Raw genomic sequence first — 286,505 nt, forward strand, 5'->3', positions numbered from 1 at the left:
GCCGGTCTGTTTCCGGACCGCGCCCAGGGAACAGCTGTACACGCTCGTGCTCCACGCTTTGCATTTCCCCACCCTCGTGTCCCGCCCCGATACAAAGTGGCGGGACTACCTCAGACCTATAGAGGGTGGGGAACCCCGATGGGCCAGCGTTTATTCGACCTTAATTCCGCGGCCCGTCGGGGACATCAGTTGGCGGCTCCTTCACGGGGCCGTGAGCACGGGCGTGTACTTGGCGCGGTTCACCCCCATCCCAGACACCTGCCCCTTTTGCGGCGTGAGGGAAAACCTGGCGCACGCCTACCTCGAATGCGCCAGGTTGCAGCCCCTATTCCGGCTCCTCCAGAACCTCTTATTGAGGTTCTGGCTGCACTTCTCCCCTCACCTTTTTATTTACGCACACCCAATCTGTGGCCCCACAAAGTCGCGAGACCTCCTCGTCAGCCTCCTCCTGGCCTTAGCGAAAGCTGCCATCTACAATAGCAGGAGGAGGAGGTTAGACGAGGGGGTTCTCTGCGACTGTGGGGCCTATTTCCGCTCTTCCCTCGTGTCACGAATCCGGGCAGAGTTCCTCTGGGCGGCGTCCACTGGCTCCATCGACATCTTTGAGGAGCAGTGGGCGCTGTCCAGGGTTCTCTGCTCGGTGTCCCCATCCGGCTCCCTTATTTTGAACCTGTGACCTGCACTCCTTGACCCTGTTGTCATTATTTGTCCCAAGCAATCAGTTGGACATGGGTTCAGTGTCCCTCCCATAAGCTTCGCCCGCCCACCTTCCCATGATTTCAAATAGGCCCTCCTGCTCTGGATTAATCCTGGAGTGAGCTCTTCAGGGTTGAGATTTTGGCAGTGCAGAAGGAATCCGAGACTCATTGCAGGTGTGGTGTTCTGCAAATGAATTGCTAAAAAGGGATGGGTGAAAAGTTCAGTAAAAGGGTGAAGACACAGAGGTGAGTGGTAGGGAAGGAAACCCTGAGATCTTTAGAAGATCTTGTGTAACTCACTGGTGAGTGTGAATCACGGCTACTGCATCTGTTCTCCTCTGCTCCTGCTGTTAGCTCTGGAAGTTCCTGGTGTGTCAGCCAAAGGGGCGGCAGTAACAGATGAAGTGACGAATGCTCTTACTGCATTTAGCACCAGGATCCTGGCAAAACTGCAGTTCAGAATTACCTGCTGCCTCCCAAAATCCTTACTGCCAACTGCAAATGCTTTTCTCCATTTTCTGTCCTGAGGCTCCAGTTATATTTACACAGTAGCACTTTCAGCTTGTGCGGGAGGTACTGTAAACTGTTGGAAAATAACTTAATAGCTCCACCTCCACCTCTGCAAAAGGTGGAAGTTACGTCTACTCTGGTGCTTAGTTCAGGAGAGTTCAGAACCTCCTGCCCCCCGCAGTGAGAGATGCAAGTTATATTGAAGGAAACTGTAGTGTAGATGAGGTCTGAGCAGTTAGAAAGGAGTGGCCATTCCTGTTTTCGCTGGGCTACCCATTCTGCTCTAGGTAATTCCGAGCCACAAGGGCAGTGTCATACCTAAATTAGGTTATTCCAGGAGAAGCAGTCTGCACAGCCTTAGGCATGAGTGTGCAAGTGATTCTGGTTCAGGTTGCCTCATTTCAAGCTTCAGATCTGTGGAGAACTTTCTAACATGCTTTGCCAGCTCCTGCAACTGTTCTGTAGCCCGCCTACCTCCCGCCACGTTCAGTTATTGCTAGTCACTAATCACTCCGTAATTGGTGTTCCCTGCAGCCCCAGGCCAGCCATGCCACTCAGCGAATACATGAAAAGCCCACCCTGCCGGCACCTCCCCATCTTTATTCTCTCGCAATTCATAACAGCCTTCTGCTTGTTTGCCTACATTCGGCTCTCCAAAGACCCAGGCCAAGAGGTCCAGGCTGGCCAACCCTCCACCCTGACCACCCAGCCTGTAAACAACCCCACAACTCCACAGCCTGGTTCGGAGCTGACCATCTTGCTGTGGACCTGGTCCTTTGGGCAACATGCTGCTCTGAGAAAATGCTCCAAGCTCTTGGGCATCCAGGACTGTCACATCACGGCCAACCGCAGCTGGTACCTCAAGGCTGATGCTGTGATCGTACATCACAGGGATGTTTGCTCCAGCCCAAAGACATTGCCCGAGGGCCCACGGCCCCCTTCCCAGCGCTGGATCTGGTTCAACTTGGAGTCTCCCACCCACAGCCCTAACCTGGGCTTCATGGATAACCTCTTCAACCTGACCATGTCTTACCGAAGGGACTCTGATATCTTCACCCCCTACGGGTGGCTGGAGGTCCTCAGCCAGCCCCAGAACTTCAGCATCCCTGCCAAGTCCAAGCTGGTGGCCTGGGCGGTGAGTAACTGGAACCCAGGCTCCCGCCGGGTGCAGTACTATGAGGAGCTGAAGAAGTACATCCACGTGGATATATATGGCAGCAATCACATGCCTCTGCCCCGGGACAAGCAGTTATCCACCCTGTCCCAGTACAAGTTCTACCTGGCCTTTGAGAACTCGCTTCATGAGGACTACATCACCGAGAAGCTCTGGAGCAATGCCCTGGGCTCAGGGGCTGTGCCCGTTGTCTGTGCCCCCCGCGAGAAAACTATGAGCGCTTTCTGCCCCCCGATGCCTTTATTCACATCAATGACTTTCCCAGTGCTCAGCGGCTGGCCCAGTACCTTCAGGAGCTGGACAAGGACCTAGTGCGCTACCAGCGCTACTTCCAGTGGCGAACGTGGCTCAAACCATCAGAGAGAACTTACTTGGCCATTCACCTCTGCAAAGCCTGCCAGGCCTTGCAAATGACACAGACCTACCAGACCAGGCCTGCTCTGTCCAAGTGGTTCCGCTAGGGGTGACATGCTCAGTTGCTGTGTTCAGGGCAAGTCATATACTGCTGGCTTGGTTGCAACTAGCCATGATTGACATTTTTCTTTGTTCAGCGATGTGCTTGCATTCATTACAAGCTGGGTAGACTTTACCTGAGAGATTGGCTGTTCTCTGCCCAGCCCCTCCCTGGTACTCCATTGACTAGTTTAACAAAACTGGAATTGTGAAATGTGGAATAAGGAAACGAGACCAAATAAAAAGGCAGCTTCTGGGAATTAGATCAGGGATCCAGTTTCGGGGAGCTGTGGTTATGGCCAGTCTAGCCACTTAGGGTATGTCTAGACTACATGCCTCTGCTGACAGAGGCATGTAAATTAGACATACTAACGTAGTCAATGAAGTGGGGATTTAAATATCCCCTGCTTCATTAAAATAAAAATGGACGCCACATTGTGCCGGCTCAGCTGATTGTCGGCACAACGCGGCAGTCAAGATGTGGATCGGTTGACAGGGAAAGCCATTGTCAACCGATCCCTTATGCCTCATGAAACGAGGTTTACAGGATTGGTCGAAAACGGCTTTTCCTGTTGACCAATCCACATCTTGACTGCCACGTTGTGCCGACAATCATCTGAGCCGGTACAACGCGGCGGCCATTTTTACTTTAATGAAGTGGGGGATATTTAAATCCCAACTTCATTGACTATGTCGGTATATCTAATTTCCATGCCTCTGTTGGCAGAGGCATGTAGTCTAGAAATACCCCTAGGTTTGAAAGAGGAAAGAGCTACTTCAGCTTGGGAGACATCCAATACAAAGATATTATGACTACTCAAGAGGAGGCAATGGGTTGATGTGGGGTAGGAATAAGAACAGAAGGATGAGAGGCACTTGGGGTATTCTAGCTTCCATATGTCAAGCTGAGCATTTTATGGGCCTAGTTGAATCTTTAAGGGGCCTAACTAATGAATAACGATTCTCCATCTATGGCTATTCCACTGGTTCTATATTTGGACCTTCCTGACAATAGTTTGGGGCCCTTTGAAGTTTTTTGAAGGGGCAAATGTGACGGGTGCTGTCACAGAAGACTCCTTGGGGGTGCCTCCCAGAGTACTGACAAAGCCACTGACATTCACCTCCTTCCTCTCTGGAGCTTCCCACCACCCTGTCTTGCTGAGCCAGCTCTTCTGGTCCCCCCCCACCGAAGGTACAGAGCTGAGATTAGTGCTCTGTCCCCCCAAAGAGCAATGCAAACACTGACCCTCTTCAGGTCTGAGGAGAATGCAGTTTTGGGCCCAGCTTCCAGGGAGCCCTCTCCACAAATGGGATTAGAACCCCAAATAAATCATTTAGGCAAGCCCCGTTTAATAATGAAAGGAGGATGTACCTGCTGATTGCTCCCCCAGATAGCAGTTGTTTACACTGGGCTTGATAGTCAATAAAAGTGAGTTTATTAAGTACAGACAGTAGAATTTAAGCGGTTGCAAGTGAAAACAGGCAGAGCAAATTGAATTCCAAGTTTAAAATAACAAGAAATGCATAGCTAGTTCTAACATACACTCAAGCTTATTACAAAATCACTCTAAACAAGTTCTTATTTTAGCTAAAGCTCCAAACCAGGGAAGATTTTTTTCCCTGGGTCTCTGGTTCATTCTCTTGGCAATGACACAGCAGCCAAAGACAAAGGCCCTGTAAATTTGGCATCTTAAATAGTCTTCTTTTTAGAAGGGAATTCTTGGTCTCCAAATTCTACTCTTCCACGGAAAATTACCTAGTCAGACCCCTACCAACTGGGTTGGACATGTGACTTCCTAAGCCCAACTAGTGCTTAGACTCAAATCACAGAAGAGGCTGTTTACTTGTGATCTCCCAGACATTGAGAGAAACACTCCTGATGGCTTTCATTTGCACATTTAAAACCATAAACCATTCCATACTCCATATTTCTAACTTTCTATACAAGAATGACACACACTCCAAAGTAAGATACACACATCCTGCAGGTTGTGATTAAGATTGGTAGGTTACATTGCCATGCTAGTGGAGTTCAGGCTGAATGTAACAGAACAATGATAAAGTGAAAAAAAAATAGCCATTTGGACCTGTAGGATCTTAGCCCTGGTGAATGAAGTCCAAAGTCACTGTTCTTATCTTGAAAGCATTCTAGTGCTGGTACATATGTTGTTGAAAACAGTTGAAAACTCTTGTTTTGTACTAACATGTTCTGATATGTTGTGGCAAGTCACTTAAGGGACATTGATTAGACTAAAGGTTTTAATGTATAATCTTACTTTGTTAGGTATGTCTACACTATAGCATTAATTCAAGTTATTTTAACTCGAATTAGTTAATCTGAATTAAGCTAATTTGGATTAACGCGTCTACACACGAAATGCAGTTCGAATTAGCATTTTGCTAATTCGAACTACTGCGTCCATACAGAGTGGACACTGAATCGGATTGAAGGCCGGCAGGAACCAAGTCAGGCGGGGCATCAGGTCAGGAGTATCTGTGTGTGGCTGTTGCCTGAGGCTATCTGAGGTTTGTTCTTAAAGGGACATCCCGCCCCCTCCCCTCCCAGCTAGCCAGTTCGCAGGTGTCCTTGCTTGCTTGCCTGTCTCGCTGCGGGACAGCAAAGCATTTCTGTCTTGGAGTGCCCTGAGTGCCCACACGCAGAACATCACAGCACTCAGCCATCAGCCCGGCTGCACTTGCCCCAGGCTGCTATCCGGGGGATCAATCGGGGGGCTGTCAGGATCCAGGAGACCCTGCAAGAGAGCTTCCACCCCGAGGAGCCCGCAGAGCCACCCCAGTCCTCCCCATCGGGGGCTCGTACCCCATTCCTCCCTCACCTCCTTCCACTTACCCGTCCCTAACCCCCTTCCTGATGTACAAAATAAAGGACACGTGTGTTCAAAAATAGAAACTCTCTTTATTTAACAAAACTGGGGATGAGCGGGGGGGATTAACCTCTGGAGAGACTGGGAAAAGGAGGTGGGAGAGGGGAAGAGAGAGAGTGGGAGAGGGGAGGGGGAAACCTGGGAGGAGGGAGCTGGAAGTGGGAAGCCAGGGGAAGAAGGAGGAGGGGAAGTATAAAACTATGGTATACCCACATCTTCAGTACCGCGTACAGATGTGATCTCCTCACCTCAGAAAAGATATTTTGGCCTTGGAAAGGGTTCCGAAAAGGGCAACTAAAATGATCAGGGATTTGGAACAGGTCCCATATGAGGAGAGGCTAAAGTGACTGGGACTTTTCAGCTTAGAAAAGATGAGACTGAGGGGGGATATGATAGAGGTCTATAAAAGCATGAGTGGTGTAGAGAGGGTGCATAAAGAAAAGTTCTTCATTAGTTCCCATAATAGAAGGACTAGAGGACACCAAATGAAATGAATAGGTAGCAGGCTTCAGACTAATAACAGAAAGTTCTTCTTCACATAGCGCATAGTCAGCCTGTGGAACTCCTTGCCACAGGAGGCTGTGAAGGCTGGAACTAGGTTTAAAGAGAAGTTAGATAAAGTCATGGAGGTTGGATCCATGGAGTGCTATTAGCCAGGGGTTAGGAACGGTGCCCCTGGCCTCTGTTTGTGGAAGGCTGGAGATGGATGGCAAGAGATAAATGGCTTGGTCATTGTCTTCGGTCCATCCCCTCCGGGGTAGCTGGTGCTGGCCACTGTCGGAAGACAGGCTACTGGGGTAGATGGACCTTTGGTCTGACCCATTACGGCCGTTCTTATGTTCTAAGCTCAGGGCTCAGGGTCGGGGGTCTCACTGGACCACCTTGATTTTCACTCAAACCTGCTCCTGGGTTCGCATGTGGCCTTTGATGGCCAGGTTGGCAGATGTCCTGCCTTAGACGGCCACTTTCCTGTGCCTAGTGCGGAGGTCATGGACATTGGAGGCCTCCCCCCAAACCTGGATGAGGTCCACGATCTCCACACTAGACCAGGCGAGCGCCCGCCTCTTGCAGCCCTGGGCAGGCTCTTGGGAGCTGTCAGCCTGGTCCTGGGAAGAGGCGGAGGGCTGGGTGGCAGCGGGTGGCTGGCTCGTCCCATGTCAGGTGCAGGGTCTGCTGGCTGGGTGCTGGCAGGCTTGCACCTGGCACGGGCACCGTAGCCAGACCGTGCCCCTTTAAGGGCTCCGGGGCCGGGAGGGGGGCAGAAGAATTTCCCTGGTTGTGCCCAGAGTGGCCACCAGGGCAAGTTGGGGAGGGCTAGCCTCCCACTAGTTTGAATTAAGTGGCTACACAACCCTTATTTTGAACTACTTAATTCGAACTAGGCGTTAGTCCTCATAGAATGAGGTTTACCTAGTTCTAATTAAGCGCTCCGCTAGTTCGAATTAAGTTCAAATTAGTGGTTTGCATGTGTAGCGCCTATGAAAGTTAATTCGAACTAACGGCTGTTAGTTCGAATTAACTTTGTAGTGTAGACATACCCTGACTGCTTTGGTTGCCCTCACTCGAGACACCATAAAACTCTGCTCCTAGGCACTCTGGTGCGTCTTGTGGACGCATTGCCATCAGCCTGGCTGCACCTGCACCATCCGGGACATCCATTGGGTGGCTGTCAGGATCCAGGAAGCCCTGCGGGAGAGCGTCCACCCTGAGGAGCACTCAGAGCCTCCCCGATCTGCCTCACTGGGGGCTTGTGCCTCATTCCTCCTTCACATCCTTCCACTTACCCCTCCCTAGCCCCCCTTCTTAATGTCAAATAAAATACATGTATTTTCATAAATACAAACTGTGTTTATTGCACAAAACTGGGGGGGAGGGGAATGAAACCCTGGTGAGACTTGGGAAAGGAAGCGGGAGATGGGAGGAGAGAGGGGAGGGGATACCTGGGAAGAGGGACCTGGAAGGGGGAGGCAAGGGGAGAAAGGGGGAGGAGAAGCTCAGGGTGCAGGAGGCTGTCCTGGACGGGGTGGTGTGCCTTGCACTCGCAGCTGGTGCAGCTGTGAAGAAACCAGAAATGGTCTCTGTTATCCCTGGGGACACAGTGAGTGAAACCCGGCGAAGATGGCACACCTTCATGTCCTGCTATCCCCGGGAGTGTGAGCTGGCCCGGGACTGCACCCATGCCCCTGTGCTGTATATAGTGTGGGTGTGAGGAGAGGAGGGAGGGAGATGTGCCCTGCTTCTGCGTGGAGTGGGCTTCTGGAGGGAGGACATTGTGCAGTGTCTCTCCCCGGGGTCAGGAGCATGTCATGTGCCTTCATACATACATGCGTGTGGGTAAGAGGCCAGGGCAACTCTGTGGCAGGCAGCCGGGGCCACATGTCCCAGCTAAGGTGGCACATGCACAGGTTCCTGCGTGATCTGTGGTCAGCAAGGCCCACACGCGCGGTCCCTGGGCTCCCTCTTCCCGCCCCCTCCCCCTCGCCCCGCATAAGGGGACAGTGATGGCACTCATGTTGCGGCCTCCCCGGCATTGAACGACACAGGCGACAGGCTTGCTGGCATAGCTCTGGGTTCCGGGATAAGCAGCATGCTCCCTCCAGTCTCCTGGGACTCTTGGCCATCGTCCTCCTCCTTCTCCTTGGGGAGCACGAACCATCTGATCCCCCAGGATGCGGTCCAGGGCATCAAAATACGGGAAGAGGTCTGGGTCTGCCCCTGGTTGGGAGCTGCCCGCTTCAGCTCTGGCATAGGCCTGCCACAGCTCTTTAATTTTAGTGTGCACCTGCTCCTGGTTGCGCACGTGGCCTTTGGTGGCCAGGCTGTCTGCTATCCTTCAGTAGACGGCTGCGTTCCTGCGTCTAGTGTGGAGCTCATGGTCGTTGGAGGCATCCCCCAAACCTCAATCAGGTCCACGATCTCTGCACTGGACCAGGATGGTGCCTGCCTTTTCCATCCCATTGCAGGTTCCTGGGAGCTGCCAGACTGGCCCTGGGGAGCTGTGGAAAGCTGGCTAGCACTGGGTTGCTGGCTCATGCTGGCACCTGGGTCGGGGCAGTGCCTGCGGGCTCTGGGCTGGCAGGCCTGCAGCTGTCACAGGCCCTGTGGCCAAATGGACTCTGCCCCTTTAAGGGCTCCAGGGCTGGGGGTGGCGGCAGGGGAGGGGGGGAAGGGCAGTAGAGTTTTCCTGGTTTGGCTCAGAGTGGCCACCAGGGGAAAATGGGAAGGCTGGAGGCCAGCTAATTACATAAGAACATAAGAACGGCCGTACTGGGTCAGACCAAAGGTCCATCTAGCCCAGTATCCTGTCTACCGACCGTGGCCAGCACCAGGTGCCCCAGAGAGGGTGAACCGAAGACAATGATCAAGCGATTTGTCTCCTGCCATCCCTCTCCAGCCTCTGACAAACAGAGGCCAAGGACACCATTTTATCCCCTGGCTAATAGCCTTTTACGGACCTAACCTCCATGAAATTATCTAGCTTCTCTTTAAACTCTATTATAGTCCGAGCCTTCACAGCCTCCTCTGGCAAGGAGTTCCACAGGTTGACTACACACTGTGTGAAGAAGAACTTTCTTTTATTAGTTTTAAACCTGCTACCCATTAATTCAGACTAAGTGTCTACACAGTGCTTATTCCGAATTAGCTAAATCGAGTTTGGCATTACTCCTCGTAGAACGAGGTTTACCAAACTTGAATTAAGCGCCCTGCTATTTCGATTTTAATTTGAAATAGTGGTTTGCATGGTGGCTGTATTGCCCACTGTAGGAGTGGGGTCCAACCGTGGCTAGCTCAGTGTGCACCCAGCTCACCACTCGCTGTCCTACCAACTCCGCGGAGCTGGTCTAGTCCTGATGTCTCTCCCGCATCAGGGTTGCGAGTGCCCTGTGGCTCGGACGCCGATGCCTCCCCAGTTGGGTGGACGCAGGATAGGGGGGCCTGGGCCCGCCCTCTCTCACGGGCCCCAGCCCAGGGCCCTAAGGACAGGTTCGCCGGACCACGTCCAGCCGGTGGGGGTTTTAGCCCGCAACTCACCAGCCTCACCTCCAGGCCCCACCCTGGGCTGCTTCCTACCCTGCTGTCCTCTCCCCACCTTGCAAATCCTCCTCCTCCCCCTCCTCTTAGGACCAGCACCCAACCTTTTCCTGTCTGCCCCCTTCTGCTCGCGTTCCTGCCCTTTTCAAACCCTCCCACCCACCTCCCGCTGGGCTGACGTCACCCGCCGACCCCTCTGACGCTGGGGCGTCCTTCCGCCCCGAGCGTGCCCTGTGGCACGCTCTGCCCGTGCGGCTAACCCTGCCCCCACCACTCAGCTGAGCCGCCGCGGCTGTACACGACGGGCAAAAACTCTGCGCCTCCCGGTCTGCCCCCAGGAGCGCGAGTGCGACCCTGGGGTCAGTGCTGGATGGATCCGCCTCAGAGGGGCAGAGGCGGTTTGCCCCATCACACCCGCCGTGATCCCAGATGGTAATTACTATAAAACATTTATTACTGGATAAATTTTTTGAGTATGTTATAACAAAATCATTTTACTGTTTCCACTCAAATTTATCTTTAACCTCTCTTATGTACACTCATTGCATGACTATTTTGAACTCCTTAAAAAGAAATTGTGGTCCAAATTTACAAAAATAACCCCCCCACCCAACAATTCCTGAATATGGGCCTGTACTCTTTCCCCATTCTGGAGTAGCCCACAAGAAGGAACTGAGGAGGGGCTGGATTGGCAGGACTATGAGCAGATGCGGTCTATGCCAGAGGAGATACAGACTCTGCACACCCAGGCAAACTTTACTTTTGTTCTTTGTTGCTCCCTTTAACCTGTAATGAAAATCATCAGATACAGAAAGCCTGGTTCATTTTTGTGATACAGATCCTTTGTACTGCTCCACTGGCACAAAGAGACCATCATGGGGTGTCTAGCTAGTTGGGAATTCATGTGGCTTGAGGGAATCTCTGGGGCTAGTGTTACCAGGAAACTAAAGATGACATTTCCCCCCCTAAATAGGAATCAAGGGCCCCCAAATTTACAGGCACTGGAGACAGGTCCTGACTCACGAACACGGCCCCAGTGTGCCTTGTGCCACATGCTGTTACAGAGGTGAGACACAGATCCCAACCAGCAGAAGGACTTCTGCCCTTGAGATATTTACCTGGAGAAAACTTAGATAATGCTTCAAGTGGACTTGGCCCTCCTTGGCACAGAAGTGGAGAAAAGAGTGCAACTATGAGGGTGGGTGGGGTTTGTGCAGGGAGAGAAAGTCCAGGGGAAGTGATTTTCCATCTCTTTGCATGTCACACAGCCATTTACAACAGGGCACAGTTGGCATGAAATGCTACCAGCTCGTTCCACTCCTCCTCACTGTCACAGATCCTGGGGGACTCTGATATTGACCAGAACACACCTAGAGATTTCAAGGAATGGCCACCTACCAGAGACAGCAATAGGGGTGAGATTATGATGGGCTATGGCAGTGGTCTCCAACCTTTTTACACCCAAGATCACTTTTTAAATGACAGAACAAGCCAAGATCTACAGACCCGCCCTTCCTCGAAGCCCCGCCTTCTCTATTTTCCTCCTCTCCATCACTTGCTATCCCCAACCCTTATACTGCTGCTTTTTTCCCAATTCTTTTGTAGGAAGAAGTTTTTCCAGCAGTTGGCCTGTCTAGACTGGACCAAATGTCAGAAAAACCCCTTCTTTTGGAAGCCCCCTTATTCCACGTGGAAAGAGGAATATAGGGATGACCGAAAGATCATGTTTGCTTTTCCACTAAGGGTGTGTCCAGACTCCATGCCTCCGTCGACGGAGGCATGTAGATTAGCCAGATCGGAAGAGGGAAATGAAGCCGCGATTAAAATAATCGCGGCTTCATTTAAATTTAAATGGCTGCCCCGATCTGCCGATCAGCTGTTTGTCGGCAGATCGGGAGAGTCTGGACGCGATGCCCCGACAAAGAAGCCTTTCTTCATCGACACAGGTAAGCCTCGTGAAACCAGGTTTACCTGTGTCGATGAAGAAAGGCTTCTTTGTCGGGGCATCGCGTCCAGACTCTCCCGATCTGCCGACAAACAGCTGATCGGCAGATCGGGGCAGCCATTTAAATTTAAATGAAGCCGCGATTATTTTAATCGCGGCTTCATTTCCCTCTTCCGATCTGGCTAATCTACATGCCTCCGTCGACGGAGGCATGGAGTCTGGACACAGCCTAAAAGAAGTGGAAGAACAAACGCTTCCCTGGATGCAGAAGAGTTTTTCTGGGATATCTCTGGAATCCTGGAAAACTCCTGCAGTCTAGGCGTACCCTCGCTGGCTTGAGACAGGATGTGTAGGCTCCGGGGTGGGAATGAGGGATTTGGGTGTGGGAAGGGATGAGAGGTGCAAGCTCTGGGAGAAAATCTGGATGCAGGAGGAGGTGGATAAGGGAACGCTGGCTTGGAGTGGGGTTTCCAGGCTGGGAAGTGTTGGGGTCAGATGTAGGGTTAGGGTACAAAACTAATAAAAGAAAGTTCTTCTTCACACAGCATGTAGTCAACCTGTGGAACTCCTTGCCAGAGGAGGCTGTGAAGGCTCGGACTATAACAGAGTTTAAAGAGAAGCTAGATAATTTCATGGAGGTTAGGTCCATAAAAAGCTATTAGCCAGAGGATAAAATTGGTGTCCCTGGCCTCTGTTTGTCAGAGACTGGAGAAGGATGGTAGGAGATCATTGTCTTTGGTCCATCCTCTCTGGGGCACCTGGTGCTGGCCACTGTCAGCAGACAGGATACTGGGCTAGATGGACCTTTGGTCTGACCCAGTATGGCCGTTCTTATGTTCTTATGTAAGCCACAGACTTCTGGATGTGAGGGTTCAGGAATTTGGGTTGGGGTATGTGAGGGGCTCAGGGCAGGGGGTTCCAGTGTATGATAGGGTCTGGGGAAAAGGGGAGCGCAGGAGTGTCATGATGCTGTGGCCAGATCAGGGGTTGGCCCCAACTGGGGGTTTGTTGACCAGGTTTCATTTTCAAATAAAATACTGTGTCAAACACAAAGTTTCTGCATTGTCTTTATTTCTGAGAGGGGCGGGGAACCTGTCTTGAGTCAGAAGTCACTGACCCACAGAAAAGTCAGTTGGGGCCACACAAATGAAACGCAAAAAATACCTCCTACAACCCTCACCCAGCTTCACTAATATGGCCCCGATTGTGTTGGTGGGAGCCGGGGACATAGTACTGGGGAAGGGTGCTAGTGGATGCTTGGGCAGGGGACAGGATGCCAGTGGGGACACGTTTCTGAGGCTGGGGACAGGGTGCCAGTGGGGACAGGTTTCTGAGGTGGGGTAGTGGAGAGAGGGAACAGGGGAGAGGGAACAGAGAGTTAGTGGGGGCAGAGAGTCCCCTGCACCCGCCTCCTTCCAGGATTCTCCCTCCACCCCCCGCAGAGGGAAGCCAATACGTGCCTCGTCCTGGGCAAGCACATGCATCCCGCGGCGCAGCCAAACCCCCGCGTGCACCTGCCCTGGGGGCCAAAACCCCCGGCCGACCCCCACTCCCGCAGTGCAAGGAAACCCCAGCGCTCGACTCACTCCTCCTGCGGCACAGGGAAGCCGCTGCACTCCTTTTCCGGGGCCGATGCCCCCTCCCGCAGCATGCCCAGCACGCCACAGAGCTGTGGGAGGGGAGCAGCCAGCGCAGTTCCGGAACCCCTGGAAGTGGCACGAAGCTGGAGGCAGGACTTCCGTCCATCCCACGGGAAGCCGGCTCTCCGCTGGAGGTAGGTAGTGGGGGTGGGGTGGAGGGCCCGAATGCCTCGCCATCGACCGGTTGGTGACCAAGGGGCTATTGTGAAATTAAAGCCAGTGGGACTCAGACTGGGTACAAAGTCGGGGAAATTAATAGAACTTGCAAGATGCCTAATCACCAAGAATTGCCCAGCTTTATAGGGCCAGGACCTCAGTGGATGTATACTGGCATGGCTCTATGAAACTCAATGGAGTCATGTAATTTTTCATCTGCCTTGTCAGCAACTAGAAGCTGGTGAGGGCATCTGCATTGGTCTGGTTCTCATGTCATGGAGAGGGGTTTCACACAAGTCAGTGCACCTGCTGACCTCATTTACTCCATTGCAAACAGGGGTGAAAAGAGCTTAAATTTCTTACAGGTCCTATTGCAACCCGGGACCCTGCCAGCTCTTCAAATAGCTCCCTGCTGGCTTTTGCCGCAGCTTAGCCAGTTCTTGCTGGAGCTGCGTCCCAGAGTGCACCCTCTTGTGTTCACCATAATTGTGAGGAGAACAACTCCCTGGGGGTATGTCTACACTACCCCGCTAGTTCGAACTAGCGGGGTAATGTATGCATACCGCACTTGCTAATGAAGCCCGGGATTTGAATTTCCCGGGCTTCATTAGCATAAGCGGGGAGCCGCCATTTTTAAATCCCCGCTGCTTCGAACCCCGTGTAGCGCGGCTACACGGGGCTCGAACTAGGTAGTTCGGACTAGGGTCCTATTCCGAACTACCGGTACTCCTCGTGAAACGAGGTGTACCGGCAGTTCGGAATAGGCACCCTAGTCCGAACTACCTAGTTCGAGCCCCGTGTAGCCGCGCTACACGGGGTTCGAAGCAGCGGGGATTTAAAAATGGCGGCTCCCCGCTTATGCTAATGAAGCCCGGGAAATTCAAATCCCGGGCTTCATTAGCAAGTGCGGTATGCATACATTACCCTCCTAGTTCGAACTAGGAGGGTAGTGTAGACATACCCTGGGTTTCTTCATCAGATGCCTCCTTCCTCTCTTCCCTTGGAGATATGAAGTCCATCCCCTTGAGATGTGTCCCGCACTTGTGGACCCAAGAGCACATGCACACTGCAGCCGGAGGTGTAACTCTCTGCATGGGGAAACCAACTCATGCTAGCTTTGGTTCACCAGGGCTACATCTAGACTGGCATGATTTTCCGGAAATTCTTTTAACGGAAAAGTTTTCCGTTAAAAGCATTTTCGGAAAAGCGCTTCTAGATTGGCACAGACGCTTTTCCGCAAAAGCACTTTTTGCGGAAAAGCGTCCGTGCCAATCTAGACGCGCTTTTGCGCAACAAAGCCCCGATCGCCATTTTCACTATTGGGGCTTTTTTGCGGAAAACAAATCTCAGCTGTCTACACTGGCCCTTTTGCGCAAAAGTTTTGCGCAAAAGGGACTTTTGCCCGAACGGGAGCAGCATAATATTTCTGCAAAAAGCACTGATTTCTTACAGTAGGAAGTGAGTGCTTTTGCGGAAATTCAAGTGGCCAGTGTAGACATCTGGCAAGTTTTTCCGGAAAAGCGGCTGATTTTCTGGAAAAACTGGCCAGTCTAGACACAGCCCAGCAGTGTATGGACCAACCACCTGTGTTCTCTGTAAGCTGAGTGCTTGTGAAGTCACTCAGGAGAAATTCATATGCCACTCAGTTGATTAGCAGAGTGCCCCCGGCTAGGTTTTTAGTTTCTACTGGGGGTGCACATCCACACATGCCTCAGTGCACATAACATTTTATTCTGCACATGGATGTAAAAAATCTGTACATGGATGGAAAAGATTAGAGGGAACATTGCCAACAGACAAGTACATGCTAATGGTTTTGAAAGGGATTGTAGTCAGGTTCCTCAGCTGTGCAGCATGCAAGTTGTCCTTTACTGTCACAATTATGAAAGGTAGATCAACACAAGATCTTACCTCACCCACCTTGTGTCTAGAATACCTTGGGATTGACATGGCTACAACAGCCCTGCATATGGTTCTGAGATCCTTTTGATGCTGGGTCCAGAGCCCCCACATAGGGAAAGGAAAGGGTGCTCTCTATAGGGACCCAGAGGCCTGTGGGGCCTCAGCTGCAAATTGCAAGTGTTGCGGGAGAGGGTTGGTGTTGCAAATCTGTACTGGACCCAAATAAACAGTTGCTGGGCCCTGGCTGGGTCACAGGGCATGCCACTCACCACTTCCTTCTGGTGCTCTAGGGGTTAGCTCAAGACTGATGCCTGCCCATCCACAGTTTGCACCCCATCGCTCTGTCCGCCTGCAGCTCCTCCCTCAGTGTCAGGAACGGAAGCATCCTCTCCATGGCGAGGCCAGCGGCTGGGCCTCTGTCTGTGTTCCCCCTTCTGGGGGGAGGTTTAGCTTCTCAGTATTGCAGGGCAGTCATCCCACTAATTGCCTGTGTGCCACTCGCCTAGTGGCTGGTAGGAGAACCCAGATGCCCTCTTTACTGACTTCCAGCCCAGGGATACTCAGCTTAGCAGTCCGGACCTCACTGCTCTAGCCCTAGGCTTCTCTCTACTCCTGTTTCCCCTTTTCTTTCTAGGCCTGCCATTTCCCAAAGCTTCCTCCCTCTTCTCAGGGAGTAACTGCAGCCTGCTGCCCCAATGACCTCCTCCCTCTTTCCTGGACAGGTTTGCCTTTTCCCAGCAACCTCCTCTCTCCTCTTCACCCAGCACCAAGAGAATTCTATGTGGCTAGATCCACTTAACTTCCTGACTCTTTGGCACCTGCAACAGATATTATCTATGAGGAAGCCAGAGAAAACAGGGAAAAGGAAAATGTGCACGAGAGGGCAGAGTACCTCTGCCTCATGGCTCTATCTCAATAAAGGGTAGTTCCTTACACATTTAAAGATTCAGAGTCCAGAACACAAACTTATGACAGTCACTCAGTATGTGCACCCCACATGAGCTGGGATTTCCAGAGTCTGAGAGGCAGTCAATAGGCAGACCGTGGGCCAAATCCAGACTGCCTAGGGTTGCCAGGTGTTCGGAACTGACCTGGACAGTTCAGTATTTTCACCTCCTGTCCAGTAAAAAAATTCAGAAAATACCAGATGCCTAAAATGTCTGGTATTTTCTAATTTTTTTCCCCTGCCAGGAGGCGAAAATACCAGAAACCTGGTAACCCTACAACACACTCAGCAACCGGGCCCAGCCCCTTGATCCCCCGCCGGGCCCCCCCAAACACCGGCCACCCCACTTACCTGGTTACACAGGGGCTTGTCTTGTGGCTGGAGCAGAAAAACAAGAAGGCCACAAGCAAAAAAGCCTCTTCTTCAAGGGGCCATGCTGATTTTTTTATTTTTTTATTTTTCGCTTAATAACTGTTTTTTTTACATTTTTTAGCTCAACAACTTTGGTCTCCCCCCTTTTTTTTCTCAACAGAATTTTTTTCCCGGTGTTTTTTTTGGGGGGGAGGGTGTTCAGTATTTTTGGTTAAACCATCTGGCAACTCTATTGCTAGCACCTTTTGAATAAACGTGCACATTTTTTATTTGCTTATCATTATTGTTATTGTTATTTTTTTAAGTAAGTATTTTCTCTGGAATCTCTTAATCAAGAAACGTGCATCTTGTCAGACATAATTGCCTACTTCTCAGGACTTCTGCACCCAGCGCCCAGTGATGGCCTCCCAGACAGTGCCATAGTTTCAGTCCCTTAACCACCTTGGAGAACACCAGTGATGACGGTTTAAAGGACTGACTCCTTGTGCCCTGTGATATTGCGCCCCTCAAGTGCTGAACGCCAGAAAACCCAGCCAGCACCTTTCCTTCATTTCACTGGGGGAGGGACAGAGAACCCACATCTTTCCTGGACTAGATCCTAGAATGCAGGGTGGATCAGCTCCAGGTCTGATACAGCTTGTCCCAATCAGGACCTCACAAGCTCTGGGCAACCAAATCCAAGTATATTGCTCTCCATCACACAGTGATACTTTTCATACTCCTCCATTATAGACGTCTACTCTTAAAAGCTGCTGCAGGAGGTACCTGGGGGGAAGGGTAGAGGGTCAAAAGGCACCTCTTGACCTGACCCATGTGCCCGGCACATTGGGATTAGAAGAATTTAAAACCCCTTCAAGAGCAAGTTCCCACACCTGATTCCAACCCACCAGCCCTCAACTGTAAGGTGCAGACTGCATCCAGAGAAATGAATCAGACAGTTTTCCGTTTAAACACATTTCTTCCTCATTTAATACATGAATGGCCTTTTCATGCCAGCCGTTTGCAATCAGGCAGGTAGATTGCCAAGAATGATTTCCTCCAGTTGTCACAAAGGTGAAGCATGACTCATCCCAATGACTAAGCTGCAGCCGACCAATACACCTGGGCTGAGAAGAGTCCAAGAGAGGGGCTGGAGAGCGTCGTTGTGGGTAGGGTCCCACAGCTGGCCTTACCCGAATGGGGCTGGTATTGCTCTCTGTTCCTGTCTGGCTCAGCTCTTGAGTGCTATGATAGTCATGGGAGGTGGCAAAGGAGTCAAACGGCAAATGCTTGAAGGCCTAGGTGATCACTGATGTCTGAGACCCTGGTTGAGGATTTCAGAGGGAGTTTGGCTGCACATGGAAATTGATGGGAACCTACGGCTAAATCTGCCCTTTAGCTTTGATGCTCATCATGATGTCCCTGTTAACCTAGGCAATGGCCCTAGGGCAAACGGGGCTTGTGGAGAAGTGGAGGGTGGAGACTGGTAGCTCTGCACATGCTCCCGTGCCCTGCAGGGTGTGGAGGCCGACACTAGAGCTGATGTACCTACCTGGCAGAACTCGAAGGGCCGTTCTGTCCATCCCTACTCCCTGGCTCTGCAAAGAGCCACTGGGGCATTCAGAAGATCTGGAATCACAGCACACGGACATTGCTCTGCCCAATCCATTCAGTGAGAAAGCTGTTGGGTCACATCACATGCAACCAGGACAGCAGATCTGGTAGGGTTCAATCTTATATAGCCCCTCTTTCGACACTGTTTCCAGTCCAACGCCTTCCTCCTTCCTTGCTGTCACTGATTACTTCACCTGAGAGAAATGAATCATTAACATATGGTTTTGAAGGGCACAGGTAAGTATGTTCAAAAGGGGCAGGATTTTTTATTATTTGGGACATTGTTCCGGCTGCCAAAAATCAACATTTAGTAAACAATCTGCCAATAGGTAGATGAAATCCACTCGTCATAATTTTGCCCTGCTCGTTCGTTTTGCGTCATCTGTTTTCCCTTGCGCTACCAGCTGCTTCAACGCACTTTGCACTTCTCACTGTCTCAGGAACTTGTCAGGACGGAAGCCGAAGGTGAGTCGTTTTCTGAGTTGTTGGCTAGCCTGCTGCTTGGGTGGCAAGGTCTCTAATGGTAGGTAGCCTGGTTCAGGTTCTAGCACAGTGACCTAGGTGACAGCATCCCTGGGTTCTAGTGCCAGTTCTTCCAGGAGTCGGGTCTATGAGCTTGGGCAAGTTGTTTCCCCTCCTGCACTGGGTCAGTTGTGGAGTGAGCTCTTGGGGACGGTTCTATGGCAATGCAGAGGGAATCCCAGATTAATTACTGGTGAATTGTTATATAAATGAGTTTCTAAAAAGGGATTTGTACACAGAAGTGAGTGGCAGAGAAGGAAACCCTGAGTTCTTTGGAAGATTCTGTGTAATTCACTGACAAGTATGTGCTACAGCTATGGTGTCTGTTCCCTTCAGCTCCCGCTGTTAGCGTTGGAAGTTCCTTGTGTATCAGCCAAAGGAGCGGCAGTAGCAGATAAAGCGATAAATGCTTTTACTGTATTTAGCACCAGGATGCTGGCAAAACTGCAACCCAGAATTACCTGCTGCCTCCCAAAATCCTTACTGCCAACTGCAAATGCTTTCCTTCATTTTCTGTCCCGATTGCTCCAGCTATATTTAAAAAGTAGCACTTCCAACTTGTGGGGGAGGCACCGTAAACTGTCACAAGAGAGCTTAATAGCTCCACCTCCACCTCTGCAAAAGGTGGAAGCTATGTCTATCCTGGAGCTTACTTCCGGACAGTTGAAACACCCCTCCCACAGATGTGCAAGTTATATTGAAGGAAACTGTAGTGTAGATGAGGTCTGAGCAGTTAGAAAGGAGTGGCCATTCCTGTTTTCACTGGGCTGCCCATTCTGCTCTAGGCAATTCCTAGCCACAAGGGCAGTGTCATACCTTAATAAAGTCATTTCAGCAGAAGAAGGCTGTCCACCCTTAGGTATGAATGTGCGAGTGACTGGTTCAGATTGTCTCATTTGAGGCTTCAGATCTGTGGGGAACTTTCTAACATGCTTTGCCAGCTCCTGCAACTGTTCTGTAGCACTATTGCTAGTCACTAATCACTCCATTATAGGTGCTTCCTGAAGTCCCAGGCCAGCCATGCCACTCAGTGAGTACATGAAAAGCCCACCCTGCCGGAACATCCTCGTCTTTCTTTTCTTCCAAATCATTATGGCCTTCTGCTTGTTTGCCTACATTCGGCTCCCCAGGGACCCAGGCCAAGAGCCACAAGTTGGCCAACCTTCCACCCTGATCACCCAGCCTGCAAACAACCCTGCAACTCCACAGTCTGGTTCGGAGCTGACCATCCTGCTGTGGACCTGGCCCTTTGGGCAACATACTGCCCTGAGAAAATGCTCCGACTTCTTGGGCATCCGGGACTGTCACATCACGGCCAACCGCAGCTGGTACCTCAAGGCTGATGCTGTGATCGTACATCACAGGGATGTTTGCTCCCGCCCAAAGACATTGCCCCAGGACACTCGGCCCCCTTCCCAGTACTGGATCTGGTTCAACTTGGAGTCTCCCACCCACACCCCTAACCTGGGCTTCATGGATAACCTCTTCAACCTGACCATGTCTTACCGAAGGGACTCTGATATCTTCACCCCCTACGGGTGGCTGGAGGTCCTCAGCCAGCCCCAGAACTTCAGCATCCCTGCCAAGTCCAAGCTGGTGGCCTGGGCGGTGAGTAACTGGAACCCAGGCTCCCGCCGGGTGCAGTACTATGAGGAGCTGAAGAAGTACATCCACGTGGATGTATATGGCAGCAATCACATGTCTCTGCCCCGGGACAAGCACTTGTCCACCCTGTCCCAGTACAAGTTCTACCTGGCCTTTGAGAACTCGCTTCATGAGGACTACATCACCGAGAAGCTCTGGAGCAATGCCCTGGGCTCAGGGACTGTGCCCGTTGTCTGTGGCCCCCCGCGAGAAAACTATGAGCGCTTTCTGCCTCCCGATGCCTTTATTCACATCAGTGACTTTCCCAGTGCTCAGGGGCTGGCCCAGTACCTTCAGGAGCTGGACAAGGACCCGGTGCGCTACCAGCGCTACTTCCAGTGGCGAACGTGGCTCAAACCATCAGAGAGGACTTCCTGGGCCATTCACTTCTGCAAAGCCTGCCAGGCCTTGCAAATGATACCGACCTACCAGACCAGGACTGCTCTGTCCAAGTGGTTCCGTTAAGGGTTACATACTTAGTTTGCTGTGCCCAGGGTAAGTCATATCCTGCTGGACAATTTTCTATATTTGGACCTTCCTCACAATAGTTTGGGGCCCTTGGAAGTTTTTTGAGGGGGCAAATGTGACAGGTGCTGTCACAGATGACCCCTTGGGGGTACCTCCCAGAGTACTGACAAAGTCACTGACACTTGCCTCTTTCATCTCTGTGGCTTACCACCCTGTCTTGCTGAGCCAGCTCTCCTGGTCCCTCCCAGCGAAGGCTCAGAGCTGAGGTTAGTGACTTCCCCCCGCCCCCAAAAGAGCAATACAAACACTGAACCTCTTCAGGTCTGAGGAGAATGCAGTTTTGGGCCCAGCTTCCGGGGAGCCCTCTCCACAAATGGGATCAGAACCTCAAATGAATCGTTCAGGAATGCCCTCTTTAACAATGAAAGGAGGATGTACCTGCTGATTGCTTCTCCAGATGCCAATTGTTTACACTGGGCTTGATAGTCAATAAAAGTGAGTTTATTGAGTATAAACTGTAGGATTTAAGCGGTTGCAAGTGAAAACAGGCAGAAGAAATTGAATTACAAGTTTAAAAAAACAAGAAATGCATAGCTAGTTCTAACACACACTCAAACTTATTCCAGACTCATGCTAAATATGTTCTTATTTCAGCTAACCCTCCAAACCAGGGAAGATTTTTTTTCCTTTGGGTCTCTGGTTTAGTCTCTTGGCAATGACATGGCAGCCAAAGACAAAAGCCCTGAAAACTTGGCATCTTAAATAGCCTTCTTTTTAAAAGGAAATTCTTGGTCTCTAAATTCTACTCTTCCATGGAAAATTGCCTAGTCAGATGCCTACCAATTGGGCTGGACATGTGACTTCCTAAGCCCAACCACTGCTTAGACTCAAAGCACAGAAGAAGCTGTTTACTTGTGATCTCCCAGACATTGAGGGAAACACTCTTGATGGCTTTCAATTGCACATTTAAAACCCTAAACCATGCCATACTCCATATTTCTAACTTTCTATACAAGAATGGCACATGCTCCGAAGTAAGATACACACATTCAGCAGGTTGAGATTAAGGGTACGTCTAGACTACATGCCTCTGTCGCCAGAAGCATGTAGATTAGGCTACCGACATAGTAAAATGAAGCGGCAATTTAAATAATCGCCGCTTCATTTAAATTTACATGGTAGGTTACATTGTCATGCTAGAGGAGTTCAGGCTGAATGTAACAGAACAATGGTAAAGTGCCCAGGTCCTCAACATCAAAAACAATACTGATTTGACCTGTAGGACCTTAGACCTGGTGAATCAAGTCCAAAGTCGCAGTCCTTATCTTGAAAGCACTCCAGTGCTGGCACATATGTTGTTGAAAACTCTTCTTTTTTACTACCATGTTCTCATATGTTGTGACACTGATTAGATTTAAGATTTTAATGTATAATCTTACTTTGTTACTAACTCTGCCAAAAGAGAAACCCCCTCAGGACTCCTGGGTTCTATCTCAGCTCTGGGAGGGGAAAGATGTCTAGAGTGCTTTACAGTGTAGGGAAGAGACATCTGAAGTACTTAGGGTATGTCTACACTACCCCGCTAGTTCGAACTAGTGGGGTAATGTAGGCATACCGCACTTGCAAATGAAGCCCGGGATTTGAATTTCCTGGGCTTCATTTGCATAAGCGGGGAGCCGCCATTTTTAAATCCCCGCTGGTTCGAACCCCGTGTAGCGTGGCTACACGGGGCTCGAACTAGGTAGTTCGGATTAGGTTCCTATTCCGAACTACCGGTACACCTCGTGGAACCGGTAGCATTGCAGGGAGTTGACCAGCCAGCTTTGAGAGACATGTGCGGAATGAAAGTACTTCGTGTCCCTGGAATAAGTCACAGGGTCAAAAATTCTTTAATGTTTTTAATTGTTGGGTTTCTGCTTTCTCTCCGACATTGTACTCAATCCCTCATACACACTTCCTTGGTTTATCCTATAATGTGTCTCCTTGTTATTTGGGGACTGGGGAAACTACAAGTGATAAACCATGCTTGAAGGAACTGCACAGGGTATTGAGTCACACATCACAATCTCTGGTTTTAATTTCCCTATGCTAACAGGCTACGTCTACACTGGCATTAAAAGCATTTTCGGAAAAGCGCGTCTAGATTGGCAGGATGCTTTTCCGCAAAAGCACTTTTTGCAGAAAAGCGTCCGTGGCCAATCTAGACGCAGTTCTCCGCAAAAAAGCCCCGATCGCCATTTTCGCAATCGGGGCTTTTTGCAGAAAACAGTACTATGCTATTTACACAGGCCCTTTTGGGCAAAAGTCTTTCCGAAAAAGACTTTTGCCCGAACAGGAGCAGCATAGTTTTTCTGGAAAAGCACTGCTGATTTTCTGGAAAAACTTGCCAGTCTAGACACAGCCCAGAGTCTAGGGACAAACAGAATATGGCTAATACTTAGTGATGGTTTTAAATGTAACCCTCCATTTGCAATATTTCTACTTGCATTTATTCAGCTCTACACCTTGTTAAATAAATGTTCTTGTGTTTATTGTACACTCACCTAAGTGCTATGTAGTAAGCAGAGCCGTGCTCAACGGAGTAACTTGCAGGCTGGGCTGCTTGGATGCTTTGGGAGCAGGGGATATTTCAATATTGTGAGTGCCAGGGGACTACGGACAGGGTCAGGCAGTTGGGAATTCCCTGGGCATAGGGTATCTCTGGGGTAGGGCTGGTGTTACCAGGGAACAAAAGGCGACATTCCTCCCCCCATCCTCCCAAGTCTTTAAGGGGCTCCAAATTCACCGGCACTGGAGACATGAATGGGAAAGGGTCAAAGTGCTATGGCCTTCACTTTTTCGAACCTTAACTTCAGGTCCTCACTGCCAGACATGGCTGGCAGGGAGTCATGGGCCCCTCCCTGCCTTGCACCGCATGTCAGTCAGGGTATGTCTACACTACAAAGTTAATTCGAACTAACAGCTGTTAGTTCGAATTAACTTTCATAGGGACTACACATGCAATTAATAGGGGCTACACAATTAAATTCGAAATAGTGGAGTGCTTAAATTCGAACTAGGTAAACCTCATTCTACGAGGAGTAACGCCTAGTTCGAATTAAGTAACTCGAATTAATGGCTGTGTAGCCATTTAATTTGAACTAGTTGGAGGCTAGCCCTTCCCAGGTTGCCCTGGTAGCCACTCTGGGCCAAACCAGGGAAACTCTTCTGCCCCCGTCCTGCCCCACCCTCCACACCCACTCCCCCCAACGCCCCCGCACCCGCAGTGCTGCGAGACAAGAGAGCCAGCAGGACCCCCAACCCTGAGCTTTCCCTTCCCTTCCTCCCCTTCCAGCTCCCTCCTCTCAGGTTTCCCCTTCCCCTCTCCCACTCTCATTCCTCCCTCCTCCCACCCCAGTTATGTACAATAAAGAGAGAGTTTTTTTGGCAAAACAGGTGTTTTTATTTTACATTAGGAAGGGGGGTTAGGGAGGGGAAAGGGAAAGGAGGGGAGGGTGGAAGAAGGCCCCAGTGGGGCATGCATCTGGAAGCTCTCCCGCAGGGCTTCCCAGATATGGACGGCCCACCGCTGGGCCTCCCAGACGGCGGCGGTGCGGGGCTGCATGAAAGCCTCCCCCTTCCGCTCACATAAATTGTACAGTACACAACATGCTGCCACCACGGGAGGGATATTGTGCTCGGCGAGGTCGAGGCGGGTGAGGAGGCATCTAAATCGGGCTTTCAGGAGTCCGAAGGCCCCCTCGACCACAATGTGGGCCCCGGTGAGCCTGGCATTGAAGGCCTGCCGGGAGGGGTTGAGGTGCCCCATGTATGGCTTCATCAGCCAGGGCTGTAGGGGGTAGGCCGCATCCCCCACCAGGCAGACAGGCATGTCCACGTCCCCGACCCTGATGTGGTGGTCGGGAAAGAAGTTCCCGGCATGCAGCCTCTGGCACACGGAGGAGTTGTGGAACACCCTAGCGTCGTGTACCTTGCCAGACCAGCCCACATTAATGTCCGTGAACTGGCCCCAGTGGTCAGACATGGCCTGCAGGAGGACGGAGAAGTAGTCCTTGCAGTTGATGTATTGGGAGGCCTGGTGTTCCGGGGCACGGATGGGGATGTGTGTCCTGTCGATGGCCCCCCCCGCAGTTGGGGAAGCCGAGGGTGCTGAACCCTTGGATGACCGCGTCTGGGTCAGCGAGGTGGACCACCCTGTGGAGCAGTACCCGGTTGATGGCCTTGACCACCTGCAGAGAGACACACCAAACCGCGAATCACTGGGTCACCCAGGTGGCTGGGAGTGTTCATTCCCTGGCACTGCCCCGCACCCCACTCCCGGAAGCAACCCCTGCTGTGATCCTGGCCGCCACTGGCGGCGTGTAGTACGGCCGGGACAGACAGAACCCTCCCGTGCAGGGCACTTTCACCTACTCCTCCCCTGTTTTCCCTGGGGTGGCCCATCCCCTCCTTGCAGCCCTCCTCCCCCCTGGCCTAGTGGCCGGTGAGTGCCGTACCTGCATGAGCACTGCTCCGATGGTGGATCTCCCCACGCCAAACTTGTTCCCAACGGATCGGTAGCTGTCTGGCGTGGAGAGCTTCCATAGGGCGATGGCCACCCGCTTCTGGAGGGGGATGGCAGGCCTCATGCACGTGTCCCATTGCCACAGAGCAGGGGTAAGCAACTCGCAGAGCTCCAGGAAAGTGTCCTTCTTCATCCTGAAGTTCTGGGTCCACTATTGGTCTCCCCAGAACTCCAGGACGATGCAGTCCCACCAGTTGCTGCTGGTGTCCCGACGCCAGATGCAGTAAGGCATCTGGGCACTGCTGCGGCTCCTCCATGGCCCCCAGGGAGGCCAGGGGGAGAGGCAGGGGACTGACGTGCACCAGATGGTGCCAGACAGCCTCCACCCATTGCTGGCAGGCTTGCAGCAGCAAGTCCAAAAACTGGAGCAGCATGCCCAGGGCGAGCTCTGGCTCCATGGTGCCAACTGCGGCGGCGTCTCCAATGGGAAGCACCGACACAGGTAGGCGGAGAGAAAAATGCTTTGCTGTCCCTCGGCGAGGTAGGCAAGCAAGCAGAAAAGCTGAGAACCTGCTGTTTCTAATCCAATGCCTTCCCTCTTCCTTGCTCTTACACGTCAGATCTCCTCAGACAAGTCAATCTTTGGTACAATTGTTATGAGGCGTTTGAGGTGGGGATGTTCACTGAGCGTGGGACTTTTAAGTTTTTGGGCTAGTTGTTCTGGCGGCAGACAACTGACAATTCGTAATTAATTAGCCAATAGGTAGGCGAAATCCACTCCCCGTAAATTTCTCTTCCTTATTCTGTTTTGCAACACCTGCTTTCCGTCATGCTACTAGCCACTTCAACTCACCTCACCAGAGCTCTTGTCCCCGGAATTTCTCAGGAGAGAAGCCAGAGGTGAGTCGCTTTCCTCATTGATTTCTGGACTGCTGCTTGGGTAGCAAGCTCTCTAATATTAGACAGCCTGGTTCAGGACCTAGGGCAGTGGTGCAGGCGGCAGGATTCTAGTCCCAGTTCTGCCACTATTGGGATCTATGACTTTGGGCAAATTGGTTCCCCTCCCACCCTGGTTTAGTTGTGTAGTGACCTTCTTAAGGATGAATCTTTGGCAGTGCTAGAAGAATTCTGGACTCATCGGTGATGAATTCTTACGCAAATATATTTCTGAAAAGGAGTGGGTTATTTTTAGTAGCCTCCCCGGGAATTGAAATGGGGGGGGGTGTTCAAATTTACAGGGGAGGGCGTCAGGGTCGATGAGCGGTGAGACCGTGACGCTGAAGGTGGGCTGTATGGCACCATAGTTCACAAAATGGGGGGATTGTTGGGGAAATTCAGGGGGGGTATACACCCCCATGAGGGGGGTGTAGAGAAATCTCTGTTGGTAAGAGTGGCATAAAAGGGTGAGGAAGAAAGATAAAAGGGTGAGGTGGGCAGTGAGGAAGGAAAACCCGAGGTCTTTGGAAGAAGCTGTGTAACCCACTGGTGAGTGTCTCTCTCAGCAACAACAACTTTGCTCTATAGCTCCTGTTGTGTACTCCTTAGTTCCTGATGTGTCAGCCAAAGGGGTGGCAGTCACATCAAAACTGGTGTGTATTTAATAGGAAGATGCAGGCAAATCTGCAATCTGGAAATACCGGATGCCTCTTTCACTTCCTCCTACCATCCGGAGATGGTTATTTCCATTTTTTGCCCTGAGGTTCCAGCTAGATTTACACAACAGCACATTGAGCTGTGTCACCGGAGTAAGCGGGGATGGAGGGGAGACACTGTAAATGGTCAGGAAAGAGGTTAATAATTCTGTGACAGGTTGAATGTACGGCTTAGGGTACATCCTGAGGCTGGGATTGTAGATTTGAGTCCCACCCATGCCCCTCCCCACTCCAGGAGAAACTGGACAGCCACCACCAGTTTCTCCAGGGCCAGAGCCTGCATTAGCTGAAGGAACTCAATCCTGGTGTGCTGATCATGCCACAGATGTCCACCTTTCCAATCCCCAAAAGGGACCAAAACCCCAAATAAATCTGTCTTCAGCTTCTTCAAAGCGTTTTGTATCCTCTTAGGGTGGGCCAGGCAATTTCAAAGGCCAGCTAAAGACAAAGGACTGATCCTTTCCCATTGCTTAACTAGTCTTTCCCCCAGGGTGGGAACCCTTTGTTTGGCACTCACTGTTCCTATGGGAAAATACCAGGTTCAAGATGGATTCCAGTACCACGTGGCATGGACCCATGTCTTTCTGGGACCAACCCCAGTTTGGGCTTACAGTACAAACAAAATTATGCATAGACCATTGGTCTGAGAACTGAATCATTAAGAACTGGAGTATCAGTAATGGATTTCAGTAGCGCATTTAGAGTTATAGACAGCCTCACTTTCCTAACTTATCTCTCACGTAACATACAAGAATGATACATGCTCAAAAATAAGATACACAGATTCAGAAGATCATAACTTTAGAACTGATATGCTACATGATATATTTTGTGAAAAGCATCTTTGAGTTATGCATATGCAAGATACACTGAAGGATCCTGCAGGGTAGACAATACTCACTGGCTATGTCTAGACTGCATCCCTTTTTCATAAAAGGGATGCAAATTAGACGTATCGCAATTGCTAATGAAGCGGGGATTTAAATCTCCCCCGCTCATGGCTCCTCCCTCCATAGTGGGGGTCTGGAATTCTGGCCAGCGCTCCCCAATACTAGGGGGAAGCCCAAGCCTCAGGGGCCAGATCAAGGCAAGCTGGAGGCCAGGGGCCTCAAAATACTCACTTACCTCTCAATAATTGGATCCTGCTTGTAGACTAGTAATAGAAATGTAGCCGTGTTAGTCTGGTGTAGCTGAAGCAAAATACAGGACTATGTAGCACTTTAAAGACTAACAAGATGGTTTATTAGATGATGAGCTTTTGTGGGCCAGACCCACTTCCTCTGAGGAAGTGGGTCTGGCCCACGAAAGCTCATCATCTAATAAACCATCTTGTTAGTCTTTAAAGTGCTACATTGTCCTGTATTTTGGATCCTGCTTGTGAGGGAAGGTAGACGAGCACCACAAATTGCCATCCCTCAGGATCAAAGTGCATGTAATGGTAATGTGTTACTTAAGGCTTGTCTAAAACATGCTACTGCAGCATGGCTCAGGGTAGCAGCTGTAGCACTTGAGGGCAGACACTACCTACACTGACAGGATGGGTTCTCCCGCTGGCATAGGTAACTCACCTCCCCAAGAAGAAGTAGCAAGGTTGATGTAATCGCTAAGGTCGGTGTAATTACATCGCTCAGCAGTGCAGAATTTCGTACTGCCGAGGAATTGCTGGGTTGATCCAGTTTTCTGCTGTAGACCAGGAGTTAGCTTGGAAGCTCTTTGCAGAAGAAACCCTCTTTTGGGACTGTTTGTACTGACCTAGTACTACAGGTTCCTGGCCTATGACTAAGACTCCTAGGTGTTACCCCAGTAATAATTTCAGGTCATTTCACACTGTTGGAACAGCAGAAAGCAGCTTTAATGTCAATGAGAATGAACCCCAAAGTGCAGGCAAAAGAATCAGGAACAAAGCTTTACAAAAGTGAAACCTATTGGGTACTTTCTGTCCTAGTGAAAGGACAGCTGGGATTCAGGGGTTCAAATGCAGAGTTAGAAATCATGAGCTGATTGGAATGATGTTGGTAAAAAAAAATTTTGGGATGAAAAATGCCATTTTCTGTTTGAAGTATCAACCTGTTTTCTTTGATACATTAAGGATCCACTTAGTCATACAGAAAATCTCCCCCCCCCCTCAGGCTTAAATAAAGCGATCAGGGTCATGGGAAGCACTGCCAGTCAGACCATTCTGTAGTGCTTAGGCCTATAAAACTGTGAGCCCATGTAGCATTCCTTTGTGAGAGCTATGTGGTGGTTCTGTGAGTATGGCAACTTCCTAGGGACCAGAAGACACAAGTTCCTTGTCAGGAAAAAATTGCTTACCTCTCAGGACTGCTGCACCCAGCTCCCAGTGACTGCCTCCCAGACAGTAATGTAGTTTTAGTCCCTTAACCGCCTTGGAGCCATGATGGTTTAAAGGACGGGCTCCTTCTGCCCTGTGATATTGCACCTCACACGTACTGAATGGCAGGAGAACCTGCCAGAACTTTTGCTTCATTTCATTGGGGAGGGTCAGAGAACCCACACCTCTCCTAGACCAGTTCCTGGAACACAGGGTAGATCAGCCCCAGGTCTGACACAGATTGTCCCAATCAGAAATGGGACTCTGACCTCAGGAGCTCTGGGTGACCCGAGCCAAGTATATTGCGCTCCTTTACTCAATGGTACTTTTCATACTCCGCCATATTAGACACCTAACATTAAAAGCTGCTCCAGTCTGTAGGAGGTACTGGGGGAAAGGATAGGGGGCAAAAAGTGCCTCTTGTTCTGACCCATGGGCCTAGCCCATTGGGGTTTGAAGAATTCAGAAGCCCTTCAAGGGCAGATTTCTTAATATCCCACACCTGGGGTAGGTCTACACTATAGAGAAGATCAAAGCTGCCTCTGTCAATCTTCCAGGATTTGAATGAGCAGATATAGGGGCACTCCGGTTCATGCTAGTAGTCCTGCTTTCATGAGGAGTAAGGGAAGTCGAAGGGAGAGCGTGCTCCTTTCAACTTCCTGCAGTACGGTCAGCGCCAAAAGTTGAGTGAAGCTACTTTAGCGTCAGCTACGCAATTAACGTAGCTGAAGTTTACATATCTTAATTCGACCTTATGCCATAGCGTAGACATACACTTTGGGGATAGTGGTTAGTAATCAGAGGTAAGTTGCAGAGTGTATCTAGAAATCATAAATCAAACAGTCAGCTTTTCATTGAAACCCATATCTTCTTCATTTAATACATGAATAAACTTTTCATGCCGGCTGTTTGCAGCCAGCCAGGTACAATGCAAGAACGAATTACTCCAGTCACAAGAAAGGGAAAGCATGGGGCACCCTAGTGACTAAGATACACAAGAACACCACACCTGGTTTGGGGGAGTGCAAGGCACGGCCCACAGTGTTTTGTAGTGGGATGGGTCTCACAGCTGGTCTTCCCCAAGTAGAACCAGTATCGTCCTGTCTCCCTGTCCAGCTCAGCTCACGAGAGCTGTGATAGACATGGAGATGAGGGGGAGGGGCACGAAGGAGTCAGACAGAAAAAATTTGAAAACCTGAGGTTTTTTCAGAGGGGATTTGTCTGCACGTTGGAATTGAGGGGACCCTGTAGCTAAATCTGTCCTTTAGCTTTGATACTTGTGATTACTAATGTCCCCATCAGCCTAGGGGTGGGCAATAATTTTTAAAAGGGGGCCACTTCAAAAATTTCTGACGTGGCCCAGGCCACCCTGGAAGGAGTTTGGACTTAGAAGGGTTGGGACCAAGAGACTTCTCATGCTCCCCTACGCACAGACCCTGAAAGTTATGCATATTGCCCTGGCGGTGGGGAAGTAGGTGAAGTCTTTGACTCTCCCACCCACCTCCCGGTCCTAGAGAGAATCCCAAGCTGTTTTAAAACAGCTGGCAGTTCCCTCTAGGTGCTGCAGTGGGAGGAGACCTTGTGTGCTCTCCCTGCCCCCAGACCAATCAGACCTAGGGGTGGGGGAGTGCGCAAAGTCTCTCACCGCCTGCCCCCACCCTGCCAGGGGCACGCAGTGGCTAAAGAGAGCTACCGTCTGTTTTAAAACAGTTCCCTCTGGTTTCATGCATGCCTGACAGGGGGAGGAGACTTCAAGCACCTCCACCCCCATCTCCAGGTCTCGATTGGCCTGGGAAGTAACAGGGTGGCCGTGGTCCAGATCCACCATATTGATGGATTGGATGCTGCCCCCTCACCCTCCACCCCGGCCTAGGCAATAGCTTCATGGCAAAGGGGGCTTGTGCAGAAGTGGAGGGTGGAGACTGGTAGCTCTGTGCCCTGCAGGGCATAGGGGCTGACACTGGAGCTGATATACCTACTGGGCAGAACGCTGAGGACTGTTCTGTCCATCCCTACTCCCTTGTTCTGCAAAGAGCCGCTCACACACTCAAGAAGATCTGGGATCCCAGCTCATGCACACTGCTCTGCCCTTCCCATTCAATGGGAAAGCTGCCCCTCTTCGGATGCTGTTTCCAGTCCAACTCCTTCCCTCTTCCTCGCTCTTCTATATCAGCTCTCCTCAGACAAATCAATCTTTGGTACAATTGTTAGGAAGGATTTGAGGTGGGGATGCTCAGTGAGGGCAGGACTTTTAACTTTTGGGGATGTTGTTCTGGCTGCAGACAACTGACAATTAACAATCAATTAGCCAAGAGGTAGGTGAAATCCACTCTCTAGAAATTTGCCTTCCTTATTCTGTTTTACGTCACCTGCTTTCCTTCATGCTACCAGCCGCTTCAACGCACCTCACCAGAGCTCTTGTCCCGGGAATGTCTCAGGACAGAAGCCAGAGGTGAGTCTCTTTCTTCGTTGCTTTTGGGACTGCTGCTTAGGTAGCAAGCTCTCTAATGTTAGACAGCCTGGTTCAGGACCTCGGGCAGTGGTACAGGAGGAATAACAGTAGTTCGAATTAGGAGCTTGAATTTGAACTACCTAGTCTGTGCCGTGTGTAGCTGCAGGCAGGTAGTTCGAACTACAGGGCATTTAAAAATGGCAGTGCCCGGGAACATGCAAATGAAGCCCAGGATATTTAAATCCCGAGCTTCATTTGCAAGTTCAAATGCCTACATTAGCCACCCTAGTTCAAACTAGGGTGGCAGTGTAGACATACCCTAAGGTATGGTGACTACTCAAGAGGAAGCAATGGGCTCATGTGGGGTAGGAATAAGAACCTTTGTGGATTACCTAGAGGGTGAGATAACAGGGTAGCGAATAGAAGGATGAGAGGATTCTGGCTTCCCCAGCTAAATTGAGCAGTTTATTTGCCTGGTTGATCCGTTAAGGCTCAGGTGAATAATAGCTAGATACATAGATCAGGGTTAGTTCTAGGAACCCGATATGGTGGGGCAGTAGTAAGTGGCTGTTTGTATACTGGATTTTACTATTAACTATTTACAATTTGTGGGAGAAAAATCAAATAACTCCAATTGTGTCTAAAGGGGGGACTGTGCAGGAAATCAAAACTCTCTAAAAGAAAACTGCTGTAAGGGTTAAAAAGTTTTCCAGGCCTCTCTCCCTGTAACAGAGAGAAATCAAATTAGCTCTAATCAAGACCCTTACAATGCCTATCTCAAATTCATGGATACTCCTAGTCTGTCACAAATTATCATGTATACTCTTATCTTTGTCACAGTTTGCCTTGTAGACTTCTCCACTCAAGTTCTCATGTGGCTTTGTGTACTGTAAAACTTACTTCTAGCACTCCTGGTGTGAACAGAAACATCTCAGAGTACTTCTGCTGAGACTTTGATATGTTAAAGAAAAACAATCCACAACTGTCTGAACATACTGTATAAAGAATCCCTGAATCTGTCTCTCAGAGCTGCTTTCACTCTTGGTGTGACAGCCTGCATGCATGCATCATAAAGTTTTTCCTTCTAGATTTCTCTCCTGCCTCACTGATATGACCTCCAGCCTCGGACCCTTCTGGGGGCTCTGTACCCCAGGGGAGCGAGATTTCCCCCTCAGACTATTCCCTGGCTCTCAGCGCTAGGTGCTGCACGTAGGCGGGCTAACCGCAGTGTCACGCGCCCATCTCAGCGATCAGTTGCAGTGACTTTCAGGGCGTCAGCGGATCCGACTTTTCGTGACATTGTTTATGAGGCACTGAGCATCAGCAACACCAAGAGCCTTCACTGGGACTCGCAGGGCTCATCGGGGCCCCGATCCTGATTGTCCCCACGCCAGGGATGACGATTCCGTGCAACCGAGGGGAGCCTGGCATGAGCTCCAGCAGGCTCACCATACTCCCAGGGGGCCGGGGAGCGGGGACTGGAGAGTGGGAAATGTTTCTTCTGATGGGAATATGCTGATTCTATGATTTGAAGCTAGATAAAGAAACAAAATTCTGTATCCCTGCTGGGGATGAAACCTGCCGCTGCTTGATTTGCAGACGGCATCATGGGTGGGGGGTACTATAGGTGGGCCGGCTGTGTGGCTGCCCGTCCCATACCCCTCCTGCCCTGTCTCGTCATTGTTTCCTCTTGTCCCCCTGGCATTTCTCTCTCCTCCACCCTGCTATTCCTGCTCATTACCTGACAGGATCTGGCCTAAGGTTCCGGCTTCTTTGCCAAAGTTCACATTGTTCTCAGAGCCTTTGGATTCGCTCAGGAGGAGCTGGTGACTTAAGGAAACAGACCATAGAGGCCTCAACCCCCACTCAGAGCCATAAAACCCAAGATCTGCCCTTCCCATTCAGAGAGAAAGGTGCCGCGTCACATGCAACCAGCAAGGCCCCACCATGGGCAGAATCAGAACAAACAAGTGATAAAAGGCTCATAATCTACTACTGTGGGTACAAACCAAATGCACCACAGGGCTACCTGAGGGGGCAGGAGCAAGCCTGTGACATGATATGTGACTCCCCGCTTCCTTTCCAGCATCTTCCTTACTCCTCACGTCTCACTCCTGTTTGCAGCCAGCTGGAGTGCAGCACAGGACTGTCCTCCATTGTCACCGTTGGCAAGTCAAGTGAGGTAAGATCTTGTATTGACCCACCGTGTCTCTCTCATATCCTGGCACTAGCACAGCTGCACCTGCATGGCTGATGTACTTGCCGGGCAGAACTCTGAGGACCGTTCCATCCACCCCCATTCCCTTGCTCTGAAAAGAGCCGCTCGGGCACCCAAGAAGATCTGGAATCCCAGCTCACGCACAGTGCTCTGCCCATCCCATTCGGCGGGAAAGCTGCTGGGTCACAGGCATCCGAGATGGCAGACCTGGTAGGGTTCAGTCTGATATTGCCCCTCTTTGGACGTGTTTCCAGTCCTACGCCTTCCCTCTTCCTTGTTATTGCACCTCAGTTTAGGGTGGGGATGTTTAAATAGGGAGAGACATTTTATTGTTTAGAACAATATTTCAGTTGCAGAAAATCAACATTTAGTAAATAATTGGCCAAGAGATAGGTGAAATCCACTCCTGTAACTTTGCCTTCCTTGTTCTGTTTTATGTCACCTGCTATTCCTTGTGCTCCAGCCAGAGTACTTGATTTGGGAATTTGGCAGGATAGAAGGCAGACGTGAGTCGCTTTGGGTATGTCTACACTATGGCACTAATTTGAACTAACTTAATTCGAATTTGTTAATTCGAACTAAGCTAATTCGAATTAGTGCATCTAGACCTAAAAACTAGTTCTAATTAGCATTTTGCTAATTCGAACTAGCATGTCCACATTGAGTGGACCCTGAACCGGGGTTAAGGATGGCTGGAAGCAGTGCCGGCAGGGCATCAGATTAGGACTTAGAGTGTGGAGCTGCTGTCTCAGGCTAGCCGAGGGCTGTGCTTAAAGGGACCCAACCCCCACCCTGGACAGACAGTTCTCAGGGTTCCCCGCTTGCAAAGCAGCCCTGGCTTGGAGTGCCCTGAGTGCCCACACTCGGCACATCACAGCACTCAACCATCAGCCCGGTTGCACTTGCTGCATGCTGCCATCCAGGGGGGGATCAATCGGGGGGCTGCAGGAGAGCTTCCACCCTGAGGAGCCTGCAGAGCCACCCCAGTCCTCCCCGTTGGGGGCTTGTACCCCATTCCTCCCTCACCCCCTTCCACTTACCCCTCCCTAGCCCCCCCCTTCCTGATGTACAAAATAAAGGACACGTGTGTTCAAAAATAGAAACTCTCTTTATTGAACAAAACTCGGGGAGACTGGGAAAAGGAGGTGGGAGAGGGGAAGAGAGAGGGTGGGAGAGGGGAGGGCAACTAAAATGATCAGGGGTTTGGAACAGGTCCCATATGAAGAGAGGCTAAAGAGACTGGGACTTTTCAGCTTAGACAAGAGGAGACTGAGGGGGGATATGATAGAGGTCTATAAAAGCATGAGTGGTGTGGAGAGGGTGCATAAAGAACAGTTCTTCATTAGTTCCCATAATAGGAGGACGAGAGGACACCAAAGGAAAGGAATGGGTAGCAGGGTTCAAACTAATAACAGAAAGTTCTTCTTCACAAAGAAAATAGTCAACCTGTGGAACTCCTTGCTGCAGGAGGCTGTGAAGGCTAGAACTAGAACAGAGTTTAAAGAGAAGTTAGATAAATTCATCGAGGTTGGGTCCATGGAGTGGTATTAGCCAGGGGGTAGGAGTGGTGTCCCTGGCCTCTGTTTGTGGAAGGCTGGAGATGGATGGCACAAGACAAATGGCTTGGTCATTGTCTTCGATTCATCCCCTCCAGGGTCCGTAGGGTTGGCCGCTGTCGGCAGACAGGCTACTGGGCTAGATGAACCTTTGATCTGACCCAGTACGGCCATTCTTATGTTTTTATGTTCTAAGCTCAGGGCTCAGGGTCGGGGGTCTCACTGGACCACCTTGATTTTCATGCAAACCTGCTCCTGGGTGGCCAGGCTGGCAGCTCTCCTGCCCTAGATGGCCACTTTCCTGTGCTTAGTGCGGAGGTCATGGACGTTGGAGGCTTCTCCCCAAACCTGGATGAGGTCCCCCAATCTCCGCACTAGACCAGGCGGGCACCCGCCCCCATTCGGCCCCAGGCAGGCTCCAGGGAGCTGCCAGCCTTGTTCCGGGAAGAGGCAGAGGGCTGGGTCGCAGCGGGTGGATGGCTCATGCCGTGCCAGGTGCAGGGTCTGCTGGCTGGGTGCTGGCAGGCTTGCACCTGGCATAGGCACCGTAGCCAGCCCGTGCCCCTTTAAGGGCTCCGGGGCCGGGAGGGGGGCAGACGAGTTTCCCTAGTGGTGCCCAGAGTGGCCACCAGGGCAAGCTGGGGAGGGCTAGCCTCCCACTAGTTCGAATTAAGTGGCTACACAGCCCTTAATTCGAACTAGTTAATTCGAACTAGGCGTTAGTCCTCGTAGAATGAGGTTTACCTAGTTCGAATTAAGAGTTTTGGACCCCGTGGACACCGGAAGCATAGCTACCCATGGTGCCTTGCTCTCTGAGTCAACGGCAGTCTCTGTAATGTGGACATGCTTCTTTGGACAACATATGATTCTTGCCAATAACAAGGACACGGACCTTGGTGTTCTCTAAATTGGGTGCCCAGAAATCTACCATGTTAGATTCGACCTGATCTCATAGTGTAGACATGCCCTGAAATCAGCTCAGCTCCTGGAAGGATCAACCAAAGGGACTTGCTGGGTTATGAATGAACAGCAGTGATATTATTAAGTACTAGAAGACTCATCTGGCATTGCACAGGTCTCTGGGCTGAGGCTTCACAGGTGCGGAGGTATTCAGAAGGTATTCAGTCTTCTGGGAGTAGAAATTTGGCAACCCTGTCAGTCTCCCAGGCTGAAGCAGATTATTCGAGCTCTTACAAACGTCCTAGACTGGCTGTAAACAGAGCTCCCCCAAAGTTGGCCCCTCGCCTCACTCCCTTAAGTTCTGTTTTATCTTTCTCATTTTGCATGAAATTTCACTATTGAAGATTTCTAGGGCTAGTCAGCTGAGCAGGGGCAGATGGCCATTTTGCAGGGCCCAGGTGAGCCCAATTTCGCGGGGCCCCCCTTTGCCACGGCGCATACGCAGTGACGCTATGCACATACGCGGTGGTGCCATGGGGCATGCGCGGGGCTTCTTGAAGTGTGGGGCCCGGGGCGGCCGCCCCGCTCACCCTGCTCTATATCCACCCCTGCAGCCGAGTGACGCAGAACAGCCAATCCCTTATGCAAAGTTTATCCAGCTTGTAACAAATGCAGGCATCTCTCTGGACAAAACAAAATAGCAGTCTTAGTTAACTGCAACCGAACAAGCAGGAAATGCTCTGCCCTAGGCACAGCAAACTGAGCATGTCACCCCTAGCGGAACCACTTGGACAGAGCAGGCCAGGTCTGGTAGGTCTCTGTCATTTGCAAAACCCGGCAGGCTTTGCAGAAGTGAACGGCCCAAAAAGGTCCCTCTGATAGTTGGAGCCACGTTCGCCACTGGAAATAGCGCTGGTAGCGCACCGGGTCCTTGTCCAGCTCCTGAAGGTACTGGGCCAGCCCCTGAGCACTGGGAAAGTCATTGATGTGAATAAAGGCATCGGAAGGCAGAAAGCGCTCATAGTTTTCTCGCGGGGGGCCGCAAACAACGGGCACAGCCCATGAGCGAAGGGCATTGCTCCAGAGCTTCTCGGTGATGTAGTCCTCATGAACTGCATTCTCAAAGGCCAAGTAGAACTTGTACTGGGACAGGGTGGATAACTGCTTGTCCCGGGGCAGAGGCATGTGATTCCTGCCATATATATCCACGTGGATGTACTTCTTCAGCTCCTCATAGTACTGCACCCGGCGGGAAGCTGGGTTCCAGTTACTCACCGCCCAGGCCACCAGCTTGGACTTGGCAGGGATGCTGAAGTTCTGGGGCTGGCTGAGGACCTCCAGCCCCCCGTAGGGGGTGAAGATATCAGAGTCCCTTCGGTAAGACATGGTCAGGTTGAAGAGGTTATCCATGATGCCCAGGTGAGGACTCAGGCTGGGGGACTCCAAGCTGAACCAGATCCAGCGCTGGGAGCGAGGCCTTGGGTCCTGGGGCAGTGCCTTTGGGCTAGAATTCGCATCCCAGTGATGTACGATCACAGCATCAGCCTTGAGGTACCAGCTGCGGTTGGCTGTGATGTGACAATCCGGGATGCCTAAGAGCTCGGAGCATTTTCTCAGCTCAACACGTTGGTGAAAAGGCCAGGTCCACAGCAGGATGGTGAGCTCTGAAGCAGGCTGTGGAGTTGTGGGGTTGTTTGCAGGCTGGGCGATCAGAGCAGAGGGTTGGCCAGCCTGGGGCCCTGGGCCTGGGTCCTTGGAGATCCGAATGTAGGCAAACAAGCAGAAGGCCATTACAAATTGCGAGAGAATAAAGATGAAGAGATGCCGGCAGGCTGGACTGTTCATGTGCTCGTTGAGTGGCATGGCTGGGCTTGGACTGCAAGAAACAGAAATAACAGCTTAGTGATTAGCGATAACTAAACATGGTGGCTGCATCCAGACTGGCATGATTTTGCACAAAATCTTGCCACCTGTCTACACTGGCCGTGAGTATTTGCACAAGAACACTGAATTTGTAATGTACGCAATCAGTGATTCTTGCACAAGTACTCTGACGCTCCAGCTCAGGGATAAGCCCTCTTGTGCAAGTATTCTTGCACAAGAGAGCCAGTGTAGACAGCAACGTTAATTTCTTGCGTAAGAAAGCCCGATGGCTAAAATGGCCATCGGAGCTTTCTTGCGCAAGAGAGCGTCTACACTGGCACGGATGCTTTTGCGCAAAAGCAAATCTTTTGAGCAAAGGCACGTGCCAGTATAGACGCTTTCTTGCGCAAATACTTTTAACAGAAAAACTTTTCCATTGAAAGTATTTTCTCAAACGCATGCCAGTCTAGACGCAGCCGGTGTGGGTGGAAGGAGATACACAACAGTGTGAGGACCTGGCAAAGCACGGTAGAAAGTGTTGCGCATATATCTGAAGCCTCATATGAGGAATCATGAAGCAGAATCACTTGCAGACTCACATTCAAGTGTGTACGTGTTCTTTCGTACCCCCACCATCTGCCTCTGATGAAATCACCTCTGTGACACACTATACCTGGGGGAGCAACCAGTGACTGCCATATTCCTCATCTGTAGATAATTGTGATATTGCAAATAAAGCAAGCCATCTGATGTATCAGGGAAAGGTTATGATCTGTTGAAAGTCATTTCTCTATCTAAATATGTACAGCATCCATGCATAAGAATTGTGTTTTATAGTTTTCACTATGCTGAAGGGCTTGGGAGGTGCCTAGGATGAAGCAGGCAAGCAATAGCTCATGTTAGTTCTGCTGTGCTCAATGCAGAAACCCCCACAGAATTGGAACTTATCTGTGATGGTTCCCCCCAGCTCCATTCTTTGTAAAAATTGGCATATGGAGGTGCTTTGGACCCATGTTTCTCAATTTTTTTAAATAAAGTATGCCTTTTTTTTCAAAAAATTATAAGTACCCGCACTACCTACAATTTTCAGACACACATTTTTTTTCTATCATTGCAACACATTTGTTTAAACAACATAATTATAGCCGGGCGAATGCTGAAATTTTTGGGTGTAAAAAGTACAAAAATAATAAAACACTAAAACTTAAAACAAAAATTCAGTTTTCTCCAAATTTCAGCGTGTTGACGTACACCCCAGACTTTTCTTGAGTACTCCTAAGAGTACTCGTACCACTGGTTGAGAAACATTTCTTTGGACAAAATTCCTTCAATGTTACAATCTGCTGGATCTGTATGGCCCATTTTGGTGCATGTATCACCCTTGTATATAGAATTAGACATCTGAAGAGTGAGTCTGTTTACAATATTAAATGTAAGGACTTGGTGATTAACTTAACAACATGTAAATAGCCTTCTTTGTCTTGTAAGTCCAAAGGTGATTGGTCTAGTGAGACTTGTGACCATACCACCTGGTGCTGGAATTCATCCTGAAACGGGTATTTTACCATAGAAAGGGGGATGTAAAACAAAGGACTCCTGCCTTGAGAGAGAGCCTACTTCAGCAATAGGAAGCTATCAGAGCTTTGTCTTCAGCTGGCCTGGCACACCTCAAAAGGATACAAAAAGTGCTGGGAACCCAAGTCAGAGTAAAAAAGTTTCTCTCTGACTAGAAGGCTATGCCTGAAATAAGAGCAACTCTCTAGGTTAAGAATCTGCTTGCAGTAAGTTTCTCAGTGAATTAGAACTAGATACACATTTCCTTTTCATTTTAATTTAGTAACTTTCTTTGATCTGTCCATTTTCACTTGCAACCACTTAAATCATACTGTTTGTACGTAGTAAAATACTTGAGTTTACTATTAGGACCAATATACATCATTGGTATCAGGGGGAACAACTATTGTGAGTATCTCTATTTCATTTATAAAGGGGCTTTATCTGTTGAGCTTTCAGTGTGTAATCTTTGACACAGAGAAGGACAGATTTATTTAAGGGGTTTGGTCCCATTTGGGGGTTGGTTTGCGGGGTGCTGGGCCCAAGGTGGCTACCTTAACTTTCCTGTGGAGGGGTGGCAGGGCAGTTTGGGAGCTTACTTCAAGGGAGAGGCCTGGCACAAGGTGGCAGCAAGGATTACCCCAATACCACTGCACTTATGGCAGCAGAGGGATCCAGAGCTGCCCGGCAGCCTACTTCACTCTGTGTCAAACCCCTCTCCCAGCCTAATTAGTGGTTCGTGAGAAGGCCAATGCCCCAACTAGCATAAACAGGGGTGTCTTTCCACAGGCTGGTGAGAAACAGAGAGCAGGTATGGGAAAGGTGATGAGAAAAGAATTGACAATCTTACCCCGGAGAGCACAGATCATATCCCTCAAGGGGGTATGGAAGGACTCAGTGTTGGGTGGGGAAAACACAGGGCAACCCCCAAAAGGGTTTTGTTTGCCTATGTAAAGTCCTGGAGTTGGGAGACAGCTGCCCAAAGGGACAACAAATATGCAGGATCCCCCTGGATCCCTATTGTGCCAGACACTGAGGTACCACATTCCCATAAAATGGCTAAGATAAGAGCACACACAGAAGGGAACACTGACAGAAAGAAAAGCCAGCGACTGATTACATGGAAGGGAGTCCAGTGACACAACAGGTAATGAACAAACCTGAAGCCTGATGATCTGAACAGAGGGTGTGGTATCAGAAAGATACTTGTAATCACCGACATATAATACAATTCTGGGATTAATGTTAAACGTTGGGATTAGAATATTGGAACTGATATTAAACCTTCTGGTCATGCTCCTTCTCCGTTAACACGTAAACAGACTTCACGCTCACAACAGCACAGGAACCAGAATAAACTTGGTTTTCTGTGTAAAAGGGAAACTGACATGGGCCACCTCCTGGCCTTAATTACTCGATTCCAAGAGAGAAGTATAACGCAAACTGCCTTTGGGATAGCCAGTGACTACCCCTCCGAGGGGCAATGGTGTGACACTCTGTACCTTGCAGGAGCACCCTGTAACCCCCATATTTCTCATCTGAACCAGGGTCTGAACCACTGCTTCCAATGCAGCCAGCTGAAAGGGGAGAGCAGTCGTAGGTGTGGTTATGCTCGTTCAGTAGTTTAGCCCTGCAAGATAAGCAACTGTTGATATGTAAATACCGCTCATGCTGTAATGGGGAAGGAATACAGGGTGTGGTTATGTACATCCAGTTCAGTCAATGCTGTAGGCCTGATGGATGGTCAATTGTTGGAATGGAATGTTTTGTATTTCACCGTTGTGGGGGTCACAAACCATGTTAACCCTAAATGTAGGAATTGTAAAATATGACTCCCAGTGCTGTCAGGAGAGACACTGTCATCATGAAGAATCTCAGAGGGAACGAGGTGTACCGGTAGTTCAGACTAGGAAGCCTAGTCCGAACTACCTAGTTCGAGCCCCGTGTAGCTCGTGTGGGGTTCGAACCAGCGGGGTTTTAAAAATGGCGGCTCCCCGCTTATGCAAATGAAGCCCGGGAAATTCAAATCCCGGGCTTCATTTGCAAGTGAGGTATGCCTACATTACCCCGCTAGTTCGAACTAGCGGGGTAGTGTAGACATACCCCCTGTTATTTTGCACTATTATTCCAGTGGGGCCTGGAATCTTTTGGCTAGCCTAGGTGTTGGGTCAAGAGCTGAAATCACTAAGGAAACCGACAAAGAGCAAGTGGCCAGCAGGTGGTTGGTAGGAACAGCAGCAGGCGGCCAGCAGGGTGACTGGCAGAAGCAGGCAGCCAGCAGTTGGCTGGCGGAAGCAGCCGATGGGTGGCCGGTAGGAACATCAGCAGACAGCCAACAGGGTGGCTGGCAGGAGCAGTGACAGAATGCCAGTGGGGTGGTTTGTGGGAGTAGCAGCGAGTGGCCAATGGAGTGGGTGAGATGTTTCCTATCCCCGCCCCCCAAGGGTGGGAGGTGAGCTCTTAAAATCACTTCTGAGCTCTGATCTGCCCTGACCAAGGGCAGCAACAGTGAGTGGGTACAGAGAAAGGTTGGGCATGTGAATGGGACACTTACATTGCTGGACTTGTGGCCTGAGAAGCTAAGGAATTGCTCAATCTATTTGAGTTGGGACGTTTACTTGTGGTTTGCTTATGAACTCTGTTTGTGGTATTGTCCCAAGTTAATGCCATGTTACTTCTCTCCCTCTTTCATTAAAAATGTCTTTACTAGGCTCAGACTCTGCGCTTGCAAGTGGGGAAGCATTGCCTCTCAGAGGCACCCAGCGGTGTATGTGGATTTCCCAGGCTACTGGGCGGGAGCTTGAGCCAGATTTGTGTGAGATGGATGAAAAGGAACCCCTAGATCAGTATTTCTTAAAGTGTGTTCCGTGGTTCACTGGAACAAGAGACAAGCCCCTCCCCCCCCTTTTTTGGTTAACTTTTCTCGGGGGCTTTTTTTTTTTTTTGGTCAACAACTTTTCCCTGGGAAATGGCCGCCCTTAAAGAGGCAAACCTCCTTTTTTTTTATCAACAACTTTTCCCTGGGGACTCTTTTTTTTCTCAACAAAAAAATCCCCATAAAAAATTATTGCTTGGTGTTCTTCGGTCTTAAAAATTTTAAGAAACACTGCCCTAGATATTGAACCCAGTTCTGCTTGCTGCCGGAGCTACCTGGCAGAAGGGCTATACATATAAAACATGCCACGGGAGGAAAGGTTCTGATCTGCTGAAGGTCATTTTTTCTATCTAAATATGTAGAGTATCAATGCATAGGAAATTATAAGAATTGTGTTGTATGGTGTAGCCAGACACAAACCCCATCTTGTTTTTCCATGAACCCCATCTTGTTCCCCGCCCCCAGAGAGCAAGAGAAAGGCAGTCAGCCTTTGATGCCCTGGGAATGCAGGTGTGCTGCCTGTCCCTGACTCTACCATAAACAGAAACCAGACAGTAAATGGGCTAGCTGACGAGCCGGGGCCTCCCGTCACCCTGATGGCTAGTACCAGTAATTGACACGCCTGCACTGTCCCAGGAGAGGAATCTTCGCCCATCACATACCAGAGGTGCCCATTGTCTGCATTTTCCCAGGTGTAAATTATGCTTTGCACCCTTCGTGGGAAACTTGGTGTTCAAAGCCATTTTTCCTAATTGGCCACTTGAGACCAGGAAGAAGCCTACATAACCCAAGGGGTATAAAAAGAGGTTCAGCAGCCCACCCCATTTGAGCTCCAATCATCTATACCTGCTGTCTCCCGAGGACTATGGGACGCCCAATCTCGCCCTACTTCTTCCCGAGGGATTGAGAGAAAGACGCTGGCCACGCCAAGTCTGGAACGCAGGGGTGAGAATATATACCTGCTATGTGTCTATTTTGCATGCATTTAATAAGAGCTCAGAGAACCAAAAGGGTTTCATGGTACCTGTAAGTAACTTATTAGTGTAATTTCTGTCCTGTCCTTTGTAGTGGCTGTGTTATCTGTAACACAGCAGTAGCATTTAACAACTAAGTTTACCCTGTAACAATAAAATAGTAACTGTTTAAGCTTTAACCTGACTCCTTTAGTTGCTGTAACAAAACCAAGCACAATTTAAAAGAACTTCAGCCGGTCATTAGGGACAGATATAGGAAGAGCTTGGGCATTTGGATTTGTGTCACACTCAGGTGGCAAAATCCACTGGGGCACCTTTCAGTCTTTCCCCAAGGCTGCCCGCTGCGAAGGAATTACGAATTCTAGCAGCTAAAATCTAAGGTGTAATAAGGTCTTCCTATAAACTCGGGGCATCTAAGAGCCTGTTGGCTGCCCTCTGCGACAGGACCCCGGTCCTAGCAGTAAAGTCACAGACGTTAAACTATTTTTCGGGGAGCCCTCCAGCCTCCTAGGCTGCCCACTGCAACGAGACTTTGTGTCTCAGCAGTTGAAGACTTGGGTGTAACACACACGCACACACTGCCCTGACCGTCGGCTGACATATGGAGGTCACAAAAATATGCTGTGGGTTTGGGAGATGCCCAGATACCAGCTCTACAGAGATAATGGGGTTGTCTAAAGAAAGCTGAAATAGCAACTCCTTTCAAATCACTGAGAGCTCTGATCTACACTACAGGTTATTTAATTATAAATAACATCTCTTCGGGTGGGGGGGGGTAGGTGAATAATCCACACCCCTGAGCAATGTAAGTTACCTCAACTTTAGCACTGGGATAGACATAGCGTCCATCTTTCGTGGGGGGGGGGGGAGGGGGAGGATTCGAGGATTATGAAGCTCTCTCCTGACAACTGACAATGTCTTCCCACAAGTGCTACAGTGGCGCATCGCAAAATGGTGTTGTGTAAATATAGCTGGAGACTGGGGACAGAAAATTGCAGGGAGGATTTAGGGAGGCAGCAAGTAATTCCAGATTGCAGCTTTGCCGGGATCCAGGTACTAAATACAGTGGGAGTGCCCATCCCTTTCGCTATGACTCCCACCCCTGTTACTAACGCACCAGGAACTTCCAGAGCTAACAGCAAGGAGCTGAAGAGCACAGGCTCTGTAACTATAACACACGCTCAGCAGTGTGGCTTACACAGGATCTTCCAAAGACCATTGGGGGTGGGGGCTTCTCTACTTTACAGAGAAGATCGATGCTTTCAAGACCTCAGAGTTTCCTTCCCCACCGCTCACTTTGGTTTTTCCCTCACCCTTTTAACAGATCCCTTTTTAGAAATTCATTTGCATCACAATACACCAGCAACCTGTCTGGCACTGGCAAAGTCCCATCCCTAAAAAACGTTCTCCACGACTGATCCAGAGAGGGAAAGGACACAAGTGGCGGCAGAACTGGGACTAAAATCTTGGGATCCTGCCTCCTGAACCCCTGCCCTAAACCAGGCTCTTTAATGATAGAGAACTTGCCACCCAAGCCGTAGTCTAGACAGCAACAAAGAAAGCAACTCACCCCTGGCTTCTGTCCTGACAAGTGCTCTAGCAAGTTGCACTGAAGTGGCTGAGAGCACAAGGAAAAACAACTGATGGGAAACAGGAGGAGGGCAAAGATATGGGGAGTGGATTTCACCAACCTCTTGGCTAATTATTTACTAAACTAGCCAATTAGCCCGCAAATGGCATTTTCAGGTCTCTCCTCCACGTCAGTCTTCTCTCCTGAGCCTCTGGTCTCTCACTCTGTCTCTCTCTCTCTCTCTCTCCTCCTACTGCCTCCCCCACTCTCTCTCTCTCAGCTGTCCTCCACCTCCTGCCTCTCTCTCTGTCTCTCTCTTTCACTTCTTCTCCCCCTCCTGCCTCTCCCTTGGGGGACCACGGAGCCCAAATGGCCTTTTGGGCTCTGCACTGCCCGTACTACATGGGGGGCGTGGAGCCCTAACAGTCCCTTGTGCTGCTTGCTCCCCCGCAGCGGCCTGGCTGAGTGGTGCAGAAATCAGCCGAGCTCCACGGCGGGAGGTGAAGGGGGGAGGGATGGCCCTCAGAGTTCCTCAGAGGCCCTCAGAGTTCTGCCTGGTAGGTACCTCAGCTCCAGCGTCCTGCATGTCCTGCAGGGAACAGGAGCACATGCAGAGCCGCCAGTCTCCATCCTCCACTTCTCCACAAGCTCCCTTTGCCATGGGCCCATTGCCTAGGCTGACAGGAACATCAGTAATCACGACGAGCGTCAAAGAGAAAAAACAGGTTTAGCCGCACAGCGCCCATTGATACCAACATGCCGCCAAAGAAACCTCGCCCAGACTCACACACTTTGGTGCATCACCAAGGCCCTCAAGCTTTTCACACACACACACACACACACAGTGATAGAGGCTCCGTTAGGGTAGGACCAGCTGTGCTGTGCTGCAGTTACTCCCTGCGAAGAGGGAGGAGGTTTTGGGAACCATCCGGCCTCGGAAGAAAAGGGAACCTGCAGGAGTAGGGAGAAGCCCCCAGCTCGCCTAAGTGAATCCAAGAACCACGTGAGCTTTGTCAAAGGAACAGAATTTAGCAGTGAGGGGGTGGACTATTCCCTGGCTCTCAGCGCTAGGTGCTGCACGTAGACGGGCTAACCGCAGTGTCACGATCCCATCTCAGCGATCGGTTGCAGTGACTGTCAGGGCGTCAGCGGACCCGACTTTTCGTGACATTGTTTACGAGGCACTGAGCATCAGCAATGCCAAGAGCCTTCACTGGGACTTGCAGGGCTCAGCGGGGCCCCGATCCTGATTGTCCCCACGCCAGAGATGACGATTCTGTGCAACCGAGGGGAGCCTGGCATGAGCTCCAGCAGGCTCACCATACTCCCAGGGGGCCGGGGAGCAGGGACTGGAGAGTGGGAAATGTTTCTTCTGATGGGAATATGCTGATTCTATGATTTCATGCTAGATAAAGAAACAAAATTCTGTATCCCTGCTGGGGATGAAACCTGCCGCTGCTTGATTCGCAGACAGCATCATGGGTGGGGGGTACTATAGGTGGGCCGGCTGTGTGGCTGCCCGGCTGCTCCTGGGGCTGGGGCCTTAGTGCAGCTGCCTGACTGTTCCCTGTGCCGGAGCTGAGCCCGGTGCCATGATGCAACTGGCCTCAGAGCCTGAGCAAGGGGTGTGTGGGGAGAGCTAGTGCATTGCAGACATTCGCTGCCACAGAGACAATATTTGGTCACACAATACTCTCGGCCTCACAGTCTCAGCATTCGAAGCTCCCACCTCCTGCTACGAACGCTGCTTCGTAATCACGGAAGGCGGAGCACCCCCAGGGACACTCCTAGAAGAAGTAGGGAAGGTTACTCACCCGTGTAGTAACTGGAGTTCTTCGAGATGGTTGTCCCTGTGGGTGCTCCACCACCCACCCTCCACCCCTCTGCTTCAGAACACCGCATGTCCGGGGCAGAGAAGGAACTGAGAAGAGAGGGCGGGCGGCCACACACGCACAGTATCCTGCTCAGAACACACACTGGCTCCCTGCGCGCCTGGCCAGACAGGGATACTGCTATCAAAATCTCCATTCTCGGGATCAGCGGTGCTGAAGCACCTAAGGTGGAGCACCCACGGGGACAACCATCTCGAAGAACTCCAGTTACCTATACAGGTGAGTAAGCTTCCCTTGTAGTGTATGTGGCCATACAGGTATGTGTACACAGGACACCACCTTATAGCCAAGCATAATCAATATATACACATACACCCAGGGCTTGACAAACCACGGCGCGAGCCACTCGCCAGCCCCGCACTGCACATGCGCCAGACCGGCACTGTGCATGCGCGAAGCACCGGTGAATGGGGCTCACGGAGCCACCTGCTGAAATCTACTCGCCACGGGCAAGCAGATTTAGCGGTTTGTCGAGCCCTGTAGATATATATATCTGATTAGCCTGGCCCTTTTAAATTCAGTATAAGCTTTGTTAGGCAGGAAACAGGAATAGCTAGCTTTCCAGATCAGTGGTTGGGGTCACCAATGTAGTAGTTCAGGATAGCGATACAGGAAAGTCAGGATTCACTGGTGTGGTGTCCGGACAGAACTCATGCTCCATCAGCAATAAGAAATGCGTGGCGGTGTGTGTTTTCGTACGCTCCCACAGTATATTGTGCCAGCTCTGTGCAGGTGCCTTGTATAATAGACTTCAATTACAGTGGAATACATTAAGCGTAGGGCAGTTGCTGGAGTGACTTCAAGGTGAAACTCCAGCCCATGAGGTGACAACCAGACACATGTACCTGCTTCTCGCTGCTGACAAGCCAGACGCTCACCTGCTGTAAATCGACTCAACTCCGTTCAGTTGAATAGAGCCATGCCAATTACACCCACTAAGGTCCTGGCCCTATATAGCTGGGAAATTCTTGGAAATTAGGCATCTTGCAAGATCTGTCCATTGCCCCGAGTTTGGACCCAGTCTGAGTCCCACTGGCTTTAATTTCACCATAGCACATCACAATCTCACCCCTAATGCTGTCCCTGCAAGGTGGCCATTCCTTGAAATCTCTAGGTGTGTTCTGGGTCAATGTCAGAGTCCTCCATGGTCTGAGAGAGGGAGGAGTGGAATGAGCTGATGATATGCAGCAGCTGCTCAGAGCTGGGAGCATTTCATGCCAACTGTGTCCAGGTGTAAATGGCTGTATGAAGTGCAAAGAGATGGAAAATCACCATCCTTGGACTGTCTCTCCCTGAACATACCCCACCCACACTCATAATGGCCCTACCTGGCGCAGAAGTGGAGGGAAGAGTGCTAAGTCCACTCGAAGCATTGTCTCAGTAAATGACTCAAGGGCAGAAGTCATTTACTGGGATCTGCATCCCACATCTGTCTTGTACACCGGCCATGTCATTTCTGGTCCGCGATTCATTATGCAGCATGAAGGCAAACCACTAACAAATAACCAGTCACTCCCAGGGATTGAGACCATCCGGCGTGTCTCACAACTGCTTCATAGAATCCTAGAACACTAGAACTGGAAGGGACCTCGAGTCCAGTCCCCTGCTCTCATGGACAGTCAGGCTTGCTGTTGCCTTTGTTAGCTCAGTGATTTTGGGACACTGGCTACGGGGCGTGGGGGGGAGCGGACGGTCGCACAGCTGCTCCATCTGCAGTGCCTGCAGTGTACCTGCTTGCCACGCCACTGTGCTTAGGAGATGCTTCATCCTCTCCCTGTTCCTCTGATCATCCAGTTCTCTGTGTTCAGCAATAGCGTAACTCCGGACCTCACCCAGAACTCCTCTCTTGGCCTTTGTGGGCGCTTTCTGGCCTTTTTAGATCTGTCCGCAGGTGACAGGCCCTCGAGCTGTCATTCCAAGGTCTATCAAGGCACAATAGCAACGTTACAGAGGGTTCATTGTTAACAGTAGGTACAGCCCTGCCTCACCCCTTTGAAACACCCGCACTGTTCAGAAGCTATCAGTGGTGAATTCATCATCAGGGCAGGAGGCTCCCTTGCCGTAGCCCATTAGCTCTGACAGCCTGTCTGAGCTTTGGAACCTTCTGTTTCAATGCAAGGCGTTGAGCATGCGATTTCCACTCGAGATACATAACTTCTTAGATTGGATCTGCACATTCATTCTGCAGTGATTATGACTAGTGGGCTACTGGATTTCTGTAGAAACCTTATGTGCCATTGTAGGAGAAAGAAAGAGCCTGGAGCATGAGCCGGGGGTAAGGTCTGGGGTCTGAACCAAAATAAAGCAAGAGTTACTCTATGAGTAGCTAGAAGCCCCTCTCAAAAGCAGGTGTTTGCCTGGCCGGCAGTGTGCAGGACATGAACTGGGCACTACAGCTGCTAGCACTGCAGAGACACACGGAACATGTCAGTACATTCCACCAGCACAGTCCAAGGACACCTCAACCTGGCACATGATACAATGGTTTGACAAAAGCGATGACTCGGGATATTTTGTCTGAAGTATCAGGTGCGCACTCACGATAACAGGCGGTGAATAGGAATGCGTCTGAAATGGCAGGAGAAAAGTACAAGGAGGGGAAACAAACATGGAATGAAACACGTAAGAAGATGAAATAGTTTGACAAAAATGTTGAGTAAGTAGGAAACATGCATAGCGGAGTGAGTACAATTTACTGGCAACTATTACTATACTTTGTTTCACAATAATCCTGACTCCGGTGCCTTCGTTCCTTATCTGACTCTTTGGCCCATGGGGGCTGGCATTTTAAAAAAAAATTCTTTGTTTTATTGTGAATAGTCATGAATAAAATTCTAGAGCCTTTTATTTTAATTGTAAATTTATCCTATCTGTCATGTATCTTGTGCTGTATTGTATGCTGTGTGTCACATGACTACTTTTTATTGCTTTTGCCTTGTTGCAACATCAATCAATTTTATACCCTTTTGAAAGAAAACTATACATAGTAGCATGCTATTTTGATATCATGGTTTTCGTATAAACTTACTATTATTGATACCTTTTTTCTCAAAGTTAAAGGAGGCCTGAGATATAAATATATGTGCATATATTGCTTCTTTAACAAATAATACAATTGCAAACAAAAATCTTTGTTATTAATTACGGTTTAAATTTTTTTATTAGTCACAGAAAAATGTTCGGGGAAACCTCAGGATGAAGGGAAATGTGATATTAACAAAATGTCAATTTTTCTTTGCGTTTTTATAAACTTGCTTGCATTTTGAAATATTGTTATAAGACTGCTGTGGCAAAAATGATTAAAAAGGAACAATTGAGGCATAAAGCTACCAAACTATTTCAACAGGGCTTCATCTTGTCACGAGGCTTCACCTCTATTTTGCAAACACAATCAAAAACTGTAATAGCATGGAAGTATTTGCATCAACCTGCGTTTCAATTTCATTTTGATTTAAATTTTTATTCTCTGTTGAAGAGAAGTTGGGTTTGCTGATGTTTGTGCTTCTAAACAACTAACAGAAGGGAGTAAGCACAGCCACACTGCAGTCGGAGGTGTAACTCCCAGCATGAGGAAACCTTCTCACGGAAGCTGTGATTTACCATCAGGGTTCAGAAAGGGGAGTGAGGTAAGATCTTTTATTGACCCGCCTTGTCTCCGTAATAGGCTGGGACTGATGTGGCTACAATGGCTCTGTGTGTGGCTCTGAGAGTCTGTGGAGGCTGGGTCACAGGGGACACCACTCTCTGCTTCCTTCTGTTGCCCTGGGGATTAGATCAAGGCCAATGCCCCTCCCTCCCCCGGTCCACAGTTTGCACCCCACTGCTCCTCCTGCAGCCTCAGCAACTGCAGCATCCTCTGCATGGCTCAGCCAGTGACCCTGTCTCTGTCTATGTTCCCCCTTCTGGGGGAGGTGTAGCTCCTCAATAGCACTGGGCAGTCGTCCTGCTCACTGCCTCTGTGCCCTGGTAGGAGAACCCGGTCATCCTCCTCATCGGCTTCTGGACCAGGCATCCAGTCCTCACTACCCTAGCCCTGGGCTGCTCCCTACTCCTGGTTCCCCTTTTCTTCCTAGGCCTGCCAGTTCCCAAAGCCTCCTCCCTCTTCACAGGGAGTAACTCAGCCTGCCGTCCCCACTCCCTCTCCCTCTTTTCTGGCCTTTGCCTTTTCCCAGCAGCCTCTTCTGCTTTCTCCTCCACCTATTCCTGCCCAGCGGAGCCTCCTTAATCAGCGGCCTCAAGGTTAATTGGCCCCCTGGCCTGCATTCAGGGGCAAGTGTGGGGGAGCCACCTCAGAAGAGAGATGATTTTCACATCCTAGCTACAAATCCCGTTTACACAGAGGGCCTATTGAAGACCCAAGGAGGCTAAGTCTCCCCTAACCCAGAGAGTAGCCCCACACATAGGGTACGTCTAAACTACATGCCTCCGTTGACGGAGGCATGTAGATTAGACAGATCGGCAGAGGGAAATGAAGCCGCAATTAAAATAATCGCGGCTTCATTTCAATTTAAATGGCTGCCCCGCTCTGCCGATCAGCTGTTTGTCGGCAGATCGGGGCAGTCTGGACGCGCCGCGTCGACAAAGAAGCCTTTCTTGATCGGCACAGGTAAACCTGGTTTCACGAGGCATACCTGTGCCGATCAAGAAAGGCTTCTTTGTCAACGCGGCGCGTCCAGACTGCCCCGATCTGCCGTCAAACAGCTGATCGGCAGAGCGGGGCAGCCATTTAAATTGAAATGAAGCCGCGATTATTTTAATCGCGGTTTCATTTCCCTCTGCCGATCTGTCTAATCTACATGCCTCCGTCGACGGAGGCATGTAGTCTAGACACACCCATACTGTGCTCCAAACCCCCACCCTCACTCCCCTTCCCCCTTGAAGGGACTCAGCTCCAGTCACTGGCCTGGAGCTCATGGCTTGGGCTGGCAGCCAGGGCCTGGTGCAGCCAGGGGCTGTATGGCTGAGGCAGCTTCGGCCAGTCCGGGAGTCAGGCCAGCCGCTGTGTCTGGGATGACTTGGGTCAGCGTGGGGGGTCGGACCAGCCAGTACAGCTGTGGTGGGCCAGCCTGGACACCTCTGGTTGCTGGGGAGAGGAGCCGAGGGTGGAAGTGGGGCTAGCCTACCCGAACGGGGGAATTCACCCACCCCCTGTGACAGAAGGAAGTCTGACATTTGGGGTATGCCTAGAGTACATGGCTCCGTCAACGGAGCCATGTAAACTAGTTTACCCGACGTAGTCAATGAAGTGGGGATATAAATAATCCCCGCTTCATTAAAATAAAAATGGCCGCCACGCTGTACCGACAATCAGCTGATCTGGCAGTCTAGACGCGGATCGGTCGACAAGGGAAGCCTTTGTCGACCGCTCCTGTAAACCTTGTTTCATGAGGCATATGCTGGGCCTTTCACTGCCTGTGAGGTATTCAAACAGAGACACCATTGGCCAAATTTGGAACACTAGCTGCTTTTGAACAGATGCCCACATATACTTATCATTACTGTTATGTAGTTTAAAAAGTATTTTCTCTGGAATCTGGACCCCGACTGTTCTTTAATCAAGAAATTTGCACCTTGTCAGATATAATTGCCCACCTCTGAGGACTTCTGCACCCAGCTCCTAGTGACTGCCTCCCAGACAGTGCTGTGGTTTCAGTGCCTTACCCACCTGGGAGACCCCAGCTATGATAGTTTAAAAAACTGGATCCTTCTACCCTGTGATATTGTGCCCCACAAGTGCTGAACGCCAGGAAACCCAGCCAGCACCCTTGCTTCATTTCACTGGGGGAGAGACGGAGAACCAATGTCTTTCCTGGACCGGACCCTGGAATGCAGGGTGGATCAGCTCAGGTTTGACACAGCTTGTCCCAATCAGGAAAGGGAGTCTGGAACCTCAGGAACTCTGGGTGACCAAACCCAAGTGCATCGTCCTCCTTCACTCAGTGATACTTTTCATACTCCTCCATTGTAGACTCTTACCCTTAAAAGCTGCTGCAGTCTGCAGGAAGTACTTGGGGGCAAGGGTAAGGGGCAGAAGGCTCCTCTTGAGCTGACCCATGTGCTGGGCACATTGGGGTTAGAAGAATTGTAAAGCCTTTCAGGAGCAGATTCATGAATATCCCACACCTGATTCCAACTCCCAACTCCAAGGTGCAGGCTGCATCCAGAAACATAAATCCAGCCACCCACACTTCCATTGAGACACTTTATCTTCCTCGTTTAATACACAAATGGCCTTTTCATGCCAGCCATTTGCAATCAGGGGGGCAGATTGCCACGAACGATTTCCTCGAGTCACGGCAAAGGAGAAGCATGACTCACCCCAATGACTAAGCTGCCCAAGACCAACACACCCGGGGTGGGAGAAGTTCAAACCCGCTCGTAAAGAAAAACCGTGAAACGAATTGTATTGACTCTAAAAGATGGATTTGACGTGCTGGTGAGTGATAGGCAAAAAGTCAGAGTAGTTACCGAAAGAAAATTAAAATATAAACATGCAGGCTCAACCAGTCCTGCTGACGGGGAGTGGAAAGGGGGTAGCTGCCCCGGGGCCCAGGGTTTCAAAAGGGCCCAGGGCTTCTGGCTGCTGTTGCTTCTACAGCCAGAGCTGTGGGCACTTAAAATTGCAGGCAGAGCCCCAGGCAGCCCACTCTGAGCAATGCTGTGGGCTACATGGAGGAGGCTAGACCCAGCCCCGCCCCTTCTGCCTGAGGCCCCGCCCCTTCTGCCTGAGGTCCCGCCCCCTCTAGGGGCACCTAGCCATCCTTCCCCCTGCCTTTGGGCAACGTGCTGCCCTGAGAAAATGCTCCGACCTCTTGGGCATCCACGATTGTCACATCACGGCCAACCGCAGCTGGTACCTCAAGGCTGATGCTGTGATCGTTCATCACAGGGACGTGTGCTCCAGCCCAAAGACATTGCCCGAGGGCCCTCGGCCCCCTTCCCAGCACTCGATCTGGTTCAATTTGGAGTCCCCCAGCCTGAGTCCTAACTTGAGCTTCATGGATAACCTCTTCAACCTGACCATGTCTTACCGAAGGGACTCTGACATCTTCACCCCTACGGGGGGCTGGAGGCCCTCAGCCAGCCCCAGAACTTCAGCATCCCTGCCAAGTCCAAGCTGGTGGCCTGGGCGGTGAGTAACTGGAACCCAGCCTCCCGCAGGGTGCAGTACTATGAGGAGCTGAAGAAGTACATCCACGTGGATATATACGGCAGCAATCACATGCCTCTGCCCCGGGACAAGCAGTTATCCACCCTGTCCCAGTACAAGTTCTATCTGGCCTTTGAGAACGCAGTTCATGAGGACTACATCACAGAGAAGCTCTGGAACAATGCCCTGGGCTCAGGGGCTGTGCCCGTTGTCTGTGCCCCCCGCAAGAAAACTATGAGCGCTTTCTGCCCCCCGATGCCTTTATTCACATCAGTGACTTTCCCAGTGCTCAAGGGCTGGCCCAGTACCTTCAGGAGCTGGACAAGGACCTAGTGCGCTACCAGCGCTACTTCCAGTGGCGAACGTGGCTCCAACTATCGGAGAACACTTACCTGGCCATTCACCTCTGCAAACCCTGCCAGGCCTTGCAAATGGCACAGACCTAGCAGACCAGGCCTGCTCTGTCCAAGGGGTTCCGCTAGGGGTGACATGCTCAGTTTGCTGTGTCCAGGGCAGATCATTCCCTGCTAGCTTGGTTGCAATTAGCCTAGGCTGACATTTTGCTTTGTACAGAGCAGTGCCTGCGTTCGCTTTAAGCTGGGTGGACTTTGCACCTGGGACTTGCTCTTCCAGTCCCCTGGGCTGACTAGCCTCAAAAATCTGGCATTGGGAAATGCAGAATAAGGACCAGACAACAGGGCTGTGTCTACACTGGGCCACTTATTCCAGACAAGCAGCCGCTTTTCCGGAATAACTTGCCAGCTGTCTACACTGGCCGCTTGCTTTTCTGGAAAAGCAATGATGATCTACTGTAAAATTGTCAGTGTTTTTCCGGAAAAACTATGCTGCTCCCATTCGGGCAAAAGTCCTTTTCCGGAAAAACTATTCCGGAAAAGGGCCAGTGTAGACAGCACAGTAGTCTTTTCCGCAAAAAAGCCCCGATCGTGAAAATGACGATTGGGGCTTTTTTCTGGAAAAGCGTGTCTACATTGGCCATGGACGCTTTTCCGGAAAAAGTGCTTTTCCGGAAAAGCATCCTGCTAATGTAGCCGCGCTTTTTCCAGAAATACTTATAACGGAAAACTGTTCCGTTTTAAGCATTTCCGGAAAAGGGTGCCAGTGTAGACGTAGCCCAGAAGAAAAGGCAGCTTCTGAGAGTGTGGGAGGGGACCAGTTTGTGGGAGCTCTGGGTATAGCCCATCTAGTATGCAGGTGAGAACTCAGTGTGTGTGAGCCAATCTGGAAAGATCTGCTTCCCCCTAGGAAACTCCCACAAAACTGAACGCCCTTATCCCTCCTCTGCCCCGCCTCTCCTCCAAGGCCCTACCCCTTTTTCAGGACCCCGCCCCACCACTGACTCCAGCCTCCCTCCCTCTGCAGATCAGTCTCCCCAGTCTCCCTCCCTCCCTCATTTTCACTGGGTTGGGGCAGGGGATTTGGGTGAGGGCAGTGAGTTTTCCAGCTAGAGGTGCAGACTCTGGTGTGAGGCCTGGTATGAGGGACTTGGGGTGCCTGTGGCGGCTCTGGGCTGGGGAATTTGGGGTGATGGAGGGGGCTCAGGGCTCAGGCAGGAGGTTGGGGTGCTGGGGGTTATGAGGACTTTTGCTTGGGGTGGAAGCTCTGGGGTGGGGGTGGCGATGAGGAGTTTGGAATGCAGGAGGGTGCTCTGGGCTGGGATTAAGGGGTTCAGAGGCTGAGAGGGGAATCAAGGCTCGGGCTGGGGGTTAGGATGTGGGCACATGTGAGGATCCGGCTGTGGGTGTAAGCTCTGGGGTGGGACTGGGATCCCCAGGGGCTCAGAGGACGGGAGGGGGATCAGAGCTGTGGCAAGAGATTGGGGCATGGGAGGGGGCATCACCACTCTGGGCATCACTTAATTTAAATCAGCGCCTGGAAGCAGCGTGTGTCTTCCCCCTTTGGGCTCTTAGATGGAGGAGTGGCCAGGTGGCTCTGTGTACTGCCCCATCTCTAAGATCTGCCCCTGGAGCTCCCATTGGCTGGGATTCCTGGCCAATGGGAGCTGCAGAGCTGGCATTCAGGTTGGGGCAGTGTGGAGCCCCCTGGCTGCTCCTACACATAGGAACGGCCCGGGTAGTGGTACTGACTGGAGCTCTCAGGGTCCCTTTTGACCAGGTGTTCCTGTAGAAAATCGAATACCTGGCAACCCTCGACTGTGACAACGCACAGAAGTATTGTAAGAACCGGAGTGCAGGCAATGGGCTGATGTGGGATTGGACTAAGAACCTTTGTGGCTTAGGTGGAGGGGGAGATGATAGAGTCATGAATAGAAGGATGAGAGGTGCCTGGTGCAATCTGGCTTCCACATGCCAAGCTGAACAGTTTATAGGCCTGGCTGAACCATTAAGGGGCAAGGGGATGATAGATGGAATCATAGAACCATAGAGCTGGAAGACACCTCAGGAGTCATCAAGTCCAGCCCCCTGCCCAAGGCAGGACCAATTCCAACTAAATCAACCCGGCCAGGGCTTTGTCAAGCCGAGACTTAAACACCTCTAGGGATGGAGATTCCACCCCCTCCCTAGGGAACCCATCCCAGCGCTTCACCCCCCTCCTAGAACGATGGTTTTCAAACAGGTTTTCTCATGAGCCAGTTGAAGAAAATTGTTGATGCCCAGGACTCAATGTAACTTAACTAGAGGGCGAGCTCCAGGGTGGGGCAGAAGATGGGAGCTTTGGGGTGCAGGAGGGGGCTCCGGCTTAGGGGGGAGTTCAGGGCTGGGGCAGGACTGGCTTATTTTGAGTAGCTCCTAGGCAGCATTGCAGCAGGGGGGCTAAGTCAGCTTCCTGCCTCTCTACCACAGACCAGGCTGCGCCCCAGAAGCAGCCGTTCCCAGGCAGCGGGAGTGTGGAGCTAGTGCTCAGGGCAGGGGCAGTGCATGGAGCCCTGTGTGCTCTCCCATCCACACCTCCTTGGATCCGGGCCTGTTGCTGGCTGCTTCTGGGGCACAGCACAGTCTGTGGGGTCAGGACAGGCAGGGAGGTGCCTTAGTGCCCCCACTGCTCCCCTGATCCCTCTGCAGCACCGAGCCCTGGCGCCTGCCATTCCACCACCCAGTCCTGGGGCGCAACCCCCCGTTTGACAGCTCCTGTCCTAGAAGGCCTTCAGATGAGCAAGAAAAGGGCCAAGTGAATGGGGCTCGTGTGACTAGGGCTCGGCCAATGGTCTGCTTCGGTGCTACTACCGCCTGGGAGAGCATCGCAAGGAGCGGTGGAAAGATCACAGCGGGGCCTGTTTCTCGTTCCACATCACTGGGCCAGATCCTCAGACCCCCAGATTTCAGGGGAACGACACCAAATTTACACAGCCCGATGCAACCCTGTGAGTTATTTACACCACCCACTGTGCTGCGGATACCTCAATGCACTCGGGGAGCATTAGAGGAGCTGCCGAGCCTGCAAAATGGAGCAGCCGTGAGGAAAAAGCCCAAGCGGCTTTCCCAGGGCGAGTCCTGCCGCAAACACGGTGGCCCCATTCTCAGTTGCCTGGCGCGCAGGGAATCATGTAACGCCTCTGCACAGCGAGCGTACGATGCTGCCGTGCAGAGCGGGTGGCATTTCACGCCCACCCGGGGCCAACGTAAACAGCGGCACAAGGTGCAGAGCGATGGAGCGTCCCGCCGACGAGCACTCATTTCGCTTGGGGACGCGGGTTATTTTTAAACGGGGAGCGAGGCGCTGTGTGCAGAAGTGGAGCTGGGGTTCTCCTGGCTGCACGTGCCGGGGCTGCTTCTGCATAGGCACCAGCCAGCAGGTTTTTCACAGCTTTGCTTACCTCCAGCCAATTCAGGCTGAGCCGAGACACACTGAGCAAGCCATTCCAGGGCATATTTGGCCAAGACTCTGGGGTGAATTTGGCCGTGGAATCCAAGCAGCCAGACCCGACCCAGAGCCAAACCCTCATGTCAATCAATGGCAAAATGTAGGTGCAAAAGACCATTTTTCCCCCCAAATGAAATTCTTTATGTTCTCTCATAAATCCAGCTCTGTGCATTTCAACAGCAGCCATATAAATAGGCTTGGCAGAATGTGATTTTCTCTTTTTCTAATTTCAACAGCCTAACATCAGTGTTTATTTTTAAGCATTTTTAAACGGTTTTCGCTATTTAAATGGTGGCAATTGTGCAGAATCACAGGGGTGATTTTTAAACTTCTATCAAGTTACGTTCTCACAGTTGTGAGAAACAAAGGGGGAGGAGCCAGACTATAATTACTTCATGACAGCAGACCTGGAGAGCTGAAATACTCAAGCCTTATAACTGTTGAAAAACAAACTGCCAGCCTCATGTGTCAAAATTTCAGCCATGAATCACACACTTAATAAATCATCAGGCATTTTTCTTTGCTTAGCTGTACATTTCTCGTATGATGGATGGAAATAGAGTTCCCCCGTGGGTTTGTGTGTATACAGGGAAATCAACATGGATTGACATGGACTGATAAAAAAAACCATATCCTTCTCAGTCTACCTATAAAAAAGTACCTCGAAACAATGAAAGAACTTGCCAAGTTGCGAATGGGATAGCTCAAACCCGCCTGTGTTTGCTTTCGACACGTTCAGTGCACAGCCGGCCTCTCCAAAGTGATCTGCAAAAGCAGCCCCATTTTCCTAGGAGCCAACGATTTGCACAGCGCATGATGCTGATCTGGCAACAATATTCTTTATACTGCAATGGGGGCTGGAGGCCTCACTGCTTGGCAGGTGCTTCAGGATAGGGACCATGTATTCATCCGTGTGGGTACATCACCACGCCCTGCACACGGGGGAGTTTGACTCCAGGTCCCAAGATGGGTTGGGCCTCAAGGGTGAGGCTGGGGGTCAGCCCTCCCCCCCCCAGACAGCCCTCAGCACTGCCCCGGACTGTGCCCCTAGGGCTTCAGCGGTGATTTAAAGGGCCGGGGCTCCGGCTGCTTCTGCTGCTGTGGGTGTGGCAGCCAGGAGCCCTTCCCCCATCAGTGGGCATGACCACACAGCTCTAATTAGTATGTCTGAAAGCACAGTGTGGCCCTGGCTTTAAAATATCCAGGCCCCCAAAGACTTGCTTAACAGAGGTTAATGGTCCCATTGACTTTAATTGGGCTACTTCCAGGCTATGTATATATGGAACGGGGTTCGCTCACCACTGTAGCGCCTCCTGCTGGCTGTCCTGGGGAGTAGCTCTGTTCACCGGTGCGCCCTCTTCTGGTGGTGCCTCGCCACCGCCACTTTCATTCCAGGACTCACGCCAGCCCCAGGAGTGAGGCGGCCTCTTCATGACGTTATCCTCGTTGGCGGGAGGAGGAGCCATGCCGGCCAAGGGGCCCCTGCAGAGCGTCCAGGTCTTCGGGCGGAAGAAAACAGCAACTGCTGTTGCTCACTGCAAAAGAGGAAATGGTCTCATTAAACTGAATGGAAGACCCCTGGAAATGATTGAGCCTAGAACCCTGCAGTACAAACTGCTAGAACCTGTTCTCCTCCCGGGCAAGGAACGCTTTGCTGGTGTCGACATCAGAGTTCGTGTTAAGGGTGGTGGCCATGTAGCGCAGATCTACGCAATTCGTCAGTCTGTTTCCAAAGCGTTGGTGGCTTATTATCAGAAGTATGTTGATGACGCTTCCAAGAAGGAGATCAAAGCTATCTTAATTCAGTAGGATAGGACCTTGCTGGTTGCAGATCCTCGTCGTTGTGAGTCCAAGAAGTTTGGTGGACCTGGTGCTCGTGCCCGCTACCAGAAGTCTTACCGTTAAAATTGCTCTTTACCCTTGTGTCTTGCAATAAATGAGGGAACAGTTAATAAAGTCAAGTTTCTAAAACAAACAAACAAAAAAGACATTATCCTCTAGCTGGGCCACATTCTGTATCCTCTGTCCAGCCACTTCCTTCAGTGCCCACTGCAGTCCCTTTGCCTGGGGCCACGTCCCCAGTGACACCAGCACCTTCTGCTGCCCTTACCTCAGGGCCTCTGCCTGCAGGCCCTAGAAGCCAGGTAGGAACGCTCTCTAGCTTCCCCCATCCCTGCACTGCTTTGTCCCACGTGCTGCCTCTTCTTCCTTCTGCTAGGAGCCTAAGAACATATTGATAGAAATGTAGCCGTGTTAGTCTGGAGCAGCTGAAACAAAAGACAGGACGATGCAGCACTTCAAAGACTAACAAGATGGTTTATTAAATGATGAGCTTTCGTGGGCCAGACCCACTTCCTCAGATCAAATAGTGGAAGAAAATAGTCACAACCATATATACCAAAGGATACAATTAAATAAAATGAACACATATGAAAAGGACAAACCACATTTCAGAACAGAAGGGGGTTGCGGGAGGGGGGAGGAGGGAGGTAAATGTCTGTGAGCTAATGATATTAGAGGTGATAATTGGGGAGGCTTTGTAATGGGTAAGATAGCTAGAGTCTTTGTTGAGACCCCCGCGCAGACTGTCGAATTTTAGCATGAATGACAGTTCTTATATGAGCCCGTCTGGCCGTGACTAGTCGCTTCTCTTAGCCCCTTTCTAACTGGCTGCCTCTGATAGGCCTCCGAGGGCTACTTTGAACCCCTTTTCCGCCAGTGAGGGACAGCCACCCTATCCCAATCTATATATTTATTTTCCTATTGGAATGGGCCCCTCATCTGGGTTGGAGCCCCTGGAAACTGCTGAAACAAATGATCACCCTTATTATTGTATCTATAATATATAAAAGAGAATGTTTGTATGTTTGTGCACTAATAACTTGGACACTATGGCCATGTCTACACTGGTGGCTTCTTACCCAAGAACATCTTGCACAAGGCTTCTTGTGCAGGAAGTCTTGCACAAGAACACATCCACACTGCCACGTGCAAGCTGTGCTTTTGTGCAAGAGCATCCATGGCAGTGTGGATGCTGTCTTGCGCAAGAAAGCTCTGCTGGCCATTGTAGCCATAGGGCTTTCTTGCACAAGAAATCCCTGCCGAGCCTCCACACTGCCCTCTTGAGCAAGAGCTCCTGCGCAAGAGAGCTTACACCTGTTAGAAAAGAGCAAAGCTCTTGCGCAAGAATCCCTCTCTTACCACGCCATACTGTAAATTTCCTTGCACAAGAGCAGGCGGGCAGTGTGGATGCTCTGTGGGTTCTTGTGCAAGAAACCACGAGTGTAGACACAGCCTATAAGAGCTACCACAACCAAACTTTGCATGGGATAACCTTCCATCCAGGAGAAGGTTTTAAGGTACTGTGGGAGGGAACAGATGAGAGAGCGATGCCTCTCCCCGGGGTGTCACAGAGCTTGGCAGTGCGGGGAGAAGTGGCTTCCAGGGGGAAGCGGTGGGGACAATCACTCACTAAGGCCAGAAGAGGGACAAAGAACCGGAGGGCGGGCTTAGGCGCCGCTCCCTTCCTCCTCCTTCCCCTCAGGCTTCTCACCTCAGTTATATCAACTTTCCCGAGCAATGCTGGGTAACTCCAGCTAGTTGCTAATACAAGAGACTGGAGCAGACAGAGGGAAGAAAACAGATTACAGGGAGCCGTGGTACAAGTAGCAATCACAGAGCATCACAGGCTTAGCCGTGGTTGAGTTTTTTGGAGGTGTCATAGGAGAGGGAGTTGTGAAGAGTTCTGAATAGTTCATGTTCTTGTGTATTAATGGGGTCCTACTAAATGTGGGGTTTTACACAGGGACAGATTTTTGCCAGGATCGGGTGGCGCAGGAGCAGCTGGAAACATATGTTCCCTGCCCAGAAAAAAACCAAACCTGAGCCCTGTGCTTTCAAACAGCAAAGCGCCGTTTTGTGAACCTGAAGCTCCCAGATCTGGCAGCTCCCGGTTTACTGAGCGGAAAGAAACAGGAGAAATGAGCTTGCCACGCTGAGCCGCGGACTTGGAGTTCGTTACTGGAAGGGAAAATCAACGCCGTCGCCTAAAAACTATGTCACGAAGAAATTCAATCGAGTGAAACATCTGGATTCCTGTGCCGCAGAGGAGCAGCTGCCAGGGCTGGAGAAGAACTCTGTAAATGACAATCCCATTTATTAACCAAGAGCTGAGGATGGTGGTGGTGGGGGGGAGAGGGTGTATTGCAGTGAAGCAACATATTTGGGGCCCCCTTTTGAGAGCCCAAATTCTCCTGTGGTTTAGCCCCCTCCCTCCCTTCAAATAGGCCCTCTTGTTTTACAAAACAGCAGGCCAGGGACGCCAAGAGAAGAGCGCATCCAAGTGCAGTCACAGGGCGCGTGCAAACAATGCTGTGAACTGCAGAGAAAAGTCAGTTCCCAACTTTGGCTCCTTCCGTAGATCCAGCTAGCGCTCGAGGTGGCCAGACAAGGGCTGCTTTGGTGGATGTTGAAAGAGACGCCTTCAATCTTATTGAACCATGACATCAGGGGGGTGCTCTCCAAATGGCCGCATGCGGGGAGATGCGTTTGCAGGGCTCCCCCATCATGATTTTCTAGACCTCTGTCATATCCCCCTTTAGCTGAAAAGTCCCAATCTTATGAGGGCCGATCTTTTTGAAACTTCCTGTCAGACAGATCGGATAGGGAGGCTGCATCTGGTGGGACTCACCCCTCGTATGAGGGGATTGGTGGAATATGAGGTGAGGGAGTATGGACTAGTGGTTGCAGCACAAGGGGAGGGATCAGACATTCTAGAGCAGTGTTTCTCAACCAGTGCTATGAATCCCCTTAGGGGTACTCAAGAGAAGTCTGGGCGGTTCATCAACACAACTGAAATTTGGAGAAAACTGAATTTTTTTTTAGGTTTTACAGCGCTTTATTATTTTTGTACTTTTTACACCCAAAAATGTCATGGCCCGCCAGGCTATGATGAAGTTGTTTAAACAAATGCGTTGCGATGACTCTTTTGATAACATTGACTTTTTGACTACTACTTATAATCACCTAAAATCTATCTTTTGTAAACAGTAAATGTATCCTCGTGTTTCTCCTCATCAGTGAGTTTGACTGAAGTGTTTGGTAAATCTGCTCAGGTCACGAAGGCTGGTGTACGCCCAGTTTCCATTGATGAAGTTGCAAACGCGCATTGCTCAAGAAAGATCCTTGAGCCGTGCAAGATGGTACATTCCTGAAGTACAAGGCTGGGCGCTGGGGTGGATTTGGCCAGAGTCTACCTCTGTATGGTCACATTCATGCAATCTACGCAGGAGTGTGGCTCCACAGGCAATTGTACTGAGTGTTAGCAGCACCTGGAGGGGTTTGCTTCTTGTCACCAGTAAAGCTTTGAGACCCCCCAACCCAGAATAGAGTTAGAACATAAGAACATAAGAACGGCCGTACTGGGTCAGACCAAAGGTCCTTCTAGCCCAGTATCCTGTCTGCCCACAGTGGCCAGCATCAGGTGCCCCAGAGAGGGTGAACCAAAGACAATGATCAAGCAATTTGTCTCCTGCCATCTCTCTCCAGCCTCTGACAAACAGAGGCCAAGGACACCATTTCTATCCCCTGGCTAATAGCCTTTTATGGACCTAACCTCCATGAAATTATCTAGCTTCTCTTTAAAACATTAAAAAGTTAAGGGAGCACAGTTTGCAGCCACCGGGATCTCATCGCATTGGCTCCTGTTACCTCTCAGAGAACAACCAAGTGGGCTGGGACAAGGGAGTTTGCATCGATCCTGAGTTTCAAACATCCCATAAAACAACCATCCTGGGATATGGAACCCGCAGCAGCCTTGGCTGGAGGGGTTTTGTAAATGCTGCAGAATCTTAACACGTGTTCCTGCTACTGGAAGGCCAGGGCTGCAGGGGCAAAGGGCTAAGCAATTTCTTCCAGGTCGGAAGAAGGCTTCACAGAGACCTTATCCAGAGAGAGAAGAAGGAAGTGTGGAACTGATGACTGTGCTGCGTATCAGGGATCACACCACCGTGCTGGGCAAAACCTCGCAGAGGGGAACAGGTGGTGGAAAGTAATTCTGAGGAAAATTGGCACAAAACGTCCCTGCCTTCTGGGAGATGGAAGCAGCCGTCAGATGAAAAGTAGCCTCGTGTTGGGTCTAGACCTGCTTGAATATTTTGGAATGGACACTTTTTGGGGGAGGGGTGAACAGGGCCAATTCGGCATCATTGAGTTTTCATGAATTTGTGGAGGCCTCATGCAATTTGTTCGGTTGTTTAAGAACTCCCTCCCCGCCCCTCCAAAAAAACCATATTGCTTCAATGTTTTCAAATTAAAGATTTTGATTTTCTTTTGCTATTTTTTTTAAATTTAAATTGTAAATCTTTAAAAATTCACCCAAAATTTCTTTTCAGTTCAGCTCATTTTTTTGTAATTGACAGTGAACTGAAAACATCTATTATTTGCACAGTTCTAGTTGTGACCCGCCAACCAGGCAGACTCCAGGATTTCTCTGGGGAATCCAATCCTTGATCCCACAGCACTTGGGGGATACTTATTCATAGACCTAGACCCTCTGTCCCAGGAGATAGGGGGTCCACCCCATTTCACCCAATGAAATCAGTAGGCAGCAGATTTGAGACAAACATAAAGAAGTTTTTCATACAACATACCATCAACCTGTGGAACTCATTGCTAGGGGATATTGTGAAAGCCAAAAGCATAACTGAGTTAAAAAGAGAATGAGATATGCTCCTAAAGGACACGTCCATCAATGGCTGTTAGCCAAGGTGAACAGGGAGGCAGAGTTTCCCTAAAACTCTGACTGCCCAACATTAGGAGTGGATGATGGGATGATGAAATGGTTGCTGCTCGTTGGAAGCACCATCAAGTTAGGGGGCCAGGCCCTCCTTAATGTTGAAAGAGATTGGTAGGGGAGCCACTGGGCCCAGAACTTAGCCATGGTCCAACACCAAGGAACACCCATAAGGCTCCCTCCCAGTCACCTACTCTCTTGTCCAAGTTTTGCAATCTGATGAGACAAGGTAATAACAAAAGGTACTTACTATGCCACCCATCTGCCCGGGCAGGTGCCTCTGCTCGAGTTCTCTCCTGCAATACAACCGGCTTGTCAGGTGCCCTGTCTCTGTATTTTGGTTCCCAATTTCTTTTCTCAAGGGCGCCATTTGACAGGACTCTTGCCCCACCTCTAGTTTCGTACCTGAGGTTTGCTCCCAGCGCGCACCATAGCTCAGCGGGGCCGACAGCCACTGCAGGCCTGAGGGAAAAGTGTGTGTGTGTGGGGGGGGGGGGGGACTGGCCTCAGGCAGAAGGGGTGAGGCTGGGGGGGCAGTTAGCCCTCAGCGCTGCCCGGAGCATGCCACTCCCCCCGTTCAACACTCAAAGCCGCACAGAGCGCCCTAGGAGGAAGCCCCTTGGTGAACAGACAGAAGCTTGGTATGTTTAGCACCACTGATGCGACTGAGGGAAAAAACCAAACCAAGAGGCCTCCAAGATTCACCACAGGTTTGGCTAACCCAGAAAGCCGACGCCTACCCCGCGAAACAGGCGGCGGCACCTGTTGAATGACGGAGACACTCGCCCTTCCGTTGCATCAGCGCTGCTGGCAGAGAAGCATCTCAGGCAATCCATGGCACCCGCAGCTGGTTAAATGCCAAAACAAGGCGGACCTGCCAGCGCTGGCACCGAATCTCTATGGTGCAAGAGAGGAGGAAAATCCAGCCAAACATCACAGGCGAAAGAAAAACGAGCTGTCTCTGGCCTGAGGGAGACAGCAACTCTACGCTCATTTGTGCTTTCGAATGTTCTACTCACACCTCTTTGGGGCAGGGCTTGGTCGATTTCGTTGGCCTCGGTGTTTAAGGATGGAAAGGCCATCATGAATGTCCAGTCTCAGTGCTACAAAAGTCTAGTGTTTAAAGCCGGGGTGGGGAACCTTAATCCTTGCCTGGATCTGGCCCAGGGCTCCCCCAGCCTCAGCCTGTGCTGATGCTCCAGCCACCCTCCAGCGTCTCACTTGTGTGCCCCCCCAACTGATGTTTCTCTGGGTCAGCAGCCAGCTCCCAACCCCCAAAAAGTTCCCCACCCCAGGTTTAAAAAAAGCTTTAAATCAGGCTAGGACAAATTCTGAGGTTATTTTGAAAAATGTTGTGATTTTTTTTCCAGCCAAACTCTGGTAGACTTTTTATTTATTGTCATGGCTTATAGAGTTCAAGGTATTTTGTGGTTTTTTTCCTGCAACCGTCAAGGCTAAAATCTTACTTTGTATTTAAATGACAGCTCTCACTCTCAGTTAGTCACATGCTGGTAGGAACTGGGGTTTTAAGAAAAGCACCACATGTCCAGAGACCGACAAAATTGCAAGCATTGGCAATACAACAGCCCAACCTCCCGCATAATGCAGGCTGACAGTTTCATGTAGGGATTCCCACATTAAGCCCAGCAATTTATGGTGGAGCAAGAGCCCTGAAAAAGCCGTCCCGTCTGATTGTAACGACTTAATGTGATGGTCCCTCTGCCCCGGCTCCACCATCTCCAAGGGCTAATTACAATCACCTTGCACATCATTTGACTTTTTCTGCCTTCAGCTTCCAACCGTAGGAGCTTCGCCTGTTAGCTTATAGCACCTTCTAGTGTCCGATAGTTTTTGGTGTACTCGTTTTTCTTTATCACCTAGGAGAGCGCCTGGGATCAAGATGGAACGAACAGGCCGGCTTTCAAAAGTGACTTCAGCAGGAGAATTGGAGGCTTAGCACGTGCTGAAAAGCGAGGCCCAATGACAAGTTAACATCCTTGCCAAATAAACCTGTCATCAAGAAAAATGTCCCTGAAAGGAAAAAGGCAGTGAAGGAAGGCCGCAGTGATCAAAACTCTCAGCACATGATTAAAAGAAGGACTCCAGCTGATGTCTTTGGGCAAGGTTCTGTAGGCTGAGAAACCTGAAACAAAATGGTTCTGCCGGCCAGCTCGGGTCAGTCTGGTCTACAGAGCAAGAACAACTTTGGCTGTTAAGACACATCCTCATACAAGACGGCTACGTCTAGACTGGCATGATTTTCCACAAATGCTTTTAACGGAAAAGTTTTCCATTAAAAGCACTTGCGGAAAAGAGCGTCTAGATTGGCACGGACGCTTTTCCGCAAAAGCACTTTTTGCGGAAAAGTGTCCGTGCCAATCTAGACGTGGTTTCGCGCAAGAAAGCCCCGATTGCCATTTTCGCCATGGGGCCTTTTTTGCACAAAATACCACGTTGTCTACACTGGCCCTCTTGCGCAAAAGCATTTCCGCAAGAAACACTGATTTCAGACAGTAGGAAGTCAGTGTTCTTGCGGAAAATCAAGCAGCCAGTGTAGACAGCTGGCAAGTTTTTCTGCAAAAGCAGCTGCTTTTGCAGAAAAACTTGCTAGTCTAGACGCAGCTGCCAAGTGCTGAGTATTCAGTAGTAATTATGAGTGAATGGCTCCCCTCTTTCTCATTGCATAGACAGTAGGGGGGAGGGCTGACACATCTCCATTTAAACAGCTTTTGGATGGAAAATTGGGGTGGTTTTTTTTTCCAACTTAATGAAAGTCTTCACAAGTAGAGTCCGTGTTCCACACATCATCATCTTGATTTTTCACTTAAAAACAGAATGCCAGGAAATAGAAATATTTTTATTTACACACGCTGCTGCAATGCCTCATGGGAAATATAGTCTGGTTGCCCCATGTCCCCATTCCCCAGCTGGGCTCCCCTACTGGACTACAGCTCCCATAATGCAGCGCCTTCCCTCTTCAAGACTGGACACTTGCAGTCCAACGGGAAAATGTAGTCCAACCAGTGAGCCTGGTCTATAGAACAGAATGGAAGCATGTGGCCATCCAACTACAATTCCCATGAGGCACCAGGGCAGCACTCCCAAATCAAAATATTGGGGTATTCACATTTTCACTGAAAAAAAAAATCAAAATTTTCTGCAGCTCATCGCCTCCTTCCATTTTTCCTCACCAGTTCAATTCTCGTGGTAGAGCTCAGTGCAGGCCTAGGACCCTGCGGTTACAGCTCCTGCCAGCTCCTTATGCAGTGATGAGAAAGGCCAAGCCCCCAGCCCTGCTGTCTCTGGCTCCTAATTGGAAGGAGACAGGGAAGGCGTGGTATGTCTGTGGGGGGGCGGATCCAGATTTTGGCTCCACCCCTTTCCTTATCTGCAGAGTCTCTTGCTCCTCCAATAGCCACATGGGCAGTGGGGTCCGTGAGCCCTGACAGCACAGAGGTAGCTGTGGAGTAGAGGCCTCCCCCCTGTGGGGCAGCCCTCATGGCCTATCAAGGGGGCTGCAGTCTGAGCCGTACTGTCTGAGCCTCTCACATCCACTCTGGTTTCTTCCAGTTGTGCGTGTCAGATTTTCCAGGCAGCCTTTTCCAATTTGATCATTAAAAATCACATCTCCTCCCCGCCCCCCCCCCCCCGCCCTGTTTTTGACACAGGCTGGCAGGGAGAGCACGGCCTTTTTCTGCTTCAGGCACGCACACACACAGCCCAAAGATTTATGAGCCTCTGAAGATGGTTCATAAAATATTTACAAAGTGTAACTTCACATGTGAATGATGGACTCCCCCACACGCCGGCCGCTGCTGTCAGGAAGCTGGGTGGCAAGCGGGGATGTGTAAACAGACCTTTTTTCCATTCTCCCAAAATGCTATAAATCTGCCGGCCCTACCGCTTTTCTTATTTTTCATCTAAAATTTATCCCCCCCCACCTCCCGGCCCAGGAGCCCAGATTAGCTGCAAAGTGGGGGGTGGATCAGTTTCCTTTGTTTAGACTGGGCTTTTCGCAGCAGGCCCCAAAGAGTCTTATCTACCCTTGCTCCAAGCCCTGGCTATTTTTAGATCAGCAGTAAATTACATCACCTTTGCAGGAAAGAGTTAGACCTTGTCTTTGCTAGACATTGTTTTTCTGGCATAGTTACACTGGAAACACCTAGTGGTGATGGCATAGGTGCATTTTATACCAGCACAAAAGTACTTCCGACAGCCTAGTTGACACCAGTTCCCCAAGGGTATGTCTAGACTACATGCCTCTGGCCTCTGATTAGGCTACACGGCATAGGAAAATGAAGCGGCGATTTAAATAATCGCCGCTTCATTTAAATTTAAATGGCTGCCGTGCTGAGCCGATCAGCTGTTTGTCGGCTCAGCGCGGTAGTCTGGACGCTCCGCGGTCGACATCAAAGGCATTTGTCGACCTCCCAGGTATGCCTCCTGGGATGAGGTTTCCTATGCCGGGTAGCCTAATCTACATGCCTCTGTCGCCAGAGGCATGTAGTCTAGATGTACCCCAAGAGACATAGGTTATGTCTACACTTCCGATGCTAAAGCCGCCCGGCTTCAGTGATGTAGTACATCCACCTTCCTGAAAGGTGGTGGAAAAATTCTTCTGTCGACAGCTCCGGTGACTTAAGTCAGTTGGGCTACGTCTCGACTGCAAGCCTTTTTCGAAAAAGAGCGTCTAGACTACAACCAGTACTTTCGAAAAAGCACGCCGCTTTTTCAAAAGAGCGCACCCAGGCAGTCTGGATGCTCTCTTTCAAAAAAAAAAAAAAGCACAGTTTGCATTACACAACGCTGATCATTTTCAGGAATAATGGCATTGCGCAAGAGGGTTTTTCTTGCGCAAGAAGGGGCAGTGTAGATGCTCCTGCTGGCGCAAGAGCTTCTTCTGCAAAAATGGCAATAGGTATGTAAATGAGGCTCAGCGATATTCCACGCTTAGCCTCATTTGCATATTTCTGGCACAACAACCCGCCAGTGTAGACGTAGCCCCAGTGTGGTCACAACTGGGATGAAAAAGAGGACTCCTACTGGTTTTATTCCCATCATTTGAGAAGGAGGTGTTACTATGTCCAGTTCTGGCCTCCCATTACAGAAAGGATGTGGACGCAGTGGAGCAAGTCCAGTGGAGGGGGCTGGAACACGACAGGAGGCAAGACTGAGGGATTTGGGCTTATTTAGTCTACAGCCGTAGTCACCAACCCGTCGATTGTGAGGCATTCGGGGCCCCCCCATTTTCCCCCACCCTCAAGAAGCCCCACTGCCTACCTCCAGCGACAATGGAGGTAGCGCCGGATTCCTGCAGCGTGGGGTCACATTAGTGAAGCTTGGGAGGGGGGTTGGAGGAGGGTTTTTTTTTCTTTTGCATCTCATCTGTGTGGCCCCAACTGACTTTTCTGTGGGTCAGTGACCCCTGACTCAAAACAGGTTCCCCGCCTCTCTCATACATAAAGACAATGCTGAAACTTTGTGTTTGACATATTTTATTTAAAAATGAAGCCTGGCCAGCAAACCCCCAATTGGGGCCAAGCCCCCATCTAGCCACAGAATAATAACACTCCTGTACCACCCGCAACCCCAAATCTGAGCTTATCATACACTGGAACCCCCTGTCCTGAGCCTCTCACATCCCCAATCTCCTGCCCCCTCACATCCTCAGTCTTCTGCCACAGCACTTCTGCACCATCCACACACCACAAATCTGTGTCCTGAGCCCGTCATACTCCCAACCTCCCTGCCCTGAGCCCCTCACGTACCCCAACCCAAAGTCCTGCACCCTCACATCCACAAGCCTGTGGCTTGCTCAGTATCTCAACCCGCCACCTGACCCAACACTCCTCAGCCTGGAGCCTCCTCCCCAGGCCAGCATCCCCTTCTCCACCTCCTCCTGCATCCAAATCCCCTCTCAGAGCTTGCACCTCTCACCCCTTCCCACACCCAAATCCCTCATTCCCACCCCAGAGCCTGCACCTCCTGTCTCAACCCAGCGAGGGTATGGCTAGACTGAAGGAGTATTTTCTGGGATCCCACAGGTATCCCAGAAAAACTCTTCTGCATCCAGGGAGGTGTTTGTTCTTCCGCTTTTTTTAGCGGAAGAGCAAACACGCTTTTTTGGCAACCCCTGTATTCCTTGTTCCATGAGGAATAAGGGGGCTTCCAAAAGAAGGTGATTTTTTCTGACATTTGGCCAAGTCTAGACAGGCCAAATGTTGGAAAAACCTCGTTCTGCAGAATAATAATAATAAAGCAGCCGCAGTGTGGCCATACACTGAGGCTCTGTCTAGACTGGCAAGTTTTTCCGGAAAATCAGCAGCTTTTCCGGAAAAACATGCCAGCTGTCTACACTGGCCACTTGAATTTCCGGAAAAGCACTGACGATCTCATGTAAAATCATCAGTGCTTTTCCGGAAAAACTATGCTGCTTCTGTTCGGGCAAAAGTCTTTTTCCGAAAGACTTTTGCCCAAAAGGGCCAATGTAGACAGCACAGTACTGTTTTCCGCAAAAAAGCCCTGATCGCGAAAATGGCGATCGGGGCTTTTTTTTTTTGCAGAAAACCGCATCTAGATTGGCCATGGATGCTTTTCCGCAAAAGCACTTTTTGCAGAAAAGCATCCTGCCAATCTAGACGCGCTTTTCCGAAAATGCTTTTAATGGAAAACTTCCGTTAAAAGCATTTTCGGAAATTCATGCCAGTGTAGACGTAGCCTGAGAGTGTATAACGGCCAGGGATAGCAAGTGATGGAGAGGAGTAGAACAGAGGGGGCGGGGCTTCAAGAAAGGGGTGGAGTCTTGGGGGAAAGATGAGGTAGATCTTGGCTTGTTCTGACATTTAAAAAGTGATCTTGGGCGTAAAAAGGTTGGAGACCACTGGTTTACAGAATTGAAGAGTGAGGGAGGATTTGAGAGCAGCCTTCGACTACCTGTAGGGGTGTCCAAAGAGGATGGAGAGAGGCCATTCTCAGTGGGGACAGATGACAGAATGAAGAGCAATGGTCTCAAGTTGCAGTGGAGGAGCTCTAGGTTGGATATTAGGAAAAACTATTTCCCTAGGAGGGTGGTGAAGCACTGGGATGGGTTCCCTAGGGAGGGGGTGGAATCTCCGCTCCTAGAGGTTTTTAAGTTCCGTCTTGACAAAGCCCTGGCTGGGCTGATTGAGTTGGGGTTGGTTCTGCTTTGGGCAGGGGCTTAGACTCAATGACCTCTTGAGGTCTCTTCCAACCCAAGGATTCTACGTTGGCAGAACTCATGTCGCCGAGGCAGCGCCCACGCTCGGCCGCTAAGCGGGCACTGGCCATGCAATGTAGATGCGACCGTAGTCATTTAGCAGAGGCTCGTGCTTTAGAAACAGCCAGCTCAGGTTAGGTCCCCAGAGATGCCACAAAGGGGGTCGTCGTTACAGGGAGAGGAATAAAAAGGACTTGCCCCCATAATCCTGTTTTGGAGAAGACCAGTCCCAGGCAGCGGATGAAGTCCATGCTCTGTGTGAAGGCTTGTGCAGCAGACAAAGGCCTTCTGGTGGTTGGCGAAAGAGGTGCAGAGTCAATGGCTTACTTCTGAGCGCTTTCCAGGCTGTTTCCAGGCACGAGGGGGAAATGCACCCAAAGAGAGGCCAAGGCGCTATTGGAACCTTCTCAGTAGGGCTGACGTGATGCACGGAAATTGGGCTGGTCCTAACTGTGGTGGTAGGTCACACCCAGCAGAGTAGAGACATACATTACTCTGAACGCCTGTTCTTAACTTAGTGCTGGTTACCAGGGGCACGTGGCTTGTTAGGGGCGAGTGGAAACAGGTCATCACAATGCCCGCGACTGTAACGGTGATCTGGGAAGGGAAAGTGTTAGGAGGAACAACCACGGCCTTGAAAAGGGGAGGGGCCAGTGTTCCCTGTAAGCCGAGCACTTGGGTGGCTACCCAGGAGAGAGTCAAATGCCGCCCAGCGGATTAGCAGAGCGCCCACAGCATGTGTTCCTACTGGTGGTGCACATCTGCACATGCCTCAGTGCACATAACAAAATGTATTCCACACACACGACAAAATTAGAGGGAGTATTGAGGAGGGTGCTGTTTTTTTGGCTCTGAATGATCAGGCACATCCACCTCTGGCTCTCCTGCACCTTGGGCAGTTGTTTCCCCCAGTGCAAAATATTATTGATTGGGGAGCATTTTACTGCCACACTCGCACTTGCTTTGCTGAGGTGTAAATGACGGCGCAGGGCGTAGAGTGACCGAGATTCAGAGGCGTGCTTGGGATTGTCCAATGTCCACAAGGCGACACTGTCTTACAGATGGCCCAGTGGCTCACCCATCTCACTGATCTGCACCGGGGCCCCCTGCAAGTTTGTACACACACACACACACACACACACACACTCACTCAGCAGCCACTATGGGGTTTCAGAGCTGTTATCTCTCAGTTTGGCCCTTGCAGGACTAAGTCTTGTGGAACTAAAGGTTTCCAGCTCTTAGTTCAGTAGATCTTGGCACCCAACACAACCAGCAGGGCAAGATCTTTGGCCAGCAGCTTGTTTGGATCACACAGCAAAGCGTGCAGCCACCAAAGAAAACTCCAATGTGGAATAACACTCCATCGGACTAGAAAGAAGTGTTTTTCTTCAGTCGTAAGCATCACTAAAAAGAACTCCCTCACACATACATGGGGACTCGGTCAGTTTGGTGACATTCAGCTGGGGCAAAAGGCTTCCAAATACCCCCGGAGCTGCCGCGAGATCAGTTTTTAAGCGGTTGCTACTGTCGCTTGTGGAACAGCTGGTGGGATGACTCTCAGAGATGTTTCCCAGATGCCGAGTCCTCGCGCATTCCCTCGCCGCCAGCGAGTGCGGCAGCTGTTCGACACCTTGGCAAACCGAGAGACTTCTATTTAGGTCCCGAAGTGGGAGTTCCGGAGCCCAGTGAGCGCGGTCTGAAATACGGAGAACTCGGCCCCAGAAGTTCGATGGCAACAAGAGCTCTGCAAAAGGTGGAAAAGGGTTAAGGCCCCAAACTTGCAGTGCTGGGGTTGGCGCATGCTATTTGTGAACTTCTGTCAAATTTTCAGAATCGTTTCAGCCACACACACTCTCAAAAAAAAGGGGATGGTGAGGGGTGAGAAGAGATTCAAAAGGGGATTTAGAACACCAGGGGAGATGCTCCCTTTATCTTAGAATCACAGGATCATACAACACTAGAACTAGAAGCGACATCGAGAAGCCATCAAGTCCAGTCCCCCGCCCTCCCGGCAGGATCAAGCACCAGCTAAGTCACCCCTGACAGATGACTGTCTAACGTGCTTTGATGCCACTTGCCCAGTGGTTAGGGCACTCCCCTGAGATGTCAGAGCCTCAGGGTCAAGTCCCCATTCTGCAGCAGGAGTGCTGATCTACCCCTGGGAATTTGGCTGTCGGGGGAGCTCTCTTGATCTCGCATGTTGAAGGCGTTTGACTTTGGACTCTCCCACGGCGGGGATCTCTGGTCCAGCCTCATGCCAGGAACGAGTTAAGTATTTATAGGCGGAACAGCTTCAATGGGGAAGTCTGACAGCAACCATGAGCAGTGGGTGGAGGCGGGGCTAGGAGAAGCAAGTCCCCCAGCACCACCCCTTCTGCCAGGCCCCGCCCCCAGCATTCTCCCCGCCCCCTAGCACCACGGGGAAGGAGGAATGTACATGGCCCCAGTCTCCCCCAGCCCCAGAGCACTGGATAGGGAGAAGGGCATGTGGCCCCAGCCTTCCAGCCCTGGACCACTGGGCACAGCAGCACTCCGCCCCCAGAATGCCTTCAGTAGGGGGGCGGGGCCTGACAGAAGGGGTGTTGCTGGGGAACCACAGGCATTCTAGGGGCGGAGCGTGGGCGGGGCCAATCTGGCGGTTTGGGAAAGCAGGGGCTTCCCCCGCCTACGATACCCGCCATCCCTGACAGCGACCCAGGTTGGACAAAGCTAGTGGTGAGGGTCACGTCCTCAGAGGAGACACACCTTGGTGCCAAGTCCCTGCTCAAAGGGAGCGCTCAACCCTGAGGACTCCCACACCCCACGGTAGTGCTGTAGCTATTGAGTGGAAGGGGGCTGCTCCCTTGCTTTTGTTACCTACCCCTTCATTTCTTTCGCTTTTACCTCGAAGAAGGTTACCAGGCCTGAAAATTAAACGAGCCATTTCATTTTGGGTGGAATAAGACGGCTCAGCTATACTGACTTCTCCAATTTGCTAAAAATCATGAAAAAGGCCAGCTTCTGTTAGACCAGAATCAATATTTTTTCTAAAATTTCAACCCCCCCCCCCCCCCAGCAAACCGGAGAGATCCGTTTTCTCCCCAGCTCTGTTATCACCAACTCCGAAACTTGTGGATTTCCAGTGCTTCCAAATAGCGAAGCAGAACTTTTTCAATACTTCCTGAAAAGTATTCTGAATAACTGTAATCCATGGTAATTTTCATGTATACATCTCCAAGAGCTTTATACAGAAGGGGCAGTATTATTACCCTCATTTTACAGATGGGAAAAAGGCAGGGCAGAAATATTAAGTGGTTGGATGTGCTATGTAATCTTAGGCAAATCAGTGGTGGAGTCAGAAATGGAACCTAGGAATTCTAGTGCATAGACTTTGTAGTTATGCGGCTGCACGGCTGTAGCGTAGACGTTCCTACATCGAATGAAGGGACATTTTGCGTTGATGTAATCAGTCCATCCCTCTGAAAGGCGATAGTTAATTCAACAGAAGAATTCTTAGAATCATTGAATCCTAGAGCTGGAAGAGACCTCAGGAGTCATCGAGTCCAGCCCCCTACCCAAAGCAAAACCAACGCCAACTAAGTTTTTCGGTTACAGATTAACTCAGCTACCCTCTGAAGCTTTTAAATCAGCCCAGCCAGGGCTTTGTCAAGCTAGGACTTAAACACCTCTAGGGATAGAGATCCACCACCTCCCTAGGTAACCCATTCCAGTGCTTCACCATCCCCTTAGTGAAATTGTTGTTTCATAATATCCAATCTAGACCTCCCCCACTGTAACTTGAGACCATTGCTCCTCGTTCTGCCACCCGTCACTACTGAGAACAGCCTCTCGCCATTCTCGTTGGAACCTCCCTCCAGGAAGTTGAAGGCTGCTATCAAATCCCCACTCTCCCCCACTTTTCTCTTCTGCAGACTAAACAAGCCCAAATCCCTCATTCTTCCATCAATGTACCTGCATCTGCAGAATTAGGTCAGCATATGCATGACACTCGCAGCAAAACATTTTTTATGGCCCTGAGCAACGATGCCAGGCAGATATATTTTTAAATGCAGACCAGGCCTTATCCTGTACACTATCCACTGGAAGATGCCAGCCAGTGAGACAAGAGAGAGACTGAACAAATGAAAGAACTACTTAAACACTATTACAAACTAGGAGCCAGGTTCTCTCCCGCTCTGAAACCTTTGCCCAACAAGTCCAGTGAGACCCATGTGCCTAAACCCTACAAACGTCTTCAAGGAGAGTTACCACCCAGGCAGCTTTAGTTGGCTTTTTTCCCATCTCTAGAAGTTGTAATGTCAATAGCAAAAATGAATGCAGTATCTTATTGCAATTGAATAGACAGAGACAGGAGTTGAAATAAAATAACCGGACAGAAATCAATACAATCCTCACTTTATTTTCACCTTGTCTTGAGTATGTAACAGCATCGCAGCTGGCTTTAGGTTTCTTTCTTTTCTTTTTTTTTTTTTTTGGTAAAAAAAAATCATACTGCGTTATACTCAATGTTCAGAATAAATGGGAAAATGTAATAAATGTAAACTGCACTGGCACCATTTTTGCTCAATAAATAAAAAAATGCATTATGCAGACTGCACACTACAGTATCTAAATAAATAACATAAGTTACTTTGAATAAATAGAGACCATCTCAAATACAGATGCATTGCATCAACTTCTTGCAGTTGGTCATTCAAGCCCAACACGGTGGGAATGGAAGTGGTTGAACAGATGAAATTGACCAGTGCTGAAGAACGGACCATAGTTACTAGGAAGAATCCAGCACAATTGATCCTGTGTAATTTACAAAGGAAATGAAAGACCGATTCCCATTCCCGTTGTGTTCCCTTCGATTAATTCAAAACGACTCTTCTATTTCAAATCGGGACACATGCCACCACTGTATTCCTTGCTCAAACAACAGTGCAAGTACTCAGTAACCCGGTTTATTAAGAAAACAGATTTGTTTTTCCTCCCTACAAATAATGTATCTTCGTAAATTAGAAAAAAAAACAATTTAACAGAAGGTTCCTGGAATGACAAACAAGGTTTCACTCGAACAAAAACAATGGAATTGGACTGCACCTCCTTGCAAAAACACCAATGCAAATCAGACGGGACTCCATTTCAGCCAGTGGAGTTAACACCGGTCTATGTGAGATAAAGCTTTGCTTCCTATCCACCTCTGTACTTCTCAGTCCTTCAGGCACTGGCCAATGTTATGGATATATAGCGACAAGACAGTGAATTCTTCTGTAGCTCATTTTCACACAGAAGAAGGTAAAAATCATCCACCAACGCTCACGCTTGATCACAACTGCCAGAAAGATATAGATATATATTTAATGCGTCATTGTGTCTGGAAAGCATGTCATTTTTCAAACGCTATGAAGTATCTTTGCCGCCCTTTATTGGCGGCTCATATTTAAAGCGAATGGCTGATCTGCAGCATACAGATAGGCAAGTTACGGGGGAGGGAGAGAGGAGAACATAACAGATGTTACATGCTGTTCATTGTTATTAACAATACATAATTCATGGAGTGGCAAGGAAAGAGCCAGACGACAGATTTGGATGTCGCGTTCGCGTAGAGAATTTTCCATCCCGTTTCGCTTTCTGCGATTTAAGACATTCTTTGGGTGACCCAAATCTCTTACTGCAGCTGAAGAGATTCAGAAGCATTTTTTTTCCCAAAGAAGAGGGAGCGAGCCTATTAAAACCAGATTGCAGTGAATAAACAATGGAGGAGCACCCGGAATGTGTCTGATTGAGCAACCTTATTACGCAACACACACGGTGGGACTTACAGTGCCTCTGTGTAATGGCCCCCAAATACAGCACTGAGCAGAAACACACCCGTGAAAATCCTTTGGCAAGAGGCTCAATCTATAAGCAAAAGGAGGGAAGTTTGAATTTGGAAATCCAAACTCCAACAGTCACGTTCAAAGATGAAGTCTAATCAAATCAGTTCAGGAGGCCACATTTGCAGGATGGCACCCGAGAGACCAGGCATTCGAGTGTCCGCTGCATGCCACTAAATCATTGTCAAGGTTCATCACTAACAACGGGGCCGGGAGTTTTCGAAAGGGGTTTTATTAACAGACACCCGGCCTGCAAATGCCAGCCATGTGGTCAAAGAGAAGGTTGATAGCCAGAAAGACCAGGCAGTCGGCGAGGCTTTCAAAGGCTTTATTGGGCATTTGGGAAGATCAGAACATTTTCATCAGCTTCCAGGGGAGAAGAAGCAGCCTCCACTGTTGGGGGAACAGCGCCGCTGTATCGCCAAATGAATGGACCCCATCAATGCGCCATAGAATGAAGCTTCACTTTCTCTTGGCCACCCCTCATGTTCAAATGTTTTCATGTTAGCCCTCCAGAGAGAGACTTCAAATCGCTTCAGTGACCCATTATATGAACCATGGGCAAATCCTGCCCATGGACACACACAGATGGGCTCCGTCTAGACTGGCATGATTTTCCGCAAATGCTTTTAACGGAAAAGTTTTCCGTTAAAAGCATTTTCAGAACAGAGCGTCTAGATTGGCACGGACGCTTTTCCGCAAAAGCACTTTTTGCGGAAAAGTGTCCGTGCCAATTTGGACGTGCTTTTCCGCAAAAAAGCCCCAATCGCCATTTTTGCGATCGGGGCTTTTTTGCGGAAAACAAATCTGAGCTGTCTACACTGGCCCTTTGGCGCAAAAGCTTTGCGCAAAAGGGACTTTTGCCTGAACGGGAGCAGCATGGTATTTCCTCAAGAAGCACTGATTTCTTACAGTAGAAAGTCAGCGCTTTTGCGGAAATTCAAGCGGCCAGTGTAGACAGCTGGCAAGTTTTTCCGGAAAAGCGGCTAATTTTCCGGAAAAACTGGCCAGTCTAGACACAGCCATGATGTGCAGATATCAGAGGATGGGGCTTGGTCCAATGTACAGAAGGATCCATTCCCAATCCACCCCAAAAATGCAGCCTGCTCTGGGGTGAAACACAACCTCATTAACAGGAAATGGCAAAGAGAGTTTGCAGAGGAGACTGTGGGGAAGAGTATTTTTGAGGTTGGAACCATATTAGTTACCCCCGATATTAGCAAGGAGCCCAGAGGTGCTCTGCTACAGACTAGCTGACACAAGAGAAGCGTAAATACCTGGAGTGGAGCTGGTTGGAAATTTGATGAGAAAACTTTAGCAGAAAGTGCTAAGTCATCAAAACTGAATTTTCCCCAGGGAAAGGTTCATTTGGGGAAGATTTCCTATATGAAAATAAGAGACACCTGTTCTCGCCTTCTCGCAGTCCCCGTCTAGACTAGGAAGTGTTTTGAAAATAATTCCTCTTATTTTGAAATAACAAGAGGAGCATCCACACGACCAAGCCCATTATTTCGAAGTAACGGGCTGGTTATTTTGAAAGAATAACTCATTTCCATGAAGAACAACACATGTTTCAAAATACGTATTTCCAAATAGTAGTAGTGTGGACACTCCACAGCTGCTATTGAAAAATAGTTACTCCCCAGAGTCATTCAATGTAATTTCTCCCCAGTGCTTCCTGGGGCTTTAAGTCGAGGTAGCGCGTCGACAGTACAGGAGCCTGCCTCGGACTAATTTCGAGGCTTCCCTGTAGAGTGGACATGCTCATTCGAAATAGTTATTTCAGGAGTTATTTTGAAATAAGTTATTTAGAAATTATTTCCTATTGTAGACATGCCCCAGGTAGCCATCTGCCCAGTGATCAGGGCACAGACTTGGGATGGTTGGAGAAGACCCCCGTTCAAGGCCCGGCCTCTCCCCATATCCCACAAGTGGACTGTTGATTACTCTGGCTGTTTCTCTCTCTCTGTAAGGGAACATTTTGAAATCTCAACAATTTTGGCAGGATGGAAGAACCATTTCCCACCTGAGTTAATTCCACAATGAAGAGGTACCCCAGTGGACCTAACCCACAAAATCCCTGTTCCCGTCTGCTGCATTCTCATAGCTCATCTTTTCCTTTTCAACCAGAGTTTCTGCAAAACAAAACGAAGCTCCCTGCCGGTGTGGAACCAAACCCTCAAGAGGCCATTTACTTTTCTTCTTCAGGTATTTTTTTTTTAAGAAGTCAGAAGAATGAGTCTCCTATCTCTCGGAAGTAGGACCTGCCACGATCCTGGCTCTTGCCTCTGCTAGCCAGAGTCCTAGCAGGAAGCTCTATGACAGTGTTTCTTAAACTTTTTAAAACCAAGGAACACCAAACAATTTTTTTTATAAGGAACACCGAGGATTTTTTGTTGAGAAAAAAAAGCCGCCTGCCCCTTTAAGGGTGGCCATTTTGAACTCTGTTGTTCTCCACGGCACACCTCTGACTGCCTCGTGGCACGCCAGTGTACCACGGAACACAGTGTAAGAAACTCTGCTCTATGGGGTGATTTTCTTCATTCAGATCAGGTGCTGTGGCACGAGCGATACCCAGAAACAGTCATGTAACTAGCAGTTGTGTGGGTCAGACTGTCTGCAGGGAAGAAAGCTATTGAATATTTGTCAGATGTAGCCCCCCTCCTAACGAATTAACCCAGATGTCTGCACTGGTAATCATTACCTACAAGCATTTCTTCTTCTTCTTAAACCCTTGTACTCCAAGTGGAGCATAGGTCATCTACAAGTCTCCTCCACTTCACTCTATCTTGAGACTTAAAAAGGGCTCTAGAGGCGATCCTGGCAATTACAGACCGGTAAGTCTAACTTCAGTACCGGGCAAATTAGTCGAAACAATAGTAAAGAATAAAATTGTGAATCATGTAGAAGAACATAATTTGTTGGACAAAAGTCAACATGGTTTCTGTAAAGGGAAATCCTGTCTTACTAATCTATTAGAGTTCTTTGAAGGGGTTAACAAACATGCGGACAAGGGGGATCCAGTAGATATAGTATACTTGGATTTTCAGAACGCCTTTGACAAGGTCCCTCACCAAAGGCTCTTGTGTAAATTACATGGCCATGGGATAAGAGGGAAGGTCCTTTCTTGGATTGAGAACTGGTTAAAAGACAGGAAACAAAGGGTAGGAATAAATGGTACATTTTCAGAATGGAGAGGGGTAACTAGTGGTGTACCCCAAGGGTCAGTCCTGGGACCAATCCTTTTCAATCTATTCATAAATGATCTGGAGAAAGGGGTAAGCAGTGAGGTAGTAAAGTTTGCAGATGATACCAAACTGTTTAGGATAGTCAAGACAGAAGCAGACTGTGAGGGACTCCAAGATGATCTCACCAAACTGAGTGATTGGGCAACAAAATGGCAAATGAAATTTCATGTGGATAAGTGTAAAGTAATGCACATCGGGAAAAATAACCCCAACTATACATACAGTATGATAGGGGCTAATTTGGCTACGACAAATCAGGAAAGAGATCTTGGAGTTATCGTGGACAGTTCTCTGAAAACTTCCACACAGTGTGCAGCGGCGGTCAAAAAGGCAAATAGGATGCTAGGAATTATTAGGAAAGGGATAGAAAATAAGACCCAGAACATCTTACTGCCCCTGTATAAAACTACGGTACACCCACATCTTGAATACTGTGTACAGATGTGGTCTCCTCACCTCAAAAAAGATATTTTGGCCTTAGAAAGGGTTCAGAAAAGGGCAACTAAAATGATTAGGGGTTTGGAATGGGTCCCATATGAGGAGAGGCTAAAGAGACTGGGACTTTTCAGTTTAGAAAAGAGGAGACTGAGGGGGGATATGATAGAGGTCTATAAAATCATGAGTGGTGTGGAGAGGGCTGATAAAGAAAAGTTATTTATTAGTTCCCTAAATAGAAGAACTAGAGGACACCAAATGAAATTAATGGGTAGCAGGTTTAAAACTAATAAAAGGAAGTTCTTCTTCACACAGCGTGTTGTCAACCTGTGGAACTCCTTGCCAGAGGAGGCGGTGAAGGCTAGGACTATAATAGAGTTTAAAGAGAAGCTGGATAAATTCATGGAGGTTAGGTCCATAAAAGGCTATTAGCCAGGGGATAAAATGGTGTCCTTGGCCTCTGTTTGTCAGAGGCTGGAGAGGGATGGCAGGAGACAAATCGCTTGATCATTGTCTTCGGTCAACCCTCTCTGGGGCACCTGGTGCTGGCCACTGTCGGTAGACAGGATACTGGGCTAGATGGACCTTTGGTCTGACCCAGTACGGCCGTTCTTATGTTCTTATGAGACAAAACTTCTCAAGGAGTACCCCAGTTGTTGTCCTTCAATCTCTGTAGATCTTCTCCACGTTGTCTGAGGTCTTCCTCTTTTGCATTTTCCTTGCGGGTTCCATGTGAGAGCTTGACGGACTATGCTAGATGATGGTTTTCTGAGCATGGGGCCTAGTCGTCCCTATTTTCTTCTCTTGATTTGAACATCAAGTGGACCTTTCCCAAAACTGACTCTGCGATAGCACTTTGCACACCCGGTCATACACTCGCTGAATCCAGGGGAAAACTCCCCCGGGTCACAGGGGAATGCAGCTTGGTGCATGAAGAACAAACATTCTCCAATCACTCATCCTTGTTCCACCACACAACAGGTAGGTCCAGCTGATGTTACAGCAGGGGGGAACCAAAGAGCTATTTGGATTCTGAACGACAGGGCCCATATTGCATCTGTTCTTCGATCCCTAACATCTTCCATAATGGCTCTATTTTGCTGCGTGCCTAAAAGAAATGGTTTTCCTTGGGGCCCTTCCATGGATCACATGGATTGCCAAAGTCCTACACTCCATTCAGGGCCAGATTAAGACCTATAGAGACCCTAAACACTGAAAAGATTATGGCGCCCCCCCCCCCCATGTAATTCAAAATAAAAACAATACTATACCGTAAAATCTCTTTTTTTTTTTTTTTTTGCCCCTGCTTTGCTGTGCCCTAAGCACGTGCTTAGTCTGCCTATTGGGTAATCCAGCCCTGACTCCATTGGTCCTTCCCATCTGTTTTCTTGTCTACAAAAGTGGCATTCAGTTTACACATGCACTGGCCTTGGATTTGCATGGTATCTCTTGACTAATGCTAGGATATCAGGTTTCCCGCAGATATAAATATCGCCCTACACCAATGTTCCCTCTAATTATTTCCATCCAGGTGTGGAATAAATTGTGCTCTGAGCACCGAGACATGTGCGGATGTGCACCACCGGTATAAACACATACTCCTGGCTGCTGCCAGCCATGGGTGCACTGCTAACCAGATAGGCAACATTTGAATCTCTCCTGGGCAGCTGCCCAAGCACACAGCTTAGAGGGAACACAGCCCTGCAATGATTCTAAACTTTCCTACACTTGTCTACAGTGAACGGCCATAAAAATCGTGTGCGTCTTTGATTTGTTTATCAACAGGGTGGCACCGGTACCGGTTTATACCCCAGGCAATCTCCATGAAGCCAATAAACTGAATTCTCCAGTCACTAATGCCAATTTCACACAGCAGCAACTCCATTTACTCAACACCTGTGAGTGGAGAATCTTTGCTCCTTGGGCGTTGCATAAGGGGTTGGGAGAATGGCAGGTGTCATCACAGAAAATGGCACCTCAAATAAAATGAAAAGCAAAGGCCAAGATACAGGCGGAACATATGGTCAACTCACTTCTCCTGTACCACCGCAACAACAGGAGCAACACCATTAAACAACAAACCTGCAGCGGTGTAAAACCAGTGGCTGTAGAATCAAGCCCAAAGAGTGGAACTCTATTGCACCACCTCAGGCTTAATTCTTGTGTACAGCCAGCATTAGAAGGCGGCACGTCTCCTGCTACATTCACTGTATTTTTAAAAAAATATACACAAATTGGCTGTGACCACTTCTGAATTAATGGCAGCTCTGGTTTGGGTTAGCAGTGCTCGCTGCTGAAGAAACTGTATAGTGCACCATGTTCGTATCCCCATGTGGGATGGTCTGTAAAACCGGGTAAGCACGAATCTGGTCGAAGTACAGCATTATCAATGGTGCTTTTTGCAAACTGACCAGCAGTTTTACATGGGTGTAACAATCTAACAGGTGGACTTGAGTCTTTTCTCTTCCTGCCACCTTCTACATCTGGGCTCCTCTTTCAAAAGTGAGGGTAAAGATTAGAAATCCCGAACTCAACTTGCTTTGCTGAATGACTTTGTTTACATTGCTTTGAGACACGATGGCTTTGTTCAGCTAAGATCAGCGTTTGGATCCAACGCAAAAAGTGCCTGATTTTTGGCACAGGTCAGAAATCCACGTCACATTTTTCACATCTTGCAGGAGACGCACACAAGAAATATTTGGGTTACTGTTCACATCATGGGCTGGGATTTTCAAAGTCCAGCTCGTAGGTCCCTTTGTTGGGTGCTGGGTTCCTATCCCCCTTTGGCTCCTTTACAAATCCCAACCATAGCTGCTAATTATCTATGCAACCAGGGGGCTTTGCTCATTTCACACACACAAAAGGAAGAAACACATTTCCCCCGACTGCTGTGAAAAATAAACAAGGGCCAGATTCTGATCTGAGTGACATCAGCGTGGCGAGTCTCCAGATGTACTTTGGTTGTATCTGGGAGCCGAGCTTGGCCCGTAGCCGGGTAGAAGAGAGGGAAGGCAACATAATCAAAGAATTCCAGGCCTGCTAGCTTTCCATTGTCTTGGTTAAAGCCCAATCATGACACCACCATTCTCCTTCTGTTTATTATTTGCATTTGCTGGGAAAAGAGCCAAGAGAAGAAAACTCGCTATTCCCGGCAACGAAGATAGCCTGCAAAAGTCGTCTGTTGTCTCATTTATTTCCCTGCATAGTAAACAGCACTGACACGGTGGTAAATGCTAACCACAGACAGAAAGGGCCTGTTTCCTCTCTTCCCCATGAAAGTGAATGGGATCACTCGTGTCCTGGCCATAGGACATACTAGGCCTCATGTCTGAAGACAAGGAACTAAGTGAGCAGCGCACATAGTTCATCCCACTCTTCTACATCCGGCCAATGGCGTGGGAAGTCCTAAATCCACATCCTTCTAGGGCTCAGGCGATTTTGCCGAGCATTTCCTGTTGCATTCGAAGGCCATGGCCAGTTGGGTTCTTAAGATCCCTCTGGATTTGAGCTCCAACTCATCTGCGGAGGTGCAGCTAGGACGGTTGGCTGCCTGGTTTTCAACTGGACAGTCCTGTCCTGACAGTGTCTGATCAGATCTACGGACCGGACACCTACAGTCTGAGAACGGCAGGTGAGGGAGGTGAGGAGACCTCCCCAACATTAGCTGGGACTAAATCCTACCTGTGTTGGGCAGCTGCACCTTCCACAGCTGAGTCCTTCCTGACCCAGGGAGGCGGGAGGAGAAAAGCAGCATGTAACAGGGGAAGGGGCAGAGGAGGGAAGAGAAGGCAGAAGGAAGGATCCCAGGGGGAAGCGGCAGGGCTGGGGAGGTTCTGGCACTCCTGTAGGAGTGTCCAGTTTTTAAATATTACCAGACATAGCTCCCCATGGACCTTTTCATTTCCCCTGCTTCGGGATTAGGATCCAGCCCTTTTCAATCAGCCAGTGAACTTCTATTACAGCTCCAGCTAGGACGGTATTGCTGACATGTCTCTGGTCTTCCACTGCAGCCCCCCCCGCCCCGGCGCATCCCTCACCCTCAGACGAAAATGCCACCGGAGGGAAACGCAAAGAGCTCTTGCGCTCCAGAGCGTTTCTAAACCATTTTACAAAGTGCCCTGCCAACAATGCGACCCTATGAGCTGACACCAGCCATGGTGGGGGAAAAGGAAAGTGGATCCTTAGGCTGGTAGGAGCTGTAAGACCACAAGCTGATGAGAAGGCGGGAAAGAGTGGGTTCCAACGAGCCGGTAAACACGCAGCGGCCCATGACAAACGCATCTGAAGGCCTACGCCAGCTCTTGGAAGAGGGGAGACTTTCTGCTGATCTCAATGGGAACTGGGTCAGGCCTGAAAGGGGGAAACCATCACACCTTTGTCCAGGAAAAAGCCCCACTTGCAGTAAAGTTGCATACGAATGCCAGGGAGCTCCTTTGCTGTTCGAAGGGCTCAACAGCCACCCCAAGCTTTGAGAAATTAGAGCCCAAGACTGGTATTTTCAAAGGTACTTAATGCCCAAATCCCATTCAAAATGAACAAGAAGCCCCAAGGCAGCGTCAAAACTCTCAGCCCTCCTGGCTAATCATCCCCACTGTATGGAAACACAATGGCTATTGGGGGCCTAAATCCCTTAGGCCTGGCCCCCACACAGATTTTGTACTGGTGTAACCATTGGAATTAGTTCTGTGATTTTTTTAAAGCCACACACAGCCCCTAACGTGAACACAGTCGTATTAGAATAAGTGCTTTATAGCTTATTCCTCTTCCAGGAACTGGTATAAGCACCTTTAAATTAATTTAAATGTGTCCAGACTAGGGACATGTCTACACTAGGAAACTATTTCAAAACGACTAACATCGACTTAACTCCCGATGTAACAAAATCGAAATAGCGTGTCCCCACTACGGGGAAGCCTCAAAATCAGTCCTCGGCAGCCTCCGTTATCCGCTACCTTGGATTTAGAGTCCCTGGAAGGACTGGGGAGCCATTAGTTCGAATTACTCGGGGTGGGGGGGAATTATTTCGAAATAGCAGCTCCGGAGCATCCACACAACCGCTATTTGGAAATAACTATTTTGGCATTTGCATTATTCCCTGAGAAAAGCAGGAGTACCAATTTTGAACTAAGTGGCCCGTTATTTCAAAATAAGGGGCTTGGTAGTGTGACCGCTCCGCTTATAAATTCGACTTACGGGGGGGTTATTTTGAAATAACGCCCTAGTGTAGACCAGGACTAGGGAAGTTGAACTGCCACGAGTCCAGTTAAAGTGATACGGCCTTGGTGAGTGTATAGGCAAGCTCCTAAACTCTTTTGCAAAGCCAGGTCTTAGGCCATGTCTACACCACATACTTACTTCAGTATAACTCCCTCCTTTCAGGGATGTAGTTATACCGACCGTAGCCCCCCGTGTAGACAGTGCTACATAGCAGAGGTGATGTTATTAAGCCAACGGGAGAGGTCTCTGATGTCGGTAGGGGGGCAGCTGCAAATTGGCAGTGTAGACCATAGCCCCCCGTGTAGACAGTGCTACATAGCAGAGGTGATGTTATTAAGCCAACGGGAGAGGTCTCTGATGTCGGTAGGGGGGCAGCTGCAAATTGGCAGTGTAGACCTGTCCCCCCTGTGTGTAATGAAGTCTACATACACTGCTAGAGCACAGGAGTCAGCGAGCCCCTGCAAAGCCAGGGCAAAGTGGTTGATTTCAGCAGGACAGAAGGACTTCCAGATGGAACATAAGAACACAAGAATGGCTGTACTGGGTCAGACCAAAGGTCCATCTAGCCCAGTATCCTGTCTGCCGACAGTGGCCAGCACCAGGTGCCCCAGAGGGGGTGGACCGAAGACAATGATCAAGCAATTTATCTTGTGCCATCCATCTCCAGCCTCTGACAAAAAGCGGAGGAGGTGCCCAAAGCAGCAGACATGTGAAATGACGGCTCGCATCGCCTGCCTAGGACATCGGGACACTCCGCTCTCATTAAAATTAAGGCAACTTTGAAATTCTCATTAACCCCCTCCAATCCTCTCCCCCTCCTCCTTTCTGGTTCAACAACCAACGGGACTAGTATTTTAGATTGCTGTCCTCGCCCAGATCAATGGAACGGGTGGGATGTGGGGGTGGAAGCATCCAACAGTTGTCCATCAACCTCAGTGGAACTTTGGCGTGAGGGCCGGGAAGGAATGATCGTATTCTGTATGTCTGCAGTTGCCACCAATATTTATATCTCTATCTCTCTCTATATTCCTGTATATTTACAGAGCATGAATATACGGCGTGTGTACAATAAAATAAGGGTAAGATACGATCTCAGGATATAAAAGAATATTTCTTGACTGGTCAGTCATTTATCTGCCCAGAAAAAGGTTCCGTCCACCCGAATTCCATGCCCGGGTGTCATTTTCTTCAGGCCGCAATCCATCAGGGAGGGGAAGCCTCTGAGAAGAGGCTGCAGTTTTCATACGACTAGGAATGTGACTCCTCCTCTAGACTGGATCGCGGTTCCGGAGCTGGCCGTCAAAGACGCGACGCCTGGCGCTTTCTGGACGTGAAAGCCTTGGCCAGCGAAGCTTTCCGGCTACACCCCTTTGTGCCAGCAATGAAAGCGCACGTGGATGCCAGGCTGGTGTGGCTGATGCCGGCATCGCTGAGGAAATCAGCGGGTGATTCCTCCTGCCTCTCTGTTCCCCAGCTCCTCCTTCTGAGAGCATCCCACGCTCAGGGACAGGGGCTGGTGGGAGGAGCACAAAGGCACCCGTTGAAGTGTCGAAAGGCTCCTGGATCTCTCTCAAAACACAACCCAACAGCAAGAGTTCCCCTGTTGCTCCTACAGTCCAACCACAGAGCCGAAGTAGACCTGGAAGCAGTTGCCTTCTTGACTATCTCTGAGCCCGGGTCCCTTCTTAGTTCCTTTCTCACTCGGAGGGCAACAATTTCCCTGTAGGCCCTCGCGCTGTTGGCCGTTGGGCGCTGCCTTACAGACGTCAACCTTCCCAGGTTCCCTGTCCCCGCTTCACACGCAGCCACATTCCTTGGCTGAAAGCTCGTTGACGGTGTAGTAGCGGTTGTAAGTGTCCAGGAAGGAGACGTCGTCATCGTAAGCGAGAGGCCTGCAGCAGGGCCTGGCTCGGATCTTCTCCTTTTTGATCTTCTTCTTGAGCCTCATGTTCTTCAGGGAGAGGTCGTAGTTCCTGATAGCTGTCTCGCAGGTGCCGCTGCAGTACCGGAACAGGACGATCTCGTCCGACTCATAACCCAGGCCCAGCTCGCTCACACTCACCTCCAGCTCCTTCAGGGCGCAGGGTTTGTGGCGGGCCCGGGCTCGCTTCATGCGGTTCCCGGGCTTGGGGAAGAGGGGCAGCTCGTGTCCTCCGGAGTTCATGGACTGGCTGTACCTCTCGACCAGCGTGGAGATCAGCTGTCGGATTTCACCCTCCGTGTAGCTTTCAAACAAGGCGCTGTCTGCAACAAACAGGGACAAGGGTTAGTGAGCCAGGTAGCGGGGAAGGAAAACGCCAGTCACAGAAGTGAGGTACCCGTGGGATCCGGCCATCCAACTCCTTTAGAAAATCCAAGTCCTGAATAGGTCTACACAGTGGGGGCAAACATTCCCAAAAGCTTAAGTTCCATTCCCTCCCAATGGGGTTTAAGCTCTTAGATCACTTTGGTTCCCCCCATCTTCCAGGTCCCCAGACTGCACTCACAGGCAGGAAAGAGCCTGTAAATGGGACAGGAAAAAGCAACGAGCATTTGGAAATCACGGATCCAGTAATTTGCCATGTTACACAAAGCGAAGCTTCTATTACATACGCCCAATCTCCTGCCTGACATTTCCCCGTGTGACGCAATTGTCCCATGCAATGCAACCCGGGCACTCCTAGCTGATTAACCCACCCCACTGAAATCAGGCCCAGCTGACCTTCAGCACCATCAAAGGCTGGCATTCACCCCTCCCTCAACCTCGCCTGCTCCTGAGAGATCAGCTAGACCTGCCTTATTGAGCAGAGCAGAGGCCTTCGCTGCACTAGGGGGGGAAAAGTGCGACTTGCACGGCTGCTGTTAACCACCAACTCAAGTACTGTAGTTTAAGCATGGGTGGCCAATAATGCAGGCAAGGGAAGGCATTGCCTTCCCAAAACTGCCTATGTGCCCTAGCCGCCTGGCAAGGCTGGGTCTGCAGTGCGGCTGCCCAGCTCCCTGGCCGCCCAAGAAAGCTGGGGTCAGGGCCACAGAACGATAGCCCCAGCCCTCCTGATGGCCTGGAAGGATCGGGCTGGGGGTGGGCTGGGCTTAGCTCCAGGGTGGGGCCTCGGTGAAAGGGGCGGGGCTGGGGCTTGTCTTCCCCAGCTGGGCCGCCCATGGGTTTAAACATTAGTGCAAGAGGCCTTTGGGCCCTGCTTACTGCACAGATTAAACGAGGAAGCCAGAGCCCTGCCCTTCACAGGGACCTAGTCAGATGCCCTGCATGACCCAGGCCAGAGACCCTCCCGCAGTGATCCCTGCGCCAAGACCTCCAGATGCTTTGGCCAACGGCAGCTTCGCTTTGAGTTAACATTGTCCCACGTGGGGCTGGCTTTTATAGGACAGCTGAAACTCCAGTCCCCACCACTGGCGGCGGTTTTGGTAAGAATTACGGATGAGTTAACCCCGGTGCTAACTGCCAACTCAGGCAATGGCATTCTGTTTCGCGACATCCCCCCCACGGTTTCACTAGAATGCAGCAGGCTGGAACACATCTTGATCTGCCGGGAGCAGGGTGGGCTTAACCCGCGGCTTATCCCCAGAAGCAGCTGCATTTCAACTGTGAGTGTAATCATCGCAGTGTGACTGACTGAATGAATGGATGCTGCAAAACGCACTGATTCCCCAGGGCAAAGGCACATTCCCAAGCACTCTGCTGGGGCCAACTCCTGGTTTTACTCAGACCTCACTCCCATCGCTCATTTCAGCAGGAGTAAACACTTAGAAAAGTCGCCAGGGTTTGGCCCACTCTTGCTCCTGGTAGTAAATTATTTTAATTCCTCTACTGATCAGACAACGCCGCATTTCCATGTTCTCTAAATGTCAGAACTATTTGTTTCGGCTTCTGTTGGCGTCAGTCCACATGCAGTGCAGTTTGGCGGGAAACTTTACCCAGGCTGCAAACACGAGATTTCAAACCATTTTCTCTTTTCCCATGGGGACAAAAGGGAGCCATTCAGAACGTTTTTTTGCAAAACCACAGGGTGTAAGAACCATTCCACAATTCCCACCATAGTCCTTAGGGGTGCCAGATACTTTCACACAAAATACCGAACATGCTAGGGAAAAAATTGTTTGAGAAAAAAAGGGGGCCGGGGGATAGGACAGCCACCAATGTTGTTGAGCAAAAAAAAAAAAGAGGCGCTGCGCCTTTAAATCCCCCCACTCTCCCCGCCAGACACAGCAGGAGAAAAATGTCCCCCACAGCCTTCCATACAAGAAAAACAGAAAATACCGGACATTTTACAGAGACCACAAAAACCGGACACCTGCCAACCCTAGTGGTCCTATGCACAATGAGGGAGTGAGAGACCCGTGTTCAAGTCCCCGCACTGCCTGACTCAGACAGAGTAAGGGCTTGAACACATGTGACTGCCCTCACCAGTGAGCATGGGGCTATTCTGGGAGCATGTGCATTTGCTAGATCTGAGGATACCCTCTAGATAAAGGACCATTTTCCAATGAAAACCCATCATCAAAAAAGTATGGACCAGTTCTAATCTACGCACTGCTAGGAAGGGGGATGTCCCATGAGCTACACACAGTACGAAACGGCTGTGAATCCAGCACTAGCCCAGGTCCACATCCCGTCTAGATCTTTTCCAAACGAGCCTCTACTGACTTTTAACCTGACTTTCCATCACAGCGAAATGGGTGCTGAGTACAGAGCCAGTTGGCTGATTACAGAATAGCTGCTGATTCGGTTAAAAGCCCCCATTATTACAGCTGGATGGAGTCACCATGTGACCAATCTTGCAGCCCACCTAGCATCCCATTGTGCTGTGGTACCTAGATCACTTAGGCTTGGCCTATACCACAAAGGGAAGTGGGTGTAAGATGCCTTGTGTTGACATTCTACACTCACATTCGCCTCCCACCTCCGTAAGCTCTGCCGTGTGCCAACAAGACACAAGCGTGTGAGCAAGACATGAGGAGTCATCCTTCCACTCTATTCTGCGCTGATTAGGTTTCATCTGGAGGATTGCGTCCAGTTCTGGGCTCCACATTTCAAGAAAGATGCGGAGAAATTGGAGAAGGTCCAGAGAAGAGCAACAAAAATGGTTAAAGGTTTAGAAAACATGACCTACGAGGGAAGACTGAAAGAAATGTGCTTGTTTAGCTTGGAAAAGAGAAGACCGAGAGGGAACATAACAGCTTTCCGGTAACTAAAAGGGTGTTATAAGGATGAAGAAGAAAAATTGTTCTCCTTACCCTTTTATGATAACAAGAAGCAATGGGCTTAAATTGCAGCAAGGGAGGTTTAGGTTGGACATTAGGAAAAACTTCCTAACTGTCAGGGTGGTGAAACACAGGAATAAATTGCCCAGGGAGATTGTGGAAGCTCCATCCCTGGAGATATTTAAGAGCAGATCAGATAAACATCTCTCAGGGATGGTCTAGATGGTGCTAGGTCCTGCCATCAGAACAGGAGACAGGACTTGATGACCTCTCAAGGTCCCTTCCAGTTCTAGGTTTCTATAGTAACACAACCTCCACAAGCAGCGTTGACTCATGAGCGATGCACAGATCAATGCAGTGCAGTGTTACCTAAGTCCTCCAGCCGCTGTCCCACAATGCCCAACATTGGCCTCTCTGGTCACAGTTATGAACTTCTCTGAGCCTCCCTCCACACGTCTGAAATTCCTTTTCCTGATTGTCCCCTAGAAGATCCCCGTCATCGTATGCAGCTGCCTGGCCGGCCATGCACTCCAGATGTGCTCCAGCCTGGGGTAGAGAAGAAAAGGCCGGGCAGGCACAGCTCTGAAGCAGCTGTAGAAACATTGTCCTAGACAAGCAGGTTGCGGGCAGGGAAGGGGTATGACCAGGCGCCGCGGCAGTGCAGTGTGAAAGCGAAGGAGCTGCAGCAGGCAGCGCCAGGACAGGGAGGCCAACAGCTGATCCGGGGCAGATCAGCAGACCTGCCACTTCTACAAAGAGCCATGTGCCCTACACGGCGGAGATCCCACCGCAACCCCGCACACCACCAGGGATACCTCTGAGGATGCTGAGTCACAGGCGGAGGAGGAAAACGAGGGTGGAGGACACACAACTGGGGAAGCCCAACTGTCCTGCAAGCCCTGTCTGGGGGGCTCTACCCTAGTCCAGTTAGTCCTGGCACTTGAGTCTGGCCCGATGCCAGGGAAGGCTCTTCATGCAAGTGTGTAAATTTATTTCCCATGACAGTGATGGTGCAAGACGGATTTATGGCCTCATAGACTCATAGACTTTAAGGTCAGAAGGGACCATTATGATCATCTAGTCTGACCCCCTGCACAGTGCAGGCCACAGAATCTCGCCCACCCCTCTTAGAATAATCCTCTCACCTATGTCTCAGATATTGAAGCCTTCAAATACTTTGAAGGCCCCAACATGCAGAGAGTCCTTCAGCTGTGATCTGTGCCCAATGCTACAGAGGAAGGCGAAAAACCTCCAGGGCCTCTGCCAATCTACCCTGGAGGAAAATTCCTTCCTGACCCCAAATATGGCGATCAGCTAAACCCTGAGCATGTGGGTAAGACTCACCAGCCAGACACCCAGAAAGTTCCCTATAATGAATGGTCAATTAGTTACCAAGATCATGTTATTTCATCCAACCATCCCCTTATCATAGAATCATAGAACTGGAAGAGACCTCAGAAGGTCGTCAAGTCCAGCCCTCCGCTCTAGGCAGGACCAATCCCATCTAAATCAACCCGGCCAGGGTTTTGTCAAGCCGAGACTTAAACACCTCTAGGGATGGAGACTCCACTACTTCCCTAGGTAACCCATTCCAATGCTTCACTACCCTCCTAGTAAAATAGTTTTTCCTAATATCCAATCTGGACCTCTCCCACCACAACTTGAGACCATTGCTCCTTGTTCTGCCATCTGTCACTACTGAGAACAGCCTCTCTCCATCCTCTTTGGAACCTCCCTTCAGGAAGTTGAAGGCTGCTATCAAGTCCCCCCTTACTCTTCGCTTCTGCAGACTAAACAGACCCAAGTCCCTCAGCCTCTCCTCGTAGGTCATATGCTCCAGACCCCTAATCATTTTGGTTGCCCTCTGCTGGACCCTCTCCAATGCGTCCGCATCCTTTTTGTAGTGGGGGGCCCAGAACTGGACACAGTACTCCAGATGTGGCCTCACCAAAGCCGAATAAAGGGGAATAATGACATCTCTGGATCTGCTGGCAATGCTCCTCTTAATGCATCCTAATATGCCATTAGCCTTCTTGGCTACAAGGGCACACTGTTGACTCTAGCTTCTCATCCACTGTAACCCCCAGGTCCTTTTCTGCAGAACTACTACTTAACTGGTTGGTCCCCAGCCTGTAACTATGCTTGGGATTCTTCCGTCCCAAGTGCAGGACTCTACACTTGTCTTTGTTGAATCTCATGAGATTTCTAGTGGCCCAATCCTCCAATTTGTCTAAGTCACTCTGGACCCTATCTCTGCCCTTAAGCGTATCTACCTCTCCCCCTAGCTTAGTGTCATCTGCAAACTTGCTGAGGGTGCAATCTATCCCCTCATCCAGGTCATTAATAAAGATATTGAACAAAACCGGTCCTAGAACCGAACCTTGGGGTACTCCACTAGAAACCGACCGCCATCCTGACATCGAGCCATTGATCACTACCCGCTGGGCCCGGCCTTCTAGCCATCTTTCTATCCATCTTACCGTCCATTTATCCAATCCGCATTCCCTTAACTTGCTGGCAAGAATATTGTGGGAGACCGTATCAAAAGCCTTGCTAAAGTCAAGGTATATAACATCCACTGACTTTCCCATGTCCACTGAGCCAGTTACCTCATCATAGAAGCTAATCAGATTGGTCAAGCACGACTTGCCCTTTGTGAATCCATGCTGACTATTCCTGATCACTTTCCTCTCATTCAAGTGTCTCAAAATGGATTCCTTTAGGATCCCTTCCATGATTTTTCCAGGAACCGAGGTAAGACTGACCGGCCTATAGTTCCCTGGATCGTCCTTCTTCCCTTTTTTGAAGATGGGCACTACATTTGCCTTTTTCCAATCATCCGGGATTTCGCCCGATCTCCACGACTTTTCAAAGATAATGGCCAAAGGCTCCTCAATGACATTTGCCAACTCCTTCAGTACCCTTGGGTGCATTAAGTCTGGACCCATGGATTTGTGTACGTTTAGTTTTTCTAAATATTTCCTAACCTGTTCTTTACCCACCAAGGGCTGTCCATCTTCTTCCCATCTTGCGTCGCTTAGCACAGAAGTCCAGGAGCCGACCTTGTCCGTGAATACAGAGGCAAAGAAAGCATTGAGTACTTCAGCTTTCCCCACATCCTCTGTCACTAGGTTACCTCCTTCATCCATTAGGGACTGCACACCCTCTCTGATCACCTTCTTCTTGTTGACATGCCTGTAGAAACCTTTCTTGTTATCCTTCACATCCTTAGCCAGTCGCAACTCCATTTGCGCTTTCGCCTTCCTGATAACCCCCCGGCATTCTCGAACTATACATTTAAACTCCTCCCTAGTCATTTGTCCAAGTTTCCACTTTCTGTAAGCTTCCTTTTTGTGCTTAAGTACACCAAGGATTTCCCCTGTAAGCCAATCCGGTCTCCTACCAGGTTTGCCTCTCTTGCTACGCGTCGGGATGGTTTCTTTCTGTGCCTTCAATAAGGCTTCTTTAAAATACTGCCAGCTGTCCTGGACTCCTTTCCCCTTCATGTTAACATCCCAGGGGATTCTTTCCATCAGATCTCTGAGGGAGTCAAAATCTGCTTTTTTGAAGTCCAAGGTGTGTATTTTACTACTCTCTTTCCTTCCTTTGGTCAGGATCCTGAAATCTACCATCTCATGATCACTGCTTCCCAGGTTGTCACCCACCTCTACGTCCCCTATTAGTTCCTCCCTGTTTGTGAGGAGAAGGTCAAGCTGTGCACGGCCCCTGGTCGGATCCTTCAGCACTCATAGAACATTAGAACTAGAAGGGACCTCGGAGAGGTCATCAAGTCCAGGCCCCTGCCCTTATGGCAGGACCAAGAACCATCTAGATCAGTGATGCGCAACCTTTTTTAGTTGTGACCCCACCATGGGGGTTGCCGAATTTGGTTGAGAAAAAAAAAAGGAAGTGGCCCCTTTAATTCTCCGGCCACTCTCCCGCCACTCCCCCACGCCCGCCGTGTGTACGTCGGGCGCTGAGCCGGGAAGCCAGGAAAAGCAGCCGGCTGGATCCAAGTGTTGCGACCCCCAAGGAAGGCAGCTGCCACCCCCTTGGGGGTCGCGACCCACAGGTTGCGCACTGCTGATCTAGATCACCCCTGACAGGTGTCTGTCTAACCTGGTCTTAAATATCTCCAATGCTGGAGACTCCACAAACTCCCTGGGCAATTTATTCCAGTCTTTCACCACCCTGACAGGAACTTTTTCCTAATGTCCATCCTAAACCTCCCATGCTGCAATTTAAGCCCATTGCTCCATAGGGATGGAGAAAGTTGCATGATGGGACCCTTACGAAGTGGTCCCCATCACCCCCGTGCGACATGTTCCTGCCCTGGCATGCATTGCCTAAACACCGTGCACCAGACAGTGGTGAGTCGCACCCCGTGATGCCTACATGGTGAGCACATGCAGGGCTGACACGAGGAGCCAAGTATGCCTGCCCAGCAGCAATGTACTAACTTGCGTTGGCAAAAGTTTGCCGTGGAGCCGTGCCCTGAGGCGACAGACGATTGCATGCTTAATTGGAGGCGATTAACCGGTTACGGTGGAGACTGACGACACATGGGGGCAACGGCTGGGCTAATGAAGTCATTAGCGCGATACGGGCAGGAAGTTGCGGGGGAGGGGGGAGCTTGGCAAATGAGCTGGATGTGGTGGAGAATGTGAGGTGAAAAGCTCCTCCTGACACAGGAGCAGCCCTAGACTAGCTGCCAGCAACTGGCGCCTTAGATGAACCATGCAATCATCGCCCCCACCTCTAAACCTCTCAGTGTTATTGTGCCACCATTTGGCGCCCCATTTAACTTGGTGCGCTAGGCGACCGCCTATATGGACGGGCCGCCCCTGGGCCTCTACTGCCGTGCTGGGACTCTAGAGGTTACAGATGCACGTGGGAAAAAGACACCCACAGCATGTGCCACAGATGGGCCCACGAAAACGGGCCCGGCCCACGGCACACTGGGTAGCTGAGGCAGCAGCCTGTGATAGACGCCTCAGCAGAGCCAGGGTGGGCAGGGAGGTTCTGCCACAGGGGCGGGGAAACTTTGGAGTCGGGGGCTGCAGACAAGTGAGAAGAAAATCCCCCAACAAACTCTTGCTGACATGGGTCCCGACTGAGGAGAAAACCGTCCTCCCGTTCCCCTCACACACCAGAGCCCCGGCCAGTAGACTTTTTATGCTCCAGCTCTGTGGGAGGGCAGCGGGGGGGGGGGGGGGGGAGGCTGGTGTGCCAGCGTGGGCTCCCCAATGTTGTAGGGGGGAACCCTGAACTTCGGGGGTCAGAGCCAAGCACGCCGGGGGCCACTACCGGCCCCTGGGTCTTAGGTTCCCCACCCCTGTTCTACAGAACTAAGAACTTCACTGTGGAGCCCCAAAGAAAATGCTCCTTCAAGCGCAGGACGTTCTGGTCCCTCACCCGCCATCCCAGCTCTTTGGTTTGCAGGGACGCGGTCCATATCTTTTCCACGCTAGCTCCTGCTGCAACGCCTCCTGCTGTGCCCCACTTTGCCTTGTTTATTTTCCTACCAGCCTGATGCCTGAGGTGCGTGCTTAAGGAAAAAAAAATTCAAATGTTCGGTGCAAAGGTAAAACGAGCCCCCAAGGCGTCCCCGTTTCCAGGTGCTGGCGGCCAGCCACGTCGGGAGACGCCGGGAGGCATCACGGCTTCCTCAGCGGGAGGGGAGCGGGCGAGCGTGTGGCTGCAGCCAACAGGGCCGGGCCGGCGGGCTCCTGCTTGTGCAGCACGGCGAGCAGCCCGAGGGCAGGAAGCGCAGAGATGTGGCACCCGTCAAGGGGGACCGCCTGGTTGGCGTCTCGGGCAGCTGTCCTCTAGCACAGGGGTTTTCAACCCCGCTTTTTCCTCTCATGATCCAGTAGAACGGCCGATGCCGTGACCTCACATAATTTGACTGAGTGTGAGCTCCGGGGTGGGGCCAAAGATGGAGCTTTGGGTTGTAGCTGGGGGGTTCCGGCTTGGGGGGGGCGGTCAGGGCAGGACGGGCTTATCTTGAGTGGCTCCCAGTCAGCGATGCAGTGGGGGGCTAAGGCAGCTTCCTGCCTCTCCTGGACCACAGGCCATGCTGCGCCCCAGAAGCAGCCGGCAACAGGTTCACAGCCAATGGGAGCGCGAAGCTCGTGCTCAGGGCAGGGGCAGGGCGCATAACATAACAGAAGAAGAAGATAAGAGCGGCCATACTGGGTCAGACCAAAGGTCCATCCACCCCAGTATCCTGTCTGCCGACAGTGGCCAATGCCAGGTGTCCCAGAGGGAATGAACCGAACAGGTAATGATCAAGGGATCTCTCTCCTGCCATCCATCTCCACCCTCTGACAAACAGAGCCTGGGGACACCATTCCTTACCCATCCTGGCTAATAGCCATTAATGGACTTAACCTCTATGAATTTATCTAGTTCTCTTTTAAACCCTGTTATAGTCCTCGCCTTCACAACCTCCTCAGGCGAGGAGTTCCACAGATTGACTATACGGTGTATGAAGAAGAATTTCCTTTTATTTGTTTTAAACCTGTTGCCCATTAATTTCATTTGGTGGCCCCCAGTTCTTATATTATGGGGACAAGTAAATAACTTTTCCTTATTCACTTTCTCCACACCACTCATGATTTTATAGACCTCTATCTCCCTTAGTCTCCTCTTTTCCAAGCTGAGAAGTCCCAGTCTCTTTAATCTCTCCTCATATGGGACCCGTTCCAAACCCCTCACCGTTTTAGTTGCCCTTCTCTGAACCTTTTCTAATGCCAGTATATCTTTTCTGAGATGAGGAGACCTGTGTTCTCTCCCTTCCCCTCCCCTAGGAGCTGGGCCTGTTACCGGCCACTTCTGGAGCACAGCACAGTCTGTGGGGTTAGGACAGGCAGGTAGCTGCCTTAGCCCCCCCCCCCTTCTCCCGCAACCCCGTGCAGCACCAAGACCCAGTGCCCGACTGTCCATAACTGAGTCGTGACCCGTTGATTGAAGACCCCTGGCTTAGCTAGAAAGGCCCCCGTGTTGATCTAAGCGGCTAGCGGAAGCAGGAGAAATTCTTCCCGTCCCAGTCCAGCATCACAAGAGCATAACTCAGCACAAGTCCCCTGCTGTGCACAGCTGTAAGCGGGAGGCCACTGTGGCCCACGGGAGTTACCCAGAGGTGAGCTCAAATCAACCCCTGAAAGCTCTCACGCCGCTGAAGCCAGTTGTCCCTCAGGATCACACGAGAACAAGCCAGAGCGACTGTGCTCTTAGGACCTGGCTCCCATCTTCAATAACGACACAACCTAGTCCTCAGAGCAGACGGCATCCTGCCCCTCCACGCACAAGGCAGCACTGCGCCGTATGGGGCAGGAAGAGGGCATAAAGAGCAGCAAAAGGCGTCTCAATGACCCAAAAGCCTCAGGCAACCTCACGCCCCTGTTCTGAAGCCCGGACACACCAGAAGTCTGCAAAGAAAACAGCTGACAACTGTCACGGCCCCCAACCAAAACGGCTGAATCATTTTCAGGGAAACGGAAACAATTCAGCCAGCGGCTGCAGAGCAAGAATGGAGATTTCACAAGCTGCAAGGCAACCTGGACTCTCAGCATAGTTGTTCCTATCTCTGCTTTCGTCTCTCCAGCCATTCGTCTCTCCAGCCCTCCCCGCCCTCCTGCGAGAGACACAGAGAACACAGCGAGGCTGCCCCTCGTGTCTGGGCAAAGCTCGTGACAGACACCCACACCTCACTGCACTCTGCTGCTATGAGGCCCGCCAAAAACGTTACCACAGCCAGGCTGCCGCTGTCCTGAGACGCTGTCCATTGGGCCCAGTCCTCTCACTATGTCCTTGTGCCACCCTGTCTGTACCTGTCGGCTGCCTCCTAGATCGTAAACTCCCTGGGGCACAGATGCTCTGTGTTTATGCAGCGCCTGGCACAGTAGGGTGTCAATGCACGATTAGGGCACCTCTAGGTAACAGGGTGATACAAAAAATATATTTTCATCGGCAGAGCCAGTAGCAAACCTTGCCTTCCAATCAGGGTTGCTAACCCACAGAAATTTCATTTACGGACAAAATGGGAAAAATGTATGGAGACACACATTTTTTTTACGGACATCATTTTTATACTGTATTAAGGTGCCATAAATGGCCAAAAGTGAAAAGTAATCATTGTCATTCATACATCACAAGAACAACGGGCTATTTAACTCACTTTCATTTAGTTAGTCATGGTCCTGGAAGTTTTCCATTTTGTAATTCTACATCCGAACACTGACAACTAAACAACTAGAACGTCCAATTTCCGCGGCTCCAGAGTAAAATGGCTGAAGCAGCACAGAAGAAATTTCATTGCTATCGGATAATTGCTGGGGTTTGAAATTTTATTGCACTTTTATGAAATTTACAGACACCTAAATTTTTGTACGGATTTTACGGACGTGTCCAATTTCAGCTCATTTTTTACAGACTGTCTGTAAATTTACTGACGGCTGGCAACCCTGCTCCCAATCCCTTGCTGTCACGCCGGACTGTACGCACTCACAAGGAAGCAAAGGCAAATCAACCCGCCTAGAATTTCAACAAGGATCCAGGCACCTCAGTTGGAACAAAGAAGTGGCCAACCTCAGAGGTTAGGAGCAGGGTTTCATTGCTCCTCCGAAGGACAGCAACCCTCCTTCAGGATAGTCTGCCAGCATTTTGGTGCTCCCAGGAAGAGCATCTCTCCGTGTACCCGCCACTTCGGACCATGTTTTAAGGAGCAGAAGGGGAGATGGCTGCAGGCCTGAAGAGAGCATGCTGGTTTTGAGCTTGGGTTCAAACAGATGCTGACTGGCACATGTGGACTATGCAGAGCCACACCATGGATAAGGAAGCCTCAGGTAAAGCAGAAGAGGCACAAAACCCCATGTCTGGAGGGGTCAGGCTTGGATGAGCCTAGAAGACCATGGTCTCTGCAGCTTAACTGGCTGGAGAATCTAGCGGTGGCCTGGAAGTCCTGGCGTAGAAGTTGAGTTAACACACCCTGCGTTTGTTAGCGTAGGACTTGGAGCATCTACACTCATTTGCAATCTTGGGAAAGGGTTGATTGAAACCCCAGTCCCAGCCTGGAGCTCTGGCATCCCCAAATGCATCCTGCAGGCCTCAGTCCAACCTCCCACCTTCCAGACGACCCAAAGCTCTCCCAAACCGTGGCCGGGCAAGCTCGCTGTCCATGATGCAGTGTGGGAAAGCCGGCCGGTCCAGAGGACCAGCAGAGTCAGCCGGAACTTTGGGATACAGGAGAAACTCAGCGTTATAAACACCCAAATTACAAACTCATCAGCCAACGTCACACTTCATTTGGAACTAGACATGCCCAAACAGGCAGCAGCACCGCAGGGGAAGGGGGGGGGGAGCAAATCCCGTACGGTACTGGGTTAAACGGAAACCACTGAACACACAAAGGGAAAGCAGCATTTTTCCTCTGCGCCGTACAGTTTCAAAGTTGAATGAAGCCAACTTTCAGCTGTTAACAGAGGAGAGAACCATAACGAGTAGACCCTTGTAACTCTGAGGTTCTACTCTACTTCTGGGGGACTCTCAGAGCACAAGGCCAGTGGGGCTGCATCTATACTGCACAGCAACAGCGCTGGAACCCTAGGTCCCGGCATGGCCTGGCTGCCCCTGACATGGGTTTCCGGGGCTCAGCCTGAGGATCTGGGGAAGGATCTCAAATCCCAGGCTCCAGCCTGAGTCCAAATGTCTACATTGCTATTTTAGCCCTGCCGCCTGAGCCCAACAAAGCTGGCCCAAGCTCTGAGACTTGGCACGGCAGGATTTTTACTGCAGAACAGACACGCTCCATCCCCGTGGCATCCTGAGACCTGTATTCCCTATAAACTATGTGCTTGTGAGGCTGCAAAGGAGGAATGCCGCCCAGGCTGATGCGCAGAGAGCTCACAGCTAGCTTTGTGTTTCTCCGGGTAGTGCACATTCACACATGCCTTGGTGCACGTAACAAAATTTATTCCGCACACAGGTGGGGAAAAAATCCACCTAGGGATGGAAAAAATTAGCGGGAACATTTCCTGAGACCCTGGCTCTGAGCTCCGGGTTAGCACGATTTGTGTGCAGACGGGCAAGGGTTCGATTTGATCTGGAGTTCTAACCCTAAGCTCACACTGCAATGTAGACACACTCTACACCTGGGGTGGGGAACCTGAGGTCCAGGGGATGGATGCAGCCCCCAGCTTGCCTGGATCCGGTCCCTGAGTCTCAGGGGACACCCCCAGCGTTGGAGATCCTGCGCTGGTGCTCCGCCCCTTCCTTCGCCCCACCGCAGGGCTGGCACGCACAAAATCTACTAGGTTGGGCCACCCAGGCTCTTTTGTGTGGCGGAATGTGGGGAGAGTCTTCCCCCTTCTCCGTCGGGGGCCACGACAGTGAAGTAAGTTTTTCGTGCAGCTCCCAACTGATTTTTCAGTGGATCAGCAGCTCCCAACCCCCAAAAGCCCCCCCCCCCCCCACTCTACGCCCTTTGTAGCACCATCACACCATTGCCTCATGCGTTCCAAGGGGAAGAAACGCTGCCCCCGCCCCCCTGCTTGGCCAGCGGAGTGGATGCCCTCCCCCGGCGGATGGAGTCAAGGCAGAAGCATGCTGTGGCTTACATCGAGAGAGCAGCGGGTCCCGGGGCTCCAGGGCGCGGGGGTGTCTCCGTGGAGCTGCAGGCAAGGCAGAAGAGGAGGCAGAGCGTGACGGCGAGGGAGGGAAGGGGCTGTGTGTCCGGCGTCCGTTGAGCATGTCTCTACAAACTAAAACGGACAACATGGAACTGAGGAGCATCGAGGCAATGGCTGCAAACTTCCATACCTTCATCTTAGAGCAAGTCAGAACATTGAAACTCTGCAAAACAGGCAAAACAAACATCCTCATTAAAAACCCTCTGCCCCCGGGCCCGCTGCACCTCCCCCGCGGCCAGCTCCCCGGGCACGATGGGCGCGGCATGAGCTGCCGAGCAACCTTCCTCGGGGATCTCAGAGCAATCACACGCATTCCTCCGCTCAGACTCCCCCCTCCCTCCCTCCTTGCCTTAGAGGGAAACTGAGGCACAGGGCCAGGCAGCCTGGCAGCCACTCAGAGCTCAGGAGTCCTGCGTCACAGCCCCCTGCTTTCGACCACAGAGCCCACACGTCGCTTTCCCCTTGCGGCAGCAGGCTGCTCTGCGTGTGGGCCAGAGGGCGTTGGGAGATAATCAGCACAACTGGGCCGAGCACTAGGAAGGGCAGACGGGGGAAGGAGGGCGCACGCACGCGCGTGAGCGCCCTAGGAAGGGGGGGCAGGACACAGGAGCTGCTCAAGAGACCCCCAACTGAGCTGTCTGGATGCAGGAGAAACCTCGGCTGCACCTTTCAAAAGGCAGGAGAGTGACCAATTCCGGATAGCGAGCAGGGTCGATCTGGGGTTGCAGCTGATGGATCCTTTCCCACCGGCAACGCAGTCTAGCCTAGATCTGGGGGCCAGCATGTTTCCCTTCCAAATAAATATCCATAATTCAGCACCAAAAAACCCCTCAGCCCAGCCAGAGCAGCCAGCATGTGAGTGCTAAGCAGGAGCGCTAAGTCTGATCCCTGTCTCCGGCACAAGATGGGTACGGAAGCAGCAGCCAACATCCACCCACGGAAGCAATTCACACGTCGCCTCTTTTCCAAAGACCTTTTGCCTGATCCCTCCTTTGCACTGGGCCTCCTGGAGTCAATTACTCCAGTGCAAAGCAAATGCCATTTGGAGCCACTAGCCCTGTTCCCACCCACCGTGCACCGGTATCACACAAGACCAACGGGTGGAGAAAGGGTTCGAAGGCTCGTCCCCTTTCCAGCAGCGACTAGAGCTGGCAGTTTTGAGATCTCAGGAGAATTCCCCAACCTGAATGGGGAAGAAGAGTCAACATCTCAAACGTGTTGGAGGTCTAAAAATTCCCCCCACCCTCCAGAAAAAAAACACCTGGTTTAAGCCCATTAACACGTTTGATTTTGACAATGTTGAATCATTTTGTTTTGAAAATTTTGAAGCATTTTGTTTTCAACCTCTCTCTTTTAAAACTACTTTCTAGTCGGACTGTCAAGATAGAAACTGATTCAGCTCAGGTCACTGGAACTTTTCAGGTGAAAAATGTTCACGGGGGGCATTCTGACAATTTCAGAACACTTCCCCTGCCCTCTCCCCGCCCCGGAATTTCTCAGGTCAGGAGATTTTGCAAAATGAGTCCTATTTTGCCAACAAAATTGCAAGGGTTTGACATTTTTTCAGCAGAACAGTTTATTGAAAAATTTCTGACCAGCTCTGTAAGCCCTGGTCTACACTAGGGCTTTATTTCAAAAAACCCCCCGAGGTTGAATCAATAAGGGGAGCATCCAAAGAACATGCACTTATTTTGAAATCTGTACTCCTGCTTTCCTCAAGGAAGAATACTGATTTCAAAATAGTTATTTCAAAATAACGGTAGTGTGGACGCTTTGGTACCATTATTTCGAAATAACTATTCCCCAGGCTAATTCGAAGTAATTATTCTCCATTGCTTCCTGGGGCTCTAAGTTGAGGTTGCGTGCCTACATTAACGGAGCCTGCCTCGGACTCATTTTGAGGCTTCCCCGTTGTGTGGACGCGCTAGTTCGATTTTGTTATTTTGGGAGTTAAGTCAAATTTAGTTATTTCTAAATAGTTTCCTAGTGTAGACATGGCCTTAGAGACTTATACCAGAGGAATTCTGTTGTGCTGATCAGGGCTACCTAGAATTGAATAATCCAACCCCTACCTGACGTAACTACGCTGACCTAAATGCTGGTGTGGACAGCACCAGAAGGGCAGGAGAATTTCTCTTACCACCATGGCGATTGTTTCTTGGGGTAGAGCATCTTTACTGGAGAGTTACAGCGGCACTGCTGCATCGGGGCATCGGAGCCGATCCAGCATTTTAAGAGAGACCGGCCCTAAAACAAGCTGCTCTGCTCTTTACTAGGGTTTGCCCTGCAAAGACAGCTCTGCTACGGGAGAGTCAGCTAGAGTCTGTTCTTCCTGGAACGTTGTCAACAGGGTTGCTTGCAACAGCAGGCCGCATGCAGCACCCCTGGGCTTCTGCGTGTGGCCTGGGAGATGTATGGTTTGCGGTCGCCAACGTGCCAAATTCGGCTGGTTTCCATCTAGGGATGCAAGCAACTAGTGTGACGTAGTGTGGGTACCTTGCTGGTTGCTAGGCTTGGGTAGTGGGGTGACCCCCACTGGCTGCTGCCTGTACCACGGCCCAGCCGAGTAGCTGATAGGACAGGAAGGTAAGGACAGGAAGGTAACCTGTTCTACCAGTTTCCCCCAGGGAGAGAAACAAAGGAAGGTGGGATGCCGCCCCTGGCGGGGGGGGGGGGGGGGAGTGGGGGAGACAGGGCTGGAAGGGACGGTCTTTAGTTTTCTGGCTGGGAAGCAGGGGAGAAGGAGCTAGGGAGGGGGCTGGGATTGTAGGGCCCAGCCACCCCCCATCTCAAGGGGGGCACTGAGGCCTCCTAGCCCCAGTTCCTGTAACCGGATTACATCTGTGCTGTGCTGTATCCTGGAGAAGCAACAAACTCCCTCTAGTCTACTAGCTGGTGGAGTCTGTACGTGCCATTATGGGGGTGCAGGAGACGGGGAAAAACCCGACGCGCCATCACAACTAGTCGACTATCTGATAAGCAAAAGCGTATCGGCCAGTCGACTAGTCCCTCGACTAATTGCTTCCCCACTTCACTGGCTGCCTCAATTGGGGAGAGGGGAGGAGGTAGGAGCTGGTGCTGGGAGGGGAGCCACAGGAGGCAGGGGGATAGCGGAGACCGGGCTCGAGCCCAGCTCACGCCGCGCCTCTGCTTTTTAAATGTATTAAGAGCCACCAGGGTATTATTAAGAGCTGGGTCACACCTGCCGGCTCTTAATACCTTTAAAAATCAGAAGTGCAGTGGGGGGGGGGGGGACCCGGTGCGAGCCAGGACAGCTGATTTCCGGCTCGTACCAGGTCCCCCCTGCTGCGCTTCAGCCTTAAATGTAAAAAGGTTGGAGCACAGCAGGGGGAGTGAGCTGGGAATCAGCTATTTCAGAAGCCGTCAGGCTCTTAATATGTTGAAAAGGCTAAAACACGGGGGGGGGGGGGGATGGCAGGAGAGAGACTTAGCACAAGCCAGGAAACAGCTGTCCCCGCTCACGCGGGGTCCCCTCTGCTGCGCGTCAGCCCGCCAGCTCTTAATACACTTAAAAGGCAGAGCCCGGGGCTGGGAGCTAACTCCGCTGCAGCTCCCCTGCTTATCGACTGGTCGATGGAAAATCCGTCAATTCATTGATTCAGCTAAGTTTAACATCCCCATTTCCATCTCTGCCGGTTTTTTTCCAACCGGTATTGTCGGAGTGACACGCATGTAGAGCAAGGGCAGCAGAAAGGACTGGGCTGACTACATCCAACAAAACCTGGGAGAGCCGTGCGCTCCCTCTGCATCCAATCAAAGCGCTGCCACAGTGCAATCGGCACAGATTCTAACCATGCAAATGCAGTTAGCAAAACTACCCTAATCCCAGGAGGCTATCTTGGCTATGACAAGCATCCCCCCTCCCCCCGAGATGGAGGGCCACTCCTGCGGCCCACTCACTAGCCTCCGTTGCCCACCTTTGGTCTACAAAGTTCCCAGCAGTTACACCTGGGCAAACTCCTGGGTTCTGATGCAAACTGGGAGACAATTTGGAAGAAACTTTTTGCGGAGAGAAAAGCAGCTTTGGCAACATCAAGACCTTTCATGAATCACTGCCTCAAGCAACCAACAAAAAATCATCCCAAAGACATCGACACATTTCAGGGCTGTCAAAACCAAGTGCTTTGATTTGCTGGTTTGCAATGACTTTGTTGCAAACTGTTCTTGCATGACATGTTTAAAAAAAACCATGCAAACGCAAAAGCAAAACATTCGGGTTTCGCCAAAATGAAACCGTTTGTTCAACCTGAGGTTTTTTTTAAATTATTTTAGACTTTTTTCAGTTTGGAGAGAAATTGCATGTATTTTCACTGTTGGTAGGGTTGGCAGATGGTTTAACAAAAAATACCAGACACCCCTCCCTCCCACACCACCCCAAAAAAACCCACCAGGAAAAAATTTTGTTGAGGAAAAAAAGGGGGGAAACCAAAGTTAAGCAAAAAAAAAAAAAAAAAAAAAAAAGAGGGGTGCTGCACCTTTAAATGGCCCCGTGCTCCTCACACCCTTCCCCCCCACCCCACCCCACCCAACGAGACAGGGGAAAATTGTCCCCACCGGGCTTCCGTCCGAGGGAAACAGGAAATACCGGACATTTCACATGTCTGGTATTTTCTGGGTTTTTTTAACCGGACAGGGGAGCCAAATACCGAATGGTCCGGGTGAAAACTGGACACCTGGCAACCCTAATTGTTGGCCTGATCCAAAATTAATTTTTTTGGAACAGCCAATTAACCAAAAAAAAAAAAAATCTACCATTCGTCCCGCTCTAATTTTGACCTGGTAGCCTCGTAGGCTACATCTACACTGCAGAGCTATTTCGGGATATCAGAAATATCCTGAAATAGCTATTCCTTGTCTTTAAAGCGGCCTGTTATTTCTAAGTAGATTTCAAAATAACGGGCATGCTATTCCGGAGTCCCTGTGGTCCTCGTTCCACGGGGGTTAAGGGATGTTTCGGAATAGCGCTTTAGTTCCAAATCTGGCATTGTGTAGACAGCACCACATTTTGAACTATGCTTTTTCAAAATTAACTCAAAGTAAGAACAAAACATAAGGACAGTCATTCTGGGTCAGACCAAAGGTCCACCTAGCCTTGTATCTTGTCTGCCGACAATGGTCAATACTAGATACCCCATATGGAGTGAACAGAACAGGGGATCATCCCGTCATCTATTTCCAGACAGAGGCGAGGGACACCATCTCTGTCCATCCTGGGTAATAGTCATTGATAGATCTATCCCTCCATGAATCTATCTAGCTCTTTTTGGAACCCTGTTAAAGTCCTGGTCTTCACCACATCCTCAGAACTGGGTAAACTGCATAGCGTATTTCGAGGCCAGGGTGCAGTGTCGATGCGCCTTTTTCTTACCGTCTCTGCAGTGGGGGAATTGACAAGGAAATTAGGAAAAGTCCCAGGAGTCTTGGGGAGACACACACAGCCTCACCACGGTGTCATTTTTTACAGCCCCTTTCCAGAGCTGTGCTACAGCTGAAAGCATTCGTTTAAAAGGGGAAACGAGAGAAATCCTCATCCGGTCCGTTCTAGTCGACAAACGCCTTGCTCCCTATTCTCCAGCTAACGGAGAGTCTTGCGTACGTTACCAACCATTCTTAATCACCGAGCATTCATTATGGGCCAAACCGTACAGTCCCCACGTGGATCTGAGTTGCATGGATCCTAACTCCCCTTTACACCTGGCACAGAAAGGCGGCTTGCTAGCGAATGCAAACACAGATCCAAAGCAAGGCCTTCTGAACAGCTAATGGCTTTTGCACCAGTGTGAAGCAGATCCACGGACTTTAACAGCAGTATTGCCTGCCCAAAGTCTAAACAAACCGCAGGACTTGGCCCAATGATAATACCAATAAATTATATATTGGGCACCGAGCACTAGGTTTCTGGGCACCTAGCATGTAGCAATGGGTCTCATTAAAAAACCACAGCGCCAATAAGCAAATGAGAGAGCAAACACACACGCAGCTCCCCTGAGCTGGCCTCCTGCCCTCCGCCCACACCCCGCCACACACGCCGCGGCTGCCCCCAGCCAATCCCCCCCTCCCAAGCCACGCCAAGCTACCACACAAACAGGCCTCTCTTCAGCCTGGAAGGCGGCGGACGCCGGGGTCAGGGGCTGTGCTGCGAGGGAGAGAGTCGGGGGGCTCCCATGACCTCGCTGCCGACCCGGTGCTGATCAGGGCACAGATCAGGAGCGGGAAGGGGTGTGCTGCCCTTTTCAGGCCCAGTCTGGATCTCACAGCAAGTGCTGCCTGGGTAGCGCCATGGGGGCTCCCTCCTGCTTTGTGGGCGCAGGGAGCCGAGAGGGAGGCCGAGAAGCTGTCCCGGAACGCACTCCCCCCCCCACACACACACACACGCAGTTCTGGCTGCGAGCACCTGGCTGGCCTCCGCGGGGCAGCGCTCGCTCGCCCCCACACAGCTCTGCGGAGCGACGGTAACGAGGGCGCGGGGATTCTCGCCTGCCAGAGCCCCGCGTTTTAGCTGGCGAGCACAGGCAGCCTCAGCAGAAATGCCAGGTCAAGTCCCAGGTGACATGACACAGTTACATTGGCCTGGGGCAGCTCCGCTCGCAGCCCTCGCAGGGATTTCCGCAGTGGTGCACAGGGCTCGGGGCGGTACGTCGTCGCCAGGAGCACTGGGGTAGCATGGGGGGCTGAGAGCCTGAGCGTGCTGCTCCAGGTGCGGGGCCCGACTCATACCTGGATGCTTAGCTCGGCTCCCTGGAGCTCAGTTCCGGGGGGAGCTCCCTGACAGAAACCAGCCTCCCCCCCAGCCAGAACCCACCTCCCCCAGCGGTAGCCAGGCCCTGAGCTGGAGTCCCCACCAATGTTCCCTCTAACTTTTCCCATCTGTGTGCAGAATAAGTTTTGTTCTGTGCAGCGGGGCATGTGCAAATGTGCACCACCAAGAGAAACATATGCTGCTAGCAGTGGGCGCTCTGCTAATCAGCTGGGCAGCATTTTAATCTGTCCTGGGTGGCTGCCCAAGTGTTCCACTTACAGGAAATACTGCGCCCCCCCCCGCCCCATCTTGGGGTGACAGCCCCAGCTATGAGCCGCGCGTGGGGTTCACAGCAGAGAACCTACCAGCCTTCCTTGTCAATTCCACGGCTCTGGAAGGGTCCTGGGGCCTTGCCCCAGCTTGCTGCTTAACTCTAAACAGAAAACACCTGGGCTACGTCTAGACTGGCATGATTTTCTGCAAAGGCTTTTAACGAAAAAGTTTTCCATTAAAAGCATTTGTGGAAAAGAGTGTCTAGATTGGCACGGACGCTTTTCTGCAAAAGCACTTTTTTGCGCAAAACAAATCTGAGCCGTCTACACTGGTCCTTTTGCGCAAAAGGACTTTTGCCCGAACGGGAGCAGCATAGTATTTCCGCAAGCAGCACTGATTTCTTACATGAGATCGTCAGTGTTCTTGCGGAAATTCAAGCAGCCAGTGTAGACACAGCCCTGCAGTTTAGGGCTACACAGGATGGCAGGGAAACAGGATCCACGCTGGAGCCGTGAATCAACAGTGGTCAGGGTTGGAGAGGGGCTGTCCAGCCTCAGCACTGAGGCGTGGCTACGATGGGATCGAAGCAATGCCAGGAGAGAGCATCTGATCTAGTGATCATGCCGACTGTATGGACCAAGAATGTGCCAGGGAGGCTGCCAAGCCCACCCCCGAGGGCCCATCTCCCACTAACAACAGCCGCTGCCTCCCCCAGCCCTCCCCTGGGCCATGTCCCGCATGCTTAGCCCAGGGAGGTGACCTGAGAACAGCCCTCCGCGAGCCGAAGGCCTGTTGTAAAGCAGACGCCAATCACTTTTTCTCCCTGTGCTCCCAAGGAACGGGCTTAATTTGCCCCTGGGAGATTTGGGGCAGACCGTAGGAAAATCTTTCCAACTCTCAGGGGAGCAAAGCTCCGGAACAGGCTCCACAGGGATTCACGCCACTGGAGGGTTTAAGGAGCAGCGTGGACAAACCCTTGCCAAGGTCGGTCTGGGTTTATTTGGTCCTGCCTCAGCGCAGGGGGCAAGGACGAGACAACCTCTCGCGGCCCCTTCCAGCCTGACACGTCCTAGTGTCTCTCCGCACTGGACTGGCCGTTTCCACAATGAGCCGGTGAAACGGCTGCCGACAAGCCGCAGCCTCCATCCCCATCCTCTTCGCTGTGGCCCCAACCACATCACCTCCCTGCCCCCTTCCCAATGCCTTTGCCACGCCGGCATCCCCCACCCCTGCCCTGGCACAGTGCCTCACGCACCCACCCTCCTCCCACTCAGGCTCTGGGTGCTGCCTGTTCCACCTCTGCCCCCTTCACACCCCGTCTTCCGCCAGCACCTCCAGGCCACACACGAGCCAGTGGCAGAAGCAGGAACAGGCTGATGACCCGTCTGTGTGCTGACCCAGTTTAGGGGGCCCTGTATTGCCTCTCACCCTGGTACCTACTGTCCTGGACACTGGCCCACACCCTCAACGAGGGCCGGAAGAGGGTGTCCAAATGGCAACGAGGGGCTAGCTTGGCCCAGTTGACTCGGGTATGCAGGGTGCAGATGATGGGGCTGTTTGGGTTCAGGCTGGAGCCTGGATTCTAAGGAAGTAGTGGAGTCTCCATCCCTAGAGGTGTTTATGTCTCGGCTTGACAAAGCCCTGGCCGGGTTGATTTAGTTGGGACTGGTCCTGCCTAGAGCAGGGGGCTGGACTTGATGGCCTTCTGAGGTCTCTTCCAGTTCTACGATTCTATGGTACTGCGAGCGGGGCTGGTCCCACAGCTCAGCCCAAAAGTCCACTGCTGGTGTCTAACTACGGCGTAGGCACAGCCTAAGGGTGTGAAGGGCTAACGTCTGTGCTGTGCCTTGCTCCTAGAAACGCCCTCCCTCAGCAGAGCACCATGCCATTTCCCACTCCTCCTAGCCTCTTGCATAGCTCCAACTTGCCCCATCACCCCTCAAGACAGCCACCCCGCCGGGCCGTCCCCTTACACCCCCTGACAAACAGCATTTCAAACAAAACAAAGCAAACTACAGGCGGAACCTCTCTAGTCCAGCACGCGCTGGGCCATCAACATCCGTGGTTCAGCATGATTTTAGTTAGCTGGATGTCCACTTGTCATGGGTGCGGCCAAGTTTCCCGTGGTCCCGTAAAGTTTGTTTACACAGAGCCAGGACGAGTGGCTGTTCTTTAGCTCTAATTTACCCCGCAATGTCTTCTAAGAGCCCACTAAGCAGTTGAAGTGTTGGTAACAATCCTCGACAGTACTGACCTCCCATGGTTTGGCAAATTCTTTGGTTTGGCACCGGTCAGGTCCCGAGGGTGCTGGACTAGAGACGTTCAACCTGTAGGAACTAATAAGCTATTCTGTGTTGCAGGCCAACACACCCCTCAGCCAGCCTCCACGTATTTCTCCAGCCACCCGGCTTCTTGTTTTCCCCGCACCACGGGGACCAGGGCGGACGAGAAGCTCTCCGGCGCCAGGATCACACCTCGGCGCTGTGCTCTGCACGTCTGCAGTGCCGAACCACCAGGGCTGGTCCTAACCAATCGGTGGCCTCGGGGGACTGCCCGGCTCTCCTGTAGGGTTGCCAGATGGTTTAAAAAAAATACCGGACAAAACATTGTCAAGCAATAAATAAATCAATAAGGGGGGTCGGGAAGTAAGCAGAGAAACCTGGGGGAGGGGAGGAAAGGATTCGGGAGGTTGGGCCAAAATGCGGTCCTTATCCACCCCTAATACCGGCTCTGTCTGCGGTCCCGGCCTGGCTCTGCAAACCACGCACAGGTCAGTAGCAAAGCCCGTCGGTTTCCCCTCCGCATTCGCCTCGTCCAACAACACGCTTGGCTTCACGAGCTGTCCTGCGTCCAGTAGCTGCTGTGGTGCTTTGTTTGCATTGGGGCAACATTTCCCCAGGTGCCTCGGTGATTTAGGAACCTCCCCCCAGTTTCAAAGGCAACAAACAGTCCAGTGCCTTGGAGCCACGGTCATGCCACGTGATGTAAGACACACCCCCTCTCACAGGAGGAAAGGCAACGGTTTCATCGGGGATTTGGAGACTTAGGAGCCAAGGCTGTCTCTTGGCTAGTATGGCAGCAGCTGCCCTGCCGTGGCACTCCCGTGGAGACGTTCACTTGCTGCAGTCCACCCACCTCCCGTCTGCACCGGGGGTTAAGTCGGCAAAACCGTATCGCTTATGGGGGGGAGGGGTTCAGTCTGAGGCTGCAGGGGCTTAGGCCCTTTTGGAAAATGCTAGCTGGCTCGGCCGAAGCGAGCCACCTCTGTCCGCTGCTCACCCCTAGGAAACTGCTTCCCAGCATCTGGCCCGGCGACAAATGCTTCAGCAGGTCTCCCCAAACCATGTGCTGCCGCGTTAATTCCAGCGGTTATCAGCCCCCTCCTCCTTGCAACCACCAGGCCCCGGGGCAGGTGGCCAACTGCGAATGGCTCTCCCGCTTGCCGCCTTCTCTCCCTCTCCAGCCAGACCTGATAAAACCAAAGAAAAAACGGTGATCCCCACGCCGGAGGCTGGAGTCAGTGGGTTCTAAATGTGATCCCAAGCGCCCGACCGCCCTTTCAGACTGGATCGGGGACACAACGTGCCCTACACGCCCTCTGCTGGCTCCGCGGGAGAATCAACTGAGCAACGCACTCCCGGGAGCCAGGTGAAATTTTTGGCAGCTAATGGAAATTTGGCGGAAGAATGCTTCTTTTTTTTTTTTTTTTTTTTTTGTGGCATTCCAAAACGGCTCGTGAGTTCGGGTCGGATTCAACAGTTAAATCGAGGCAGGTGTGATCTGGCTGCGTTTCTGCTCTACGATCTGCGAGCCTGGGTGCAACTGAGCACCCAACAGGCAGGGCAACTGGGAATCAGGCCTTTAACAAGGGTAGCAAAACGGGGGCGGGGGTATTAACCCCCCACTAAGAAACAGATCACTTCCCCCAATAGATTTCTGAACCCGCCCCCTGCAAATCTGACTTAACACAGACATTTCTGTGTTAAAATGTGTTTAATTAACTAAGCGTGTAACTGCTGAAAATTTCAACGTGAACGATAGGTGACTCCCTGGGACCCGGTACGCACAGGGAGACAGCTTTTAAGTCGGCACCCTGTGCGTACCGGGGGCGTGTGTGTAACCATGCACATTAACTGTGTACACAGTTACACTTTCACATCCTTACTATGTACCATTAAATTCCCTGAACTGGCTCGTAACGTTCTCCCTTTTCCTTTCAGCTCTTGGCAAACTCCAAACACATCTCCGTTTTAAACAAATTCTGCAGTCTAGAAACACAGAAACAAAAAAGGAACTGTTGCCAAGTGGGAAGAAAGTGAGTTGAACTGAGGGAAAGAAATGTTTATTGTAAAATGGACCTTGACAGATTCCTCTTTAATGTGACTATAGAAAATAATAAATATGGCGCTAGGAAGCTGCTACATTGCCAGTAACACTTTATTTTACAGGATGTAAATAATTACATGTTAACGAACAAAGTAATTATACGCCCCGCAGGCTATAGGATAATTGTAAAACCAAGCCAGAGTCTAAATATTTTAAATGGACTGTAAACAAAGCCACGTTAGAAAAAGAATAGTTTAGCCATATAAGGAGGTGAGATCGTTAATAGAGCCATGACACCAAAGGGTTAGCTGCAAATATACCTTATCCTCATGGCACCAATAAGGAAATCTGGTTCTGTGCACAGAAATAGCCCAAGAATCCCACAGATCACCGTGTTGCTGTTGGTTTGTACTGCAGCACCAGCCACAGTCCCCCGCTGCCATCAAGGCACCAGCTTCATCCTGGAAGAGACAGTCCCTGTCCCAAAGAGCCGACAATCTACCTAGACAAATGTGACATAGTGGGGGGGCTGTCTGCTCTGTAACCGGGGGTACCCCCATGCTGTGATGCGTGGTTCCCACTGACTCACCCACCTGTGGATTGGCCCAGACACCTAGTCCCAGCCTGAGCAGATAACACGGCTCTTCCCAGGGGGAGGGACACAAGAAGGGAGGTGGAGACGCCAGCTGGCTGGGGGGCAAGGCCAGGGAGCGAAGCAATTTTTTGCAGGGAAAACATGAAGAGAGGAGACTAAGGTGAGTACTGGGGGCTAAAGAGGGGGGAGATGGACCCGACCCCAAGGCATCCTGGCCCGGACTCCTGTAACCACATCACGTCTATGCTGTGCTGTATCCTGGAGAAGCAATGACCCCTCTTTGTTGTACTGGCTGGCGGAGTCTCATCTTGCTGCTGGCAGGGTGCAGGGTCGGGGGTATCCCGGACACACCGCCACAACAAGACAGAGCACAGAGTGAGAGAAAGGAAGGTGTATGTTCCCCATTGCAGAGAGAGGCACATTTCACCCAGCGCAGCCATCAATTCCGCACCGGGCACACCTGATTTCCAGGAGCATGCCCCTCTGGGGAGGGAGCAGAACACACCCCGTGTCCAGACGGAACAGCTGAGACAAGGAATCCGTGCCACGAATGGCCTGATGGCTCAGAAAGGTTCACAGGAAGGATGCAGCTAATAGCTCGGAGCCAGGTGTTGTTCCTGCACTTCGAAAGAGGCAGAGGCCACAATCGAAACAAAGGATGGGAAGGGCAAACAACCAACCCAATGCCCATTAGGTCAGTGGTAGAGGTGGGACCTGAACCCAAGCCTCCTGATTTGCAGTTCAGGGCCCCTAACCACCTACTCCCTGCTGCCTCATTTGCTCCAGTGTCATCAGAGGTGCTCAGAGCACTGATAAAGCTCCACAACACTCCCTGTGAGGCAGAGAGGCATTATTAACCCCAGTCTGCAGAAGGGGTAAACTGAGGCTGAGGGGGATGCCGGGACTTTCTCCAAGATCACAAGGAAGCACACGGCCCATTCAGGAGTGGAATCCAGCTCTCCTGCTGCTTAGATTTGCACCTTCGCCAGGGAACGCCTTTCTCAGAGATGAAAGGAAGCCGGCGCACGAGCAAGGAGCAGCCGGCTGACTGGCTGACGGGGGCGCTTGGCTGCAGGAGGCGGCGTGGCCACTCCCAGCCAGCTCCCAGGGCTCTGCCTGTTGCTTAGCACGGCAGCCTGCAGGAGTCAGGCAGGCGGAAGGGCCCCAACCCTAAGCTCCCACCCCCAGGGTGCCCTTTGAGGGGCGGGGGGCTGCAGCTGCACTTACCAGGACGCTGCTGTCTTCCCATTCCCCCATCAGGGAGCGAGAGGAAAGTGTCCAGCTTGCTGCATTCCTCTCCCTCCCAGCCACGGAGGGGAGGGGCAGAGGAGTAATTCACACAAGTTACGCACGTTCCCCTCGCCCCCCGATAGTCTGGGGAAGGGGAAGAAGAGCTGCAGCCCCCCCCCCTTCCAAAATGGTGCCCCTACCCCCCTGCACTCACCTCTACACCCCCTCCCTCTGCCGAACCCCTCCTCACCCCCCAACGCTGACTTTTGCACCCTCCACATTCCCAGGCCCCTTCCCTGAGTCCCCCACACTCCCAAGTACCTGCCCTGATGCCTGCACCCCCTACATGCCCCATTGCCTGCCCGCCCCCCACATTTCAATTTCTTACAGACGCTGCCGATTTGCACCCCACCTTCGCGCTATCCTGAGCCCCCTGGAGGAGGTGGGATATGACAGTACCTCGGCTCGTGACCTGTCCCCACGGAGAGGCTAACTGGACTACAACAGCCCGCAACCGAGCCTGGGTAACAAACCCACGTGTGTGTGTGGGGGGGGGGGGGGGGGAACCAACATGGCCAGGTACATCACGCACAAAAGTGGGGAGCCAAGCCTAGAACCCCTGGCCCTTCAAATCCAATGCACAGGCCTCTGCCTGTAACGGAGCGCTCTTTCAGCCGGCTTTTGCCGCATGGCTAAGCTGCAGCCACTAGAGGGCAGCGTGACAACCCTTCATTCACACAACGCCTGTCCATCCCACCATCCCTTCTCCGCAGCTAGAGGCAGACTAAATAACTTCAGTCTTGGCAGTGGAGAAATGAAACCGCTTCAGCACAGTGGTCACGGCAGGGGGATGGGAAGCGAACAGGGCAGAGGAGCAGACGGTGGCCCAAGCCAATAACTGTGGAGGATGAATATTGCCAAGTCTCCCTGGGAAATGCTTCTCCCGTGTTCGCCGTGCGTCAAGCTCAAGTTGCGTGAGCGCAGAGCCAGCCGCGCCACACGCAACCAACTCGTTGCTTGACGTAGGGAAAGTGGAATCATTTGAATAGGACAGAGGTCTAAAAAAAAGTCACGGCTGGTGTGGAAAAAGTGAATAAGGAAAAGTTATTTACTTGTTCCCACAATATAAGAACGAGGAGTCACCAAACGAAATTGATAGCCATCGGGTTTAAAACAAACAAAGGGAAGTTTTTCTTCGCTCAGCGCACGGTCAACCTGTGGAACTCCTTGCCAGAGGATGTTGTGAGAGAAAGGGGAGGGGTCACGTGAGTATTCCCTGTTGTGTTCCCTCCCTCTGGGGTATCTGGTATTGGCCACTATCGGCAGACAAGATACCGGGCTAGATGGACTTTTGGTCTGACCCAGTATGACCATTCTTACTTTGAATATGAAAGGTGGGGAAAGCCACCCAAGATGGCGATCCTGTCACATGGTGCCCATTAAACACCATCGAGACTAACTCCAGTGATCCAATAGATGCTGGACTTCTTCTGAGACCAAGGTGATGACCAGGTCTGAAAGAGTCGAGACAAAGTGGCAGTAGGGTGTACTGGTGAGAGCAGGGCTTCTGAGTCAACACATACATGTTCTACACCCAACAGTTCTACTGCACAGCCTCACAACACATCGGCTCAGTTCCCTGTTCTACTGTGGATTAGATACGGAACAAGTTCCTTTGGGCTGTGAGCAGTCTCTCATTCCTCCCGCTATATGGTGGGAAGGACAGCACAACCCTACCGCGCAGAGAGCTAGGAGGATACATATGTTGTGAGGGGCTCACATGCTTTGGTTAAGAACATAAAAGCAGCTATAGAAGATCAGACCAATGGTCTCTCTAGCTCTATATTCTCTCTTCCAACAGTGGCCAGTGCTGGATGCTTCAGAGGGCATGAACTGAACAGAGCAATTCACGAGTGATCCATCCGCTGTCATCCAGTCCTTCTGGAAGTAAGATCTGGGGACATCCAGAGCATGAGGCTGCCTCCTTGACCATCCTGGATAATCGCCATTGAGGGACCTGTCCTCCAGGAACTGATCTAAGTCATTTTTGAACCCAGTTATAATTTTGGCCTTCACAACATCCCCTGGCAAGGAGTTCCACAGGTTGACTGTGTGTAATATGAAGAAACTGTTACAGGCTGGGGACAGAGTGGCTAAGCAGCAGTTCAGCAGAAAAGGGATAACAATGGATGAGAAGCTGGATATGAGTCAACAGTGTGCCCTTGTAGCCAAGAAAGCTAATGGCATATTAGGGTGCATTAGGAGGAGCATTGCCAGCAGATCTAGAGAAGTGATTATTCCCCTTTATTCAGCTCTGGTGAGGCAACATCTGGAGTACTGCATCCAGTTCTGGCTCCCCCCCCCGCCCCACTATAGAAAGGATGTGGACACATTGGAGAGGGTCCAGCGGAGGGCAACCAAAATGATTAGGGGGCTGGAGCGCATGACCTATGAGGAGAGGCTGAAGGATTTGAGCTTATTTAGTCTACAGAAGAGAAGAGTGAGGGGGGATTTGAGAGCAGCCTTCAACTTCCTGAAGGGAGGTTCCAAAGAGGATGGAGAGAGGCTGTTCTCAGTAGTGACAGATGGCAGAACTAGGAGCAATGGACTTAAGTTACAGTGGGGGAGTCTAGGTTGGATATTAGGAAAAACTATTTCCCTAGGAGGGTGGTGAAGCACTGGGCTGGGTTCCCTAGGGAGGGGGTGGAATCTCCATCCCTAGAGGTTTTTAAGTCCTGGCTTGACAAAGCTCTGGCTGGGATTGGTCCTGCTTTGGGCAGGGAGTTGGACTCGATGACCTCGTGAGGTCTCTTCCAGCCCTGGGATTCTATGAAACACTTCCTGGGGTTTGTTTTAAACCTGCTGCCTATGAATTTCAATGAGAGACCTTGTCAAAGGCATTCTGAAAATCGAGTACTCTATGTCCACTGGATCACCATTGCCCACGTGTATAGACACCCTCCAAAAATTCTAATAGACTGGTGAGGCATGATTTCCCATTGTTGACGCCATGGTGATCCGTCCCCTCATATACCATGTTCTTTTATGTTTCTGATCATTCTGTTCTTTACTATAGTTTCAACAAATTAGCTGGTACTGCTTCTAGACTTACCAGCATGTAATTGCCAGGACCACCACTGGAGATTTTTATTTAAAAAAAAAAAGTTATTTTGGCCACTCTTCAGTCATCTGACAGTGTCTGATTTAAGGAATAAGTTACATACCACAGTTAGTAGCTCTGAAATTTCAGATCTGAGCTCCTTCAGAACTTTTGGGTGAATCCCATCCAACCCGAGAGACTTATTACTGCTTAATGTCGCAATTTGTTCCAAAAGCTCTCTCCTGACACATCGATCTGGGACAGCTCCTCAGATTTATCAGCAAAAAAAAAGGGTTCATGCCTGATGGCTTCCCACCCACGCGCTTCAGTAAAGACCAGAGCAAAGAATTCATTTAGTGTCTCTACAATGCCCTTGTTTTCCTTGAGTGCTCCTTCCGCACCTCAATCATCCACAGGCCCATGGACTATTATGCAGGCTTCCTGTTTCTGAGGCACTCAAAAAAATATTTGCTGGCAGTTTTTGTGGCTTTAATTAGCAGCTTTCAAATGCTTTCTTGCCCCGCCTTATCATCCTTTTTTTTTTTAAAACATGCCAGTGTTTATCCACTAGGATTTGACTTGTACATTTTAAAGTATGCCTTCTTGACAAAGCACTCCTATCGTGGATGCGGCACAGGCCACGTCTTCACCAAACGGAAGAGCGACGCGGCCGCGATCAATCTTCCAGAGTTTGATTTAGCAGGTCTAGTTAAGACTCGCTACACCGAATTTAGAGCGCACCCCCACCGGCAGCCAATAGTCCAGCTTGTGTGAGGAGTAAAGGAAGCCAAAGAGAACGTTTTCTCCTACTGGCATCTTAGTTGGGGGGATGGAGGGGAAACTCGAAACAAGGTACGTTGACTCCAGCTACGTAATTAAAGTAGCTGGAGTTGCATATCTTGATTCTACACTACCTTTTAGTCTAGACCAAGCCTTATACTGATAAGGAAAAAAACCCAAAACAAAAACAAACCGAAAAACCTGCACTTTTGCTGGTATTATTCTAGCCTCCCTTCCCCACCACAACTCCCTGAGCAAAATACGGTAGACCAACAAAACAGCAGTTTTGCCAGTGTAGCTGCATCTATAAAATCCATAAGAACGGTCTTTACCTCACAGTGATATTTTAAAGCTTTATAAACATTTGAAGGCTTGGCTCTCCTCTCTGTCTGAATCAGGCAGACTCTCCTGGCATTAGACTGGTGTAAGCATGTGGAGAACCAGTCTTGGAGCCTTTCAGATGTGTCAGGGAAAGGTGTTACGGGATCACAAAGCCGCATGGTTCAGGGAGGGAGAACGAGCCAAGCGCAGGACTTAACGTTTCGAGTGTCAGTTATTCTACGGCACTCCGGCGATGGCCCTGGCATCTGTTAAGGTCACATGCCTCCCACATGCTTTAAATCAAACTGCCTGTACAACTGCAAACGGTGTTGGAGAAACCATGTTGCGCTAATCAAGGCATCTTGCTGGATACTTTACAAACGGACTAGAAGATTCCCCTGGTGTTGCTTGGGTCCTTAATTCAGTTTTGTTTTGCTTCATTTAAACCATTGCTCTGGGCTGGGGAGGAGGGATTCAGTAGCAGGCTGTCCTGGGGAGAGAGGGCAACCGCAACTTTGTCAGCACAACAGCTTGGGGCCAGGTGAGAAGCACCTCTCCATGGCTGCCGCAGCTCTGGCAGGCACAGATGGGGGAGGGGAGCATGTCCCCTGACTGGGACAGATCCAGGTTCATCTGCCCCCCTGCCGTTCCCTAGCCAGAGTTAGGAAGGCAGCAGCCTGTGCATTTCCCCCTCCCTCCCTGATGAAGGAGAACAGCCAGACAGCCAGAAGTGTTCCCATAGGAACCGGGGGAGAAGGGAAGAGTCAGCTCCCACCCTACCCTCGCTAAAGGTGCCTGGAGGATGGGAAGCTCGAGGCTGGGGCAGCCCCGGGGGCGGGGGGGGGGGGGTGGAGGCAGCACCCTCAGCCAGCCCCTTTCACCTGTCTAGTGATTGTCTCTCTTCTATATGGTTTTCTGAGAAGCAATCCCATTCCAGGCACATCCCATTGTCCTGGCTCAACCAAACCCTGACCTTGCTTTCAGTTCTGATAAGAGGAAGCTGCCTAACGAACTTGGTGGTCCTCAACTTTTTTTTTTTTTATAAAGTACCCCCTTAAAAATATATATAAGTACCCACAGTTTTCAGACACACACTTTTTTTTTTCTACCATTGCAACACATTTGTTTAAACAACTTAATCTTAGCCAGGCGAGTGATGAAATTTTGGGGTGTAAAAAGCACAAAAATAAAATAAAACGCTGTAAAACTTAAAACAAAAATTCACTTTTCTCCAAATTTCTGTTGTGTTGACGTACCCCCCCAGACTTCTCTTGAGTACCCCTAAGGGTTGAGAAACACTGGTTGAGAAACACTGCCCAAGCTCATACTGTCTAGGAGGAGTTCTTGAACAGACAGACAGACAAACGCTCTCAAATATATAGTAACAAGTAGTCCTGTGAAAACTTAGAGGCTAACCATATGTATAGAATCATGAGCTTTCAGGGGTAAAATCTTCTTCATCAGATGAACTGGAGTGGAAATAACAGAAACATAGATAGATAGATAGATAGATAGATAGATAGATAGATAGATAGATATCAGCAGAAGAAATACCTGTCAATTGTAGGCCCTGTGTTAATAAGGCTAATTCAGTGGGCTGGATGTGTCCCTACATTGCTTTTGATGAGGAAATGCAGATGTTCGAAGTAGGAGAAATTGGCTTTGTAATGTGCCAACCAGTTAATGTCTTCATTCAAGCCCAGGGTAACTATTGAATCTGTAGATGAACTGCAGTTCTGCAGACTCTCTCTATAATTGGATAGGGAAATTCCTTTGTAGAAGAATGATTGTGTTTCAATCCATGGCTGAGTGACCAGGGAGGTTAAAATGTTCCCTTACAGGTTTCTGTGTGGTACCATGATAGCAGTTTTCAAGTATCTAAAAGGGTGTTAACAAGGAGGAGGCCTCTGAGGAGAGGACAAGAAGCAATGGACTTAAATTGCAGCAAGGGAGGTTTAGGTTGGACATTAGGAAAAGCTGTGTGTCAGGGTGGTGAAACACTGCAATAAATTGCCTAGAGGGCATTGTGGAATCTCCATCTCTGGAGATATTAAGAGCAGGTTAGACAGACATCTATCAGGGATGATCTAGATAGTGCTTGGTCCTGCCATGAGGGCAGGGGACTAAACTTGATGACCTCTCAAGGTCCCTTCCAGTTCTAGGATTCTATGATTTCTGATGTCTCATATTTGGGTCCATTTATCCTTTGTCATAGCAACAGCCTGGCCTATATAGTTGATAGACAGAAACCCGTGTCTTTCACCACCGCCGGGAAACACAGTGAGTGACTAACAGGACCAAGCAATGTGAGCGAAAAGCCGAAAACGAAATGCCATTTCGCATTCGACCGGAGGTGGCTACTCACATGCACTCCCATGGAAGGGGATGCAAATTGCTCGTTGAGGGACTGAGTGGCAATGGAATGTTGGCTTCTGGGTTCGGTCTGTGGTGCGGAGATTTCAGAGGCTGGTGGGCTGGCTTGGCATTTGGCATGAATTAACAATCCCGTGCTTGCGAAGAGTGGGACAGGATCTATAAAAACTACAAACCACCAGGGCCTGTGATTCATGTTTCCTCTGAAAGCAGCTACAGTGCATGTCCTAGCACAACGGTTCTCTAACACCACTGCACCACGACCCCCTTCTAGCCCCAAAAAAATCACAGCTAGGCCCTAGAGAGAGAGACTGAAGCCTGAGCCAATCCGAGCTCTGCTGCCTCAGGCAGGAGAACCAAAGCCCCTCTGCCCCCGGGGGGTGGGGAGATTGTAACCAAGTTCTTGAGTGTCAGGTTCTGCCCCAAGGCGTGGGGTTTGTGGGGTTCAGCCCTGGGCGTCAGCAAGTCTACCACCAGCCGTGACAACCCCATGAAAACAGGGTCACATCCGCATGGGTGGCGAGTGATAGGAGCCCGTGGGGCCCGTGTAGGGTTGCCAGGTATCTGGTATTGACCCGGACAGTCCAGTATTTTTCACCTCCTGTCCAGTAAAAAAATTCAGAAAATACCAGACACCTAAAATGTCCAGTACTTTCTGATTTTTTCCCGGCCAGGAGGCAAAAATCCCGGGTGCTTACTGGATCCTCAGGGGAGCTGTCCGGCCCAGCGCAAGGAGGTAAGATGGCGGGTAGCCGCCAGCAGCCTATTAGGGCCAAAAAGCCTAAAAAACAAAGCGTTTCTTAAAGGGGCCATGCTGGTTTTGTTTTCTTTTTTTCCTTAGCCACTCTCGGGGTCCTTTTTTCTTCTTTTTGCTCAATAACTTTGTCCCCCTCCCCTTTTTTCTCTCAACAGAATTTTTTCCCGGGGGGGGGGGGGGCAATGTTCGGTACTTTTTGTTAAACCATCTGGCAACCCTAGGCCCATGCTCCACCAATATTCAGGAACATGAGCCTGGATCCACCAATGGCTCCTGTCCATAGGATGGGCCACAGCAGCCGCCCTGGGCCTCAGGGGCACATGGGGTCCAGGGCCACCTGGTGGGGATAGCGGAGGCCTGATACCACACCTGGCTCCAGCCTGGGCTGCTCAGCTCCAGTCTGCCCCCCCCCACCCTTTCCCATCCCTGTTCTGCCCCCTCCCCCCTCCCATTCCCTCCCTTCACACAAGCCCCTCCCCTTCCCTCTTTCCAGCCTCCACCCCTTCTCCCAAGTGATGCCAGGAGCCAGCGGGGAGGAGCAAAGTGGAACGCCCCCCACCTCCTTGGTTGGTGGGGGAAGGTAGGGCTGGGAGAAGCAAGCCCCCAGCCCTGTCTCTTCTGCCTAGGCCCTGCCCTCCCACAGGAGTCAACCCGCCCCCTTACTTCCCTAGCCCCAGAACACAGAGAGCGGGGAGGGCATGCGACTCCAGCCGCCCAGCCTGGAGCATGGGGAGGGCGGGATCTGGGGGCAGCAACACTCCGCCCCCAGTATGCCTACAATAGGCATTCTGGGGGTGGAGGATGGGGGGGCAGGCTGCTGGTTTAGGAAGGCAGCACCTTCCCTTGCCTAGCATACTGGCCACCATGGGGCCCCCCATTAACCCTTCAGGCAACCCTGGAGCTAGAGTCCCCCAAAACGGGGATGGGGGGTGGGGGGAGGCCCAAAGTGCAGTGGATGGGATGGTTCTGGGCATCACCAAAAATGGTTATGGACCTGACACCAGTAATCCCTGTAAGCTGGGCACTTGTGTTGCTCCCTCAGGAGAGATTCAAATGCCGCCCAGCTGATTAGCAGAGCGCCCCCAGCTAGATTTTTGTGTTTCTCCTAGTGGTGCACATCCACATGCGCCTCGGTGCAATTAAAATTTATTCCGCCCATGGATGGAAAAGATTAGAGGGACCCTGTCTCAGCGCCCATGACTTTGGGGTCTCGACCCACCGTTTGCAAAGTGCTGCATGACATTGGGTCAGGATTGATGCAGATGAAGAGTGCCACCTTCTGGCTCCCCAGGCCTGCATCCTGGCCACTTGCCTTTCCTGCAGAGCTCTCCCGGGCAGCTTCTAGGCCCTGCCTGGCAGCTTGTAGGTGCTGGCAGGATTACAGCACAAGGGGGTATGGCTGCAGGCCACAGGCCTGTTTGCAAAGAGAGGATCTCAAAATACTTTTTCCAGAACAGGAACTAGGGAACTGTCAGCGACTCGGCGGCCCAGAAATAGACAACGCGAGGCGAGCGTGCCTGGCGGGAGAGGCTAAGCTGCTTGTTTAAATGCGCGCGGGGGGATTCGCACCAGGGATGGGAATGCTGGCAGGCACGGAGGAGCCCCCGGAGGTCACCATCAAAGGGACGCAGTGTTCCGCGAGAACAGAAGGGAGAGAGATGAAAGGGTCAGCTATTTGCAGAGGCTGCGCTGCGGAAAGGCAGCTAATTTCCCCGCCCTCCTCCTGCAACAAGCCAGGGCTCAGGGGAGTGCAAAGCCTTTGGAGAAGTAACCTGAACACCCCGGCTTCAGGAAATCAGACCACAGCCCTGAACACTGTGAGGCACCCAGGTAGCTGAACAGAACAGAGGCAGGCGTTCGAGCACCAGTCTTGGACCAAGAGCCTACTGTGCTAGGTGCTGTACGAACACAGCACAAACCAGCAGCCCTGCCCCCCAGAATTTACAGTGCCAGGTTTGCTGCAGTTTAAGCCGGCGTAATCTGGAGCAACAGCAGTGGTTTATACAGGAGTCTCTAAGATGAGAATCTGTGTCTCTAAATAGGGAGCGGTTCAATTTGGCCTGCAGTCCCACCACCTCATCACAGAGCAAAGCACGTCTGGGGGCTCCTAAGAAGGCCCTTCAATCTTGTCTACACAGGAACAGTAAAAATGAATTCAGATTAATTTTCCAAGTGGATTCATTAAACCCCATTAAACCCCTGTGGACTCTCTCATTTGAAATTAAAGTGGCTTTAGGACAATTAATCCAAATTAACTGAAGATGGGAATTTAAAGCAGATTAGTTACTAATCAGCTTTGAATTCACTCCTTTGGATTAACCTTCTGAAGCATCCGTGTGTAGACAATCCCTTCTTTCTATCCGATTTCACATAAAACAAGGCCTTATGAGCAGATCTGGAAGGCACCACGGTCTGCGCAGTCATTGCTGGTTCATCCCTGGCCAAGAGAAACCAAAGTGCTCAGAAGATTTTCAGGCAAATTTCAAGATGAGTGAACTGCTGAAAGGCCTGGAGTGAGCAGCTAATCTTCGGTTTTGCCATGTTCCATGCAGTTTGTCCATCACTAGTCAGGCTGTGCATGGAATTTAGCCCAGATCTTGCAAGCTACAGAGTCTCCTATGAGTCACCTTCCGCACCAAGGAGTGGCGATCTCGAATCTCTCAGACAGGGCTGGAGGCAGAAGGGCATTAAACACACAGGCTGGGATTTCAAAGACGGCTATTGAATTCGAATGGACTGAGGTGCCTAAGGAGAGATGGGCAAATTACCAATTTGGCAGGCTGGCCAGTAAATCGAATAGTGTGGTTCCGAAAGTGTTTGGTGCACGTCAGCAAATTGGAAACGGCCATTTCAGGCCAGCAAACACCTTGGCTGCATCTGCCCTGCAAAAATACCCCGAAAAAAACCACGATACCGAGTCTCAGAGCCTGGGTCAATTGACTCAGGCACTTTCTGAGATCCACTGCCCTCCCAGGGTTTCCAAGCCCAGGTTCTATTGCAAGTTTTTGCCCTACAGCCCATGCTAGCGACAGGTCTCCTCCTGCAATGTAGACATCCCCCATGTGACCTTTGGCCAAGTCAATAGGATGCTTGCCCACACCGCAGGAGATCAGATGTGTAGCCCGACTCGGGAGCAAGGGCTGGAACTTGAGACCATCCGGCTGTTACGGGAGGGCTCCAAATCCCAGGCCATGGACGGAAGATGCTCTCACTCTCATCAAAGCTGCTGCACTGAGACTACCTAAATAGCTACCGGAACCACGTCCCAACCCGGTGACTAAAACATTCCCCAGGGAAATAGGCACTGTGCTCAAATCCCTCCTCTGAATCAGACACAGAGAAGATTGGAACCCATCTCTCAGATGAATGCCTCCCTCACCAGCCAATTGAGTCCTTTTGTTCACTGATCCAATGAATTGGTGAGCAATTATACAAAGTGGAAGCAGGATAGCTGAGAACCAAAAGACAGACATCAGCTCAAGTCACCCAATGAAGTCAACAGGCAGCAGGTTTAAAACAAACAAAAGGAAGGATTTCGTCACATTATGAACAGTCAACCTGTGGAACTCCTTGCCAGAGGATGCTGTGAAGGCGAAGACTATAACAGGGTTAGAAAAAGAGCTAGATAAATTCAGAGGGGATAGCTCCATCAACAGCAACTAGCCAGGCTGGGCAAGGAGGGTGTCCCTAGCCTCTGTATGCCAGACACTGGCAATGGATGACAGGGGATGGATCATTTGATGATTCCCTGTTCTGTTCATTCCCTCTGGGGCATCTGGCTTTGGCTACTGCTGAACAACAGGATGCTGAGCGAGATGGACCTTCGGTCTGACCCAATATGGCCACTGTTAAATCCTTAAATCATTAGTCTGTTGATATCCCTGGCTATCTCCTTAGGGAAGGAGAAATCAAGCTGTGGTCCGAAACATACTTTCCGGAGAGTTGCGAGGGCGGGTCTGTTCCACTCGTGCAGAATCAAGAGGTTTCTGAGCTGGGCAAGGATGCCTGGAACGGCTCAGGCTGCTGCAGCATGTGAAGAGCGGCCCGGGCCCGGCGTGGCAATGTGATTCTGGAGTGCAGACAGTATAAACCAGTCCAGGTGGCGCTGGTGGAGCAGGAGGCAATGACACGAACCAGATCACTGCCGTCTGTTTGAAGTTCCCTAAAGAAGTTGTGCCAAGGCAACAGTTGTAAACCACCCGCGGGCTCCTGCAGGGGTTTTCAGAATCCTCCACGCGCCATTCTGACCTGTGGGGAGCTGGAAAGCTGGGGGGGGGTGGGGGGGGAGAGAGCGCTCCTTCCCTAAGGCCTGGGGAGGAGCGGGCACAGGTTTTGCCTCGCTGTCAGGACTCTGCCTGCCCTCCATGCGAGCGGCACATGGCAAAAGCAGAATAATTCACTTGTGTGCACAAAGCTTTTTTTTTTTTTTTTTTTGGTTTGGAGATGCACGGCCAGACAGACACAAAACACCCTGCAAAAAGAAGTCACAGCAGCAAATCTCAGAGACGGGGTCAACCGACTTGCCTTGCAGGGGCTAAGAAAGCTGCACAGACGTTTGGGTTTGGGCCGGAGCCTGGATTCTGAAATCCACAGCGGGGGGGAAGCCCGAGCCCCAAAACCTACATGGCTGCATGGGAAGCCCCATAACATGCAGCTCAGGAGCACAAATCAGCTGCACCAGGCTCTGAAAATCACTGCCCCGGGTCTTTTTGATTTCCAGCCTAGACTTCCCCTTGATCTGCCCATTTGGCAAGCTGAAAAGCAAAGGGCCCTGCTTTATTTCACACCCATAAAATTTGAGGAGAAATATTTCAGCCAAACAGCAGCACTGGGAAGCATCTGGGTGGGTTTTTTTCCTTTGTTCCGCGTGCTCTTCTGTATTCAATCTGCCTGCAAAGGAGACGCTGTCAGGATGTGTACGGGAGACCCAGAGTAGAAGGTTTAAACAGTTTTGCAAAGGCTGCTCTCAAGAGAATTGTTTTGGTTATTTTATGCCTTGATAGTTAAGGGAAAAACAGTTGTTTGGAGGAAGGAGATACGGAATGCCAGGCTATGGCGACGTGCCTCCTGCTCTCAATCTACAAGACCAGTGCTTCTCAGCCTCTAATACCAGGGACTAGCTTGCTGCCTTCCTAACAGCGTCAGGGAGCGCTCAGGGACTGGTGCCAGGTCCCAAGCCAGTCGTTGAGAAATACTGCTCTCGAGCAGGTTATAAAACGGATCCTGCTTCTCTGCCAACTCCCTCTTTCGGTGACCCAGACAGGAACAGGACCGAGATCCACCTAGCTCATCTCTGACAACGGCCAGCGTGAGATGCTCCCATAGGTGCTGTAAGAAACCTTGCAGAGTTGGTGGATTACCCCTCCTGACCCTGGATTGCTAGAGACCAATTTACGCCCTGAAGCATGAGGTTGAATCTCCCTTCCAAGGTCATAGATTTTTTTAAAGTGACGACTGTTCTGGCTCTTTTTGGAAGATCTCTGCATATTCCTGAGTAGTGACTAACTGAACTTTCAGGCTGATTGTCAGAGCACATCTGAAATTCATTCTCCCAGCTGAGTGAAGTGCAAGGGGAACGAGAGAAAGGCAATTAGATTCTGCCATCTCGTTGGTTTTAAAACCTGGCAGCTGCATCACAGGATTGGGTGGGAGGAGGGGAATTCTTTTGATATTAACACTGTCCCTTGAAGCCAGGATATACGCGGGGCACGGTAGTAACAACTTAGCTCCCAGTTTTGCAAGCCTTCCTCGCCGCGAGTAGTATGTCGAGGTCAAGGGGACTGTTTGCATACATGCTAACACATCGGTCCCTTGGTCTTTCTCCCCTACGGAGCGGCGGGAAGTTGGCACATTGCAGAAGTGTTTTCACGCCACCTTTCCAAAATATTTTGACCTGCTAATTCCTCCTCCTGACAGATCATCAACAGCTGACAGGCATGCTCCCAAAAGGTAGGCTTGAAAGGCTGTCAGATCAACTCAAGGCAGCTTTGCCTATTGGTTAGTGCTGGCCTGGCAGGCAAGACAGCTGGGTTCTATTCCTAGCTGTCCTGCAGCCTGACCTGGTGGGAGTCCCTTCTTTTTTGCAGTTGCTTCTCCTCCCCGCCCCTTCGTCCGACTTGTCTGTTGAGACGGTGAGTTCACAGCCTCTTGCCATGCGTTTGCAGCGTGCTTAGCACCATCCACAGCCCCATCCTGGCTGCGGCGTCTCAGCTATATGGTACTACAGGTAATAACGGCCACCCAGGCCTGGGGCCAGATGCAGCAATGCGAGAGCTAGCAAAGGCCTGTCCCAGAGATGCTAAGCAGCACCACAGCCATACCAGTAACTTCCTAGTCAGAACTGATGCCCAAGTAGGAAACCTGCAGTCCAGTCATGGCTCTGATCTCCACTTTGCAAATCAATCCTCTATCAATAGTGGGTCCTGAAGACAACTTTTCTATTTATGCAGCTGGAATCATGGAGGGAGGCTTGTTGGTCCAGGGGTATGAGTCTCACCTTAGGGTGTGAGAGGTCCCGAATTCAACTCCAGAACAAGCCCTGGCTTGGCTTCCGTTTATTCAGCACTGAGGAAGCCGCATCTGGAGTATTGCGCCCAGTTCTTGACCCCCCACTACAGAAAGGACGTGGATGCATTGGAGGGGGGTCCAGCAGAGGGCAGCCAAAATGATGAGGGGACTGGAGCGCATGACCTACGAGGAGAGGCTATGGGATTTGGGCTTGTTTAGTCTGCAGAAGAGAAGAGTGAGGTGGGATTTGATAGCAGCCTTCAACTTCATATATGGAGATATACCTATTTCATAGACCTTGCGAGGTCATCGAGTCCAGTCCCCTGTCCTCATGGCAGGACCAAGTACCATCCCTGACAGATTTGCCCCAGATCCTTAAATGGCCCTCTCAAGGATTGAACTCACAACTCTGGGTGTAGTAGGCCAATGCTCAAACTATTGAACTAACCCTCCTGAAGAGGGGCTCCAAAGAGGACAGAGAGAGGCTGATCTCAGGGGTGACAGAAGGCAGAACAAGGAGCAATGGTCTTAAGTTACAGTGAGGGAGGTCTAGGTTGGATATTAGGAAAAACTATTTTCCTAGGAGGATGGGGAAGCACTGGAATGGGTTACCTAGGGAAGGTGGAATCTCCATTCCTAGAGGTTTGTAAGTCCCAGCTGGACAAAGGATGGTTGAGCTGCGGTTGGCACTGCTTTGGGCAGGGAGCTGGACTCAGCGATCTCCTGAGATCTCTTCCAGCCCTAGGATTCTGTGATTGGCCAAAAGCATTTGGCCTTTTAAAAACCAACTCCCCGCTCCAAGTGAGCAAGGCTGCTAATGTACGTAACCCGCCTGTTTCTTTCCTTTGGATTTTCCTGCACTGGGCAAAACCCCGAAGCACATGCCAGCCATCGGGGGGGATGCAAAATTCACAGCAAAACAATTTACAGCCCATGACTCATCCAGCCTCTATTTGAACTATGCTCTCGGGCTTTTCATTGCCATTTACAACGTTCAAGCCCATATTCAATAGCAATAAATAACAGGAATGGCAGGGCCTCGGTTACTTAACAAGCAATGCACACGCCGGGAGGGGAGGTGCCGTTGCCAAGAGAATCCAGAAAGCTCACAAACATGACAGGTGCCAACGAAGCGGACAATTTATTTCCAAACCGCCCGGAATCACCCCTGCCCAAGGCCAATCTTCCGCATGAGCTGACGGGTCTCCATGAAGATGCTCCGTCTCCTCATTCATCAGAGGGGTCGCCGTGTTAGTCCGAATCTGCAAAAGCGGCGAGGAGTCCTGTGGCACCTTATAGACTAACCGAAGTGTTGGAGCATAAGCTTTCGTGGGTCCACCTCGTCACCTCCAGCCTGATTCTGGCCTGCAGATTTATACCTGCCTCTGGACATTTCCACTACGTGCATCTGACGAAGTGGATCTTTGCTCCAACACTTCGGTTAGTCTATAAGGTGCCACAGGACTCCTCGTCGCTTTTGTCTCCTCATTGACCCAGCAATGCTCTCGTCAACTCAAGCCCCAACCTCAGCCAAGCACTGTGTGAACAGACAGCTGCTAAAAATGGAAGGCATCCTTCAGAGGGCTCAGCACCTGCCATTAACCCCACCTCAGGGTTATCCTTTTTGCTGGGATGTGTTCTTGGAGGCGTTATCCTGGGACCATCTCAAATGAACGATTCACCTTTAATTCCTAGAGAGTACAGGACAATCCTGGGGGGCTGGCAACCCGCCGCTGTCCATGGGAGCTGCTAGCTGTTGAGCCCTTTCAGAAATCTGGACTATCGCACACAAGTGCCACACCAAGGCCATCAGCCTTAGCATTTCCCCATATGGGCTGAATACAAGGAGTGGCAGAAGGGAGAGTGGTAGATACGCTGGAGGGTCGGGATAGGGATGTTAAAATTTAATTAATCAACTAATCGACTAATCGATGGAATTTCCATCGACTATTCGATTAGTCTACAAGGGTGCTTCCTCTTTGAAATGTAGCAAGTCGCAGTGGGGACTCTTGTACATTTCAAAGGTGGAACGCCACTGCTGTGCCCCGCCCCCTCCCCCGGAGCTGGAGCTGGGGGGAACCGGCTTTTAAGCCGGCTCCTCCCAGCACTGCCTCCTCTTCCTCCACCCTTGCTGCCTCTTTCTGATAGAGGCAACAAGGCCGGGGGGGAGCAACTAGTTTGTCAACTATCCGATAAGCTTTTGCTTATCAACTAGTCGCCTACATCCCTAGGTAGAGATAGGGTCCAGAGTGACCTAGACAAATTGAAGGATCAGGCCAAAAGAAATCGGATAAGCTTCAACAAGGACAAGTGCAGAGTCCTGCCGTTGGGACGGAAGAATCCCAAGCATTGTTACAGGCTGGAGACTGACTGGCTAAGTAGAAAAAAAAAGGACCCGGGGATTACAGTGGAAGAGAAGCTGGATATGACTCAACAGCGAAGCACTGGAATGGGTGACGTAGGCAGGCGATGGAATCTCCATCCCTAGAGGTTTTTAAGTCCCAGCTTGACAAAGCCCAGACTGGGTTGATTTAGTTGGGATTGGTCCTGCTTTGGGCCAGGGACTGGACTCGATTTCCTGAGGTCTCTTCCAGCCCTAGGATTCTAGCATTCCAAGAGAGCTGTCTGGGGTCCTACAGGAAAGGGCGCTGTCAATTTAGCAGCCACCATGTTGCATGGCTGCCCAGAATCTACGGATGAGAGAAGGGGACATGGCTGCTGGCTCCTTGGCCTTTCTGCTGAGATTGCCAACTAGAGAGCCATCGAGAGTGGTTGATGCTCTATCCACTAGCCCCGACTTAGAGACCAACTTATTCTGTGTGGGCCTTCAAGAGCCAACAGTCCTGGCCCTCAGGACCAACAGCTCCCCATTTACCAAGCCTGGCAAGAGAGGAGCCCGGCTACCGAACTGATCCAGCTATCAGACCGGGCTCATGACACATTGCTGCTCTCCAAAGTCACCTGCCTCGATCTAGGACCATAGAATCCTAGGGCTGGCAGAGACCTCAGGAGGTCCAGCTGGGACTCAAAACCTTCTAGCGATGGAGAGTCCATCGCCTGCCTAGGTCACCCATTCCAACCCCCTGCTAACAACAGGGCCAATCCCAGCTCAATCATCCGAGGGCTCTGTCAAGCCATGACCAAACCCTACTAACGACGCCTCACTCAAGCGGCTAGAGAGTTACCATGAAAAGAAAAAAAATTCGGAAAGCCCTGAGCATTAGCCTGCTAAGTGGCACTGCCGTGTGGAGCCAGGTTCCTCAGCAACTGGATAGTTCACATCCTAGTGACAAACGCTAACGAGACATATCGACCCTCCTGGCACGGCAGCCCCTGCTGGTGAGGAAATGTCGAGCTCCCAGCCAGCCCTTCCCCCTGTCCTTTAGGCACGGCCTGGGACTTGGCCACTAGCTGCGTTAGATGAAAGGCGCGGCGCGGCGCGTTGCACCGGCTGCTCTCACTTGGAACGTTTGTATCGAGTGTCCTGCTGGTGCCGAGCAGTCTGAAAGGGAGATGCCTCCAGGGCCGCAGTTCTCAAATGCTGAGTCGGGATCCCCCAGCGGCCTGAGGCCGAAACCCGAGCCCCACCACCGGGGGCGGAAGTCAAAGTCCCCAGATTACAGGCCACCTGCCTGGAGCTGAAACTCTTGGGCTCCAGCTTTGGCCCCTCGCCCCCATCCGGGGAAGGAGGGTTCAGGTTTTGGCTTTGGCCTCCCCACTTGGGGCTGCCGGGTTCCTCCCCCTCCTAAGCTTGCCAGACGCTTTCAACAAAAATCCCCGAACGTGGCAGGAAAAAAAATTGGTTGAGCAAAAAATAAAAAAAAAAGCCAGAATTTCCGGACTGTCCAGGCGAAAACTGGACACCTGACAACCCTACCCCCTCCTGGAGTTGTGTGTGTGTCAGAAAGGGGCTGAGGTGCAATTAAATTGAGGACTGCAGCTCTAGGGATTCCTTCACTACAATTAACACGTATATGCGCAGATCTCAAAGCAATCGATTTATTATTATTAATGACGTGTATTACCATAGCCTCTAGGAGCCCTAAACTTGAACCAGGCCCTCCACTGTACTAGGTGCTGCCTAAACTGTATAAAAGACATTCCCTCCTCTGAAAAAAAAACCAAAACCCCTCAAGCCAAGTGTAAGACGAGACATAGCAGGTAGCTAGAGACAGACAGGGGGGTAACAAGGAAAGAAAGAGACAGCACCTGTATGTGTCATGGGACATGGTCTCTGCAGAGCAGCATCCCAAGCAATGGGGCGATTCGAAGCCCAGCGAAAGAGCTTTGTGGCTGTGTATAGGAACTGCTTCCCAGCACGAGGGGTGCTCGTTTGTGGATCTGACAACTGGATTATAATGGGTTGATTGTTAGTCCCATTATGCAAGTGGGGGAACCAAGTGAGGAACATGACTTGCCCATGAGTTCTGATCAGGGACCCTTTGGGGATTCGAACACAGCTCTGCTGCTAAGCCACATTACCAGCTGTCCAATGCTGCCCTGCCAGAGCAATGCAGTAAAATTACATATATGAGATATGCAGGGGCAGATGACTGTTTTGTGGGGCCCAGGGCAGCATAATTTCGTGGGGCCCCCCTTTGCCACGGCGCATGCGCAGGGCTTTTTGAAGCGCAGGGCCCGGGGCGGCTGCCCCGCTCGCCCTGCCCTATATCTGCCCCTGGGGATATGGGACTTAAGACGGCAGCTCCCATCGCGAGCCAGTTCCCAGAAATACACACACATGTAACAGAATTCAATTTCTTTTTAAATCAGAGCATGGTAGTGGTTAGGTTAGGCACTTATTTTTTCCTGGTTAAATGTTCACCATTGCACAAAGGGATGAGGGTTTTGTGCTTTTTTTCGGGGTCACTATTGATGTCCATTTTCACAATTGTGAGCAAGAATTTTGTGAACGGTGGCAGGACTTTGTGACTCGAAAGGCAAAAATTTTGCAATGGTTAAAACCCAACTGGTCAACATCACTGTGTACCCGAATTAGGGTTGGCAGGTGACCGGTTTTGAACCGGACAGTCCAGTGTTGGAGCTTTCTGTTCAGGAAACAAATTGAGCAAATATAAATGTCCGGTATTTTCTAAATAAAATGTAATGTTGATTGTGATGGAATGTCAAGTGTATCCAGTATTTTTGTTGAAACCATCTGGCAACCCTAACCCTAATAAATACCCTTAAGCCCTCATCAGCCTTTCTCCTGCTTTGCCTCTGAACATTTTGATTCATATCAATGGGCATGGTTTTCTGATCAGTTTACAAGGGTACGGGGAAATCTATATTTATCAACAAAAATCAAGTCCTTCCAAGCCAAATTACACAAAGGTCCTGCAAAATGCAGCCAGACGGCCAAAATAGGAAGCAAGTTCAGTTCTCGGAGAACAGCGTGACTCCGGCATATCTGTTATAGGGCTGGAATAGTCATGTACATTTTATATCGGTTTCAAAAAGCAGCATGAGAAACACAGACTGTTTGGAGCATGCCTAGGAGAGGAACAGCCCTTCTAGTAGGCATAAAGGCTATAAAAAACTGCTAAAAATGTTATTCGAAAGATGCCATGAGCCTGCTTTTCCAGGGCCGTGGGATTTGTGCCGTTATTTGCAGGAGGCAAAGGGCTGTAATTTTACTACACAAGCAAAGACGACTTTGCTCCTCGAGAGAAGCAGCGTGGTCTGTTGACTAGTAGCATGGATGAGATCCCTGAATCAGGGCAACCAGACACCCCGTTTTTAAAGGGACAGTCCTGTATTTGAGTTTGCCTGTTTTTTCAATAAAAGGCAGGACACCTGCAGGCTAACTGTCCCAGAGTTTCTGTTTTCCATCGGTACTGGGCGGTCCTGCTGCTGGCTGGGTCGCTGCTCACCAGCCGCCCAACCGCCAGCAGTAAGAGTAGGGTCCATTGACCGATGATGGGAATGAGTGCGCAAAGCTGGTGGTGGGACGAAGATACAGCCCATAAGCCCGGCGTTCCTGCTTCTAGTCTGTCAGCACAGCCCCGGCTGTGTGCTGGCTCTCAGCCAGCAGGGACCTCACCCCGCAGCTGGCCAGGCTGTTGGCAAGCTAAGCCCTCCAATCAGGAGCTGGTTCTCCACAGAACACCAGAATCGGGATGTGCCCTGCCAGGTGTCCCAAATTCAGCACAGGGAAACACGGTCACCTTATCTCTGACTGACTTGGGTTCTAGTCTCAGCTCTGATTTGTAACCCTGCATGTGTCTCCATTTACACACACACACACACACACACACACTCTTGACTAGACTATAAACTTGTGGGCACAACAGATGCTTCCGTTCTTGCTCAGGTACCAGTGATACAGTAATGAATCTGTCCTGGCTGCAAAATGCGAGTGAATCATAGGCCAGCCCTGTGATAGGTGCTGCACTAACACAGAACACCAGCTGGCCTCTGCCCCAAAGAGCTTACAATTGAAATATAAGACACAAGACAACCGGTGCATCCAGACGGGAGAGCATAAAAAAAACCCACTGCTGCTTAGTAGTATGGGCAGCGGTCCGAACATGCCAGCTGCCTAGCCACTGTCAAGTGCTATATGCAATCCGGAAAGCACCCAGATGGACTCTCAGATACCAGGGGGAATTTTCCCTCCGCCCTTCCAGGGCTGGGGAGACTGGGGCGAGCGCATGCCCACCCGCTTACCTCCCCTCCCCGAGGTTGGGGGGTGTGTGGGCACGCACGGCATCCTGCCCCGCCTCCCCGGGGACACGGAGAAGGGGTGGGGCTGGAGGTAGGGCTGGGGGCTTGCCTTCCCCAGCCCTATGTTCACCAACTCTCCATGAACCTCCCAGTAAACACATTGGGATCATAAAGAGACAATGCCTGGGCCATTAAAAGAGAGGATGATACTTCCAGACCCCAACCACGTTACAAAACTAATTTGCCACAGCTGAGAAGGAACGCCTCAAAAGCACTAGAAACCGTTCCAAACTCTCTGGTCTCAGGTGTCCTGGAGCTGCTTGTGGAGAACAGACTGATGCAGACACATTTTCCTCGGTTTTCCAGTGGGATGGTGACTCGTAGGCAAGAAACTTTGCATATTGTTTTAAGCTTCCTCATATCAGATGCTTTACTTTGTTTTCCCAGTTGAGATTAAACAATACTTGGGTGAGAAAAAGTAGCCTGGTCACCTTCGTTAAAAACTAGTCACACGTTCCTGAAGAGAAGACCCACAGGTACCCAAATGCAGCCAGAGCTGTTAGGAGTAAACATGGCTGACACCAAGTCCCAGGATACAGCATCCTGTATCTAACACCAGGTCTACATTACACCCAGAAGGTTGGCTGAAGGTGCACAATTCCAGCTATGTACACAACATAGCTAGAGTCGACGTGCCTTAAGCCAAGCTTGGCGCCAACTCCACACTCCCATCAACTTCCCTTACTCCTCACAACAGTGAGGAGTACAAGCACTGAAGGGAGCACCCTCAGTGTTTGATTTAGCGGGTCTTTATTAGACCCGCTCAATCAAATCCCGGAAGATCGATCACTAGAATGTCAATCCTCCAATAAGTGGAGACATGGCCTAAGTGGGAGGATTCCATCCAAGGAAGGTAAAGACACAAAGCCTCAGATGTAATGGGGTGGACTCAGGGAGAACAGAGAAAGGGTCACGGGTGCAACTAACCTGGTTACCAGGAAAGAGAGGTCCTAGGCTAGGAAGGGGGCAAATCGGGACGGCCAACAAAGGAAATATTTTCTAATCAATTCAACAACACATTCACTTCCATGAATATGGACCCTACCAATGTGATTGCTACAACTTGCTTTTTAAAATTACGTTTATGTCTGACCTAGTAATGGATTTTTCAGGTTGGTGGCTAAAGTGGAAAAAAAAAAATCAGTTTCAAACAAAAATGTGTTTTTTCAGTTTTTCTTGACAAATCAAGAAGCCGAAAATAATTATTAAGATCAAACTAAATGTTTCAAATGTTAATTCAAAATGACATTTTCAAAACTAACCATTTTGATATTTCCAAAGTACATGTTTTCAGGGGATTGGTTAGTTGGTTGGTTGGTTGTTTTTTGGAGGAAACATTCACTGAATTCAGCCTGAATAATTGAAGAGTTCAGTGCCTCCAAATGGATTTTCCAATAAATTTATGCTCTACTGAAGATATTTTGCCCAACTCAGAGCTGAGTGAATAATGTTATTTATAATTCAGGAGCCAAAAGGAAATCCAATTTGATTTGAACTGAAACATTTTTCCATTTTATTTTATCCCCCCCAAAAAAACATTTTGAAATGACGAACATTTTGAATAGACCAGAAACAAATATTTTGTTTTTTTAAATCATCTCAAGTCGTGAAATTTTCATTTTTCTTCAGATGTGTTGGGTGGTTTTCAACCCATTTTGTGTGTGTTCGTTTTTAAACCAACCAAATTTAAAATCAAAGCACTGTTTCAAAGCAGAGTCAAAAAGAAATCCTTCAAAAGAGTAGGAATATTTTTAAAGGCATCCAGTCCTGTTTTAAAGACCTCAGATGACATAAAATCTACCATATTCCTTGGTAAATTATTCCAATGGATAATTATTCTCACTGTTAAAAATTATGCCTTATTTCAAGTCTGAACTTTCTCCACCTTCAGCTTCCAATCATTGGATGTCATTCTGCCTTTTTCTGCTATACCAAAAAAAAAAAAAAATCTACCATCCAAATTCTCTTCCCCTATGTAGGCACTAATAGACCACAATCAATTCACATCTCTACCTTCTCTTGGATAAACTCATCAGATAAAGCATCTCTCTCACTTTAAGACAGGTTTTCCAGACTTCAGATCATTCTTGAATATAGTTCAGAAAAGAAATACAATTTTTTCAACAGATGTCTATTGACAGTCTCATGACATTGAATGAATGTTTTTAAGGCCCTTGCTCCAGGAGTCTAATTATGTGAGTTTCTCAGCTTCTAACTAAAAAAAAGAAAAGTAAGTTTCTGTGTAGAGGAAAAGAGCATGAAAACACAAATCCTAAAGGCTTGCAAAACCAAAGGCAAACAGAAACTCAACATGTATGGTATTTTTAATCGCTCTCCATTTATAAGCCAATCTCATCATTTTCAGGGGCTTGGCATGATTTTTAAACGCCATCCTACGGACGAAAAGTTATCACTGTCTTGGTGCCAACAATTGCTCTCAAGATCAAGGCCTTGCTGGAACATCAAAGAGAGTTTCCACCTGCCACCCTATTTATTTTAGTGCCTTAAATGGGAGCTGAGCTGCTTTGAAATCCTGGCCCTTCGTGACTCACTCAAGAGGCATTAAACAATTTCCACCCAGGATCAACAGACTAGTAAAATAACTCCAGCATTTGCTGTGAGGTGGCTCCTCGGAGCTGCAGTCGCTACAGTGAAACCCGTCTCCTATACAGCGCGGTCTAGTCATTGAGGATGAGGAGCAGCGTGACGCAGAAACGGCCCGATCCGAAAAGCTGCCCAGTCGCAAAGACAATACCCAGAGTGCGGCGAAGGTCTGTCAGCCGACAATCCACACACCGAGCAGTGCCAACACCAAAGTGGATGGGCTGGTCTCCCAGATGGGAGCTGCAGGCAGTTCAAAGAAATACATTACTAGGAAAATAAGTTCCTTTGGGAGTACAGGGGGAGGAGGGAAAGGAAGCGGGAGGGAGAGAGGGGGAAGGAGAAGGCACGCTAAAGAAACTAAAATCTCAAGTTACTGACCCACTTCTGGGGAATTAATTGCTTATAAACCCCCCGGAATTGAAAGGAAATCCCATAAGGAGGCAAAAGCTGCACAAAACGAACCGTTACCCACGCAGAGAGCTAGAGTCTGCTGCAGCGTAAAGTTAACTTCAGATGTTCAAAATCAGGAACCGTCCCCCTTCCCCCAACAAAAGCACAATGGGCTTTTCATTTATCTATATATTTTAGAATCTGTCCGGCCATGAGTCGGTTCAAAAACTACTCTTCAACGGTTAGCGCTAGGACCGCCAAATGTGGCAGGCAGCTTCCTCGTCTCCTAACTTAAAGCCAGGTCAGGTTTGGTTGTGCCAAGAAAACAGGAAGTGCCAGGAATGGGACTGTTTTCCACAACATGGAAAGGGAGCTTCAGGGGGTAGCCGAGTTAGTCTGTTAGGGTGTGTCTACACTACAGGGTTTTGTCGACAAAAGTCCACTTTTGTCAACAAAACTATACCTGCGTCCACACTGCCTTTGAGTTATGTCGACATAACGTCGACAGAACTCAGCAGTTTTGTCGACGTATGTAAACCTCATTCTACGAGGAATAACGCCTTTTGTTGACAGAGTTCTGTCGATAGAAGGCATTATTGCATCTACACTGTCATGTTGACAAAGCGGCTTGCTTTGTCGACAGAACTGGCTGTAGTCTAGACGCTCTATGTCGACATAAGTTTTGTCAACAGATTCTGTCGACAAAACTTGTGTCGACGTAAGCCTGTAGTCTAGACATACCCTCTCAGAAAAAAAACAGCAAGCAAATGGTCTGGTAGCACTTTATAGACTAACAAAACATGTAGATGGTGTCATGAGCTTTCATGGGCACAGCCCACTTCTTCAGATAACCGGAGTTATGATTAGAGGATAAGGAAACTAGAAATAAATAGGAGAATGGAAGGGGGTGGGGGAGAAGAAAGATGTTCTGTCGCCCACCCCCCTACCTCTATACATAAAGTATCAGGAGAAAGGGTATTAAACCTGAGTAGATAAGATCAAAGTCAGTGGATGGATAAGGCAGGAAGGATACTATTCAGAAAGTAGTTAGCACTTTCATTGATAGAGGTTCCACCACCCCATATCTTGATTAAGTCCATAATTAATTGAATTAAATTTGCATATGTATTGTAATTCCAACCTTGCCCTGTGGATTTGGCTTCAGGAACTGGCCTGTGACAAGCCCGCCACCTTCAGATCTGTGAGATTATGGTTAGATAAACAGAAATGTTCTGCCACTGGCTTCTGAGTATTTTCTTTACGTATATCCGATTTGTGTCCCTTGATTCTTTCACGCAGAGAATGTCCAGTTTGACCAATATATATATAATAGAGGGGCACTGTTGGCATTTGATCAAATTACTAGATGAGCAGTCAAATGACCCTTTGATTTTGTGGCTAGCGTTGTTTGCTCCAGTAATGAATTAGTCAGTGTAGATATGTAGGCAGAGTTGGAATCTTTTCTGGTTGCAGGGCCGGGTTCCTGGAGGCTTATGATGTGGTTGTGTGGCATGGTTATCAGAAAGATTACGTTTCCGGTTAGGGGGTTGTCTGTAAGCAAGAAGGGGGGGGCAGAGAGAGAGAGAAGGGACGTGATACTGAGAAGGGACGCACCACCAAGAGCAATGGTCTCCAACCTTTTCAAGCACAAGATCACTTTTTGAATTTTAGTGCAATCCAGGATCTACCTGAAACCCAAATAGCCTTGCCCCACCTCATTCATACCGCTTCTGAGGCCCTGCCCCCGCTCACTCCATCTTCCCTCCCTTTCACCAGGCATTGAGATACAGGCTCTGGTCTTAAATTAAGGGATCTTGAGTGCACGAGGGGCTCTGAGCTGAGCCTGGGGCAGGCAGTTGGGGTGTTGGAGGGGGTTCTAGGTGCAGGCTCTAGGAGGGTGTTTGGATACACGGGTGCTCGGGGCTGGGGCTTGGGGTGCAGGAGGGGGTTCATGACTAGGGTAGGAGTTCAGGATGTGGGCTCCATCTGGGCACTGCTTACCTCAGGTGGCTCCTGGTTGGTGGTACAGGGGCTAAGGCAGGCTCACCCTATCCCGGCCCTGGCCCACTCCCTAAAGCAGCCAGCAAACTCCATCCCAAGCCCTGTTGGGGGGAGCAGCTGAAGGCAAAGGGCAGGAGATGCACAGCGCTCTGGGGGGAGCAGCTGAAGCAGCTTGACAGCCTCTCGGCCAAACCAACCAGGGTCACCTGTCAGAGGCTCCAAGCTCTACCAGTAGATCCCAATCGACTGGTTGGCGACCGCTGACCAAGAGAGTGACCAGCAGGGCTGGGGCTCTGCCATCTTGCCTGCCACCAGACCGGGTAAGGAGCGCCTCTGTCTCAAACCCTCCCCCCCACAGCCCAAAAGGCTCCTGGCAGCCAGAGGGCTGGGGGGAGGGGAGGAGAGGGGAGTGGGAGACAGAAGGCTCCTTGCAGCTGGGTGAGGATGGGAAAAAGCCCCACTAGATGGGACTCTCTGCCCTGAGCCCCCCTCGCTCCCCAACCTCCTACCCTGCCCCCAACATTCCTGATTCCTGCACCCCCCCCCCCCCCACACACACACACACTGCCAGCCCTTGTCCTGAAGGACTGGTCGGGTTATAGTGGGTCTTTTGGTCTGACTTGATTTTTTCAAACTCCCCGAGCCCTGTCCTCCCCCCGAGCGTGCGCGCACAAGTGTGTGTACACACACGTCCCTTTCCCCCAGCTGTACTGACAGAGCTGCCAAATTTCTAACGTCTGAAAACTGGGCTCCTTCCCACAGCCCCGCCCCTTCTCCCGAGGCCTCCCCCTGCCCTGCCTCCTCCCCCACGTGCTCCTTTGCCCGTCACGTGCTGCTGTGCCCGCTCCGTTCCAGCACGAGTTGCACACCCCAGCTCCTGCAGCCTACCGGGTAGTGCAGGTCGGAAGAGCAGCCCAGCTGGCAAGCCCAGACACGGCCCTTAGGGCTTGGCAGCCTCCCTCTGAGCTGCTTGCCAAACAGAGCCCTTCCCCGCCCGAGAGCATGGCGAGGGGGAGCGCTGGCTGGCGGGGCAACTTACAATCCTTCCCCTCCGGGAAATACTCCATGCCTGCTAGGAGCCCTTTACCCCCTCACCATACTCTGCCCCCCACCTCCCCCACTTGCTGCCGCCCTACAAGCCGCGTTCCCGAGCCGGCGCGTGGTTGCTGCCGCAGGAACAGCCGAATTCAAGGTCGGGCGACCCCGAGCTGTGGTAACCGGCCTTTCGGTGTCGGGTCCACACATCTGACAGGACGCGGCCAGGCACAGTCCCCTCTATGGTGCACACAAAAAATTCTTCCCCCGCCCACCTCTTCGCGGGGAGCTGGGGGACCCTGCCGCAGGCGCTCCAGTGGCCAGGGCTGCCACGTGGCGGGAGGGTGGGGCATGTTCTGGCGGCTGGGGCCAGGAACGGGACCTACCATGTGGCGGGGGGAAGGCAGGATCTGCTCTGGGACATGCTGCATGGCGGGGGAGGAAGGGGTTTGTGCTCCGGCACTTGGGAACACATGTGAGTGTGAGTGTGAGAGTGAGTGAGAGAGAGAGAGAATGAGTGAATGAATGGGATGCCATGGTGGCACACATCCAAACCAGCGCATATGACCTCAAGACCTCCAGAGGGGTGCAGATTCTGGAGTGGGGCTGGAGATGAGGGGTGCAGGAGGGGGCTCAGAGCTGGGGCAGGGAGATAGAGATAGGGTCCAGAGTGACTTAGACAAATTGGAGGATTGGGCAAGAAATCTGATGAGGTTCAACAAGGACAAGTGCAAAGTCCTGCACTTGGGACGGAAGAATCCCAGGCATAGTTACAGGCTGGGGACCAACCAGCCAAGTAGTAGTTCTGCAGAAAAGGACCTGGGGGTTACAGTGGATGAGAAGCTGGATATGAGTCAACAGTGTGCCCTTGTAGCCAAGAAGGCTAATGGCATATTAGGTTGCATTAAGAGGAGCATTGCCAGCAGATCCAGAGATGTCATTATTCCCCTTTATTCGGCTTTGGTGAGGCCACATCTGGAGTATTGTGTCCAGTTCTGGGTCCCCCACTACAAAAAGGATGTGGACGCATTGGAGAGGGTCCAGCGGAGGGCAACCAAAATGATTAGGGGGCTGGAGCACATGACTTATGAGGAGAGGCTGAGGGATTTGGGTTTGTTTAGTCTGCAGAAGCGAAGAGTGAGGGGGGATTTGATAGCAGCCTTCAACTTCCTGAAGGGAGGTTCCAAAGAGGATGGAGAGAGGCTGTTCTCAGTAGTGACCAATGGCAGAACAAGGAGCAATGGTCTCAAGTTAGTGGGCGAGGTCCAGGTTGGATATTAAGAAAAACTATTTCACTAGGAGGGTGGTGAAGCACTGGAATGGGTTACCTAGGGAAGTAGTGGAGTCTCCATCCCTAGAGGTGTTTAAGTCTCAGCTTGACAAAGCCCTGGCCGGGTTGATTTAGTTGGGACTGGTCCTGCCTAGAGCAGGGGGCTGGACTTGACGACCTTCTGAGGTCTCCTCCAGCTCTATGGTTCTATGATTCTATGACCTCAATATTAGTGCACAAGCCAAAACGCCCTCCGCTCATGGCTGGAAAAATCTTAAGAGGGATGACTGCTGCCAGGTCCCCTTTTCGACCCCACTTTCTGGCCAGAAACTGTATTTATTGGGTGAGGATGGTGGTTTTGCCTCCCACCCCACAGCGAGGGATGCAAAAGGGTAACCGGGTAACCAATTCCGGTTAAGTGGGGAAAGGGGGGGCTGGAGCAGCTCCCCGTGGACAGGGGCTGATCTGGCTGTCCGAAGTGTCTGCAGTAGGCCCAGGTGCCCCACAAGCAGGGGTTCCTCCAGCCCAGGCGGATCAGCCCCTGCCCGCAGCGCAGGGAACCGCTCCAAACCAGCGGTGGGTGGAGGGGGAGTTCTGGCCCCGAGCTGAGCTGGGAGATCTCATCCCTACATCTACCCACCCCTCTGCCTGCCCCAAGCCGGATATCAAGCTTCTTCCAGCAGCTCAGATCTGCCCGGCAGAAGGCCGCGCTCCCCATGTTGTCCCCCAAAGCTTCCCCAGCTGCACAGAGAGGACATGATACACGGGATTGCTAACTTTTGAAACACAAAACCAAACACTACTGCAGAAGTAAAGAGCGCGATGTGTGCTAACCTAAGGAGAGGGAGGGCGCATAATTAATATTTTGCCGTCCCACCCTGCCCCACCCCCCCGCTAACTCCATCCCCCCTCCCTCCATGACTCCTCCCCCCCACCCTCTCTTGCTTTCTCCTGGCTGGGGAAGGGGGTTGGGGTGCAGGAGAGGGCTCTGGGTGGAGTCAGAAATGTGAAGTTCAGGGTGCGGGAAAGCTTCCAGGCTGGGGCAGGGATTGGGGTGCAGGGGGGTGAGGGCTCGGACTGGAGGTGCAGACTCTGGGGTGGGGCTGGTGATGAGGGCTTTGGGGGAAGGGGAGGCGAGGGCTCCAGCTGGAGTGTGGGGCCAGGAATGAGGGGTTTTCAGGGGCAGGAGGGGGCTCAGGGCTGGGGGTACAGGGAGTGCAGATTCTGCGGTGGAGCTGGGGATGAGGGGTGCAGGAGAAGGTTCGGGGCTAGAGCAGAAGGTAGGCATGCAGTGGGTGAGGGGTGCAGATTCTGGAGTGGGGCTGGGGATGAGGGGTGCAGGAGGGGGCTCGGGGCTGGGGGTATAGGGAGTGCAGATTCTGCGGTGGAGCTGGGGATGAGGGGTGCAGGAGAAGGTTCGGGGCTAGAGCAGAAGGTAGGCATGCAGTGGGTGAGGGGTGCAGATTCTGGAGTGGGGCTGGGGATGAGGGGTGCAGGAGGGGGCTCAGAGCTGGGGCAGGGGGTAGGGTGTGTGGACCCAGCAGCGCTTATCAGCACCGTAACTAGGCACTTTTGCATCCAGGGCAAAATATTAATTATGCGGCCTCCCTCTCCTTAGGTTAGCACACATCGCGCTCTTTACTTCTGCAGCTTATTATTACTTATTGCGTCTTTGCGCCCCTGAGAATGATGCGCCCCACTCGCCCCACCAAGAGGTGGCTGCCAAGTCCCTGAGGCCCTGGGCACAAAGAGGCTCCCTGCGCTTCCCTCACACTCACAGGCTCTGCCCCTGCAGCTCCCATTGGTTGTAGCTCCTGGCCAATTGGAGCTGTGGGGCCGGCCTCCCTTACAGCAGCTTCTCCCAATGTCCGCCAGCCCACAGGCTCCTCCCAAGATGGACGTCAGGGAGTGGCTATCTCCATGTAGAACCCTATCCAGTCCTAGCAAAAAAGAGGTCTCCTGACACAATGGCACCACTGTCTGCAGGCTGGGAGGTGGTGGCCAGAGGGGCCCAAAGCTATCCTATTGGTTCCAACTCTATTTTATTTCAAAACATGCCTGATTTGGTGTGGGGTTTTTTTCCTGGATGCTCCAGCGGCCAGAGTCCTGGGATTACACATCAACCTCAGCTCCGGTTTAAAAGCAAAAAGTCAGTTTCTAACCTTTGGAGGACTGGCTTGGAAACAAGAACAGCGTGTGATCCTAAAGGTGTGTCAATCAGAAACAAAAAGAACCCCAAAGGTCCTCTTCTTCGCATGGCTTTTAAGGCCAACTCAGGATCACAGAGGGGTCCAGTCCACGATTCTTTGATCCCCTGGGGGCTGGCCATACAGCTCCCCATTTTGGGAAAGAATATTTTAGACACATGCACATGGTGACTTATTATTGGGTTGGGGGTTTTTTCTCACCTTCTCCGGCCATCTCCACCCAAGCCTAAGCAAAACCAGAGCTTTGCAACACCACAGATGGGTTGGCTTTCCCTCCTGTCATAAGCAAAAATCATCCCATGTGAAAGAAAATACTGAAGCTCTTTCCTGCAATCCCCACATTTTCCCAGGTTCCTCTCCTCAGAAGCCAGCCTGCCCAAGAACGACCCCCTTTTCCCCCTCCATCCCCCACCCCTTCTCTGGGGAAGCCATTTGGATGACAATAAAAGCCTTTCCGCAGAGCCCCCAGTGAATAATCCGCCTCCTTGTATCCAGCAAAGGCACGAAACCACAGTGGCTAAACGCATCCCAGATTTGCAGAATCACAGACGAGAAGGAGACCGCAACTATGCAAGGGGATTTCTAGCATTCCAGGCAGGATTGAAACGCCATCATCGGCGGGACAGGCTAATCAGCAGCAAGCCGGGCCGTTCCCACCCCGACAGGAAATGCACATTTATCGTGAATTACAGCAGGAAGGTTTCACATCTCGGAACAGCTGCACAAAATGCAACAAGGTCCCTCCGACGCAGGAGAAGGTGGCTCCCGAAGCACCCCGCCGAGATCGCCATGGTTGGCAGCATCCGCCTCGCTCTAACATTCACCCAGATCGTGAAAGGATGTGCTGGGACGGCATTCGTGCCCCACCCATGTTAGCGCCTCGCAAGTGAGTTTATGATGGGGACCGTCAGTGGAAGCGGGGAATTTTTAGCCAATTTCACCACCCCCAAAAAAACAGTAAGTCTCGAATTTGCGTTGCCCAGAAAACCTGGCTTAGAGGCCAGCTGACACTAGTACGGTCCTTGGCACCAACACAAAGAGAGCAAAGGATGTGAAATGCTGCTGTTCTGATTTGGCATTGGAGTGGGGGAACCATTGACAGCTCCCCCTTGTGGGTTCTGGAGTGACCTAGGGGGATACGGCATTTGCAGACACCCTGCCCCTGTTAGCCCCCTCAGAACTGCACGCATGCTTTCACGCGGATAGCAACATGCCCCTGTCTGCGGCTGGTTTAACAACATAACTGTTCTCAATCCTCCGGGTGCCAAAATGAAGTCCATTGCCATGCGAGGGCCTATCGTTAGCCCTCACTGTGAGAGCTCTCCTCACAGCCTGTCCTCCTCGCTCTTCCTGGCTGGAGCGCAGCCTTTCAGCACCAGCCTCTAGTCCCAACCTGGTAGGCTCAAACTCCATTCAGGTTTCCTCAAAGGAGCCCCCTCCACCTCCGCCCGGCTCCTCTGTCCCACTGCGGAAGCCCTCACGTTTCTCCGCAGCGCTTTACCATTTTCTGAGCTCCGCTTCTCTTCGTTGCAACCTCCTGCTGCTCACTTTATAGGATAAATCACCCATCTTGCTCTCAGGTGTAACTCCTTAATCAGAATCACCTAGCCCGGGTCCTCCCTGTTACAGACAACATCATGTATTGTTTGTATTGCACCTAGAACAGTGTTTCTCCAACTTTTTTTGATAAAATTTTTTTTTTTTTCCAAAAAGGAGTACAAGTACCCCCAGGACCTACAGCTTTCAGACACACAAAGTGTTTTTCTACCATTGCAACACATTTGTTTAAACAACTTAATTGTAGCCAGGCGGGCGATGACATTTGTGGGTGTAAAAAGTACAAACATAATAAAGCGCTGTAAAACGTAAAACAAAAATTCAGTTTTCTGCAAATTTCCATTGTGTTGATTTCCCCAGATTTCTCTCGAGTACCCCAAGGGGACTCATACCACTGGTTGAGAAAAACTGACCTAGAAGTCCCCATCAGGGAGCAGGACTCCACTGTGCTAGGGACTGTACGAACACAAACAGAAAGACGATCCCTGCCCCTAAAGAGAGTCCAATCAAGGACAAGAGACAACAGATGGGTACAGTTGGAGAGCCCAGGAAAACAACACCGAGGAGCTTGATAGGCAGTGGTTACAGTTTTGCACCAGGGAAAATGAATATACAAAGTGCAGGGGGTGGAGAAACAGACTTATCCAATTAGGGAACAGAAACCTATCACCTGACCCATCGGTCCAATCAAAACTGTGCTGGTTTGAATGTATGAAATCATGGTCAAGAAATGCAAAAACAGTCAGGCAAATGCCATAGGATAAAGACTAAAGCAAACTTTTGGTGTGATTAGTCATAGGCAAAAGTTTATGACAAAGAAATTCCATAAAATTAACACTTGAAACTTTTCGTGGACAGCATATATTGCAACAAGGGAGGTTTAGGTTGGACATCAGGAAAAACCTTCCTGCCTGGCAGCATGGCTAAACACTGGAATAAATTGCCTAAGGAGGTTGCGGAATCTCCATCTCTGGGGATATTTAAGAGCAGGTTAGACAGACACCTGTCAGGGATGATCTAGACGGTGCTTGGTCCCTCCATGAGGGCAGGGGACTGGACTCGACCTCTCGAGGTCCCTTCCTGTTCTAGTGTTCTATGATTCTAAGAAAAGTGCAATTCCTGCCCAGAAAATACACACCCAGCCGTAGCAAAACCTGATCTACAGATCCTAGCCTAGTTACAACTCATTCATCTCCTAAATCAGGCCTCAGCTAAAATCAAAGTTCATTGCTTTAACCTTAAATTGGCTAAAAACCAAACTGGGTGATGCCAGTGCAGAATGCAGTGTTGAAACTCAATCACATTTAAACCTAATTTATATCCATTGAGCCAATCTGGTTCTTTACTATACAATGGCTGGTTTTACATGCACCCACATGATTGTGTTATGCCATTGTCTGCTAGGTTAAAAAGGCCTCTCATATCAAATTTCTTCTCCCTGTGTAACTAATTAAGAGACTGTGACCAAGCCACCTTTTTACTTCCTTTTCAAGAAATTAAACAGATGGAGCACTTGAAATCTCAGCGCAAGGTGTGTTTCCCATGCCTCTAATCATCTCTGTAGCTCTTTTCTGAATCCTCTCCAATTTTGCAACATCTGCTTTTAAACTACAGACCCTAGAAATGGGCACAAGCATTCTAACGATGATCTCACAGCAGACAAATGAAGAGACAATATCACCACTATTCCTACTGCATATTCAAGCGATCATACTGCTGAGGGTCACATTTGCCCTTTTGGCCACAGTGCGAGTTCATAAAACATATAGGCTGCGTCTAGACTGGCATGATTTTCTGCAAATGCTTTTAACGGAAAAGTTTTTCCATTAAAAGCATTTGTGGAAAAGGGCGTCTAGATTGGCACGGACGCTTTTGCACAAAAGCACTTTTTGCAGAAAAGCGTCCGGGCCAATCTAGACACGGTTTTGCGCAAGAAAGCCCCAATCGCCATTTTCACCATCGGGGCTTTTTTGCACAAAATGGTTCTCAGTTGTCTACACTGGTCCTCTTGCGCAAAAGCATTCCTTTCCAGGGGATCTAGCTCTGGGTCTTTCACTGATCAGGCAAAACAGGCAGCTGGCAGAGCTGGGGAAGGACTCGCTTTGCAGACTCCGCTGCCTAGTCCTCGCCCCGAGGCTGCTAAATTTCCGCCCGGAAGCACAGTTCAGCAAGCGACCTCTGCCCTTCTGCCCAGAACTTCGGAGATGAATGGCCCGGGCAGGAGGGCAGAGCCAGACAGAGGAAAGATCCCGTCTCTAGCATTCTTTCATGTCGCTGAGCACGGGTGCGGATGGCCCCTTTTATTTGGCCACTTCCTCACACGGCTGCCTCGCACCATCACCGGTCTGCCATGCCCTGTTGGCCAAAGAGAAAGGTCCCTGGGCACACGGAACACCGACAGACGGAATCAAACCTGGGACCTCTGGCTCTTAGAACACGCACAGGAGCCTCTCGCACAGGAGCGAAAAGCCAGCTGGCCAGTAGCGAAGGCTGTAGAGCAGACGCGTTATTCTCTCTGGAAGTGATCCCAGTGCCACTCAATGGGGCAGTGCCCCACACCTAGCAGGTGTGAGGACTACACACAGTCTATGTCCTTGCACAGAAGAGGCCTAGGCTAGCATGCTGGCAGTATGGCCCAACAGGCAGGGGTACTCGGGTGGGAATCTGAAGACGTAGATTCTAATCCCCACTGGTCTGTTATGTGACCTTGTGCAAGCCACCTCCCCTCTCTGAGCCTGTTTCCCCTTTCACCCTTGGGCTGTCCGGTCTTTGGGGCAGGAACTGTAGATCTGTACAGCACCTAGCACAATGGGCTGATCTTAGTTGGTGGTCCCTGTGCACTAAGGATGTGAAAGTGTAACTGTTTACATGATTAACTGATGAACCTGGGCAGCCGTGTACGGTTACACGCAGTCGGCCCTCCCTCCCCCCCACACACGCAGCTGCCTCTGATACAGAGGCAGCAACAAGGGGGGGCAGGCAGGAGCAGGTGTGCGTGGGAAGTTGGCTTGTAATCTGGCTCTCAGTGTGTACCGGTGCCCACAGAGCGGCCTGTGCCCCTCGCCCATCCCACCACGTCACGGCCCGGGATTTTAAAACTGCTGGGCACTGCGTTGCGCCGTGTGGCTGCATTCCGGGTTCAGAGTCCGGGGACGGAGCACAGACTCCAGCCCCACAAAGTGGAAGTCAGAAGGTAGGGGAAAGGGAAGGGCTAAGAGAGGAAGGGGCTTGTGCGGAGGGGGAAGGGAGAGGGGGAAGAGAGGGGAAGGCACCTAAAGGGCAGGTTAGAGGAGAGACAATGCCAGGGGGCCAAGTGCAGACAATGAGGAAAAGGGCAGGAGGGGAGGTGTCAGTGGAAGGGGGACAGAGTGATGCTGGGAGAGGAGAGGGTAAGGGCATTGGGGACTAGATGGGGGAGGGGGAAAGTGCTGGGAGAAGGCTTGAAAGAAGAGGTGGGCATGAGGAAGGCCGGGATGGAGCAAGTCATGTGTGAGGGCACGAGGGGAACGGGGCAGAGTGGTGAGGGGGTGGGCATCATGGAAAAAGAGGGCAAAGGAGGTAGGAGCAGTGAGGGAAGGTGGAGGCACCAGGCGGGTGCAGGAATAAGAGAAGGTGCAAGTGCCAGGGGATCCTGGGGGTGAAGCAAAAGGGCAGACACCTGCAGGGGAGGGACCAGCACGAGAGGAGAGACACAGGGCAGGTTTGTAGAGGGAGGTAGAATCCTAGAACTGGAAGAGACCCCAGAAGGTCGTCAAGTCCAGCCCCCTGCTCTAGGCAGGACCAATTCCAACTAAATCAACCCGGCCAGGGCTTTGTCAAGCCGAGACTTAAACACCTCTAGGGATGGAGATTCCACTACTTCCCTAGGGAACCCATCCCAGTGCTTCACCACCCTCCTAGGGAAATAATTTTTCCTAATATCCAACCTGGACCTCGCCCACTAACTTGAGACCATTGCTCCTTGTTCTGCCATTGGTCACTACTGAGAACAGCCTCTCTCCATCCTCTTTGGAACCTCCCTTCAGGAAGTTGAAGGTGTTAGAAGAGGGGATGAGGAGGGGTAGCTCACATGATCAGAGTGGGGCTACTGGAGGAATGGGCATAGGGAGGAGAGAAGGGCTGGTGGAGGGGGGCAGGTTGCAGGAGGGCTGAGGGCAGTGAGAAGGGCAGGAGTCAGGACAGCAGAGGAGGGTGAGGAGTTGGGGGGCAGCAGGCACCAGGGGAGCTGATGGAACAAGGGGAGGAGATATGGCAGCAGAGAGAAAAGGGAAAGGTTTAAAAATATTTATTAATAATGTGGGTGCCACAGTGGCACATCCAAACAAGCCACATGAACTCAGTTCTGGTGCACAACACAACATTCATTTTGCTCATGCGAGGAAACTCTTAGGCTATGTCTACACTGGCGGTTTCTCGCACAAGAACACATCCACGGTGCCATGTGCAAAAGCACAGCTCGCACAAGAGCATCTGTGGCAGTGTGGATGCTCTCTTGCCCGAGAAAGTGCTGATGGTCATTTTAACCATAGGGCTTTCTTGCACAAGAAATTCATGTTGCCTGTCTACACTGGCCTCTTGTGCAAGAACAGCTGTGCAAAAGGGCTTATTCCTAAGCAGGAGCATCAGAGTTCTGGCACAAGAAGCCCTGATTTCATACATGAGAACATCCGTGTACTTGCGCAAGAACACACGGCCAGTGTAGACAGGTAGCAAGCTTTTGCACAAGAGTGGTCACTTTGGTGCAAGATCGCGCCAGTGTAGACACAGCCAAGGGGAGAGAGGGAGGGAGGCAGGGGCAGGGAATCAGCGCTGGCTCAGCATGTCTGCATGGTTTGTGGGAAGGTGCAGGGAAATTGAGCTCAGCTGGGTTGCAGAGTGGGGATGTCCGGGGAGCTGGGCTGGGCGATGGGTGTGTGTGTGTGTGTGTGGAGCTCAGTTTGGCTGCAGGAGGAGGGAGATGCCGGGAACCGGGGCTACACTCAAGGGGAGGGAGGGGCAAGGAATGGGCACTTGGCTCAGCAGTTTCGCAGGCTTGGGGGAGGTGCAGGGAAATGGGGCTCAGCTGTGCTGTGGGGGAGGCATGCAGGGAACCAGAGCAGGGCTCAGCTGGGCTGAGGTGGATGGGGGAGGGCATACGGAACAGACGGGCAGCTCAGCTGGGCTGTGAGGGGCTGCAGGGAACTGGTGCTGCACTCCCTTGGATTGTGGGGGATGGTTTTGGGGAGGTGCAGGGAACCAGCAGGGGTGGGCAGCTCAGTTGGGTTGCAGGGGACAGAGGTGCAAAGAAGCCTAGTGGGGAAGGGGGGGGGGGGGAAACCAGGAGCCCTGAAATGACCTCCCCTGGTCCAAAAATCCCACATCTGGGACCAGTCAGATCCAGCGAGTGCCAGATCAGGGAGGACCAACTCTTACCCAAGTCCCCTCCTTGCACCCTCCCTCATAGCCGGACACCCTACCCCCAGTCTGCTCCTGCTCCCTCCCCCTGGCCAGACACCCTACATCCAGCCTGCTTCTGCATTCTACCTACTACCCAGACCTTGCCCCCTTCTGCCCCCACCTGCCTCCCAGATCCTGCACCACATCCCTATCCTGCTCCTTGGCAGCCCTGCCATCCACCCTAGCACCACCCTGGCCCTGGTCCCAGCACCCTGCCTCACACCCCAGGACTCAGCACCACCCTGGCCCTGGCCCCAGCACCCTGCCATCCATTCTAGCACCCAGCAGCACCCTATTCCTTGTCCTAGCACCTTGCCCGTCACCCTAGTGCCCAGCAGGACCATGTCCCTGACCCCAGCACCCCGCCACCTGAGCCAGCATCCTTCCACCCAGCAGCACCTCTCCCCAGCCCCAGCACCCACTTTCACTCTGTCTCCTGCCCCCACCAGCACATTTGGGACCACATTAGTGAGGCTTGGGGGGTTTTGGAGGGTTGTCGGGGGGTTTTTTTGCATCTCACTTGTGTGGCCCCAACTGACTTTTCTGTGGGTCAGTGACCCTTGACTCAAAACAGGTTCCTCACCCCGCTCATAAATAAAGACAATGCTAAAACCTTTTGAGTTTGACATATTTTATTTAAAAATGAAACCTGGCCAACAAGCCCCCGATTGGGGCCAAACCCTCATCTAACTTCAGCATCATAACACTCCTGCACCACCTGGCTCCAAATCTGAGCCCATCACACACTGGAACCCCCTGTCCTGAGCCTCTTACATCCCCAAATTCCTGCATCCCCACATCCTCAGTCTCCTGCCACTACACTCCTGCACCATCCACACATCACAGATCTGTGTCCTGAGCCCATCACACTCACAACCTTCTTGCCCTGAGTCCCTCACATATCCAGCCCAAACTCCTGCACCCTCACATCCACAAGCCCATGGCTTGCTCAGCATCCCAACCTTCCACCTGAGCCCAACACTCTTGGGCAAAAAAAAAGCCCCCTCCCCGAGCCAACAGCCCCTTTCTCCTGCATCCAAATTCCCTCCCAGAGCTTGTACTTCTCACCCCTTCCCACACCCAAATCCCTCAATCCCACCCCACACCTCCTGTCTTAACTTAGTGAGCGTGTGTAAGGGCTGGAGATGGCAAGTGATGGAGAGGAGAGGAACAGAGCAGATGAGGCCTCAAGAAAGCGGGGTCGGGGGGGGGAGGTTGGGGAAGGAATGTGATTTTCATGCATTGGTGGGCATTTTCATGAAGTGGTGGGTTCCCCCCCCCCCTTTTTTTTTTCCTGCTTGACAAACCTAGGGGTTCCTTGAAATTCTGAAAAGCTGAAAAGGGTTCCTCGGCCAAATAAAATTGGGAACCACTGCGCTAGGGCAGCTTCCCCAGCTCCATGCCACCTGGCTGCTGTGCCCACGCCGTGTCGAAACAGATCGCCCAAAGCAACGTAGATCCGGCTGCCATTCAAACGTCGCGAGCCGTAAAGCACGAAGAGACATCTCTGGGCGCGGCACAACAACAACGAAGGTTGCTACGGACAAGGCTCTCCCCTCCGGCATCTGCATTCTTTAAACGCAGATCAGAGCCGGTGCCAGCAGCTGTTATGCAATGACTTGTTGCTTTGGCACGGTGTTATACACAAAGGAGCTTAGCCAACGAGCCGTGCGAGATTGTATCAAGTTGCAAGAGAATAAGGCACGAACGCCCTTGCATCCCGGAAGGTTCTCACCAGCGCGGTGGGTTCCAGAGTCCTGCATCCCACAGGGTTGTGGAAGCCTGGGTAGGCACAGCCAAAGCGGGAGGAGACACCAGCCTGGCTGCCCTGCTGGATCCTAGGCACCTGGAAAGATGAGCCAGAGGTTCAGGTGGCTGGAAAAGTCCATGGCGCGAGTAGCATGGAACCATTGTGTTATCCAAATGGGAGGGGAGAGAAATCCAAGAGCCCGGTGGGTGCCAAGAAATGGAATCAGCAAACACAACCCCCTTTCTGATGTAGGGCTGGCCCATTGACAAGCAGCAAGGGGAAGACCGCACACATCTGGGTACTTGGAGGAGCCTGTAGATGAGGTGACCCAAGTGTTAAAGTCAGGAGGTGGCCCAATTACCATTTCTACTAACATATCTCCAGGAGATCACACCTAAGATCACAGCCACCTCATCCTAGGATGACAGGAGAAAGATCGCTTGATCATTACCTGTTCGATTTATTCCTTGTGGGGCATCTAGCATTGGCCACTATCAGCAGACAGGATACTCATAATAAAAATAATAATGGAGATTGCCTATCTCCTAGAACAGACCTTGAAATGTCATTGAGTCCAGTCCCCTGCCTTCTCAGCAGGACCACGTACCATCCCTGATGAATTTTTGCCCCAAATCCCTAAATGGCCTCTGCAAGGATTGAACTCACAACCCTGGGTTTAGCAGGCCAATGCTCAAACCACTGAGCTATCCCTCCCCCCACTTAGCTAGATGGATCTTTGGTCTGATCCAGTCTGGCCATTTATATGTGATGTTCTTAATCTAAATGGACCAATCAGACTCTAGGAAGGTGGGAAACTGGGGGAGAGGAGTGAGTGTGTGTGTGTGTGTGTGTGTGTGTGTGTGTGTGTGTGTGTGTGTGTGTGTGTGTGAAACTGGGGGAGAGGGGTGTGTGTGTGTGTGTGTGTGTGTGTGTAACAAGCATTCACAGGTCATGGGGGAGAGTAGGGTGACTAGATGATCATAATGGTCCCTTCTGACCTTAAAGTCTATGAGGGTCAACCGTGGCCTGGCAACATATTGATAAAGGTGTCAAACTGTGCTCGGCTGAAGTGCAAAAGTCACATGTGAAATATTGGCCAACGTTTTCAAGCACAACCTACTGTCCTAATGCCTGGTCCATCCCTGGGGCAGCCTGTGTTGGCTATCCAGCTACTCCCAGGACTTGGGCCCACCACCTTGTGCTCTCCAGGTAAATGTGCTATCCCCTTCTGTGTTTGTGCAATCGTGAGCATAACAGGGCCCTAAATCGAACCCTGGAAGTCTCCTTAATACAAAAAATAAGAAGTGCCATATCCCATCCACAGTGCCAGTCGCTTTGCTGCCCTGGCCTGTCCCTCCATGCCAGAGGCTGTCAGATTATTACATTTCAGACTCTTTTCCATCCTCTCAACGTTTCTACATATTACAACATGTTCCTGACTCTGGCCCAGCAGAAACAGTTTGCAAGCCATCCAGCTCAATTTTAGCTGTGTGACATGGGAGCAGGCGGGCCATTTTTTCCATGGAAAGTATCATTTTTAATTGAGCAAAAAAATGGCCAGAGTTACAGGACATTACATTTCCCCAATTTATTTTAACGGCCCCCCATCAGCCAGGGGTTTTCTAAGTGCTAGAAATGCCTCTGTGCAAAAGCTAAAGGAAGAATTTCCATCGCCTCCTTCGCTTGTTAGAGCTCTGCTTTGAAATCCTCCAAGAAATAAAAGAATAACTCTTATATAACTTGAGCATTGGGAGCTGTGGGTAATAGAGAGAAGGGAAAACCCACCTGGGCTTAGAATCCTCCCTCTGACTGTCTTCTCTCCAGCCCTAATGGCATTCTCACTTCCTTCCGCTGTCCAACCCCTGACCCAGAGATGAGTCACAACCTTCTGCTTCCAAAATGCCTGCACCAGCAGGTTTCACTTGGAAAGGACGGTGCAGAGAGAAGGAAATGCCAGCTGCAATCTCCCAGCCCCAAAGGCATCATCTACCCAACACAGTGGAGAGGGGGGGTTGGCGTCGAGGTACCAAAAGAGAACTTCAAAGCCAAGTGCTAGCCACATACTTGGTCTGAACCAGCGAGAGTCCTTGCTGGCCAGGAAGAATCACTTTCATGGAGTCACTCCACACCCTCATCTCTGCAGTCAGGCCAGGAACAGACCAGAGACCAGGAGAGGGGAAAGCAGACTGTTTGACCCTCTAAATCACATCCAATCCAACCCTCTTCCCTCTCCCACCCCTGGCTATTGTCCTCGCTAGAGCGGTCCGTCTGTCCTCCACTTAATTTCAGACCTGTTTGGACATAACTTTGAGGTTGAATGACTTAGTGGATCTTGTGATAGAAATGTAGCCGTGTTAGTCTGGTGTAGCTGAAACAAAAGACAGTCTTTAAAGTGCTGCATAGTCCTAACAAGATGGTTTATTAGATGATGAGCTTTTGTGGGCCAGACCCACTTCCTCAGATCAAATAGTGGAAGAAAATAGTCACAACCATATATATAAAAAATCAAAGGATACAATAAAAAAAAATGAAAATATGAAAAGGACAAATCAAATTTCAGAACAGAAGGGGGATGCGGGGAGGGAGGAAGGTAAATAATGTCTGTGAGCTCACAGACATTATTTACCTTCTACATTTACCTTCCTCCCTCCCCGCATCCCCCTTCTGTTCTGAAATTTGATTTGTCCTTTAAAAAAAATGAACACATATGAAATTGTATCCTTTGGTATCTATGGTTGTGACTATTTTCTTCCACTATTTGATCTGAGGAAGTGGGTCTGGCCCACGAAAGCTCATCACCTAATAAACCATCTTGTTAGTCTTTAAAGTGCTACATAGTCCTGCCTTTTATTTCAGCTAGTGGATCTAGACTGAGATTAGAAACCAGACCTCTATACCTAGCTCTGTCACTGGCCTGCTGGGTAACTGAATAAATTACTCGGCTGCCCATTCCCCCCTCTGTAAAACAGGGCGCTTTGAGATCTATTGATGAAAGGAGGTGTTAGTATTCGAAACCCAACAGGCGACTATGCTCTGTACCCCGGTGGTTATTTATTTTCCTTAACCTTTTCACAATGGTGCAGTTCCCAATGCCCTGGGCCACTCTTGGACTAGCTCTTCCACCAATAACTCAGAAGCATGAGCTTCCCTTTACAAAAGGGAGAAAGATTTGGCCCAGACTTGGCCCTGAGTTGCCTCATTCTGTCCTATGTCTTCCTGACAATTTCGCTCTCACTAAAATGTAATGCATTGATGTGTGCCTGGCATTTTCTTTGCCTATGCTTCTTTGCAATGGGGCTCCAAAAAAGCAAATTCCCCCAGTCTTCAGGAAATGTTACGATATATAATTCACAGAGCAACCAAAATAGCATGAGGCATTTCTGGGACAAATACAAAAAGCATACAATCTAATTTTAGGCATTCCACGACAAGGAAGAGCCACCATACTGGGGTTTGGGAGGGACAGAGGGGTAAGAGATAAAGCAGGGAGATCCCCTGGGGAACTGAACACAGACCCTTCAGCAAAGGGCTCTGCCACTTGAGCTAAAGAAGCAATTCAAACGACTAGTAGCAATAGTAGATCATTATCCTTTTACATGGCTTAGCCACTAAAAGGGAGCATGTGACACTTAGTCAATGCACTATACAAAGTTACTGAGTTATGGTATGCGTGCATCTTGATGGGACCATGTAAGCCATGGGGCAAGAGTCGCCTCTTACACTGGTGTAAATCAGGAGTAAGATCAAGGAAGTTTCTGTGAATCAGAATCAGTCCCATCATTTTATTCCACTAATGGTAAATTAACTCTCTTCTCGTAGGTAACAGGGCAGAAGTTACAGGTTTTAAGCACATTACATGGGCGGCCGGCCAATTCTCGCCTCCATGCAGGTTCCACTCTGTCAGAACTCCATTGACTTGTGGGAAGTTTCCACCCCTGGGATTTCACACTTAGTTTCTTTCAGCTGAATAACATCTGGCCCTGATGATTTATGTTCCAGTTTCACAAGTTCCTTTGCAGCCCCCACCACAGAGAATTCCCTCTCTGGCATGGTTACGCACCGAGATAACCCATCAAAGACATCTTAGGAAATGCAAAAACCCTCCCCAACTTCCAGGAGAAAAACTGATGGAATGGAAAGGAAAAAAAAAAAAATCACCTAACATCCCCTGACTGCCCTATCTCATAGAATACTAGAACTGGAAGGGACCTTGAGAGGTCATTAAGTCTAGTCCCCTTCCCTTAAATATCTCCAGTGATGGAGATTCCACAGCCTCCTTAGGCAATTTATTCATGTTTAACCACCCCAACAGTTAGGAAGTTTTTCCTGATGTCCAACCTAAACCTCCCTTGCTGCAATTTAAGCCCATTGCTTCTTGTCCTATCCTGAGAGGTTAAGGAAAATAATTTCTCTCCCTCCTTCTTGTAACGCCCTTTTAGGTACTTGAAAGCTGCTATCTTCTCCGCTCTCAGTCTTCTCTTTTCCAAACAAAACAAAGCCAATTCTTTCAGCCTTCCTTCATCGGTCACATTCTCATCATTTTTGTTGCTCTTCTCTGGACCTTCTCCAATTTCTCCATACACGTGGAGCCTAGAACTGGACACAAAACACCAACTGAGGTATCAACCCAGAACTCCAATTCATAGAATCATATCATAGAATAATAGGACTGGAAGGGACCTCGAGAGGTCATCGAGTCCAGCCCCCCGCCCTCAAGGCAGGATCAAGCTCCGTCTACACTATCCCTGACAGATGTCTATCCAACCTGTTCTTAAATATCTCCAGAGAGGGAGATTCCACCACCTCCCTTGGCAATTTATTCCAATATTTGACGACCCTGACAGTTAGGAATTTTTTCCTAATGTCCAATCTAAACCTCCCCTGCTGCACTTTAAGCCCATTACTCCTTGTCCTGTCCTCAGAAACCAAGAGGAACAAATTTTCACCTTCCTCCTTGTGACACCCTTTTAGATATTTGAAAACCGCTATCATGTCCCCCCTTAATCTTCTTTTTTCCAAACTAAACAAGCCTAGTTCATGAAGCCTGGCTTCATAGGTCATGTTCTCTAGACCTTTAATCATTCTTGTCGCTCTTCTCTGTACCCTTTCCAATTTCTCCACATCTTTCTTGAAATGTGGTGCCCAGAACTGGACACAGTACTCCAGCTGAGGCCTAACTAGTGCAGAGTAGAGCGGCAGAATAACTTCACGAGTTTTGCTTACAACACACCTGTTGATACAACCTAGAATCATATTTGCTTTTTTTGCAACAGCATCACACTGTTGACTCATATTCAACTTGTGGTCCACTATGACCCCTAGATCCCTTTCCGCCATGCTCCTTCCTAGACAGTCGCTTCCCATCTTGTATGTATGGAACTGATTGTTCCTTCCTAAGTGGAGCACTTTGCATTTCTCTTTATTAAACCTCATCCTGTTTACCTCTGACCATTTCTCTAACTTGCTAAGGTCATTTTGAATTATGTCCCTATCCTCCAGAGAAGTTGCAACCCCACCCAGTTTGGTATCATCTGCAAACTTAATAAGCGTACTCTCTATCCCAATATCTACATCATTGATGAAGATATTGAACAGTACGGGTCCCAAAACAGACCCTTGAGGAACTCCACTTGTTATCCCTTTCCAGCAGGATTTAGAACCGTTAACAACAACTCTCTGACTACGGTTATCCAGCCAATTATGCACCCACCTTATCGTGGCCCTCTCTAAGTTATATTTGCCTAGTTTATCAATGAGAATATCATGCGAGACCGTATCAAATGCCTTACTAAAGTCTAGGTATATGACATCCACCGCTTCTCCCTTATCCACAAGGCTTGTTATCCTATCAAAGAAAGCTATCAGATTAGTTTGGCATGACTTGTTCTTCACAAACCCATGCTGGCTATTCCCTATCACTTTATTACCTTCCAAGTGTTTGCATATGATTTCCTTAATTACCTGCTCCATTATCTTCCCTGGGACAGATGTTAAACTGACCAGTCTGTAGTTTCCTGGGTTGTTCTTATTCCCCTTTTTATAGATGGGCACAATATTTGCCCTTTTCCAGTCTTCTGGAATCTCCCCTGTCTGCCATGATTTTTCAAAGATCATAGCTAAAGGCTAAATACCTCCTCTATCAGCTCCTTGAGTATCCTGGGATGCATTTCATCAGGACCTGGTGACTTGCTGACATCTAACTTTCCTAAGTGATTTTTAACTTGTTCTTTGTGTATCCTATCTTCTAAACTTACCCTCTCTCTGCTTGTATTCACTACGTTAGGCACACCTCCAGACTTCTCGGTGAAGACCGAAACAAAGAAATCATTGAGCATCTCCGCCATTTCCAAGTTCCCTGTTACTGCTTCTCCCTCCTCACTAAGCAGTGGGCCTACCCTGTCCTTGGTCTTCCTCTTGCTTTTAATGTATTTATAATCCTGCTTCCTTCCACAGACCTGAAGACGAACTCTGTGTAGCTCAAAAGTCTGTCCTTCCACAGCAAGTTCATCTGGCTTCTCTGTCCCATCTCAGCCTGACAGTCTATGGACTCACCCGTCAAATGCCTACTTTCATCATTTCCAGCTGTCTGCCCTGCCTACTGGGACCCGTCTCCACGGGCTGGCATCTTCATGCGCTGATTTCAGGGGAGTGTAAATCATTAACGTTCCAGAGTATTTTGCCCCAGTGGGGTAAGTGGTGGTCCAGGATGTCAGGCAGGGGAGAGCTGGGCCCAGACGACACAAGTGAAACAAAAAAAAATTAACAAGTTTTTAACAAGGATTTTTAACAAGTGAAACAAAAAAATAATACCTCTGTAATGGACAGGAGGAATGCTGACCAGCACCAGGTGACTGAGGGGTTAAACTTAGGTAGCTAGCAAGGGTGTTGACCGGGGGCCAGGAGAACCAATTGAGACAGAGGGATGAAATTTGAATTGTATAAGATTCCTTGCCTGCTTTCTTTGTATGGGCGAGTTAAACCAGGGGTTGAGAGAGACAGAATGATTTAAACCCAGGCAAGACTACCAGGCCTCCAAGGAATTCAGGGCATGGAAGTGGACTGAACAAAGAGAAGACTAGAAGTAAGTAAAGGGGGGGAAAAGTGAATCTAGTCACGTTCAGGGTAATTTTTCTTTATTTTGTGGTTTGGGTTGAACTGCTGTGTGTGAATCTCTGCCTCCCCTTGTTCCCAGCAATTTTCTCTATGTGTTTAATTTGTTTTCCTTCGTTGCTCTGTAACATCTAGCAACCAAGTCTGCTTTATCAAGTCTTTGTAACACGTACTTGTTTATACCAGCATCTACCAGGCCTAGTGCTTAGTACGTGATACAAAACCAAGCAGGTCCTTGTGACACCCCCGCACCCCACGATGGAATTTGGAACGTTGGTGGAAACCATGTCTGGGAACTGAAGTGGGAACCACTTGCTCCTAATAACGCCAGGAAGCTAAGACCGTGTCTACATTAAGAGGAGCATTGCCAGTCGACCCAGAGATGTGATTATTCCTCTTTACTCGACTCTGGTGAGGCCACATCTGGAGTAGTGTGTCCAGTTTTGGGCCCCCAATTACAGGAAGGATGTGGATGCATTGGAGAGGGTCCAGCGGAGGGCAACCAAAATGATTAGGGGGCTGGAGCATATGACCTACGAGGAGAGGCTGAGGGAGTTGGGTCTATTTAGTCTGCAGAAGAGAAGAGTGAGGGGGGATTTGGTAGCAGCCTTCAACTTCCTGAAGGGAGGTTCCAAAGAGGATGGAGAGAGGCTGTTCTCAGTAGTGACAGATGGCAGAACAAGGAACAATGGTCTCAAGTTGTGGTGGGAGAAGTCCAGGTTGGATATTAGGAAAAACTATTTCCCTAGGAGGGTGGTGAAGCACTGGAATGGGTTACCTAGGGAAGTAGTGGAGTCTCCATCCCTAGAGGTGTTTAAGTCTCTGACAAAGCCCTGGCTGAGTTGATTTAATGGGGATTGGTCCTGCCGTGGGCAGGGGGCTGGACTTGATGGCCTTCTAAGATCTCTTCCAGCTCTATGATACATTAGGGATCCTCCTAATGTCCATACCCAAGGACCCTACAGCGGCATCACTACAGTGCTGTAGCTACACTGTAGCACAGATTCCTCTGGCGGAGACCATGGCTGCAGGAAAGCCACCTCCTGGAGTGGTGCAGTGACAGGACAACTCTTCCATCAACTACATCAACTCGTTGTATTTATACTGACATGTCAGCTTAGCTCATGTGGTTGGGGTGGGGTGTGTGTGTGAATTTGTCACTCCCTTGAACACCACAATGACGCCAACCTACTTTTAAATCTAGACAAGGCCTAAGACAGGAAACATGCAAACAAGACGATATACAGGTTGCACCTCTCTAATCTGGCACCTATGGGAATTTGCTGAACCATGGGAGGTCAATCTCCCATTACCAACACTTCCACGGCTTACTGGGCTTTTAGAAGGCATTGAGGGGTAAGTTAGAGCTACATCACAGCACAGAACACAGAGCCAGGACTAGTGGCTGTCAACAAACTTCATGGGATCGCGGGAAACTTGGCCACACTCGTGCTTTGGGCATCCGGCTCAGTAAAAATCATGCCGGACCACGCGTGTTGCTGGGCCAGAGAGCTGGACTAGGGAGGTTCAACCCGTACATGCAGGGTTAAAGGCAGTACATTGGGGGGTTCTAGCTTGCATGCCACAAGGAAAACTGTTTGTCATTCTATCCTTTCCCTCCTAATCCTTTCTGCACAGAAGCTGCTGGCTCAGGAAAGCTTCTGCCGAGGATTCAGTTGCTCGGCTCAACTCAGGGCAGAGGGACCCATCAGAGATTTGCAAATCCAATTTGTGCTTAAACCCTTCCAGTGGATTCTGGCCCGAGCGCTGCCTGAGATCATGTTCGCAGTTATTGTCCTGCTCCTGAAGCAAGTGGAGAGACATACGGAACCACTTAGGAGCAACACGAGAGCTAACAAATGAGAAATTCCTCGCAGTGCCGCAATAGGACAGGCCTTGAAGAGAGACCACAGCAACATGAAAGGCAGGTTGGGAGGTGAGAAAGGAATCAAGGGCTGCGCAGGCTCAAGTGGGTGGAGGAGCAGAAGGCAGCAGTTATTGGAGGAAAGCTCCCATGCACTGCCTCCCTGTGGTCAGTCTGTGATGCATGACTGGAGTGGAGAAAGTGAATAAGGAAAGGTTATTTACTTGTTCCCATCACACAAGAACTAGGGGTCACCAAATTAAATGAATAGGTAGCCAGTTTAAAACAAACAGAAAGAAGTATTTCTTGATGCAACACACAACCTGTGGAACTCCTTGCCAGAGGATGTTGCGAAGACCAGAACTTTAAGGGTTCAAGAAAGAACTAGATGAATTCATGGAGGATAGGTCCACCAATGGCTATTAGCTGGGATGGGCAGGAATGGTGTCTTCTCCCAGCTTCTGATAAACAGAGGCTAATGGGTGACAGGGGAGGGATCACTTAACGGTTACCTGTTCTGTTCACGCTCTCTGGGGCACCTGGCATTGGCCACTGTTGGAAGACAGGATATTGAGCTAGATGGACCTTTGGTCTGACCAGTATGATGTTCTTATGTATTCCAGGGTCTCTGGCTGAGCAACTCAGAATGACCCCCCCCCCCCCCGACAGGTGTCCTGGGGGGATTTTTTTTAAGCTTAATGATACTTTGGAAACTGACTCTTTACGCTTAGATCCACCCCACAGAGCCATGACTGCAACTAGCATAATGCGACAGCTCTATACTGGTCAACAGCAGCAAAGATCAAACCCACAACTGGTCTCAAAAAGCTGGTGCTGCTACTTCCTGAGCCAAAGTGCCCATAGTTCTGAGTACAAAGGCTTTCGCAGACTCACCTGGACTAGACACAAAAGGGTCAACAAAATACCTGGTTCCTGCAGTGCCTTTACACCTGAAGTCACCTAGTACAGTGTTTCTCAGCTTTTTTTTTTAACCCCTTTTAAAAAAATTATAAGTACCCCCTTTTTTAAAATAAAATTATAAGTACCCCCAGTAGCTACAGTTTTCAGACACACCATTTTTTTCCCTACTGTTGCAACACGTCTGTTTAAACAACTTAATCGTAGCTGGGCAGGCAATGAAATTTTTGGGTGTAAAAAGTACAAAAATAATAAAGCGCTATAAAACTTAACACAAAAAATGCAGTTTTCTCCAAATTTCAGTTGTGTTGACGTACCCCCCCGGCTTCTCAAGTACCCTTAAGGCGACTCGTACCACTGATTGAGAAACACCGGTCTTATCCATAAAGGAACACCCACTAGCTCTTGTAGTGAGAACTTCCGTCATCTCTGTGGCTCTCACCCCTAGAGGGCGCCAAAGCCCTTCAGCCCCCGTTGGGTAGAACGAGTGCAAGGTGCGAGAAACGGCTATTTAGCAACCACCCTGTCAAACGGCTCTAAGGACGTGAGAGCAGGCCGGTACGTCAGGGCTCAAGGGACAGATTCCTGCTCCCAACGTGTGTGTCTTACCTGGCTTTGTTCTACACGGGAGGGTAGCAAACCAGCTGGGGTGAAGCCACGTCCAGGGGAGAGTTGGTTTATCCGGGCTCGGAGTTGTATGAGTAGGTGTTTTCCTCGACCAGTGCTAGGCGAACTGAACCATGGCAGGTTTCAACCTGCTCCCAGCACTCTCGGTCCGCAGTGCTCCTTATTATTCCTGATCTCACCCGGCACCCTTAGCCTGGCTCCAGCAAGTCCCAGATTACAAAACGAAAGCACCCGGGTGCTCTGAGACACGAACCTGTAGCACGGCACTCGCAGGGCTGGTCTGTTTGCCAAGTATCATTACAATTCCCATTGTGTTTACAATCGCGCAGGGACTCCCAAACAAGCACATGCCATTTCTAGATAGAAGATCAGGCTCCTATTCGAGCTGCCAGTACCACCAATTCACCCTGCAATCCGACTGTCTTCTAGTAGGTCATTCATCACCTGCGAGCAAGAGTCCAAGGGTCTCATTTTGCCCCCAGTGGTGCAGCTGCCAGTGAGTCTTGACAGGTGGAACTGATTGACTGGAATTTAGGCTCGGAGGGTGTATCTACACTGCACCACTATTCCAGAATAACTACGCGAGCGTCTACGCAGCAATTCCGTTATTTCAAAATACATTCGAAATAGCGGGCGGCTTCTTGCGACTTTTGTAAACCCCATTGCACGAGGAAAAACACCCCTTCTGAATAGCTGCAGTGTGGACGCTCCACTGCGGTGACTTCGAAATAGAATTGTCCTGGGAAGGAGCGAAGTCATTTCTCCACGGTGCTTCCTGGGGCTCTACATCGAGATAGCACGTCCACATTCGGGGAGCCTGCCTCGGACTCATTTTGAGGCTTCCCTGTAGTGTGGATGCTCTAATTCAAAATAGGCTATTTGGGAATATATCTTCCGGAATAGCTCATTCCGAAATAAGCGTGCAGTGTAGGCGTACTCTAATGGTATGTTTAGACTACAGGGTTTTGTCGACAAAAGTGGACTTTTGTCGACAAAACTATACCTGCATTCACACTGCCTTTGAGTTATGTCGACATAACGTCGACAAAACCCAGCAGTTTTGTTGACGTATATAAACCTCATTCTACGAGGAATAACGCCTTTTATCGACAGTTCTGTCGATAGAAGGCATTATTGCATCTACACTGTCCTTTGCGTCCACACTTATGTCGACTTGCTTTGTCGACAGAACTGGATGTAGTCTAGACGCTCTATGCCGACATAAGTTTTGTCAACAGATTCTGTCGACAAAACTTATGTCGATGTAAGCCTGTAGTCTAGACATACCCTAGTTGCCAAATCTGGGAACTCTGAAGTGGAGAGAGGTGCCTAGTGGGAAGTTCCCAGGGTTGGCCTTACCATGAGGCAAACTGAGGCGGCCGCCTCAGGTGCCAGACTGGGGGGAGGGGCGGAGGTGGAGCACCACTAGGACCCAGAGTGTGTCTGCTGCTGGTGCAGATGTATTCTCTCTGATGGGGGAGTGCCATGAGAGGAGCAGAACAGGAAGACGACAGAATTGAGATCTTTCAAAGTTTTGGCCCAAGCGAGGAGGCATGGGGGCGTCATTTGAGCTCCCCGCCTCAGGTGCCATAATGTTGTAGGCCGGCCCTGGACGTTCCAAAGTACCCCTAGGGCTTAGACACCTCGGTGCTTTTGAGAATTCCACTGGGGGCCAATCTTTGGCATCCTCCGGTGCCAAAATACCCAAGTTAAAGCTTGTCAGCAGGCACGAGGCCAGCGAGACGTCAGCCCATGCCAAATCAAGGCATCCGTAAGCAATGCTGCACAAGACGACATGGGACCCATCTCGTTCTGCAGCGATACCAGGAGTGGAGAGTGATGAAAAGGGGTCTGTGGCCAATGCAGCGAGCAGAGCAGACTCAGAGGCGCGCAGGAAAGAGCGTGGATAAATAAGAAGGAGCTGGTTTTGTGCAATCCCTTTCCCGAGCAAAGCTGCACTTGAAAGTCCTGGATCAAACCGAGAAATGTGCTTTCACATCTGCTCCAGAACGCATTCCTTATGTGCGGCTGGCCTCTGTCTTAATTACATCTGCGCCGTGCGTACCAGAGCACCATAACCTGTCTATACGCTCCCAGGCCCCAATCCAGCGACCCTGAAGCCTGCCCCTGCTTCGTTAGCAAAACGCGTAAACACGAGCTTAACTTGAAGCATGTGCTTCGTTCCGGGGGGTGCGGAACAAGAATGCACAGCCGTTGGGTCTGCCAGCACCCTGCTCATTTGATGCTGGTTCCCCAGATTCCCGTATGGATTAGTGCTCGCTGGGGGGGGGAGGGGGGACTAGCCACATCTGTCCCAGCTGAACCTGAGTTTGTTGTTCTCTGCCCATGTGGCTGATCTCTGCTTGTCCTGCTCCTCCCAAATCACTATCAGCGTGTTGTTTACTGCCTCTCCCAGATCATTCATAAGCTGCTTCCCAAAGCCCTTAATACAGAGCAATTAAGTGATTGGCAACACCCCAATGTGCCAGATACAGACGTAAGCAAGGAGCTGACTGATCAGCTAGTTGAGTGGAGTACTCGACTCCTCGCTTTCCCCCACCCTTGCTGCCTCTGTATGAGCAGCAGCAAGGGGGGAGGGGGAAACAGCAGCTGGTGTTGGGGGGAGCCGGCTTAAAACCCGGTTCCTCCCAGCACTGTCTCCACGGTGCCACCTGCATCCGCCGCCCGGTGCCTCTACCAGCAGCAGCCCCTGCCCACAGACAACCCTGGCCACCGCGAACAGGGGCTGCTAGACTTGGGGCGAGCTAGGACCAAGCAGTCCTGGCTCGCGCTGGTCCGGGCTGCTGCGCCTCTGCATTTCAAATGTAGCCGGACTCTTACTACATTTAAAATGCAGAGCAGCAGCGCAGGTGGCTCCCGGAGCCAGCGTGAGCTGAGACTGCTCAGTCCCGGCTCCAGGCAGCTCCGGAAGCTACCCCCACTGCGGCCCCTTATCGACTAATCCCGTAGTCAATACAATTTGTATTGGCCACACAATTAGCCAGATCACTGCAATTTTATCTCCTTAGTGCCAGAGAGTATGTCTGCACTTGTACCCTCTTTCGAGAGAGGGATGCAAATGGAGACATTCGAAATTGCAAATGATGCCGGGATTTAAATAGCCTGCGCTTCATTTGCATATCCGTGTTATGGCGCTATTTCGAAATACCAGGCCCTGTTAAGACATGGTTATTTCAAGAGAAAATCCTTCTGTCGAAATAACCCTTATTCCTCATACAATGAGGTTTAACCAGTTATTTCGAGAGAAGGGTTTTCTCTCGAAATAACTGAGTCTTAACAGCATGTTATTTTGAAATAGCGCCATAACGTGAATATGCAAATGAAGCATGAGATATTTAAATCCCAGCTTCCTCCGCAATTTCGAATGTCTTCATTTGCATCCCTCTCTAGAAAGAGTGTGCAAGTGTAGACATACCCAGAGGCTATGTCTACATTGGCATGATTTTGCGCAAAAGCAGCCACTTTTGCCCAAAAACATGCTGCCTGTCTACACTGGCGGGGAGTTCTTGCGCAAGAACACTGACGTTCTACTGTACGAAATCAGTACTTCTTGCGCAAGAACTATGATGCTCCCGCTCAGGAAAAAGCCCTCTTGTGCAGCTGTTCTTGCACAAGAGGCCTGTGTAGACAGGCAACATGAATTTCTTGCACAAGAAAGCCCAATGGCTAAAATGGCCATCGGAGCTTTCTTGCGCAAGACAGCGTCTACACTGGCACGGATGCTTTTGCGCAAAAGCACATGCCAGTGTAGACGCTCTTTTGCGCAAATACTTTAATGCAAAAATTCTCGCGTTAAAATTATTTGCGCAAAATCTTGCCAGTGTAGACGTAGCCAGAGAGTATAGCTACATAGGAACTGTCATAACTGTGCTTGTAAACTGACCCTCGCACCCCGATCCAGCTGTCCTTGTTTCACGATTACGTAAACACATCCAGGGCAGGCAGCTCTTTGCAAGCACACCTGGGAAGAGTTTGGGGGTCTCTCTGCCCACGTAGCGAAAGCCACGATCATGTCTGCATCAGAACCAGACAGGCTGAACCTTTGTCAGACTGTTGGAGACCTTGCAAGGGCCCCTGCTTTAGAGAGCACCTAGAATGTCTAGCTAAGTGTGTGGCCCAGTAGTGCTAGATGCTGTACATTCACGCAGTAAGACATGGGTGGTGGGTGTAAGAGGCTGGGGGAGCCAACCTGGCCCCGCCCACCACTCTCCTCTTCAGCAGTCTCCTCCAGTCTCCTGGGCCTATCAAGGCTCCAACCACCCCGAGGCTGGGCTGTGCTGCCAGCTCTTCTGCGACTGGGGTGGGGCTGGAGTTGGGGCTGCCCGTGCTCTACGCCCAGAAGGGATGTTTGCCGCACCCCCTCTCTAAGCTCTGCGGATGGCAGGCACAGGGCCTCGGCTGGCTGTGACGGGGCTGGGGGTTTGCCTCCCCCTGCCCTTGGTTCGCCAACCACCCATGCAGTAAGAGATAGCCCCTGCCCCAAAGAGCTCCCGAGACAGCCAGTGGAAGCAGAGACACAGAGAAAAGTGACTTCCTCAAGGTCACAGCAGGCCAAGCGTAGAGCGGGGAACAGAACATGGTTCCTGAAATGCAGGGATCTATCCACTGCACCACGCTGCCTCTCAAGCTTAGCGTGCTCAGGGCTGCCGAACGGGGGCCAGCTGCCCTGGAGCCAAGCAACTTTAAAGGGCCCGGGCACCCAGATGCCTCTTCCGCTACTGAGCCCCGGTGGTCTGAAGGCCTGGCTGGGGGAGGCAAGTTCCCAGCCCCTCCCATTCCGCTAGCGGAGCCAGCTACACCCTGCGTGCTGCACCTGCTATCTGGCTACAGGGAGATCCTCACGCTCCCTCACGCAGTCTTCAGCCTAGCGCCTTTCCTCAGAGCTAAACCAAGCGTCCATCCCTGGCAATACCCAGACGCCTGCTAGTTAAACCCCCCAAGGATTTATCTTCAGCAGCGCAAGTCTCGGAGGACTGCAGCGAGGCTGACCAGTTCGCAAGTATGAACACTGAGGTTGACAGGGAGAGAGAGGTAACAGGCACCCGTATAAGACAAAGCCTGAATATTGGGCCTGTCCCTATACAATCAGACACCTGCTCACCCTAATTAAAGCTGCAAGGAAGAGAGAACAGGGGCCTGGTGCTTTAAGAACGTCAGAACGGCCATACTGGGTCAGACCAATGGTCAGTTTAGCCCAGGGTCCTGTCTGCCAACAGTGGCCAATGCCAGTGCCCCAGAGAGAATGAACAGAACAGAACAATCATCAAGGGATCCCTCCCCTGTCGCTCATTCCCAGCTTCTGACAAACACAGGCTGGGGACACCATTCCTGCCCATCCTAGCTAAAGGCCATTGATGGACCTAACTGCCATGAATTTTTCAAGCTCTTTTTGGAACCCTGTTAAAAACCTGGTCTTCACCACATCCTCTGGCAAGGAGTTCCACAGGTTGACTGTGCTGTGTGAAGGAATACTTCCTTTTGTTTGTTTTAAACCTGCTACCTGTTAATTTTGTTGGATGAAATGAAATTTCATTCTTGAGACCAAATCAATTTCCTTATTCACTTTCTTTGCACTAGTCATGATTTTATAGACCTCTATCATATTCCCCCACTTAGCCTCCTTGTTTCTAAGATGGAAAGTTTCAGTTTTATTAATCTCTCCTGGGATTATGATGGCCAATGTGCATGTCTTTGAATTGATCAACATTTAAATTCATCTACCATTTGTTGCCCAGTCCCCTAGTTTTGCAAGATCCTTTTGAAGCTCTTCGCAGTCTGCTTTGGACTTAATCTGGAACAGTTTAGTACAGAAGCTTTGCCTGGAATACCAGGAGCACAGCCCTGGAAGGTGTTAACGTTTATAGAGAAAGATCTCCTAGGGGTAAGAGTGCGGGAATATGTGTTACACATCAGATATGGGCTTCACCGCCTGGCCTCGCAGGAACCCACTGACCACGGAGAGGGAAAACAAAACCATGCCATCATTGCTGCAGCAAGGAATAGATAGCTCTGTTTCTCTCTCGCAAAGCCAGATCCCCGGAACTTTTGCTGCCTGCCAGCACCTGTATAGTTCACAGTCAGCCCTCCCCATGTGCCCTAAAATCAGGAGCCACCATCATGAAAGCGGCTTAAAAATAACTGTGGGTTGGGTTGTTTTTTTTTTAAAGCAATAACATTTGGGTTTTCTAACTGCCAGCTGGTTTCTGAGCTGCTGGCGCATGTTTTCAAGCTTTTCCCTGCAACCACAAAAGCGAGAAATTGACTTTGGTTTGGAAACTAAAGTAGAGCATCTAATCACAGGACTCCAAGCCCTGAGGTTTTCAGGAGAGGACCAGACATTATAAAACCTGGCAGCCCTGGATCCCATTGGCTGACTCGGGTGCTTAAGTTTGGGCAGGTGCTATAGATACTGGAAGTAAATTTGGCCAGATTTATTATTTGCATTACAGTAGCACTCAGATGCTCCAACTAGCTCTAACAGAAGCCCTATTATGCTGGAGGCTACACAGAGACACAGCGAGACACAGTCCCCTTGCCCTGCTACGTCTACACTTGCTATGTCTACACTACGAGTTTTCCTTGGCATAAAATATGCTAATGAGGGACTCATTTGCATGAGTCACAATCTCATTTGCATATTTTCTGCCAATCCGTTTTTGCACTAGGATTTTTGCAGTGTGACGTTTTCTTTGTGCAAAAACCCTAGCGCAAAAACGGATCGGCAGAAAATATGCAAATGGGATCGCAACTTGTAGTGTAGACGTAGCCTGTGAGTTTACATGTACAGACTACTATATATATATGTCTGTCCCTCTGTCTGTCCAAGAACTTCTCCCACATGGGAAGAGCTAGGACCATCACATTGGGTAGACAGCTTCCTCTTCTCCTAAATTAAAGCAAGGTCAGGTTTGGCTGTGCCGGGACAACGGGCCGAGCCTGGAATGGGACGGCTTCTCAGGAAACCACACAGAAAAGAGACAGAACCATCAGGCAGGTAAAAGTGGCTGGCTGGGATCGGTTCCCCCCTCCCCCGCACCGTTTGGGACTATCCTGCTCAGGAGGCTCCCACCTGCCAGGTGTCCTTTAAGGAGGGGGAGAGGAAGGGGGAGGCTTGAAGCCTCCTCCCGATTCATATGAGGACATTGCTGGTTGTTCAGGGAGCGAGGGGAAAGTGCACCGTTTGCTGCATTCCACAGCAATCACAGCTTACATGGAAGAGCGCGTCTATTCAGTGTGGACGCTCTCTTCCGGAAGAATCTCCTTCCGAAAGCAGCCTGCAGTCTAGACGTAGCCCAAACTGCTACGGTGACGAAGAGCTGCGGTTGTCCTCTCTGCCTGCCGCAGCCTGCTACCGAACCTCAAAACCCCCAGCCCCACCCCCAAGCAATGCTAGAAATGAAGAAAAACAAACTGTTTTTGAGTTAAGGACCTGAGTAACACTGGGTAAACGTTCCAGTCATCTCTCTATATATGTAAATTCTAACAAGGCAAAGGGACTCTCTCTCTCTGTATGTCTGTGCAGCATCTAGCACAGTGGTCCCCGACCTTTCGAGGTTGTCGGGCACCAGGGGGCGTGGCCGTTCGCCCGCCGGGCGCCAGGGGGCGGGGACACTTGCACCCCGGGGCCGGCGCTCCCCCCGCCCAGCGCCCGGTGCAAGGCCAGCCCCGAGCACCTGGTGAGCGCATGGAAATGCCCCTGCGGGCGCATGGAAATGCGCGGGCACCGTGTTGGGGACCACGGATCTAGCATATATACAAAACCCACAGAGGAGAATGAACAGTCTGGCTACGTCCAGACTGGCGTGATTTTCCACAAATGCTTTTAACGGAAACGTTTTCCGTTAAAAGCATTTGTGGAAAAGAGCATCTAGATTGGCACGGACGCTTTTCCACAAAAGCACTTTTTGCGGAAAAGCGTCCGTGCCAATCTAGATGCGGTTTTGCGCAAGAAAGCCCCGATCGCCATTTTCGCCATCGGGGCTTTTTTGCACAAAACAATACCGCGTTGTCTACACTGGCCCTCTTGAGCAAAAGCATTTGCGCAAGAGGGCTTTTGCCCGAATGGGAGCAGCATAGTATTTCTACAAGAACACTGACAATCTTACATGAGATTGTCAGTGTTCTTGCGGAAATTCAAGCAGCCAGTGTAGACAGCTGGCAAGTTTTTCTGCAAAAGCAAGTGCTTTTGTGGAAAAACTTGCCAGTCTAGACGCAGCCACTATGTTTAGAGTAATTATTATGGTCAGCTCTTTGGGAAAGGGAGGGTATGTCTAGACTACATGCCTCTGCCGACAGAGGCATGTAAATTAGACATACCGACATAGTCAGTGAAGTGGGGATTTAAATATCCCCCGGTTTGTTAGAATAAAAATGGCCGCCATGTAGTGCCAGCTCAGCTGTTTGTCAGCACAAAGCGGCAGTCAAGACGGGGATTGGTCAGCAAGGAAAGCCTTTGCCGACCGATCACCGTCTTGACTGACGCTTTGTTCCGACAAAAGCTGAGCCGGCACAACACGGCGGCCATTTTTATTCTAATGAAACAGGGGATATTGAAATCCCCGCTTCGTTGACTATGTCGGTATGTCTAATTTACATGCCTCCGTCAGCAGAGGCACGTAGTCTAGACATACCCGGAGTGTCTTTTTATTCTTGGTTTGTACAGTACCTAGCACAATGGGTCCTTCTTGATCCGCGGCTGGGGTTCCCAGGTTCAGGCATACATCTGAATAAATACAACAGCTACTGCACAGGGCCTATAGAGCATTTTTCAGTAATTAATCCTATAACACTTTACAAAGGGTGGGAAGTGTTTCACGGGAGGGGAAACTGAGGCACGGGGCAATGTGATTTACCCAAGGGTGTCTGTGGCAGGGTCAGGAATAGAATCCAGGTGTCCTTACTCCTGATCTAAGGCTCTAGTTACTGGGCTAGGTGGGCAAAAGGCCAAGAGGGGGAGCACAGGGCATGGAGGGGCATGAAGCTGACCCAGAGACAAAGGCCAGGAGACCTTAGGCCAGGGCATGAGGAGCAGAGACTCGAGAACAGAGGGGAATCTGTCCGGCCACTAGATCCGTGCACACACACCAGCAACATCTGGGCCCCAGCCCACCCCAGCTGATTTAGAGGCTGCTGTTGACGTGCCGCATGAGACGGGTTGAACTCTCCTCTGATCCGCCACACGGCTCCAGGCACGGAAACACAAGGTCCTGCATTAAGGGAACCTTTTGCTGTCAGGGTCCTGGCCCCAGCTCATCAAGGTATTAAGCACTTCGGGGGAGGGCGACTCACTGTTGGAAGCAGGGCTGCCAGCTCCGAGGGGCGGGAAAACAGGCCGCTGGCCACTTCCCACCCACAGAGCGGGGTCTAGAACTGGCTGCCGCTATTCCCCAGACCTCCAGGATCACCTAGAGGCACAGGAGCCCTGGGCAAGATGCGGTCAAAGGGCCAAACCCGGCCCGGGGGCCGGATCCGGCCCACCTAACACTTTGATCCGGCCTATGGATGGCATCTGGCAACTTTCTACTTATATCCTGCTGTCCCTGCCACCGAATTTCCAGGCGGAGGCTCATGCAGCAGGATCCTATTTAAATAGCTCACGGTCGCGGCACTATCCCAGCAGGGACCAGAGCCGTGAGCCCTTTAAATAGGAGCAGGAACCACGGGGGGCGGGGGGGGGGGGGGGGGCTGCCAGGCAACATGGTAGCAGCACGAGTCCTTGCTGTGTTTTTAATTCAAAGGCTCCAGCCCCAGACAACTCTGGGGGGAGGCTAGTCCCCAGCTCCGCCCCTTCTACCCCAGGCCCCGCCCCTTCCAGGGGAGGGAGGAGATGGAGCCAGCCCGTTACCCCTTAACATTAAGTGCCCCTCCCCCGTGAAAACTATTGCCCATCCCTGCCCTACATGCACCGCATCCTGGAGCCTCTGACTCCTCCACCCCGCTGGCAAGTCGGGTCCATCCCAGTCCCCAGCACCAATAAAAGCTGCAGCGGTTTCAGTAGGTTGTGTACCCGGCCTGCTCCCTGCCCCATGACATGTTGCCAGACGGCTGCCCAGCCACGTGTGCACGCAGCTTCCAGGGAATGTTGGCCCTGGGTGAAAAACAATCCCAGCCTATTTTTTGCAATTTAAGACCAAACAGCCAGAGGGGTGGCAAACCGGCCCGGCCACAACCCTCAGCTGAAGGGAGACCCATGTTTGCTGAACACGACCTTCCGTGCCCAGTATCGAAATGACTCGCCTCACGTATCAACAGGTGTGTTGTAAGCAAAACTCGTGAAGTCATTCTGCCGCTCTACTCTGCTCTACTCTAGTTAGGCCTCAGCTGGAGTACTGTGTCCAGTTCTGGGCGCCACATTTCAAGAAAGATGTGGAGAAATTGGAAAGGGTACAGAGAAGAGCGACAAGAATGATTAAAGGTCTAGAGAACATGACCTATGAAGCCAGGCTTCATGAACTGGGCTTGTTTAGTTTGGAAAAAAGAAGATTAAGGGGGGACATGATAGCGGTTTTCAAATATCTAAAAGGGTGTCACAAGGAGGAAGGAGAAAATTTGTTCCTCTTGGTTTCTGAGGACAGGACAAGGAGTAATGAGCTTAAAATGCAGCAAGGGAGGTTTATATTGGACATTAGGAAAAAATTCCTAACTGTCAGGATGGTCAAATATTGGAATAAATTGCCAAGGGAGGTGGTGGAATCTCCCTCTCTGGAGATATTTAAGAACAGGTTAGATAGACATCTGTCAGGGATGGTGTAGACGGAGCGTGGTCCTGCCTTGAGGGCGGGGGGCTGGACTCGATGACCTCTCGAGGTCCCTTCCAGTCCTATTATTCTATGATTCTACATGCAAAAAGGTCCATCAGCAGCGCTCGGGTCTGTCACAAGCAGGTGTGTCACACTCTGCCCCTTGGCATGTGCCTATGAGAACTCACCCCACCCATCAGGTCTCCAAGATGCTGCCTGCTCTATAGGATTGACCATCCTGTGGCAGAAGACCAAGACCCAGAGCCCGGGTGTTAGGCTACCAGAAGCCACAAGGCAGGTGGGGTCGAGTGTTCTGGAGAGCACAGATCCATCTGTCTACCTAGGCTGCAAGCAGAGTTCACACAGCCACGGCAAACCGACATTCTTCCACGCCACCACCTCTTACACGAGGCCCGTATCTCACTTATGGACACCAGAGTGTCTTGGCACAGAGATCTCCCAAACCGGAGTGCTCCCTATATTGCTGTATGGGTCAGAAACAACGTCCCTGCTTCTAAGCATTCCACGGGGGGTTAGAGCCGTCCCTATGTAGGATCCACCCCAGTTCCTGAGTATCACGTGGCTGGACTTTGTGCAAAAACGTCTGCCGTGGGTCCCGCGTTCCGATTCAAAAGCAGAGCCGCACGTCACCAGGGTGGGCAAAATAAAAACGACGCAACATGCTCCCAAGTTCTCCATCAACACACAAAGGGGGGTGCGCTCGGATCCTAAATCTTGCTGCCCCAGAGCGCCGTGGACTGACCCCGACAACACCTGGTGCAACACCCTCGATCACAGTCACGCTGGTGCAGCGGACCTTGCTAACCTGTGTGTGTTTCACTGGGGAGATGAGAATTGCTGTGTCCTGGATCCCATTTTAGGCCAACCACGCCGAAACTTTAGGGTCAGAGTTCCCTAGGTATGGGGCGGGTCCATGGCAGATTTAAGCCTCCTCTGTGCCACCCAAAGGAGGCAGGAAATATAGCCCCAGCACAAGCTGGAGGAGATCCAGAAGCTCCTCTTACCGCAGCTTGCCCCTGCACTGTAGTCGAGATACCCCACGCCGAAGGTTACGAGGGGGGTTATGGCAGAAGACTGTCGATATCCACCCTATGCGTGTGCTCCAGAGAGGCTCTCAATGGTTCTGAAGAGCCTCTTTCCAGGGACCGGTTGCAGCCAGAGCATCGCTCCCAGACAAAGCCCCATGCCATTGCAGAACCAGGAGGATGGATCGGACATCCAGCACTCAGACAAATCCAGCGGCTCCCACTAGGGCAGGCAGATGCCAGAGCCAACGGTAGCAAAGTCCTCTGTTCTGGCATAGGCTCCTTTCTCCAGCAAGTATTCTTTTTAAGCCCCGCCCTCTCTCACCCAGGCTCCACCCACAAAGTGACCTCATTTATGAAGGCCGCAGCAGCTGGACAGCCCCAGCAAACAAGGCCCCCCCCCCCCGCCCCCCCCGCTCAGTGAGGAACAGCCGGCCAACAGCCGTGCCTTGCTGAACCCGCTCGTCTCCCATCAGGCGACGGGGAAAACGCTCCTGGCACAAGGGTGTCATCCTCGCTAGGGCAAGAGCTGTTTATGGCCTCTTGCATTCCTCTGCCACATGCCACATCCTGTCTCTTGGCACCCTCCCTTCCAGCCGGCCCTGCAAAGCTGCTAAGCCTCAAAAATGTGCTCTTAATAAGCCAGTGCTACTTAGCGAAGGCAGAAGCTGCCCTGCACCGCTGCAGTCCAGCGCTTCCTCGGGGCCGACGTTCGGGGCAGCTACAGAAGTTCTTCTGCCTGTTGCGTGCACGTGGAGAAGGTGCGTTGTGCCGGCAGAGACCAAACACAGGAGCATACGCAGGAGGGAGTGAGCCGAGAGCGTACCCGGGGGTGTACTCCTTCTGGGAATGGGTTTTGGACCCTGGCAGGGGCTCCCCTCACGACCTGCTCTAAGGGGATTGTAATATCCATGCTAGAAATCAAAGGTTTTCTTGGTGCATTGCAAGTATCAACTCAGCACACATGGGCAGGACTTCGCATCCTCTGGCCTCCTCCCTGGCCGCCAAGCCTTCTTTCCACGCCCTTCCCTAATCAGATACAACATTACAATAAAGAACCACCACCATCTACCAGCGGAGCCATCACCTGACGGATCAGCTGTCATCCCTGATCTTTACAGTACTTCAGTTAATCATCTGAAGAGAGATTAAAAAGACTGGGCCTTTTCAGCTTAGAAAAGAAGTGACTAAAGGGGGATAGGAGAGAGGTCTATAAAATCATGACTGATGCAGAGAAAGGGATTAAAGAAAAGTTATTTACTTGTTCCCCATCACAAAAACTGGTGGGGGAGGGGGTCACCAAATGAAATTAATAGGTAGCAAGTTTAAAACAAACAAAATAAAGTTGTTCTTCATGCAATGCCCAATCTGTGGAACTCCTTGCCAGAGGAGGTTGTGAAGACCAGGGCTACGTCTACACTGGCCCCTTTTCCAGAAGGGGCATGTAAATTTCATGAGTCGTAGTAGGGAAATGCGCGGGGGATTTAAATATCCCCCGCGGCATTTAAATAAAAATGTCCGCCGCTTTTTTCCGGCTTTTAGAAAAGCCGGAAAAGAGCGTCTACACTGGCCCCGATCCTCTGGAAAAAGCGCCCTTTTCCGGAGGCTCTTATTCCTACTTTTTAAAAGCCGGAAAAAAGCGGCGGACATTTTTATTTAAATGCCGCGGGGAATATTTAAATATCCCCCGCGGATTTCCCTACTACGATAGGTGAAATTTACATGCCCCTTCCGGAAAAGGGGCCAGTGTAGATGAGCCCCAGGACTTTAACAGGGTTCAAAAAAGAGCTAGATAAATTCCTGGAGGTTAGGTCCATCAATAGCTATTAGCCAGGCTGGGCAGGAATGGTGTCCCTAGTCTCTGTGTGTCAGGAGCTGGGAATGAGCAACAGGGGTGGGACCACTTGATTCCCTGTTCTGTTCACTCCCTTGGAGGCATCAGGCATTGGCTGCTGTCGGCAGACAGGACACTGGGCTAAACTGACCTTTGGTCTGACCCAGCCTAGCGGTTCTTATGAACCAGGCTCTTCCTCCGGGGTTTGCCTCCCTGCCATCCAGACGCAAACGGCTCAGATCCAGGTTTGGGGGCACACTACCCCCACGTGTGCTGATTCGGCTATGGGGTAGCTTAGAACTCGGGCGCTGCTTTAACTTGGACTTGAAACCCATCCCCCCTCCAACGAGACTGCAGGCTAAACCGTTCACATGCTGCTGGCTCTCCAATGCCCTTCCCACAGGGCCCCCGAAGCAGAGACAAGTCCTTCCCCAGCTGACTGGGAAAGATCTCAGCCCAAAGAACCCACAGAAACACCTGGCAAGTGCAGGAAGAGCGAGGGTCTGGGAGGGGAAGCAACTTGTCACATCCCTAGACTAGAGCCCAGCTCGAGACAAGACAATGCTGGGCCCTCTGTCATCACCCCCATATCTATGAATTGGGGGGTTGTCGAAATCTCCATCTGCTCTTTGCTTCCCCTCCCAGCCTGTGTCTAGGGACAGCCCATCTCTAACTGGGGGGTTGCACGGCACCTGGGGGCTTTGATCTCAGCCTGGTCTTCCAAACTCTCCTGTAATAAAAATTAGGGATGTTCAAATGCGTTTAATTAAGTAAACATGTCACTGCAGAAAATGTCAGTGGTTAATGGTTAGCTGCAGGGGCTCCCATCACCCCCACCCCCCATCCCGCTGCCTCTGATACAGAGGCAGCAGCGCAGGGAACAGGGGGAGGGGCAAAGGCAGGTGGCTCTCTGGGAGGCCCCTTGCACATACCGGGAGCCAAGCCCATCTGTTAACCGTGTACACAGCTACATGTGCATGTCTCTGATAGAAATCATCTCAAATAGAAATCATCTCAAAACCGCCCTCACAACGAGCAATGTAAAAATGTGTTAAAAAAATATAACTGTGTAACCGCTTAAAATCCCCAGTCCCGCTTCCAGGGAGGCCTCGTTGAGGGCAGCTCCCCAGGAGCAGGGCTGGCAGCCCCTGCTACACCCTCTCCTGGGGAGCCAGCAGGTAACCTGTGCTGGGGGAAGAAGGAGGAGGCGCCCAGGCCTGTCAAGGACAGGGGCTATTCCAGCAGGCCCCACCGGGCTGGCGTAGCCCCCTGCCCAGGGCAGACGGGGGGTTGCTCCAGCCCCTACCTGTGAACCAGAATCGGTAAGTCTCACCCTAAGGATGAGGCTTATCAGTTAACCGGTTACCCTTTTACATCCCTGCAGACAACCTCTGGGACTGCGCAGATGCAGCTGGAAGCAACGGTTCTCCACGGAAGTTCCTTGACCAAAGGCTGGGGCCTAAGAATCCTCTACCTCCACGCAAAGTCATGCAAGTCAGGAGAGATTCCAGAAGACTGGAAAAGGACAAATCTAGTGCCCATCTATGAAAAGGGAAATAAGAACAACCCAGGAAATTACAGACCAGTCGGTTTAACTTCTGTGCCAGGCAAGATAACGGAGCAAATAATTAAGGAGTTCATTTACAAACATCTGGAAGAAAATAAGGTGATAGGAAACAGCTAGCATGGATTTGTAAACAACACATCATGTCAAACCAATCTGGTAGCTTTGCTAGGATATCAAGCCTTGCAGATAAGGGGGAAGCGGTGGACATGGTATATCTAGACTTCAATAAGGCATTTGATATGGTTTCAATGACCTTATCAATAAACTAGGGAAATATAACCTAGATGGGGCTACTATAAGGTGGCTGCATAACTGGCTAGATAACCACTCTCAGAGGCGGTGTCTAGACTGGCAAGTTTTTCTGCAAGGACACTGTAAAATCAGTGCTTCTTGCGGAAATACTATGCTGCTCCCGTTCGGGCAAAGTCCCTTTTGCGCAAAGCTTTTGCACAAACGGGCCAGGGTAGACAGCTCAGATTTGTTTTGCGCAAAAAAGCCCCGATTGCGAAAATGGCGATTGGGGCTTTTTTTGCGGAAAGCGCGTCTAGATTGGCATGGAAGTTTTTCCGCAAAAAGTGCTTTTGCAGAAAAGCATCCGTGCCAATCTAGACGCTCTTTTCCGTTAAAAGCATTTGTGGAAAAATCATGCCAGTCTAGACGTAGCCAGAGAGTAGTTATTAATGGTTCACAGTCATGCTGGAAGGGCACAACATGTGGGGTTCTGCTGAGGACTGTTTTGGGACCAGTTCTGTTCAATATCTTCAACAATGATTTTGGTGATAGGAGAGAGAATATGATTAAGTTTGCAGATGATACCAAGCTGGGAGGGGTTGCAAGTGCTTTGGAGGATAGAGTCAAAACTCAAAATCATCTGGACAAACTGGAGAAAGAGTCTGAGATAAATAGGATGAAGTTTAATAAGGACAAATTCGAAGTGCTCCACTTAGAAAGGAACCATCAGTTTCACGCTTACAGAATGGGAAGTGACTAGCTAGGAAGGAGTACTGCAGAAAAGAATTTAGGGGTGACAAGTTCAACATGAATCAACAGTGTGACACTGTTGCAAAAAAAAAAAAGGCAAACATGATTCTGGGATGCATTAACAGGAGTATTGTGAGCAAGACACGAGAAGTCATTCTTCTGCTCTACTCTGCACTGATTAGGCCTCAGTTGGAGTATTGCATCCAGTTCTGGGCACCACATTTCAGGAAAGACGTGGAGAAATTGGAAACAGTCCAGAGCAACAAAAATGATGAAAGGTCTTGAAAACATGATCTATGAGGGAAGACTGAAAGAATTGGGCTTGTTTAGTTTGAAAAAGAGAAAACTAAGAGGGGACATGAGAGCAGTTTTCAGGGTGCCACAAGGAGGAGGGAGAAACATTTTTCTCCTTGGCCTCTGAGGACAGGACAAGAAGCAATGGGCTTAAATTGCAGCAAGGGAGGTTTAGGTTGGACATTAGGAAAACATTCCTCACCGTCAGGGTGGCTAAATACTGGAATAAGTTGCCTAGGGAGGTTGTGTGATCTTCCTCACTGGAGATATTAAGAGCAGGACAGACAGACATCTCTCAGGGATGATCTCGACCAGGGGTGGCCAATCCGCGGCTCACAAGTGGCTCTTCAAAGAAAAAAATTGTGGCTCCTGCAGCTCTTAAAGGGGTAGCGTTGGGTTGCGTTTTTTTTTTTTTTTTGGGTGCTCAAGAACGGTTTCCCCCCTCGGCTCTTTGCGCTGCATCCACCACTATTTTGGCTCTTCATCTGTAATGGGTTGGCCACCCCTGATCTAGACAGTGTTTGGTCCTGCTGTGAGGGCAGGGGACTGGACCTTCCAGTTCTAGGATTCTATGTTGGCCGTAGCTAGAGCTGTGCTTCCGTGCAAGCCGTAGGGCTATGCAAGGTCTCTGGGTTTGTCTACACTACAGCCGGTGGTGCGACTCCCACTGTGGGCAGACGTTCTCAAGCTAGCATGCTACACTTAGCAGTGAGGTTGGGCACAGAGGCTGGGGTTAGCCGCCTGAGTCCATAGCTAGGATCTCCGAGGGGTCCCCACTGCTACCACGGCCCCACTGCTGGTTTTCACACCCTTGCTCAAGCCGAGTTGTGCACTCTGCAGATTACCTCCTCCTCCTGCTGTTGCGTAAGTACGGGCACTCTGGGTGTGCCTCCACTGCAGTCAGGAGGTGTGATGGCAGCACATGGTAGAGACACATGGGCAGGTGAGGCTAACCTGTGAGAGACAGGTTAAAGCCTGCTTGGTACATCTACGCACGCAGCAATCGCCTCCCAGCTGCAGTGTAGACAGACGGTCTGTGGCCTGAGGGAGAAAACCCCCTCAGTAGCAGGTGCCTCTAAGATTCAGCTTCAGGTTTCCAGGGTGAGACAGGGTGGGTGTACCCCCCACTGGGCCAGGAGGGCATAATACCTTGTGAGTGGAGGAAGTCCCGCCCCCGAACACACAGGGCATGCTCCAAGGGCTGGAGCAGGATAAAAGGGAGCAGCTCCCGTCTGGGTGAGATGCCGGAGGAGAGGGACTTGCTGCAGATGCTCCACAGGGAACCCAGCTAGAGACCTGGGTGACTGGAGCCAGAGACCTGGGAGTCTACTTGGATCATCCCAACACTGGAACTGGTAGGAAGTGACCCAGGGAGGATGCAAGAGTGGTATCTCCCACCTGTGTGAGCTCAGTGTGCTGCAGCTGGATTCCCTGCTGAGCATGATGGATCACTCTCCCTCTGACAGGAACCCGGCTTGGGGTTTACTGGGACTGCTGCCCCAAACTCCATGAGACTCTAGCCATTAGGCTCTACTGCCCTGAACCCCAGGGCTGTGTTACTGACTCTAGCCATTGGACAGCGCTGCCTTGGGACAGGGCCTTCTTACAACATGGGGAAATTAAAGTTACTGGGGGACAGAGCAGAGGAATTAAAAGCTGCACCCAAAAATCTGTCAGAAAACAAACAAGCAGGGTCTGTTCTCCAGTCCTCATTAGAGCTTGTTGCTTTTGGAGCCCAAGTAAAACAGCTCCTGTATTGTAGGGCAGGTTTAGAGGTCAACAACCGCCAGCAATAAATATCTGGCTCCTTTCCAAGAGAGGCCAGAGCCAAGAACAACATTATTAAAGGCAAAGAAGCCACCAAACTCCGCGCAGACGCTCTGTTCTCACGCGGCAATTGAAGCCCTTGCTGCCTTTCCAAATAGCCTCGCTGTGTACGTCCCAGCTCAGCAGGAATGTCACCACTGAGCACGTTGGTCCGGTGGAAACAGTCTGGGCAGGAAGAGGTTAGTGTTCTCTCAGCTACTGGGCTGTTTAATTGGATGTATTTCCTGGACTAGATTCTCAGCTGTTGTAAGAAGTGCAGCTCCACTGAATTCATGCTCAATGACTGGTGGCGTATAGAAAACAGTGCCAAAATGATATGCTCTAAGGCCATGTCTCCACTTACTGAAGGAGCGATGCTCCAACAATCAATCTTCCGGGGTTTGATTTAGTGGGTCTAGTAAAGACCCACTAAATGGAATGCTGAGGACGCCTCCTGTCGGCACCACTGCTCCTACTCCTTGCGAGGAGTAAGGGAAGCTGATAGGAGCATTTCTCCCATCGACCTCCCGCTGCGAGAACAGTGCTGAAGCTCAGCTTAAGGTATGTCGACTCCAGCTAGGTTTTTTTACATAGCTGGAATTGCATCTCTTAAGCAGACCTTCCCTTGTAGTGTGGACCTGGACTATGAGTTAGGAGTATCTGGGCCTTCTTGCAGGCTACAGGGCTGCGTTGGGGAGTGTGCGATCTGGGTCTTTTGCAGTCAATTTGCAGAAGAGCCTGCTTAGAGCAAGGAGATGGGGCGGGGGGCATGGGGGAGAGAGATGATGTGTGAACTGTGCCTTAGAGAGCAGCCTGCTTGGTCTTCATTTTGTTTTTGTTTCTTGTCTGGTAGGATTTTGGAGGCTAAGAAACAAAATGGTATTGCCATCACCACCTTCCAGGAAGAATAGTTATTGCTTTCATCTGACACTTCTAGGCACAGGCCATGAAAAAGACAATGATGGACAACACCTAGGAACTGACAACTATTTATTTTCCAAATGGGTGGTGGAAAAAAAACTCAGTTTGATCCCATTTCAAGGCTACTCGGGCAAAATGAAATCAATGCCTGAGCAGACGGCCAGCTCTAGGCCTCATTAAATCTTGAAAATGACGATATAAATAGCTACAACATAGCATCTCGGAGCCCTTTAGCAAGGTTCCATTGTGTAAGGTGCTGTACAAACACAGAACAAAGAGAATTCCTATCCCTAGAAAGCCTAGAATCTAAGTAGTGCCTGCTTCTTGTCCCAGCCCCCTCTGCACAAGAATGAATTTCCACCCACATTTTGAACAGGGATGTAGGAGTGTAACCATTTACAGTTACATGCAACCTCCCAGTACATGTTGGGAGCCGGCTTAAAAGCCCCCCCACCTGATCCTGTGTAATTTCTAGCAGTCACACAGTTACTTGATTAAATGCATTTTAACACCCCTAATTCTGAGTGTGATAGTTTGATTGATGCTGGTACGAGGCAGAGACTGGGGTGGGAGGAGCAGAAAAAGTGAAAGAGGGGGAAATCAATGGAGGAAAAAAAAGAGACCGAAAAGCAGAGAAGAGGGTGGACTAAAGTGAAAAACAAAGATGGGGCCAGGATATCCTCTGAGTGTGAAAATGTCTAATTAAAAATAAATACTTTCTTCTGTCAACCTCGATATTATGGGATTCTTCTACCCATTTCCCAGTCCTGGCAACCCAAAAGTGTCCAAAACTCATACGCCAGATCCCCCCCAAAAAACTTTAATAATAAATGCTATGTTCTTTTTATTCACCTTCTGGCTGCTGAGCCTTATAGAGGCATGTTTTCAAGCTTTTCCCCTGAATCACAATGACTAGAAGCTTCCTTTTTCGCCAAATTAAATCCGAGTTTCTAGCGATCACGAGACTCCGGGAGTTGGGGCTTTCAAGAAACCACCAACTATCATGAGACTCACCAAACAACCTGGCATGACTCAGCAACACCAGTTAGCCAGATGGCTTAAAAAAAGAAATCGGAGACACTTAAGCCAGTATCAAAAACCTTGGTCATGATTCTACACCCTGAAGTGAAAAATCAATCATCAATGAATTTCCAAACTGGAGCGTACACAAGAGGAATTGGTTTTGCACGGTTTGCTTGGCGACCACTCTCACTGGAGAGGAGGCTCCATCCAAAACAAGGCTGAGACATGCGATTGTCTGACATATCTATTGCAGTACAGCCTGGAGGACACCCTGGCTGAGTCCCGTTAGGCTGGGTGCCGTACAAACATCTAGAAAAGGACAGCCCCTGCCCAGAGTTGCTTAGAATCTAGGGACAGATTCTCAAAATAGCTCAGGACACATTTTTCTGATGCTCAGTACCCAAAGTCAAGGTCAGGGCTTCAGCTCCCAACATGCCAGAATTTGCCCCACACACACAATTTGGGAAGCCGTACCAAACGAATACCTTCTCCGGGGTCACACAGGAATATAACAGGCAAGGAACAATAGGGCCACAATGATTCATACCCTGTTGACTCCAGATCCGTGTTACAGGGCTGGGAGATCTGAGCCATCAATCCACTTTTAAATGTATTTAAGCTTCCACCTTTCTATTGGGCAAGCATCACAAACATTTATTGTCACAGATCCCTCCCCCTGCTTTATGAATATTGGTTTATAAATACGCAGAGCTCAAAAGCGCTTTAGGCAAAATACATCATCTGATGGATCATTTTTAAAGTTACCATCTGCTGAATGTGTATATTCAATTTCTGTGCATGTATCATTCTTGTATGTGAAGTTAGAAATATGAAGTCTGGATCCATTCATAATTCTAAATTTACAGATGCTCTGGAAACTTAATGGCTCGGTGATCAAGCCAATAATCTGGGAATGGCTTTGTTTTTCCTGTAGGCCCAAACTGTGGCTAGTACTATAAAGACATATGACCAGGTCACCCGATGCTGGAGCTAGGGACATAAAATCCCATTTAATTAGATAACTAGTTAACCTATTAAACAGGGTCGGGGTGGGGACCATTAATATCCTTAGCTAGAACCCATTTTGGATCTGGTACTTTCCCACTCAAATTGTGGCAAAAATTGAACTTAAAGAACTTAAAGAGCAAAAGTGATATAAAGGGGGGAAAGCAGACAGACAGGGTGGCTAGATGTGAGGAGACCCCTACTTATCACTTAAGATACCTTTAGGGTTGCAACATACTTTCATAAAAAATACCGAACAGGGTGAGAAAAAAATTGGTTGAGCAAAAAAACCAAACTCGCTGCACCTTTAAATCCCCACGCTCCCCCTGCCACTGCCACACAAATATACCGGACACCTGGCAACCCCATATACCTTCTGGAAACAGGGGGAAGGATCAGCCTCAAGTTAGCAGGCTCCCTAGCTTGAGAAAAATATGATTGGAACAATTGTTACATGCAAATTCTTACACTAACAAGCTTCTTAGTGTATTAGGATTAGCTGGCCTGTTTTGTTTATTTTGGCTCAGTAACTTACTTTGATCTGTCTGTTTTCACTTGCAGTCACTTAGATCCTACTTTTTATACTTAATAAAAACACTTTTGTTTATTATCAAGCCCAGTATAAATCATTGTTATATACAGGGGATCAACTACTGTGCATCTCTCTCTTTCATTGATAAATAGGGCGAACTTATACACTTCCTCTGCGTAAAACTTTTATACAGAGCAAGATGGATTTAGTTGGCATTTTGGTCCTTTTAAGGGTGCGTGTTCCTGGGTGCTGTCAACAGCCTTATTGCGGAGTCCTTCCAGAGCTGAGCTAGTTCAATATCTTGTGTTGCTCTGCTGGCGGGCTGTTACCCCAACTCTGTGACTGGGCTGGAGAAGACCAGAAGGATAGGGTGATGGAACACCCCAGGCAGCAGGCAGGCAGGCTCAATGCATGACCAGCACACCGCGTGACAACCGCAAGGGGACCCCTGTGATTCAACCCATCACAATTATCTCCTCTGTGAGCTGCATATGTGGCCATCTATTAGATTCATAGGGGCCTCCTTCACTAATTCTTCCCCCCCCCCCCCAGAGATCACTGCAAGCTTGGCAGCTCCTTGAGTCAGGGAATGTCTTTGTACTCCGTATCTGTACAGTGCCTCGCACAATGGGGGGGGGTCTTAGTCCAGGATTGTGGCACTACTCAAGAACCCCCTAACACAATAATAATTAAGTGTAAATTCATGTGTACCCCAGAGGCACTGAAACCACTGAGAAAAGGAGGAATGAAGTCTCCTTAGCTGAGAGCCAGATGATTTCAGCGCACGTGGCTTTAGCCCCTAAGGTCGCAGGTTCAACCCCTCCTGCCGACTTTGCACATGGAGACTAGTGACAAAAAACAACCATGAGTGGATCTGGCAGAATTCAATTTTTTTATATAATTTCAACAAATAGATAAAAATGCTGAAAAATATTTACTTCAATTTTCCACCACTGCACAAAATCATGGCGGGGGAGCGAGAAGCTATTTAATGGCAGAAGACCCCACGATTCAAAAAACTAAAGCTTTATAAGCCGTGAAAGACACAAACTAGCAACAGACTGTGTCCAAATATACAAAGTAAATATCTTTACATCCACAAGTCAGGCCTGGTTTTGTTTTGTTTTTTACTATCCATTTATCAATCCATCTGCACCAAGCCAAAATCCAAACTCAGAATCCCTGGAATGGGACTGCAGTGTTTGCCGGCAGGGCCAGGATGTGAACAAGACTTGCTGGGTGAGGCCGGCTCTTTTAGTGCACCAACATCTGCGGGTGACAGAGGCAAGCTTTCGACAGACACCGACCCGGGCTCGGTTTTGACCGGGATTCGTTCTCCGCCCGCATTTTTCCGACTTGCCCTACCTGCACATTTCAATTACTGCCAATGGAAATAGATTTAAGGGGATGAAACGGACGTGGCTCAACATTTCCTCCTACAAATCGAATCCGTAACAAACCCAAACAGGAGTTGCCTTCACATGAGGGCAGATCTCGCCCCCTCTTCCCTGTCTCCTGCTCTAGCATACGAAACGCCTCCAGCCCAGCCTTGCAGAGAAGCCAGGCAGTCCCGCGCCTCAAATCAGACTCTGATTAATGACAGCAGCGCTCCGAGGATTAAGTTTATTTAGAGGAACAAGCTGAGCCCAGCATTGCTGCAAAGGGAGGAGAAGCCCTTGTCCAGATCTCCCCTGGCATCCTCCCCTTCCCCCCCACCCCCACTTCATGTGCAGCTTTGAAGCAGATGGGAGGGCTCCAAGCAGAGGGCTGCGTGCTGCCAGCCCACACGGGAACAGGCTGCAAGGGGACGCGGACTCGGCACATGTGCTTTGGGTTAGGCAAGTAATGAAAGCCTGCAGTGGATTGTGCCTCAAATCCCCGTAGCAGAGCGAACTCCTACTGACTACCTCGACGGTACACCTCAACCCCGCCCCCACTTCAACCCACTTCACGTGCCAGGTGAGACGGGAAGACTCAATATCCCTATGGTTGGACAAAAATGTTTTTTATCCAATGTAACAGTTATTTATATTACCGAGACGTCTCCACGGAGATCGGAGGTTCTATACCAGCGACGGGCAACCTAGTGACTGGGCCGCAGGACTGGGAAGCAACTGTCTAGGAAGGAGTACTGCTGAAAGGGATCTAGGGGTCAGAGTGGATGACAAGTTCAACATGCGTCAACAGCGGGACGCGGTTGCAAAAATAAAAAAAAAAGCAAACGTGATCCTGGGAGGCATGAACAGGCGTGCTGTGAGCAAGACACAAAAAGTCCTTCTTCCGCTCTACTCTGCGCTGATTAGGCCTCAGTTGGAGTCTTGTGTCCAGTTCTGGGCACCACATTTCAAGAACGATGTGGAGAAATTGGAGACGGTCCAGAGCAGTAAAAATGATGAAAGGTCTAGAAAACATGAGCTATTAGGGAAGACTGAAAGAATTGTGCTTGTTTAGTTTAGAAAGGAGAAGACAGAGGGGACAGGATAGTGGTTTTCAAGTATCTAAAAGGGTGTTACAAGCAGGAGGGAGGAAAAATTGTTCACTTTAGCCTCTGATAGGACAAGGAGCAATGGGCTTAAATTGCAACAAGGGAGGTTTAGGTTGGACATTAGGAAAAACTTCCTGCCTGTCAGGGTGATTAAACACGGGAATAAATTGCCTAGGGAGGTGGTGCAAGCTCCATTACTAGAGATATTTAAGAGCAGGTTAGACAGACACCTGTCAGGGATGGTCTAGATGGTACGGGGTCCTGCCATGAGGACAGGGAACTGGACTTGATGACCTCTCGAGGTCCCTTCCAATTCTATGATTCCATGAGGGGTTCTCTCCATCTCAAGGTTGTTGTAACCAAGCCGATCTCCTGGCACCGGGGAGTTTTGCTACCTGCATTTGTGTACCTTAGAATTTGTGGATGGTGCCAACTGAACCGTAGCAGTGCTTTGACTGGATGCAGAGCGAGTGCGCTCTCACGGTCAATGTTACCTCACTTCACGTGCCGTGGCTTGACAGGCGGGTCACTCTAGTAACACCAGTAAGAAAAAAACAACATGGAAAGCAGAGGAATCTGGCAACCCGGCACACGGGCAAGAGAAAACGAAATGTCTCGCGGGCCCCACATAGAACCCCGAGGGGTCACATGTTGCCCGCTACTGCTCCAGACACACAGGAGAGCCCCAAAAGCATATCAAATCCAAACGGGACAGGTCCCCCATAGCATTATGGGGCCATACAGCTGCCGGAGACCAGATAACAATAGCAGGCCTGCTGAACAGGTGGGCAGGGGGTGCAAAGGGGATGATTGCACAGAGGCCTGGCGCTTCAAAGAGGCCTGGAGCTCCCAGCTGCCACTCTGTGGGGCTCCAAGGGCCGAGAGGGAGGGCTCGGCGCCAGGCGGCGCTCAGGGCTGACTGCCCTCAGCCCTGCCTCTTCCTCCCCTTCCAAGGACATGGAGCTGCCCCACACACCCACCTCGCCCCCAGGCCCGCGGAGGCTGTCAGGCCTGCTGAACAACAGGCATCGAAGGCGGGAAACAAACGCAAGGTCCTACCTCTTGCCGTTTAGAAATGGTGTTCCATGTGCCCCGCCATGCTGGAACCCTCACATCGCGATAGGCGGGGGGCGAGGAGAGGGGGTGTCCTGGGGGTACGTGTTAACTGAGCCTTTCACTCAAAAGGAAGGTGAAAACGGGAGCTACGTTTCCAAGCTGACCCTGGGGAAGCCGTTCACCGAGGCAGGCCAGGAGCACCAGTTGCGGCGCATCCACGAGAAAGATGGAGATGAAGGGGCTAATCCAAAGAGGGCATCTAGCAAGAATCTCTGCTCCCAACCCTGCCTCCCTTTTCCTCCCACTGATACAGGCCCGGCATGGAGCCTCTTGCACGTCCCTAGACCTCCAGCTGGGCTTGCATTTGGGCAGTTAGCCCATGTGGGTCCCAAGCTCTCGATCAAAGCTAGCTTGGGAATGCAGCATAGGCAAACCCGCAGAGGCCCTGCCCTGAATTGAAAACTGGACTTGTTCCATCGAGAAGTAGCTTTGCAGATGCCCGTGCTGTAGGAACCGTCGGGATGCTCCAGACCCCCTGCCTAACCCAGGCGACAGCACTCCCCCACTAATTCCCAGAGCAGATATTTTAGGGAAAAACCATCCAATCTTGATCTAAAAATAGCCAGTGATGAAGAATCCGTCACAACCCCTTGGTAAGTTATGCTAATAGGGGGTTACCCTCCGTGTTAATAGCATATGCCTTATTCCTTGCCTGGATTTGTCTAGCTTCAATTTCCAGCCGCCCGGTTCCCATTACATCTTCCTGCGCTAGATTGGCCAGGGAGGAAAGAAAGAAGCTTTTTCCATGAGGCTTTCACCGCGGCAGCTCTTTGAAAACCGTTCAGGGGGCTGGATGGTGAGAGGCACCGCAGCAGGGGACAAAAGGCAGAAGAGGCGGCCAAAAAAAGGCTGAAAACTGTTCTTTAGCACCAGGCGGGAGCTGGCGACATCAGAAGTTATTTTAACCCACTGACATCACGAGCACAGCATCAGTGTTACTAGTACCAGCAACCTTGGCCAAGACGTACAGATAAAAGCAGCAGGTTGCTCATGGGCTTAAGGCCCTGAGCAGAAAGTCAAGACGGAGGATCTGCCCTTGGCTCTCCCACCAAGTCACTCAACAATAAGGCACCTCACTTCCGTAGGGTCGCCAGATGTCTCATTTTCATAGGGACAGTCTCGATATTTGGGTCGTCATCTTCTATAGGTGCCTGTTAGCAAGTGTGAAAAATCGGGACAGAGTGGGAGCTATCTGGTCACCCTACTTCTCTGTGCCTCAGTTTCCATACCGGTGAAACGGGGATCGCGTTTCCCGCCCCTGCAGGGGGAGTGGTGGGATGAAACAACTGAATAGAGCCCTGTGCAACTACAAAGTGTGCCTCCGCATGCACAAAAATGAGCTTCGGAGAGCCGCATCCACAGATGCGGATACCGGCAGCTATTAAGTGGATATCTGCAAATTTGCAGTGTTCTAGATTTTTAAAATGGTATCCATAGCCCCAAAAATGAGCAGCAGACCTTCACATGCATATCCATGGATGCAGAACCCCACAGATACAAAGTGGATCTGGGATTTGCAGGGCTCTCCACAAGAACAAATGCAATACTGGGCCGATGAGCAACGCTGAAAAGCCTGCGGCCATCCACAACCTACTCCGCACGTCTATTGGAATTGGAAGCCTTGAGAGCACAGTGCAGCAGGCTGGACCACAAGGACACAGCTCTGGCTTTGCCAGCTCCCGACTGCCCATCCCGACTGACTCCAACCTGGGCTGTGAGTTACTGGCATTTCCCTGTGCTCCTCAAGGGGATCCTGACGGATTAGCTTTGCTAGAGCGCTCAGCTGGCAGCTAGAGAAGGGGGTACAGCTGAAATGGTCGGTTGTGATTTATTTGGGGTATTATTGCAGCATCCAACAGCCCCAGCCATTAGGGATGTGAAAGGTTAACCAGCGAATTGCTTACCCATTTCCGGTTAACCAACAGGGGCTAGAACAAGGGGTTGCCCCCGTCCCGCAGGGCCCACCGCAGACAGGGCGCCTCACAGGCCGGGATGGTTCTGACGCAGCCCCTGCCTGCGGCCTCCCCATCCATGACCCCTTTAATCGGTTAATATAATGTTTAACAGGTTAACCAATTAAATGGGATTTTACATCCCTCCCAGTCATGGACCAAGACCCCACTGCGCTAGATGCTATATAAACACAGAAGAAAAAGACTTTCTCCGCCACAAAGTGTTTTGGGCCTGCACAGGGCCTGACCACGGCCGTGTATGATCCATCATTACACATGTGGCACTCAGGGTACATCTAGACTACAGGCTTTTTTCGACAGAGGCTGTGTCGACAGAGACTGTCCACAAAGTCTCTGCCGAAAAAAAGCATCTAGACTACAGCCAGTTCTGTCGACAAAGCAAGCCGCTTTTTCGACAGTCTAGATGCTCTTTTTTGAAAAAGCAGTGTGGGTGCAATAGGGACTTTTTTCGACATAACTCTGTCGAAAAAGGTGTTATTCCTCATAGAAGGAGGTTTACTGCTGTCGACAAAACGGCCACGTTCTACCTTTTGTCGACAAAACCCTGTAGTCTAGACACACCCTCAGATTGCTCAAGGGGAGAGGCGCATTGGCGGAGGTGCAAGAAAAAGCCATTGCTATCCGTGGCTCGCCCTGGGAAAACCGCTAGAAAATCATCCGTCCGAGCCTAACTCTGCTACATTGGGAGACTGGGAGGCCGTTTTTCAGGTGGCGTAAGTCTGATGTCGCTCCATGAAGTCAGCGGACCAAAGTGGATTTACGCCGGCTAAGCATCTGGGCCTCAGACTTCAACCCCGCTGCGCTCAATCAGCTGGCCCCTGAAACCTGAAGTGCCCAACCCGGCAGCAGGTCTTGTAAAGTCACACGCATCGGCGCTCGATCTGCACGTCAGTCCTGTGCCTCCTGCCTGTGGCGTTTCCTAACCGTCCATGTTAAGTAACCAAATTGCCTGTCTCCTGCAATCACAGTCTGCGGTGCATTCTACCTGCCGGAACGGGCACTGGCACGGAGTGCACTGGATTACGGAAGCTGCCCTGGCAATCAGATTCTGCGCTTGTTACTCCATCTCCTGGAAGCTGCTCCTTGCTTAACAGGGAGGCCCCTCCGGATTAGGGCAGTCGGTTTGTACAGGGGTCCAGAGCACACGAAAGGAACAGAATAAAACTAGAGGGGACGGGGAACCCTCTGACTCACGCCGAGTTCAAACCATCCACCCGCCCATCCGCCCCTGTGCAGCGGAGATGAAAAAAGCAGGGCTGAGTGTCTGTCCCAAGGGGAGGGAGAGAACTCACAGCTTGTGTGACTCTCCCATTCGCCCCCTCCCTCCCCCCATCCTAGACACACTGTGCAGTAAAACTCACAACACAACGAGCCTGATTCTTCACCGTCCTGCAGCGGAGCTGACAGCCTGGCCAGTTCCTTGGGCAAAGGGGCGGGGGGCTGCCCCGCGTCCCCAGAAGGGACAGGGCCTTGGGTAGATGGGGTGTGGACGGGGCTAGGAGAGCGCTCCCTGCAGTGTCTTAAAGGCACTCCAGGCCCTTTTCTATCACCAGGTGGTGCAGGGTGGTTGCCTCCTTTGTCTTCCCCCGTTGGCAGGCCTGCTGCCCCGACCCTCATGCGGTCATTTACACAGAGGCGAAAGCAAGCGGGGACGCTCTGGCGCGCAGCTCCTGCCAGAGCAGGCTGAGCTGCAGCAAAAAGAGCCAGCAGGGAGCTCTTTAAAGAGCTGGCAGGGACGTGGGTTGCAATAGGACATGGTAAGTTACGGTCACCGCTGCACTGGCACCTGCACAAGGTGGGTGTGAATTGCTGCCGGTGTAGAAAGGAAGCAGATTCAGGCTCCCCAGTGTAAATGGGCACCGGGCCGTTGTAGGATCCGGTTCGATTCAATCGTCAATGATTTAGATAGTAGCACAGAGCAGGGGTGGGTGGGAAAACTCCTGCCCCCGGCTTAATTTGGACCAGCCCACAGCACTGTGACTTGCCCAGGGCTGGAAGCCCTAAGTGTCGGTGTCCCCCCTGTGGTGCTTGAACTGGGAACACCAGCTCTCCCTGCTGGGGGGGGGGGGGGGGGGGGGGGGGGGGGGAGTCTTGGCTCCCTGTGGCCCTTCGGCGCAGGGATGATGAGGGAGGGAATAGGGAAGTTCCAGGGCTGTGAACGCTGCCTTGCTCCCGCACCTCTCATTGGCCGAGAATTGTGCGTGGCCCACGACTTATTTTTGTTGTGGATCAGTGGCCCCCAATAGAAAAAAGGTTCCCCAGCCCTGGAAGGGAGAGCACATTTATAACACCAAGCTGGGAGAGGTTGCAAGTGCTTTGGTAGACAGGATTAAAATTCAAATATAGAACATAAGAACGGCCATGCTGGGTCTGGCCAAAGGTCCATATAGCCTCGGTCCTGTCTTCCGACAGTGGCCAATGCCAGGTGCCCCAGAAGGAATGAACAGAACAGATAGTCATCAAGTGATCCATACTCTGTCACCCATTTCCAGCCTCTGACAAACAGAGGCTAGGGACAACATCCCTGCCCATCCTGGCTAATAAGTATTGATGGACCTAACCTCCATGAATGCATCTAGTTTTTTGGAACTCTGTTAAAGTCCTGGTCTTTACAACATCCTCTGGCAAGGAGTTCCACAGGTTGACTGTGCACCGAGTAAGAAAATCTTCCTTGCATTTAAGAACATAACATAAGAACGGCCGTACTGGGTCAGATCAAAGGTCCATCTAGCCCAGTAGCCTGTCTGCCAACAGTGGCCAGCACCAGGTGCCCCAGAGAGGGTGGACCAAAGACAATGATCAGCGAATTGTCTCCTGCCATCCTTCTCCAGCCTCTGACAAACAGAGGCCAGGGACACCACTTCTATCCCCTGGCTAATAGTCTTTTATGGACCTAACCTCCATGAAATTATCTAGCTTCTCTTTAAACTCTGTTATAGTCCTAGCCTTCACAGCCTCCTCTGGCAAGGAGTTCCACAGGTTGACTACACGCTGTGTGAAGAAGAACTTTCTTTTATTAGAAGAAGAACTGTCTTATATTTGTTTTAAACATGCTACCTATTCATTTCAGTTGGTGACCCCTAGTTCTTATGTGATGGGAATAAGTAAATAACTTTTCCTTATTCACTTTCTCCATACCTGTCATGATTTTATAAAAGATCTGGAGAAATGGTCTGCGGTAAATAGGATGAATTTCAATAAGGACAAAAGCAAAGTTCTCCACTTAAGAAGGAACAATCAATTGCACACGTACAAAATGGGAAATGACAGGAGCACTGCAAAATGGGATCTGCGATCATAGTGGACTGCAAGCTAAATATGAGTCAACCGCATGACACGGTCACAAAAAACAGCATGTGTTCGCAGGAGTGTTGCAAGACAGACAACAGCTCTACTCCGTGCTGGGTAGGCCTCATGTAGGAGTATTCGGTCCGGTTTTGGATGAGGCCACCTTCCATGAAAGATGTGGACAAACTGGAAAAAGTCCAGAGAAGAGCAACATTAATGATTAAAGGTCTAGAAAACATGAGCTATGAGGGAAGACTGAAAGAATTGGGTTTGTTTAGGTTGGAAAAGAGAAGACAGAGGGGACATGAGAGCCTAAAAGGGTCTTACAAAGAAGAAGCGGAAAATTATTCTCCTTAACCTCTGAGGATAGGACAAGAGGCAATAGGCTTCAATTGAGGTTTAGGCAGGAGCTTAGGAAACGCTTCCTTACTGCCAGGGCGGTTACACACTGGAATCAATTGCCAAGGAAAGTTGCGGAATCTCCATCATTGCTTGTAACGATTTTAAAGAACAGTTAGACAAACACCTGTCAGGGATGAGCTAAACAACGCTGAGTCCTTCTGTGAATGCCGGGCTCTGGACTAGACAGCCTCTTGAGGTCCCTTCCAGACTTACAATTTTATGAATCAGGCCCTGGCCCTCCCATATTAGGGGACCACAGACAGAGTTCTCAGTGAGCATCGTTTCGCAGGATCAAGCCCTTCATTAGACAAGCAGATGCTCTGAGCCAGTCCAAATGTGACTCGCTCATTTCATTCTGCTGGGATCACTCTGTAGAGGGGTTGGGAATGTCAAACCCACCAGGTGCTCTCAGACACCCACACCGACCAGGCTAGAATACTACCCGCTGGTTGGAGACCCAGGGGACCATGTGCTGAGTTCCTTCCCAGCCCTTAGTCCAGGGCAGACTTCTCAACAGAAATGCACAGGAGTTTGCATGAGCAAGGGCCTCCAGCTCTACCATCTCCTGAATAGCAGCCCTCCTAAAACCGGCTGCTGCTACAACTTCCCTGCTGCTAGCTACAGAATGCTCCAGTGACTCGTTAGGAACCAGGTCCGGCCTGCAAGTTGGGTCCTACTAGCCCCATTTTACAGACAGAGAAGCAGAGACTCAGCAAAGACGAAGGTCTGGCTTTCAAAGATGTGGAGCAAGTTCCACTGAAGTCGGCATCTCCTAAAACCACAAGTGCAGGAGGGAGGATGGGGCTCTCTGGCCCCGTCAGAGGGTCCAAGTAGATTTGCTTCTGCTCTCTTAGGCTCAAGCAACGATCAATCAGGCTGGTTGTCCCAGTTCAGCCCTTAGGCATGTGCTCCTACAGGAGCAAGTTGTGATTGCTAAATTCTGAGAGAGCAGAAGCAAAACAAAGATTTGATCAGGGACAACACCTCCCACCCTCTCTATAAAAACATGGAAAGCAGCCAGAAATTCCCCCATCCCATCCCTCCTCTGCCCCAAGGTCACACGAAGGGGCAAAACCCTCAGAGTGCCCCACACCCGCTTAGCAACCAACCACTCACCACACACCTGATCTGGAACCAGGAGTACGCAAACCGTCGGCAGCAAAGATCTCCCCCCCCCCCCCAAACACAGCACAGCACCGAGCCACCGCAATGTTCGGTTCCGCGTTACGGACGCTTCGGGGTTCTCCAGAGCCTCGGTTCCCGCGGGGTGCGTAACTCTGAGCTTCTACCGGAATGGGACTCCTCGGGGTGCCACTGAGCACAAGGAAAGGGGCCAGGCTCAGGCATGTGCGCGGACAGGAACAAGTTGCGATTGTTTTTGCTGCTGCGCTCTTAGGCTCCAGCAAAGATTTGATCAGGGACAACCCCCCCCCCCTATAAAAACATGGAAAGCAGCCAGGAGTTTCCCCCGGACCAGCCTTCCTCTGGGTCACTCCCTGCTCACCCAGGGGTTAGTGATCCCAGGACAACCCCCCTTACCCCTTCCAATGCACCGATCACATTGTACAGCCAGCTGGAAATCTGACGTGCAAAAGACGCAGCAGGGAACCCACCTCGGCAAAGCGACCGGAGCGGAAGGTTTGATTTCAGGCGTGTTTAAAAGCAGCAGCAACTTCGGGGCTACCAGCCTGCGCGCCAGGACTCCCCTCCCTGAAACGCGCCGGGAAAGCGGGCTAGGAATCCCAGTGGCTAGTGATCCAAGGGGGGGCATGAGAAGCAGCCTAACCACACAGGGCTGGGTCAATCCACCCACAGACTGTCCAGGGGCTGAGCCACCCTGGGCTTTCCTGAGGGTTACCCGCTGCAGCCTGCGCGCTCCCGCGCTGCCCCCGCGGACTGGGGCTGGCCGTCCCTACCTTTAAGCCCGGCCAATCCAGACTCCTCGGTTGCGCCTCCGGCGGGGTCCCCGGGGAGAGAAACCTCTCGGCTCCCCAGCCATGAAGCGACGGGTCAGATCCGCCGGGTCCGCGCCCTCCATCCAGGCAGCGCCAGGCCGATTAGCTCCTCGCGCCGGGCTGGGGCAGCTGGCGGGCTCCGGCTCGGGTCCAGCGCATCCTCCCCGAGCAGTCCCATGGCGGCCGCGGCTCCGGCCCGGGCGCAGGCGGCGTCTCGCCCCGGGCCGCTGCCCCCCAAACACCGCGCACGTGGCTGCCTCTCCCTCCCGGCGCTGTGCCCTGGGCTGCCCCCGCGGCGCCACCCAGCCCCTGCCCGGGACCGGCTTAGCTCTGCCCGGGGGCCGCGCCTAGGAGCCGGGCAGCTGCCATCCCCCGCGCCCGGCTCAGCCCCTCTAGCCGCAGTAGCTCCGGACAGCTCCCCGCTGGCTCGGCCGCCCAGTCCCGCACCTGCCCGGCTGCGCCCTCGGCGCGGTGCCTGCGCGGGGCACGGAGGAGGAGGGGGCGAGCTGGGGACGGTCCGGCTACTTCTCCCGGCTCGGCAGAAGATGCGAAGGGAGGAGCCGGGCCGGGGCGGAGCCCGGCGCGGCGGGGAGGCCTCCGGGTGGCGGGTTCGGGGCCGGCTCCTCCCAGGGTCGGGTTACTCCCTGCCCCAGGGGTTGGCGGGGCTCGGGGCGGAGCCGGGGCAGGCGAAGCAGAGGAAGCGTCGCGTGGGGTTAGCTCCGTGCCCGTAACGGGACCGGGGGCAGCTCCCCGCCTGGAGCGCACGGCTCTGTCCGGGCCCTGCTAGCAACTGGCGTCGGGCTTAGCGGACTCTGAGCCGCAGCAAGGTGGCTTACCGGGACACACCGGGCCATTCCCTCCTGCCATCTGTGCCCGGCCGGGAGGCGCCCGCCCCACCTTCCAGGGCAATGCAAAAGCGTAAAAGCCTTCTGCAAAGCAGGGGGAGCCGAGTCCGCCCCCAGCCGCTTTCTCCCCCCACCCGTGCCAGGACTCGCCTCTGACGGCCAGGCAGACTTTTTTGGAAATAGATGAAGGCTCAAATTGGGTGGCAAGGTGCTTACCTGGGGTCAGCCCCCTAACCTCCCCCCCATTCAGTTACCCCCTCCTTTTCCACTTGAAGGGGGAAGATCACACACAGGCTGCTGTGTCCCATACAGAGAGTGTGAAACCCTCCAGCTGAGTGAGAAGGAGCAGCTTGTCTCGGATGTTGCTTTCTGTACTGAAATCAGCGGTGAAAGCAACTTCACATTTCTTACCGGTACTGTCCTGTTGCAACCAGGGTCCCTACCAGCTCTTTTACTAGCTCCCTGCTGCCTTTTGCCGGAGCTGCGCACCAGGAGCACACGCGCTCACTTTCACCTCTGCGTCTCTCACCTCACCTCTCCCAGTCTTCCAACGGCTTTAGGTCACTGATGCAGGCAATTAACTAGTTCCCCCTGACCTGCTTCTCCCGTCTAGCCCTGTGTTTTGAGCACTCACTTAGGCCAATGCACAGCGGGTGCGGATTAGAACACCCGCCTTGTGATTTGGTAGCTTTTTGCACTGGTGCGGATGATTGATTGCAAGATTCAAGGCAGCGGAGAATCAGATGGGACTAGGGCAGTGCTGGTCTCACCCTTCCGAGAAGAGCAGCCAGAATGATCAAGAGCCGGGAAACCCTCCTTATGAAGGGAGAGTGAAAAGATCAGGAATGTTACATTTAAAAGGCGATGAATGACAGGATATAATGGAAAATGGCTAGAGAAGGGAGACACTTTTTCCTGTTGAATGACACAAGATCAAAAGGAGAGAAATGCAAGAGTGACAAAAGGGCATACCATTTCACAAAATGTGTGAGCATTAAACGGTGGAACTCACTGCTACAGGAAGTCATTGACCTCACACATTTACCAGTATTTTAAAGGAAGTGGATGCTTATAGATACTAAGAATATCCAGAGTCATGCCGCAAGGTTTAAACCAATCTCTAACTATTAGAGATCAGAATGAGACTGAATGTAGGGGCTTATCTATCCCACATGTGCAACTGTGGGTTCTTACACCTTCCTTTCATGCTGCCCAATGTCAGCGATCCTATTCCAGGCTTGGTTCTGGTCCGGTTTGGCAAGTCATACATGCCTACTTGCTGATGTCATGCATAAAGTTACGCCTATATATGTTTGCAGGTTTGGAGGGTCTTGATTTCTGCTCCTAGGCTATTTTGTTTTCAATAAAAGTTAGGCTCGGTGGACATATATTGTTCCTGTTTTAAAAATTCTTGCCACCATTGCAAACAGGTCCACAGCAGAAATCGTTGAAGTTTGACGCTCAGCCGAGAAGCCGTCCCTGTTCAGGTGTGTGTTGCTTAGAGTGGCGGCGATTATGGTATTACCTTAGGCCCAGCTTGTGATGGAAGCAAGGAGGGAGAAAGCCGGGAGGGGTGGCGGCAGCTGCAGCTTTCTCTCTGGCATGCTGGAAAGGTGGGGCTAAGCGAACCATCCATTGGCTGATGTCTTCGTACTGCAGACACCCACCCGCCTAAAAAACCAAACTGACCCAACACAGAGCGGAACCTGCAGCCTCTTAGAAGGTCAGAAATCTGTGGCTAACGCTGGCGTGCACTGACTTGAACTTGTGCTGTCCCCTGCTCTCTTTCCTGGCAGCCAGCACCTCCTGAAGCCAAAGGGCCTGCCAGCGTGGGACTTTACCAAACAACCAGCAGTGCTGAAATGGAAGCATCATGCACCAAACTCACCTGACTGCCACTCCTCCTGTAGCTCTCTCCTGGCTTTCCTTTCCGGCTCCCTCCCCCTAGTGGTCAAAGCCTGCACTGCACCGGCTCACCCCTTCTGCTGACATCTTAGGGCACCCCTGTGCCAGGGGTGGAGCATGAATATTGCATTGTAGCAGGCACCGTGACTCAGAGATACACTTCTGAGTCCCAAGCCATCCTGCTTCCTCGGCGCTCCCATGGGAGAGTTATGACTGCTGGCCCCTATCAATGGCCTATGGTTGTCCCCTACCCCCCACCCCATAACCTGCTCAGTGAATAGGGGATGCAGGCCAGGCCCTGCCCCTATAAACACTCTGTCTCTACAAGGAAGCATTAAGCAGGCAAGTAGCCCATTATCTGTCTGGGTAAGGGTTGGGGGTCTTTGTGCAGATGGGGCGCTCAAGTTACCCCCTCGCCCTTCATATCGGTCACACAGGCGGTGGGCTGCTCAGAGGGTCCCACCGGCGCAAGTGGAAGCAGAGCCGCAGAACCGGTTCTTCCAGCCCCGTTTTTCAGACTCACCCAAGCCGAACCCCTGAACCCCACCCGCTTTCGCACGGGACTCTGCGCCCTTTCCTGGCCTGATGTTTCCAGTGTGCCGCTCCGACAACAGCTTTGCACACACACCCCACACTCGCACAGCCTCTCTGGGGTCAGGCACCCTGCAGGTACAAACCCATCACGGTGCAGCTGGGAGCATCCCAAACCCTGAAACCGGTTGAAATCCCTCAGCCTGTGAAATGGACCAAAATGGTCCCCGCGTTTGGTAGGGCCCCACTTACAGCAGAGGTAGGGCGACCATCCGTCCCGTTTTTACCAGGACGGTCCCTTATTTAAGCCCGTCTCCTGGTGCCCTGACTTAAAAAAAATGGGCAAGTTACCTGTGTTCTCCATGCAGGGGGATCTGCCAGCACTCAGGACTCCAGGCCCAAGCACCAGCAGGCTCCTCCACCTTGGTGTCCCATATTTGGCATAGGGTAATATGGTCACCCTAGCAGGGGACCTATCAGTCACCGCAGGCTGGGGGGCAAGGCAGCTCCACCTGCTGGAAGGGGCAGAGCCTTGGCCAGAGCATGGTGCACCCAGCCTAGTCCACTTCAACAGGGCCCAGGATTTCAGCCACAATTACAAGGTCACAGCAGAAATCCGCAGCAGACCAGGGCCTCGAACCCAGGTCCCAGGCTTGTGCCCTCACTCAAGTGATGGATTCTCCATCTCACGAAGGCAGCCCCTCGAAACTGGCTGCCTCGCTAGAGCTGTAGTCAGACGAGTGACGAGGCTCCAGGCAGAAGTAATGGGGTAAAGTTTGCTGACCAGCACTAGCCAGGAACATGACCAGTGAACCCTTCTGGCTTGAAAAATCTATGACCCCATGAACTGAGCTAGCTCATTACGGAGGAAGTGATCAGGAATTCGCCCGCCCGTTCACTCCCGACGTGCAGCTCCATGTGTTCTCCATTTTACTAATGTTTCTAGCAGCAGGAGCTCCTCAAAGACTCTTTCCGTGCCAGAGATTGGCCAAGACCAAGTCAGTTGACACTAAAGACCAGGATGACAGACATGTCCCAAACGGTAGCTAGTGAGATTTTCCTGTCCTCCAACCCAAGGCTGCGACAATGCTCTAATATGTCAAAGGCACACAGCTGGGAGAAGTTATTTTTAATAATACATAAGCCAGGTCAGTTCTACCCAGACTGATGTCAAGGAATTTAAATCCTACAAAAAGGAAACAACTTTCCATTTAAGTCTGGGCCCTTGAAATCTTACAGGCCCCGTTGATTTAGAGCAGTTCAAAGGGCGTGGGTTGTTTTGATTGCATCTGCTAAACGGTGGCCAAGTTCGAGAGGCGAACTAATTTTTTTGTGGGATTTCCTGCGTCCAGGGATCAGCTTGGCTGCGTTTGCCTGCATGCTCTGCAGCTCAAACCAAGTCCTTAGTGGTCTCTGGCTGGCAATCCAACTGTCGCTCCCACAAGACAATTGGGAGACAGGCAAATCCACTTAATCATTATTTGCTAAAACCCAAATCATTCTATTGAGGTTCTCATGGCCCCATCCCCGCTCAGTCCAAGCACCTCATACACTCCCGAGAGGCAAGGAAGTGCCATTATTCCCATAGCCTAGGTGGGAAAACAGAGTCACAGAGCAGCTCAGTGACTTGCCTGCTGCACCAGAGGCAATTGGTGGCAGCACCAGGAGATGAGTCCAAATCCCTTGAGACCCAGTCCAGTGCTCACAGCCAGTTTGTGCTGAAACGTCCTACTTTTGTAACCCTGTTTGTCTTACCTGCCGGTCACCTCTCAGCTCATGCTGGGAGCTTCTGGGGAAGAGCACAGGTATCTACAATAAGTATGTACAGCCCCTAGCACAATGGAGCTGGTGGCAGGACACGCTCACCTTTGGTGCACCCCCTTCAACCCAGGCCTAATATCACTGGTATCCTTGGCTCCAGAGCTTCCCTGGCTCAGTCCACTGGGCAGGTCACAAAGTTCTAACCCATAGGTTCCCAAACTGGGGGGCACACCCTCCTGGGGGGGCATGAGGAAATTCCAGGGTGCATAATGTAACCCAGCCCCCGCCCCCCATCAATCACCTCATCCCCCAAGGAAGAGCCTGGTCCATCATAAGAACATAAGAACGGCCGTACTGGGTCAGACCAAAGGTCCATCTAGCCCAGTAGCCTGTCTGCCGACAGTGGCCAGCACCAGGTGCCCCAGAGAGGGTGGACCAAAGACAATGATCAAGCGATTTGTCTCCTGCCATCCTTCTCCAGCCTCTGATGAACAGAGGCCAGGGACACCAATTTTATCCCCTGGCTAATAGTCTTTTATGGACCTAACCTCCATGAAATTATGTAGCTTCTCTTTAAACTCTGTTATAGTCCTAGCCTTCGCAGCCTCCTCTGGCAAGGAGTTCCACAGGTTGACTACACGCTGTGTGAAGAACTTTCTTTTATTAGTTTTAAACCTGCTACCCATTAATTTCATTTGGTGTCCTCTAGTTCTTCTATTATGGGAACTAATAAATAACTTTTCTTTACCTGCCCTCTCCACACCACTCATGATTTTATAGACCTCTATCATATCCCCCCTCAGTCTCCTCTTTTCTAAACTGAAAAGTCCCAGTCACTTTAACCTGTCCTCATATGGGACCCGTTCCAAACCCCTAATCATTTTAGTTGCCCTTTTCTGAACCCTTTCCAAGGCCAAAATATCTTTTTTGAGGTGAGGAGACCACATCTGTACACAGTATTCAAGATGTGGACGTACCATAGTTTTATACAGGGGTAGTAAGATATTCTGGGTCTTATTTTCTATCCCTTTCTTAATAATTCCTAGCGTCCTATTTGCCTTTTTGACCACCGCTGCACACTGTGTGGAAGTTTTCATAGAACTATCCACTATAACTCCAAGATTTCTTTCCTGATTTGTCATAGCCAAATTAGCCCCCATCATACTGTATGTATAGTTGGGGTTATTTTTCCCGATGTGCATTACTTTACACTTATCCACATTAAATTTCATTTGCCATTTTGTTGCCCAATCACTCAGTTAGGTGAGATCTTTTTGGAGTCCCTCACAGTGTGCTTCTGTCTTTACTATCCTAAACAGCTTTGTATCATCTGCAAACTTTACCACCTCACTGTTTACCCCTTTCTTCAGATCATTTATGAACAAGTTGAAAAGGATTGGTCCTAGGACTGACCCTTGGGGTACACCACTAGTTACCCCTCTCCAATCTGAAAATTTACCATTTATTCCTACCCTTTGTTTCCTGTCTTTTAACCAGTTCTCAATCCAAGAAAGGACCTTCCCTCTTATCCCATGGCCGTGTAAATTACACAAGAGCCTTTGGTGAGGGACCTTGTCAAAGGCTTTCTGAAAATCTAAGTATACTATATCTACTGGATCCCCCTTGTCTGCATGTTTGTTAACCCCTTCAAAGAACTCTAATAGATTAGTAAGACATGATTTCCCTTTACAGAAACCATGTTGACTTTTGTCCAACAAATTATGTTCTTCTACACGTCTCACAATTTTATTCTTTACTATTGTTTTGACTAATTTGCCCGGTACTGAAGTTAGGCTTACTGGTCTGTAATTGCCAGGATCTCCTCTAGAGCCCTTTTTAAATATTGGTGTCACGTTGGCTACCTTCCAGTCATTAGGTACAGAAGCCGATTTAAAGGATCGGTTACAAACCACAGATAATAGTTCAACAATTTCCCATCTGAGTTCTTTTCGAACCCTTGGATGAATGCCATCCGGTCCCGGAGATTTGTTAACATTAAGTTTTTCTATTTGTTCCAAAACCTCCTCTAATGACACTTCAATCCGGGACAGTTCCTCAGATTCATCACCCACAAAGGATGGTGCAGATTTGGGAATCTCCCCAATGTCCTCAGCCGTGAAGACTGAAGCAAAGAAATCATTTAGTTTCTCCGCAATGGCTTTATCGTCCTTGATTGCTCCTTTTATATCTCGATCATGTAGGGGACCCACAGGTTTTTTAGCAGGCTTCCTGCTTCTAATGTACTTAAACATTTTGTTATTTCTTTTTGAGTTTTTGGCTAGCTGTTCCTCAATTTTTTTTGCTTTTCTTATTACATTTTTACCCTTGATTTGACCGTGTTTATGTTCCTTTCTATTTATCTCACTAGGATTGGACTTCCACTTCTTAAAAGATACCTTTTTGTCCCTCACTGTTTCTGTCCCTCACTGTTTCTTTTACATGGTGGTTAAGCCACGGAGACTCTTTTTTAGGTCTCTTGCTATGTTTTTTTAATTTGGGGTATACATTTAAGTTGGGCCTCTATTATGGTGTCTTTAAAAAGTTTCCATGCAGCTTGCAGGGATTTGGCTCTAGTCATTGTGCCTTTTAATTTCTGTTTAACTAGCCTCCTCATTTTTGTGTAATTCCCCATTTTGAAATTAAATGCTAGTGTCCCAGAAAGTCTCATCAACATCTCTCTCTACCTCCCTTAGCTCCTCCAGTTCAGCCACCCTGGCCTCCAAAGCCCAAACTTGGTCTCTGAGGGTCAGGAGCTCCTTGCAACGGGTGCACACATATGCCACCCACCCACAGGGCAGGTAATCATACACGTTACACTCGATGCAATAAAAAGGATAGCCCCCACTCAGCTGCTGGGCTTCTGTTTCCATTTTTCTAATGAATAAGTTTAAGTATAAACTGGGCTTCTTTTTAAATCTCTGGAATATAGATTATTCTAAGAGTTATGTTTTAAAGAAGGACAGAAGTAACTAGTGCCCTCTAACCTCCCTCTCCAAACTCCTTGTTAGCTGCTCCTGGTCGCAAGCTGGCTGGTTGCTGAGTCACAGGCTTATATAGCTCTGGTAGCCCCTCCCCCTGACTGAGGCTCAGCCAATTAACAGAGGCTTCTAGATTTCAAACCTTTTAGAAGCTCCTTCAAACAAACAAACAAACAAACCAGACAAACACAAGCTCAGCACACAGCAAATAACTCCCCCACACACAAACATACACTACAGACAGCCACTTACCACAAGGGTCCCGTTTTTACTCCTCTTTTACCTGGAGAACTCCCTTCAAAATGGCTGCCTTAAAAGGGAAATGCCTTCTGTGCTCTTAAAAGGGCAACCTTTTTTTTTTGGGTCAACAACTTTTCCCTGGAGTACCAGCACACTTTTTTTTTTTTTACACTGATCCTGGGAATTAAAGGGGCCGCAACGGTTTTTTGCAGTCAATTCCTTTTCTTTGCTTTTTTTTGGGTGTGTGAGAGGGGCACGATGCTGAAAAGTTTGGGAACCACTGTTCTAACCCCTTCAGGGTATCTCCAACCAGACCAAATGAACCTGAATGAAGCTACAGACCCGTCTTCAGCTGAATCTTCTTATTCCAGCTTAGTTCTGCCCTGTCTGCCAGAAGCCAATTAGCTACTCACCTCTCCACCCAGAAAACATGACTAACTGGGTGCATTTTCTAGTCTTGCAAGTGTTGGGGTTAAGTAAGCCCTAAACTGACTGAGGACTTGCCACTACAATTTATATGCTTAATATTAAGAGGCACATGAGAAGGCCCATTTTTCCAATGTTACCTGGAAACAAGATCTTTGCTCACCCTCCCCCCCCCCAAAAAGCTGATGGGATGGACTAGGAAGACTTGACTTAAAAGCTGAACAAGCAACACGAACAAACTTTCTAGCTTAGAGATATTCTGTGCCTAAAGAGAAGTGGAAAGCATAGGTGGGGATTCTTTATTGCTTGCTTTGAGAAAAAGTGAAATAGTTAATGTTGTGTATATCATTAGGTTTCAGGGTTAACATTTTTCCGTGGCAGAAGGCTCAGACCTCTGTTTTGGGTGTCAGCAGATGCAGGACACATTGCTGTATCAATTTTTGAGCTGGACAACATTTTTTTTTGCAAACAAAATTCAAAATCACATACACATACTTTAGAAGATTTACCTTGTGATGCTCAGGTCCTTACCTCAATTAATTTGGAGGGGTTCATTTAAATCATTGCTCTGGGGATGATCGGTTCAGTATGCAGGCTTCCCTGGAGAGACAGAATTACCCCAGCCCTCTCTCGCCGCAGCAGCTTGGGGCCAGATGAGAAGTGCCTCTCCATGGCCACTGCATGTCCACCAGCCCCCTGCAGCTCCCAGGCAGAGTGAGGAATACAGCAAACTGCACTTTCCCCTCGCTCCCTGACGAAGGGGAACAGCCAGCAACGTTCCTGTACAAATCAGAGGAGGAAAAGTTTCAGCCTCCAAGCCCCTGCTTTTCCCTAAAGGAGGGAAGGATCAGAATGTCCTAGATGTTGTGGGGGGAGGATAAATGCCCCCAGCGAAACCCTTTCGTAAGCCTGGTGATTCTGTTTGGTTTTCTGTGTCCCCCTATGCACAAGGGGGTAGAGCAGCGGTGGATTTAGGGCAGGGCAAGCGGGGCAGCTGCCCCAGGCCCCGCGCTTCCCGAGGCCCCGCGCATGCGCTGTGTCAAAGGCAGGGGCCCACGAAATTTCACTGCCTGGGGCCCCGCAGCACTGCCCTGGGCCCTGCGGCACTCTCATCCGCCCCTTAGGGTAGAGCGTCAGGTTCCCCCGCCCCCTGCACAACCAAACCCTGACCGTGCTTTAAGTTAGGATACCGAATTTGGTGGTCTTGCTGTTTAGGAGGAGTTCTCGAACGAACATATGGACAAACAGACTCACTCACTCACTGAGACAAACTCTCAAATATCGATAAAATAAATATGCTTTTTTTAAAAAAAAAAAATCGCAAAAAAAAGTTTGGTTTTACAAAACTTTTTGATTGCACAAAAACTCAGGTAAAAATGATCTGGAGATGGTGCTGCTTTCTTTTGCGCCCCCCAAATTGTTTCTTAGAATCATAGAATAATAGGACTGGAAGGGACCTCGAGAGGTCATCGAGTCCAGCCCCCCGCCCTCAAGGCAGGATCAAGCTCCGTCTACACCATCCCTGACAGATGTCTATCTAACCTGTTCTTAAATATCTCCAGAGAGGGAGATTCCACCACCTCCCTTGGCAATTTATTCCAATATTTGACCACCCTGACAGTTAGGAATTTTTTCCTAATGTCCAATCTAAACCTCCCCTGCTGCACTTTAAGCCCATTACTCCTTGTCCTGTCCTCAGAAACCAAGAGGAACAAATTTTCTCCTTCCTCCTTGTGACACCCTTTTAGATATTTGAAAACCGCTATCATGTCCCCCCCTTAATCTTCTTTTTTCCAAACTAAACAAGCCCAGTTCATGAAGCCTGGCTTCATAGGTCATGTTCTCTAAACCTTTAATCATTCTTGTCGCTCTTCTCTGTACCCTTTCCAATTTCTCCACATCTTTCTTGAAATGTGGTGCCCAGAACTGGACACAGTACTCCAGCTGAGGCCTAACTAGTGCAGAGTAGAGCATCAGAATGACTTCACGAGTTTTGCTTACAACACACCTGTTGATACAACCTAGAATCATATTTGCTTTTTTTGCAACAGCATCACACTGTTGACTCATATTCAACTTGTGGTCCACTATGACCCCTAGATCCCTTTCCGCCATGCTCCTTCCTAGACAGTCGCTTCCCATCTTGTATGTATGGAACTGATTGTTCCTTCCTAAGTGGAGCACTTTGCATTTCTCTTTATTAAACCTCATCCTGTTTACCTCTGACCATTTCTCTAACTTGCTAAGGTCATTTTGAATTATGTCCCTATCCTCCAAAGAAGTTGCAACCCCACCCAGTTTGGTATCATCTGCAAACTTAATAAGCGTACTCTCTATCCCAATATCTACATCATTCTTAATTATTTTCATATTTTTGTTTTGTTTTGTTTTGTTTCCCTTGTGTAATTTTTGATTGGGTTCAGGGTTATCAGGAGGTGCTGTCCTAACTTGATGGGTATGCACAAAAAGACTTGATACACTCAGCTTTGTCTGTGTCTCACAGAAGGTGGGCAGATGTGTCTCTGTAGTTTGGAAAGTTTGCAGGGTGCAAACCATGAAAAAAGTGATAAAACAACATTTGTTACAGAAACATTTCTATGGTTCTTGAGTTTAATACATTTTGAAATAGAAACTTTTGGGGGTTTTTAAAAACTTTTTCACAAAAACAAAGCGGAAAAATATTGACCAGCCCTAACAGGTCTGAATGTTGAAGCTTTAGGGGGTAGCCGAGTTAGTCTGTACAGGATAAACTTAAAAAACAAATGGTCTGGTAGCACGTAATAGACTACAGCTGTGTCTAGACTGGCAAGTTTTTCCACAAAAGCAGCTGCTTTTGTTGCGGAAAAGCTTGCCAGCTGTCTACACTGGCCACTTGAATTTCCATAAGAACATTGACGAGCTCATGTAAGAAATCAGTGCTTCTTGCGGAAATACTATGCTGCTCCCGTTCGGACAAAAGTCCTTTTGTGCAAAGCTTTTGCGCAAAAGGGCCAGTGTAGACAGCTCCGATTTGTTTTGCGCAAAAAAGCCCCAATCGCAAAAAAGGCGATCGGGGCTTTTTTTGCGGAAAAGCGCGTCTAGATTGGCACGGACGCTTTTCCGCAAAAGCACTTTTTGCCGAAAAGCATCCGTGCCAATCTAGATGCTCTTTTCCGCAAATGCTTTTAACGGAAAACTTTTCTGTAAAAGCATTTGCGGAAAATCATGCCAGTCTAGACGTAGCCTTTGTGTTTTGTACATGTAGAATAGGTGGTATCATGAGCTTTCATGGGCACAGCCCACTTCTTCAGATGACTGGAGTTGCATCCATAAACATTACAGGGGCTTAAATCTTGTATCAGCAGGCTAGACCCCAAACTCTCCCAAAGACTAGACTAGTGGGTAGCCACAAACCCACCTTACGCCTATGCCTGCTTCTCACCATGTTTTGTGACACCAGCTATGGTAGAAAACTTCTGCTGCCCTGACTGCAGCTTTCATGTTCATAGTTCACAAAAGCAAAACTCAGTTTCAAAGAAGCTATTTCAGAATGTCCAGCCTACCCCCATTCTAAGCACCAACCCCTAGGGGGCTGAGCATTATACATCACACAGTACGCCACATCCCTGCCCAAAAGAATTTACCATGGAAACTGACAAGACAGAGAACAGGTAAAAGGGGAACCAGAGGCACCAGGATCAGAAGTCACTGGGCCACGGTCACCCAGCAGGGAAGGTGCAGAGCTAGGAAGAGCCCATGTGCCACCTTACACACGAGATACTCAGGTGGCCCCACCAGCCTTCCATGTCTTCCCAAAAGACTCAATGCTAGTTGGGGGGCTAGGCATGCCGGCATGCAGAGCATTAGGGGTTCAAGCCACCAACAGCTGGATGGAGAAGACCTCCTGGCTGCTGTGAAAATATCCCGGCTTCTAATCTTGCCTGCCTCAATAACGAGCAGGCTGCAATGTTGGCAGGAGACCAGGCTCTCTGGAAACAGGAGATCAGACGCGTGCGCCCTACGCGCCATGAGCAGGGGAATTAAGGCCTGAACAAACGCCGTGGGTCTCAGCGCAGTGACCTCTCGCTTCGTCCACGCCTCCTCGCTCAAGCAGCTGTCTTTGTTCTTCCCTTTGTGCTGTGTCCAAAATTTCAGATTTGGAAGAACATTATTCCATAAAGAACTTTATCTGCAGATCTGATTAGGCTGCCTAATTTCATAATTACGTGTTCTCGTGATGCAACCAACCTTAGTACATAAGGTTAGACAGCAGCAAGGAATGGGAGCTTACAAACAGAGCCTGGGAATGTCTGCTGGTGAAATACTCAGAGCCAGCAGCCATCAAGGTGCCCAGGAGGAGAGAGAATTCTCAATACCGGACCACTCCTGACCAGGGTTTCCTGTAAGCTGAGTGCTTAGGCAGCTGCCCAGGAGCAATTCAGGTGCCACCCAGCTGATTAGCAGAGCACCCACAGTTGCCCACAGTCAGCAGAATGTGATTGTCCTGGTGATTCACATCTGCACATGCCTTGGTGTAAATAAAATTTATTCCACACATGGATGGAAAAAGTTACAAGGAACATTGCTCCTGGCTGATCCTTATTAGCAATACACTGCTGGCATTTACCGATTCACAGTTTAAGGCAGTTTTTCTTAAACTGTGTTCCGTTCCGTGGCACACCGGTGTGCTGCAAGGCAGTAGGAGGTGTGCTGCGGAGAACAACAGAATTCAAAATGGCCTCCCTTAAAGGGGCAGGTGACTTTTTTTTTGCACTCAATAACTCCCCGCCCCCCCCCCCCCCGGACCCTTTTTCTTCCCGACCGTCAACTTCCCCCTCAACAAAAAAATCCTTGGTGTCCTCAAAAAAAAAATTATTGTTTGGTGTTCCTCGGTCTTAAAAAGTTTAAGAAACACTGGTTTAAGGTCAGGAAGGACCATTCAGATCTTTCAAGTTTAACCTCTTGGCTATCACAGCAGGGTTCCCTCTAATTTTTCCCACCCCGGAGCGGAATGATTTTTCTTATGTGCACCAACGGGGAGGTGACATGCAACAGGGAGGTGATGCCGGATACATCACCTTCACAGGGGTGCCCACAACAAAATTCATGAGGCGGGAGTGGGGCCAAGGGATGCTGAGGTTGGGAGGCTTCCAGGTCTGAGAGATGGTTGGGGTTCAGGAGGGGGGGCGGGCTCTGGCTGAGGGTATGGGCTTTAGGGTGCAGCTGGAGTTGAGGGGCTCAGGACTGGGGGTGCAGATTCTGAGGTGGGTCTGGGGATAAGGGGCTTGGAGTATAGGAGAGAGCTCAGGGCTGGGGCGTCGGAGGGGGTCCAGGCTTTGGGCTGGGGGTGTGGTCTTTGGGGTTGGGCCAGGAATGAGGGCTTTAGGGTGCTCATGGCTGGGAGGGTTGCAGCTCAGGTTTACTTGAGCAGCTCCCTGCTTGGGACAGCAGGGAGGGGCACCCCCCCATTGGATCTTGCAGCTTCAGGGCCTGGAGAAGAGATCTCTCTCTCCCTGCTGCAGCGCAAAGTCCCTGCATGGGGCTTAATGGGAAGCTGCGCAGCCGTGCTACTTAGGGGGATCTTAGTATCACAGGCCTCTACATGTCACCCAGTTATCTCTGTATTGAGCCCAATAATGTGTTCGGCTGAAGCGGTCCTGGGGAGTCAGCGATTACGAATCTGTCTCTTCTTTTGGACACATTCACCTTCCCTGTTAAAACAGCTTCCCGTCTGAATTCAGGTGCACCTCGAGCCAGGAGACTGTGCCTTTGGGCCCCAGCCTGCTCTGGAAAGTCCCTCCTTCCAAACCATTCTGCAGGGCTGATTGAAGTCCGTGCCAGCCACGGGCTAACTCCACCCATTTTCTGTCACAGGCCTCCATTCAGCAAAACACTGGCATGTGTTCTTAAGTGAGAGCCAACAGCTAATCTCATCCCCTTTGCAGCACAGCTGATGCTGGATTGCTTTGCTCACTGAGGACCAGCTACCTGTGCCGAGCCGAAGGAGGACGATCATTAACGGACGTGGCCTGAACCTTTGAATTGGTCCTGGTTAAAGGACAGCACATTGCTTCTCTCCAATGGGATCCCTCAGCGGTAGGTGCCATGCCACAGAAAAGCAGACTTTCCAGAGGACTTTTCTTTCTCCTTCCCCCCACAGACTTTGGAATTTGCAGCACTCTGGTGCAGGCTGGCCCAAGGGCAAGTCTGAATCAGAAAGGGACGAAAGGACACGTGCGGCTTTTGTTTTTTCTGGACCGGCTCCTCCAGCAAGTCCTGATAGGGTTGCCAGATAGTTTAACCAAAGTATCGAACTCCCCCCCAAAAAAAAGCCACCAGGCAAAAAATTGTTGAGGGGGGGGGAAAAAAAAAAAAAAAAAAAAAAAAAAAAGAGGCCCCAAGAGTTAAGCAAACACAAAATAAAAAATGGCCCCTTTAAGAAATGAGGCTTTTTGCTGGCGGCCATCTTGTTTTCCTGCTCCGAGCAGAAAGACAGCTCCCCTGCAGAACCACGTAAGCGGGGAGGGGCTGGGCCCAGTTGCTGAGTGTGTGTAGGGTTGCCAGGTGTCCAGGAGCAGCCCAAGGCTGGCTGCAGCAGCTGGCGCCCTAGGCGGGACGGTGCAATTGGCGCCCCTGCCTGCATGGCCATCAATGGCCATGATGTCATATGCTTTTGCAAGAGAGGGAAGTTGTGTAGACATAGAGGCTGTGTCTAGACTGGCAAATTTTTCCAGAAAATCAGCAGCTTTTCCGGAAAAAACTTGCCAGCTGTCTAGACTGGCCGCTTGAATTTCCGGAAAAGCACTGACGATCTCATGTAAGATCGTCAGTGCTTTTCCAGAAATACTATGCTGCTCCTGTTCGGGCAAAAGTCTTTTTCCGAAAGACTTTTGCGCAGAAGGGCCCGTATAGACAGCACAGTAGTGTTTTCCGCAAAAAAGCCCCGATCGCGAAAATGGCGATCGGGGCTTTTTGCGGAAAAGTGCGTCTAGACTGGCCACGGACGCTGTTCTGCAAAAAGTGCTTTTGCGGAAAAGCGTCCTGCCAATCTAGACGCACTTTTCTGAAAATGCTTTTAACAGAAAAGTTTTCCGTTAAAAGCATTTTTGGAAAATCATGCCAGTGTAGACGTAGCCAGACTGCAAGTGGTCTAAGTGCCACTGCATGGGACAGTGACCCACACCCAGCAGGTATGCACATTACATGCGCGCTATACTGTGCCCTTCTACATGGCATACAGCAGGTACTCCTAGACTGCTCCCACCGAGCATACTGGAGTGGGGTTGATGCCTTTGGAACCAGCCAAAGTCAGTTCCATTCCCACCTGCCTCGTGCATGGGGTTATCTGAAAAGCCTGAGTTTCTGAGACTGGACATGTGACTGGGAAGCCTTTAACCCCAGCCCCCATTCTGCTCTTGCTCAGCTCAGCATACATCAAGGGAGAGACTGCTGAAGTCATCCAAGTGACGACGGTTTGAAAGCGAGGTCTGCGGGAATAATCGGCTCACGGTCTGCTGCAGAGCTTGCAATTAACCTTGCAATCACGCAGGAGAGTCGCAGGAAAGTTGACACCGATATTGCATCCGCACGCCCTATCTTTGGTGACTGTGCAGATGGTACTGTGTGGTGTGTACATGGTTTGCGTTACACAGTGGGCTAGGGATTGCATTCCACTCTGAGCTCTGGTCTACACTAGGACTTGATTTCAAAATAACACCCCACCCCCAGGTCCAATTTATAAGCAGAGTGTCCACACTACCAAGTCCGTTATTTCGAAATAACAGATGATTTCATTCGAAAGCTGTACTCCTGCTTTTCATCAGGAATAACGGTAATTCCAAAATAGTGGTCATGTGGATGGTCAGGTGCTGCTATTTTGAAATAACTCCCCAGAGTAATTTGAACTAAATCACTCCCCAGTGCTTCCTGGGGCTCTAAGTCCAAAGCAGCCCGTCTGCATTAATGGAGCCTGCCTCGGACTAATGCCAAGGATTCCCTGTAGTGGGGACACACTGATTCAATTGTTAAGTTGAATTTACTCATTTCGAAATAGCTTCCAAGTGTAGACATGGTCGGAGGGGGGTAGAATTGCCACCACTCCTCGAGGAACTAAAAACGGTGTTGGGTAGTGAGAGAGGTGGATCGCCTCTGGAGAGATACCCCACCCAATGGAAGACTTGCATATACTGGTTCAGTCTGGTTTTCCAAGAAATTAGCAGCCAAAGAAAGGGCTTTGGATATAAGAAGGCGGGGATTAGACTGACTCAAGACCTTCTTTCTAATCTAGTGAACAGACAGGATCTTCTGCCCATGAGGAGCCCAGTCCCTGCAGAAGGGATGGGAAAACTTTGGCCTACCAGGGCCCCATAAGACTGATCGGTGACCTCGGAGAAGCTCTTAGCACGTGTCTAGGAACTGTGTTACACATTTGCTCTGCAATGCTTTTGCCTTAAGACTAAAGGTACTTGCTTAGAAAGGGCTGGTAATGAGTCGGCACCCTCAGAGAAAGCAACACAAAAGCAGATTGGCTTGCTGGGGATATCAAAGCGTATGGCAGGGAGTTGGGCCAACTGAAAACTCCCAGCCAGGAAGAAATGGGACACAGATCCCTGCCCGGAGATAGGTGATGGACTGGAGCCCGAGATCTTATTGGTCACTGTGTGGGGAGAAGGGGGAATACAGCTGTAACTACCCTGACGCTGTGATATGCGGCAACTTCGTGGAGACAGACACCAAGAGAAAAAATAGCCGCTAGACTAGAGAGACGATGGTGTGTTTCCAGCGACGGCTGGAGCCCAGAGCTGCTTCACGGGAATAGCTCCGTATTCCTGCATGGAGCCCCCTCTGATGGACCACACTGCTATATTATATGCGCTGGCCTAGCCTGAGTCGCAGGGACGGGTAAGGGCCCCACCATGCAAGTTCCTATGCTAGGCAGGGGAAGGCATTGCCTTTCCAAACCACCAGCCTGGCCCTGCCTCCCTGTGGGACAGCAGGAAGGTGGCTTGGCTCCTGTGGGCAGTGGGACCTTGGCAGAAGGGGCAGAGCCAGGGGCTTGCCTCCTCAGCCCTATTTTCACTCACCCCCCATTCCACCATGCTAGGTGCTATACAGACACAGACTGTCTGAGCCCCCCACAACCTCCAAAATCTAAGCAGCAGCAAGATTCATAGAATCAGAGCTGGACGAGACCTCAGAAGGTCATCAAGTCCAGCCCCCTGCCCGTGGCAGGACCAATCCCAACTAAATCAACCCGGCCAGGGCTTTGTCAAGCCAAGACTTAAACGCCTCTAGGGATGGAGACTCCACTACTTCCCTAGGGAACCCATCCCAGTGCTTTACCACCCTCCTAGTGAAATAGTTTTTCCTAATATCCAACCTGGACCTCTCCCACCGCAACTTGAGACCATCGTTCCTTGTTCTGCCTCCCCTTGTGCAGCCCAGAAAGCCACGTCAGCCCCACCTGAACTTGGATTTACCAAAGGAATAAATCCACCCCCCTTTGCTTCTGCTTGCCCCGGGCACTCACCTTGGTCTCTTGTCAAGCCGGTGGCTCCCATAAAACACTCTTGTTTTGGCAGCAACAGCAATATCCGGCCGCTGGATTTATAGCGGCTCCTATGAAAGCCAGTCCATTCCCAGAGCTGTAAATTAAAGCGCGGGTGTGCCAGGGCTCACTGGCCGTACAGCAGTTCAGCGCCGGTTCCACCAATCACGCCGGACGGGGCAGTCCCAAGTGGGAGCTGTGATGCTTCCAAGACAAGTGTATTCCAAAGGCGGGGTTCCCTCCTTTGATTTATGCCATTGGAATTCTCTGGCCTATGCCCCTTGTGCCGTCACCCGGGGCTAAAGGAAAACAAGCTGCAGATGGGCCCAGCACACCTGGATTTCAAATTTCCTCTCTCATCAGCTGTGTGGGGGAAAAAGCTCTGTAGCAGCAGCAGGGCCCAGAGCGTAAGGCAGAGGGTAATCATGCTAGTCCCAGCTCTGTAACTTCAGCCAAGGCATTTTACTCTTCTGTCTCCCCCCTCCCCCCCAGTGTGTCTGCCTCATCTATTAACATAAGAGCAGCCATACTGGGTCAGACCAAAGGTCCATCTAGCCCAATGTCCTGTCTGACAGTGGCCAATACCAGATGTCCCAGAGGGAGGGAACAGAACAGGGAATCTTCCAGCAATCCATCTCCTGTCAGACTCTCAGCCTCTGACAGTCTAGGGACACCATTCCTACCCATCCTAATAGCTATTGATGGACCTAACCTCCATGAATTGATCTAGTTCTTTCTTGAACCCTGTTAAAGTCCTGGTCTTCACAACCTCCTCTGGCAAGGAGTTCCACAGATTGTAAACCCTTCTGGGCCGGAATGGTCTCTAATCCTAGAGCAGTTTTAAATTAAGGACTGGGAGAAAGCCGACAGGTGCAGAGGAACAGTGGTTCGGTCAGACACATCCTTTAGGGGAAGCTGTATTCAAGGAGACTCCCCGTGTCCTAGGTAGGAGGAAAGGATGGAAGATAATCAAATATGGGTTGGATCTGATGAAAAACAATCAAATGAAGAGTCCCGTTCAGTTACATCACATAACGGCCAGGAGATAAAAGTGACAATTATTGACAATGTTTCTATACAAATGCTAGGAGTCTAATAAGCAGACTGCCTCGTATTGAATGAGGTTACTGATATAATAGGCATCCCAGAAACTTGACTGAATGAAAGTAATCAATGGGACACAGTCTTACCAGGGTCCAAAATATATTGGAAAGACAGGACAGGACATGCTGGTGGGGAAGCGGCGTTGTACATGAAAGAAAGGGTAGAAACAAATGAAAAATGTCTTAAAATGAACCAAACGGCACATTGGCTGTTCACCAATCAGGCGGCTTTGAAATTGAAAAGTGGGGGGGGGGAGCAGTGTAAAATAAATGTCCTCTCATCTACAAAGCCTGCTTATTAGAGTGGATCTGAGGGTCCCATTATTTGCCTTTCCAGGGATCATAGAGGGTGCAGCACAAACAGATGGCAAGACAGACCCTATCGAAAGGGTTAATCTAAATAGGCAAGACAGCTGGGGAGGAAGTCCAGAGGTATTTAAGTCCTCTAAAGCCCCTTGAAATCAATGGAAATTAGTTATCTGAATACCAGTGAGGATTTGGGCTGACATACCTGCTATGTGACCCTGAGCAAGTTCATTTGCCTGAGCTGGGAATTAAACCCCAGCTTTCTATATGCCCATCCTGTGCTCCTTCCACTCGGTTACACTGCCAAGCAGACACTGCTGCAGAATTGCTGCCTGAGTGCAATGGACTCCCAGAGCATATAAGAGGCCCTGGCCATAGATAAGTGACTTGAGGCTTGTGTCAATATCACCCTCTACAAATACCCCTTGTAATACAAGCCCTGAGTCTCATGCACCTTAACCTTCCTTTTCTATTATGCTTGTGGCTGAGGTATGGTATGAAATGGGAACCTTACTGTGGTGGATGGGAGGGATACTACCCTTTTCTAGACATCCCAAACATTCAGTTGACTAAATTGCCTGTAAAGGGTTAAATCCAGAGACAGTGGGTCTCCAGGAAGTGCTGGCAGGGAGCCAGGAGAGCCAAGGAGAATGAGAGATTTGAATTGTACAGGTTCTGCCTGCTTCAGTCTTTGGTGTAAGTTCAGAGCAAGAGCTGAGGGAGAGGAGAGGTGGATTGAGCCAGGAATAAAGGCATGGCTTTTCCAGCAATATGCATGCCTTAAGGCAGGGCTACTCAACATGCGGCCCGTGGGCAACATGCAGCTGATAGCCCATTTGTTTGCGGCCGACGGTGCAGTTTGGGTTTACATGGGGCCCATGGGTGGGAGCCAAACCAAAAAAGTAGTCACTATAATGGTCTTCTGTTGATATATTTTAGTGGTTACATTCCTGGACTGTCATTGCTCAATAAAAGTGCTGTCACATGGTGGAAGTTGGGTAAATATTGAGTTTTATTAACATCAGCAGAACTGACTTAATTAGGGCCTGTGTGGTGTGTAGTCTTTTCTTAATCTTTGTATTCATGCCCAGCAATGTATATACAGCCACACTTAAGTTGCAGCCTTCGGCATGTGCTGTGAGCATCATTCCGGCCCCCAGGGCTTCCAAAGTTAAGTAGCCCTACCTTAAGGGGAAAAAACCCTTTACATTTTGGAACAGAGACGTAAGTAGAACAGGGAATGTTTAAACAGACAATCCGGTTATTTTCCAGTTTGTGAACTCTGTGCTGAACCTGCACATTGAAACCCAGGGAAGCCATCTTCTCTGCCTTTAATCTGCCTTTTTTCAGTTGCTCTGTAATACCTAGCTACCAAGTATGCTTTGCCAAATAGATCTTCATTGTTTTGTCAATTTAAAAAAAAAATCACCTTTTTAAGACTATTATCTGAAGGTTCTGTGTGCATGTACCTGAGACTAAAGGTCTGCTATTAAGGAATCACAGCTTGTTTTCAAGCTCTCTCCTGATGGAGAGTTAAAGAGCTTGGAGTTACCTCACAGGAAGAAATTGACAAGTGCATCTTCCTGGTTTCTGTAGAGGTTTTTGCATTTGGGTGGTGGCAGCATACTACCTAAGGGCAGGGAATCTGATCTTGGGGAGTTTTTTTTTTTGTTGTTGTTGTTTTTAAAACAGAAGCCTGAGCAGCAGGGTATTTGAAAGGTCTCTTGTGGGCCTCCACCTTCCACACTCGAAGTGCCAGAGTGAGGAACAGGTTTGACACATACAACTCTTAAAGGACCTACCTTAAGACCAATCTGGGTGGCGTTTTATTTGCTCCATCCTTTCGACACGGGTGGGGCACATGCAAATGCCTTCATACTCAACACAGGGACTGTGGAAAAAAGAAGTTTGGAAAAAAGAAGATTAAGGGGGGACATGATAGCGGTTTTCAAATATCTAAAAGGGTGTCACAAGGAGGAAGGAGAAAATTTGTTCCTCTTTGGTTTCTGAGGACAGGACAAGGAGTAATGGGCTTAAAGTGCAGCAGGGGAGGTTTAGATTGGACATTAGGAAAAAATTCCTAACTGTCAGGGTGGTCAAATATTGGAATAAATTGCCAAGGGAGGTGGTGGAAGCTCCCTCTCTGGAGATATTTAAGAGCAGGTTAGCTAGACATCTGTCAGGGATGGTGTAGATGGAGCTTGATCCTGCCTTGAGGGTGGGGGGGCTGGACTCGATGACCTCTCGAGGTCCCTTCCAGTCCTATTATTCTATGACTGTGTCTAGACTGGCCAGTTTTTCCAGAAAATCAGCCGCTTTTCCAGAAAAACTTGCCAGCTGTCTACACTGGCCGCTTGAATTTCCGCAAAAGCACTGTTGATCTCATGTAAGATTGTCAGTGTTCTTGCAGAAATACTATGCTGCTCCCGTTCGGGCAAAAGTCCTTCTGCGCAAAACTTGTGTGCCAAAGGGCCAGTGTAGACAGCCCAGATTTGGGCGATCGGGGCTTTTTTGCGGAAAAGCACGCCTAGATTGGCATGGACGCTTTTCTGCAAAAAAGTGCTTTTGTGGAAAAGCATCCTGCCAATCTAGATGCTCTGTTCCGAAAATGCTTTTAACAGAAAAGTTTTCCGTTAAAAGCATTTCCAGAAAATCATGCCAGTCTAGACGTAGCCACGATGTAGGCGGGTCTGTTTCCTCACACACACCCCCCCAAGCCTGTGCAACCTCCCGCAGCCAATCAGCATGATATATTTTGGGATGCAGCATTAGGCTCTCCAAGAAAAGTCACTTCTGCTGTGCTGCACAATCCCCCGCATATGTACAAAGGCCATTGCGTGCACTGCCTGGGGGCTGGGAGGAGAAAACAAACACCAGCAAAGTAAAAGTGTCCTGCCAAAGCCGGTAGCTGCTAAACAAACATCTTAATGCAAAGAAGCGCTCAATGGAGCGGAAGGAAACAGGCCTAGGAAAACGTAGATGGAATGACTCAAGTAGACAGGGCTTCGCAAAGTGGCAGGACTGGCCGCCTCATTAGAAGTAGCATTATATGTACAACAAATTGAATACAAAGCCCACAGACACGCATCGAAGGATGACTTGAGAACTCAGCTGATTTAGGGTGCATCTAGACAGCACCCTTCTGTTGGAATAAGCTATGCAATTTCCTGGGGGATCTTGGCCCATACCTAGAGCACTTAGCTGGATGTGACAGCAATATAGCTAACAGATTAGTTATCTAGGCTCATCGCCATGGTGCCTGAATGCAGAAATAAGGAGAGGGCGGGGCACAAGGAAGAACAGGTTACTTCATGGTTGCTTATCTGGCAAACTGACTGCACCAGTCTCCTCTTCTTCAGCTGAGGGTTGGCCTCTGTGCAAACATCCCACTAGTGTCTGGAATAACCAGTGCCAAGAGGAGATGGGGAGGGGCAGGGGGCTATTTAGGGTCTAATCTCATAGGCCAGCCTGTTTTTAGAGAGATTCGCTCTACAGGTTGAGGCTAGAAATGACTCGCCTGCTGACGCTGCTGCCTGATGTTGCCTCTCCAGGACAGATGTTCCTTTGGACACTGTCAGGGTGCAAGACCCCTACTGTGCCTCAGTGCCCCCTGACTGTCCTCATCTAGCCCCTCTCAGGGCAAGTTACAGTCTGTACGGGATGCTCATCATTGGCATCGGGGTTGTCTCAACTGCCCTACTTACCTAGGCTGCATCATGATCCACCTCCAAACCAGGGCTTTGTCTCCATCCCCTAGCCAGGGGGAATCTTGGCTATCCCCAGCTTGTCTCCCTCCAAGGAGCTCCTGCTTCCTCTGCAGTCAGCTCTCCACTCGCCCCCTTAAGCACACTGTGCTTCCCTATTTATAGCTGGCAGCTGGGCTCTCACTCGCCCTAATGGCTTCAGCTGGGCTTTTCCAAGCCAACCGGGCTTTTCTGTGTAGCTGTCAGCTGGGCTCTCATTAGCCCAACAGCTTCAGCTGGTCCCTCTATTCCCGCCCTGGCTCAGGGCCTGAGTCCTGGTCTTAAAGGGCCAGTTCAGGGCAGGCGCCCTGGCACAGAAACATGCCCAACATGTGGATGCTAACCAAAGGGCTGCCCCTGACAACAGGCACTGGAAAGCGCTCAGCGCTTCCTTTGAGGGATCTGTGCAGCGGGGCAGATGAGTGAGGGGAGCAGGCAGTGGGGACGGGGCAGGGGGTGTGAAATTGGCTGGGTCGGCGGTTGCAGCAGGGGGTGTTGGAACAGGTGGCGTGTTCCAGGGCCTGGCGGGCGGGAATGGAGGTTGCTGGTCTCAAAGGCACGGAAACGCTGCCTCCTCCCAAACCCCCTCCCCTTTAGCCCACCCCCCCAACTCCCTTCCCTCTAGCCCATCCTCCCACAGTGCTGCCTCCTCCCCAAACCCCCTCCCCTCTAATCCATCCTCCCTGCCAGCACAGCCTGCTCCCCAACCCCTTCCCTTCTAGCCCATCTCCCCCCATCCCTCCCAGTACTGCTCACTCCCCCAAACCCCCTCCCCTCTAGTCCATCCCCCTGGTGCTGCCAGCTCCCAAACCCAGGGCTGAGGCCCAGGTTCTGAAGCCTGGGGAAGGAGGCAGACTCCGGGCTCCACACCCCAATGTCTACAAGGCGATTTTGAAGGCTGCAGGGTTTGCCCAAGTCCCGGCCTGCTGACAGCCATTCCAGGCCCAGGGCAGAGCAGTCAATGGGCCACCACAGACGCACAGGCAGCGCCCACACGGACAGGGTCTGCCTGACACTCAAGCCCCCTCCCCAGGCTGGTGCCCAGTGAGCTGCTGGGCACACTCGGCCAGCACAGCCAGGCCTTCCACATGCCCACCCAGCAGGGCTGCCAAGGGTCTAGGGTGGCCATATTCCCTGTGAGAACTGTGCAGTACAAATGCTCAAATTAGCATCACGTCAAACCAACCGCCATGTCACAGGGTGGGACTCATCCCCACGGCGCCTCCTGCTGGTAGTTCTGGGGAATTAGTCTCGTAGACTCATAGGCTATGTCTAGACGGGCATGATTTTCCACAAATGCTTTTAACGGAAAAGGTTTCCGTTAAAAGCCTTTGCGGAAAAGAGCGTCTAGATTGGCATGGACGCTTTTCCGCAAAAGCACTTTTTGCGGAAAAGCGTCCGTGCCAATCTAGACGTGCTTTTCCGCAAAAAAGCCCCGATCGCCATTTTCGCAATCGGGGTTTTTTTGCGCAAAACAAATCTGAGCCGTCTACACTGGCCCTTTTGCACAAAAGGACTTTTGCCCGAATGGGAGCAGCATAGTATTTCCGCAAGAAGCACTGATTTCTTACATGAGCTCGTCAATGTTCTTGCGGAAATTCAAGAGGCCAGTGTAGACAGCTGGCAAGTTTTTCCGCAAAAGTAGCTGCTTTTGAGGAAGAACTTGCCAGTCTAGACACAGCCATAGACTTTAAGGTCAGAAGGGACCATTTTGATCATCTAGTCTGACCCCCTGCACAGTGCAGGCCACAGAATCTCACCCACCCACTGCTAGAATAATCCTCTCACCTATATCTCAGATATTGAAGTCCTTGAAATGATGGTTCAAAGACCCAAGATGCAGAGAATCCTCCTGCTAGTGACCTGTGCCCCATGCTACCGAAGAAGGCGAAAAACCTCCAGGGCCTCTGCCAATCTACCCTGGAGGGAAATTCCTTCCCGACCCCAAATATGGTGATCTGCTGAACCCTGAGCATGTGGGCAAGACTCACCAATCAGACACCTAGTCCTTCGATCAACAGGAGGCCGCCAGCACGCTGGTGTCTCACCCATCCATGCTCCCCACTCTAGCTCCGGACCCGCGTCGCTACTCCCACCATGGCGTCCTCTTCAGGACACTGCCTGCTCCAGTGGTCTCTCGCCCCTCCCGGGCGTTAGGGGAAATCCTTCATCTTGCACCTGCCACAGCCTTAATCCAGCTCCTCGCTTCAGGGGCAAACCACAGTCCTTCAAGGCCACACGTCAAGGCCACACGTCAACTTACCGCTGACAGGCAGCTGGCTGGCAACCCGGGATCCAGCCAGCAGAAGGACCCGCCCGTGCTGATGTGAGAGAGAAACTATGGGACATCTCGCCTGTTTTTAAGAAAAAGTGAAGACGCCTGCAGGAGGGTTTAAATATGGGACTGTCCCTTTAAAAACTGGACATTGGGGCACCCTACAACTGTCTAATCTTTCAAACCCAAAGTCCTTTGTCCCACCCCTTCCCTGAGGCTCCCCCCTCCCCCATCACTTGCTCTCCACAATCCTCACCCACTTTCAACAGGCTAGGGTAGAGGTTGGAGTGAGGGTGGGGGGTGGGCTATGGGAGGGAGTTTGGGTGCAGGTACAGACTCGAGGCTGGGACAGGGAGCGCAGGAAAATAAGAACATAAGAACAGGCCGTACCGGGTCAGACCAACGGTCTATCTAGCCCAGTGTCCTGTCTGCCAACAGTGGCCAGTGCCAGATGCCCCAGAGGGAGTAAACACAACAGGTAGCCATTACATGATCCCTCTCCTGTCATCCATTTCCAGACAAACAGAGGCTAAGGACACCGTCCTGGCTAATAGCCATTGATGGACTTAACCTCCATGAACTTATCTAGCTCTTTTTTGAACCCTGTTGAAGTCCTAGTCTTCACAACATCCTCTGGCAAGGAGTTCCACAGGTTGACTGTGCTCTGCGGAGGAGGGAGTAAAGGGGTCAGGCTCTGGGAGGGAGTTTGGGTGCTGGGTGCAAGCTTTGGTGGCAGGGGGCAGAAGGGATCTGGGGGTCAGCACTTACCTCAGGCAGTTGTGGAAAGCGACCGACACATCCTCTGGCAGTAGACCCAAGGCAGGCGGGGCCAGGGGATCTCTGTTCTTGGCTGCCCGCACGCATGGCCCCTGAAGTGCCTATTGGCTGCCATTCCTGGCCAATGAGAGCTGAGTAGACGCTGGGGGTGGGGGCAGCGTGCAGAGACCTGCTCCAGGGGCCACAGGGACATGGCAGCCATTCCCAGTAATGGCGAGAAGGGAGGGGAGGATGGGGAGCTTCCCTTAGCCCCGCTGCTCTGCCCCCGTGCCCTTTTAACTAGCCCAGGCACCTGCCCCCTTCACCTCCCTAGTCCCTGGGCCTGCCCAAGCCTGCAGACCTGAGCTCTGAGGCCCTGCTGTGTTGCTATGTCAACATGCCCAGAGAGGGGAAGGGACTTGCCAAGGGTTGCTCAGCAGTTCAGCGGCCGTGCTGGGCACAAAAGCCAAGGCTCCTTCGCCGCCACGCAGCTCTCCCCATTGTACCACACTGTCCTCCTCTCTGCGGCCCTGCTGCTCGAGCCTTGACACCCCCTGCCCGTCCCGGCCCCCAGCCCTGAGGTGGTTCTGACCTCCGAAGCCTGGAGTCGCCTGCGTGACTGTCTCTTCTCTCCCCGTGTCCGCTTGCCTGGACTCCTGTCCCCCATCAGCCGCCAAGAGGAGAACCTGAGCCTCCCGCACTATGTGCTTCAGACTCGCCAGCAGCCTGGGCACCGGCACACGCAGCTCCCACTGGAGCCAGCCGAAACGTAGATGCCAGGCCTGAATGAGCCCTATTGTGTTACATTCTTCATAAATCATCGCTGCTCTTGCGGCTTCTCTGGCAGGATTGGACCCTCCCCAGCCAGAGTCGCATGCTGGTGCCGAAGGAAGCGGAGCACACCGCCACGTGTTTGCAATTACTCCCTTTTACGGGGGGGCAGAGGGGGATTAAATTATTGGGACGGGAGGAGCGGATGGATTTGATTCGTGTTAGTGTCACCAGTGTATAAAACTGCACGGCCCGTTTTCAAGCCGTAATGATTTCCAGGCGGCGGCGGCTGTAACCTGAGGAGCGAAAGACCTTGCAAAGGGCATTTCACACACATCTCCGTCCCCCGTGGACACGCCGCGCGGTTAAATATTTATGTTGCCTTGTCGAATGGAAGGCGTTCACAAAAGATTGAGGGCCTGCCGGCAGCAGGGCAATTTACACTAGTGCAGCTGCACCACCACGAGGAACACCTCGCCGTGACAGGGTGCTGTTTGCCAGAGGAAGTTGTTGGCATTGTTCCCATTTCACAGATGGGGAAACTGAGGCACAAGCAGGCGAGGCGATTTTTCTAAGGCCACCCCCATGGCAGAGCCAGGAATGGAATCCAGCTTTCCTGATTCCCGGGGGCCTCTAGCCACAAAGCCATCCTGTCTCCCTAGTGCAAGCACCTCACGTAGACACCAAGCCCCCGTGCAAAACGAGGCTTGCACCAGAGTGATTCAGTCCATGTTCAACACAAGGCCACCCAAGAAAGTTGATCTGGATTCATTAAAGTTGTGAATTCAAAGTGGAGTGGCTAAACCGCATTGAGCCCTGCGTGGATGCTGGGGTTCAGGCTAATCGTTACCCGCTTTGCACCTGGGCTGAAAGCCAGCCCAGCCCAACAAATTCCATGCAATGTAAGTCCCACTTAAGCAAGGGGAGGGCGCAGGTGGGGGGACTATGCTTCTGCACGCACTGTCTGTGTCACGGTCATCGAGGGCCCTCGGAAAGGGGCCAGCAAAGAGGGAGACATTGAGGGCAGGTTGTGGCGACTGGATCTAGGTATTATAGAGATGAAGGGAGCTGGGAGTTCACGCTGCACAGCGAGGAGCCTTTTGCCCTGTGGTTGGATTAGTGATGGAGGGAGGGGGAAGACATCTGTCTCTGGCAACTGGGCTTGCAGACCTGATCCCCAGCAGGTGCATGACGGCAGTGCAGGCTCTTCCCATCCCACGGCTCCGCCCTGACCAGCCAAGATAACTCCTGAGGTGGGAAGGGCAGACCCAGTCCTATGGGTTAATTCACTCTCTGCTTGGACTGAGGCTTGGTGTAGAAGGCAGTTGGTGTAGAAGGCAAACTAAGGCACTACATGAGCCTGCATGCCAGATTCAGCCCCTTGCGGATGCTCGGGGCCAATTGTTTTACGACGACTGGGCGTGGCGTTTGCAAGAGCCAGGGGCTTCCCTGGTTCCGGGTGGGGCCAGAGAAGCCGATTCTGGCCTCCCCGCTTCACAAGGAAACCGGTTCTTGGGCCCCAGATGCTTGGAAGAGGAGACGCCTCTGAGCGTTTCGGCCTCCAGACCTTGGGTCCCCTCCAGCTCTCACCGGACGCAATGGGGAGGGAGTCTTTCCATTGGCGTTGACGGGAATTGGATCAGACGCCAGCTGAGGCTCTCCCGTCTCTAGCTCGTACCAGCAACCTTGGAGGGAAGGCTTCAGAGTCACGTTCCCGGCCACCCGAGCACACGGCTGGCCTGGTCCCTCCCAGCACTCGGCAAATCTGAGAGTGGAAAATCCAGCCCTTCCACGCAATGCTGCATTCTAAGACTAATTGCTCAGAAGCCCCCAGCTTTGCCTCTGCCCTCCCTGAATGTGGGCCTGAAATGCTACTGGCCAGCAGTGCATGGGACACCCGTTACGGTACAGCAGGTGCCTCGCCCTGCTTTTTCTCAGCCGCTTTGCAAGCCAGGCTCCCTCTCGGCACGTTCCGGCTCCCCTCACCTCTCGGCGTGTCGGGAGTGAACTGGGCGCAGCACATTACGCTCTGGGAGTGTTCCCCAACAAGGATCATGCAGCAGGCAGGGCAGGGCTGGATTTTCCACCCTGGCAGCCTGAAGTGGCCTTGCAAAATATGCCCACGCACAGAGGTTAATTGCCTGTAATGAGATCTGCAGTGCCTAGGAGGCTACTTGTAGTCATAGTTATTCAGGCTGCCCTCTGGGAGTTCCCAGGCTGGGGAGGAGAAGGGCACAGGGGTCATCAGGCCCATGCCCTATCCCATGAGCCACTCAATAGCCCACCCCACTGCCCAGCTTTCAGGGTGTCCCTTATCCTGCCTTCCTAAGGGGGCAGCTGGTGGTGATACTCCCTGGGGGGTAGGGCTTGAACTCACAACCATGGGGTCCTCTTCCCCTAACCCCCTGGCTACTCTAGAATCCACCCCACCTCATTGGCATCCCTTATCCATCCCCTTCTACCAAGGCAGTTAGTATGTTGGCTATCCCACCTCTCCCACCATAGACAGGATTTGAACCCATCACCCTGCCCTCCCCAGGGAAATGCCCTATCCCCTAGGCCACACCAGAACTCACCGCACACACTCAACAGCCACCACCTCCTTTGCTAAGCACGAGGCATGGAACATACACACCCGGAACATACACACCTGGCCTTCCAAGAGCAGGGGGCTAGTGAAGCCAACAGCACCTGCACCAAGGAGGAGGGGTGCAGGAGAGCTCTTGGTCTCTGCCTTCTGCACCAGCTACTACAGTACACCTGGATCGGGCAGCGTCCATTCCCGGCGGCATCTTCCCCCAGCAAACCCTCCTGCGGGCAGAATAGCTACAGGGGCTGCCCCTCCACACAAAGCCATGGCTTGGACAGCCCTTCGCCCGCACATGCGCCTGCGTCACTCACCGGCGCCTCTCAGCGAAGGAGTCTGGGTTTGGAAAGAGCGGGGCTTGGTCCTGGTCTCGCCCTCCCCAGCTCTGACCTGGCAGAAATCCAATGCCTTGGATAGGACGGGATGGGGTGCCCTGGTTTATAAGTGCCCCCCCTTCTCTCTCAGTTTGCCATGGGTGGTGAACACCTGGGAAACGTGGAGCATTTCCACCTCCCTCAGGTGCCACCCTGCCCAGACAGGCCACCGGCAGGTGGGGATCAAACACAGACTCCGTGGGGCCAGCCCAGTCTTCGAAAAGTCTCCCCGTCGTGGCTTAATGGACGAAGATCGGAGGAGGACTCTCCGGTCCAGGTTGACCAGGCAGTATTGGCCACCGCTCTTCTGGGTGGCTGTGAGCCGTGGGTGCCATACCGCCGCCATCGTCAGAGTCTGGCATGGTCCCGCCAGTGCTGCCGTGGAGGATTCTCCCTTCCGAAGGGCAGGCTGTCACACCAATGCCACCGTTCTCCCTGCAGCCATCATCCCCAGCAAGAGATTATGAAACATCAGCTTTGCTGGGCAGGCCGCTGCGTGGGGTGGCTGATCCTTGCGTTCCGAAACAAGCCCTCTTTTCTCAGCATCCCCAGGGTACGTTGTTTCTTACTGCTGCGAAGAGGTCCCACGGGGGAGAGAGGAACCCCTACAAGGACACTGAATATATCTCTTGAGAAGGGCAGCATCGCCCCCATGAATTGGGAAGCACTGGCTGGCCATAGACGGCAATGGGTTCCCATCACACATCCGGCCTCAGCCCGTTTTGCAGAGCACTGCCTGGCTCAAGAGCAGCGACGGACGATCTGTGGCCAGGCGTGGCTCACGGTGCATTTTGTTTACTGTCGCCCACGTGCCGGGTTGCCAGATTCCGCCCTTGTCGGGTTTTTTCCTACCGGTGTGACGAAAGTGACCATTAGCAGAACCCCCCTTTGCGACCATCCTGCGGCCCACTGGGGTGCAGGAGGACCACTCATGCAGCCTGCTCACTCGCCTCGGTGGCCCATCGCTGGTCTATAGACTCAGAAATGGCAGAAGCAACCAGCTGTGTGCTAAGCCTACAGCCCCTCCCGTGCACACGTCTGCTGATTCCTCTCCATCTTGAGCCACAGCCCCCCTGCCATTGCAATCCCAGGCCTACGGCTTCCCCCAGACCTAGCTCCACCTATGGCCTGTCTCATCACCCACATCCCGCCCTGTTACTCAGGGCTTAATTTGTATTGAAAGCGAATTTTGGCCTTTCATCATTCGTGGGGCAAGCCCAGAAGCGCTGGGGCTATGACGTGTGGGTACACATTAGGCAGCGCTGCCCCTCTGGGGCTGGGACCAGCCCATGCTGAGCTCTCACTGATTTTGTAATGCGCCTTCTATGCTTTCGGCATCACGCTCCTTTTCACTCGTCTCGCTTTCCTTCCAGCCGGCAGCTCTGGAGGGAAAACCTGGTGCGTTATCACCCTGCCCCGCGGCCTGTCCCAGCCTTCCTGACGCACTTTGGAAGCACCCCGATAGAGCTGATAATAAGCCTGGATGAGGGCCAGGACTTTTGTGTCCCTGGGCATTCATTAGAGTCCTTTCCTCCCACCTCATCCTAGGCCTCCCGCCTGCGGAACACCTGCAGAGCCGCTCCAGCTGCCGCAAACATCTGTTGGCTTTATGGCCCCAAGTTTCAAAAGTGAACGTGCAAAAAGCCTGCACACACTCTTGTGCAGTGCCCAGCTTGTGAGCACAATTCCCACGCTTGCCCATCCTATATCTATAACCCGGGACGGATTAAGACACACTGAGGCCCTGAGCTATGTTAAGTTTCAGAAGCCCCCCAGCATTACACAAAATGGCTACGTCTACACTGGCATGATTTTCCGAAAATGCTTTTAACGGAAAAGTTTTCCGTTGAAAGCATTTTCGGAAAAGCACGTCTAGATTGGCAGGATGCTTTTCCACAAAAGAACTTTTTGCGGAAAAGCATCCGTGGCCAATCTAGACGCGGTTTTCCGCAAAAAAACCCCGATCGCCATTTTCGCCATTGGGGCTTTTTTGCAGAAAACAGTACTGTGCTGTCTACACTGGCCCTTTTGCGCAAAAGTCTTTCAGAAAAAGACTTTTGCCCGAACGGGAGCAGCATAGTATTTCCAGAAAAGCACTGACAATCTTACATGAGATCGTCAGTGTTCTTGCGGAAATTCAAGCGGCCAGTGTAGACAGCTGATCAGATGATTTTGTGGAAAAACTTGCCAGTCTAGACACAGCCAATCTGTATTATTCTAACAGAAAGGACAATGAAAATAGAAATAATAGTTTTATATTTGCCTATCTACCACTACATAGGCAAGGATGCCACTAAAAACTGGTAATTATTTAAATTTAGAGACCCCTGAAGGCCAAAACTAAACAGCAGGTTACTTAACTTGTGCATAAATCCAGCACATAACCTATGTGACAGACCCAGGGCCACTTGCTACAATAGTTTGGTGGAGGGCAGACATACCCGGAGCTGGGCGAATGGTTTTCTGTTTCCTGAATAAACTGCCAGAGACTGCTACCACGTAATCAAGGCAGGCAGGCACCTGATGCTAGTTAAGAGCTTGCCTGAAGCAGCAGGCTAATCAGGCACCTGCAGCTAATTAAGATGTGCTGGGCTACTTTAAAAGGTTTCCCCTGGGAAGGGCTTATTGGATTCCAGGAGGTGGGCGGGCATTAGCTTGCCTACTTCTAAAAGACCTCCCCCCAGACTTCAGGGAGGGTCCACAGAGCCCAGAATACCAAATAATTACTGGGAACAAATAAAGAGAAAACAGGGACGGGTGTGGAGGCCATAGGGTCAAAACGAGGGGGACCGAGCAGAGAACCCCGGACAGCGCCCACTGCCCCTCGAAGGTCTGGAGAGAGCCAGCGGACACCGCCCAGTGGAACTCCGCCCGGATGCATGAACGGATGCAGGAGTGAAAATACGCCCCACAGTTGCAGGCCCCTCCCTCAGCCAACCTCCGCTCCCTGGTCTTGTAGATTGCCATCTTGGCCATAGCCAGGAGGAGGGTGACGAGGAGTCCCACGACTTTGTGAGGCCACGGATGGGGTGTGTATAAATTAATAAATGAGGGGAGAAGTGCAGCCAGAACCTCAACAAGAGATTCTGGTGGAGCCGAAAGAGGGGTGGTACTCGGGCACACTGGAGAAAAACATGTTCCAGGGTCTCCCTCACGCCACAGAAGGAGCTCGTGTCAGGAACAGGGGTGAAACAGCGGCTCTGAAAACATCCACTCAGTGTGTAGCGGCAGTCAAAAAAGCAAACAGAATATTAGGAATCATTTTAAAAAAGGGATAGAGAATAAGACAGAGAATATTTTATTGCCTCTCTATAAAACCAGGGAACGCCCACATCTTGAATACTGAGCACAGATGTGGTCACCTCATCCCCAAAAAAGATATATTGGCTTTGAAAAAGGTCCAGAAAAGGGCAACAAAAATGTTTAGAGGTTTGGAACGGGTCCCATATGAAGAGAGATTAAAAAGACTTGGACTTTTCATCTTAGAAAAGTGGAGGCTAGGCGGGGGGGGGGGGAATATGATAGAGGTCTATAAAATCATGACTGGTGTGGAAAAAGTGAATAAGGAAAAATTATTTACTTATTCCCTCAATATAAGAACTAGGGGTCACCAAATGAAATTAATAGGCAGCAGGATTAAAACAAACAAAAGGAAGTTTTTCTTCACTCAGTGCACAGTCAACCTGTGGAACTCCTTGCCAGAGGATGTTGTGAAGACCAGGATTTTAACAGGGTTCAAAACAGAGCTAGATAGATTCATGGAGGTTAGGTCCATCAATGGCTAGTAGCCAGGATGGGTAGGAACGGTGTCCCTAGGCTCTGTTTGTCTGTACATGGGTGACAGGAGAGAGATCATGTGAGGATTACCCATTGTGTTCCCTCCCTCTGGGGCATCTAGTATTGGGCACTGTCATTGGTCTGACCCATTAGGGTTCTTCTTATGTTAACCGTGCCAAGTACATGCCTGTGCTTACAGTGCCGTGGCGGATTCTCCAGCTGATGTCTCTTTCCCCAGGAAGGGAGGGGGAAGGACAAGAGTGAAGGACTGAGAGGAGGAAGTGTGTTGCTGGAGAGCTGAGGATGAGAAAGGAAAGAGTGTTTGTGCTGAAGCAGGAAAGAGTCACTCAGGTACCAGGAAGAAGGTACTAGGGGAGTGTCTGGGGAAGTGACCCAGGAAAAAGGCTGCTGTATTGGGGCTAGAGGAAAAACCCTGTCAGTTGCTGCTACCTATAGGTCCTGGGCCAGAACCCAGCATAGTGGGTAGGCCCATGTTTCCCCCCAACATCACTACAAAGTCTGCTCCTGGAAAGGGAGGCCAGGCTACAGGAGGGTTTCCCCCCAATCCTCGGACTTTGCCAATGATAACGGCTCAGTGAGGTGCGACTCTGGCCTCTAGAGAAGGTAAGAGGCAGCATGGAGTGTCACAGAGAGCCTCTGAGGCCTACAATAACCACCGAGGAGCACAGGACGCACACGGCATGGCTAGAGCTTTGCCACACTGAGGACAGATCTCCGCAGTCAGCCCTGTACAAGCTAACGCTTAGATATGAAGATAAAGGACCAGAGCAACAGTGCAAGCAGCATCAGAGGTAAGGACATTTGAAAGTCTCTTCCATATAGAGACTTCTTCAGAGGAGATTTCTCAGCACCCCGCCTCGATTCAGATGTCATTCCGGCACTTTGGCATACACGTTCCCTGTTAAATATTTCTCCAGTCCACCTCCCAGATCCCAGCTAATTCATCAACCCATGACAGAAGGGATGTTTTAAATACTTGATACCCAGTAAGCAGAGACGCTGTGAAAACACTGGAATGGAGTGAAAAAATTGAAGACAGCCGGAAAGTGCTCAGTACATAATGTCTCACTCCAAATCTAATATGAGCAAGTGTCCATAAACAGAAAGAGGAGGGGGGGAATCTAAGCAATTAAGTCATTGGAAATGTCAACTGGCCTATGGACCTCACAATCCGACATGACGGATGGATAAAAACATAGACATTAAAAATTCCTGAAAACTAACAAAGGAACAATGATTAATCTCTCCTCGTTCCATGGCAATCGCATTATATACACACACAAAGGAGTCATAAAAATTCCATGATGACGGAACACAAAGTCCCTGAAGAGCTTCGCGGATGAAATACAGCCATGCTTGAAGAGGTTGGAAGCATTACGTAGAGGGCTGTGCCTAAGACTGGCTCCCACTTACGGATGGCGCATGATCGACTCCTTCTCCGGAACTTTTCACAGCAAGGTGTAGGCCATTGCTAGTAAAAATATATATACACATCTGCTATGCCACTGTAAAGGATCTACTCCAGCTTGGCCGTGGGAATAGCAGGCATGCTGCTGCCACTTGTGCTAAAGGGACAGCTGGGTTAGATGCACCATAAGTAGTAGGTTGTTATCCTGCATGTCCGCCATGCAGAAAGACACGTTTACCCATGCACAGCCAGTGGCTATGTTCCTGCCTACAGGGCCAGTCCACAACATTTTGGCACCTGAGGCGGAGAGCTCAAATGATGCCCCCATGCACCCTTGCTTGAGCCAAAACTTTGAAAGGTCTCAATTCTGCCTGCTTCCTGGTACTGCTCTGCTACCTACCGCAGTAAAGGAGAACTAACGACTTAAAATGCCTTGTCAGCAGCAGACACCATTTTCTACACTCTGGGGTGTGTCTAGACGACAGGGTTTTGTCGACAAAAGTGGACTTTTGTCGACAAAACGATACCTGCATCTACACTACTGCCGAGTTCTGTCGACATAACAGACAGAACTCGTCAGTTTTGTCAACGGCAGTAAACCTCATGCTACGAGGAATAACGTCTTTTGTCGACAGAGTTCTGTCAACAGAAGGCGTTATTGCATCTACACTGTCCTTTGCGTCTACACTCTCATGTTGACAAAGCGGCTTGCTTTGTCGACAGAACGGGTTGTAGTCTAGACGCTCTTTGTCGACCGAAGCTTTGTCGACAGTATCTGGGCCTGTAGTCTAGACGTACCCACTTGGTCCTAGTGGCACCCTCCCACCCCCCAGTCTGGCACCTGAGGCGGCTGCCTCTGTTCGCCTCATGGTAAGGCCAGCCCTTCCCACAGTTTGCATGGAACCACACAGAGAAAGAGGTGGGGGCGCTCCTTGTATCGACAAGATGAAAGACCCAGGGAGAGCAACCTTCAACTGGAGCAGCCAGGCACCTGTCTCCCTTTGGCCTCAGTGCCATACAGGATGGGCTTCTTGGAGCCTTCCATCCCACTGCGCACCGTCTGGCCTGATGGTTATGTGGAGAGGCCCACGTGGCCCAAACTCCACCCCAGGTCAGAGCAAGTCAGGTCAGGGATCCCCGGCCCAGAAACCGTCTTTGCTATGCCGGGAAGGCAAACCTAGAAAGCTGCTCGCCAAGAGGCTGAATTTCCAGGGCATGCTTGGGTACGGGTACCTGTGAATGGCTGTTGTAAGGTAATAACTGGAAGCCCAGGACCTTTGATTCCCCACCCCCCCAAACACGGGAGGTGAGGGTGGCAGAGCAGGCGCTGAGCCGGTACATCAGGAAACCTGGGGCCTAGTCCTGCTGGTCTTCCAAGCATGGGCAGGTCCTTTCAACTCTGTTTTCCCCACACGCTTTGTCTGAGGTGCCTGTGTAGCTTCCCAGCTCTTCGGGGCAGGCAGTGCCTCTCCCTAGATGTATGCACAGCATCTCACTCATGGGCCTAGGGTGACCAGATGCCCTGATTTTATAGGTAAAGTCCTGATATTTGGTGCCACATCCTTTATAGGGGTCTATTACCCCCCACCTCAGTCCTGATTTTTCACACTTGCTATCTGGTCAGCCTACGTGGGCCCTTGGCCTTGGTGGGGCTTTTAGCAGCTGCTGTGATATCGTCTATCTATTTGAGAGAGTCAGTCTGTCTATTTGTGAGTTTGTTGGTTGGTTCAAAAACTCCTCCTCAATGGTAAGATCTAGGACCAACAAATTCACTATATAACTTCCTCTCCTCCCAACTTCAAGCATGGTCAGGGCTTGGTTGGGCCAGGACTATGGGATGTGCCTAGAATGGGATTGCTTCTCGGAAAACCACACCGAAAAGAGAGAGTCAACAGGCAGGTGAAAGGGGCTGGCTGGGGATACTCACTTCCCCCATGTGAGACTGCCCCAGTGTCAACCCTCCCGTCTTCCAGGTGCCATTTAGGGAAGGCAGGGGAGGCAAAGCTCCACCCCCACCCGATTCCTATGGGAACATTGCTGGCTGTTCCCTTTAGTCAGGGAGCGAGGGGAAAGTGCAGAGTTTGCTGCATTCCTCACTCTGCCTGAGGAGTGCGGGGGAGAAGAACCTGGACCCGCCCCAGCCGGGGGACATGCACCCCTCCCCTGGCTGTGCCCACTAGGGCTGCAGTGGCCATAGAGAGATGCTTCTCACCTGGTTCCAAGTTGCTGCAGTGATGGGGGACTGGGGCTGGCCTCTCTCCCCAGGGCAGCCTGCTACTGAACCCCTCCTCCGTAGCTCCACCCCAGAGATTTACCCGGTTCTCAAGGCCAGCGTGGCACTTCCCCACTCCTGTCAGAGGGCACCCGTCACATTCGGTCTGGAAATGACAGATCTGTCCAGCAAAGCAACGTCTAGACTCCTCGAGCCAGGGATCACATGTGGGTCGCACCACGTGACTGAGATTTCCCTGCTCAGGGAAACAGCTCCCCAAAGAAATTGATTGGGCCCGAGTCCGACAGCGACACTCGGATCGTAGCACATCTGAACCCGCCAGTGCTTTGCTGGGCAATCACCCCTCAGAGGAACAGGTCGTGGGTCCAGCCATGCTTCCGCCCCCACAGTCGTCTGGCTGCAGGAAGAGCGATTCTGGGTGCCCACTAGTGTTTGCACCTCAACTTTGCCAGCTTTTCACCCACACACTCACCAGGTCCCTGGGTAAAAGGAAGGGATTTGAGAGCAGCCTTCAACTTCCTGAAGGGAGGTTCCAAAGAGGATGGAGAGAGGCTGTTCTCAGTAGTGACGGATGGCAGAACAAGGAGCAACGGTCTCAAGTTGTGGTGGGAGAGGTCTAGGTTGGATATTAGGAAAAACTATTTCACTAGGAGGGTGGTGAAGCACTGGGGTGGATTCCCTAGGGAGGGGGTGGAATCTCCATCCCTAGAGGTTTTTACGTCTCAGCTTGACAAAGCTCTGGCTGGGTTGATTTAGTTGGGGTTGGTCCTGCCTTGGGCAGGGGGCTGGACTTGATGACTCCTGAGGTCTCTTCCAGCCCTGGGATTCTATGAGGGGCTGGCTCTGTACTCCTGGAAGGGGTGGGATCTCATGCGCATGAGGCAGGGCTGGGCAGCCAACCCGCAGCACGGTGCGGACTGCGCTCTCCTCACTGTACCATCTGGAGCATGCTGCCCGGGGCTCTGCAGAGCACCACATGAGGCTCTGGCTGCTGCCGCGCTGAGACCCCTTTAAATTCCCGGGCCCCAGGGCAGTTGCCCCCTCCCCCCCACCCATCAGTGGACCTGTTCTTATGTCCTAGGCTTGCTCTGTGTTAGTTATTTTCACAGGGGGAAAAAATCAGCGCCATGTGGGCGAGGAGGGTGAAAAGACAACACCCCTCAGCTGACCTAGCCATGCTGGGACATCCGCGGTGCAATCCAGCTGTGCTGACAGTCCGCAGCTGCTCTTGGCATTGCTCATGTTGTTTGGCATCCCCAGAACGTCTCCTTGGGCTGGCATGCGCCATGTCTGCCCTCGGGAGCTAGGCCAGGATAGCTATTACAGGGGTGAGAGTAGCCGCCGGGACTTACCAGTGCATCCTGCACCAGGCCTGGCATCCTTGGCAAGAGGGGGTGGCTTTGAAATCCCCAGCAGAAGAGGCGGGGCTTGTGGCAGACTCCTCCCACCCTGTTCTTCGAGGCTAATGGCCAGAAGCTTCCAGAGCTGCAGCAGGAGAGCTGGGAGCCCTTGGGCTGTGGTGGCAATTTGAAAGGCCCTGGGCTCCCAGCTGCTGCCACGGCAACCGTGAGTCCTGGACCCTTTTAAATTACCAGGCTCCAGGGCCGCTGCCCCTTTTGCTCCCCACACTGGCGGCCCTCCCGATAGGGTCTGTAAATGTCGTCAATGTGCAGACCAGTTCTGGTGGCCGCTTCTTTCAGGTGCACCTTTGCCTCTGGCAATGAAGGCGTTGGCTCTGTAGAGTTGGCGCATCCTTAGGCTTTGGGAGGGGGGGTGAAATTCACCTGTGCAGAGGGTCCACGGCCTCAGGATGAATTCCATCCTCCATGCGTAAGCATGCCTTGCACGCCTCAGCCTTGAGCGCTCCAAGATGTCCCACTCACATTCCTCATTTCGTGTCCTCCACGATCCACCCAGCACTTCTAATCAAAGCTACCCACAAAGCCTGGGGCTTCAACACAGCCTGACAGAGCCAAACGATCTGTGAGACACAAAAGCTTGCAGGAGGGAAGCACAGAAACCATCATGTCATAGAGGTAGAATTCTCCACCGGGGACAACTGCAGGAGGCAGCCTCGTTTGCTCTGTGCATGCAGTAACAGCCCCAAGAGACCAGAGAAAGAGATTCTTTATTGTCACGTAAGAATGTTACATTTGTATTTGTCCAAATCCCTTGTTATTCTTTTGGCTTCATTTCTGGGTCACGGGGTCTTGTTTCTGGTAATTACGGTTTTAACATTGTCTCACGTCCCAGGTGTTTGAACAGAGCTCTCTGGGACTTAATGAAATTAATGGATAAATTCAAGTCATTTCAATCCAAGACAGATTTTCTTTCTTCCCTTAATGAAAAGAGGATGTTCCAGACCAAAACCACAAAGAAAACACCATTAAAAGAATTGGAAGAGGCCATAGCTTAATAGAATAATGCTTTTATATGGTGCCTTTGATCTGGGAGACTCAGCACTTAAGGACTTTCATTAAGGAGATCTCTCAATACCTCTATGAGGCACAGGAGGGAAGTATTATGGATCACTCTGCACCTCAGTTAACCCATCTGTAAAGTGGGTGGAAGATCTATGGACTTGATCCAAAGTGATCATGTCGTGCCTTCCCATTGAGTTCAGTGGTCTCTTGGATCAGGTCCTATGTGACATGCTGAAAGATACACCCCAAATTGACAGCTAAACCCAGGAGTTTGACATTCTGCTTATCCCCAGAACATCCTGTTCAAACCTGTGCAAAAGGGAAGGCCAACAGTCCTGTCTTACATGGATGAACAGAGGCCTGGTTTACACTGGCGAGTCGACTTAAGAGATGCAAATCCAGCTACGTTAATTGCATAGCTAGAGTCAACATATCTTAAATTCCTGTCCACATAGCGGGAGGTCGATGGGAGCAAACACTTCCCTTACTCCTCGCAAGGAGCAGGAATACTGACACCGACGGGTGCCCTCTGAGTTCGATTTAGCATGCTTTCACTAGACCCACTAAATCAAACCCCGGAAGATCAACCACGGAAGCATCAATCTTCCCCATGGTGTAGACATGCCCAGAGAGAGAAGGTGGGTGAGGCAGTCTCTTTTATTGGACTGACTTCTCTTGGTGAGAATCATAGAATCATAGGACTGGAAGGGACCTTGAGAGGTCATCGAGTCCAGCCCCCCGCCCTCAAGGCAGGACCAAGCTCCGTCTACACCATCCCTGACAGATGTCTATCTAACCTGTTCTTAAATATCTCCAGAGAGGGAGATTCCACCACCTCCCTTGGCAATTTATTCCAATATTTGACCACCCTGACAGTTAGGAATTTTTTCCTAATGTCCAATCTAAACCTCCCCTGCTGCACTTTAAGCCCATTACTCCTTGTCCTGTCCTCAGAAACCAAGAGGAACAAATTTTCTCCTTCCTCCTTGTGACACCCTTTTAGATATTTGAAAACCACTATCATGTCCCCCCTCAATCTTCTTTTTTCCAAACTAAACAAGCCCAGTTCATGAAGCCTGGCTTCATAGGTCATGTTCTCTAGACCTTTAATCATTCTTGTCGCTCTTCTCTGTACGCTTTCCAATTTCTCCACATCTTTCTTGAAATGTGGCGCCCAGAACTGGACACAGTACTCCAGCTGAGGCCTAACTAGTGCAGAGTAGAGCGGCAGAATGACTTCACGAGTTTTGCTTACAACACACCTGTTGATACAACCTAGAATCATATTTGCTTTTTTTGCAACAGCATCACACTGTTGACTCATATTCAACTTGTGGTCCACTATGACCCCTAGATCCCTTTCCGCCATGCTCCTTCCTAGACAGTCGCTTCCCATCTTGTATATATGGAACTGATTGTTCCTTCCTAAGTGGAGCACTTTGCATTTCTCTTTATTAAACTTCATCCTGCTTACCTCTGACCATTTCTCTAACTTGCTAAGGTCATTTTGAATTATGTCCCTATCCTCCAAAGAAGTTGCAACCCCACCCAGTTTGGTATCATCTGCAAACTTAATAAGCGTACTCTCTATCCCAATATCTACATCATTGATGAAGATATTGAACAGTATGGGTCCCAAAACAGACCCTTGCGGAACTCCACTTGTTATCCCTTTCCAGCAGGATTTAGCACCGTTAACAACAACTCTCTGACTACGGTTATCCAGCCAATTATGCACCCACCTTATCGTGGCCCTATCTAAGTTATATTTGCCTAGTTTATCAATAAGAATATCATGCGAGACCGTATCAAATGCCTTACTAAAGTCTAGGTATATGACATCCACCGCTTCTCCCTTATCCACAAGACTCGTTATCCTATCAAAGAAAGCTATCAGATTAGTTTGGCATGACTTGTTCTTCACAAACCCATGCTGGCTATTCCCTATCACTTTATTACCTTCCAAGTGTTTGCATATGATTTCCTTAATTACCTGCTCCATTATCTTCCCTGGGACAGACGTTAAACTGATCGATCTGTAGTTTCCTGGGTTGTTCTTATTCCTCTTTTTATAGATGGGCACAATATTTGCCCTTTTCCAGTCTTCTGGAATCTCCCCATGACATGAATAAAAGGATGTTAATGCTGGCAGACAGATTACGCTGGTATGGGTCACCAAACACAGAACAATCAGACTGGCAGTGCGAATGGCTGGTTGTTTTAGATTAGGGGAGACCAAACAAGACAGAACCTAGCAGTGGGCCAAATCCTTGGCTGATTTCAGTGCAGCTGAACCTACACAGATGTGTGAGAGAGAGTATAGTGTGTGCTCTCTCCATAACACACTGCCCTAGCTCTGAGGTACAAAGTGGCAGACAGGCAGAACAAGGGAATATCGCATAGATTCTTCATAAACCTCTGACCCAGGAGACCTTTTCTCTCCCAAAGTAGCTATGTTCTTTCTCACCTTGCTGCCATATGCTGAAGGTACACATTGGGGGCTTGCAGGCCTATTCTGTTCCTTGATTAGAACGCTCTCTCCGCAGGAGTACAGCTGTTACACAGCCTGAGCTGGGCTCCCTGCTGATAAAGACATTGTTCTCTTATCCTAACGAGCTGTGAAACTTCCAGTACACTCAGGATATAGTGGGGTGTTTGCCAAGCCTTTGCCCACAAGAATTGGGTTGCTGACATGTCAAGAAAATCATCAGGCCCTTGGCAAAACTAAATGGCCAATGGGAGCCACGAACACCTCTAGGTAGACAAGTGTCTCACGGCCCGCCAGCGTCTGACCCTGAATGAAAGTAGCAGGGAAAATCCCACGGGATGAATTCATGGGAGACGCCTCACCTCATCGGGGGATCTGTCTGTGCCAGACGGGAAGGATTGTCCAGTCATAAAATCATAGAAAATTAGGGCTGAAAGAGACCTCAGGAGAACATCTAGTTCAACCCTGTGCTTCAAACAAGACCAACGCCAACACACAACCAAACTATGATTAGGGCATTAGCCAGGGGTCTGGGTTCGAGTCCCTGATCTATCACAGAAATCCTGTTTGACCTTGAATAAATCATTTAATGCCCCTACCTTGTAAAAAGAGGAAAATAGTCCCACCCTGCCTTATAAGCATGGTACTGTAAGAGGCTCAGATACCACGGCAATGGGTGGTTATAGGTATGTAAGACTATGGGTTTTCAAACTTTGGAACATGGCTTGTCTGGGTAAGCCGCTGCGAGATGCTTTGTTTACCTGAATGTCTGCAGTGCCCACAATTTGCCTGGCCCGGCCTGCACAAATTCCTGCAGCTCCTATTGGCTGGGAATAGTGAATTGTGGCCAATGGGAGCCACGAACACCTCTAGGTAGACAAGTGTCTCGTGGCTCATCAGCGTCTGACCCTTACAAGCCTCGACGCAAAGTTTGAAAACCCCCTGCCTCAGCCAGTTACGTTATAGAGGCCTTCTCTTTGCTAGGCAACCGTGTTGGGTTTTTCCACATAACAGCTAGCCTGGGTGAACTAGCCTGGATTATGATGTATTATTGGTACTGCAGTAGCTCCGAGAAGGCCTGTCACAGACAGGACCCCACACAGCCGGAACATGGTCCCTGCGCCAAAGAACTTCCAATCTGCATAGTACAAGGCAGTTAGCAGCTTTCATGGGTGTTAGCTGGTTGTGGCACATGCTCTGCTCCCCTCCTCATGTTTGACTTGGCCTGGTGAGGTATGAAAATGACAGACGACCTTGTCTTACGAGGACGGGGTGGAGAATGGGGGTCAGACGTGGCCCCAGGCTTGCCTAGATCCAGTCCCCGAGGCTCAGGGCTCCCCCCCTCCGCTGTAACATTGAGGAGTCTGCACAGGCATTCCAGCCCCGCCCCCGCCCCCCATCGCAGGGCTGGAGCACACAAAATCTACTAGCCTGGGTCCCCTAGGCTTTGGTGCATGTGGGGAGCATGGGGAGGGTCTTTCTGCTTCTCAGTTGGGGACCACGTCAGTGACGGTTTGTTTTGTTTTTTTGCTCCTCACTTGTGTGCGCCCCCTCCCCCCCGACTGATTTCTCTGTGGGTCAGTGGCCCCCAACCCAAAAAAAGTTCCCCGCCCCTTGACTAGGACTGTCGCTAACATGTGAGAAAAGCACCAGAGGAACAGCATCCACCAATGGGGGAGGACAGGATTGGGACGGAGGAGACCTGGGTGGGGTGCCTGCTGTGCAGCCTGGAGCCATTTCTCTTCCCTCTCATAGACTCAGACTTTAAGGTCAGAAGGGACCATTATGATCATCTAGTCTGACCCCCTGCATAGTGCAGGCCACAGAATCTCACCCACCCCTTAGAATAATCCTCTCACCTATATCTCCGATATTGAAGCCTTCAAATACTTTGAAGGCCCCAAGATGCAGAGAATCCTCCAGCTGTGATCCGTGCCCCATGCTACAGAGGAAGGCGAAAAATCTCCAGGGCCTCTGCCAATCTACCCTGGAGGAAAATTCCTTCCCGACCCCAAATATGGCGATCAGCTAAACCCTGAGCATGTGGGCAAGACTCACCAGCCAGACACCCAGGGTATGTCTACACTACAAAGTTAATTCAAACTAACAGACGTTATTTCGAATTAACTTTCGTAGGCGCTACACAGGCAAACCGCTAGTTTGAACTTAATTCGAACTAGCGGAGCGCTTAATTAGAACTAGGTAAACCTCATTCTACGAGGACTAACGCCTAGTTCGAATTAAGTAGTTCAAAATAAGGGCTGTGTAGCCACTTAATTCGAACTAGTGGGAGGCTAGCCCTCCCCAGCTTGCCCTGGTGGCCACTTTGGGCACCACCAGGAAAACTTGTCTGCCCCCCTCCCGGCCCCGGAGCCCTTAAAGGGGCACGGTCTGGCTACGGTGTCCATGCCAGGTGCAAGCCTGCCAGCACCCAGCCAGCAGACCCTGCACCTGGCATGGCACGAGCCAGCCACCCGCTGCCACCCAGCCCTCCGCCTCTTCCCGGGACCAGGCTGACGGCTCCCAGGAGCCTGCCTGGGGCCACAGGAGGTGGGCGCCCGCCTGGTCTAGTGCGGATATCGGGGACCTCATCCAGGTTTGGGGAGAAGCCTCCAACGTCCACGACCTCCACACTAGGCACAGGAAAGTGGCCGTCTAGGGCAGGATAGCTGCCAGCCTGGCCACCCAGGAGCAGGTTTGCATGAAAATCAAGGTGGTCCAGTGAGACCCCCCGACCCTGAGCCCAGAACATAAAAACATAAGAATGGCCATACTGGGTCAGACCAAAGGTCCATCTAGTCCAGTAGCCTGTCTGCCGACAGCAGCCCACATTAGGTACCTTGGAGTGGATGGATTGAAGACAATGACCAAGCCATTTGTCTTGTGCCATCCATCTCCAGCCTTCCACAAACAGAGGCAAGGGACACCATTTCTACCCCCTGGCTTATACCACTCCATGGACCCAACCTCCATGAATTTATCTAACTTCTCTTTAAACTCTGTTCTAGTTCTAGCTTTCACAGCCTCCTGCCTCAAGGAGTTCCACAGGTTGACTATTTGCTTTGTGAAGAAGAACTTTGTTATTAGTTTGAAGCCTGCTACCCATTCATTTTATTTGGTGTCCCCTAGTCCTTCTATTATGGGAACTAATGAAGAACTTTTCTTTATGCACCCTTTCCACACCACTCATGCGTTTATATACCTCTATCATATCCCCCCTCAGTCTCCTCTTTTCTAAGATGAAAGTCCCAGTCTCGTTAGCCTCTCTTCATATGGGACCTGTTCCAAACCCCTGATCATTTTAGTTGCCCTCCCCTCTCCCACCCTCTCTCTTCCCCTCTCCCACCTCCTTTTCCCAGTCTCCCCGAGTTTTGTTCAATAAAGAGAGTTTCTATATTTGAACACACGTGTCCTTTATTTTGTACATCAGGAAGGGGGGCTAGGGAGGGGTAAGTGGAAGGAGGTGAGGGAGGAATGGGGTACGAGCCCCCGATGGGGAGGACTGGGGTGGCTCTGCGGGCTCCTCGGGGTGGAAGCTCTCCTGCAGCCCTCCGATTGATTCCCCCCCCCCCCCTTGGACGGCAGCCTGCGGCAAGTGCAACCGGGCTGATGGCCAAGTGCTGTGATGTGCCAAGCGCGGGCACTCAGGGCACTCCAAGCCAGGCCTGCTTTGCTTTCCCTCATCCAGTTAGACAAGCGAGCGGGGAACCCCTGAGAACTGTCTGTCCGGGGTGGGGGTCGGGTCCCTTTAAGCACAGCCCTCGGCTAGCCTGAGGCAGCAGCTCCACGCTCTAAGTCCTCATCTGATGCCCTGCTGGCACTGCTTCCAGCCATCCTTAACTTTGGTTCAGGGTCCACTCAATGTGGACATGCTAGTTCGAATTAGCAAAATGGTAATTCGAACTAGTTTTTAGGTCTAGATGCACTAATTCGAATTAGCTTAGTTCGAATTAACTAATTCGAATTAAATTAGTTCGAATTAGTGCTGTAGTGTAGACATACTCCCAGAAAGTTTTCTATAGTAACTCCTATCATCCCTCCATTGACCTATTTCCTACTGATAATGAATGGTCAATTAGTTACCAAGATCATGTTTTCATCATAGAATCATAGAACTGGAAGAGATCCCAGAAGGCCATCAAGTCCAGCCCCCCGCTCCAGGACCAATCCAACTAAATCAACCCGGCCAGGGCTTTGTCAAGCCGAGACTTAAACACCTCTAGGGATGGAGACTCCACTACTTTATCCCAGCTGTTGCAATGGAAGCCGCTGCGGGCAGGGACTGAATGCACCCATCACCTACCACAACGAGGCCTGGCACGGAGTTGGGGCCTGTCGGGTTGTGATGTCCAAGCCATGCTGAAGCAGTAGCCAGGCAAACGAGCCACACTCAACCGGCCACATAGCCACTTGTGGCTAGCGTGTGTATCACCACGGCTGTAGGGGGGAACTGGAATGCGAACAGTAGTCACTTGCTGAATCAGGTCTTCATAGGAGCAATGCCCACTCCCCAAACAGGACTTGCTTCCTTGAAGATGCCTTGAAGGCCCCTGTAGAGTGGTACCCTGCCTTGTCCCAACTCCTCCCATAAACTGTGCCCACCCCAGGGAGTGGCTCCCGACAGACGTCAGGGAGTTGAATTGTGCAGCGCTGCTGCTGCTTTTTCCTTTCCAGGTGAGGCGGGCGGCGTGAGCCTCACGGGGACGGGCGTACAGAGCAGCAACAAAACGGGCAGACATCACACCTATCTCACTTATTCTGGAGGAGTTCAAAAGGAGCCAGGGACCAGCTGTGTCAGCCCTGGAAGGGTTTTTAAATGTTATATTCCATGTGGTCATCTGGCCTCAAATATTGGCTCTGTATTAGGAGCGCTGCCTCTTTCAGTTATGACAGCTCAGTTCTCGTCATAAAGCAGCCCTCCCTATTTTTCCTTCTATGCCCTTCTTCCATGGCATCCTCTGCCCTTTCACTCAGTCTCTCTTTGCCGGCCTTCCTCCAGCTGTGTCAACAGCGGGAAATGAAGCAAAGCCAATAAGACAGCTGAATCTGGCTTGCCTGGTGCTTTCTGGCATTCCCATGCCAGATGCAAGCTGGCGCCACTAGGGATGTTAAATTTCGATTCATTAATTGAATAGTCGATGGGATTTCCATCGACTATTCGATTAGTCGACAAGGACTAGCGCATTCCGCCTTTGAAATGTACAAGAGCCCCAGCTGGGGCTCTTGTGCACTTCAAAGACTGAAATGCCGCATGGAGCCCAGGGTCAACGGGGAGTCCCCCTCTATCACCTGGCTCCATGCAAGCACTTTTGATTTGAAATGTACAGGAGCCCCAGTGGGGACTCCTGTACATTTCAAAGTTGGAACGCCACCACTGCGCTCCTGCCCCCTCCCACGGAGCTGGAGGGAACCAGCTGTTAAGCTGGCTCCCCCCAGCATCCCCTCCTCTTTCTCACCCCCCTCTTTGTGATAGAGGCAGCAAGGCGGGAGGAGCAACTAGTCGACCAGTGTGTCGACTATCCAATAAGCTTTTGCTTATCGGATAGTCGGTTAGTTGCTTACATCTCTAGACGCCACCAGCCTGCAGTGAATGAGATCTGTCATGGGACTCTCTCACCCTTCTAAAGACATTGTCCATGCCTCCCCACTCTCGGAAAGGGGAAATAGATTAACCCAGTAGCATGCTCTAAAGGTCAATATGTCCTGGGTATCTAGAGCATAGGTGTTGCCAGACTGTCTCGGAGAGCTGGCTCATCTCGTCCAGGGTTCAGTGCCCGTGACAATGGCCGGAACTAGTCTTTACCATCTGGTTGGCACACCCAGGACTCAATCTCAGCATGACCAGGGAAGGCTCCCAAGTTCAGTGCTGGAAAAGATGGAACCGTTAATGTTTGTGCCCTCAAAAAATTGTCAAGGAAAAATCTGAGAACTCCTTGGTTTTCAAAAACAATTTTCAGATGAAAAACATCCAATTTGACTGATTTTATTTTAGTTTAGTTTTACGAACAGAAAAATCTGTTCTGGTTTTCCATTGGAAAAACCAGAAAGTTTCAACCAGAAAGAAAGTTTTCAGAAAAATGTGGCCCTGCACCGATAAACAGTCATATCCATCTCTCCGTACTATTTATGTCACACCTTTCACATCCCTGAGGAATAAAATCTTCATTCTCCTGTGTGTCCATGAAGAAAGCTAGAAGTGGACTGTATGGCTATGTCTAGACTACATGGCTCTGTTGACGGAGCCATGTAAAATAGTTTATTCGGCATAGGCAAAGAAGTGGGGATTTAAATAATCACTGCTTCATTAAAATAAAAATGGCCACCGTGCTGTGCCGATGATCAGCTGATCCGGCACAGCGGGGCAGTCTAGACGCGCCGCGGTTGACAAGGGAAGCCTTTGTCAACTGTGGCGCGTCTAGACTGTCACGCTGTGCCAGATCAGCTGATCATTGGCACAGGGCAGCAGCCATTTTTATTTTAATGAAGCAGTGATTATTTAAATCCCCACTTCTTTGCCTATGCCGAATAAACTATTTTACATGGCTCCATCGACAGAGCCATGTAGTCTAGACATAGCCGATGAGAGCCAAGCTAGTGTATACCAGGTCCATCCATCACCAGGCTGGTGATGGTGGCAGCTTTTGGGAGAAGAGCAGAGCTTGAACCCTTGACCTCTGGATTTGGGTACCTTAGCCACTGTCCCACTGGAGGAACCCCCCAACCTCCCTACATTTTGGGCTCCCCTTATCCTTCCTTTGTTCCAAGGGTGCCTGGTCCATCCATGACCAAGCTGGGGGTGGTTGTTCCCAGGGGGCGGGGCTCGAACCCTTGACCTCTGGGAATGCTTGGGGGAAGGTAAATATAAGATGAGGTATATAAGAAAGATCATAGGAACAGCCATGCTGGTTCAGACCTAAGATCCATCTACACAACTATCTTGTCTTCCAACTGTGGCCAATGCCAGGTGCCCCAGAGGGAATGTGTTGGGGGGTGTAAAATGAATAGGGGTCTGGAATGGCCTTGTTGCATTAGGGGTTCAGGGTTCAGCCACAGCATTATGCTAAAACATTCTTTCCCCCTTTCATTTTGCAGCCTAGGAAAATAGATAAGCATGCAGCTGCTCCAGTTCCTTGTGTCTTTTGCTTATCCTCATTGGCACTGTATAAATCTCTTCAGGGTAAAAATCCTTGTAATCTCTGAGTTTGTAGCATAGGAAAGGGTTGATTTAATTAATTCTGTAAGTAGTAATTAGGGGCGGGTATAATCGTATTCGTTATTTGCTTATTAATATTCATTTTATGGGAGTTAACATTACTAAATAAGGCTGTAGGAAAAGTAGTGATAGACAGACGAATTAACATATTAAAATAGATAAAAGGGTGTGATTAACACCAGGTTGTTGCCTCTTGGACAGTGTGTTGAATGTCTGAGGTAAACGTGCGTAGTAATAAAGCTGTCCCTTTTACCCCATCCGCTCCCGGGTCGCCTGTTTCTTCTCTAACAGAATGAACAGATCCACTATCCATCCCCTGGCACTCATTCCTAGCTTCTGGAAAACATCATCCCTGCCCATTTTGGATAATAGCCATTGATGGACCCATCCCACATAGAAACATAGAATACTAGAAGTGGAAGGGACCGCAGGAGTCCTGTCCTCTGCCCCCATGGCAGGACCATGCTTGGTCCAGATCATCCCTGACAGGTGTCTGTTCAACCTGCTCTTAAATATCTTCAATGATGGAGATTCCACAACCTCCCTAGGCAATTTATCCTAGTGTTTAACCACCCTGACAGTTAGAAAGATTTTCTAATGTCCAACCTAAACATCCCTTGCTGCAATTTAAGCTCATTGCTTCTTGTCCTATCAGAGGCTAAAGAGAACAATTTTTCTCCTACCTCCTTGTAACACCCTTTTAGTTATTGGAAAGCTGTTATATTCCCTCTCGGTTTTCTCTTTTCCAAACTAAAGAAACCTAATTCTTCTGGTCTTCCCTCATAGGTCATGTTTTCTAAACCTTTAATTATTTTTGTTGCTCTTCTCTGGACAGTCTCCAGTTTCTCCACCTCTTTCCTGAACTGTGGTGCCCAGAACTGGACCCAATACTCCAAATGAAACCTAATCAGCACAGAGTCGAGTGGAAGAATTATTTCTTGTGTCTTGTTCACAGCACTCCTGTTAATGCAGAATGAGGTTTGCTTTTTTGCAACAGGGTCACGCTGTTGACTCATTTAGCTTGTAGTCCACAATGACCCCTAGATCCCTTTCTACAGTCCTTCCTGGACAGTCGTTTCCCATTCTGTAGGTGTGAAACGGATTGTTCCTCCTTAAGTGGAGCACTTTGCATTTGTCCATATTGAATTTCACCCTATTTACCTCAGACCATTTCTCTTGTTTGTTCAGATCATTTTGAATTATGACTCTATCCCCCCAAGTACTTGCAACCCCTCCCAGTTTGGTAACATCTTATAAACTTTATAAGCATGCCGTCTATGCCATGATCTAAATTGTGGATGAAGATATTGAACAGAACTGGACCCAAAATGGATCCCTATGGAACCCCACTTGTTATGCCCTTCTAGCATGTCTGTGGACCATTGATAACTATTCTCTGAGAATATCCATTGATGCACCCACCTTACAATAGCCAGTGTGGGGCAAGTACACCCCTCTCTCCTCGCAAAGCGCACATATACTGTCCTGTTTTGTTCTCCCCAACCTGTGTCTCTAGGTCCTCCCACAGTTCTGCAGCAGGGTGGCCTACTCACCAAAGCCAGCAAACCCATTCTGATCCACAGGGCAGTGTGACCCACTGGCCAGAGTCAGAAACTCACCCCTATTCGCAGGGCAGTGTGGCTCAATGGCCAGAGTCAATAAGTTTGCCTAGCGTTGTGTAGCTCTCTGGAAAGGGACCTGAGACAGGGGAGGAGGTTACATCCTCCAGCAGGGGGAACCCAAGCCCAAGGCCCTATTAGTGGCTGTAGTTCCAACCACTGAGTCAGAGGGGGAAAACTCTGACCAAAATACACTGAATCCCTGGATTCAGCTCACTTACCAAGCAACCATCGCCTTCCACTGGGCTACTTCCTGCTGTGGTCACCTCAGCTCCGATGCGGATCTCCGTCTCCCTCCCCAGTCTGGGGTTTGTCTGCTCTTGGCTGCCTCTGGATCCTGTGAGACCTCTGAATCTTCTGGCCTTCAGCCTGGATTGCAGTGCCTCTATGGCTAGGTTTTCATTGCAGCTTGCCTGGAGCAGGCTTCACATGTCCTCTCCCTCCAGCCATCAGCCCCAACTGAGCTGAGCTGCTCTCTTTTATATCTGTGCATCTGGAGCATGCCCAGTAAAGTGGAAGGGGTGGGGCTTTCTCAGCAATCAGAGCAGGGTTAACCCACTCCTGCCCTTACAAGGCAAGTGTACCCTGTCACATAGCCCTATCTACATTGTATGTCCCTAAATTGTATCAAATGCTTTACTAAAGTCAAGCTATACCACATCTACCACTTCCCCCTTATCCACAAGGCTTGTTATCCACTCAAAGAAAGCTATCAGATTGGTTTGACATGATTTGTCCTTTACAAATCCATGCTGTTACTTGTTACCTTATTATCCTCCAGATGTTTGTAGATTGATTCCTTAATGATGGATTCCTTAATTATTGTTCATTGAACTTATCTGGTTTGTCTCTGACTCCTGTTACAATTTTAGCCTTCACATCATCCTCTGGCAAGGAGTTCCACAGCTTGACCATGCCTTGTGTGAAGAAATATTTCCTTTTGTCTTTCTTAAACCTGCTGCCTATTAATTCCATTTGGAACAAATAACATTTCCTTATTTATTTGCTCCAATCCGTCATGATTGTATAGACCTCTATCATGCCCCTTCTGAGTCACCTTTTCTTTGAGCAGGTGGGATTGAGGAAGAAGCATGTATAAGGGAGAACTATGGTGGGGGTGAGGGAAGGTAGATTATATACGCAAGGCAGACCTGACTGAAATGAAGTGTTGAGATGGCCTTACGCAGAAAGTCAGGAATCTGATGAGAACATCCTATTGAAATTAGTTACTGAAAGTCCTGTTATTGGAAGGGACGGGTGAACTCCCTCATGCAGCCCATGAATTATGAGCATGCTCGAGTTAAAATGTGACAGAATAAACCTAATAATAGTTTTATGACCCTTTTTCTTTTCACACGGGGCTGGGCGCTGGACATATGACGTACAGAGAGGGAGTTGCTCCACATGCTGCTCTTTGATTAATGGGTCAGATTATTAGCAGGTTATAAATTCAAATTGCAAAGAGCTGATTCATTAAGAGCAAACTAGAGCCATTGGCGGTGCTGGGAAGCCCAGGTGAAGGGACCCATCTCTTCACTGAGGCATTTTCCAGACTCTCCGATGCTTCTGTTCTTTCTTTCCATCTCCTTTGTGCTTGTTCCATGCATAAGCTGTTTTGAGTGCATCTACCCCAGGGAAAATTTGGAGTCAAGGGAACAGGAAGCTTTGTGGTCTAATGGTTAGAGTTCTAAAGCCGGAGCCAGGACACCTGGGTTTTATTGCTAGCTCCACTTGTGTGATGTTGGGCAAATCATCCCTCCTTGGTGTTCACACCCATTTTGCTTCATCCCTAAAGAATGTGGCTCCGGGAGGCAGGGGCCATCTTTTAGCTCGTGTCTGGACAGAGCCCAGCACAATGGGGCCATTGTAATCCAGCTCCCCTGATTGGAACTGGGGACTGGTGGTGTGTCGGTGAAAGGGGTCGCATGGACCAGTAGTCGGAAAAGGGTGGGTCGGGGGTAGGAAGTTCTACCAGGATTCTTCTGAGGGAGGTTGGGACTCTCCTCCCCCTGTCACTGCTTCTCTGGGCATATTCGGGGTGGGGGAGGCCGACACACATCTCTTCCCCCAGCCCCAGGTTGTTGTGGAATGGTTCCAGGGCTGAGGAGCATCATGGGGGACCCCCAGAGAGTCCTCGCCAGCCTCAGTAACTGACCATCACAGCCCCCCGCCGCAGCCCCACCCCCTGCAGAGCTATTTGCGTATTGGGCATGGGCAGTGGGTGAACGTAGGGCTGGAGGAGGGAAGCCCCTGGCCTGCCCCTCCAGCCCCAAAGCCCTGCTCCCCAAAAGAGCCATGCCCATCCCCCATCCCAGGAGCAAGCCTCCAGCCTCCCTGGCCTGCAGCCCTGACCTAGCCTTGCCAGACTCCTCACGGCTGAAGCCTGGGAGCCATGCTGAAGCTGGGGGCAGAGTGTGGGCGGGGCCATGCTTCCCAATTTGGCCTTCCCCTGCCTCTGATACCCACCGCCCAGGATACTGGGCACGATCAGTAGCCAGCTTCCCCACCCCAGTGACAGCAGCAGCCGGTCCGGCCTTCCTTCGAGCTCCCGGCTTTCATCCCCCGTGGTTCCTTCCTGCCTGCCGGCCTACATGGCCCAACTGCTGGGCTTCCTGCCCCCTCATGAGCCACTCGGCTGTGCCCCTGCTCAAGTGGTGGCCACCCGCCGCCTCCTGCCTCTGGATCAGTGCCAGAGGAGGCAGTCGGGTGGGGACTGAAGCGGCGGAAGCTCTTGGCACAATCCAGTCTCCCTTCCATGTCCTGGGCTTGTCTATGCCCTGGGCTTGGGAAGATCTCCTCAGAGTGCTGCGTGGTCGTTGAGGTCTGTGGCCTCCTTCAGGCTCCGTATGTCCCCATGGGATGCAACCGGTTGTGGGGGCTTCCTTGGGTATGAGCAGGGAGGCCAGAAGGGGCTGGGGCCCACGGAATGAGTGGGAGCAGGAAGGCAGGAGAGCCGCTCTTAGCTCTGCCGGTCACATGGAGGTGCTGCGGACTGGAGGCGGGAGCCCAGCCGCAGACAAACGGAGGAGAAGGGAGCGGGACACAGCAACCAAAAACCGATCTTCACCGCTCAGGATCTGGGTCAGGGCTCCTCGTGCCAATGCATCGCATGGGCCTTCCGGGGCCTGACTCACCCTTGCATTATATGTGTAGACACATGGTGCAAGAGAACAGGGAATCGGGGCCCTGGCGTGTGCAGACCTCACGTGCACTCCCGTAACCGTGCCCTGCTGAGCTCTGTGGCAATTGACGCCCGGACACATCGTCTACACTGCAGCATTGAGCCCTTAATTCCCCTCCCCCTCTGGGGAGCCGCATCAGTGCTGAACTAGGGGTCTGAATTTTTGGAGTATCAACCCTCCTCCCCTTTGTGGCATCGGGCGGTCCCTGTGAGTCCTTCAGGCTGCGGCACTTCCCCAGGACTTTGCCCGGACACAGCTGGGAGGTGATGATGAGTCGCTGTAAAGCAGCTGGATTGCTGCGGAGGTCTCCAGCCGTGTCCCACCTCCTCAGGTGGGACTGTCACACCCCTTAGCCGCAGCCTCTTCTTTGCTTCAGAAAGGTGCTGGTAGCTAGAGATGCTTGGGCCCGGGACAGAGTAGGGACAGCCCAAGGGAATAAACCATGTGGCAGTGAAACGAAATATGCCCTGATGGGCTGGCGGTGGCAGCGGACAAGGCTCCTCCCTTCATCACACGGCACTGTGACTCTCCAGTTGACATGGGGAGCGGCGGAGACTCTGTGCATAGAATCCTAGAGCTGGAAGAGACCTCAGAAGGTCATCAAGTCCAGTCCCCTGCCCAAGGCAGGACCAATCCTGTGCAAGATTAGGACAGGAAAAACGGGGGCATGCTGCATTTCCCGGAGCCATCTCGGATGACTGGTGGTTGCACACCAAGGGTATGTCTAGACTACAGGGTTTTCTCAACAGAAGTGTTGTCTACAGATACTGTCGAACAAAGCTTCTGTCAACAAAGAGCGTCTAGACTACATCCAGTTCTGTCGACAACGCAAGCCGCTTTGTCGACATAACAGTGTGGATGCAAAGGACAGTGTAGATGCAATAATGCCTTCTATCGACAGAACTCTGTCGGCAAAAGGCGTTATTCCTCGTAGAATGAGGTTTACATACATCAACAAAACTGCTGAGTTTTGTCGAAGTTATGGCGACATAACTCAAAGGCAGTGTGGACACAGGTATAGTTTTGTCGACAAAAGTCCACTTTTGTCGACACAACCCTGTAATCTAGACACACCCCAAGGGGCTGGGCAGCACAGAAATCCCTTACGGAGCTTAGACAGGTCAATTTAGTTCCTTCTTGAGAACTTGGAACTCCAGCAGAGATGGGCTCAGCTGCCCTTCTGGAGGGGTTGCTGTCTGTAGGAGTCTCAGCTCCGCGGCAGGGATCTGGCCTGCAGTGGTGTCGCTGGCACGGGAACAGCTGAACGCCACTCACTTCGCGAGGGCTCGTGGGAGGGCTGCTGTTCCAAGGGATTTATCTAATGCCCTTGATGCCGTCAAGTACAATACGCTAATCTCCGTGACACGTGTTTGCAAAGGAGAATTGCATTAGACCCGCTCTTATCTGTCTAATGGGAAACATATTGAAAGGAGCAGCCTGGAATCTGATCCTCACCTCCGGCGGCTGAGCGGGCCCACAAGGAGCTGTTCTGGAGCCTGTTTCCTCTCATTTGTACAGAAATAACTCGTGTCCTGATCAGAGAGGCCTAATCGCCCTTTGGATACAGAGGCGGGGAGGGATCCAGTTACCGAAACGCGAGAGGGGACCCAGGATCATTCGCGCCATAAACATAAATCTAACCATAACGTGGTGACTTTGTGATGCTCCAAGCGTGTTTTTCCCAGCCCCCAAACCCGGGAGCTGCTTGCCGCTCCTTATTCCTGTTTTTTAAACAAGTGAATATTCTGGATATGGCAGGGTTTCTTCCTGGAAAGCCAGGTGTTTGCATAAGAAACCCACACAGCTAACAGACACCTGCTGGCATTGGAGGGCCATCACCCGCACAAGTGATGCCCTGAACAGCAACGGGAGGAAGACATTCCCAGGCTGTCCAGAAACACTTTCCGTGGAGTGTCCTGCCACAGTTAAAAATGAAGGGCTAACTGGTGGTACCTAGTTGCCTCGGAGTAGCACCCTACTTTACGAACAGGGGAATCGCTCATTGGCTAAGTTACTCACAGCCACCCTCAGCTGTGGCCTGTCGGGTTAATTAGCCCCCTTCTCAGTCTGAAGTAACACTTTCAAGGCAGGTGTTGGGGTGAATACCCCATTACAATGGGGAGGCAGAGAAACTAGGGTTGCCAGATGGTTTAAACAAAAATACCGGACATGCTTGACATTACATCACAATCTACATTACATCTTATTTAGAAAATACCGGACTGTTCTATTTTCTCAGTTTGTTTCCCGAACAGAAAGCTCAAACACTAAACTGTCTGGTTCAAAACCTGGCAACCCTAAGAGAAACCCCTCCCCCAACTGGCTTTGCAGAGTTTATGGGGCATGTGTGTCACTATTGGGTTTCTATAGTCACCCCCTTCCAGGTCTGCCTCATCCAGGCCAGGGCCTACGGAAACCCACTTCAGACATTAGGTGTAGGTGTGTCATTTCAGATTGGGCAGGGGAAGAAGGGACCTGTGCATGCCATGATGCAGGAGGGGCAGAGGGCATGGATGGGTCAAACTGAGGACCAGCAGGTTCAGCAGTGTTACTGAGCATGCTCTGTACAAGCCAAGCAGCAAATTGGAAAGGAGATCGGCCCTGTTTCCCCCACCACACACAGCCGCACACGCGCACACACACACACACACACACACACACACACACGTATCACCTCTTTCCAGGGTCTACTAAGGCACTGGAAAAATCTAGGGGTTTTGGCAGATAAATTAGCAATTAGCTAACAGGAGCACTGTGTCTGATTCCTATATAAAAGAAATACAATTCAATAAATATTAGCCCCTCTTCACTCTCATATGTTTTGACATATTGTGGTAAGTGACTTAAGGGACACTGGTTAACCTTACAATTTTAATCTATATTCTTACTTCATTACTAACTCTGCGGACACCCACTCAGTCAGAACTCCTGGGCTCTATTGCTATCTGGGAGTGGAAGGGAGTCTAGTGGGTTACAGCAGGCAGCAGATACATTTGGGGTGTGTCTAGACTACAAGGTTTTGTTGACAAAAGTGGACTTTTGTCGACAAAACTATACCTGCATCTCCACTGCCGCTGAGTTCTGTCGACATAACGTCGACAGAACTCAGCAGTTTTGTCGACGGCTGTAAACCTCATTCTACGAGGAATAACGCCTTTTGCCGACAGAGTTCTGTCAACCGAAGGCGTTATTGCATCTACACTGTCCTTTGCATCTACACTCTCATGTTGACAAAGTGGCTTGCTGTGTCGACAGAACTAGATGTAGTCTAGATGTTCTTTGTCGACAGAAGCTTTGTCCACAGTATCTGTCGACAAAACTTCATTCGACAAAAGCCTGTAGTCTAGACATACCCTTGGGCTCTATAAAAGAACATCAAAATGGCCACACCAGGTCAGACCAATGGTCCATTCAGCCCAAGATCCTGTTTTCCATCAATGGCCAATGCCGGGTGCTTCAGAAGGCTTGAAAAGAAGAGGCAATAATCAAATGATCCATCTTGTCATCCATTCTCAGCTTGTGACAAACAAAGGCTAGTGACACCTTCTCTGCCCATTCTGACTAGTAGCTATTGATGGACCTACCCTCACTGAACTTGTTTTGTTCTTATTGGAACCTTGTTATAGTTTGGGCTGTTCCGCCATCCTCCGGCAAAGAGTTCCACAGGTTGACCATGAAGAAATAATTTCTTTTGTTTGTTTTAAATCTGCTGCCTATAAATGTAATTGGCTGACCTTCCTGTGCTATGTTAGTGTAGGAGTAAATAACTTTTCCTTATTCTATTTTTCCACACCATTCATGATTTTCTAGACCTCTTATAAATCCCCTACCCTTTTGTCATTTCTTTTCCAAGCTGAAAAGTCCCAGTTTTGTTAATCTTTCCTAATATATTAGCTGTTCCTTACCCCTAATCATTTTGCTTGCCCCTCTCTTTACCTTTTCTTAGTCCATCTTTTTTTTTTTTAAATGGGATGACCAGGTCTGCATGCAGTATTCCAAATGTGAGCATGCCATGACTATAGAGACAAAATATGATCTAGTCTGCTCTATTATCTATTTTTTTCTTACTGATTCTCAATGTTTTGTTAGGCTTTTTACATTGCCACTGCACATTGAGCAGATGTCTGCAGGGAACTTTCCACAATGACTTCAAGATCCCTTTCCTGAGTGTTAACAGCTAATTCAGACCCCATCATTTTGTATGTAGAATTGGGATTATATTTTGCCATGTGCAGTACTTTGCATTTATCAACACTGAATTCCATCTGCCTTTGTGCTGCCCAGTTTTGTGAGATCTCTCTGTAACTCTTTGCAGCCAACTTTGGACTTATTTTGAATCAGCAGCAAAAGTTGCCACCTCACTGTGTACCCCCTTTTCAAGAGCATTTATGAATACATTGAACAGCGCTGGTCCCAACGCACACCCCTGGAGCACACCACTGTTTATTCCGGCTCTTTTTTTTTCTGATCTTTTAAGTGGAGTACCCAGCAATGTTTTCAAGATCATCCAATGATCCCTTAATTACTTGAATGACAAGCCTTGTATTATCTTAATCACCCTGCCTCCCTTTTGCTTATAAACAAACTCCCTTCCCCAAAGGCAAAGCTGGGTGCAGTGCAAGCTCTTTTGAGATTCAGAGCAGCCTCAGGGGCTAGAATGCGCACTTTAAGGACCTGAGAGGTAGCACAAGCGGGCCATGTCTGCACTAGGGAGTTATTTCTAAATAAGAACTCGCGAAATAACTAGTTGGAAATAAGCTTATTCCTCTTCACAAGCGGGCGTTACGATGTCGAAATAACAAGCCCTTTATTTCGAAACGCTGGGCTTGACAGTAAGGACACTCGCCTTGTTATTTCAAAATAAGGGGAGTAGTTTCGAAATGACTCCCCAGAGTAGACACCCCTGTGGCATGCTGGAGACCCAGGCTGTGTCCAGACTCAGGGGTTTTTTCGAAAAAACTTCCCCTGCGTCCAGACTCAAGCCGCGTTCTTTCGAAATTAATTCGAAAGAACGCGGCTTTTCTTTCGATGGCGGTAAACCTCATTTCACGAGGAAGAATGCCTTCTTTCGAAAGTTCCTCTTTCGAAAGAAGGCGTTCTTCAATGTAAATAGGGCTTCTTCAAAAGAGAGCATCCAGACTCACTGGATGCTTTCTTTCAAAAAAGCAAGCCGCTTTTTCGAAATTTCTCCGTGCAGTCTAGACGCTCTCTTTCGAAAGAGGCTCTTTCGAAAGATGCTTTTGAAAGAGCCTCTTTCGAAAGAAGCCTGCAGTCTAGACATAGCCCCAGAGAGAACTCCTGTGGCCGGCAGCCTCCCAAAGGAAGGCAGGCTTTAAATCCATCACAGCTGAGCCCTGCCGACTCCCACTTCAGCCTTGGCTCCTGCGCTGATGAATGAGGTTGCAGCATGGGGACGCATTCCTCCTAGCAGAGCAACGTGTGAAAGACTCACCTGACACGCTCGCTTTGGGTGGCCCTGCCAGGCTCCTCCGAAGCCCTGAGCTGCGCGTTCTCCTCCAGTTTACATTCCAGCCCGTGGATAAGCCCTTTCAAACAGCAGAACCAGTTGGAACGTGCTGCCTTCCTGTCTTTTTGGCCCACGTGCGAACCCGGTGCTGGCTGAGCTTTCGCAGCTGTCGCAGAGCCGGAGAGGCCTGGGTAGTTAGGTGTCTGAGCCTCGCCGTGCTGCCCTGGAAGCAGCCCGGCCAGAAAGGTGTTTACGCCAAAGAATCTGTGCCCGGGGCAGGCCACAATCTGCCCTTAGGAGCAAGAGGGATGGAATTCAGAGCTGCCAAAAGGAGGCTGCAAAGGAACCGGAGTCCACCTGCGTCTTCCCCCTCCGCTCTGGTGTTTTAGAAAACCTCACTCATTATTCTTATGAATATGCTCATATAATGAGGGCCTCCAGCAGGACGATGCATTATAGCCCATGCCCATATCCTCCAGCCTTGAGCAAAATTCCCACAAGCGCCAACTGACCCGTGCACTCTTTGTCCAGTGCACTCTTTGAGTGGGGAGCACATACCCAAGGGGTGGAGAACCTAAGGCGCAGGGGCCAAAATCGACCCCCAGCTTGCCTGGATCTGGCCCCTGAGGCTCGGGGCTCCCTCCTCCAGCATTGGGGAGCCCACACTGTCACTTCAGTCCCCCTGCCACTCCCCGTGGGACTGGAGCTCACAAAATCTACTAGGCTGCCTCGCTAGGCTCTGGTGTGTGAGGGGAACGTGGGAAAAGACTTTCTGCTTCTCAGTCAGGGGCCACGTCAGAGAGGGTTTGGTTTGGTGCAGCCCCCGTCTGATTTTTCTGTGGGTCAGCAGCCCCTGACCTATAAAATGTTCCCCACCTCCGACATACCCCGTGGCATGTCCCCTCTTGGGGCATGTGAGTTTGTTCCAGCGTGGTGTCATGGGGGGATCTTTTTAGTGCACCGTGCGAAGGCTTTTCAGGCCTAGAGGTCTCTACTTCAATCCCTGAGGCATAGGGCAAGATGGCAGCTAGCATAAACCACTTAACGCCGACCTGTCTCTAGGGTTGCCAGATGGCTGAAACAAAAACACCGAACACCCCACCTCCCCACAAAAAAAAAAAACGGGAAAAAATTCTGCTGAAGGGATAAAAAAAGGGAGGGGGAACCAAACTTGTTGAGCAAAAAAAAAAAAAAAAGGACTTATTAAGCATGTCCCCCTTTTTCCATGTGCAGGGATAGAAACAGGGGAGTGGTTAAGCACTAAGACCCAGGTCTTTTGGCTGGCAGACATTTTGTGCCGGCATCCTTGTGAACCAGGTAAGTATGGGGGCTGGGGTCGGGGGGCTCGGGGTGTTGGGGGCCAGAGGGGGAGGCTGGGCACTGAGTGTTTGTAGGGTTACCAGGTGTCCAGCATTTTCGCCTCCTGGTGTCCGATATTCTCTGAATTTTTTACCAGGCAGGAACCGAAAATACCGGATTGTCCGGGCGAATACCGGACACCTGGCAACCCTATGGCCGTCTCACATCTCCCAAGCACATTCGCTCTTTGCAGGCCAGGGGGGCAGTGTGAATTAGCCCCAGGTGCAGGGAAGGTGAGAGAGGTGGCTGCTCTGGGGGGAGTCATGCTGCTTGGATGGGTCTGAGGGCTTTTTGGCTCCACCACTCCGGAGGGAGCATGGACTACGATTTCCACCCTGGCCAGCAAAACGCCTCAGGTGAGTTCTACAAGCGGAGTGAGTCCTGGTGAAGGAGACAAATTCTAACAACCTGACCCTCCAAATCTCCCTTTGTTGGCCCACTGCTATCTGTGGGAGACGGTTAATAGGCCCTGAAAATGGGGTGAGTAGGAGAAGTCCCCGTTCCAGGCACACACGGCCTGACCTTCCTTGCTCTTCCAACTGGCCAGAGGGAGTCCCAGCCAGGCTGCAGGTGCCATCTGACTCAGAAATCGATGCATGAGAACGAGCTTGCTTTCTGAGTCAATTAGCAAGGGTTGGGACAGGAGTCACAGACTGTGCCTGGCGAGGGAAGCCAGGTTGCATCCCCCCGAGTTCCCTCCCTCAGCTAGCAGGAATATCTGGCCAAAGCACCTTTTCCTCCCACAACAAAAGCACAAAATAGGCTTAATGGCTCGGCCTGGGGATCTGCCATCTGTTTACAGCTGAGCAGAGAAACCCTTTCCTCCCGGCCAGCTCTGCCCAACACCTAAGAGGATTCTTCCTCCACATCTTTGCCTTGTGGCACCCGTGCAGTAGTGGGCTGAGATGGTGCCCATTGTGTTTTACACTCGCACAAAGTTTCTGCATGGTGGGTGCACACCAGCACAGACAGGCCCTGACGGCCCCTGTCTCCGGGGGGTGGATTCAAGCTGCAACCTGGAGAGAAATAGCCATGATTAGCCCTCCAGACACACAAGGCTTTTATTGCTATTCAGTACGCAGTGAGTCGCTGTCCCCTTCTCCCTCTCCCTCCCCTCCCTCTTCTCCCTCTCCCTCCCCTCCTTCTCCTTCCTTCTCTCCCTCTCCCTCCTCTCTTCCCTTTTTCCTCTCCCTCTCCCTCTGCTCCCTCTTCTCCCTCTCCTTCCTCCTCTTCTCCCTCTCCCTACCTTCCCTCTCCTCCCTCTCCCTCTCCTTCCCTTTCCCTCCTCTTCCTCTCCCTCCTCTCCCTCTCCTTCTCTCTCCTCCTCTCCCTCCCTTTCCCTCCTCCTCTCCCTCTGCTCCCTCTCCTTCCTCCTCTCCTCCCTCTCCCTCCCTCTCACTCTTCCTCTCCCTCGCCTTCTTCTCTGTCCTCCTCTTCCTCTCCCTCCTTTCCCTCTCTCTCTCCTTCCTCTCCCTCACCCTCTATTTTCTCCTCCCTCTTCCTCTCCTTCCTTTCCCTTTCCCTCTCCCTCTCCCTCTCCTTCTCTCTCTCTCTCTCTCACACACACACACAAATCCTGGGGGAGGGAGGGATCACAGCTTCACCGCCAGAACCCCCCCCCCCACCACAGACACGCTCATGCGGCCCAAGCCTGCCCTGGACAAAGAGGGGCTCACTGCACAAACTGCATCCCCACCGGCAATTATAGAAGCGGCTGGATAATTTGGTGGCACCGGAGCTTCGTTTCCAGGAGGGGAAAGGGGAAGGGGGGGAGGAAGCCAATCGGATTATATTTGACTGGAGCAAACAAAGTCAGGTAATCCCCGAGCAATTAAAGAAAGTTTCCTAACCTGCACCGCTAGCAAAGAACGCCGCTCGCTGCCTTGGCTCCGGCACCCGAGGCTGCTTCTAGATGCGCTTTAAAGCCACATCTACGTTCAGGCAGCGAAACACCCTTTTCTAGGCGTCTATTCCTACACACACACACCCCCTTGTGCTGTAGCGCCAGCTTGCCCCCTTGTCAGGACATTAGGCGGAGGCCATGGCTCCTGTCCCATCTATGTGGGCCATGCTCCTTTCAGCTCAGCATGATCAGACAGGTAGTGAGGCAGGAGACAGGGAGGGAAAGTGGGGTTGGTGCTGATTCATCCAACAACCTGAGTCCGGGCTGTGTACCCCCAGCACAGAAAGCTGAGGGAGGGCAGGGCAGAGTGAGGGTGCGTCTAGACTTCGGGGGGAGGAGGGGTTGGAAAAACAGCTGTTTTTCTGAAAAAAAAACCTTCACTTACGTCCACACTGTTATTGTGTTCCTTGAAAGAAAATCAAAAGAACACAGGGGGTTTTCCGATATTGGTAAACCTCATTCTACAAGGAAGAACACCTTTTCCCGAAAGAGCTCTTCGGAAAAAAGGCGTGTGTGGACGCAGAAGAGGGAGTTTTTTTGAAAGAAGAGGAAAGAGGAAAAAGCTCAGGCGCCGTGGTGGCCACTCTGTCCATAGCAATCACAGCCTACGTGCAAGAAGGCATTCAATGAGTGTGGACGCTCTCTTTCGAAAAAGCAGATCGCTTTTTCGATGTGCTTTTGAAGTGTGGACACTCTCTTCCAGAAGAAGTTTTTTCAGAAGAGATCCTCCAAAAAAGCTTCTTTCGAAAGAAACTTGCAGTCTAGATATACCCTGAGGGTACGTCTAGACTGCAAGTTTCTTTTGAAAGAAACCCTGAGGGTACGTCTAGACTACGTTTTTTCTTTCGAAAGGAGATATGCAAATTAAGCACTAATTTGCATATCTTCTTCCAATCACTTTTTCGAAAGCTTTTTTTTTTTTTTTTTTTTTTTAAGAAAGCAGTTTAGATGTGGTTCTTTCGGGGAAAAAATCATTTTTTGAAAGAACCCTGCACAGCATATTTTTTGAAGAGGGGTTCTTTTGAAAAAGGGTTTGTTTTTTTTTTCAAAAGAACTGCATTTAGATTGCTTTCTTTTTCGAAAAAAACCACTTTTGAGAAAGCAATCGGAAGGAGATATGCCACTTAGCGTCGAATTTGCATATCTCCTTTCAAAAGAAGAACATAGTCTAGACATTCTCTGAGTGAAGGGTTGATGTTAGGGTTGTGAATGGTTAACCATTACCCTAACCGGTAATGGGGGAGATTTACCGGTTCTGGTCAACCGGTGGGGGTTGGAGCAGCTTCCTGCCCACTGTGGGCAGGGGGCTGCTCCAGCTCCCATGGGCACCTCAGGCAGGGGTGCTCTTCCCCCCCCCCCCCCACTTTAATCGGTTAACATTACATTTAACCGCTGAACTAATTCAACGAGGTTTTAATCCCTCGTTGAAATGATCCGACTGCCGGCCAAGCGTTCGTGCTCAGCCAAACCACGGGCTGCTGAGGAGGTCCCGTAGCCAGCCATGTCCTGACCTTGGAGGCTCTGAGGCGCATGCGAGCCGCATGCCTCGCAAGGCGAGGAATTCACCTTCTCGGGCGGCTGCATTGCTGGGCCGCTGCTTCCGATTTCAAGGTTGTTTTTTCTAAGCGTCCTGAGCAATAATATTTGACACGTTGCAGCCCGGGGTCCTTCTGACAGCTGCTCAGTGGCTCAGGGGAGGTGACGGTGATGGGCAGCTGGCGAGGGGAACCGCTGGGCCAGCTCCGAGGGACAAAACCCAAGAGAGGGGTGAGCGATGCCTAAGGGAAGCTGAGAAGAATCCCCAGCCAGAGCAAACTCAATGAGGCGTGTGGGGTCGAATTCGGCCACACACCACGGCCTGGCCCCCGCCGGGCTTGTCAGGTGTCTGACGGAGTCTGACACGTTCTCCTGTGTGACTGAGCCACGGAGGGGTGGGCTTAGTACAGCTCTCAGCGCTGGCTGTTTAGTTCAGGCAGGGATGAACCCTGGGTCAGGTGCATGTGGCGGTCCAGAGGCTGGACGTGGGCCGTCACGTGAGGGAGGCTCATCTGGGACCTGGACCGTTGTGAGCTTCAGACCCTCGGGCGCAGCTGTCTGGATCCACAGGACCAGGGAAGCCTCGGATCAGGGTATCCCGGCAGCCTGGTCCGCAGAATCTGCTCCCACTCTTGGCTGGAGACTCTTGACTCGTTCGCTTAAGCTGCAGCAATTCGTGCCTTCAGCTCAGAGGCCTCCTAAGAAATGCTCCTGGAGTGATGATAAGTCACCAAGAAACTGGCTGACTCCTCTCAATCGGTCCCCAGCCGCCGGCTTCTTTCCGCTTCGCCAGCGCCCTATCCCACGCCTTCGCTCCCCGGCCACTTCCTTCTTTCCCTCCTTTCAAGTCCCCCGAACCTCACGGCCCCCACTGCTAGGATCAAAGCAGGCTCAACACCACCGGGCAGCACTTCCCCACCCTGGCCTTTGCCTTGTGCCTTCCTCCAGGGCTCCCCTCCACCTCCTCTCAGCTCCGGCTCTGCACCTTCTCCACTCGGGTAGAACTGCCCACTCATGGCCATTCTGTACTGCCTCCAAGCTCCTCTGTCCCCCTCTGCCGCATCACACCTCCCCTCTGTTGCACCTCTCCGCAGTGCGTCAGAGCTAGTACCCGCACTGCACACCTCTCCGCAGTGCGTCAGAGCTAGTACCCGCACTGCACACCTCTCCGCAGTGCGTCAGAGCTTGTACCCTCACTGCACACCTCTCCCCAGTGCGTCAGAGCTTGTACCCTCACTGCACACCTCTCCCCAGTGCGTCAGAGCTTGTACCCACACTGCACACCTCTCCCCAGTGCGTCAGAGCTTGTACCCTCACTGCACACCTCTCCCCAGTGCGTCAGAGCTTGTACCCTCACTGCACACCTCTCTCCAATACGTCAGAGCTTGTACCCGCACTGCACACCTGTCCAGTGTCAGAGCTTGCACCCATACTGCATGCCCCTCCGCAGTGCATCAGAGCTTGTACCCACACTGCATGTCTCTCCGCAGTGCGTCAGAGCTTGTACCCACACTGTGCACCTCTCCCCAGTGCGTCAGAGCTTATACCCATACCCAGGGCTCGACAATGAATATAATCTACTCACCTGTGGTGAGTAGATTTTAGCCCGGTGTGGCCGCGCAGTGCACTTTCCGAACTCTCCCCTTCTCCGGGAGGGACTCAGAGCTCCCACACTCTGTACATCACCTCCGAGCTTCCTAACTTTTCTCCTTTATCCCCGCCTACTTCAAATCCCAGTGGCCCTTGTGCCATTCAGCCAGCAGGGCACCAGGGGGGAGCTTCCAGGCCTTTGGTGATCCCATGGTGAAAATGGGGCAAGCTGGCAGCCGGAGAACAGGGACTGACCGCAGCCGGCAGGTCTGTTTGGAATTAAGATTCCTTCCTAGTATTATTGTTGCCCAACACCCCTGGGACTGGAGGTGCTGCTGGAATAGCAGCCCCAGAGCTAACAGCAAATGAGCCGTTTTCCATTCGCTTCGGCCCGGGCGGCTCGCCCCGAGGAGCGCTCTTGGTTTCTGTAATGACAGCAGTTACTAGGAGCTCGGTTACTGCCCTGCTGAAGGCTTCCAACATGGGAGGAATAAGCAGAAGAATCTCCGCGGGGCAGCGGCCGACTGCCGCGTCTTCGCACCACTGAATGCCCTGCCTTCCCTGTCATTCAGCCTCCGCTCTCGTGTCCTGGTGGGGGAGCGGAGACAGGCTGATGAGCAACAGTCTGGGCAGTGGCACAAACCTCATGCTAGACTTGCTGGAGTCCCATCAGCCGGTGGGAAAGGACCACTAAACCCTCCCGTCCCACCCGCGAGGTTCTGCCTTGGGGCAGTTACAGCGTGTGCTCTTCAGGCTGTGCCTTTTGGGACCCAAGGACCTCTGGCTGCCAACCGGCAGAGGGCATAAGAGGTGTCTACAAGGATCCCCCTGGGTCTGGTGTCTCTGAATGTGCTGATGATTTTAATCGCTGCGAGATGTATGTCCCGACATAGGCGGTGGGTAATGGAGGCAAGGGAAGACACGGCCTGCCCCAAAAGACACCGGTGACCCTGCCCACACTCCACTCCCAGCCAGGTCCCCTCCTGTCTGCCTGCAGCAGGCTGCTCTTGGCCTGGAACTGGGGCTGGTGGATGAAGGGGGGGGGATGACAGGGGTGGAGTTTTGTAGTGTGGCCTGCACTTCCTATCTGCCACGGTGCTTCAGGACTGGTAAGCTAGAGCCTGGTGGTGCTCTGGGGCCATATGACTGCCTGGCTGATTGGTACTCTGACCAGCCGGGAAGGCCGGGGCCATCTGGCTGCCTGGCCCCAGGTCTGCCTGGCCACATGGCTACCTGGCTGACCGGCACTCTGACCAGCTGGGAACAGAAGGTCACAGCTGTACAATACTCAGAAAGAATTTGGGCGGAGTTAAATTCTACAGACCAGAAAAATACTGTGTTGGAGAAGTCTAGGCACTAGAACATGCGATAAGTGAGTTTGCACCTCACTTTTTGCTGCCTTCAATTGTCTTTGCTCCTTCTCGAATCTCAGTTCAGAGAAACGTGTTCTTGTTTTCTCTGCCAGCATCTCTAAGGATGGGGCATTAAGCAGAGCATGCTCCTGTCGTGACACTGGGAAGTGACTCCTTTGGGAGTAGCAGATCTGCACAGTGGGCCAAGGACAGGGCACTCAGGATACAATAGGCAGAGTGAGTCTCTTGCTTACCTGCAGAGGGATAGCCAGAGCCTGCGTAGTCTGAAAGACTGTTTGACCCTCACTCTAAAGGCAGAGGAGACCAAGGTGCTCACAACGCTGGGTACCCAGGGAAGGGTCACACTTTTCCACCCCTTCCACGCACATTTATCAGCAGCAGCTCTGAGAATCTGCAGGGGAAAAAAAATCCAATTCCATTGGGATCTGTGACAGGGCATAGGTCAACCTGAAAGGGTTAACCCTGCTTTGCAGGCTGAGGAAGCCCCGCCCTTTCAACTCTGCTGGGCATGCTCAGCCCAGAGGCAGAGTATAAAAGGAAGCAGCTCGGCTCAGTCTGGGCAGGCTGCTGAAGGGGGAGGACGTGGAGTGCAGGCTCTCTACAGGGAGCTGTTACCAGCCCTGACTACAGCTCCACGGCATGCAGAGTTCCAGGTGGAGTACAAGCTGCCTGACGAGCTGGAGAAGAGACCATGCCAGCCAGAGCTAGGCCAGCTGAGGACCACAGAGGCCTCAGGGAACCATGGAACTTCACTGAGGGAGAAATGAGGGGCTCAGACTTGTCTTCGGTGAATGAACAGGGGAACCAGCCACTGGGTTTTGGAAGGATCCCCACTGACTTGGTGGTGAGCACCACGCTAGGGTCCTTCCCTAACATGCCACGAGGACATACCACCCTGAACAAAAGGCCTGATTATTGACGCTGGCCACTAGACCGCACTGCCACGTTTGGCGGTCAGGTTCACGCACACAGGTCCTAGCAAACGGCCACACAATTCTTTATTTTTTCTCTTTCTTCTCATACGTGATCCGGTTCCTATGACAGAGTGCACTGACCCCACCACTGGGTCCCTAAATCCCCTTCTGCCATGGGAACCTCGCCTCCAAAACCACCTCTAGCACAATGCCTACCAAATGCCCCACAACAGCTAAGAAAAGCAAAAAAACCACCTGCTTGTGGGTTGTGCCAATTGGGTGCCAGCATGAGAAAAATCAAAGTGGATTCCAGCCACTACAGCTCACCAGCATCCCATTACCAAAGGGGTACATCCAACGGACCATATATTTTCCAATAGACAACAAGCTGGACACCAACATCTGGACAAGGATGGGAACGACAGCACGAGACAGGACGTGAGTGAAATTATAAGAGTCACTCATGACTTGGGTGCTGGGGTCCTGGGAGTAAATACCACCACAATACCATGATCACAGTCTTACGGACTTGCCCAGGCTGCAACACAAACGGCATGTTTAGGAATGTTTCTCATTATCAAATACCAGCCATTGAATCACTTGCTCCAGCAGAGACAAACCCTGCAGGCACTCAGGAAACATTCAGAACGTTGCCTGGTTTAAAATACTGCTTTGAAAGCTGACAATGGACCCAGGTGGTCGTCTGAAGTAATGGGGTTCACACAAGGCTACGTATTACCCTGTTCTAGCACGGTGGTTCTCAACCTTTTTTCCCCATTGGTGTCTGCCGAGAGGCCCCAGACACCTGTCCTTTCCAATACGCCTGGAACACCTCTGTCATCATGGGAAAGCCCCAGCCAATGTGACCTCTCTCCCACAGTGCTCACACATGGACTATGCCGCCATTTTGTTCTAAAAATAGCATCCCCCCTGCAGCGAAAGTGCCAAAACATCATACCAGCCCCAGCTTTAGGGGTAAACATTTGCATGACTCATGGCAGACGCCAAAGGTTCCAGGGACCCCCTTTTGGGAATGTGGGTCTAGCAAATAGGGCAGAGATCTGGGATGGAGGAGACCTTGAGTAAGCTGGTTCAATGCCTTGGGTCTCAAATTCCCACATTGTGGAAGAGCAGCTGCTCAGTCGTCATTTATGAATGCTGTGAGATGAGCTGGTTATTTGGAATGCGTACTTTGTGGGTTAGCTTAATAAAGGAGCTGGAAGGAAAGCAAGCTGGAAAGAAACAGCATGGCTCAAGTTAAGCCACTTCTCTGCAAACACATGAAGGCTGTTAAGAGATAATTCCAGGATCAGAAAAGGCCAGGGAACCAGAAGATCTTACAGACTACAGTGGTTCATAAAGGGACTTACTTAAAGATGGGGGCCATGGGTTATTGCTGGGATGCAAACTAAGTCTGTTGGGATGTCAGAAGAAGACAGACTTGCCTAGCAAGCTATCAGAGGATGAATGGTAATAGAGATGTAGCCGTGTTAGTCTGGTCTAGCTGAAACAAAAGACAGGACTATGCAGCACTTTAAAGACTAACAAGACGGTTTATAAGGTGATGAGCTTTTAGGGGCCAGACCCACTTCCTCAGATCAAATTGTGGAAGAAAATTGGCATGACCTAAAGGTATACAATAAAAAAAAGTGAACACATATAAAATAGACAAATCAGATTTTAGAACAGAGGGGAGATGAGGGGGGGGAGGTTAATGTCTATGAAGTAATGATATTCGAGGTGATAATTGGAGAAGCTATTTTTGTAATGGGTGAGATAATTAGCATCTTTGTTAAGGCCTCTTTGTTAAGAGGATGAAGTGAGCCCTTCAAAAGATAGACATGCCTGTAGAGTAGGTTTTTTAAAAGAATCCTTTTTCTCAAAATGTTTTATTCCTTTTGTTAAAATAATCAATACTGTGGTTTAAGAAGGCTGCCTGGTCACTGTATGCTCTTTTATACTTGAATAGGATTACTATACATCCAGGTTTTCCTGGACATGACCTCTTTTTTTGGTCCTCTGGTCTTTGTCTGGGCAGTTTTTTGAAATATGAGCAAATGTCTGTGGTTTTGGCATTATCACCTGTTACTTCTGTGCTGATGCTGATGCTGGCTGCGGTGCTGCCTTTGGAACTGGGTGGGAGCTGCTGGCCAGGCGCCCAGCAGCAGTGCAGAAGTATGGGTGACATGGTTCCTCCAGCTCCATCTCTCAGTAGTGTCCTCAATTTGGGAACTTGGAAGATGGTAACCCAGGATACATGCAGGAATCATTTACAGTGGGGTGGGAATCCAAGTTTGTCAACAAAGCGGCGAGAACCCTATATATTTATGATGAGATGACTGCACAGCCCTGTTGACTGGCTATGCTTGTTGGGGTCAAGAGGGGCTTCTCTCTTGATAACTTACTCAGTCCTTGGCCTGACTGCCAGGCCTTCCAAGCAAGGAGCAAGTTAGTTCCAGTTGTGGTGGTAGAAACTAGCCTGAGACCTACCAGCTCATTCCTCCCAGATCACCACACATCTCCCCGACAGTGAAGACTCTTGGTCATGAGCAATTCGGGCTGGATTTGAAGAGCCGATTGGAAACAAAAGGCTCTTTATTCCACTGCCAGTCCCCTGGCACAGCCCGTTCCCCCGCTAAAAATCAATCTTTCAATCTGTGGATGTTGGAAGGGTTGATCACCTGAGGGGTCCAAAGTGGCTTGTTTACTCTTTGCTGCGTGTCTAGGATGAAGCTGAGAATGACTGCTGATTCATTTGGAGTCTTCTAAGTGTGGGGCTTTGACTGGCCAAGAACAGCTGGAAAGGGTTCAGGGAAAAAGAGATGCTAATAATTGTCCCACATCCATCGCAACCTCACGCTAAGCAGAAGAGCTAAACGCATGGAACACAGTGCTGTTCAGCTGTTACCTTTGATGTCAAACGCGGCGTGATGCTAACCAGATGTTGAGGACATATTGTTCTCTTGACATCACTTCCCCATCAGCTCCAGCCCCAACCATCTCCACGGTTGGTTATAAAGATTTTCGTATGCGGAGGAACACTCCCATGAAGTTGAGTTGCACGCCTGGTGGAGATGTTCCAATCCAGGGCTACTCAACACACGGCCCGTGGGCTGCATGCGGCCTGCGGCCCATTTGTTTGCAGCCCACAATGCAGTTTGGGTTGATGGTGAGGTTTGGGTTGATGTGTGTTTTAGTTGTTAAATTCCTGGACTGTTGTGAAGCCAAAACAAAAAAGTAGTCGATATAATGGTCTTGTGTTGAGAGGTGTTTTAGTAGTTAAATTCCTGGACTGTCATTGCTCATTAAAAGTGCTGTCATATGGGTGAAAATTGGGTAAATATTGCATTTTGTTAATATCAGCAGAACTGACTTAAATGGGGCCTGTGTGTTGTGTAGTCTTGCCTTAATCTTTGAATTTATGCCGTCAGTGTGAAAGAAGTTATTTGCATATATTTCCATACATATTTGCATGTATATCCAACCACACTTAAGTTGTGGCCCTTGACATGTGCTGTGAGTATCGTGGCCCCCAGGACTTCCAAAGTTGAGTAGCCCTGTTCTAATCTATGCTGCACTCTTATCCCATCTCAGTGCTAGGGGCATTCTGCTGGTAGGGATGCTCTGAAGGAGAGGCCAAATCAAGGTGGCCATTAACGATCTCACAAGAGGAGAGCCTGGCACATTAATTAATTAATTTTCCGAACAGCCCTGTTAGGCAGGTCAGTATCATAATCCCACAGATACAGGGAAATGAAGGTGGTTGGGTTTAATGACCTACCAATGTCTGCAAAGAGAGTTAGACCTGCCTTGTGCTAAAAGGTTATCTCAGCATAGCTCCCTCGTTCAGGGGTGTGGAAACCCACATGCTCCTGACTAGTCCTAGCTATGCTGACATTACTCAACGTAGACACAATGGTGTTGACCAGTTCGGTCAACATAGCCAACTTTGCTCAGGAAAGTGGTGTTGCTACCGGAGACCAAAAAAACCCTTCTGTTGGTGCAGGCTACATCAAGACAACTGGGCTGCGCCAAACCAGTGAGGTCAATACAGTTTCCATAGTGTAGACATATACTCAAGATTGGTCTACACTTAAAACTCACATCAGCATATCTACAGCAACCAGAGATGTGAAAAATCTGAAAGAAGTAGCTATGCCAACCTAACCTCAGGTGTAGAATTCTTCCATTGACCTAGCTTCCCATCTCAGGGAGGTGGATTGATGACAGCGATGGGAGAATCCCTCTTGTCATTGGAGTGAGTGTCTATACGGAAGAGCCTTAGTATTTTAAGGGTAGGCATAGCCTCAGAATAGAACACAGGAGTTTCTGGCTAAATCAACTGCTAGACAGACAGCAGAAATGCGGGTTTCCCTGTTTTACAGATGAGGAACTGATGCACCGAGACAGTAAGGGTGCATCTACACAGCACCCTAACCTCGAAATAAGCTACGCAATTTGCGCTATGCAAATTGCGTAGCTTATTTAGAGGTAATTTCAAAATAGCTTATTTTGAAATTAGGTGCTGTCTACACAGTGCCAAATTTTGAAATAAAGCACTATTCCAACAAACCCCATAACCCTCATGGAACGAGGGCTACAGGGATACCAGAATAGTGCGCCCGTTATTACAAAGTATATCTCGAAAGAACAAGTGCATTTAAAGACGCAAAATTGCTATTTCGGGATACTTCCGGTACCCTGAAATAGGCTACATCAAGACAGCGGGGCTAAGTGATTTGACCAAAGTCAAAGAAGAAAGTCATACAAGTGATGGGAATTGAATTCTCATCTCCTGGACCCAAATAAATGCCTTTTAACCACAAAACGATCCCTCCTCCAACCCAATGCAGAAGTGCATGCCCGCATGCCTCTCTCCTGGTGTTACTAATAACGACCATGTATAATTCCAAGGTCTTGCTCACTGCATTGCCGGGTTTGGGGTGGGGGAGGAGTCTTTGTTACATGACATGGAAAACATGAACAACACAATGTTTGTTTTTACATTCTGCTTTGTGTCTTAGGGAGTTTGAAAAAGACTTTCTGCTCTACCTTCGGACAACTCCACTAGAGCGAACTTGCCCAGGGGTGCAGAAATGGTGTTTGCCTCTTGGGAAAGTCAGTGACTTGGGTCGTACTTTTGGCACAGTAGGAGACATTGAAATTAGGGAGAGTTTCATGATCACCTTCAGCTGAGCTGTATTATGCCCTAATTATGCAACCGTTGCCCAGAAAAGGGATTCAGTCTCCTGCAAATAGTCCTGCTGAAACGGAAGGAGCCATTCCCAGTTGCAAGGGCTAATTGGGGTTACAGCCCGGGTCTAAAAAGGGATACTCCTCCGGTGGAGGAGGACTTGATTCTCCATGGCTGGAGCCCTGTGTTTGTCACTAATGAAATAGAGACCAAAATCTCCTTTTGTTTCTCCTTACATTTCCCCAGAACTCTTTGTTTTGATCCAATGACAAGGCAGCCCCATGCGAACGCAGCTGCCTTTGTGTTCTTTCCCAATGCTCTATGGACATCAAGGCAAAGAAATCGCAACTTTCCCTCTTGTCTGGTAGGAAGCTTGTTTCCCCAGGGGTCTGATGACAGACTTTCAAATATTATATCAGCAGGGATCCAGTCCACATTTACCTAAATTGCTCCTGTCTCTCCCAAATTTCCCTGTCAGGGCCTGGGCATAATTAAGCATAATTAAGCATATGTGCCTGTTACTTTCCAAACTTTCAAGTTGGTGTCTCATGTACGCAGGCTTGTCAAGAGAAATAGGAGGTGCCGGTGCCTCGTTCCCAATGCCCTTCCCATTCCATTCTATTGACACATTTTGTTTCAGATTTTGGGGATGCTTATTGTCACCCCTTCCCCCAGCCCTAAGTGTGTGCAATCCGCCTCTATAAGTTCTGCAGAGATTGCATAAGCCCACGTGCCTTCAGGCTAAAGCTGCCCTTTCTTGTGTATTTGCATAGGAGTAATTATAGTAGGATAATTACAACCAGAGCTCATTACACACAGAAATACCCCGCTCCACTCTACTGCCCCATTCCCTCAAATCCCTTGCCAAAAGCGACCTTAAGAGTCTCAGTAACGGTTTGACATTTGTTTATGAGCAAAAATTAACCGGCCAATAAAGGGGGGAAATAGACGAGGGGAGGGGAGGGGAGAAGAAGAGGGGCTGTCCACATGCTTTCTGTGTCAGCCGGGCGTTTTTGCTCCTGCCTAAACACTGGCTGAGAAGCTCAAAGAGCCGAACATTTTATAGGTGATGTCAAGCTAACATGCATGTCCACACTGGCCTTTCACTTCAAAGTTCACTGATTGCCAATTCACTCAAGGCACTTAGCACATCCGTGCAGATGGCAGATTGAACCTTCCTGGTCTGGCACCCTCGGGCCCTGACCAATCCCAAACAAGGGATTCTGCTGGACTGGTGTAGTCCCCTGCCGCTAGCCTCCTAGCCTGCTGCCCCTCCCTGCTGCTGGCATGGCCCCCCTCCTTGTGGGGGGAGGGCATAGCTTGGCTCCTGTGGGGGGCGGGGCCCAGGCAGACAGGGTGGAGCCTGGGCAGAAGGGGCAGGGCTGGGGACTTGCCTCCCTCAGCCCTACCATGCCTCACCCATCCCCAGGGGATCCTTGGAGCCACCATCCCCACTATGGCTGATGTGGCCGGGAATCCCCAGCTTCAATGTCAACAAACCACCAGCGTGGCAGGGGATCCCTCTCCCTGGAGATCCCCAGCCACCGTCGGCATGTCTGCTGCCAGCATAGCCGGGGTCTCCAGCGGCCACCGGCCAAGGGCTGGGATGCTGTGGTTCATCAACATCCATTCACCTGTTTGTGGCCGCAGAGTTGTGGAGTTCAAAGCACTGGCCAGAGCGGCTAATTGGACATTGTGGGAAACATCCTGGAATATAATAAACTAAAAAAAAAAACCAAAACCCTACTGTAGTACACACTGCATGATTGTCAGCAGTAAAGGAAGGGGGAGAGAAAAAGTCCCTTGTAGGTGGAAGTTTTTTGTCACCGAAACTGGGCATTTTTCGGTGACTTTTGTCATGTTGAAATGCAAACGCTCTCTGGGTTCTGTCATCAAAACAAGATCTTTGGTGACAAAACTTGCCAGTGTAGAGAAACCCTCCTATGTTGAATGCAGCTCACTGGGAGATTTTGTTCCTACAAAACAAATCGAGGAAGATGAAAACGTTTTCATTGTTTCCAAATGTTTCTTCATGGTTTTTAAGGATCTGGATTTTAAAAAGGGAAATTTTTCAGGGTTAGAGTCTGTTTATTTGTTTTGATGAAAAGTCAAAATCAGCCACTTCCCATGGAAATTTCTGTTTTGACAAAAATAAGTCATATTTCACTTAATTTTTTTTTTAATGAAAACTTTTGAGCAGCCCTAGTGCTGACCTCTCTGGAGACTCCCAGTGTCACGAAGGGAGTTGTTAAGTGTTGAAAATGTGGTTTTTATTTAGGTACTTTGAGAGCTGCTGCTGAAAGGTGCTCTATCAGAACTAGGTAGTAATTCTTAATATCCTGTCTGATGCTGGTCTCTCTTCCTGCCACTGGTTAAAAGGGATAAGCAAATAGGCTGGGAATTTCAAGGAAGCCAAAGGGAATTAGGGCTCATCTACATGGGGAAATTGGACGGCATCACTCCCCGGGCTGATTCCAGAAGAAGGGTGTCTCTTCTCAGTTTAGTTTGACCTGCTTCCCAAGCTAAATCGGAGAAAGGTACTTTATGAGGTGCCCAGCTCCCACTGAAATTTGGTAGGAGTTGAGCACCTACCTCCCTGCGACTCTCCAGAGAGACCCAGCCCTTGGGCGCATTGAGATGGCCATCTGTCCATTGCCAACTGGACTGATCACCCCCAACTCGCTCTACAGGGGCATCAACTTTAACTTCCCGCAGGCCAATCCATGGAATTCCCTGCCTGTGATAGACTCCGCGCTAGTTGAAATGTCCTAGACAAAATGTTCAGACTGAGGTGTCTGAACTAGGCAGAATGTCGGAGGCTAAGTTTAGGCCCCCGTGTCTGACTGCATCGCTTTGCTCACGGGTAATACACTACTCAGCCGACCAATACAACGCCCAATGGAACCAGCCCATCCCTCCCTTCGTTGGGAGGTGCTGACGTGACAGCTGCGATCGAGGGACGCCTGGAATGAGGCCCTTGTTCTGTAAACACACCCGCACGCAATTATGTTCTGGAAGTGGAGCACACGCTCACTCTGAAGGGGGTCGCGACCTTCCGGCAGGCTCAGCCGTGACTATCTGTGTCTAACACGAAAGCCTCGACAGCTCACATGGGTTGATGAAATCCAGATGGGGTTGGCTGCAGGTCTCATGTTGGTGAAGGCCAAGTGGGAAATGGCCGCCCTTCCGAGCCCGCAACTGCTCCCCCAGCAAAGACTCGCTGAAGATTTTGCTACCCTGAGCAATGGGTTCTAAGCCTAGAATATTTTAGCTGGCTCTGGACTCAGAGGTGGCCATCAAGGAGGGTCCAGGAAAACTCTACTACTTTGCGGTTCTCTTCTCGCTCTTCCTCCCACCTAGAATCCCCTGGGCCACTAGGATGCTTCAGCTGACGATGCCAGTTGTAAAACTATCTAAGGATACATCTACGCAGCAGCCGAGAACGCGATCCCGGCGTGGTTAGACAGACACACGTTGGTTCTCCTCCAGCCAGTCATGGGCGGCGGGTACGCTAGGCAGGGGAATGCATTGCCTTCCCAAACCTCCAGTCTGGCTCCGCCCACACTCCGCCCCCAGAACACCTACTGGGAACGGAGTGTTGCTGCCCCTAGCACCCCCCCATCCCATGCTCCTTATATGTGGAGGGGTGCAGCTTGGCTCCTGTGGGGGTGGGGCAAGCAGAAGGGGCGGAGCCTGGGCAGAAGGGGCAGGGCTGGGGGCAGGCCTACCTTCAGCCACCTCCTATGAAGCCAGCATGTTAAAACAGCAACATGGCCATAGGAGTATATATGGGCCAGGCCCCCAGGTGCAAACCCTCCTGAAACCTTGTACACGTCCTCAGGGGATCTGTCTGTGCCACAGCAGCCATGCTGCTATTTTTAGCATGCTGTCTCCAGCACTGCTAGATCTTGTCTGTCTCTCATGCCAACATACCTATTGCAGTGACTCAGACTTTCCAGACTGCTGCTCCCCTTTCAGGAGCCTTGTGTATCATATATATAGTAGCCCAATGTCTGTGACTCTGTAATGCTGTAGTGTTACGTGTTGCCTCTGGGGGGCGCTGTTGCCTCCCACCATGGCGCTCGGCTGACTTCTGTGCCGCTCAGCCGGGCCGCCGCGCGGGAGCAAACAGCACAAGAGGCCATTTGGGCTCCGCAGTCCCCTAAAGTGAGAGGCAGGAGGAGGAAGAGAAGAGAAAGAGAAAGTGAGAGGCAGGAGGGGGAGAAGAGAAAGAGAGATGGAGAGAGAGGCAGGAGGCAGAGGAGAGCTGGGAGGGAGGAGGAGGAGAGACAGAGAGATGGACATGGAGGAGAGACCTGAAAATCCCGTTTTATGACGAGCTATTGGCTAGTTCTTAAGATTCACCTCACTTAAAAATTACTTACTTACAAAATCAAACATAAAAACTATACAAGTGTTGCAGCACATTATTACTGAAAAATTGCTTCCTCTTTCATTTTACCCTATAAAATAGCACAATTGGAATAGATTGTACTTGCATTTCAGTGCATAGTGTATAGAGCTGCGCAAATAAGTCACTGTCCTTGTGAAATTTTAGTTGATGCTACATAAAAAGCCCTAATGATGTTAGTAACTTGTAAAACTATGGAAATAGTTAGATGAGACGATATATCCCCAAAAGACGTTGGTGTACCCCCCAGGGGCATGTATACCCTTGGTTGAGAACCACAGCCCTCTGTCACTTGCAGCTTTACCTCCCCACTCTGGATCACCTAAAGTACTCACCTCCTTCTCCCAATTTAGCTTACTCTGCTGCCAAAGTGGATTGATCTACATGGGAATCGACATTCCCAACGCATGCTGAAATTTGCCCGCAGTTGGGTGACCAACTCCCTGCAGTGCCAGGGGGAATCCCAGCCGGGTGTCGTGCTGCCCCCCATTTACACATGGCGAGACAGACTTGGGAGGAGGGGGTTGTGTGAAAGTCAACAAGGCCGTTTTGCAAAGAAAAAAAGTTGTCTGTTCTGAACGTTTCGGCCGGCTCAGCCCTCCCTGCTACCTAACGATTAAACCCTGGATCAGTCCGTGCAACCTAAAGGACATTCCCCGCACTATTCTGTGCCAGCTTTGTCCGGACGTAGACAGGCCAGGCCCGGACTGGGTAAACTTCCGTCTCAAATGCTTGTCTGCGTAATGCCCAATGGTTTTCCAGAGGATGCTGAGGTTCGGCATGTTCTGGAGAAGCCAAGGTACACATGCCAAACAATTCTGATAGCTTTCTTTGACAGGATAACAAGTCTTGTGGATAAGGGAGAAGCGTTGGATGCGGTATACCTAGACTTTACTAAGGCGTTTGATACGGTCTCGCATGATATTCTTATCAATAAACTAGGTAAATACAACTTAGATGGGGCTACTATAAGGTGGGTGCATAACTGGCTGGATAACCATACTCAGAGAGTAGTTATTAATGGTTCACAATCCTGCTGGAAAGGCATAACAAGTGGGGTTCCGCAGGGGTCTGTTTTGGGACCAGCTCTATTCAATATCTTCATCAACAATTTAGATATTGGTATAGAAAGTACGCTTATTAAGTTTGCAGATGATACCAAGCTGGAAGGGGTTGCGACTGCTCTGGAGGATATGGTCATAATTCAAAATGACCTGGACAAATTGGAGAAATGGTCTGAGGTAAATAGGATGAAGTTTAATAAAGACAAAAGTGCTCCATTTAGGAAGGAACAATCAGTTTCACACATACAGATGGGAAGCGACTGTCTGGGAAGGAGTATGGCAGAAAAGGATCTAGAGATTATAGTGGACCACAAGTTGAATATGAGTCAACAGTGTGATGCTGTTGCAAAGAAAGCAAACATGATTTGGGGATGAATTAACAGGTGTGTTGAGAGCAAGACACGAGAAGTCATTCTTCTGCTCTACTCTGCGCTGGTTAGGCCTCAGTTGGAGTATTGTGTCTAGTTCGGGCCACCGCATTTCAAGAAAGATGTGGAGAAATTGGAGAGGGTCCAGAGAAGAGCAACGAGAATGATTAAAAGTATAGAGAACATGACCTATGAGGGAAGGCTGAAGGAATTGGGTTTGTATAGTTTAGAAAAGAGAAGATTGAGGGGGGACATGGTAGCAGTTTTCAGGTATCTAAAAGGGTGTCATAAGGAGGAGGGAGAAAACTTGTTCATCTTGGCCTCTGGGGATAGAACAAGAAGCAATGGGCTTAAACTGCAGCAAGGGAGGTTTAGGTTGGACATTAGGAAAAAGTTTCTAACTGTCAGGGTGGTTAAACACTGGAATAAATTGCCCAGGGAGGTTGTGGAATCCCCATCTCTGGAGATATTTAAGAGTAGGTTAGATAAATGTCTGTCAGGGATGGTTTAGACAGTATTTGGTCCTGCCATGGGGGCAGGGGACTGGCCTCGATGACCTCTCGAGGTCCCTTCCAGTCCTAGTATTCTTTGATTCTATGCCAGGCGGTTTACATTTAGGAAGGCTCTCCAGCACATCCATCACTTGTGTGGCAAAGAACGGGCTCCCTGTGACCGTGCCCCACCTGACCCAGGAGCGCACAATCTTGTGAGAGCTCCGCCCACTTTGAGGAACTTCCCCCGGCCTGTCAGTCCGGCAGGGTCATACCAACCATGCTGGCCTCTGGGGGTGGCATGGGGCAATCCTGCTCCCTGTGTGACGAGTCCTTCACTCGCCGCAGGGATGGCCCCTCCCCCTGGCTGTTCTGCCCAGTCAACTCCCCGTCCTGGAAGCTGCAGCGGGGCACCAAAAGCGTCCACGGGCCACTGGGCAAGGTGGGGGAGGGGTGCCAGCACCACGCTCCAAAAAGGGGCAGGGCCAAGGGTGATAGGGGTGGGGCCAGGGAAGCCAGCCCTTAGCGCTGCCCGGAGCATGCAGTGCTGCACCGCAGCAGTGATATAAAAGACTGGGCTGCTGCTGCCCCAGGCCTCTTTGAATCACCAGGTCCTAGGGCAATTGTCCTCTTTGCCCCACCCCCCGCCAGCAGCTCTGGGTTGCACGCTGTCTTCCTATCAGCCTGCAGCCCCTCTGCTTCCAGGTCCCATAGCATCCTCTTTGTGGCTCGGCCCTCTGGCCAGGTCACTCAGCACCCGTCCCTCCCCTTCCAGGCTTCAAAATCTCCCCCAGTGCCTAAGGCCATCTTCCATTTCACTGCCCCTCCAAAGCCGCTTCCCCTGCGGCAGGGAGGGGGATCCAGACCTGCCCTCTAGTCAGGGTCCCAGTCCAGGGACCCTACAACATGCAACCACGATCCATTCTGTGCCCACCCAGGCTGCTTATTCCCTGGGCTGCCTCGTCCCCAGGGCTCTCTTCACCACCCTCTGGACCCGCCCCCCAAGTCCTGCTTCTTCCCTTGGTTCCTTCCTTCCTCTCTACTAAGAAGAGGGTGACCACAAACTTCCTCCCGGCCACCCTTGCGGTGGCCAGTTCCCTAGGTTTATACTAGCCTGGCCCACCGCTGCTCAGGAGAGCTTCCTTCTAATCAGGGCTCTCCGCCCAGCCTGTATCTCCCTCAATTGCTGCTTAAGAGGTTCATTGGGTTGTCTGGCCTCCATTAGCCCCTTTAGGGCAAGTGTGGGGCTGACATCCAGTCACAGGGCAAGACCACTCATTAATCAGTTGCAGGAGGCCAGGGTGGAGCTTTCTTATGTTGCTCAGAATCGGTAGCATCTGTATTCCAAGGGTGCGGAGAACTCACTGAAACCTGGCTTGGTTCTCAAGTGGTTCAACCCTCCTGGCCAGCCAGGTGTTTCTCTCGTGGCCTCCTCCTCTGATGCCAAATGGGGTCACACCCTCAGCAGATGGCGCGGAGGTGGTCCCTGGTGGTCTCTGCACAGCCTCACTTCGCCTGTATGGGGTGGGTAAGGTCCACAAAATGCAGTCCTCAGTGCTGTCTGGGTTGCAGGAAGAAATAGCTCATTAAAATAGGGCTCGGCCGGCAAAAAGTTTGGGAATAGAGGCTGCTGGAGCCACAGAGGAGAAACAGCTTCAGGTCTGGGAGAGTTTTGGCAGAGTAAAGTGAAGAAATAGCCTGCATTTCCACCCGTCTCCCTCCTCTCTCTGACTCTCACTTTCACCAACACCGACCTTCCCTTCAGGCCTGGAGCCAAATGAAATCTTGTGGCTGGAGAATACATTCCTTGACGGTTTTACAGAGTCTGACTTCCTGCTCAAATGCTTTGGGTTCCTTTGTTTCCTCTCACCTGGAAAGCAGGTGTGAATGGAGGCAGTGTCCCCAAGTGAGTCCGCTATGACCTTGAGGTGTCCTTCAGCTGTGAGGCATCCCCCACATGGCCTGGAAGGGAGCCAGAAGCAAACCCTGAACGCACAGGCACTAGCTAACAGAATTCGTGCTTGCCCCCGGCTGAACAATTCCCCACTTCCTTTGCTGTACACAGCCCATGGTCAGGGTCCCTCTGGCCAGGACTTGAGATAATCGGCTGAAGTGCTGTCAGAGAGCAATGTCAAAAGAGGTGGAGCTGGAACATAGTGAAATAGTAACCGGTCCCCAGGATTAGATGGTAGAAATCCAGTGGGGATATCAATAGAAGGAGTTTTTCGGCCCATGAAGGTATACCACCTCCCCAAATTACGTTAGCTAAGGAGATGGAAGACCTGTTCTGGGCTTTTACAGCAGGGCTGTGTCTACACTGGCCAGTTTTTCTGGAAATCAGCCGCTTTTCCGGAAAAACTTGCCTGCTGTCTACACTGGCCGCTTGAATTTCCGCAAAAGCACTGACTTCCTACTGTAAGAAATCAGTGCTTCTTGCGGAAACACTATTCTACTCCTGTTCAGGCAAAAGTCCTTTTTACGCAAAGCTTTTGCGCAAAAGGGCCAGTGTAGACAGCTCAGATTTGTTTTCCGCAAAAAAGCCCCAATCACGAAAATGGCGATCGGGGTTTTTTTGCAGAAAAGCACGTCTAGATTGGCACGGACGCTTTTCCGCAAAAAGTGCTTTTGCGGAAAAGCGTCCGTGCCAATCTAGACGCTCTGTTCCGAAAATGCTTTTAACGGAAAACTTTTCCGGAAAATCATGCCACTCTAGATGCAGCCTCAGGGGTTTTGAGTGACAGCTGTTGGTTGGAGGTGTTTTTTTCACACCCCAGATCTATTTTTGTCCCTGTAAAGTTCAAACATGCACCAAGCTGAAGAATGGAGTGGCTGAACTGCTAGCAAGAACGTGCACTCTCTCGTTAAGATCGGCTACGACACCTGGAGACAGAAGGGCAGTGAACATCACAGCCATCTCAGTAAAAGGCTCTGAGTCAGGGTGGGTCTTTAAAGGACAGAGGACGGTGTGAAGGCCAGAACTTTAACAGGATTCAAAAAAGAACTAGACACATTCATGGAAGTTAGGCCTATCAATGGCCATTAGCCAAGACGGGCAGGAATGGTGTCCCCAGCCTCTGTTGATCAGAAACTAGGAATGGGCATCAGGGGATGGGTCACTTGACGATTACCTGTTCCGTTGATTCCTTCAGAGGCACTTGGCATTGTCCACTGTCGGAAGACAGGACTCTGGGCTGGATAGACCTTTGGCCTGACCCAATATGACCGTTCTTATGTCGGACCCAAAAACCGCAGCGCCAGCCACGCAAGTCCCTCACAGTTTAACACAAGGAGCAGCCGCTGGCTTGAGCAAGCAGCAGGCTGTTATCCTCAGCACAGGCGGTGTAAGGATAAGGCCTTTTCCCGCTGCCATATTGGAAAGCCCGCAGCCTGAGGCCGCAGCCAGAGTGAAAGAGCAGCAGCCACGAGCAGCAGTTCCGTGCTTGCAGGTGCGCCGGATGGGTCCGTTTTCTCAGGCATTCCAGAAGGTTCTATGCTCTCCGGTGCACAGACTAGATGGGCAGATCATGTCATTCGTATGCCGGACGAACGTATACCTAAGCAGCTCCTTTTTGGGGAACTCTCTACTGCTAAACGCTCGCGTGGTGGACAGAGGAAACGTTACAAAGACACACTCAAGGCCTCCCTGAAGTTGTTCGGAATTGATACAGCCACCTGGGAATCGCTGGCACACAACCGCCCTGCCTGGCGCAGTCTCATCCACAAGGGATGCCAAGCTCTGGAAACAAGGCGCATCTCTGAAGCACAACACAAGCACGTGCTGCGCAAGTCCAAAGCTACCAGCGCGACGATTGCAATGCCTACACATGTCTGCCCGACATGTTCCAGGACATTTGGTGCCCGAATTGACCTGATAAGTCATCTTCGGACACACTGTATCCAGTCTCAAAGCACTTAGTGGTGTTGAGGTCTTCATCGACCACAATGGATGAACAACATGGTCTCCGCTGTGTGTGAGGGTTCCCTGCAGCCATGCATGCGTGATACACGCGAGGGCCAAGTCAGAAGCCAAAGAGCCACCCGTCCCCTCCCGCAGGAGAGCCTTCCTGAGGGAAGCTGGGTTGGTCTCCTCCCAAGTGGCCCCTGGTGGCCTGTGGCAGCGCTGTGATGTCCTGCCTCAGTTTCCCACTTGTACTTAACTGGACCTTGGTGTCCTTAAGGGGGCCTATCTCATAGGCCCCATGGGGCTGATACCTCTCCCCCAGTAGAAGAAAGAAAGTTGGCTCAGACCCCAGAGGGGTGGAGGTCTGGGCCCATCTCCTTGTACAGGGGCCACCCACCCCTCCGGAGAACCCTGGGCTGGCTCATTGCCAATCGTCAGTTCCTACTCAGGCTCACTAGGACCAATCCTACCATCTGGGCCCAGCAGCACGGCCACCAAGGTGGAAACCTGGCCCCATCCTATTTTTAACGTGTTGCTTGTGGCCAGGCAAGCCAGGCCCAGGCAACGCACAAAGCACAGTGGGCCCTGGACCTCGGCTCGGGTCTGCGGCATGCAGAGACACCATCATTTGCTAGTGGAAGCTGCAGATGGTGAGATCCAGCGACACTGAGGGAGACACCCAGGCGCTCCTACCAGGTCTGGGCTGCCCTGCTTCACGATGCCTGGCTCCCCAGAGCACCTCCCTCGATTTTCAAAACGACAACAGATGGGTTTTTTCCTAGCACAATGTTACATCAAACGGCATTTCCCGGAGCAGGAAAAAGGCATTTTCTGCTGCTGGCGCACGCTGGAAAGTGCATGTGTTTTCCTGTTTGTGACAGCTGGTTGTCAGCACCCAGGGGCCCATCTGTTCTTCAACGTTTAAAAACAAAACCCTCTGATCCAGCTAAATAACAGCAGCTCTTAAAGAGATCCAGCTGGAAGGCAGTGTGGTCACATGGGGCACAGCCCAGGAGACCTGGGTTTTGCTCCCCACTCTGCCTCCGAGTGGCCGTGTGGCCTTGCACAAGTCACCTCCTTGCTTCGTCTCTTTTCCCACCCGTTTTCCAATCCGACTGGAAGCGCCCTAGGACAGGCTCTGGCTCGGTTTGGGCAGCACCTGATACAGCCTTTGTCTGAGCTTAACCTTTGTCTACACTGGCAATTCAGCGACAAAGCTTTTGAGTGACTCAAGCTCATACGTGGAAGTGGGTTTTGCCCCTGAAAGCTCATGATGCTATTTTTATTAGATGCTAAGTCAGTGGTCACCAGCCAGTAGATTAGGATCTACTGGTGGATCTTGGAGCCTCTGACAGGTGATCCTGACAAGTTTGGCCAAGATGCTGTCAAGGCCAAGGGCATGTCAGCTGCCCCTCCCCACAACTTCTGCACATCTCCTGCCCTCTGCCTTGGAGCTGGCCCCTCCCCATGTGTAGGGCATGGGAGGGAGAAGAGGGGTGCTGATGCTAAGGTGCCCTCTTCTCCTGCTTTGAATCCTATCTCCACAGAGCAGAGAGGGGGCACAACAAGACTGGGGCAGGGGAGAGTTGGCTGGCTGCTTTTGGGAAGGGTGCAGGGCCAGGACAGGGGTGAACCTGCCTTAGCCCCACTGCACCCCCACCCAAGAGCTACTTAAGGTAAACAGAGCCCAGCTGGAGCCCAAAACCCTACTCCATGAACATGAACCCCGTCCTGCACCCCTAACACCCCTGCATCCAAACACCCTCCAGGAGCCGGCACCTGCAACCCCCTCCTGCACCCCAACAGCCTGCCCCAAGCTCAGCTCAGAGCCTCTCTCACACTCCCGATCCCTTAACCCAAGACCAGAGCCTGCACCCCGACCCTCTGCCCCAGCCTCGTGAAAGTGAGTGAGAATGGGGGAGGGAGGATGGAGTGAGCAGGGGTGGGGCCTCGAAGAAGGGGCATGAAGGAGGTGGGGTAAAGGTATTTGGGTCTGAGGTAGATCTTGAATTGCATTTACATTCAAAAAGTGATCTTGTGCTTAAAAAGGTTGGAGACCCCTGCTCTAAGGTGTCACAGAACTATTCGTTTTTAAAGCTTTTGTTGTTTCACGGGTGCTTAAATCCCCTCCACACACACCTCCCGCTCCATGACGATGACAAGTTGTCCCGCTGCAAGTACCAGTGTGCACAGGGTTGTGTCAGCAGGAGCGCTCTCGACAAAGCAAATGCTGCTCGTAGAGGGTGGATGTTTGTGTCCTCAAAAGTGCCGACAAACAGTGTCACTAAAAGATGTAGTGTAGACGTAACCTCAGTCGAAGCTTCTCAGTGCTTGTGAAAGAAGAAAAGCAAAGTGAGGCATGAAAATTAGAAATGGACATGAGCCCGTGGGGCTTAGCAAGACAATCAAGAAGAGGGGGGGTAGTCTTTTGTGGTCTCCGTACCAATTCAAGAGTCAATTATTACTTTCCGGGGGGGGGGGGGAGAGATGCTCGGTGGGGTTTAAAAATGGTCCCCAAGAGACAGATTTTCCATAGAATCATAGAACTGGAAGAGACCTCAGAAGGTCATCAAGTCCAGCCCCCTGCTCTAGGCAGGACCAATTCCAACTAAATCAACCCGGCCAGGGCTTTGTCAATCCAAGACTTAAACACCTTTAGGGATGGAGACTCCACTACTTCCCTAGGGAACCCATCCCAGTGCTTCACCAGCCTCCTAGTGAAATAGTTTTACCTAATATCCAACCTGAACCTCTCCCACCACAACTTGAGACCATTGCTTCTTGTTCTGCCATCTGTCACTACTGAGAACAGCCTCTCTCCATCCTCTTTGGAACCTCCCTTCAGGAAGTTGAAGGCTGCTATCAAATCCCCCCTCACTCTTCGCTTCTGCAGACTAAACAGAGCCAAGTCCCTCAGCCTCTTCTCATAAGTCATATGCTCCAGCCCCCTCATCATTTTGGTCACCCTCCGTTAGACCCTCTCCAATGCGTCCACATCCTTTCTATAGTGGGGGGCCCAGAACTGGACACAATACTCCAGATGTGGCCTCACCAAAGCCGAATAAAGGGGAATAATGACATCTCTGGATAAAGGATCAACAAAGCAGTGAAGGGCACAATCCATCCACTCAGCCACGTCGCTGGTGGACATATTGAGCAGGGATGGCCCTGGAACCGATCCTTGGGGCTTGAAACCGACTGCCAGGCAGACATTGAGCTGTTGATCATTACCTGTTGGGCCTGACAATCTAGCCAGCTTTCCAGCCACCTTACAGACCATTATCCAATCCATACTTCCTTAACTTGCTGGCAAGAATACTGTGTGAGATCGTATCAAAGGCTTTGCTAACGTCAAGGTATATCACATCCACCGACTTCCCCATGTCCACAGAAGCAGTTACCTCATCGTAGAAGCTAATCAGGTTGATCTGGCATGACTTGCCCTTGGTGAAACCATGCTGATTATTCCTGATGGTACTTGTTCCTGCTGCGAAGGCAGGGGACTGGACTCAATGACCTTTCCAGTTCTAGGAGACAGGCATCTCCATACATTTTTTCCCCTCTTGATTAGTCCTCAACTGGAGTATTGTGTCCAATTGTGGGCACCACATTTCAAGAAAGATGTGGAGAAATTGGAGAAGGTCCAGAGAAGAGCAACAAAAATGATGAAAGGTCTACAAGATATGACCTATGAGGGAAGACTGAAGGAATTGGGCTTGTTTAGTTTAGAAAACAGAAGCCTGAGAGGGGACGTGAGAGCGGTTTTCAAGTACCTAAAAGGGTGTTACAAGAAGGAGGGAAAAAATTATTCTCCTTGGCCTCTGAGGACAGGACAAGAAGCAAGGGGCTTAAATTGCAGCAAGGGAGGTTTAGATTGGACATTAGAAAAAACTTCGTAACACTCAGGTTGGTTAAACACTGGAATAAATTGCCCAGGGAGGTTGTAGAATCTCCATCAGTGGAGATATTTAAGAGCAGGTTG

The 286,505-nt window shown here is 50.7% G+C and overlaps 4 protein-coding genes and 1 pseudogene across 7 annotated transcripts; 3 read left to right on the plus strand and 2 right to left on the minus strand.

The window, feature by feature from the left end:
- The first annotated feature begins 1,746 nt into the window (after nt 1–1,746).
- On the plus strand, nt 1,747–3,130 carry LOC102456334 (3-galactosyl-N-acetylglucosaminide 4-alpha-L-fucosyltransferase FUT3-like; annotated as a pseudogene).
- A 16,718-nt stretch (nt 3,131–19,848) lies between these two features.
- Nucleotides 19,849–20,937, plus strand: LOC102456836 (4-galactosyl-N-acetylglucosaminide 3-alpha-L-fucosyltransferase FUT5-like). Its single transcript, XM_089775006.1, has one exon. It carries the CDS (start codon nt 19,849–19,851, stop codon nt 20,935–20,937), a length of 1,089 nt encoding a protein of 362 aa, XP_089631132.1.
- A 12,279-nt stretch (nt 20,938–33,216) lies between these two features.
- Nucleotides 33,217–60,265, minus strand: LOC102445436 (3-galactosyl-N-acetylglucosaminide 4-alpha-L-fucosyltransferase FUT3-like). Of its 2 annotated transcripts, none has more exons than XM_075903002.2 (2): nt 59,572–60,265; nt 33,217–38,430 (listed from the first exon to the last, which is right to left on the minus strand). In XM_075903002.2, exons 1-2 carry the CDS (start codon nt 59,736–59,738, stop codon nt 37,329–37,331), a joined length of 1,269 nt encoding a protein of 422 aa, XP_075759117.2. In that variant the 5' UTR covers nt 59,739–60,265; the 3' UTR covers nt 33,217–37,328. The 2 variants fall into 2 exon arrangements, with proteins under 2 accessions (XP_075759117.2, XP_025042558.3); XM_025186773.3 differs by lacking the exon at nt 59,572–60,265 and adding an exon at nt 45,391–46,205.
- On the plus strand, nt 44,910–54,878 carry LOC102445672 (3-galactosyl-N-acetylglucosaminide 4-alpha-L-fucosyltransferase FUT3). The gene is given in 4 exon segments (XM_089774913.1): nt 44,910–44,984; nt 54,029–54,356; nt 54,359–54,652; nt 54,655–54,878. Coding segments are annotated over 4 exon segments (921 nt in total).
- A 14,477-nt stretch (nt 60,266–74,742) lies between the features above and the next one.
- Nucleotides 74,743–200,004, minus strand: NRTN (neurturin). Of its 3 annotated transcripts, none has more exons than XM_006127278.5 (3): nt 198,423–199,023; nt 102,885–103,028; nt 74,743–89,307 (listed from the first exon to the last, which is right to left on the minus strand). In XM_006127278.5, exons 2-3 carry the CDS (start codon nt 103,015–103,017, stop codon nt 88,859–88,861), a joined length of 582 nt encoding a protein of 193 aa, XP_006127340.2. In that variant the 5' UTR covers nt 103,018–103,028; nt 198,423–199,023; the 3' UTR covers nt 74,743–88,858. The 3 variants fall into 3 exon arrangements, with proteins under 3 accessions (XP_006127340.2, XP_075759113.1, XP_014431088.2); XM_075902998.2 differs by lacking the exon at nt 198,423–199,023 and adding an exon at nt 199,718–200,004 and having other exon boundaries at nt 74,744–89,307; nt 102,885–103,119; XM_014575602.4 differs by having other exon boundaries at nt 74,744–89,307; nt 102,885–103,119; nt 198,423–199,021.
- Between the last annotated feature and the right edge of the window lie 86,501 nt (nt 200,005–286,505).

Source organism: Pelodiscus sinensis, chromosome 32 (genome assembly GCF_052426305.1).
Source record: "Pelodiscus sinensis isolate ZL-2025 chromosome 32, ASM5242630v1, whole genome shotgun sequence".
In the NCBI taxonomy this organism is placed as follows: Eukaryota; Metazoa; Chordata; order Testudines; family Trionychidae; genus Pelodiscus; species Pelodiscus sinensis.

Coding starts and splice junctions, on each gene's coding strand:
- LOC102445436 (XM_075903002.2), bottom strand. CDS start 59,738: ATGGCTCCTCCTCCCGCCAACGAGGATAACGTCATGAAGAGGCCGCCT. Junction 38,431..59,571: donor CAGCAGGAGGCGCTACAGTG/GTGAGCGAACCC, acceptor TGTTTCTTGCAG/TCCAAGCCCAGCCATGCCAC.
- LOC102456836 (XM_089775006.1), top strand. CDS start 19,849: ATGCCACTCAGTGAGTACATGAAAAGCCCACCCTGCCGGAACATCCTC.
- NRTN (XM_075902998.2), bottom strand. CDS start 103,092: ATGAAGGTATGGAAGTTTGCAGCCATTGCCTCGATGCTCCTCAGTTCC. Junction 89,308..102,884: donor GGACCCGCTGCTCTCTCGAT/GTAAGCCACAGC, acceptor TGTTTGTTGCAG/ACAGCGCCTTGTTTGAAAGC.